Raw genomic sequence first — 288,358 nt, forward strand, 5'->3', positions numbered from 1 at the left:
ACTCTTACATACTTTATAACAAATACAATCTAGAAAGCTCTAGCAAGTCCACCATCTGGACCTCACAAAAGTAAGTGAATAAGTAAGTGTCTTTTCTTTTCTTTAACAACATTCAACTGTTCTCAATAATGATTGATGTAGCACTGTCATGGAGTACGTTTCGTTTGCTCCCTGTACTGGGCATGTAACTCCTGAGGTAGCAGGTGCGACTACCTGCCCGTGCCAATCAACCATCCGATACACGCCATTCCTGCACCCACACAATCGTGGTGCAGTAGATATAGTTCCACTTACACACACTCATCTTTAAAAGAATGTGTGTTCGAGATGGTAGAAATATGAGTGTCTCTAGAATTTACCCCAAAATTCTCGAGGCTCTAGAATAGCAAAATTCAGAGGCGGTGTTGTTATGGTGTGGTCATGTTTTTCATGGAGGGGACTTGCGCCCCTCAACGTTTTGCATGGCGCCATCACAGCACAGACCTACATTGATGTTTTAAGCATCTTTTTGCTTCCCACTGTTGAAGACAGTGATTGCATCTTTTGACATGATCGAGAACATGTTCATAATGTGTGGCTTGTGGCAGAGTGGTTACACAACAAGAACATCCCTGTGATGGGCTGGCCTACACAGAGTCCTGACCTGAATCCTATAGAACATCTTTGGGATGTTTTAGAATGCTTACTTTGTGCCAGGCCTCACTGACCGATGTCGATACCTCTCCTCAGTGCAGCACTCCATAAAGAATGGGCTGCCATTCCCCAAGAAATCTTCCAGCACCTGATTGAACATATGCCTGTGAGAGTGTAAGCTGTCAACAAGGCTAAGGGTGGGCCAACTCCAAATTGAATTACAACATTGCTGTTGGAGGGCACCATGAATTTGTAAGTCATTTTCAGCCATGTGTCTGGATACTTTTTATCACATAGTCTATGACCTCAGAGCCCAAACAAGAGGCATCATTTGTTCCAACATGCATCACAATCTGTAGTTGCTTGCACAATGTTCCATCAATGGCTGCTGGAATAGCCTCTTCAAAACATTAAATCAGGCCCCCAGGCATACATACTGAGTGCATGTGGTGTCCTTTCCTGTCCCTTGCTGCTGTTTCCCTAAGGGGTACTGTCATTCCCTGTATGTTTGAACTGCCAATGATTAATAGATGCTACCCTTTTGTGATTGCCTCCTCTTGACACTTGACAAAGCAGGTTTCCCGAAACAGGTGAAGTGAGGTTCACTGGCTTCTTCAGTGAAAGACAGCGCCTCAAACTTGCTGGTTAGGGGGTTGGCGCAACACTCTGAGTCCTCCATTGTCCCCATCCACTACATGCAGGATGCATAGATCTACCATTGACATACCACTACAGTCATGTGGGTGAGTAATGACAGACCCTGTACTTCCTGCAGAAGAAACAGGATCTGCAGGAAAGTATAGTACCTCTTCTACTGGTATCACAGGTACACAACTCTTGGGAGCTCTTCCAACACACTGGTTCTCTGCAGCTGCCAATTGGTTGACAGTAGTCAGGGAAATTTCCAATGGCTTACAAATTTCAATCAACTCATCCTGTGTTCAAGAACAGCATTCACAGTTGGGCTGCATTTTGACTGGTGCAATGTATTACAAGACAGTGAGCAAATAACTTTAAATGAAACCTGATGACTGTCTTTTAATCTGAGCAAAATCAGATTTCTATTAAGGCAAAACAAAAACCTGTGGTAAAAATTATGAGATTCCTAAAACTTTTTGAGGTTAATTGTAGTCATTAGCAACTCAAGAACAGAATTAAAATATGGAAAGCAGACAGACTGTAGTAGAAGCAATGTATTTCATAGTATCATAGCTAATAAGGTGTACATTTTAGAACCCATATTTACCACACATTTTATTCTTGGTATGGTCCATACTATCTTCTCCAAGATTTGGAAAACAGAGAGTGTGAAGTGGAAGTGAGCATGTTTTCTGAAAACTGTCTTGAGCAACTAGTTCAGGTGCCCACATGCAATGGAAATATCGTAGACCTTGTAGCTGCAAGTAAGCCAGACCTTATCAACATCAGTACAGAAACAGGGATTAGTGATCATGATGTCATTATAGCAAGTATGATTACAGAAGTTAATAAATTAGTTAAGGAGGCTAGGAGAGCATTTCTGCTAGAAATAGCAGATAAGCAACTGATGCCATTTCACTGACATCATATAGTAACACAAAAGCCAAAGTTTTAAATTTAACATTCAAGAAATCCTTCACACAGGAGAATCAGACAAACATACCATCATTTGATCATCGAACAGATGCCCGTATGGATGACATAGTAATTAGCACCCCTGGTATAGAGAAACAAATGAAGGAGTTGAAAGTAAAGAAGCCACAAGGTCTGGATGGAATCCCAATTCAGTTTTTCAAAGAGTCCTCTATGACTTTGGCCCATTACTTAGCTTGAATTTATTACAAATCTCTCGCCCAGTGCAAAGTCACAAGTGAATGGAAAAAGTGCAGGTGACTCTTGTGTATAAGAAGGGCAAAAGAATGGAGTTACAAAATTAGAGACCAATATCCCTAACATTGGTTTACTGCAGAATCCTTGAACATATCCTCAGTTCGAATATAATAAATTTTCTTGAGACTGCAAAGCTTATGTCCTTGAATTAGCATGGTTTTAGAAGGCACTGTTCATGTGAAATTCTGCTTTACCTTTTCTCACATGATATGCTGCAAACTGTACATGAAGGGCACAGGAAAATTCCATATTTCTAGATTTCCAAAAAGCATTTGACATGGTACCCCATTGTAGACTGTTAAAGAAGTACAAGTGTATGGATTAGGAGCATAGATAAGTGAGTGGTTCAAAGACTTTTAATTTATAGAACCCCTTATGTTACCTTCAACAAAAGGTATTCATCAGAGCCAAAGGTATCATCAGGAGTGTCCTAAGGAAGTGTGATAGGACCACTATCATGCTCTATGTACATAAATGACTTGGCGGACAGGGTGGACAGCAACCTGCAGTTGTTTGCTGATGATGCTGTGGGGTACAGAAAGGTGGCGAAGTTCAATGCCTGTAGGAAGATACGAGATGACTTAGACAAAATTTATAGTTGGTGTGATGAATGGTAGCTAGTTCTAAATCAAGAAAAATGTAAGTTAATGCAGCTGAGTAGGAAAAATAAACCACTAATATTTGCGTACTGCATTAATAGCGTCCACATCATTTAAATACAATGGTGTAATGTTGCAAAGCAATATGAAATGGAATGGGCATGTGAGGAAAGGCACATGGTAGGAAAGGTGAATAGTCAACTTTGATTTATTTGGAGAGTTCTAGGAAAGTGTGGTTCATCTGTAAAGGAGACTGCATATAGGATGCTAGTGTGACCTACTCTTGAGTACTGCTTGAATGTTTGGGATCCACACCAGGTCAGATTAAAGGAAGACATTGACACAATTCAGGGTCAGGCTGCTGGATTTGTTACAGATAGGTCAAACAACAAGTAAGTGTTACATATATGCTTAGGTAAATCAAATAGGAATCCCTTGAGAAAAGGTGACATTCTTATCGAAGGACTCTGCTGAGAAAATGTTATAGAATAGGCATTTGAAGTTGACTGCTGAATGATTCTGTTGTCTCCAACATATATTGCATGTGAGGATTATGAAGATAAGATGTGAGAGGTATATAGACAGTCAATTTTCCCTCTTTCTATTTGATATTGGAAAGGGAAAGGAATTGATTAGTAGGGGTATAGGATACCCTCTGCTATGTGCCATAAGGTGGATTGTAGAGGTAGAAGTGATGTATTTCTTAGTATCAAAGATGAACAAGTTCTCATTGTTCTCAAAGTCTAGTGATGTCTCATGTCTGAAACGTCAATGAAACTGTGCATGCCAATCAAAGATTGCTGTCTGAAAGTTTGGAAAAGAATATAACATTTCAGATGGACCATGTCATAAAATCCTGACACAGCATCTTGTAATGCATTGTGCTGCAACCAGGTTCATCTTATGGCTCATGAGCTACAATAAAAAAGAACTATGCTTTGCAGTCTGTGAAGAGATTTTGGATCATGCAAATGAGAAAGAGATGTTCTTTCACAGAATCATAAATGGTGATGGGATGTGGGTTGTGGTTATGATGTTGAGACACTGAAAGAATGAAGATTTGCACCAATAGACAACATAAAAGAAAATTCATAGATTTCATTTCATGCAATTCAGCAAGAGGCATGCCAAGCTTTTGCAAGTGGAAATGGCATTGGGAATAATGTATCAATCGTAGAGGAGAGTATTTCAAAGAAGACCATGCACAATAAGCAATAGTTAAGTGGAGAAAAATTTTGTGGACAAAGTTCCAGAAATTTTTGAACTTATATCAGTGAGTAACTGTTCAAATCAGAAACTTATACAAATACTTGGGTGTAACAACACTTTGTAGGGACATGAAATGGTAAGGTCACATAGGCTCAGTTTTGGGTAAAGCAGGTGGCAGACTTCAGTTTATTGGTAGAATACTAGGGAAGTGTAATCAGTCTACAAAGGAGACTGCTTACAAATCATTCATGCAACTGGTTCTAGACTATTGCTCAAGTGTTTGAGACCTGTACCAAACAGGACGAACAGGGGATATTGAATGTGTACAGAGAAGAGCAACATGAATGGTCACTGGTATGTTTGATGTGTGGGAGTGTGTCACATAGATACTGAAGTAACTGAACTGGAAGACTCTTGAAAAGTGACAAACTACCCTGAGAAAGTCTGCTGCCAAAGTTTCAAGAACCAGCTTTAAGACTGGAATAAATACAGCATGCATGGAGGCATTCAAGCAACCATTCTTCTCACACTCCATACATTAATGTAACTGGAACAAACCTTAATAACTGATGCAATGGTTCATACCCTTTGCCATGCCCTTTACGGCAGTTTGCAGAGTATAGCTGTATATGTAGATGTAGAAATGTCCTTCCTACCCAAAATATGGAAAGCAGAGAGCATGTAGAACAGCTGAAGTATTTCATAGCAGTGCAAATGAACAAACACTCATAGCTTTCAAGGTATTCATTTTAGAGCCCATATTTAACTGAATTTTTTTTATTGTTTTAGTCCATACTACATCCTCACAAAATATGGATAGAAGAGAGCTTGAAGTAGAAGTGGCATATTTCTTACTATTGGGGGAACAAGTGGTCATAGCTGATAAGATATATATTTTAAGGCCATGTCTACTACTCATTTTTTTCTTGTTTGGGTCCATACTACCTTCCCCCCAGAATTAAGAATGCAGAAAACTTGTAGTGCAAAGGCAGTATTTCATAGTATCAAAGATGAACAAGAGCTCGTAGCTCTTACGGTATGCATATCAGAGTGTACATTTACTACATGTACATGTTATTGTTTTGGTCCATACTATCTCTTACCAAAATATTGAAAGCAAAGCGATTTTAACAGATGTGATATATTTCATAGTACCAAAGATGAACAAGTGCTCATGGCTCTTAAGATATGCATTTTAGAGCTGATGCTTGTTGGCCTTTTTTTCTTGTTTTGGTCCATACTACCTCCTTCCAAAATGTGGAAAGCAGAAAGGCCCTTATATATGATGGATTTTTTCGTATTTTGAACTGCACTACTTCTTCCCAGAGATATTAAACTAGAAGTTACTTATTTCTTCGTATCAAAGATGAACAAGTGCTCAAGCACATTGTTGTTGTTGTTGTCTTCAGTCCTGAGACTGGTTTGATGCAGCTCTCCATGCTACTCTATCCTGTGCAAGCGTCTTCATCTCGCAGCACTTACTGCAACCTACATCCTTCTGAATCTGTTAAGTGTATTCATCTCTTGGTCTCCCTCTACGATTTTTACCCTCCACGCTGCCCTTCAATGCTGAGTTTTTGATCCCTTGATGCCTCAGAACATGTCCTACCAACCAGTCCCTTCTTCTTCTCAAGTTGTGCCACAAACTCCTCTTCTCCCCAATTCTATTCAATACATCCTCATTGGTTATGTGATCTATCTATCTAATCTTCAGCATCCTTCTGTAGCACCACATTTTGAAAGCTTCTATTCTCTTCTTGTCCAAACTATTTACCATCCATGTTTCACTTCCATACATGGCTACACTCCATACAAATAGTTTCAGAAACGACTTCCTGACACTTAAATCTATACTCAATGTTAACAAATTTCTCTTCTTCAGAAATGCATTCCTTGCCATTGACAGTCTACATTTTATATCCTCTCTCTACTTCAACCACCATCAGTTATTTTGCTCCCCAAGTAGCAAAACTCCTTTATTACTTTAAGTGTCTCATTTCCTAATCTAATTCCCTCAGCATCATCCGACTTAATTCAACTACATTCCATTATCTTCGTTTTGCTTTTGTTGATGTTCATCTTATATCCTCCTCTCAAGGCACTGCCCATTCCGTTCAACTGCTCTTCCAAGTCCTTTGCTGTCTCTGACAGAATTACAATATCATCGGCGAACCTCAACGTTTTTATTTCTTCTCCATGGGTTTTAATACCTACTCCAAATTTTTCTTTTGTTTCCTTTACTGCTTGCTCAATATACAGACTGAATAACATTGGGGACGGGCTACAAACCTGTCTCACTCCCTTCCCAACTGCTGCTTCCCTTTCATGCCCCTCGACTCTTATCACTGCCATCTGGTTTCTGTACAAATTGTAAATAGCCTTTTGCAGCCTGTATTTTACCCCTGCCACCTTTAGAATCTGAAAGAGCATCTTCCAGTCAACATTGTCAAAAGCTTTCTCTAAGTCTACAAATGCTAGAAATGTAGGTTTGCCTTTCCTTAATCTATTTTCTAAGAAAAGTTGTAAGGTCAGTATTGCCTCACGTGTTCCAACATTTCTGCGGAATCCAAACCGATCTTCACCGAGGTCAACTTCTATCTGTTTTTCCATTCATCTGTAAAGAATTCGCGTTAGTATTTTGCAGTCATGACTTATTAAACTGATAGTTCGGTAATTTTCACATCTGTCAACGCCTGCTTTCTTTGGGATTGGAATTATTATATTCTTCCTGAAGTCTTAGGGTATTTCGCCTGTCTCATACATTTTGCTTACCAGATGGTAGAGTTTTGTCAGGACTGTCTCTCCCAAGGCCGTCAGTAGTTCCAATGGAATGTTGTCTACTCCTGGGACCTTGTTTCGTCTCATGTCTTTCAGTGGTCTGTCAAACTCTTCACGCAATATCATATCTCCCATTTCATCTTCATCTACATCCTCTTCCATTTCCATAATATTGTCCACAAGTACATCGCCCTTCTATAGGCCCTCTATATACTCCCTCCACCTCTTTGCTTCCCTTCTTTGCTTAGAACTGGGTTTCCATCTGAGCTCTTTATATTCATACAAGTGGCTCTCTTTTCTCCAAAGGTCTCTTTAATTTTCCTGTAGGCAGTATCTATCTTACCCATAGTGAGGTAAGCCTCTACATCCTTACATTTGTCCTCTAGCCATCCCTGCTTAGCCATTTTGCACTTCCTGTCGATCTCATTTTTGAGACGTTTGTATTCCCTTTTGCCTGCTTCATTTACTGTGATTTTATATTTTCTCCTTTCATCAATTAAATTCAATATTTCTTATGTTACCCAAGGATTTCTACTAGCCCTCGTCTTTTTACCTACTTGATCCTCTGCTGCCTTCACTACTTCATCCCTTAGAGCTACCCATTCTTCCTCTACTGTATTTGGTTAGAGTCCACATTTGCCCCTCGAAATGCCTTACAATTTAAAACCTGGTTCCTAAATCTCTGTCTTACCATTATATAATCTATCTGATACCTTTTAGTATCTCCAGGATTCTTCCATGTATACAACATTCTTTTATGATTCTTGAACCAAGTGTTAGCTATGATTAAGTTATGCTCTGTGCAAAATTCTACCAGGTGGGTTCCTCTTTCATTTCTCTCCCCCAATCCATATTCACCCACTATGTTTCCTTCTCTCCCTTTTCCTACTCTCGAATTTCGTCTCCCTTCACTATCTGAATAATTTCTTTTATCTCATCATACATTTCATCAATTTCTTCATCATCTGCAGATCTAGTTGGCATATAAACTTGTACTACTGTAATAGGCGTGGGCTTCGTATCTTTCTTGGCCACAATAATGCATTCACTATGCTGTTTGTAGTAGCTTACCTGCATTCCTATTTTCCTATTCATTATTAAACATACTCCTGCATTACCCCTATTTGATTTTGTGTTTATAACCATGTATTCACCTGACCAAAAGTCTTGCTCCTCCTGCCACCGAACTTCACTAATTCCCACTATATCTAACTTTAACCTATCCATTTCCCTTTTTAAATTTTCTAACCTACCTGCCCGATTAAGGGATCTGACATTCCACGCTCTGATCCGTAGAACGCCAGTTTTCTTTCTCCTGATAACGACGTCCTCTTGAGTAGTCCCAACCCTGGAGATCCGAATGGGGGACTATTTTACCTCCGGAATATTTTACCCAAGAGGACACCATCATCATATAATCATACAGTAAAGCTGCATGCCCTTGGGAAAAATTACGGCTGTAGTTTCCCCTTGCTTTCAGCCGTTCACAGTACCAGCACAGCAAGGCCGCTTTGGTTAGTGTTGCAAGGCCAGATCAGTCAATCATGCACGCTGTTGCCTCTGCAACTACTGAAAAGGCTGCTGCCCCTCTTCAGGAACCACACGTTTGTCTGGCCTCTCAACAGATACCCCTCCGTTGTGGTTGCACCTATGGTACGGCTACAGTACAAGCACGTTAGTTATTCATTTTGTTGCCCATGTTTACTAGACACTTTCGTCTTGTTTTGGTCCATACTACCTCCTACCAAAATATGGAAAGCAGAAGATTGTAGTAGAAGTGATGTATTTCATGAAGATGTTCATCTTCCAAGTTGCATGTCCGTTCAGTTGACACCACAATGGGCAACTTGCATGCCAATGATGATGAAATGATGATAAAGACAATACAACACGCATTTCCAGAGTGGATGTTTCTCCAACCTGGCTGGGAATCGAACCCAACTGCATGGCAGTTCCATGCGCTGTCCACTCAGATAAGGGGTGAACATTGGGAACTGGTATAAATTAATAACTGATTCATTTAACCAACTACTGGGTCAGATGATACGGTTGCTGAATAGTTCAGAGAAAACTTAAATCATGTTTCAAATAGGCACGCCACTTATACAATTGTAATTAGTGGTGATTTCGATCTACTTTCAATATGTTGGAAAAAATACATGTTTAAAACTGATGGTAGGTATAAAAGATCATCTTAAATTGTGCTCAGTGCTTTCTCAGAAAATTATTGTGAGCATTTAGGTCAAGAGACAACTTGAAATTTAAATGGTTGCGAATACATAGATGACCTCTTAGTAACAAATAACCTCGAGCAAATAGGGAACATCATGATGAGTACAGTGATCACTGACCACAAGGTTGTTGTAGTGAGACTAAATACCTTAACATCCAAACCCATCAAAAACAAATGCAAAGTACATCTATAAAAAAAAAAAAGCATTGCTAAAAGATAATCTTTACTTCCTCTTCTCTGACTATGTACACATAGATCATGTAACTTCTGAATTCAAAGAAATATGCCTAGTATTCAGTGCAGTTGAGAAATACATACCACATAAATTAATAAACAATGGTACACAAAACTGGGCAGAACACTGTTGCAGAAACAACAAAAAAAGCATGCCAAATTTAAAAGAGCACAAAAACTTCTAAGATTGGAGAAATTTTACAGATGCTGAAGATTTAGTTCTAACTTCAGAGCAAGATGCTTTTAATAGTTTCCAAAACTAAACTCTGTCTCGAAATCTGGCAGAAAACTAAAAGTGATTCTGGTCATATGTAAAGCATACAAGTTCAAAATGGTTCAAATGGCTCCAAGCACTATGTGACTTAACTTCTGAGGTCATCAGTCACCTAGAACTTAGAACTAATTAAACCTAACTAACCTAAGGACATCACACACATCCATGCCTGAGGCAGGATTTGAACCTGCGACTGTAGCGGTCGCTCCGGCCGGCCAAAGCATACAAGTGGCAAGTCACAATCAGTACCTTCACCACATGATAAGTACTGTGATGACAGTATCACTAAAGCAGAGTTACTAAGTTATCTGAAACTCCTTCACTGAAAAAGATGAAATTAATATTTCAGAATTCGAATCTAGAACAACTACCAACATAAGTTAGAAGTAGACATCCTATGTGTAGTCAAGCAGCATAAATCACTTAATAAAAGGAAGGCTTCTGGTCCACATTATATACCAGTCAGATTCCTTTCAGAGTATGCTGATAGAATAGCTCCATATTTAACTATCATATCCAACATTCCTCATTGAAAGTCCAACATCCAAAGACTGGAAAGTTGTACAAATCACACCAACACCCAAGAAAGGAAATAGGAAGGATGAATTACAGATTCATATCACTAAAATTAATCTGCAATGGGGTTTTGGAACATATATTGCGTTCAAAGAATACAATTTATTGACAAATAGTCAGCACAGATTCAGAAAGTATCATTCTTGTGAAACACAACTAGCTCTTTATTCTCATGAAATAATGAGTGGTATCAACAGGGGATATCAAATTGATTCTATTTGTTTAGATTTCCAGTAGGTTTTTGACATTGTTCCTCACAAGCATATTCTAATCACATTGCCTGCTTATGGAGTATCAGCTCAGTTGTGCGACTGGATTCTTGAGTTCCTGACGAAAAGAGTTAAAGTTTGTAGCAATTCCCAGAAAGTTTCTGAATAAAACTGAAGTAATATCTGGTGTACCAATAAATAAATAAAAATAAAAAATAAAAAAAGGTTACAGACCTTTTGCTGTTCCTGATCTACATAAATGACATGGAAGACTATCTGAGCAGCCCTTTTAAATTGTTTGCAGATGGTGCTATCATTTACCATCTTGTAAAGTAAACATGTCATTAAAGCCAATCGCAAAACGATTTACACAAGATGTCTGTATGTTCCAAAAAGTGGGAATTGACTCTAAATAATGAAAGGCATGAAGTCATCCAAATGAGCACTGAAAGAAATCTGCTAAATTTCAATTACATGATAAATCACATAAATCTAAAGGTTGTAAATTCAACTAAATACTTAGCGATTACAATTATGAATAACTTAAATTGGAATTATTACACAGATAATGTTGTCGCTAAAGCAAACCAAGGACTGCGATTTATTGATGGAACACTTAGAAAGTACAACAGGTCTACAAAAGAGTCTGCTAACATCATGATTGTCTGCCTTCTTCTGGAGTATTGTTGTGCAGTATGGGATCTGCAACAGATGAGACTGATGCAGGACATTGAAGAAGTTCAAAGAATGGCAGCTCACTTTTTATTATCATGAAATAGGGGAGACAGTGACATGCACATGATTTGTGAAGTGAGGTGACAATAATTAAAATAAAAACATTTTTCATTGTGCCAGAATCTTCTTGTCTGATTTCAATCACCTACTTTCTCCTGCAACAGCAAAAATATTCTGTTGGCACCTATCCACATAGGGAGAAATAATAGTTGTGGAAAAATAAGTGAAATCAAAATTCATACAGAAAGATTTGGTGCTCATTTCTCCCAAGTGCTGTTTTAAAGTGGAATGGTAGAGAAATACACTGCCAAAAATCAAAAATTAGTGCACATGGAAAGACGACATCAATTTTGATCTGATGATGGCATATGCCACTTGGGGGATAATAGACGTACTGATAATGGTTACAATGTTGTCTGCAAACAGATAGCCATCTGTGTCTGCCCTTTAATAGAGAACGCTCACAGCCAGAAGGTTCAGTGTGGTGTAAATACATGAAACAAGCAGGCAACCATGCCACAGAGGCACACTCATGCTTTCTTCAGCTGACTGAGTGCGTCTGAAAGGTGTCAAAATGTGCCTTCCAAATGGCAGGATGGTCCTTTCCAAGAACTGCCACACAAGTTGGATGTGCTGTGTCAATTGTGCAACAATGCTGGTATCAGTGGCCAAGTGAATATTCTCACACCCTTGGACGAGGTTCTGGTAGTTCAGGTAGCATCGATGGCCGCAAGGATTGTCATATTGTAAGGGCAGCAGTGGTAGATTGTGCAGCTACCACAGCACAGATAAGAGGGCTTGTGAGCCCATATGTGTCAACATGAACTACTGTGAATTGGTTATTAGCAGTACAACTATGGGCATGCGCACCTCTAGTCCATCTTCAACTCATTCTACAGCATAAATGTGCATGGTTCAACTGGTGCCGTTAGAGGATCACTTGGAATTTGGAATGGCAAACCATCATCTTCAGTGATGAATACAGATTCTGCCTGCATGCAAGTGATGGTTGATGGTTGTTTGTGCATATGACATAGACCTGGTGAGTGCTGTCTCATAGTGTGCATTCATCCAAGATAAACTGGCCCTACCCCAGGCCTTACAGTCTAGGGCACAATAAGCTACAACTCTCGTTTATCCTTGTTGTTTCTGGAGGGACTGCTAACCAGTGCTCAGTACAAGCAGAATGGTGCTAGACATGTTCTTTTGCTGTTTTTGCAACAGGAATGTCATGTTTTATTCAAAAAGGATAATGCTCACCCACACACTGCCTGTGAAACTCAATGAGCTCTACAAGATGTGCAGCAATTTCTCTACTCAGCTTGATCTTTGGACTTGTCTTGACTGAAGCACGTGTAGGGTATAACTGGATGAGAAGTGACTTGTGCGGCTTGTCAGCCAACAACTGTTACAACACTACAAGAACAGGTATATCATAACATATCCCTGGACAGGATTCCCCATCTGTGTGACTAAGTAGGTGCCAGAGTCAGTGCCTGCATTGCCACCTGTGGAGACTACACCATGTGCTAATATGGGTGTTTCAGCATGGGTCAATATCAAATACCTTGGAACCACTTGTGTTATTGATATGTAAATGCAATCATTTCATGTAGTATGAATGCACTGTTTTAGTAACAAATCTTGAGTAAAATGGAAACCTCTAAAAAATGGTGTACTTTTTTTTCTGGCAGTGTAGCTTGAAGACTTTCAGGCACTTAATTATGAATTACAGAGTAATCATGTAGATGTAGATGTAGATGAAATCTAGGTGACAAACAAAAGCTGAATGCAATGAAAATGAGGGTAAGGAGAAGAATGAGAGATATGTTCAATGACTTTGGAAGTAAAATTTAGTCGACTGTTCCACCTGCAAACCCTAAGAGGTTTTGGTCTTACATAAAATCAGTAAACAGTGAGAAATCATCTATTCACACACTCAGTGACCATAATGGTACTGAAATGGAAAATAACATAGAGAAACCCAAATACTGTATACTGTCTTCCAAAACTGTTTCACTGTGGTAGATCGTGCCATGACCCATCCTTTTAGTCATCATATGATTTTTGAGATGGAAGATATTGAGATAAATGATGATGAAATAGAAGGACAACTACAATCAGTTGTAATGGAAAAGCATCAGGGCAAAATGTAAGATCCCACAGAGATTATGCAGAAGAACTTGCTCCTCTTCTAGCAGCAATTTATCTTAGGCCACCAGAGCAACGAAGGATACCTAGAGAGTGTGAGCTGTAACTGTTATGTTGCTGCTTGCGAAGGTGGATAATGTAAAGAAAACCACTTCCCAGCAGGATGTCATCTCAGTAATGTTAATTGAAATTAGATAAGCAGTGCTTGTCAATTTCTGTTGTGAGTTGCTATTACTCCAGACTGGTGTTGGAGAAAAACATGTAGTTACAGACATGGCCAAAATAATTTTGAAAATGTGAGTGCATAATGCTATCAGTCAATCGTGTCAGTCACGTTATGCTGTGTGGTTAACTGAGTCTCAGGCTTCATTTCTGAGGACTGCAGTTTCATTAGTGCGAGTGAAAGATCTGATATTTTGCTTATTTTCCTTGGGATCTGTTGAATGACTAAAATACAGGCAGTTACATGAGTCATCGTTTGACTTATCAATACCACAAAATTACAAGACAGATATATACAAATAAAACAGTATACAATTTTACATGTTTTAAACAAATAGTTGGACAGGTCAGTTTCAGTCATTCACATGGGAGTTATCTGTACACAATGCATTAATTTAATATCTAATCAGTATCATTGTTTCAATGGTAGAAGGTTAAATAACTTAAATGACCTGTTTGCACATGGGAATTGGTGCAGCATGTTAGTTCACTGCAGGATTGACACCACAGGTTGCTTCTTTGATGTCAACTGGTTGGGGACGACAGGCTGAGTGTGAGCTCTGATGTTTAAGATTGGGTGACACAGTTCAGTTCTGCAAAAGTACTATTTATATGTGGGTCTGTCTGCAGTTCAGTTCACAAACAAGCGACACAGTGTGCATGTATTTTAAAGCTTCATTGTTGAAGGCTGGTGCTGGAAACATGTTTTAAGGAGTCCTGTGACTTGGAATTGATGGACTTCTGTTTGGTGCCACATTCTTAGGAGAAAACAGCCCTAGCTCTCCACAAGGTAAGTGCACATACCTTTACATGATGAAAATGCTGTCTTCTCATCCTAGTGGTTTTTAGTGTTACACAGGGGACCAAGATTACATGCAAAGCTCCTTTTCTTCAACTTAAAAACACTCATTAGCCACTGGCTTAACACCTTGCTGTTATAGGTTTTGGGTTTATTTGGTTAAAAGTCCAAGTACACTTGTACAATTTCTTATGTTTATGATGGGTTTTTCACATTTGCATGCACTATTTCCAAGTCTCTTGCATTTACTTTCCTTAATCATCTAGGTGTTATTATTATTTTTATTTTTACAAAGGTTAAAATGTTAGGTTATTGTCTTGTAATTTTAATAAGTTTTAAAGATTGGATGAAAGTGTTTAGACATCACTAAAACTAAAATTGCAATAGATCACATTCATATAAAAGACAGGTTAGAGAAATGCAACTACTGCACATCATTACCGAAAGTATGTGTGTCAAAATTAACAAAACTTCCACTAAAAAACAGATTAAGCATCAAACAGACACAGTGGCTCAATTGAAGTGAGCAGAGATAAAATCTCAACTGACAAATTTCATGTCAGCGGTACACTACTCCCTTTGTTACTTAGTATTAAAGAAGTACTCCTTGATTCTACTTTGTAAACAAGCTAGTGGGTTCAGTATTTTGCATGTCATTTTGGTGCAGTTTAGCTGGTTCAGAACATATAGTTCAGTGTATCTGTCTCGAGTTTTTCCTACATAAATGTTGTTCTACCCACAATATGCTATCATTCTACAAAATCATTTAATCAGTTTCATAACATTTTATGATTATCTTCCCTTTGCATGAAACGAGTGTCATAGTATTACTTTGCCACAGGCATGTTGGATGTTCAACATTGCTTTGATCTGTGGCACACATCTGCAGTCAGAAAAATAAATCCTAAACCTATTATATAGATAGATATGACTTGATCATGTTGTGAGTGTAGTGTTCATTTGAAAGCAAAGTCAGAACACCTGATGCTTCAATTTAGGTATTTTTTACACTTAGCTTACAAATTCACAGGGTCATTGGATTAGTGAAGTAATTGAAGCAAGTCTACAAAGGTGATTAGTGCAGTAATTTAAGTAAGTCTATTAAGGATTCATGCATCTTTTCTCTCACTCAGAGTTTAGCATGTTGTGTAGGAACCTGGTGTCGAGGGTGATACTTACTTTTCAAGCTACTGATTTACTACATTTTGTGTAAGTTCAAATATTTTTAAATCTTTATGTTGATATAAACTTTGGACCTTGCTGGTTCTAGGCTTCATGAGTAGATAGCAAACGGATGTGGAATTCGTTTGATGATGTATAGTTCTTCATTAAGTAAGAAACATTTGCTATTCTTGTGTTTGAGCTGCAAAGGTTTTCAATGAATTTTCAGTAAAACATAGTTCCTCACTGATTGATTTGGTATATGTTTGAGGTTCTTGTAGTACTGTAATTTCATAATGTGTGCCTGATGATTGGGTGCAACCAATACAGTCATTATCTTCCTTTCGTAGGATATAGCATTACATGGAATTTTTGAAAGAGGATCCACCCACTCATTGTTTTTACCACTGTTCAGCATCAAGTCTGCAGGAGTGTATTGTGTATCACAGATAGGAAGGTAATTCACTACTTGCTCAAATAAATCTAGATATTCTACCTAGTGATGTGTTGATTGTGCGTAGGCCTATGCATCCTCATAAAATAATTAACTTCATGGAACACTCATTCCATGGATTTCCTTCTGGGCTGTATTGGGATAATAAAATTATATCATCATCATCATCATCATCATTTAAGACTGATTATGCCTTTCAGTGTTCAGTCTGGAGCATAGCCCCCCTTATAAAATTCCTCCATGATCCCCTATTCAGTGCTAACATTGGTGCCTCTTCTGATGTTAAACCTATTACTTCAAAATCATTCTTAACCGAATCCAGGTACCTTCTCCTTGGTCTGCCCTGACTCCTCCTACCCTCTACTGCTGAACCCATGAGTCTCTTGGGTAACCTTGCTTCTCCCATGCGTGTAACATGACCCCACCATCTAAGCCTGTTCGCCCTGACTGCTACATCTATAATTATATGTATGTTATTTTCTTGCAAAAACATTCTCCATTTGTACCCAGTAAAGTATGGTTTGATGACTGTGCTGTTTGGTCCCCTCACTCAAATCAACCAAACATCCACCAAAGTAAAGTGCATTATCTGTTAACAGTGTTCTGGGTTTTCCTGCTGTCAAAATGTAGTTACTTGATAAGTTTGCCTTCACTTTCATACACTGTGCATACACATTAACAGTTTGGGTTGGAATGCCTTCTGTACAACAATATGTTACTGCTCGTTTTACCCTGTTTCGAGTGTGAATAGAGGAACAAGGCTGGTACTACTCCATTTTTGATATCAGATTATTTAATTGATCAATTAACTACCTCCTTCCACCAGCACTCCCACCCCCAGATGATGTCATGGGTTTTCCCCAGCCACCATGTAAGTCCCCATCCCTTCCCCTTCCCCTTCCCCCCACCTGCCCTATTGGTGGGAATTTCAAGTTTTGGTGTGAAATTCAAAAAATGGTGAAAATTTTAAAGATGGTGGGAATTTCTTTGTCAAAATGCTTTGCTGATATTGTGTCTCACTCCCTCCTCCCCATCTGGGAATTGGTGGGAAATTCAAAATGGCAGTACCCTTTCTGGGACTCAAGCCTCGGCCCATCTAGGCAGAAAGCCCAAGTGCATCCCCCATCTACAGGGATCTGTCCAGCTGCAGGAGAGGAAGGTTAGCTTTGTGTACTTTATTAATTATGGTGGGAAACTGAAGTACAGATTGGACCTAATTACATAACTGATCATAAAGATCAGGCCTAATTACACATCTATATGTATAGTACTCCACTGGGAGTGCCTAAAATTGCAATACAGATCAAAAATTGTCAATGTCTTACAACTGCTGTTACCCTTCTGGGAAAAAATTAACAATACCCCTTGAAACCAGAGGCAGACATACTCAAATAAACTCTACGTAGGATGATCCCTTCACTTAGAAGCTGGCGGGAAGAAGGCTGGAGAGGAAGATATTGTCTTTATTTTTGGGAGAAATGAGTTCAAGTGGCAAGATGTTGACATTGAACAAACAGGAGTTTAATAAGTGTATTGCCTGTAAGCATACCACTGAGGAATATGTCTATCACTTTTTGACATCAGAGTTCACTACAGGCACCTCCTGTATTGCTCGAAAAACACCCTGGTGCTTCAAATTCAAAGAAATTGTACTCTCTTTATTTCTTGACAACTTTGCCCTATTCCACTGCCCCTGAGAGGTCACCTTAGTGTAGCTGATGAATAATCCATACATAACAAGAAGGGATAGGGCAGAAAACCATTACTGAAGTGTAGGAAGGCCCATACACGCTGCTGCAACTGATGGAAAATGCTTCACTGTTCCAATTAAACATCAAAATAGTCGTGAAGAAACTAGCACTCATAAACAATGGGTCATGATGCAACACATGTACAGGGAATTGAGAAAAAAACATTGTAATACCATAATTATTGCAAAAAACTGAATGCCAAAACGTTGCACTAGGAGAGAGGGGTGGCAACTGCATGTGTTCACATCAATCTGTGGTCATGGACTAACCAACTTAGAGCAAGTCTCACCTCCCCTCCAACCACCCCTCATCTCTGTTTCTCCTCACTGTAGGTAGGGCTACAGATCTATTCTATCGTGTTGCTTTTTCTAACATCTGGTGGTTGGAAAAGGGGCACCTGGCACCACTTCTGCGTGCAACTGCCCAACTCGCTCCAGCAAGCAGGCATCTGCCAGCAGTAGCCAGAGGCTCTCCACTTCCAGCTAAGCAGGCAGTCTGGGCACTCAGTGCTATCTGTGCTGACAAAAGCTACACACACGCAATAGCCCATCACTCTAGTGGGCCACAGAACAAAGCGAAATAAATTACAACCATCCCAACCCTGTGTGGTTTGTTGTGCCACACTCACTCTGCTGCAACTGATTGCTTCCATTGGCATGCACCATTCTGTGAGAAACAGTTGTATCTGTTGTCAGTACATCTCTTATAAGTGAGAATCTATTTAAGAAGAACACAATTATGATGAAAAAAAAGGCAGGGGCGAGAAGACAATATAACAATATGCACCGTCCTTTTCCTTTTAATTTTATCAGCAAAGTAGGTACAGTTTGGCAGCATTTCTCATATTCAGATTATAAATTGTCATGCACATGGGCATTACATTCTGTTCAGTTGCTTGAATTATCAATATAGAACAGCATCTATACAGCCATTCTTTTACGCTCGACTGCAGGATGCAATTCACATCTCTCTCTCTCTCTCTCTCTCTCTCTCTCTCTCTCTTCTCTCTTCTCTCTCTCTCCCTCTCCCTCTCTCCCTCCCCTCCCACTATTTTGTGAATCCAACAATCTGAAAAAAACAGCTACAGCCTTACTTCTGTTTACAGATGACCAAAATGTGGAGCTAGAAATACAGAAAATAGAGCAAATGCACTGCATCTACAGAATATATGGTTTTAAGTGACTGGGGGCATTCTAGCACAGTGCTATACTATACTGTCTGACTAATGTACTGTTCTGCTTCATACATAAGAATAATAGTCACAAAGGGCTGCCTGTCTCCATCAATGGACATCTAACACACAAAATAGTGGTATTGGGATGATCACGTGCCATCATCGTAGATCTTTAAGAATATATAAGAGGTGTGATAAGTGCTTCAGGATTCCTTGGTTCGTTGTTATTACTGGAGAATCTAGACAATCCTTTTACGAAATATTGGTAATATAACTTGCATGAAAGATGTTATGCTCTTTAGCAGGAGGAATTTAATTGTGCTAACACACCCTACAGAATTGTTTTGTAAAGAGTTTTTTGCTATTTTGCACAGCTGTAACACTGTCAAAAATAAATTACAAGTAGTTGAGATTGAGACTTCATGATTGGTAATATGCATGCTAAGTCTCTATGTGTATATATGTAGTGCTGTTAGTGCTGGACAGTTGGATTTTGGATGTATAACTCACTAACTGTTCGTCTATAAATTACAGAGTCAGAGAAATTCACTCCATAGGTAGGGAGAAGGGAAACTCTTACTGTCTAAGATGCTAAGTGCACTTGACACACTGTCAACTAGTGAATAACTTACTACTAGTGTAAAAAAATTACCCAAAATCCACAGTTTGTAGATGTCCTATCAGGGTTATGGGAACATATCAGAGATGGAACATATAAACAAAGTAGTAAAGTTCATCTGGTAAGCAATAAGAACATATACCTTTGGGAAAATACCAGAGCAGTAACAGAAGTCTATTCTATACACATCTCAACTCCCCATTGCAGATCCCTACACAATACAATGGAAGTCAAATGAACATGTAGAATTGTTTCCAGACTTTGAGTTTCCATGAAGTGCATCACTACATGAGTCTGCAGACAAGTTCTCTGATGTGTCATAGCAGCACATGGAATTGTTTCCAGACTTCAAGTTTCCAATGTATCCATCATCTGCAGCAGTTTTTGAGTCTCAACTAGGTATGAAGTGAGTGTTAATATACTTTTCATGATCATCCTATTTAAATTGCATGCATGTAGATCATTGGGAAGAGGGGAATTCTTAGGATTTTTTAGTAGGTTGTTGTATGGGATGCACAAATATGCTAATAGAATATTGAACATTGGATGGGTATGTCAGCAATACGACCATGTACATACAGAAACTGCCAACTAGGTATGAAGTGAGTGTTAATATACTTTTCATGATCATCCTATTTAAATTGCATGCATGTAGATCATTGGGAAGAGGGGAATTCTTAGGATTTTTTAGTAGGTTGTTGTATGGGATGCACAAATATGCTAATAGAATATTGAACATTGGATGGGTATGTCAGCAATACGACCATGTACATACAGAAACTGCCAAAAAAGTATATAAAAAAGCATAAAATAAGTAAAGATCGAGAAAACCATGATATAATTATGACAAATTGATGAGAAATATGAAAAATTAAGGGAAATATGACAAAATATGTAAATTCTGAAAACTTTGCAAAATTATGTAAACTGATGAGAATATATAAAATTGAAGAAAAATTACCCTGAGATGTGGGGAACTGAGGGGAGTTGGGGGTACCTGGATACTCGTGACTGAGAAAAACTTAAAAATTAAGCTCTGCCTGCATTCATTTTAATCCTCCACCTCCCCCTGTAAACAATGTGGCTTTTTGTAACATATACTTCAGCAAAGGCAATATATTACACAGTAGCACTATATTAAAGCAGGTGGAACACAGTGTTCTCACACATGTAGTTGAATACAGATATTACTAAGTTACGGTTGGTTCTCACAAGCAATGTTATTCCATGAGTATTTAGGAGAAGAATCAATGTGTTTAATGGACTTAAGCTGTTCCCTAGTGTGTTCTGTATCTGCCTTAATAATATAAGGAGGATATACTCTATAGATGTGGTGTTAAGAAGAAATTGATATATTATCCTACACATGAGCAAAACTATCTAACATCAGACCATGACTTCTGTATGCAAGAGGAAGGCTACCAGGGCTGTGGTGATGCTACTACAAACAGCAATAAGACTGTTACATCTCCTTTTGCAACTGATCATGGTGCTTACACCCTTGTAAGAAGTTGCTGTTTTTTTGTGTGCATCTTCATGCAGAAGGGGGAGGATGGTAACTCAGTGTACCAACTATCGAAAATTTTCATGCCGTGTTTCCTTACATGTCTACATCTGTCAAAACCACTACTATTACTAGTAAGCACAACTGACATGGGAAATGTGATTGAGGGTACACATGTTCCTGACTTAAAAAGATGTATAAAATCTGTCAGTTTCGTAAGAGACAGAACAGCAGTCTTCCGACTTCATTCTAGTTGATTTATAAGCAGATTGAGTGGCAGATACACATTGATGATATCTTCATAGTGAGGAACAGCTTGATCACTTCCTAGGACCTCTGAATAGTGCAGAAGGAAGTAGTTCATCTTAAAGTTTGTAACTGTAGTGATTTGGGTCGAATACTTGCAAGGTGGTTGTATGTCAGATGATTGGTGTATATGACCTGCATTAAAATTGGCTAATATGATGGAAATTATATGGCTTTGACAAAATAGCATTTTTAGGGGCACATCCATTTAGCCTTGGGAGTCTGTGCATTTATGCTCTACAATCATTTCTCTCTTTACAGTACCTTTTTGGTACTGATTCCAGACATTGGAATAATACTCTATAACTGTAAAATGTTACAAACTCTATCTATCAGGAGCTCCATCACTCATAAACCACTCGTTTCTTCTTAACCATCTGTTATATCACCACAACACTCTCCTGTCTACATGAGACAACAGTGTCATACAGATAATTAATGCAACCCAAAACAGGTAAAGTCAATAGCACTAAGAATTGCTGGAAAATAGCAGGGGCACTAGTCACACCAAAAGGGAGACACAAATATTGATAGAGACCAAAAAGATTATTCATAAACAGGGCTCACTGAGAGTCTTTGTCCACAGGAACCTGAAGATATGCTTCAGACAAATCAGTTTTAGAAAAGTATTGGCCACCTGATATTTTTGCCAATAGTTCCTCCTGGCGTGAGAGAGGATACATATCCACAATCGACTATATGTTGGCAGTAGTACTGAAGTCACCTCAAGAGATTAAGTTTCCTTTACACCTCCAAAAAATGGGTCTGAGAACTCCTCAAACAGTGTTTCCAATTGAGAATATGATACCTGACTGGGCACAAGGTGTATTGCTTCAGTGATAGAAAATTGAAATGCCTGAAATCAATCCATTCCACACAAGTTCTCAACAGTGGCATGAGCAACTGCCAAAAATATAATCGTATGAATCACTGACTTGTAAGAGAGAGATGCCATAAATTGTCTCAACAGTGTAATGCTCTGTTTCTTATAACTTACCAGCTTCTGTGTGACTGGTGTCAACCTCTACCCAGAGCACTTCGTGAAAAAAACTTAAGTTGATAAACTTGGAAGAAGTCACAAGCTTTGGAGTCACATAGTTCACATCCATGTTCATATAACAACCTTCAGCATATGAGCAGGAAGGTAATGTGGCCTTTCTTCTGACAAGCGTTACATGTAGCTCAGTGCTTAGGGCACACCAAAAATTTGTGCTAGACAAAACAGAAAGGACAAAATGGAAACAGAGATGGCTGATACTGGCACTGTGGTGGTCACAGCTTCACGGGCCAGTGTTTTGCCTTCTGTGATGTCGTATAACTCTTCATTAATGTAGGTGATAAAACTCAATAAACATGCATCTTCAACTTGTATCACCTACTTTCCTTTTCTGTAGTTGAGAGTTTCATGTGCTGGAATTTTTTTTACCCAGTTGATGTCAAAGAAGGATCAGTGCCTAATGCTAAAACTGAACTTATGATTTATACACAATTATGTACCCAAAACAGAATTTGGAATGTAGAACAGAAACATGTGTGAAAAGTAGTTCCTATGATCTAATTAAAATACAAAACTCAACTCAAATAACTTAGTTTTATTTAAAAATTAACAGTAGCAAGGTTATTACCTTTTGTGAATGTGTGTGTTCAATGTGGTAAACACACATGATAATGAGCAAACATTTGTAACATCTTAGAAAAAAGTCTTCATTAAAAATATGGATCCATTAAAACTGGACTGTGCAACTAATGTAACATTTCTTCATTTTAAAGAAGAAAAATAGTTAAAGGTCAAACTGATCTTACAATGTGTTCAGATTTAAGAAAAGGAAACTACAACTCCTTTTTATGATGTCAACACATGTAGACTGATTTCTCTTTAACTTAAAAATTGGATATTTTTTGCCTCTTCCTACAAGTTTGAAGTGCAAAAATATAGGTTCTCAACAAGGGAAGAATTGTACACAATTTTCAGATCACAGTACTGTTTTAGAAATATGTTGCACTGGTATGTATTGTGGAAAACCATCAACTATAACTACAGTTCAACACATTTCCTCTCTGTCACCTCAAATGTTCACTTCACAAATAGCTGCTTCTAAAATTATTTTGTCACTAAAAACTCATCTTTACAATATAAAAACACATCTTATTACATCACATCAGGTACATCACATTTACATGTGGTATTGAAAATATGGAAGACAGCAATTTAGAAAACTGTGTCAGATATTGTTTGTAAGCTACCTTTGTATAGTTCTTATATATATATATATATATATATATATATATATATATATATATATATATATATATATATATATATATATATATATATATATATATATATAATTTGCTATATTTTGAAACAGTTGCAGCAATCATGTGGCAAGAAAAATTCTTAATGAATAACAGTTTCACAGCTGACCATTAATAAAATGATGACATTCCTATGAACATTACATAAGGCGACCCTTAACACCAAAAACTGACCTCTGAAAGCAACTTATGCCTCGACTAATTAAGTTCAGTTGTATTAAATTAACACACACTACTGCAGTGGGTATGCAGAACAGTTTGTTTAGAATCTTTTTGAGGCATCACTTACAGATGAAGTGGTTCATAATCACTATGCAGTCATGAATGGTATTCACCTAACATATCACTGAATGACCAGTGCACAGTGAAGATATGTTCTGCATTATAAGAGACATAACACTAAACACACTGGTTACTCAGCTTTTTCATGCAGTATTTTCCATTTTATACATACAGTATGTATGTGCTGTGCACACTTTTATAACTGTATATGCTTTTGTATTTGGCTTTAATATGAATTATCTGCTAGAAAATAAAATAATTTAGAGGCCAATTGCAGAGTCAGCATGATAGTATTATGTTCTTCAGATCCAAAAATAATTTAAACTATATTACCTTTATTTTACAATATGTAGAATTACATTTTAATTTATAGAAAAGTCAAGTGTTCTAACTATTGTACAAAATGTATATATATGTCGGTGTGCTGGAGATTGTACCAGAGTTGAACTGGAACAAAAGTAATGTTCTCACAGGTGAAATAAATTTTCATTTTAAAAACATATGTTTCACTTCAAATACAACATAAAACAGTGCAACAACAATCCTTTTACCAAAGTTGTCTTTCATATGCTGTTCAACAGTCTTAAGTACTTTTCTTTCACTTTAAAAGGAAACTGAATATCCATTTCTCTCAGAAGTTAAAATGCATTTCCTTCTCACAGTTTTAAAGAAGAAAATGGATCATTGGGTGCCCAATGACACTTTCTACCTTCAAATTGCCAGGGCCTGCTTTGGTCAATTATTTGCAACCTTATAAGTCCAATAAACCTCTGCCCTTCAACTAGCCCTATTCCTCTGACTATCTTACACTCTGTTGTGCCCTTATTTTTGGCATACATGTAAAGCTGAACTTTATGTAACATGCTGACCTATAGACTGCTGGGAGCAGTTCATTTCAGCATGTGTCCCAACACAGACTTCTATTTGAAGTTCTGACTTGAGTATGTTATACAACCTTCACACAAGAATGGTCTTTATGATCACACAGAAACCTCATCAAAAGCAGAATCCATCATGATCTTTGTACACTCAGGCACATCACTGAAATCCTCATCTTCCTCAGCAGTTTCTTCTTCAGCTTCTGGTGGAGGAACAAGTAAGGAACTGTAGTATAAATCTAGCTCTTTTGCCCTCATGCTGTGTCTGAAAAAAGATGAGAGAGAAAGCTGCTTTTATCTCTTGTAAAAGCAAACACTTGAAAAGTTTGGAAGAAAATTACGAATGCACTAATCTATAAGAAAATAATGAGAGAAATTTAAATGGGATGAGGATTGTACACTTAAATTTTAAAATTTTAAACTAAAAAAGGCGTTCAATGAAATGTGTTACAATTAAATATGTGTCCATTTAAATAAATTTGCTACTGTTCCTCACCTGCGTACAATTTGTGCTGCCTCTGCAACAGGTCCCACTGACTGAGGAAGATACTTGAAGTCATACATTTGCCCTCCATTTGATGCTCTTTGAACCCATACTCTTAGGAGCACAATGGCAAATAACCCAACACCAACAATGAATGATAAATACACTATCACCTTTTCTAAGACTGGTAGTACATTCAGGTACAGATAGTAACGTGTGTTAAGAAACCGTGGCAGGCCATACATACCCTAAAAAAGAAATAGGCAATGAAGAAACAATATTTGCAGTTACTGAGAAAACAAATATAAACATGATATAAAGCAATTATTTTCTATTCACTTTCAGGCACAATGACACTTCCCCTGGATTACTTCATTGCATTCAGTGTGTGCTTCACTTGGTCTTTTTTCAATTTCTTTTTTGAATTGGAAAAATGTACAATTAATCATCTTATTTTGATAGCATCTACCTTATTGAAAGTAATGTTTTATGAGCTACATTTGATGTTTTGCTTTAGGGTGCAAAGACGAATAAGTTTTATGCTTCTACAACATACAAATTATCATCATCATCATCATCAATAACCATCATCACTCTCATCATCATAACCTTGAACAGTTTTCAGCCCCGGGTTGGGTCTGTTTGGAACATAAGCCTCACAATCTAATCCTGTTTACCCACCATCTTTCTGCATTCACTCTGGTCCAGACACTCCTTCACACCTTCCAGCCCTCTATCCCTGGTCTTTCTCCTGGTCATTCCTCTCACATCTCCATTTTGTGTATCTTCTTGAGAGTGTTCTTATTTTCCATTAAAAGTTCTATTACCATCTTGGCTCTGATGTTTCTATCATGTTCTGCAAGTGTTCCTGTTTTAGTATTTCCCTTACCCTTTCATTCCTCATCCCATATCTTTATTACTCCTATCTTACTTCTGAGGAACTTCATTTCACATGCCTGTAATCTGCTTACATCTCTTTCCTTCATTACCCATGTTTCAGATGCATGGATCAGTATTGGAGTAACTTCTATATACTACTACTTTGCTTTTTTGTGGGACATCTTTGTTCCAAATAAGGCTCCTAACAATTTGCAGGAATACTTCTACTTGTCTGCCATATTCACTGATCTCTTTCTCATTTCTTCAATTTTCGTATATCACAGTAACCAATTACTTGATACTTGCTATCTTATTCAGTTGTTTACCTCCAATTTCTATTCCATTAGTTAGTTGTAACTAGGATCTCACATATTTTGCCATATGTTTGCCCATGTGAGAAACTTGCAAGTCAGTATTTGGACCACAATTCCACTAATGTCAGTAAAAATTTCCATTTCTATGACAACATTTAGATGCTGTTTTTGTGAGGGAATGCTGAGAAAACCGGCTGAATTTAAGAATTCTATTGGGGCATTGGTTCTGCCATCACAGTTCATCACTGAATCAATGGATTTAAATATTTTTTTCTTCCGATGGTGTCATATACTGTATTTTTTGCTTTGTTGAATTACACCAGTTTTTGCTGCTAAAATTGTTTGATCACATGAACATATAAATGGATAAACTTATTTGACAAGCTGTTCCTTTGTCTTTGCTCAGCTTATCAGTTATGACACTCTTGTCAGAGATTAATGCAATATGTGCCTTCTCCAAGCTGTATTATAGAACATTCAAGAATATTCAAGAACATTTGTTAACCTTTGAGAATATTCATTAATACAAAAGAGACAAAATATGTCCTGGTAGCTACAACAATGTAATGCCAATGACTTCAAACACACTCTCGTATCTCTGCAAGCATGACAGCTACCAACACAACTATTACAGAAAATGACAGGGAACCAAGGGAAGCATCAGACATGAAATGCAGTGTCTGGCATTGAGTTCACTCAAAAACACTTTAAAATATATAAAATTAATTTATTTACAATTTTTTGTTTACACTCAAACTGATGTCTTCTGTAAATGTCCAACAACTTTACAGATTTCTGTATGACTGGCACATGAGATGTTAGTAAGAGACATGTATAGTCAAGTAAAACAATTCAAATAAAACAAATCAGTCTGTTGTTCAGCACTGTAGGAACCTTCGTACAAGGCTGTTGGAGTCTGACAGTGGTAGCACATCAAGAGTTTTACAGGCAGAAACTAGAGGCAAAATATATGCTTTATTCCCACCAGTCCTCTGGTATTAATTTATTCTGATACCTTAATACCACTTTTTGTCATAATCTTTTCACTTTTTTCCTCTGCCTGTACTCCATCCAATTCATTATATTTGAATGGGAGCCATGCCTTTCACTTCTTGTTCTTAGGTGTATCTTCTTTCCTCCTCTCATGTTGCCTTATTTTATTTATTCATTTGTTTCTTTCTTGTATATTAAAGAGGAGGAATATCTCCAATTCAAGTATGTTCATAGTTCATCCTCGAAGAATTGGAGATATACATAAAAGAGACTATCTGCGCAAATCACTAAATCAATGTACAGATTTTAAACATAAATATTATCTATAAACTTTATTAACATACTGGAACACAAGAAAGCATAGCACATATGGTCCACGAAACATACTCAGACCAAAAACATAATACTCAGAAAAAGCCAATCTGTGAAAATATAACATTATCATTGGTTAGCTAATTATAATTTGTAAACATATGGCATCATAGTAAATGAACTGTAAAATAAATGCCAGATCTTACTTTGTTGCAAACAAACAGTCAAGTAAGTGGCAAAATGTATTCCATAAATTTATAATTATTACATGACATATAATAACTATGAATTAGACTATATAACAGGAAGGCTATCAGAAAGTGAGCTTTTGCCCAAAAAGGTATTCATCAGAGACAGTCAACATACAGAAACACACTTATACAAGTGCAACTCACACACACATGACTGCTGCTGAGGTCACACTATGAGCAGCAACGCATGATGGGAGTAGCAATGATTGGTGGGGCTAAAGAGGATGCTGTGGTGGGTAGAGGGAGGGATAGGGATGGGGGACGGAAAAGTTCTGTCTATGGGAGCATACAGGGACAAGCTGGAGAGAAGGTAAGGCAGATAGGTTGGGAGGGTAATTATGGTCTCTGAAGGCCTCAGTGAGGTCCTTGGTATATTTTGAGAGGGACAACTTGTCATTACAGATGCAACAGCTGCAGTGATGAGTGGACCCTCACAAAATATACTGAGGATCTCACTGAGGCCTTCAGAAACCGTAATTACCATTCCCCCCCACCTTGTATAAGAACAGATCTTCTGTGCCTTATTTCCCCAGTCACCCATCATTTCTTAAATCCCACTGTCCAGCCACAGAGGAGCATTCCCCTTGTGACTCAGTACCATGAAGGACTGGAGCAATTGAATCAAATCCCTGTCAGGATTTTGAATACCTCTTGTTATGCCCAAAAATGAGTAATGCCCTACATACTATCCTTCCCACCCCTCTTACAGTGGTATTCAGTTGCCCATGGAACATACACAATATCCTCATCCACCCCTAAACAACTCCTGCTCCCAACCCCTTCCCTCATGGCTCATAACCCTATAATAGACCTAGGTGCAAGACTCTCCCACTACCACCTACTCCAGTCCGATCACAAACATCACCTATCCCACCAAAGACAGGGCTATCTGTGAAACAAGTCATGCAATCTACCAGCTCTACTACAACCGCTATGCTGCACTCTATGTGGGCATGGCAACCAACAAGCTTTCTGTCCACATGAATGGCCACATACAAACTATGGCCATGAAACAGCTGGACCACCTCATTGCTAAGCACACTGCCTGACATGGCATTCTTCATTCCAGTGGCTGTTTCACAGCCTGTGCCATCTGGATCCTACCCACCAACACTAGTTTTTCTGAATTGTGTGGATGGGAGCTCTCCCTGCAATATATCCCTCATTCCCATAACCATCCTGGCCTCAACCTTCATTAGTCATTGTCCTTACTCACATAGCCCCTTCCCTGTTCCCATTCCAGCACTACACAGACAATTATTGCATCAATGCACCCACATTATTCTCTCCTTTTCTGAGACCCCCCCCTCCCCCTCCTTCCTGCCCTCAGTCTAATCTCATGACTACACTTAGCTGCTCTACCCTCTCTCTCCACCTTGTCCCTGTATGCTTCCACAAGCAACACATTACCAACCCCCCCCCCCCTCCCCCCCCCCCCCCCCCCCGTCGCATACCCTGCTATCCCTCTTCCTCCCCACTCCAGCATCATCTTTACCCCCATCACCTTTGGCTTCTACTGTGATGCGCTGCTGCTCATAGTGTGGCACCCAGAGACTGGTCATGTGTGTGAGAGTTGCGTTTGCGCAAGTGTGAGTTGCGTTTGTGCAAGTTTGTGTGTGTGTGGTACTCTGTTTATCTCCAACAAAGGTCATGTCGGGCATTGTTGTGCATATCTGTAACTCAGCATCTTCACTATATGGTGAGTAGCACACACTATGTGATCAAAAGCATCTGGACACCTGGCTGAAAATGACTTAAAGTTCATGGTGCCCTCCATCGGTAATGCTGGAATTCAATATGGTGTTGGACCACTCTTAGCCTTGATGACAGCTTCCTCTCTCACAAGCATATATTCATTCAGGTGCTGGAAGGTTTCTTGGGGAATGGCAGCCCATTCTTCATGGAGTGCTGCATTGAGGAGAGGTATCGATGTTGGTCAGTGAGACCTGACATGAAGTCGGCATTCCAAAACATAGGATTCAGGTCAGGACTCTGTGATGGCCAGTCCATTATAGGGATGTTTTGTTGTGTAACCACTCCACCACAGGTCATGCACTAAGAACAGGTGCTCAATTATGTTGAAATATGCAGTCGCCATCCCCAAATTGCTCTTCAACAGTGGGAAGCATGAAGGTGCTTAAAACATCAATGTAGGCCTGTGCTGTGAAAGTGCCATGCAAAACAACAAGGGGTGAAAGCCCTCTCCATCAAAAACATGACCACACCATAACACCACCACCTCTGAATTTTACTGTTGGCACTACACACACTGACAGATGATGTGACGTTCACCGGGCATTCGCCATATCCATTTCCTGATATCGGGCAACAACATTGTGTACCTTGATTCGTCATTTCACACAGCGTTGACCAATGACTATGGAGGTCACCGGTATGGAGCACCTGGCAGGAGGTGGCAATACAATACATCTAATATGAAAAACGTATTTTTGAGGGTGTCCGGATACTTTTGATAACATAGTGTAAGTATCTATGTATAATTATGGACATGGACAATCACTTCATATATAGATACTGTCACCAATTTTGTATTGCTGGTTACTTTAGAATGGCAATAAGGACAAATACTGTTGCAGCTAGTCTGGAACTTTCCTTTCAAACTGTCATGTTATGATATATATATCCTGTAGGCCCAATCAAATGAAATATTTTGAAAAGTTCTTGACCAATTTACTGCAAATTTTTACAGAATATCCTAATGAACATTCCATTGTACATAGGCTATATATGTTTTTGATGTTTATAGTATACAAATGTATGTGTAATATATAAAGGGTAAATGTTTTTACCAAAAATCTTGAAAAGTTCTTAATTGATTTACTTCAAACTTTTACACAATTCACCGATAAACATTCAGATGGAGAAGTGTTACATATTTTTTAAATGACAATTTATGGGTGTTGTATGAAAAAGAACCCTGAGAACAAAAATGCTGTGATATGCTGAGAAAGTGTGCAACAATTTTGATATTTTTCTTGCAGTCATTTTGAACTATGTTAAGAGAGCATGTAAACCACTACACAAATTGTTTTTCCCACATACATTCTTTCTCCCTATAGGTATTTTCTAACTCAAATTGTGTACACAACAATATTCTGTAAAACTGGCAAGAGGAAAAAAACAAAACAGAAAACAGGAAAGATATATTTATAGCTTATTGGCCTATGAGTAGAAATCATATGAATAGTCTGAAACGTTGTAATCCTAGCCATGCGCAGATTAAAACAGCACAATATACTGTCATCGAGGCAACTGTCCTCGAAGGCCCAGCAGCTAGAGAGATGTCTCTCATATCCCATATACCAATAGTCCCAAGCAATTTACACTTTCATTATATTTGACTTCAGTTTCTAATCAGTATTTCATTTTCAATGGTAATAAACATGGCTCAATGCCAGAGAGAAGGGTAGGAGAACAGAGAGAGAGGAGCAAATGGACAGAGAGAGGGGAAGGAGGGGTTAGGCTGAGAGAGGGGGTAGAGGGGACTGGGAAAGAGGGGGGAGGTGGAGGGGGAGGAGGAGGAGATGAAAAAAGAGAAAAGGAGGAGGAGGAGGACAAAAAATGGTGAGGAGTAGTTTGGGATGTATATCAAATTGATATACATGTTTAACAATGTCAAAGCATTCCTGGGTTCACTAGTTTGTTATAATATCCACCACAACAGTGAGACTGTTAAGTGAGAAAGCTATGGTGCAAAGTTTTTTCCCCTTTTTTCCAATTAAGAAAGAACAGGAGCACTTCTGGGAGAGTGAGTTATTACACTATACAGACTTTTTAATTAAAATTAATTATTTATATGAAAAATTTTGGAACCTGATATCAATATTTCCTCAAACAAGACTATAATAATTTAGCAGATAAAGATCTAAAATAGTTTCACATACCACTTCTGTCCAGAGCATCGGTATAACCATGTTGCTAAACTGACGAACAGAGCGAAATGATGATACGTCTCCCATCGCCATGTTTATCTGGAATCTGACTTTTACCTCAACTGGTAGTCCAGCATCCTGTCAGACAAGAAAGCACCAAAGTTAATTTTTCCCACATAATTTCCATGATAACTGTTACAAGATTTCTATTAAGCACTGTGTTTACTCAGACAGAACACATGACTAAGTTTCTGAGAATTTACATACAGTTTACATTCAGACTTTTTTAATAACAACAACAAAACTTTCCTGGAACTTTCAGCAGTACTGTATGACTTATAAAAACTGAAAATACAAGATTTTTCATTATCTTTTATGAATATGTAACATTTAACGGTTTATGCACAGTATATATCTTCAAGGCTAATGTCATAACTGCCAAAACAGACATCTAAGTACATATGCTATTGTAGCTTTTGGCACTCATTGTTGCCTCCTTGCACAGGAGACAGATAGATTGGGGTAAGTTAAAAAGGAAGGGGTGGATCACAGACTCGAGGATGAGAGGCACTCAACCTACCTCCTCTCCCTTCGCAGAAGGTACTCTTAATCCAGAGAGCTAATTCTTACTTAAGAGTAGTTTGCTCCAAGTGTAACCATGAATAAGTAAAGATTATACATAAGTTAAATGTTTCTGACTCTTCTCAAACAGCAGTTAAAATGGATATATGGTAATCTCCCACAGAAGAACAGAGATGGTAGAGACAGGAGAAGGGGAGATATATGACTCTGGATGTGGAAGCAATAGACTGTTTATGCAACTGGAAAAGCAGTGTTAGCTTTAGTATCTTCAGTGATAACAGTCTCTGGGGCCAAGCACCCTTCTGGTGAGTAATCAAACCCATACGTAACAAATTTGCAAAGTTGCGAGAATCGCTGAGACAATATCCCTGGTTTATCATATGGTTTGGTTCAATGGATAAATAAGAGGGCATGGAAACCACACTTTGTCCACACATTTTCAGCAGAGGACTGTGATGTTAGCATGGAGTTTACTGAATGCATGAATGCTGAATGAGTGGAAGAGGTACCAGACATCTTCAGCAGCATTCTGTGTCAGATGAGGCCATGTTCCATGGGGGTGGGCTCATAAATCACTAGCTATCATACTTAACAAAAAAAATCCTGAAGCTGAAGTAGAAAAATTGTACTCATGTCTAATGTTGACTGTATGCTGTGGTATTTGTGATGAACCTCTTGTTGCTCTGTACTTTCTTCAGGAAATAGCAAATGTGGTGAAGTATGTGTATATGCTACAAACTTTCATCTGTCCTGTCATTGCAAACTGGGACAATGTACACTTCATAAAGGATGGAGGATCTTCCCATTTGGCACTGATTTCACAAGATTGGCTTGGTGGTGTTTTTGCAGGCCATGTTATTGCACACTGCAGAAATATTGAGTGCTACCACAGAGTCCAGATGTGACACTAATAGATTTCCTTCTCTGGGTGACATTTAAAAGAGAAGGCACACACCAGAAAACTGTGATTTGGACATATTGGAAGCAAAACAGTATGTTGCCTCTGTTGGCCAGGAATATAGCATCCCGACTGAAATAGTGTGCCACTAATGCTGGTGCCTATGTTGAAATGTGAAATACCAAGAACTATAGTACCTAATAAAAGTGAAATTAACCATTTAACAAATTTTGTGACAGATATATAATGAAATAAGAACAGAGACATAATAGTGAACATTTGCATGAAGATTGCGTTTACTATCCCACAGATATACAAACAGGTAATCTAGTATTACAAATATGGAAACATCATTACCTTCACATTTCAATGTTGTGTTCAGAAAAGTTTGCTATACTTCTGGGAAGTCAGCAATAAATGTGTAAGCATATGTAACAAAAATACGTATTCACACTGGTGAGTTGCTTTTGAAAGAGAAAAGAATATATACACAATTTGCAACAGGAGTCTCCTGGACTTTCTCTAAAAATGATTCTAATCACTCATTTCTGAGCAACAAAGATTCATTAAACAAGATAATACTGTAAGAAGTGAAACAGATATGTAATTATTCACATTTGAAGCCACTCACATTCTTGGAACAGGCCAGGCTTTACAGTAGCAGATTCCTTGCTTTCTGGAAATACACAATGGTACAGTGCCAAGTTAAATGAAAATTCAAGGCTATGCTTGAACTGCACCTCCAAGAAGTATTATTTTCATATAATTTCAAAAGAGAAATTTTAATTACAAATCATTTTTACAGACTGTGTATCAATTTTAACAAAAGTCTTCTGGGTGGACGACATTGTCACACCACAAAATGCCTCAGTGTTTTGGTCCACTGTTAGAAGTAGCCTTACTGAGGTGATATTTATATTACTCATCTAGTTCCAGCACTGTGTGTGTGGCTCCATCTCCCTACCACTGTTATGTGACAAGCACATCATGGAAATTGTGACTCACTGATGGGGTCTGGGAGGTTGTGGGCAAGGTGTTTAATTGTGCCAATTTTTATTTAATTTTTAATGGCCACTATAGATGAACCAGGTAGGAAACGTTATTATTACATAACACTGTTTCTTAAGTACCCAGTGGTGGTTGAGGCATATCAGTTGTTGGCAACCAAGATATTGATATCCAGCATCATGCTTCATGTCAACTGGATTACTGGGTCACCCAGTTTTGCAAATTTTAAGACAGTGGTACAGAAGCTACATGTCACCATCATAGTGGTAACATAAAAAATCCATTTTGAGGATTGTAATATGGCACTGGTTTGGTGAGGATGAGGAAGAAGAAAACTACATTACTCCTCTCTTGTGTGAACAGGGTGTTACTGACTATGAGAAAACTTTTAAACTAGAAGAATTTTACTTGTACATCTTAAATGTCCTCGTTATTTAACTTCAGAAACAGTGCCTTGCTTTCAACCACAAAAATGCAGCTTTCATAAATATTGATGGTATCTTACTGGCTGAATAAGAAATCTCGACTCATGTTTCTCTGGATCAGGATGTATTCCTTCCACACCTTCTATAAGACTTTTGTCAGCTTTGTAGAAGTGAGGATATGAAACTGCAATAGGAAAACCTGTGAAAAAGTAAAATAATTGTCAAACATTTTCAGAAATATAGTACTGTCATACTCATTGGTTCAATTACTTCCACTCAGATAAGCTATTACATGGTAAGTAGCATTAGACACAGGAAGACACTTATGAACAAATGGTGAAAATACTACTTGTCCACCCCCCTCCCCCTTTCAACCATTACATTAAGCAACTGGAAGTAGCAAACAATGTAAGCTTTTCTAGAAGAGTTGTGTCATTTGTGACAAACATCTTTAGTTCATACAACTTTTCTAAAAATAATTAAAAAACTACACTGAGGGTAATATGAAAAAAAGATGCTGGATTACTTGAAAATTCGGCAAACTTGCCTTTGTAAAATGTTGAGAAATTTTTTTAATGCTGAAGAATAAAAATTAGACATGAATCACAATAGCAAAAGAAGAGAAAATGAAAATGTACCATATCTAGAATGTATAATCAAATAGAAGCAAAAACAAAAGGTACCAATAGATATATACAGTGCTCTTTTTCTGGGAGAGCACTGGGGGGCATGTATCTCTAAACTTTTATTGTCTGCAAAGTATCTTCTTTCTGATGTTGGAGAACTTAAAAGTTTGCCAGTAAATAATTTCATGCAAGTAAATCAGATTTACTTCATTTTTTCATGTTGATAATAACAATATAAATGGTGCAGTGCAGTCTGTGGCATGAAAAATGACACATTTAACTGTTTCAGATGTTTTAAAGCAGCAGGCAACTGGCAATTGAATTGCTGGCAGCCAGTATGAAAGTCTGCTTTCATGTTCTGTGAGTGAGATGGCAAATGGGGTATAGTACACTTGGTTATTCACTTACTTTTCCCTCCTTATTGCTTGTACACATGACTGTATGTTGTGTGCTGCCTTTTGCTGAAAGTTAGCTTATACATTAAGGCAAGATCAGTGGCAAAAGAACAAATATTTTACTTAACAGTATTATGAAAATTATAGATTGTTATTTACTGTAAAGAGGACACATTGAAATGTAGATTGGCGCAAAGAAAATGTGTTATATATGAGCTTTTGGTCAAAGCCTTCTTCAGAAAAGAAAAATGCACACTCATTCATGGTAGCACACATGTGGGAATCCTCTCTCTGGCCAGAGAGAGTAGCAATCTATCCTTTTCATAATATTCTTGATATTCCAAACTGTGCTTTCCATTACTTAAAGTATTTTACTTGTGTTCATGCATATAAAAAGCTAAAATTCGCAAATAACTCTTGTGTGAGGGAAAAATTAGGAATTTTGACATTGTTAGAGGATGATAAAAGTGAAATTGTAAACTTGAACACTGATCCCATGTATTAAAATAATCAGCCATCTGAGGTTCATAAAATTAGTTATTGGTGCACTGCAGTTGTTGGGCTATGTACACTCTTGATTTATGAAAGGCAGACAGACTTCTTGCTACTGATACCAAGAGTCAAATGAAAACTTTACAGGTGGTAAAGAGTAAGTAAACTGTTTATTATTTCAAAGGTAATTGGCATAACTGTCAATACATTTATCCCACTGTGAAACAGGATGGCCTATGTCTTCACTGAAGAATGTTTGCAGTTGCCTGAAGAACAACTAATGTACCCAGGCATGCACCTCATCACTGAAACAAATCGATTGCCTCAAATGTCTTTATTTGGGGCTCTAAAAACGTGAAAATTGCATGGGGTGGGATTGATATTTTATGGAGGATGTTTAAAGATTTCACAGCAAAATTCCTGGAGTGTAGTTTGAACACCTGGCCTGTCTACATGTTGCCGAGGTTGTTTTCAGTACACTGCAAAAGTTTCACTGGGAAGCACTCATACAGCCTCTATACAGTTCTGATCTCTCTCCATGTAATCTCCATATTTTTGGAGCCATGAATAAGGACGTTTGCAGCCATCGGTTTGTTTTAGACTTGCAAACCTGGATACAATTGTAGTTCGTTAGGCATCCACAAACATTTTTCCATGAAGGCATTGTCCATCTTGTCTCACAGGGAAATAAATGTATCAACAGCTGTGCCAGCTGCCTGTGAAATAATAATAATTTTGCTAACTTTTTTCCATCTGTCTCATTTTCATTTGACTGCCTCTTATACAAAGGCCTGAAGACTACAGCAGCCATGAACTGATGTTAGTTAGGAAACTGTTGTAATGCTAAGTAATGTTAATCAGAATGTAGTTTTATAATCAAATAAATAATCAGCTACATTGAAGACTTTGTTAACTGTGCTGCATTACATATATAGAGAGTACTGCCAAACACAGATACAAAAAAAAAGGCAAAATGTCATCCCCCCCCCCCCCCCCCTCTCTCTCTCTCTCTCTCTCTCTCTCTCTCTCTCACACACACACACACACACAGAAGAATTAACTTTTGGTACCTTCACCCAACAAGAGATACTAAAATATTTCAGTGAAGGAAAGACACAACTGTTTTACCAAGAACTACATTTATGTTAACTTATTCTTCCATTGCTTTTTAGTAGCACAACATAATTATAAATGAAATTTTTCATTTATGATTATATATATTTAAACAATTTACTTGCAATGTAATGTTCCTAAGATCAAGTGAAAACAGGTTGGCTTGAGTGTAAGTTATAGAACTTACCATAATAGCAGTCTGTTACATCAATTAAGCCCTCCTGGAGACAGTGCCCATTCCGACAAAAGCATTTGTTTCGTGGGTCTGTGCGACCATTATCCAAAACTCCTTCTACGAACTTGTAGCTATAAGCATACAAACCATTCTTTACTGTACTTCCTGTACGAACCTGTAAAAGATTCATCAGGTGAAATGATCTGCAATGTAGGAAATATATATTTCACTTAAAACAAATCGATAAAATAGACTGACTGCAGTCAATGACTTCACTTCCCTCTTTCCTGATGAAGCAACCGCCAGTTGCGAAAGCTTGTAATTTTGTGTATATATATAAAATAGAAAGAAACTTCCACATGGGAAAAATATATTAAAATCAAAGATTTCAAGACTTACCAAGCGGGAAAGCGCCGGTAGACAGGCACAATAAAATAACACACAAACACACACACAAAATTACGAGCTTTCGCAACCAGTGGTTGCTTCGTTGGGAAGAGGGAAGGAAAAGGAAAGACAAAAGGATGTGGGTTTTAAGGGAGAGGGTAAGGAGTCATTCCAATCCCGGGAGTGGGAAGACTTACCTTAGGGGGGAAAAAGGATAGATATATACTCGCACGCGCGCACACACACACACACACACACACACACATATATATCCATCCATACATATACAGACACAAGCCTAATTTAATGGGGTCGTTGTAGGGATGTTGTGAGGTTGACATGGTATGAGAAGGTGGAAAGGGTAACATGAGGTTAAAGTGAATATATATATATATATATATATATATATATATATATATATATATATATATATATATATATATATATATATATATATATATATATATATATATAGGGAGACATAAAGGTGTGAAAAAAAGTCGAAAAAGTGTTGGTTTGAGATGAGCTATGTTGATCCTGTGCTGAACTTAGGTTGGTGAACAACAATGGGTGGGGAAATTCAGGAAAAATTTCGAAAAAACTGCATGTAAATGTATTCAAAGGACTGGTTATGTACTGGCAGATTATGAAAATGAGGCTAACAATAGTTTGACGAAGAAATAATAACGTTTAAACCTGTGGGAAGCTGCTAAAAATGATCGGTTAAGTGGGAAAAACGGGAGTGGAAATAAAACGAAAGTTGTTGGAAATAGCTGAGATGGTTGTTTAATGGGTGAGGGGAACTGAAGCTGTGAAATAGTATTCACGAGTTTACACGAAATGTTTGTAAACTTGGAACAGTGGATTTTATAGCAGCGATAATGTTAAAAGTTTTTAGGTTATGGTTTGGAAGTAAATTATGTATTATTGAGTATAATTAGGTAGGATAAAATGTATGGTAGATTACGGAAAAAGGGAAGATGAATACAAAAGGGGAAATGAAGATTTTTTATGGTTTATCCCAAGGAAGTCCAAACGCCACCTAACAGATTCCAGTGCTGAAAAAACAATTAAATGTTCTCCATCGCCCCACAATACTGTACTCCTCCCCTCCTGTGACAGTAACTCTATCTTATTTCTGCACTTAAATGTCAGGTCTCTGGAAAATAAAGCTGATGAGCTTGGTATACTATTAAAAAGTAACAAAAGAATGATTTTATGTACAAACGAACATTGGTTAAAGGAAGAGGATATAAAACTGTATGTACCATCGGGTTTCAGATTAGCTACGTACTACTGCAGACCCATTGAATCCTATGGGGGTTCATCCATATATATTAGCAATGATCTAGACTTAAAGTTTTCTGTTCTTGAAGTTAGTGACCTATGCATTAAAGGTGTTTTTGAAGCAGCTGTTTTTATTATATCTAGTATACAGCTCATAACTGTGTCTTTATATCACACTCCTGAAAGTAATGTAGAACAATTTATGGAACATTTAGAAAAACTTGTGATCAGTATACAAAAATATACTAAATACAAAATTTTAATCTTTGGGGATCTAAACATAGACATTAGGAAAATGACAGCCAGAAATGTTAATTTAGTAAACATGTTAAGATCCTATAATCTCTTTTGTGCTAATGAAAGTCCTACAAGGCACTCCTCCTGTCTTGACAATCTAATAACAAATGTATACAAATGTGATTTTGAGCTAGGCTTATTTAATGTCGATTACCTGTCAGACCATAGAGGTATATGGGTGAAACTAATTACTAAAAAACCAAAAGAAGACGAGGAACAAACTCAGTGTGTCAGACTATCTACAGATACAAATATTAGCAAGTATAGAGAAGAACTTAAGTCTATAGATTGGAATACTGTTATACATTCCCCCAGAAATGTTGATGAAGCCTTCAGCACATTCCTCAAAATCATTTCTGAAATCTTCCATGCATACTGTCCACTGGTTAAAAAACAAAAAAACAAGAAAGTTAGGAAACCTAGCCACTCAACTTTACAGAAGTGGTTTTCACCCCAATTACAAAAACTGAGACTATTTGTAATTACTTGTCATGATAAGGTCAAAAAGGGAGCAGTAGATAAGGAAACTTACAAAAACCTGAAAAGAAAATATAGATCTGAAATTAAAAAGCCAAGTGTAAGGCAAATGGTGATTTCATTAAAAAATCACACAATAAATGTAAGGCTGCATGGAAAGTAATAAAAGCAGAGCTAGGTATGGACATAAACTACAAAGACAACACAAATGCTGCTAACATCACTGCTGATGATTTCAGTCACTTTTTTGTCAACTCTGCCAATCTTAGCCTTCCAACCCACAGCAACCAGAATTCCAATTCAACACATACACCTATTTCTCACCCCATATCTGGCAGAAATTTTCAACAAAACATTACAAACATAGTGTGAGCTTGTAAATGGAGAGAAGTACAAGTAACTGATATAATTAAAGCAACCTCTAAATTAGGATACTCTAGATCTGAAGATGTGTATGGCCTGTCAAACTATGTAATTAAAAAAGTTTTAGATCTCATATCATATCCTCTTTGCATACTGATAAACTGGATGCTCTCAAGTGGACACTTTCCAGAATGTCTCAAAAAGACAGTTGTCATACCATTATACAAAAAGGGTGACAAATCCTGTATCAATAATTATAGACCAATTTCACTTGTGCCTATTCTCTCAAAAATACTGCATACTGCAGCAAATATGCATACACCTATCAGACAATAACATATTAAATGATTCTCAGTATGGATTTAGGTCAAACTTATCATCAGTGAAAGCAGTTGAAAACCTTATCTCTTTTGTACTAAGCGCATTTGAGTCAGAATTATCTACTGAAGCCATTCTAATTGACTTGAGTAAGGCTTTCGACTCAGTTAACCACAAATTATTATCAGATAAACTGTGTTGCTATGGAATCAAACACTTGGAACTCTCACTAACTGAATCATACCTCAGCAACAGAAAACAAATAGTAAAGCATAATGACCAACAGTCATAGACTTTAAGTATAAAACGAGGTGTTCCGCAGGGCTCAGTGCTTGGCCCTCTACTATTTATATTGTTTGTAAATGACTTTCCGAATAACTTGCCCTGTAAATCTATCCTCTATGCTGATGACACAACATTAGCTAATTCTGGAAAGGATATAAACAAATTGGAGGAGGAAAGTGAAGAGTGTCACAAAATGTCTAATATCTGGTTTAAAGCTAATGACTTATCTATGAACCATGAAAAGACTGTCAAGATAATCTTCAGTTTATCAAACAGTAACACGGAGTTATCACCTGTTAAACTACTAGGAATACACATTGACTCAAAATTAACTTGGGACACACATACAGATTATGTATGTCAAAAGCTATCACGAGTTATCTACCTACTAAGCCAAACTACACACATGTGTTACGCAAGATTTATTGCTTCAGTCATACTATGCCTTCTTTCATTGCCATCTACAATATGGCATTCTTTTATGGGGTAACTCTCCAGGAGCCAAAAAAATTTTCACTTGGCAGAAGAAAGCAATTAGACGTCTTTACGGAATCACTGACAACAAGACCTCATGTAGACCTTATTTTAGAGACTTAAAAATTCTCACAGTCCCATCTCTTTACATATATTGTTGCCTATTAAACATAAAAGAAAACTTAAACCACTACACTATAAGGAAATCAGTTCATCAACACAATACTCGACAAACAAATATGATTGATATACCCACAACCAGGCTTAAGAAAACCCAATCTAGCTATGAATACATAGGCATAAAATTATTCAACACTTTACCCGTACAGGCTCAATTAGTTTCAATGGATATTTTCAAAACTAAAACCAAAGTGTGGATGAAGAAAAATACTTCCTACAGTATAGACGAATCTCAGAATAGTTGTAAAGATGATCTAATTTATTGATAAACTAAGGCTTACAGTAATGTATAGTTACGGATGTAGAGGCAGGTAGCTATAAGCTAATAGGGTACAACACTGTCATTTCTTTTTTCTCCATGTAATATTTTTGTTATATAATGTACAAATAGCTATAATACTTCTGACAACATTGATTGCATGTTAATGCTGATAAATTATGGCTTAGTGTTATGTATAACTCTAGGTGTAGTGGCTGTTGTAAGCTAATAGTTTACGACATTGCTATATTCTTACTATGTAATATTTTGGTATCTAAAACATAATGTACAAATAGCTGTAACTCTTCTGACGACATCGATTGCATGTTAATGCTGAAAGATGGATAAAAATAAATAAATAAATAAAGTGAAACTACTTGTACAAACAAAAAGAGAAAGTAAGATGATAGAAAAGATTTCGAAATGCAACAGAGACAATAACAAACGTAATTGTTGGGTTCAAATTAATGATGTAAATAAAATAGAAAGAAACTTCCACATGGGAAAAAATATATTAAAAACAAAGATTCCAAGACTTACCAAGTGGGAAAGCGCCGGTAGACAGGCACAATAAAATAACACACAAACACACACACAAAATTATGAGCTTTCGCAACCGGCGGTTGCTTCTCTCCCAATCCGATACCTCTGTCCTATCCAAAAGCCTCACCTTCAGCCCCACTCCCAGATTCAACCAAACTGCCCTTGTCAAAGATTCACTGTCCTACACTTATAGTCTCTGCTGGAAATATCACTTTGCCACGAAGAAAAATAATCCTGATCCCACTCCTAATGATCCAACTCCCCAAGACACTATCCAAATTGAACCCTGCCTGGAACAGTTCCGTCCTCCATCACAGTGGGACCCACCTACTCTTCCTCAAAATCACCCTCTCCAAACCTTCCAGGAATTTCTCACTTCCAGCCTTGCCTCTCAATCTTTCTTGAAAAACCTTAATCCTACTCCAAACATCACCACAGCTGAAGCCCAGGCTATCCGTGATCTGAAAGCTGACTGATCCGATTCATTCTTCCGGCTGACAAGGGTTCCACGACCATGGTACTTGATCGTCGGGAGTATGTGGCTGAGGGACTGTGTCAGCTTGCAGACAACTCTACGTACAAAGTTTACCAAGGTAATCCCATTCCTGATGTCCTGGCGGAGCTTCAAGGAATCCTCAGAACCTTAGGCCCCCTACAAAACCTTTCACCTGACTCCATCAAAATCCTGACCCCACCGACACCTCGCACTCCTACCTTCTACCTACTTCCTAAAATTCACAAACCCAAACATCCTGGCCGCCCCATTGTAGCTGGTTACCAAGCCCCCACAGAACGTAGCTCTGCCTACGTAGATCAACACCTTCAACCCATTACATGCAGTCTCCCATCCTTCATCAAAGACACCAACCACTTTCTCAAATTACTGGAATCCTTACCCAGTCTGTTACCCCCGGAAACCATCCTTGTAACCATTGATGCCACTTCCCTATACACAAATATCCCGCACGTCCAGGGCCTCGCTGCAATGGAGCACTTCCTTTCATGTCCATCACCTGCCACCCTACCTAAAACCTCTTTCCTCATTTTTTTTTTTTTGGTCATCAGTCTACTGACTGGTTTGATGCGGCCCTCCACGAATTCCTTTCCTGTGCTAACCTCTTCATCTCAGAGTAGCACTTACAACCTACGTCCTCAATTATTTGCTTGACGTATTCCAATCTCTGTCTTCCTGTACAGTTTTTGCCCTCTACAGCTCCCTCTAGTACCATGGAAGTCATTCCCTCATGTCTTAGCAGATGTCCTATCATCCTGTCCCTTCTCCTTATCAGTGTTTTCCACATATTCCTTTCCTCTCCAATTCTGCATAGAACCTCCTCATTCCTTACCTTATCAGTCCACCTAATTTTCAACATTCGTCTATAGCACCACATCTCAATTGCTTTGATTCTCTTCTGTTCCGGTATTCCCACAGTCCATGTTTCACTACCATACAATGCTGTACTTCAGACGTACATCCTCAGAAGTTTCTTCCTCAAATTAAGGCTGGTATTTGATATTAGTAGACTTCTCTTGGCCAGAAATGCCTTTTTTGCCATAGCGAGTCTGCTTTTGATGTCCTCCTTGCTCTTTCTGTCATTGGTTATTTTACAGCCTAGGTAGCAGAATTCCTTAACTTCATTGACTTCGTGACCATCAATCCTGATGTTAAGTTTCTCACTGTTCTCATTTCTACTACCTCTAATTATCTTCGTCTTTCTCCGATTTACTCTCAAACCATACTGTGTACTCATTAGACTGTTCATTCCATTCAGCAGATCATTTAATTCTTCATTCATAATCATTTAATTCTTCTTCAAGCAGACATATTTAAAGGCAAAGAGTTTGGGCAGAGATGTCAGTTGAGGCAGAAGTGCAGAGGCATAGATGATGTTGAATGACAGGTGAGGTATGAGTGGCGGCAACTTGAAATTAGCGGAGATTGAGGCCTGGTGGATAACAAGAAGAGAGGATATATTGAAGGGCAAGTTCCCATCCTCGGAATTCGGATAGGTTGGTGTTGGTGGGAACTATCCAGATAACCCAGATGGTGTAACACTGTGCCAAGATGTGCTGGCTGTGCACCAAGGCATGTTTAGCCACAGGGTGATGCTCATTACAAACAAACACTGTCTGCCTGTGTCCATTCATGCGAATGGACAGTTTGTTGCTGCTCATTCCCACATAGAAAGCTTCACAGTGTAGGCAGGTCAGTTGGTAAATCACATGGGTGCTTTCACACGTGGCTCTGCCTTTGATCGTGTACACCTTCCGAGTTACAGGACGCTAGTAGGTGGTGGTGGGAGGGTGCATAGGACAGGTTTTACACCGGGGGCGGTTGCAAGGGTAAGAGCGAGAGGGTAGGGAAGGTGGTTTGGGGATTTCATAGGGATGAACCAAGAGGTTACGAAGGTCAGGTGGACGGCGGAAAGACACTCTTGGTGGAGTGGGGAGGATTTCATGAAGGATGGATCTCATTTCGGGGCAGGATTTTAGGAAGTCGTATCCCTGCTGGAGAGCCACATTCAGAGTCTGACCCAATCCCGGGAAGTATCATCTCACAAGTGGGGCTCTTTTGGGGTTCTTCTGTGAGAGGTTCCGGGTTTGAGGGGATGAGGAAGTGGCTCTGGTTATTTGCTTCTGTACCAGGTCGGGAGGGTAGTTGTGGGATGCGAAAGCTGTTTTCAGGTTGTTGGTGTAGTGGTTCAGGGATTCAGGACTGGAGCAGATTCGTTTGCCACGAAGGCCTAGGCTGTAGGGAAGGGACCGTTTGTTTGGAATGGGTGGCAGCTGTCATAATGGAGGTACTGTTGCTTGTTGGTGGGTTTGATGTGGACGGATGTGTGAAGCTGGCCATTGGACAGATGGAGGTCAACGTCAAGGAAAATGGCATAGGATTTGGATATATAGAGGGATATATAGAGGGAAACATTCCACGTGGGAAAAATATATCTAAAAACAAAGACGATGTGACTTATATAGCGTCCCCAGTGCTATATTACGAAAAGACTTAAAAACAGTGCTTATAAAGAAGAGACATTTAAAAATTGATTAATATATTTTTATCATGTAGCCGTAAAATAATAATTTCTCTATGTAAGTTTCGATTGCAAAGAAATAATTTATGACAGAATGATCTAAACAGGTGACAAGATACGCTGTTTTGTCAATTTTTTGTTGTCTTCACTTCTTGTCTTGATTGTGTATAGACGGACATCTTGCGAGTGCTGGCAAATGTAAGCATATTGGTATGAGTTAAGCAGATTACATATATATATTGAGGTAATCTTATTGTGCACTTTTAATTTGTAAGAGGTGATCCCGATTTCATGTCCGCCTTCCTTGAATTAACCTGCATTCAAGTAATTTACAGTTCAACAATCGCAGCTGCTGATGCAGCCAACGACGCCATTACTTATGAAAAATTAGCGGAAGCGAAATACTCGCCCGCTATTACCATAATATTAATTCTTCTCCGCAGCCGCACGAAGTTGCAGAAATACGTAGCTTTAAGATTCTTATTTTCAGTACCATAGCCGACAGCCAGAGCCAGGACTCCGACTACGTGGCAATGGTTAACGGAGGTAAGAGAAAAAGTACTCTCGCGCGTGTGTGGGCCGCAATTGTTATTAATAAGTAAAGATCTTTTGCTTTAAAGTGAGCTGACTAGCCGAGGAAATTAATATGAAAAGTACATTACATTGTTCAGCTTATATACTCATGTTTTAAGATTCAGCAAGTCTAACATTCATTAACGTAACAAATAATTTGAGATTAATATGGTTAAAAAGGAGAACTTCAAGAAAGCATTTAATTATAAATCAAAATTAAATGAAATATCATTTTTATTAAGGCTTACCACATAAGTCAGCAACAATAAAAAATAATAACAACAATAATAATATATTAAATTACGACGGCCGACGGACGCGTGATTGGCGCCGCAATTTTGGGGACCGATCAGTATGATTCTATTGTAATGAATGTAATAACGTATGTGTCTAATTGTTGTAAAATATTAATGCTGATATGAATTCTTTTACATGTACAACAACAAAACCACACCCTGAGGAGATCTGGAGAAGAAAAAGTGTCGAAAAGAAAAAGGATTGCAAGAAAGAAAAATAAGTAAGGTAAGGCCCATTGTGCAAGCATCCTGTGTAGCTCTGTGCGGAATATCGAACCCATGTGCAAATGAGATACCTTCGACGGAAAAAAATAGTAAGTAAAGTGGTAATTAATTTTTGTGTATTTATGTTTGTTTTTGGAGGGGATAATCATTCGTGTGTGTATCGGTATTAAAGATTCGTCAGTGGCTTAAAGTGAATTTATTGTGGGTAAGATAGGACAAGCTAAAGCATCCGTACCAGACAAACAAAATTTTATTAATATGGAAAGTGAGGGTCATTTGCAATACACAAACGAATCCCAAGCCACCGCCTCGGATAACATAATTTCCGGAGCGGGGGGGGGGGAGGATCTGTGGACGGTGAATGACGCTCCACAGCAGAATGGGAATAGAATAACAACAACTCCACTGCCTGGGCAGAGAGGCAATCAAGTGCTAGATTAAGCGGCAGTATGCTCACCAATTGCAGACTATTTTGCTGAATTTCTGCGTAGACTCGAAGAAAGAGATAGAGAAAGAGACGAAAACCTGGCTCAGATGCTACATGAGCAGGAGAAAAAATTAACGCAAAAGCTCATTGAGCAAGAGCAGCGCAGTGAAGCGAAGCTAGACAGTATCCAAAGCGAAGTTGCGGAGATGCGGGACGCTTGCAAAGAAATCCCCGATCATGTGCAAAGCTTAGCCGGCGAGATGCAAAAATTACATATATCGCAGGCTAGGCTTGAAGATAATGTCCAGACTTTAACCAACAGCTTGGATAATGTGGGGATAGATGCACGGAAAAGTACTGATACATATTTGGAAGTGCAAGCTCAAAAAGTCGACAAAGAATTCAATGAATGGCTAGAAGTAAAGGATCGCGAGGCATCTGCAAAGATTGAAAGAGACGTAAAAACAGCTGTAGAACAAGCGACTGCGGCCGCGAGTGTAAATATTGACGCTAGCGCTGCCGCACTACATGCCGAATTAACACCGATCAAATCCCGTGTGACAGCGGAGTTGCCAAATTGGCAACAGGAGGTCGCTCGGAGACTGTCTGTGTTGGAAAGCAGTGTAAACAGTGGCGGACAGATAATGAATCCGACTCAGCGTACTGACAACTATAATAACGCAGACGGTATGCAGGGTGCGAGTGCCAACCGCAGCCTAATGTGAATTACGGGCACGAACAACATGCGATACCGTGCAGCGCACATCACGAAGTAATGAATGTCACAGAATGTAGCAATCAGATGTGCAAAAAAGAGGACAATGTAATAAAACACAGGACATTCCAACCCTTCAATGGCGAAAGTCGAAATGTCCATCCTGTGGTATTTATTAAGAGCTTCAGGAATGTGTTTCTCAGGACATGGACGGAAAGACAAACAATACAGTTCGTGGTCTGTGGGCCACCGACGTGTCCGAAAAATGTCTAACGGTATAACAGTTTGAAGGGGCATTCTTGCAAAAATTCTGGTCCGATAGCATCCAAGAAAGACTACGCAAGGAGTTGTACAGTCCAGAAATGTACAATCCTAAGATGGGAACGTTACGCAAATATTTCGAAAAGTATATAAACAAAACAAGGTACTGGGACGAGCCAATGTCCGATCGTGACATAATCAGATTAATAAAAATGAAGTTGCCCAGTGAAATTAAAAGATATTTCATCAATGTGCCGGAATACGATATAGAACAATTCATAGAAATAGTGGATTCTGTTGACTTATTGATCGAAGACATGAAAACCGAAAACAAGTGGAACCATGCAGGCTGCAATCAACAAAAAGCCGATTACAAAAGAATGGTGCAAATGGCTCTGAGCACTATGGGACTCAACTGCTGTGGTCATCAGTCCCCTAGAACTTAGAACTACTTAAACCTAACTAACCTAAGGACACCACACACATCCATGCCCGAGGCAGGATTCGAACCTGCGATCGTAGCAGTCCCACGGTTCCGGACTGCGCGCCTAGAACCGCGAGACCACCGCGGCCGGCCAGCCGATTACAATAGCAGCCACAGTAACGGTAGTAACTTAGTACCAAATGGTAACGGGAATAGACAAGCGCACCGGTAACAGAATCGAGGCACAAACAATGGCAATGGTTATAACGGCAACGGTTGTAATCGTCAAAATTGAAAGAGACATCATGATGGACGCATGACTAATGGATATAATGGTAACGGCAATCCGCAATGGCGGAACAACCGAAACCAGTGGCGTGGTTGTAATGAACCGACACCACAGTGGCAACAAAACACAGCGCCACAATGGAACGCCAACCCAGGTCCGTCACAGAACATGTCAGGAAGTTACAACCGACCACCGCAAAACCAGAGCCATACACAGTATCAAAATACACCATCGGGGAGGCAGGGCGGCCAACTCAACAGTGGCAAGAACAACAACCAGAACCACAATGTGAGGTTAGTGGTAGTGACAGACAACTGTCAACCCACTAATGCTCATCTGTTAAACTAGAGACAACCACAATACGCTCTCTGTTGTTGGCTGCAGGATGGTATAGTGACAGCCATAAACTTTGTATGCTGACATACAATGAGGGAATAAAAATAGAAAAGGAGCTTGTAGACATACCGCAGAAATGTACCCGAACCGACAAAAGTGTTGTGCAGGCCATATTGCAAGCAGATATGTACGGAGCACCAATACAGATAATAGGCGGTATCGGTGCGTCAACCAGTGTCGTGAGTGCAAATTTTTACAAGTACTTGAGTCAACATAATAGAATACCAGTATTTCCAGTGAAGAATCGAAATGTAACAGGTGCAATAGGTGCACAATCTCATAAAGCACCAGGTGAAAGTTGAATTTACGGTAGGAAGTGAAGCAATGAAAAGCTCGTTCCTAGTAGTTAAGGGATTAGGTGTTGCTTGCATCCTGGGGATGGAATTTTTACGCCAGAGAGAAGCAAAAATCGATCTTTTGTGCGGGGAAGTAAGCCTTATGAATGAGGGTATACGTGTAATTTTGCCATTGTTGAGGTCACGGGAAGCGCACGGTAAATATTGCCGGAACTTTCAGTTTAGATTCGAAGGAATACAGGTAATGAATTTATATTCTGACTTAAGTACAAGACAAGCATATTATAAAGAATTTATTACTGAAGACAAAGAGGAAAAAAGGAAACTGATAGCCATGAAAGTCAGGGAATCAGAACATTTGACTGAAGGACAACAAAACGAATTGACTCAACTACTTACAGATTATGAGAATGTGTTTTCGGAAAAACCCGGTGTTATCGAGGGCTACACCTATAACATCGGAGTGGTACCTCACGATACTTTCTGTCACGCAAACTACACCATCCCGTGGTCAAAGAAGGAGGCAGTTACGAAGGAAATAAGAAAAATGCTCGATTGGGGGATAATTGAACCATCTCTATCCCCATACAGCAGTCCGTTCGTGGCCGTAGCGAAAGCGGGCGGCAGTATACGTCTCGTGCTTGATGCGGCCAGAAAACCTGGATGAACAGATACAGAAGTTTTATGGAGTTAAATATCTGACCTCTATCGATATGCGTTCGTCGTATTGGCAAATCCCACTAACCGAATCATCAAGAGAGTACACTGCATTTGTGTTTGCCGGCAGAAGTTACCAATTTAAAGTTTTACCATTTCGATTAAATGTTAGTGCAGGTGTCTTCATTGCAGTGCTCGATACAGTATTAGGACCAGATTTGTTGGACCGAGTATCGTTGTATGTCGATGACTTACTAATAGCTACTCCCGATTGGGAAAGCCACATGGACACACTGAGATGCGTACTAAAAAGATTTTCTGAGGTAGGCGTAACAGCAAACCTCGCAAAATCCAAATTTGGCAGGGAGAGAATAAAATTTCTTGGTCATGTAATATCACCTACAGGTATTGTGTCCGATCCGAAGAAAATGGCAGCAATTGAGAACTTCCCTCCTCCTAGAACCAAGAAACAGTTAAAGGCATTTCTGGGTCTAGTGTCGTTTTTCAGACGATTCATACCTGACCAGCTTTTAAATGATAATACCCTGTTAAACTTGTTGAGAAAGAATACACCCTGGATATGGAATGAACTGTGCCAGCAGTCGTTTGAGCAAATACGACAAGCCCTTCTAAATGCTAATCTATTGTCACATCCTGACATGTCAAAGGAATTTTGCCTTGCTACAGACGCTTCCACTGTCGGACTGGGCGCTTGTTTATTCCAAATCGATGAGGAAGGTGGAAACAAGAACGTAAGAATAATCGGTTTCGCAAGCCGAGTGTTGTCGGGTTGTGAACGATCATATACAGAACTCGAAACAACAGCAGTAGTATGGGCCATGAAGAAGTTCAGATATTATGTGTACGGAAAAAATGTAAAAATTCTCTGTGATCATCAGGCCTTAAGTTTTTTGCTGACATGCAAGTTAATGCACGACAGGTTGACTAGGTGGGTGCTTGCTCTGCAGGAATATCAATTTCAAATAATGTATATAAAAGGTTGTGACAACGTAGTACCTGACGCTTTGTCACGGTTGCCTCAAGGTCTGCCTGAGTTAACAACAATACTAGAACAGGCAACAGAGTACAAAATTTTAGTTATGAAAGACCCTACTTGTCGAAAAAAGTTCCTGCAGGCGTGCAAGCAACGACCTAGTTTACAGGAAGAAGATCCCGCCTTGGGAAAAGTCAAACAAGAACTCCTGTCTTCGGGTGGAAATCAGATAGGTACCATTATGCTGTCAAAATGGGGTATTATATTACCGGAACGATGTTAACAAGGACTTGTGGTGTATCTGTGTACCGGAAGTATGTATCAGCGATTTAATCTGGCACGTGCACCTTTCGTGGGGGCACGTGGGCATTGAAAAATGTAGAGCACTTCTCGCAAGACAATTTCATTTTAAGAATATGAAAAGAATAATTCAGAATGTTATACGGACATGTGTAGTTTGTTAAAGGACGAAACCTACAAATCTGCCCACTGTAAGTGAATTGCACCCTGTTGTTCCTAACAAACCATTACGACAGGTTTCTGTTGACATTCTAGGGCCAACACCCACAGGCAGAGGTGGTGTGAAATATATATTTGCTGTATATGATGCCTTTTCCAAATTTCTAAAATTGTATCCTGTAAAAGCTTCAACGGCCACACCCCTCATTCAGAAATTATGAACAGATTATTTTGTTAATGTTGGCAAACCACAGATCATATTATCCGATAATGCCACCTATTTTACTGGTCTCAAATGGAAAACGTTTCTACAAGAGCAAGGTATTAAACATATTTTTGTAGCTCGATTTCACCCGGAGAGCAGTCTTGTAGAGCGTACCTTTAAAGAGCTGAACAGGTTCATGAGAACTTACATTCCGAATCGCCACACCAAGTGGGCAGAATACGTTTCGACTTTTGAGCAACTCCACAATAGATTGCCACATTCAGCCTCTGGTTATACTCCACTAGAAGTCATGTTTGGAAAGAATGAAACCGACAGCTGGCTGTCACCATTACCAACTGTACCACGACAAGTTGTACCTCACGAACAAATTATAGCTGAGACTTTACTTAACTTAACGAGATGCGCGGGGCGCCGAAAGGAGAAGCATGTCAAGAAAATGAAGAAGGTAACAGTGTATCAACCAGGTGACTTGGTGCTAATAAGGACTCATCCCAAGTCGTCTCTGATAGCGAAAAAGAATAAGAAATGGCAACCGGTGTATGCCGGGTCCTACAAAATCATAGACATACCACATGGATGTAGCTATTTGTTGGGTGACGTAGAATCGGAAGACATTAAAGGACTCTATCCATACAAAGACTTAAAGAAGTTCGCTCAGTAGAGCAACGTTTACATATGTGTGTAGTAGGTTAAGTTTAGAGTGTATGTTTTTCTGTGTGTAAATGTTCAGATTGTAGTGTAACATCTAAAGACAATGAGACACACAAGATTAGTGCGATTCAATTTTGCAAATGTTAAGGAATAACAGTATTTTTAAGCAATTGCATTTTGAAGGATTAAATGAACGTAGGTTTAAGAATAATTTACAAATTTCATTTTTAAAAATGCTTTAAAAATATTTGTTAAAAAAAGTTCAACAGCATGTAATGATGAAGAAATTTTTCATTAGTGTGTCATGAATGTTTTTGAACTGTAGCAGTAACGAAACTTATGAAATTCAATATTATAGTGTATATGTTGTTCCATGTATTTATGTCTATACCGATCTTGAAATATGCTCAATCATAATTTACTAAACAACATGAGTGCAGGGTGTACATCACCCAAGGTACCTCATGTGTTGTGGACAAGGTACAAAGCAAATCATTAAACGCGACTACCGCTAAGCACTGTTAAAATATATTACCATCTGCTAAGGCAGAGATTTGCACGAATTTATCGTGTAAACGAAAGTCACAAATCTAACACTAATCTAGGAACTTGCACGCTAGGCCTATATTATAAGATGTGTACAATAATGCAAGAGGCAAGGTTTTGTAAAGTCAAGCTTGGCTCTGGAGGGCAAGTACGCAATGAGTGGGCAGACATGACATGGGGACTTACATCAGATGAGACGGAAATACAATTGTATAGTTAAAAAAAAAAAAAAAAAAAAAAAAAATCTGAAGGCAATTACGACTCTAAGTGGAAAATGAAAAGAGATAGTTAGTGCGAGAGACTGGTAAAATCCAGCACGAGCCAAAATCCAGTTCTTACTGAATGAAATACATTAGTGTTTGTGAATTAGTCGAAACAGTGGCGCAGTGGGCCAGGATGAAGCTGGCTAAGGTAATGAGGAAAGAGGTTTTAGGTAGGGTGGCAGGTGATTTACGTGAATGGAAGTGCTCCATCGCAGCGAGGCCTTGGACGTGCAGAATATTTGTGTATAAGGAAGTGGCATCAATGGTTACAAGGATGGTTTCTGGGGGTAACAGATTGGGTAAGGATTCCAGGCGTCTTTGATGAAGGCAGAAGGTAGGGGTGCAGGGTGTCGGTGGGGTCAGGAGGTTGATGGAGTCAGGTGAAAGGTTTTGTAGGGGGCCTAAGGTTCTGAGTATTCCATGAAGCTCTGCCTGGACATCAGGAATGGGATTACCTTGTCAAACTTTGTATGTAGTGTTGTCTGAAAGCTGATGCAGTCCCTCAGCCACATACTCCCGATGATCAAGTACCACGGTTGTGGAACCCTTGTCCGCCGGAAGAATGACGATGGATCGGTCAGCCTTCAGATCACGGATAGCCTGGGCTTCAGCAGTGGTGATGTTGGGAGTAGGATTAAGGTTTTTTAAAGAAGGATTGAGAGGCAAGGCTAGAAGTCAGAAATTCCTGGAAGGTTTGGAGAGGGTGATTTTGAGGAAGAGTTGGTGGGTCTCGCTGTGACGGAGGACGGAACTGTTCCAGGCAGGGTTCAATTTGGATAGTGTCTTGGGGAGTTGGATCATTAGGAGTAGGATTAGGATCATTTTTCTTCATGGCTAAGTGATGTTCCAGCAGAGAGTACGAGTGTAGGACAGTAAATCTTTGACAAGGGCTGTTTGGTTGAATCTGTGAGTGGGGCTGAAGGTGAGGCCTTTGGATAGGACAGAGCTTTCGGATTGGGAGAGAGGTTTGGAGGAAAGGTTAACTACTGAATTGGGGTGTTGTGGTTCCGGATTGTGCTGACTAGAATTTTGATGTGTTGGGGGGAGTGGAGCTGGAAGTGGGAGATTGTGTAGATGGGAGAGACTGGGTCTGTGTGTGATGAGAGGAGTCTGAGGTTTGCTGGAAAGGTTGTGAAGGGTGAGTGAGTTGCATCTCTGGAGGTGGGAAACCAGGAGATTGGATAGTTTTTGAGGTGGAGGGTGGCATGCTGTTCTAATTTGCAGTTGGCCTGAAGGAGGATGCTCTGAACAGCCGGTGATGATGAGGGAGAGGAAAGATTGAGGACTTTTATTAAGGATAGGAGTTGATGGGTGTGTTCATTGGCTGAATTGATGTGTATGTGAAGGATTAAGTGGGTGAGTGCAATGGATTGTTCAGTTTGGAACTGGTATAGGGACTGATGGAAAGAAGGGTTACAGCCAGAGATGGGAACTTTAAGCTTGAGGCCTTTGGGGGTAATGCCAAATGTCAAACAAGCCTGGGAAAATAAAATATGGGAACATAATCTGGCTAGGGCGAAGGCATGTTTGTGGAGGGAATGTAAATAAAACTTAATGGGGTTGTTGTTGGGATGTTGTGAAGGTGACATGATATTAGAAGGTGGAAAGTGTGACATGAGGCTGAAATGAAAATAAAAATATATGGGGAGAGATAAAGGTGAACTAGAAAGCAACTGTAGATCTGGTGTGAAAAAAGACGAAAAAATATTGGTAAAAGCTGAGCTATGTTGATCCTGTGGTGAACTTGGGTTGGTAAATAACGATGTGCACAAAGGTTAGGTAGTTGTGTTGCCGGCAATACACGTTAAAGGGCGGAGAAATTCGTGAAAATTACGAAAAAACTGCGTGCAAATGTATTAAAAGGAGTGGTTTTGTGGTGGCAGATTATGAAAATGAGGCTAACAATTGTCTGATGAGGAAATAATGACGTTAAAACCTGTGGGAAGCGGCTAAAAAAGATCAGTGATGTGGGAAAAACGGAAAACGAAATAAAGCAAAAGTTATTAGAACTAGCCGAAATGGTTGTTTAATAGGTGAAAGGAACTCTTTGTGAACTGGAAACGGTGGATTTTATAGCAGCGGTAGTGTTGAAATCGTATTTTTTTTTATTATGGGTTGGACATGGGTTATGTATTATTGAGTCTATACAGGCGGGATAAAATTGTATGGTAGTTACGGTGAAAAGGAGACGGTGAATATAAAGTGAAACTACTTGCAAAAACAGAAAGAGAAAATAAGATGACAGAAAAGATTTCGAAATGCAACAGTGACAATAACAAACATAATTGTTAGGTTCAAATTAATGATATGAATATGATAGAGGGAAACATTCCACGTGGGAAAAATATATCTAAAAACAAAGAAGATGTGACTTACCAAACGAAAGCGCTGGCAGGTTGATAGACACACAAACATACACACAAAATTCAAGCTTTCGCAACCAACGGTTATTCATCAGGAAAGAGGGAAGGAGAGGGAAAGACGAAAGGATGTGGGTTTGAAGGGAGAGGGTAAGGAGTAGTTCCAATCCCAGGAGCGGAAAGACTTACCTTAGGAGGAAAAAAGGACAGGTATACACTCGCATACACACACATATCGATCTGCACATACACAGACACAGACAGACATTTCTAAAGGCAAAGAGCTTGGGCAGAGATGTCAGTCTCCATACCTTCCAGGAATTTCTGATTTCCAGCCTTGCCTCTCAATCCTTCTTAAAGAACCTTAATCCTACTCCCAGCATCACCACTGCTGAAGCCCAGGCTATCTGTGATCTTAAGACTGACCAATCCATCATCATTCTTCCGGCGGACAAGGGTTCCACGACCGTGGTACTTGATTGTTGGGAGTATGTGGCTGAGGGACTGCATCAGCTTTCAGACAACTCTACATACAAAGTTTGCCAAGGTAATCCCATTCCTGATGTCCAGGCGGAGGTTCAAGGAATCCTCAGAACCTTAGGCCCCCTACAAAACCTTTCACCTGACTCCATCAACCTCCTGACCCCACCGACACCCCGCATCCCTACCTTCTACCTTCCTAAAATTCACAAACCCAATCATCCTGGCCGCCCCACTGTAGCTGGTTACCATGACCCCACGGAATGTATCTCTGCCTACGTAGATCAACACCTTCAACCCATTACATGCAGTCTCCCATCCTTCATCAAAGACACCAACCACTTCCTCGAACGCCTGGAATCCTTACCCATTCTGTTACCCCCGGAAACCATCCTTGTAACTATTGATGCCACTTCCTTATACACAAATATTCCGCACGTTCAAGACCTCGCTGCGATGGAGCACTTCCTTTCACGTCAGTCACATGCCACCCTACCTAAAACCTCTTCATCCTGACCCCCCACTTCTACACTTTCGAAGGCCAGACATACCAAGAATTAAAGGGAACAGCCATGGCCCCCTCGTATGCCAAACTATTTATGGGTCACTTAGAGGAAGCCTTCTTGGTTACCCAGGCCTGCCAACCCAAAGTTTGGTACAGATTTATTGATGACATCTTCATGATCTGGACTCACAGTGAAGAAGAACTCCAGAATTTCCTATCCCACCACAACTCCTTTGGTTCCATCAGTTTTACCTGATCCTACTCCAAATCCCATGCCGCTTTCCTTGACATCTGTCCAATGCCCAGCTTCGCACGTCCATCCACATCAAACCCACCAACAAACAACAGTACCTCCATTATGACAGCTGCCACCCATTCCACATCAAACGGTCCCTTCCCTACAGCCTAGGTCTTCGTGGCAAACGAATCTGCTCTAGTCTGGAATCCCTGAACCATTACACCAACAACCTGAAAACAGCTTTCGCATCCCGCAACTACCCTCCCGATCTGGTTGTTGTCGTTGTAGTTGTTGTCTTCAGTCCTGAGACTGGTTTGATGCAGCTCTCCATGCTACTCTGTCCTGTGCTAGCTTCTTCATCTCCCAGTACCTACTGCAACCTACATCCTTCTGAATCTGCTTAGTGTATTCAGCTCTTGGTCTCCCTCCACGATTTTTACCCTCCACGCTGCCATCCAATGCTAAATTTGTGATCCCTTGATGCCTGAGGACATGTCCTACCAACCGATCCCTTCTTCTAGTCAAGTTGTGCCACAAACTTCTCTCCTCTCCAGTCCTATTCAATACCTCCTCATTAGTTACGTGATCTATCCACCTTATCTTCAGCATTCTTCTGTAGTACCACATTTCGAAAGCTTCTAATCTCTTCTTGTCCAAACTTGTTATAGTCCATGTTTCACTTCCATACATGGCTACACTCCATACAAATACTTTCAGAAACGTCTTCCTGATACATAAATCTATATTTGATGCAAACAAATTTCTCTTCTTCAGAAACGCTTTCCTTGCCATTGCCAGTCTACATTTTATATCCTCTCTACTTCGACCATCATCAGTTATTTTACTTTCTAAATAGCAAAACTCCTTTACTACTTTAAGTGTCTCATTTCCTAATTTAATTCCCTCAGCATCACCCAATTTAATTTGACTACATTCCATTATCCTCGTTTTGCTTTTGTTGATGTTCATCTTATATCCTTGTTTCAAGACACTGTCCATTCCGTTCAACTGCTCTTCGAGGTCCTTTCCTGTCTCTGACAGAATTACAATGTCATCGCGAACCTCAAATTTTTTACTTCTTCTCCATGAATTTTAATACCTACTCTGAATTTTTCTTTGTTTCCTTTACTGCTTGCTCAATATACAGATTGAATAACATCGGGGAGAGGCTACGACCCTGTCTCACTCCATTCCCAACCACTGCTTCCCTTTCATGCCCCTCGACTCTTATGACTGCCATCTGGTTGATGTACAAATTGTAAATAGCCTTTCGTCCCTGTATTTTACCCCTGCCACCTTCAGAATTTGAAAGAGAGTACGCCAGTCAACATTGTCAAAAGCTTTTTCCAAGTCTACAAATGCTAGAAACATAGGTTTGCCTTTCCTTAATCTTTCTTCTAAGGTAAGTCGTAAGGTCAGTATTGCCTCACGGGTTCCAACATTTCTACGGAATCCAAACTGATCCTCCAAGAGGTCCGCATCTACCAGTTTTTCCAAACGTCTGTAAAGAATTCGCGTTAGTATTTTGCAGCTGTGACTTATTAAAGTGATAGGTCGGTAATTTTCACATCTGTCAACACCTGTTTTCTTTGGGATTGGAATTATTATATTCTTTTTGAAATCCGAGGGTATTTCGCCTGTCTCATGCATCTTGCTCACCAGCTGGTAGAGTTTTGTCATGACTGGCTCTCCCAAGGCTGTCAGTAGTTCTAATGGAGTGTTGTCTACGTCAAACTCTTCACGCAGTATCTTAACTCCCATTTCGTCTTCATCTACATCCTCTTCCATTTCCATAATATTGTCCTCAAGTACATCGCCCTTGTATAAACCCCCTATATACTCCTTCCACCTTACTGCCTCCCCTTCTTTGCTTAGAACTGGGTTGCCATCTGAGTTCTTGATATTCATACAAGTGATTTTCTTCTCTCCAAAGGTCTCTTTAATTTTCCTATAGGCATTATCTACTTTACCCCTAGTGAGATAAGCTTCTACATCCTTACATTTGTCCTCTAGCCATCCCTGCTTAGCCATTTTGCACTTCCTGTCGGTCTCATTTTTGAGACGGTTGTATTCCTTTCTGCCTGATTCATTAACTGCATTTTTTTATTTTCTCTTTTCATCAATTAAATTCAATAACTCTTCTGTTACCCAAGGATTTCTACTAGCCCTCGTCTTTTTACCTACTTGATTATCTGCTGCCTTCACTACTTCATCCCTCAAAGCTATCCATTCTTCTTCTACTGTATTTGTTTGCCCCATTCCTGTCAATTGTTCCCTTATGCTCTCCGTGAAACTCTGTACAACCTCTGGTTCCTTCAGTTTATCCAGGTCATATCTCCTTAAGTTCCCTCCTTTTTGCAGTTTCTTCAGTTTTAATCTACAGTTCATAACCAATAGATTGTGGTCAGAGTCCACATCTGCCCCTGGAAATGTCCTACAATTTAAAACCTGATTCCTGAATCTCTGTCTTACCATTATATAATCTATCTGATACCTTTTAGTATCTCCAGGATACTTCCATGTATACAACCTTCTTTCGTGATTCTTGAACCAAGTGTTAGCTATGATTAAGTTATGCTCTGTGCAAAATTCTACCAGACGGCTTCCCCTTCATTTCTTAGCCCCAAACCATATTCACCCACTATGTTTCCTTCTCTCCCTTTTCCTACTGACGAATTCTAGTCACCCATGACTATTAAATTTTCATAACCCTTCACTACCTGAATAATTTCTTTTATCTCGTCATACATTTCATCAATTTCTTCATCATCTGCAGAGCTAGTTGGCATATAAATTTGTACTACTGTAGTAGGCATGGGCTTTGTGTCTATCTTGGTCACAATAATGTGTACACCATGCTGTTTTAGTAGCTCACCCGCACTCCTATTTTTTTATTCATTATTAAACCTACTCCTGCATTACTCCTATTTGATTTTGTGTTTATAACCCTCTATTCACCTGACCAGAAGTCTTGTTCCTCCTGCCACCAAACTTCACTAATTCCCAATATATCTAACTTTAACCTATCCATTTCCCTTTTTAAATTTTCTAACCTACCTGCCCGGTTAAGGGATCTGACATTCCATGCTCCGATCCGTAGAACGCCACTTTTCTTTCTCCTGATAATGACGTCCTACTGAATAGTCCCCGCCCGGAGATTCGAATGGGGGACTATTTTACCTCCGGAATATTTTACCCAAGAGGATGCCATCATCATTTAATCATACAGTAAAGTTGCATGTCCTCGGGAAAAATTACGGCTATAGTTTCTCCTCTCTTTCAGCCGTTCGCAGTACCAGCACAGCAAGGCCGTTTTGGTTAATGTTACAAGGCCAGATCAGTCAATCATCCAGACTGTTTCCCCTGCAACTACTGAAAAGGCTGCTGCCCCTCTTCAGGAACCACATGTTTGTCTGGCCTCTCAACAGATACCTCTCCGTTGTGGCTGCACCTACGGTACGGCCATCTGTATCGCTCCCCTCCCCACCAACGGCAAGGTCCATGGTTCTGGTACAGAGGCAAATAACCAGAGCCACTTCCTCATCCCCTCAAATCCAGAACCTCCCACAGAAGAACCCCAAAAGTGCCCCACTTGTGACAGGATACTTTCCAGGACTGGATCAGACTCTGAATGTGGCTCTCCTGCAGGGATACGACTTCCTCAAATCCTGCCGTGAAATGAGATCCATCCTTCATGAAATCCTCCCCACTCCACTAAGAGTGTCTTTCCGCCGTCCACCTAACCTTCGTAACCTCTTGGTTCATCCCTATGAAATCCCCAAACCACCTTGCCTACCCTCTGGCTCCTACCCTTGTAACCGCCCCCGGTTAAAACCTGTCCCATGCACCCTCCCACCACCACCTACTCCAGTCCTGTAACCTGGAAAGTGTACATGATCAAAGACAGAGCCACCTGTGAAAGCACCCATGTGATTTACCAACTGACCTGCCTACACTGTGAAGCTTTCTATGTGGGAATGAGCAGCAACAAATTGTCCATTCACAAGAATGGACACAGGCGGACAGTGTTTGTTGGTAATGAGGATCACCCTGTGGCTAAACATGCCTTGGTGCACAGCCAGCACATCTTGGCACAGTGTTACACCGTCCGGGTTATCTGGATAGTTCCCACTAACACCAACCTGTCAGAACTCCAGAGATAGGAACTTGCCCTTCAGTATAACCTCTCTTCTCGTTACCCGCCAGGCCTCAACCTCCGCTAATTTCAAGTTGCCGCCACTCATACCTCACCTGTCATTCAACAACATCTTTGCTTTTGTACTTCCACCTCGACTGACATCTCTGCCCAAACTCTTTGCCTTTACAAATGTCTGCTTGTGTCTGTGTATGTGCGGATGGATATGTGTGTGTATGCGAGTGTATACCTGTCCTTTTTTCCCCCTAAGGTAAGTCTTTCTGCTCCCGGGATTGGAATGACTCCTTACCCTCTCCCTTAAAATCCACATCCTTTCGCCTTTCCCTCTCCTTCTCTCTTTCCTGATGAAGCAAGCATTGGTTGGGAAAGCTTGAATTTTGTGTGTATTTTTGTGTTTGTTTGTATGTCTATCAACCTGCCAGCGCTTTTGTTTGGTAAGTCACATCTTCTTTGTTTTTAGATATATGTTTTTACAGGAGGACCGACAGACAGACAACAGACAACAAAGTAATTCTATAATGGGTTTTGTTTTTACTAATTCTGTAGGGAACCTTAAAAAAGCACTATCATAAGCCTTAAAAGCAGTTAACCAATACACAAGAAGCCAGACCTAAAAATCAATAAACTTGAGCAAGTATCTTTATAACATTTTTGGGTCACCACCTTTATGATAAATTAACATAGACAGAGCAAATCAAGAGTGCAAGTAGTAAATTAAATTCAGTCTTCTATGCATTATGGAAGTCAGCTGACATAGTTGGTATTGAACTCCTTAAAACATTTTACTGCATACACTTTGAATCTATTTCATTATAAGGAACAGAACTGTGGAGGAGCTCAGTAAATATAAAGAATATTCACGACTTCATTTAATGATACAACATGTATTAATTGTAATAGATCAAATGGCTGAATAAATAAATAAAAATAAATAACATATTCTTCATCTCTCTCCATTGCATCATAGACTTGAGCCTCAATTCCTCTGCATGCTCCTATCCAGAGCTGAATGCTTAAATCTCTTTACTGAGATAGAATACTACTTCAGTTTATCTAGTTAACTGAAATCTTTCTACATGCTTTCACTGCCCTTTGCGATTTGGTTATCATTTTTGCTGCAAATACCTCATGGGCAAAGATACCAGTTCCCATGTGAACATGCTCAAAGAGGTCAAGTCTGTTCATTGCCATTAACTCCAACATATTTCCATGATGAGTAGGCTTCTGTACTATCTGTTCTAGTCAGTTTTCAGAGAAGGCATGTAATGTTATTTTGCAGGGTGTCTTGTCTTACCTACCACTTACAAAATGAATTTATAGGAGGAAAAAATTATAATTCTGAAAAAGAAAAATTGGTCAAATGTTTTGTAAAATGTTTTATACAAAATATTTCACAATACCTTTGAATGAAATTTTTCAATTTTTTTATTTTCAAGTATTGTTAAGAAAGCCTGGTTTTATTGAAACCTCATTCAGGAATATGTGGGATATGATACATCACTGGACTAAAACAGAGGTGGTTACTAGGCAGATGAAGGTGTCAGAACTTTAAAGATTTTCTTATGATTGATGGGAATAAATTTTTCATATTACAACAATTTTTTCTCCTAATATTATAATGGAGGGAGCTATAGACTCATACTGAGAGAAAGATATTAGAAATAATAAGTAGATTATTGAAAGTTATTAGCAACAATCAGGGCTGAAGGACAGGGGTTGAGTAAAACACATGAAACTATTTTATTTTACAAAACACTGACACCTTGAAAAGAGTTAAACATAAAGAAGGGAGAATAATGTTACATTTTCAGCAAATCTCAAATGTCTGCTCCATCACTTAATAAGGTGTTCTTTTTTACTCTGATTCAGTGAAAAATACAATTTTTAGCTACGTATTTAGCAGTAACCAGAAAACAAATAAAATCATAAATACAGAGTTTTGACTCACCATGGGCATTGCACGACACACAGACTTGCGATACATGAGCAATGTGTCATTGGGATTGATGAGTGATGGAAATTTGGAAGCGTCACTGGCACCCACAACACTGCTGCAGTGATCTCCATGCCAATGTGGCAGGTGCTGCGAGCCACGGTACGTGTCAATTAAGCCTGCCTTCCCCAGATGTTTTGACCCTGTGAAGATTGTTGCTGTGTCACCTGAGAAGTCGTACATCTGTAAACAGAGTGGTATGTTACACCAGAACTCTCTTCTCAGGCTGCATTTTCACTCAGCATTCATTCACACATTCTGTTCTGCAATTGTCATAACATAGAGCCTTCAAGGATTTGAAAGTTTGTTTCTCTTAACTATACTAACTACACATTTTGGCTACAGCTAATCTACTCATGCTGATGATAGTGAGTCTTACTTCTAGACTACTCTGTGCATGATTATGTATGTTTATTTGGGCACAAAAAAGGTACTTCAAAAAAGGCCATATTACTCCTCTTAAAACACTACAGTGACACTTTATTTAATTTTTCAGGCAAAGCATTTATGTCACTTTCCACAGAACACTCTCAGCTGCCTACATATTGGCAAACTCAAGAATTCTTTAATACAAACAGTAGCATTATATATATAAAACAAGCCCAAATATTTTTATAAATGATTAATAGTGTTGGTGTGACTCAGACAGCCTCTGCTGTGTCAACTTCCTCTTCCTGTGGTGCAGCCTATTACCACAAATGAGGATCTGACAGCTGAGTACACAAAGGGAATTGTAGGAAATAACATTCCCTCCCCAAGTGTAACACCTGGATTGGGAGCAACTGCACAGGCTCAGAGGTGGCAGCCCACCATAGCAATCAGCTGTTGTAAGCTATTAACTTGTAAATGCTTGAAATCAGTATGTCTATATCTTGTGCCGTTGAAAATAGTATGTGGAAAGGACACTTGTCAGTAGACCTCCATATCAACTCTTAATTTCTGTATTTTGAGAGGAAATAGTATGTTGCCCATTTCTTCCCAGAATGTAATGTCTTGGAATTTCATAGTAAGCCTCTACCTGATGCACAATGCTTCTCTTGTAGCATCTGCCATTGGAGTTTGTTGCACATTTCTGTAACACTCTCACACTGAATACGTGATCTTGTGATGAAATGCATCACTCTTTGTTGGGTCTTCTCTAACTCTTCTATTAATCCTACCTGGTATGGATCATACCAATATGTTGAGCAATATTCAAGAATCAGTCTAACATTTGTTTAGCTAGCCACTTTATCCTGCACAAGTTACATTTCCTTAAAATTTTTCCTATGAATATCAGTCTGGCATCTGCTTTTTCAGCAATTTGTTTTATGTAGGCATTCCACTTGAGGTTGATTTGGATGATTACTCTTAGATACTTTTGGTAGAGACTGTTCCCAACAGTTTTTTCAACACTGGTGTACTTTTACAGCAGTGGATTTATTCTCCTACATATGTTACATTTATTTAGTGTATGAATACATGATCTTGCACCATTTTTAGTCACTAGAGAAACCTTTGCAGACACCAAACTGAGCTGTAGTTACAACTTTAGTTTCAGAGAAGTGGTTCACTACTCTGTTGTAAGTTAACTTATCAAACTTTTGAGGAACTGGAGTCAATTTACATAATCACCCACTTGAACTTAAGGGCATACACAAAGAAAGCAATATGCATAGGAGAGGCCATTATGAGAGAGCTTGAACTACTATAAGAAATATGTCTGTGTTATCTAATGGAGCAGCACAGAGTGGTAGCTGGATGTCAGCACAGGCAGCAGCAGAAACACACCAGCCTATGAGCCAGAATGTACGACACATTGTTTGCCAGCATCTTGATATAATGGGTCATATTTAGTGCATTTACTTACACTCAGGCACGCTAATGATAATGAAATATTTGTAACGTCCCTTGAATTTCATAAACAATTTGAGATGCGAAAACAAGTTTCTGGTAAATGGCAGCACACAAATAGGATATTATTTTTTCATGTGGTTTAAATGCAGAACTTTCTTATCTACATCAATATGCGAGTATTTACAGACTTTTTGAACAGAATATAATTTTTACGTATCAACAATAACTGGTGAAATGAAAATTAGTGTGGCTTTGCAACTGCTTAAGTGAAGAAATTACATGCTTATTTTTATACTGAGAATGTGTTTTTCTCATAAGCTGTTGACCTGACATGTTCTCAGTTCCTCATTTAATAAACCACTGTTTTATGTTTCTGTCACAATTTTAGTTGCATTAGCATGTTAGTGAGGTGACATTACATAAATTGTATAGAACAGTTCTATACTTTCACAAACCACCCTGACAATTTCCAATACATGACTTGGGCTGCTTTTCCACCAAATTCAACAACAATCTTAAGAATATGAGATACCTGACATGCAGTAAGGAAATACTTCTGCGGTTGTGCAATATATTTGTCACCTATATATTATAGTACACTACCGGAATGAGTGCTTCTTCCTAGCCATTCCAAGCAGAAGTCTGTTGTTTTGTATATATTACCCCCATGTCAACAGACCACCTCTTGTAAGTTTTTCAGTGCAGATGATATCATTACCTATAGTCTTACTGATAGTTGATTTCATTCTGGTGGCTTTTTGACCTCATCTGTTCTCCCTGTGGTAATTCAGAGTTAAAATTTCTGCGAAAGTTTCTATGTTCAGCAATTTTTGAGAAACTCTGACTCTGCTTTCTTACTTTCAGGTTGCTATCATGCCTTTCACAAAGGGTTTCTCTCTTTATGGTCACTTGTCATAATCTTCATCACCAGTGACTGTTCCACTTCTTTCAGATTTTCATTCTGATTTTTCCCAACACATTTATTATTATTTTAGCAATTGTTATTCTTGCTGTATTACATATTTTCAGGTACTCATCTTTCTTCCCTGTCTATAGCCTGACGTTATCAGCCTAAATCTCAGATATTATAAAACAATGCCAAACACACCAAAAATTAAACACAAGAAAATTTGAAAATAAATTAGAAAAAGGTGTTCTGTTGAACACTTTTGCTTCAATGATGTGTGAACTATTCTGAGGGGAAACAGAAATCTTTAGCATATGCACCTTTGAACCCAAACACGAACCTGAAAACATATCTATCGGCAATCTGCTTTTGGTGTTAAGCATTTCAGACAGGCCTCAAGTAAATTCTCACTAAACTCTCTCTCTCTCTCTCTCTCTCTCTCTCTCTCTCTCTCTCTGCTTTTGGTGTTAAGCATTTCAGAAAGGCCTCAAGTAAACTCTCACTAAACTAACTCTCTCTCTCTCTCTCTCTCTCTCTCTCTCTCTCTCTCTGTGTGTGTGTGTGTGTGTGTGTGTGTGTATGTAACTTACCCGGTCGACAAGGCCAACTTTTTCAAAGTAGATCCAAGAAGGCATCAATGTATTGCCAAGCGTAGTCAGTGTGCTCTCGTAGCCAAACATGAACTCACGTGCCGTCATCCGCACCAGAGGCTGTGAGTTGGTCTTTCCAATCACGAGATTCAGCCCCATTTTCATGAAGAATGAAGAGTCCTTCATGACGTGTGTAATACTCTGTGTGAAAGATGGCAGTATAGTGAGAGGCATATCATTCTGACAGGCTGAATACAGCTACTAAGGTACATTCATTAACATGTGAGGATAATTTGCCTTTTAAATTTTGCACAGATTTGTTGGGCAGCTGATTGCAACTTATGGAACAGTACTTTGGAAAATGTGGCACACTATTACATTTAGTAAGAGATACTGAGAAATAGGTTGAAAGTTTAGTATGCATGGTGTAACAATCACATTATGACAGTAGAAATCCAGGATTATAGCTTTAAATAATCAGGGATGTCAACCTTGCTCGTGATATGTACTCCACCAAGGTAAAGGAATTTGTTTTCTCAGACCACTCCATGTTAACAGTAGAGTTAAAACATTTTATAAAAGGGGCTTGAGAGCAAGGCTGCACAAAAGTTAACAAAATCTAATACCTTAATATTAACAAAACACAATCTCATAGAACTAACACACCAGCTGAGCATAACAAACTGGGACAAATTATTTCAAAACTGTGATTCCAGTCCCCAAACAGTTTATGAAACATTCCACAATTACTTAACAGTTACACTCCTGGAAATGGAAAAAAGAACACATTGACACCGGTGTGTCAGACGCACCATACTTGCTCCGGACACTGCGAGAGGGCTGTACAAGCAATGATCACACGCACGGCACAGCGGACACACCAGGAACCGCGGTGTTGGCCGTCGAATGGCGCTAGCTGCACAGCATTTGTGCACCGCCGCCATCAGTGTCAGCCAGTTTGCCGTGGCATACGGAGCTCCATCGCAGTCTTTAACACTGGTAGGATGCCATGACAGCGTGGACGTGAACCGTATGTGCAGTTGATGGACTTTGAGCGAGGGTGTATAGTGGGCATGCGGGAGGCCGGGTGGACGTACCGCCGAATTGCTCAACACGTGGGGCGTGAGGTCTCCACAGTACATCGATGTTGCCGCCAGTGGTCGGCGGAAGGTGCACGTGCCCGTTGACCTGGGACCGGACCGCAGCAACGCACGGATGCACGCCAAGACCGTAGGATCCTACGCAGTGCAGTAGGGAACCGCACCGCCACTTCCCAGCAAATTAGGGACACTGTTGCTCCTGGGGTATTGGCGAGGACCATTCGCAACCGTCTCCATGAAGCTGGGCTACGGTCCCGCACACCGTTAGGCCGTCTTCCGCTCACGCCCCAACATCGTGCAGCCCACCTCCAGTGGTGTCGCGACAGGCGTGAATGGAGGGACAAATGGAGACGTGTCGTCTTCAGCGATGAGAGTCGCTTCTGCCTTGGTGCCAATGATGGTTGTATGCGTGTTTGGCGCCGTGCAGGTGAGCGCCACAATCAGGACTGCATACGACCGAGGCACACAGGGCCAACACTCGGCATCATGGTGTGGGGAGTGATCTCCTACCCTGGCCATACACCTCTGGTGATCGTCGAGGGGACACTGAATAGTGCACGGTACATCCAAACCGTCATCGAACCCATCGTTCTACCATTCCTAGACCGGCAAGGGAACTTGCTGTTCCAACAGGACAATGCACGTCCGCATGTATCCCGTGCCACCCAACATGCTCTAGAAGGTGTAAGTCAACTACCCTGGCCAGCAAGATCTCCGGATCTGTCCCCCATTGAGCATGTTTGGGACTGGATGAAGCGTCGTCTCACGCGGTCTGCACGTCCAGCACGAACGCTGGTCCAACTGAGGCGCCAGGTGGAAATGGCATGGCAAGCCGTTCCACAGGACTACATCCAGCATCTCTACGATCGTTTCCATGGGAGAATAGCAGCCTGCATTGCTGCGAAAGGTGGATATACACTGTACTAGTGCCGACATTGTGCATGCTCTGTTGCCTGTGTCTATGTGCCTGTGGTTCTGTCAGTGTGATCATGTGATGTATCTGACCCCAGGAATGTGTCATTAAAGTTTCCCCTTCCTGGGACAATGAATTCACGGTGTTCTTATTTCAATTTCCAGGAGTGTATTTTAAAAGCCCATCTTGTTCAAAAGAAATACCATAAAACAAGAGAGGGTAAATTTTGGTACAGCAAATAACTGGAGAATCTAAAAAAATAAGGTATTGCTGCTGAAGCACCTTGCCAAAGTAAACAATTCTAATGAAATTAAGGATCTCGAAAAAATCACTAAGAAACTGTATAAGAAAGAGTTGCAATTGGCAAAACAAAGATACAACACAAATTTCATAAAAAATTGTAAAAACCAATTACAAACATCCTGGTCAGTAATTAATACTGTTAAAGGTGAAGTCAGAAACTTTGACAAGATAGTCCCAATACCAGCAGATACATTCAATAAATATTTTGTAAGCTGTGCTGATGATATCAAAAAGCTGATCAGTAAACCCAATTTAACATGTATAGATTATCTTAAAAGAGCAAACCTAAATCTTAATAGGGCCAGATCATCATTGAAACACTTCAAAGAGGTACGCCAACATGAAGTTCTTAAAATAGTCAAAGAAATGAAAAATTCTTACAGTACAGATATTTTTAATATGTCAAACAATCTATTGAAAGAAATCATACATTACATTGCAGCACTATTAACATATTCTATAAACCTGTGTCTCATAGAGGGGTTTTTTCCTGATCCTCTCAAACTATCCAAGGTAACTCCAGTCTTTAAGAAGGGTGTCAAATCAGATCCTGCAAACTACAGACCAATTTCACTAATTCCAGTTGTAGGAAAAGTCTTTGAAGGCATAATATATAAGCAGATGTATGAGTACCTTGAACTAAATGGTATGTTAAGTGCATCACAGTTTGGTTACAGATAAGGAAGGTCAACATTATATGCCATAGATATCTTAGTCAGAGACATTCTAGCAGCATTTGAGGACCATGCACACACACAGGTAACCTTATGTGATCCGAGCAAAGCTTTTGACTGTGTTGACCACTCTCTTCTGCTCTCTAAACTTGAGTACTACGGAATATGTGATAAAAGTTTAAAACTCATCAAATCATACCTCAATAAAAGGAAACAGGTGGTGAGTTCAGGAAGTCATCTGTCAAACACACTCGAGGTTCAACACGGAGTGCCACAGGGATCTAAATTGGGACCACTTATTTTCCTTGTACACGTAAATGACTTACCAGGAAATATAGATGTAAAGACATATATGTATGCAGATGACACAACTTTTCTATCTATAAACCATGTACCTGATAACCTTGTAAGTGATATGAAATTGGCAAAAGAAAATGCAACATCATGGTTTAATGCCAATGGTCTGCTATTAAATGAGGAAAAGACCCACGTGGTTCAGTCTATCAAAGACTACGAAAATAGAAAAACAAAAGGCAAAGTTTTTAGGTATTGTATTTGACATCAGTCTAACCTGGAACTCTCATGTTGATCACATAGTGGTTAGGTTGTCAAGAGTTATATATTTGTTGAAGAGACTGATGTGTTGTGTGACATTTGAGTACGTAAGGACAGCATACTTTGCCTTTTTTCAATCTCTTTTAAGGTATGGGTTAATACTCTGGGGAAACAGCATAAAAATAAATGAAATTATGGTGATCCAGAAGAAAGCAATCAATAATGGCTAAGGTAGATAATAGAACACATTGCAAACCATTGTTCATTAAATATAGGATTTTAACAGTTATTAATTTATATATTCTTGACAGTGTTAACTATATACTTGCTGAACTACCTAATTTAAGTGTAACAAATGAAAGGCATGACTACTATACAAGAACGTGTACTTCTCTGCTGTTGCTACAAAATAGATTAGCTAAAACTAACAATAGTCATAAGTATATGGCAATTAAAATATATAACAAATTGTCTAAAATGGGTCAATCAAGCCTGACAAATTATTTAAAGACAATGTTCACAACTTCTTGTTAGCTAATCCATTCTATCCATTAGAAGAATTTTTAGAAATGCCCAATATCAACTGAAATATGTAAAAATTTATTTTGTAAAATTAATAGGTTAAGTGAACTGATGAAGTCTATTGCATGTAATAATGCTGAAGGACCAATAAAGAATCTGTATCTAGTATTATTAACACTTAAAATAACTTATTATGTAATCCAATTAGCATGAAGTTTGTGTGTTAACTATTTAGATACATCCAATTATTATTAGTTTAATATTGAATGATAACTTACTATTTGTAAATCCTTGTGGAATTTTCTTTCACAGTTTTATTAGGAGTAACTAAAATATTCTAGTGGATAATGTAAACAGCAGATACAAGGTATGCTCAAAGTACACCAACAAACTATTAACCTCAGGGTCTTTTTGGAGAATCTGCCACTTGAAATTAACAAAATGACAATAAAAAACTTTCTAGTGACTACTTGTAAACTAATACACACTACAATAACTCAAAAATTATCCACACTTCAGTTAATTGATATCAAAAACAAGCAAGGTTCAAAGTATATTTTTCTCATTGGAAACAGCATGCCCATATGCAGGCAGTCATCTTTACACACAATTACTCAGGCAGTTAGCTGTAGGTGTTACTATCATCAGTGCAGACAATAGAGGGGAAATGAGGGAAATATTAATCGACAATCATTGCTACAAAAGACAGGAGCAGTAAACAGTTTTCAATATAAATTCAATGTGAGGTAACACAGCAAGTTATTTGTACTGACTTGCACAATACAACTTGCATACAGAGGGAAAATAGGGCAAGGAATATGATGCATGTTACATGAAGATGTGATTCAACATGCAGTTTCTGTATACGAAAATCCACTGAGAGTCATTGGGAAGGAGCACAGATCTATATGTTCTGTGTTAGATTCCAGACAGACCAACACAATCATGCTGCCATAGATGGACAAGCCAGAGAAACTAGAAGAGTCATTGAGAAGGAGCACAGATCTATATGTCCTGTGTTAGATTCCAGACTGACCAACACAATCATGCTGCCATAGATGGACAAGCCGGAGAAACTAGAAGGACTATTTCAGAGATTTTATAGGGTGAAAGCCTCTTGTTGATTGATCTCAAATTAAGCTTCTAGCAGATAGGAGTACATCCATTTTGCCACAAAGACACAGCTTCACTATCAATTCTGATGACTCTCCTTCAGCCAAAACAAATCTTTGGTTATGTTTATTCATGGGCTTAATGGTATCCTGGATAAATGAGTGAAGGAGGACATTACCTGTCATATGGATGACCTGTTAATTGCAAAGAAACTTGGAAGGATCAAACAGAACCCTAAAGGTATTGCTCAGTGCTCTGAGGAACCACAGAATAACCATAAATTTAGATAAATCTTATTTTGGAACATGAAAATAATTTCACCAAATTCAGAAAAGTTAGCAGAGGAAATCACACAGTTCTCAACATCCTCCATCAGAAATTATTTAAGAAAACTTCTTAGAGTCATCAGTTTTTATAAAAAGCTCATCAAAACGGACATGTTAGCTCTGAGACTCTGTGCGTTAATGGCAAAAAAAGACTCCGGGGCTGTGGTATGCAAATGAAGATAGAGAATTTCAGACACTGAAATATACATTGGTAATGGCACCAATACTGTCATCCTGATTTATCAGATCTCCGCCCATGGTAGCTGAATGGTCAGCACAATGGAATGTCATACCTAATGCCCTGGGTTCGATTCCCGACTGGGTCAGAAATTTTCTCCACTCAGGGCCTGGGTGTTGTATTGTCCTAATCATCATCATTTCATTGCCATCAACACCCCAGTCGCCGACGTAGTGTCAACTCGAAAGACTTGCACCAGGCAAATGGTCTACCTTATGGGAGGCCATAGCCACATGGCATTTCCATTTCCATTTATCAGTTGGTTTTTGGATGGTTACATAGAGATGATGCATTCTCATGCTCATTAGTGGGCCAGATGGAAGAGTCAGAGAAGACATTGGAGATACTCGTTTTAGTCCATCTGAGAAAATGTCCTCTGAGAACTTCATCACCATTTCAATGCAGAATATGGCACTCATAGGGCTAAAGGAGAAATGGTGAAATAGAGGAGAAGCCAATATCAGACTATTTTATTTAGTTAGGAAGAGAATCCTTTTTTGCTGGAAGAGGTGACTGACTCACTGTGGAAGGTAGGAGACGAGATACTGGCAGAAGTAAAGCTGTGAGTACCAGGTGTGAGTCGTGCTTCGGTAGCTCAGTTGGTAGAGCGCTTGCCCACAAAAGGCAAAGGTCCCGAGTTCGAGTCCCGGTCGGGCACACAGTTTTAATCGGCCAGGAAGTTTCATATCAGTGCACACTCCGCTGCAGAGTGAAAATCTCATTCTGGAAACTCTGTACAGCGACTTCTTGGTACAAATAGGGTGTGTAGTTAGGATAATCTCAGGTAATGGACCTCAGCTTAAATGGGAGTGGTGAAAAACAATTATGAGGAGGCACAGGATACAGCTGATGTATATCTCAGTGTACCATCCAAGTTCAAATCCCGCAGAATATAAATGAGAGAATTAGGAAATTTGTACAGAATCTACTGTCACAATTAGTACAAGATATGGGGTGTACTGTTAAAAGAATTCCATGACATCTCAACAAGATACCATGCAGCTCAACTGTTACCACAACTGACTCATCTCAAGAATAAGACACCATCCAAAAAAATACAAGTTGATAACCACCAAGGATGGAGGTACAATATTGCAAGATAATTAATCAGGAACTATATAGAATGTTCAAGGCAGGAAGAAAGGGAAAGGAATGAGTGGGCAAGAACAGGAGAATATTAGTTACACCAACATCTGTATCTACGTACATACTCTGCAAGCAACTGTACGGTGTGTGGTGGAGGGTACCCTGTACCACAACTGGTTGTTTCCTTTCCTGTTGCACTCACAGATAGAATGAGGGAAAAACGACTGTCTATACACCTGCACATGAGCCCTAATTTCTTGAATCTTATCTTTGTGGTCCCTACAAAAAATGTATGTTGGCAGCAGTAGCATCATTCTACAATCAGCTTCAATTGTTGGTTCTGTAAACTTTCTTGGTAGTGTTCTTTGAAATGAATGTCGTCTTCCTTCCAGGGATTTCTACTTGAGCTCCTGAAGCATATAGGTAACACTTACATGCTGATGGAACCCACCTGTAACAAATCTAACAACACACCTCTGAATTGCTTCGATGTCTTGTTTCAATTGAACCTTCTGTGGATCCCAAACACTCAAGCAGTACTCAAGAATAGGTCACACTAGTGTCTTATATGTGGTCTTTTTTACAGATGAACCCCACTTTCCTAAAATTCTCCCAATAAACCGAAGTTGATCATTTGTCTTCCCTACTAAAATCCTTACACACTCATTTTATTTCATGTCGTTTCACAACATTATGCTCAGATATTTAAGTGATGTGACTGTGTCAAGCAGAATATTACTAATGCTATATCTGAATGTTACCGGTTTCTTTTTCATACTCATCCACATTAATTTACATTTTTCTTCATTAAGAGCCAGCTGCCATTCACCACATCAACTAGAAATTTTGCCTAGGTCATTTTATATCAACCTACAGTCATCTATCTTCAATACTTTCCTGTATACTACAGCATCATCAGCAAACAACAGTAGATTGCTGCAACCCTGTCTGCCAGATCATTTATGTATGTAGAAAATAGTAACGGTCTTATCACATTGACCGTTACAGTTGCAGGTTCGAATCCTGCCTCGAGCATGTATGTGTGTGATGTCCTTAGGTTCATTAGGTTTAAGTAGTTCTAAGTTCTAGGGGACTGATGACCTGAGAAGTTAAGTCCCATAGTGCTCAGAGCCATTTGAACCATCTTATCACACTTCTGTGGGGCACTTCTGGTATTACCCTGTCTCAAATGAACACTTACTTAAGAAGTCTTTGAGCCAGTCACATATCTGGGAGCCTGTTACATTTACACGTACCTTTGTTAAAAATCTGCAGTGGGCTACTGCATCATAGCCTTTTCGGAAATCTAGAAATTTGAAATCATTCTGCTGCCCTTCATCTATAGTTTGCAGTTTGCATGTGAGAAAAGAGCAAGCTGAGTTTTCATGAGTGATGTTTTGTAAAGCTGTGCTGATTATGGACTTGGGCTTTTTGCTCTCTACAAAATTTATAATATTCGAACTCAGGATGTGTTCTATAATTCTGCAGCAAACTGATTTTAAGGACCAGAAGGGCAAAATGTTCTTAATAAATTACTGAGAAAACATAGTTGTACAAAGAGTTTGTGGTAGGATGTAGTGTTGTGTGGGAGGTCTCGGTCCACAGGAGAGAAGAACTCCAGATACTGGTAATGGAAGAAATGGTTGGGTTTGAATGTATTAAAAACAGAAACTGGGTGGAGATGGTTGTGCTCAACAGAGGAACAATTGTTTGAAGCAAAGATCTTGTTAGGCTAATTAATCATTATATATATTTCCTTACCTGCTTGAGTCACAGGATTAAGTAGGTTTACTATACATGCTCATTAACAAGGCCTGTTATGTATGAAACATTAATTTAGGAAATATACTAACCATTCATTAACTTTATATGAACCCATAAGTCCTCATTATAGCATCATATGATATGAAAATGGATTGTTCAGCCATCAGCAGTACTGTTAAGCAATTTGTTAAAACTTTTATGGCAAGCCTACCATGGTTCCACATTGTAAAATTTATATAACTCTTGTTGTTTCAAATGTTGTTATTGTTGTGGTCTTCAGTCCTAAGACTGGTTTGATGCAGCTCTCCATGCTACTCTATCCTGTGCAAGCTTCTTCATCTCCCAGTACATACTGCAGCCTACAGCCTTCTGAATCTGGTTATTGTATTCATCTCTTGGTCTCCCTCTACTATTTTTACCCTCCACGCTGCCCTCCAGTACTAAATTGGTGATTTCTTGATGCCTCAGAACATGTCCTACCAAACGATCCCTTCTTCTAGTCAAGTTGTTCCACAAACTCCTCTTCTCCCCAATCCTATTCAGTACCACCTCATTTGTTATGTGATTTACCCATCTAATCTTCAGCATTCTTCTGTAGCACCACATTTCGAAAGCTTCTATTCCCTTCTTGTCCAAATTATTTATCATCCATGTTTCACTTCCATACATGGCTATACTCCATACAAATACATTCAGAAATGACTTCCTGACACTTAAATCTATACTCGATGTTAAAAAATTTCTCTTCTTCAGAAACGCTTTCCTTGCCATTGCCAGTCTACATTTTATATCCTCTCTACTTTGACCAATATCATTTATTTTGCTCCCCAAATAGCAAAACTCCTTTACTACTTTAAGTGTCTCATTTCCGAATCTAATTCCCTCAGCATCACCCGACTTAATTCAACTACATTCCATTATCCTCGTTTTGCTTTTGTTGATGTTCATCTTATATCCTCCTTTCAAGACACTGTTCATTCTGTTCAACTGCTCTTCCAAGTCCTTTGCTGTCTCTGACAGAATTACAATGTCATCGGCGAACATCAAAGTTTTTATTTCTTCTCCATGGATTTTAATACCTACTCCAAATTTTTCTTTTGTTTCCTTTATGCTTGCTCAATATACAGATTGAATAACGTCGGGGAGAGGCTACAACCCTGTCTCACTGCTTCCCTTTTATGTCCCTCAACTCATATAACTGCCATCTGGTTTCTGTACAAATTGTAAATAGCCTTTCGCTCCCTATATTTTACACCTGCCATCATCAGAATTTGAAAGAGAGTATTCCAGTCAACGTTGTCAAAAGCTTTCTCTAAGTCTACAAATACTAGAAATGTAGGTTTGCCTTTTCTTAATCTAGCTTCTAAAATACGTTGTAGAGTCAGTATTGCCTCACGTGTTCCCATATTTCTATGGAATCCAAACTGATCTTCCCTGACGTCGGCTTCTACCAGTTTTTCCATTCATCTGTAAAGAATTCGCGTTAGTATTTTGCAGCTGTGACTTATTAAACTGATAGTTCGGTAATTTTCACATCTGTCAACGCCTGCTATCTTTGAGATTGGAATTATTATATTCTTCTTGAAGTTTGAGGGTATTGAACCTGTCTCATACATTTTGCTCACTAGATGGTAGAGTTTTGTCAGGACTGGCTCTCCCAAGGCTGTCAATAGTTCTAATGGAATGTTGTCTACTCCCGGGGCCTTGTTTCAACTTAGGTCTTTCAGTGCTCTATCAAACTCTACACGCAGTATCATATCTCCCATTTCATCTTTGTCTACATCCTCTTCCATTTCTATAACAATGCCCTTAAGTACATCACCCTTGTGTAGACCCTCTATATACTCCTTCCACCTTTGTGCTTTCCCTTCTTTGCTTAGAACTGGGTTTCCATCTGAGCTCTTAATATTCACACAAGTGGTTCTCTTTTCTCCAAAGGTGTCTTTAATTTTCCTGTAGGCAGTATCTATCTTACCCCTAGTGAGATAAGCCTCTACATCCTTACATTTGTCCTCTAGCCATCCCTGCTTAGCCATTTTGCACTTCCTACCGATCTCATTTTTGAGATGTTTGTATTCCCTTTTGCCTGCTTCATTTACTGTGTTTTTATATTTTCTCTTTTCATCAATTAAATTCAATATTTCTTCTGTTACCCAAGGATTTCTACTAGCCCTCGTCTTTTTACCTACTTGATCCTCTGCTGCCTTCACTACTTCATCCCTTAGAGCTACCCATTCTTCCTCTACTGTATTTCTTTCCCCCATTCCTGTCAATTGTTCCATTATGCTCTCCCTGAAACTCTGTACAACCTCTGGTTCTTTCAGTTTATCCAGGTCCCATCTCCTTAAATTTCCACCTTTTTGCAGTTTCTTCAGTTTTAATCTACAGGTCATAACCAATAGATTATGGTCAGAGTCCACATCTGCCCCTCGAAATGCCTTACAATTTAAAACCTGGTTCCGAAATCTCTGTCTTACCATTATATAATCTATTTGAAATCTATCAGTATCTCCAGGCTTCTTCCATGTATGCAACCTTCTTTTATGATTCTTAAACCAAGTGTTACCTATGATTAGGTTGTGCTCTGTGCAAAATTCCACCAGACGGCTTCCTCTTTCATGTCTTACCCCCAGTCCATATTCACCTACTACTTTTCCTTCTCTTCCTTTTACTACTGTCGAATTCCAGTCACCCATGACTATTAAATTGTCGTCTCCCTTCACTATCTGAATAATTTCTTTTATCTCATCATATATTTCTTCAATTTCTTCGTCATCTGCAGAGCTAGTTGGCATATAGACTTGTACTACTGTCGTAGGCGTGGGCTTCGTGTCTATCTTGGCCACAACAATGCGTTCGCTGTGCTGTTTGTAGTAGCTTATTCACATTTCTATTGTTTTATTCATTATTAAACCTACTCCTGCATTACCCCTATTTGATTTTGTATTTATAACCCTGTATTCACTTGACCAAAAGTCATGTTCCTCCTGCCACCAAACTTCACTAAATCCCACTATATCCAACTTTAACCTATCCATTTCCCTTTTTAAATTTTCTAACCTACCTGCCCGATTAAGGGATCTGACATTCTACGCTCTGATCTGTAGAACGCCAGTTTTCTTTCTTTTGATAACGACGCACCCCTGAGTAGTCCCCGCCCGGAGATCCGAATGTTTCTAATATGTGTTTATTATCACTGTACATTTTCATTGAAAAAATAACATCACTTGATTTGTATAATCACATTGAGATATCCATGATAATTTGTTTTGGATTGCAGTAATTTTCTAGTGGCATTGGTCCTTGCAGTACTATGCAGAACTACAGAGTTGAGCAACAGGGTCACAACGGTAACTTGTTGTTCAGAGCCAGCCTGACTCAACAGGGGTGCAGCCAGGGGGAACCAGAATAAAAATGGGACACGCTGTGGCCTGTCAGCATGGGGGCACAACTGGGGAAGCGTTGCCAGTTGATGGGAGCAGTGGTCGAGGTCAGACGGGCTGCAGCCACTGTAGCCACCCAACAATTTTTGGCAGGGTTCTTATGTCAGTGGCTATTGTTGGGTTCAGAACCACAATGGAGAAGTTCTAGGAGACAAGGAGAAGAGAAATTACATCAAATGCTGTGTGGCAACAAAGTGAGCAGTAGATATCTATGTCAGAATGGTGCATGTCAACAGAGACCTCCCAGAACCTCTTTGACTAGTATAGCTGATGTTAGGCCACAACTAATGAACTGCATACTTCAGAGGTTTCTTGATAGAATGTGTCTACAACATCACAGCGTCAATTGACCTTTTCTCTTTCCACAGACCAATATCCGATAGCCAGTCTCTACCACAACACTGTACTGTGCTGCACAACCCATTATCAACTACAATTTCTGTTCTCACAGTGAGAACCTCCAATGCTATCTACCAATGCACTCGGTGCACACCAGCACACCATTTGCTGTTGAATCTTTGGACAGTGTGGAATGACAGTCCAAGCTACTTCACAACCAATACCTGTTCAACTCCAGCCTGCAAAGTAGCGACACGCTGTATGGGTACAGTCGAGTTCAGTACCACAACCAGCACTGGTCACACAGAAATGAACACTGAAATCATGAGCTCGAGACTGGTAATAGCTGGACTGCCGAATTGAGTCTCGTTTCGGTCATTCTTTTCTCTGTTCCTTTCCATTCAGTCCGAATACCTATACATTTAAATGTAAAATTCATCGAATACACATTGATCAGCCAGAACATTATGGCCACCGACTTACTATAGATATAAACCCGTCCAGCCGATAGTAGCGTGACCGAACGAGGAATGACCACTCCATGTGTACAACGGGGAACCTGCGCAATCTGAATTTGACCGAGGCCAGATTGTGATGCGACCACTACGGTCACAGGTTCGAATCCTGCCTCGGGCATGGGTGTGTGTAATGTCCTTAGGTTAGTTAGGTTTAAGTAGTTCTAAGTTCTAGGGGACGGATGACCTCAGAAGTTAAGTCCCATAGTGGTCACAGCCATTTTTGAACCAGATTGTGATGGCCCAGAGGCTCGGCCGTTGCATTTAGGAAACAGTACGAGAAGTGCTATGGCGAGTGTCTTCAACACGTGGCGAAACGAAGGCGAAACTATATCCAGACGTCGTGATGTTGCATGCGATACCTGATTACAGATGTCGGAGGTGTAGGCTTGGCAGACTGGTAAAACAGGACAGGCGGTGCACTGTGACGGATCTAACATCAGACTGTAATGCTGGGCAGAGTACAAGTGTGTCTGAACACACAGTGCACTGAACACTCCTAATGGTTGGCCTCCGCAGCCGATGCCTTATGCATGTGCCAGTGTTAACACCACGACATCGGCAACTACGACTAAGTGACCATCGGCGCTAGGCGTTGGCGCAGTGGCAGAGTGTTGCATGGTCTGATGAATCCAGATCCCTTCTTCATCGTGCCGATGAGAGGGCGCGAATCCGTCATCTTCCAGCGTTACAGGTCCTTGACACCTGTAATGTGGGACGGAGAAAAGCTGGCGGAGGCCCCATTATGCTCTCGGGAGCATTCACGCGGGCTTCTATGGGATCAATGGATTTCGTGCAAGGCACTATGCCGGCCGAGGAGTATCGTACATTCGTTGCAGACTACGTATACATCTTTATGACGATCATGTTTCCCGATAGCAGTGGCATTTTTCAACAAGATAATGCGCCATGTCACAAGGTTAGGAGTATGATGGTGTGGTTCGAGGAACACAGTGGCGAATTCCAATTTATGTGATGGCCCCCTAATCGCCATATCGGAAGCCGATCAAACACATCTGGGATGTCGTTGAACGTGGCTCATCGCCTCCCCTCCCCAGAATTTACAGGTATTAAGTGACTTGAAGATGAAATGGGAGATACGATACTATGTGAAGAGTTTGACAGAGCACTGGTAGAACTGAGTCGAAACAAGGCCCTGCAAGTAGACAACATTCCATTAGAACTACTGACAGCCTTGGGAGAGCCAGTCCTGACGAAACTCTACCATCTGGTGAGCAAGATGTATGAGACAGCGAAATATCGTCAGACTACAAGAAGAATACAATAATTCCAATCCCAAAGAAAGTAGGTGTTGACAGATGTGAAAATTACCGAACTATCACTTTAATAAGTCACAGCTGCAAAATACTAACGCGAATTCTTTACAGACGAATGGAAAAACTGGAAGAAGCCGACGTCGGGGAAGATCAGTTTGGATTCCGTAGCAATATTGGAACACGTGAGGCAATACTGACCTTACGAAGATTAAGGAAAGGCAAACCTACGTTTCTAGCATTTGTAGACTTAGAGAAAGCTTTTGACAATGTTGACTGGAATACTCACTTTCAAATTCTAAAGATGGCAGCTTTAAAATACAAGGAGTGAAAGACTATTTACAATTTGTACAGAAACCAGATGGCAGTTATAAGAGTCGAGGGGCATGAAAGGGAAGCAGTGGTTGGGAAGGGAGTGAGACAGGGTTGTAGTCTCTCCCCGATGTTCTTCAATCTGTATATTGAGTAATCAGTGAAGGAAACAAAAGTAAAATTTGGAGTAGGTATTAAAATCCATGGAGAAGAAATAAAAACTTCGAGGTTCGCCGATGACATTGTAATTCTGTCAGAGACAGCAAAGGACTTGGAAGAGCAGTTGAGCAGAATGGACAGTGTCTTGAAGGGAGGATATAAGATGAACAAAAGCAAACGAGGATAATGGAATGTAGTCGACTTAAGTCGGATGATGCTGAGAGAATTGGATTCGGAAATGAGACACTTAAAGTAGTAAAGGAGTTTTGCTATTTGGGGAGCAAATTAACTGATGATGGTCGAAGTAGAGAGGATATAAAATGTAGACTGGCAATGGCAAGGAAAGTGTTTCTGAAGAAGAGAAATTTGTTAACATAGATTCAAGTGTCAGGAAGTCGTTTCTGAAAGTATTTGTTTGGAGTTTAGGCATGTGTGAATGTGAAACATGCACGATAAATAGTCTGGACGGGAAAAGAATAGAAGCTTTCGAAATGTGGTGCTACAGAAGAATGCTGAAGATTAGATGGGTAGATCACATAACTAATGGGGCGGTATTGAATAGAATTGGGGAGAAGAGGAGTTTGTGGCACAAGTTGACTAGAAGAAGGTACCGGTTGGTAGGACATGTTCTGAGGCATTAAGGGATCACAAATTTAGCATTGGAGGGCAGCGTGGAGGGTAAAAATCGTAGAGGGGACCAAGAGATGAATACACTAAGCAGGTTCAGAAGGATGTAGGTTGCAGTAAGTACTGGGAGATGAAGAAGTTTGCACAGGATAGAGTAGCATGGAGAGCTGCATCAAACCAGTCTCAGGACTGAAGACCACAACGGGTGACTCGTGTATGTAGATGTGATGCCAACTGCCTCCAGTGACCTGCCAAAGCCTCACTGCTTTCATGCCATGCTGCTGTTATCCGTGGCAAATGCGGATACAATGGCCATAGATAGAGCTCCAGCCGATCAGCGGATGCTATCTAATGGGTATGTAAATGCGATTTTTATGAAAAATACGCGGCCTTCGTATTTGTAATCACATATCTTACAGAAAAGACTGCAAAGGTAAATTCCTAGTTAGCGATCTCTTATAAAGGATTGTCAACAAAGATTGTTTGAATAAAAAGAATACAATTTTTTTCATATTTCATTTATTCAGTGAAATGATCGTGGAAATGCGCCAATATTTAAAGTTTACGACAGCTAGGAATCGCAATCAGACTTCCCACTGTCACAGAGCCGAGCTGCCTGTTGAAAAATCGAGTTTACTTTTCGGTAATTAGGATGGTCGGAAAAGTTCACAGTACATTTTATCAATGATTTTTGAGAGTTGTATCGAACGGTTTTGTGTTATTGATGCCTGGTTTCTGAACTTGACATACCATAATTACAAAAATCCGATTGCCGCGCGGTCTCGTTGTGAGGTGGGGAGATTTATTTATTTATTTATTTTATTTATTTATTGATTTATTTAACCTGGCAAGATTAGGGCCATCAGGCCGTCTCTTACATCTAACCAGGCACTCTACTTATTTTACATTCATATGTTTTAGTAGGCATGTTAAACTACATCTAGTACAAAAAGTGAAATAAACAATTACAAAGGCACACCTGGAAAAATACATACATATAGAGTTTATATTCGTAAATCATAAGTACTGTTATAATTAGATATTAATAGAGCCACAGATTTTAGATAGGAGTGCTAGCAGCAGGGAGTATAAGGGGGACTGACGGTGAAGGGAGGAGAAGAATAGAGACATGATGAAACATAAGTAAGGAAATATAAAGGAAAAGAAGATTGCGTGGCTTATAGAGACAGATGAAGAGGACGGCATCTCAGGAGCGAGATAGGAGACGCTAGCTTTGCTATTTGACAGATGAGAGGATTGGCCTTGTACATTAATTTTGTGGAGCGTTATGAGGATGATAGTAGGAAATGCTTCAGCTTCTTCTTAAAAGCAGCAGGAGATTGAATTTTGCGCAAGGTAGGGGGCAGTTTGTTCCAGAGGCGGACAGCGGCAACTGAGAAGGAGTTTGCAAAAGTTTTTGTTTTGTGAGTGGGCACAGTTAGGATACCAAATAAGAGTGACCTCGTGTTTCGATTGTGATGGCATGACAGGTTTTTAATCTTCGAAGCAAGGTACTGGGGTGCTTGCGCGACGAGGAGTCGGTGAAGTAGACATAGAGTGTGGTAGTCACGCAATTTGTCCGGCCGCAGCCACCCTAGCTCGGACTATGAAGCACTAACATGATCATATCGGCGAATGTTGCAGGTGTAACGCACACAGGCATTCATGGTTAGTTGTAGCCGTCTTTCGTTTTGACTACCCATTGGCACAGGAGAGGAGTTCGTAGCATGCCGCATCAAACCGGACACTGGGTGGAGAGGGGAGTCGCTGTGGACTCACCATGAGGGCGATGTGCGGCAGCACGAGCAGGTCGTCCTCGCGGCGCACCGGGTTGTGATCGGGCGCCCACAGCAGCGGGTGACGCGGCGATGTGCTCAGCGTGCCGTTGTCGTTGAACGTGATGTTCGCGTGCTCCAGCAGCTCCCTGCCAACACAGCGCCGCGTCACTGGTTAATATTTTTTTTGTGGTATTAAAAAAATTTAAAACCTCTCTCACACCGGCCTGATTTAGCTTCACTGATCAGGATAGTAAAAACATGCGTATGTTAAGGGAATTTTCATTCACAAAGCAGGATTATCACATTCACACAGTTCAATAGTGTTCTATCCTGAGTAAATTGAGCTTAACTTAAATTCCATAAGGCAGTGAAGCAATTTCGAAGTCTCGGTGCGACGAAAATTGTCAGTCGATCTCCTGAAAACATTTGTAATAATTATTAACTTTCGGTGATCACATGGGGAACACCGGAGATCTGCTGGTAAGACCGTGTTAGCCTATTTATTTGAAGTAACTGGATATCTTGAGCATACAAAACGGCAGATTCGTCCAGTGTAAATCAGACGTTCCCCACGGATCCCGTGCAACACAGCGTAGTAAGCAGACACTGTCAATAATACCTAGTTAAATAATACGCGAACACACTTACTTTAGTTTAGATCATGTATTAAATTCCTTCTCATACAGAATCTCATCAAGATGGCGACTAGCTCAACAATACATACATATACATCCTCCTTCTTTCACGGCTAATCGGCAAGATCTCCTTCATTCTTTTCGTAAGAGAAAACATAGATAGCAGAGAAGCTATTACAAGGAGTAAATGGACGCTCCAAGGAATAATAAGGCTTGGAACTACTTTGCACTGATAATTATCGTATATTAAAGTTTAGGAATCGGTAAGATAAGAAGGGATATTTCTAGATATGTACTGAGTTATATAATTTATAAAATTTCTGAAAATATCGCGGAGAGACCGCTGCAAGAGACATTACATCTGCCCTGCCACGCACCCCGTGGAGGATCTAGCAAGTTGTGTAGGTTACAAGATTTAGACCACGAGAACCGTGCGCTAACGGAGCAGGGTCCCAGAAAGACTGAAAAACTGCTTACTTTTTTCTTTATAGGGTTCTACGATAAAATACAGTACTCTCGTAGAACTTAAGGAGGGTAGGACGTCAAACGGGACGACTTGGAGCAGGTGAGACACCACAGGACATTTTAATTTCCACTATCTATACTTTTAAAAATAAATTTATAAAACTTTGTCAGAAAGACCAGAAAGGATTCAGGATTTACACTTATAGTGGTGGAAGTTAAAAACATAAGAAAATAATTTATTTTTTTACATTTGTATTTCACCTTTTTTCACTTACCATTGGCTACATTTGTTGCTATAGGTACACTTTTCTTCATAAGTGTTGTGTACATAGTTCCGCGTAGTCAGCGCGTACACAACTTTCCCAGTAGAGCGCGCCCCTCTAAGCAGAACTGCACAGACGCAGCGCTCGTCCGTCTCCGCTCTACGAAATGGCGCTGTCATAAAAACGAACCAAATTCTGCTTCCGCCGATCCGCGTACTAATATGTAACGCACCCAATGAGATTGCTGCTAACGTAGAACCTTTTCTCCTTGCGGATCACACTCGCGCAGTGGTACCTGAACGCTCGAGGTATTATAACAAGTGTACAGACCTCCGATTAATCAATCTGCATTAGTCTGCATTTATCTGTACCAGTCTATAGTCAAGTTTCAGTCTGCGCCTAATAAGATTATCATATTCCTGTACATAGCCATGAAGAGAAATATATAGACACTTTGTCAAGTATCAGAGATATCTGAGAATAAGATTAACGTACCAAGACCAAAGGAACTTCAGACTGTCAATTGTAATCAGCATCCAGAATCAAGTTACGTAATATCTAGGTTTTTTTATTATTTTAATAAATGTGTGTGAAAATTAATCAAGTTCTGTTTAAAGTTGGTCACCGTCAATCTGATACTTTAAGCGTGCAAGTGGCATTTCTATCGTCTGACCTAACGGCAGAAGATAAACACGTCACGATAAGACCACGAGACATATCGCTGACACTCACCTACTTCGTTAGAGCGACAAGTCAAATAATCTGATGGTGTGTGTACCGAAGGTCTTACAGTACGCACACCACAATAAGTAAGGGAGATTCTTCGATGAATTTTGCACAGCATACAAACCATACCTACAGGTGTATGAAAATCTAGAATTTTCCAAATCTATTAAAAACTGTGGTAAATATTGAAATAATTAACTATAAAATTTGAGTTTTTTCTAAACATGAACTTTAAAATATAACAGTACATTCATTTTTTCATAAATTAAACAATTTCTAGAGTTTCATACACCTGTAAGTATAGTTTGTACTCTGTGCAAAATTCATCGAAGAATCTCTCTTACTTATGAAGCAAAGGGTACCTATAGCAACAAACGCAGCCAATAGAAGTGAAAAAATGATGAACTTTCACACGTAAAAGAATTATTTTGTTATGTTTTTTAACTTCCACTGCTATGATTGTGAAACCTGAATCCTTTCTGGTCATGCTGGCAAAGTTTTACGAATTTATTCATAAAAGTATAGAGAGTGGAAATTAAAATGTCCTGTGGTGTCTCTCCTGCTCCAAGATGGCCCGTTTGACGTCCTACCCCTACAATTTTCACCACTGTCACCAGTATAACGAAATCTAAGGGAATGGCAATATTCTCAAGTTACCGAAATACTGCGAGGTGTTTATTGTCAACTTTTTATCCGTCTGCCAAAGCGGTAACTTCATTTCTTTGTTAAATCAATACACAAGAGAATTTTAACAAGATAAGCATCCTAATTATTAAACACAACCTTACATATAGTTTTGATTTTATGAATTTATATGTATTTCGATTTTATAGTATCTAATACATGAGCAACTATGATTCGTAATACAAGCAAACGCATAAAGTAATGCAGATGAATATCTTGTAAGGGGTCAACCGCCTCTTTCGTATTGAGAATAACACATGTTTGCCTCTCGCAGGTCGCCGTAGGTATTATCGATATCCCAGCGCCCAGTGCGCCAGAGGGGAGTTTTAATCTGCCAGCAAGTTTCAAGTATTCTGTTGGCTGCTAAGCGAGCAGGGTGGATTTCGGCAGGACGACCGACCGCGTTTGCAGTTGTTTAACGACTTTTTGTGTTATTCAAAGATGCGGGCCTGCCGCCCAGCAAATACGTAGATGGCGTTAACTGAGTGATTTGTTTGATGTGATTAAGTGTTCATTTGTGCACCGTGATTAAGCGACAACCGCGCCGGATATCAACAATTTGCATTGCATTGATGATTGTGTATTCAGTGCCACGTAAAGAATTTTGGCGTGTGACGATATTAATAGGCGACCTGTGACGAATTAATCGTTATTACTTTGTCGGATGAAGGGAGTAACTGCCTCATTCGTGCTGTTTAGACAAAAGATATAGAACATTAACGACAAAGGATGTACCGATTATTTTTACCAGACATCCTAATTAGCTTTGTTGGATTTGATACGAGAAGCTCCCGTGCTGTTAACTTATGGGCCTTTATCAGTTGCATAAGGCCAAACTATTTTAAACTGTTAGGCTATAATCCACTAGTCATTAACGGTGAGCTTCATAGGAAGCGATTCAATGTGTTGGTTTGATTGTCAATTTCAAAACAGATTTTTTTTCAGGTTATGTTTCAGTTGCAAATAAATTTGTCATTTTCAGAAGCTCAGTTTAGCACACAGTCAATATCTTTTTCATAGAAGGATTACGCCATGGTATGCTCGGAAATTTAAATATTGATGCGATTATTTTAAACACTGTTTGACAATTTAAAATAACTGTATCACTTCTATTTATACATTTATCCTGAAAAAATAGTACTGCACTTGCTCAAAATTGGAGCCACGAATAAGATAATAAATAAATAATAGCTGCGCCACACACGTTGAATCAAACATACGAGGGTCGGTCAAAAAGTAATGCCTCCCATTTTTTTTCTACTTAAAAAAATTAAGTTAAGTGAAAAATTTGAATTTGGCGCCATTCCTCAAACCTTCTTCTGCAATCCACTGCAGTAGTAACTTTCTGTGTCAACAGGTGGCAGCACAGCAGAAGTTTGTAAGATGGCCGACATCGATGTTCGTTTGAGACAGCGTTGTGTGATTGAATTCTTGAATGCAGAAGGTGAAACGCCCATACGCATTCATGAAAGACTGAAGAAGGTGTATGGTGTTGTGACAGTGAATGTCAGCACTGTTAGACGATGGGTTAGTCGTTGTAAGGAAGCTGAAGGGCAAACACCGTTGACTGACGAAAAGCGGAGCGGCAGGCCGGTGAGTGCAGTGACTCCACACAACATTCAGCAAGTTGATGACATCATTCGTGGTGACCGTCGGGTGACTGCAGATGAAGTGTGTCGCATTATTTCACTTAGTAAAGGCAGTGTGATCACGATTATTAAACAATTGGGGTACTCAAAAGTTTGTGCACGGTGGGTTCCAAGAATGTTAACCGATCAGAATAAAGAGGCAAGGAAAACAATAGCCTCCCAACACTTGCAACGCTTCCGTTTGGAGGGAGATGAGTTTCTGAAAAAAATTGTGACCGGGGACGAAACATGGGTGCATTTTTTTGAACCCGAATCAAAGAGGCAGTCAATGGAGTGGCGTCACACAAGCTCGCCGAGGAAGAAAAAATTCAAAACTGTGCGATCGGCAGGGAAAGTTATGGCAACAGTTTTCTGGGATACAGAGCGTGTGATTCTGGTTGATTTTTTTGAGCAGGGATGCACAATAAGTTCTGTTCAATACGTCACAACCCTCAAAAAACTTAAAGCACGTCTTCAGCGAGTTCGCCCAACAAAATCAATGGCAGATGTTCTTCTTTTGCATGACAATGCAAGACCACACACCAGTCGTCACACCTCTGACGAGATTGTCAAAATTGGATGGGAAGTTTCGCCTCATCCCCCATACAGCCCTGACCTGGCACCATCAGACTTCCATCTGTTCGGGCCACTAAAAGAAGCTCATCGTGGGATTCATTTTGAAGATGAGGAGGCCGTCAAAACATCCGTGCGTCAATGGCTTAGGAAGCAGAGCTGTGATTTTTACCGTGCTGGGATACATGCCCTTGTTCAAAGATGGACCAAAACTGTAGAGATGGGCGGAGATTACATTGAAAAATGACAAAATGATCCTCAATGTTGTGGTTTTCAACCTATGTAATTGCATTTAAATTTCCTGACAATTAAACAAGGAAAAAAAAATAGGAGGCATTACTTTTTGACTGACCCTCGTATAAACGACTGTAGCAGCTTATCTGTGGATTCGACCATCTTGCTCTTGCGGTAATATTCCATAACGGTTCCACCAATCTACATCACTGTACAGTCGTGCAAGGTCTTGAAATCTCTTTGAGAATTCGTAAAGAAGCGTTTTAGTCGCTGAAAAATAGTCAGTCGTGTGCGTTGTCGACAATTGACTCGATTTTCGGGAAACATTGCGCGTCACAAACTAGAATTTGGTTTATAGACGCTTTTAATTCGTGTTTAAAATTGTAAATCTGGTCAGTCACTTCTGTTAGTAAATATTTACCCCTTGCACTGAGAGATTTAATGTACGCTCTATTGTTCGTTCTGCATTTTGCTTTTGTGATTAGTGTTGTTATGACGTTGAAAATGAGTGTTTTCTTCACAATAGTGTGGTGGCATATGTACTTTGGATGGCGTGCAAACGATACGAAAAGTAAAGCCATTCCCATTCTATACTGAACGATGGGGCTTGTCGACTCTCCCATCTTAACGCCCAAGAACTTCCAATGAAGAACGGCAACGCAGAACGTAGACGACTGGTGTTGCTAGCAGGCAGCTGGGGGCGCCAGGGGGCGACTCCCTGGCTTCTGCCGGGCCCGAGCTCGTCCCCAGTCGCGCCCGCCCGGGCTCACAAGGGGAAGTAAGTAAATCAACAAGGAATGATAATAACATAGGCAAATAAATTTCTCAAACCTCTTGGGATAGTAAACAACTAAAATGTAACTCCAGGTCACTTTACAATGGCTCTTCCAGTCACTGTTATGTGTCCTCACTTTTCTTCGAACAACTATATGGATAGTACTTGTCATATAAACATTCGATAGGCGATAGGCGTTAACCACGTGGGTACAGACGGGGCAGTTGTAAAAGTTCCTTACCTCGATTTCTGGAAAAGCATGCATCTTTGGACCCCTACCTGATGATGAAAAATGCTCTATTTACAATTATCTATCGATCCCGCCAACTTTGAGTCGATCGTTCGTCATAACCTTTAGGGGTGTTTTTTCAAAAACGCGGGGGAATATCTTAGATTCCTTCGTTTTAGGCTGTACACAAACGACCTGGCAAAGCGGTTGGCTGTGTCTGAGGCCTTCCCCTTATGAGACCCGCCAACCGCCGGACGATGTGTAGCGCACGGCTGCCACCTTACAGGCGCTGCGGCCCGGCTCCACGGAGGAGCCGAGCTTATGCTGTGCTTGCGACAACTCCGTGTGGTGCGTCACAGGCGCGTGTCGCTATGCTGACGATCTCTCACGCGTCTGTACTCTTTATTACGAGCATTCCTTGCCTGGGAACAATTGACAGGAGAGATATGCATTCGGCGGATAACGTAAATACCAATAAATGAACTCCAGCTGCGTCAGAAAGCCGCGGTAGTTCAAACAGAGTACCAGGTGGCCACGGAGTTTTAATTTCCTCATTTCCCAGTGATCTTTAATTTCTTTTCGTCAAATTCTATAGGAGCTGTCGGTGCCCGAGGGTTACATCTGAACATTCTGCTGGGGGTTTACGAGACGTGCAAACGAAAGAACGTCAGGCGCACACGGTTTCGTCAAAACTTGTTATTTACGAGATTTACTGATACATTTTACCTCACGGTCCAGTACGATAATAAAGAACAATTTGAGACTCGTGCCTAAAACTTTCCAGCCCTTTTCTATTATGAGCAGCAAGGTCGGATGCATTTTTTTAGGGAAATGTATACAAGCTTAAAAAGGCAAAGGTATATCTGTACCGAATCGATTTAGGTATAGGAAGAATGACTAATGACCCAAATGCGAATCAAAAGTGGTTGAGGAACAAGGACTTATAGCAAAACCTAGAATAGCACTTACTAACAAATTAGGTAAATTCTCTTTGCAAGGACTTGATTCACCTGTTGTACCATGGTGTACTTACGCGGATAAAAATCGATATGCGTTTCCCGTCGGTTCCAAACGTAAGAGACTGGCAGAGTCCAGTAAAGTAGTTATGTAGATCGTGAAAAAAAAAGAAAATAGAAGAAAAAGAGGTTCGTATCGCGGAGAATACTTAAGAAGGATGTTCAAGTACGTTCATAAGTGAAATATTTATCTTTTACGGTAACAAAAATTGTATATGGGACTGTAAGATGAAATCTAATGTAGCTTTCCAAACACAGTATAGTGTGTTACATCTCATGTCGGCTGTGAGATTTGTTTTTATTTGTTTTGAGACAGCCTCCGGTCTGCTCGTCGTCTATAAGGGCAGCTTCACTCTCACACAATGATGATAGAATACAAGATGTAGCGCTAACTTGCTGTGGAAACAAAATAATATTGTCTGCGGTTGTTATTGTTTTGGAGCAATTGTACTACTACAAATCAAATTGCTATGAACTGTTAAAATTTATTTAGAGATATACAGGTACTTCATCTTCATGTCGAATGGATGTAGGTTGTACGTGCAGTCATAGGGAAAGGTAGACGCTCGCCCGCGCGCGCGCGCGCTCACACACACACACACACACACACACACACACACACACCTCCTTGCGGCTATTGCTGGTACCTAGTCCTCACGTTCTTGCATTATGCTCTGACACTGCTCACAGTACGGCATTCTCTGGTCCGCACAGTCTCCACTTGTTTGTTCATAATTCTAATGTTCATTTTAAACTCTGAGTATTGGAAAATGCGGCACCTGTGACTGAACAAGCCCCTTAGGACAAATTACGAATCCATCAGATTCGTGACGGGATGGCATTTGATAGTCTCAAAGGAAAAAACCGCTCTTTGCTACTGCCTGACAGTCATTGCGGCCCACATCACACTTTGCACTTCTATGAAGTTTCGCTACTAGTCCACAATCGAGCAGAACCCCCTCGCCCCCTCTCCCCCCTGCACTTTCTGTCCACGCCATAGAGGTGCTCCGGAACTATCAGCTTTCACACATCACGCAACAAATTTTAGCCCCACGAAAGTACAAGGTCTTCCATCCTCCACTGACTCAGTACTAGTTTTAATTATCAAAGCTTCTGTAAGAGTGAGTCAAACGAAAACCATGAAGATGTAACAAAAAGAAAGAAGAAAAGGTGAAGAATGGCTGCAGTAACTTGTAAGGACAGGACGCACTTGTATAGGTGCGTCTCGATCTGTGCTCCTTACGCCTAGGCGAGTGCGCCTGTGTGTGCCTCACACGCAACAGGAGGCATGCGTGTGGCTGCACTCTTCTTCCTCGACATGTGCTCGTGCCTGATTCCATTCATTCCTGGGTAGGTACTCGCACGATGCTCCTGTGGTCAAGATACCTGCCTTCCCAGCACCAGCTCTCGCCACAACAGCTATCTCTTGAGGTAAAGGTAAAATTGTAGAGATGGTGCACTGGGACACTTAATACCTTTCGTGTAATGCACATGGGAGCGTGGTAGAAGATACCAAGTTGGAGTATGTATTTTAGTAGCGAGATTGGCAACGCTTTGCAGTTACTAAGTAAGTGCGGGAGTTGGATATACTTCCCAGTCTCCTCCCCCCTTCTCCTTCCTCTCATACCACCTTCCCCCCTATCTTTGTCCACCTCATCCATCCATCCTTTCTCTCTGTGCATCACCTCCTGCCCCTCTCACTGTCCATTGACCCCACCCTCTGTGTCCTGTTACCCGTCTCTCTCACCGTGACCCTTGCTTATTGTTGCTGAAACGACACCTCGGTTGGGAATCGAAGTAACTGAAAATGAACGGGTAAATCGTTTGGAGTCGTTGGTACAAGGAACACGAGGGACAACCCCAGCTGTTGGATTCGTGAGGATACTACCTTCAGTGACAGTATTTTGCATAGTTTAATGTGTGAATGGGTATCAGATCCCGTAGTAGTATTCTAATCTCAAGCCAATAAGTCATAAATAAAACTTTCCTGTTTTTCGTAAAACCGACATTGAGCGAGGAAGCAAAACAGCGCATTGTGGTGTATGCAGTTTTCGCTTGAAAATATGTGTAAGGAGAAAGACCATATATCGGAGAAACAATTTGTCTAATGGTTTACATGTCTCCCTATGGTAGCTGAAACTGGTCGTGAGAAAGAAATCAAAATGGCACATTTACACAGAACAGCATTTTCTTTATCACAGTCCGTCTTAACATAAAACCTGCACATTGCTGTTTCAAAAGGTATGTAGCCTACGTCCATCTGAATGTTTGTTAGAGTATCACGTAAAAATTTGAAGTAAATCGGCCAACACCTTTTATACATTTTTGGTAACAACATTTCCCCTTCATATATCACATACTTAGTTACATATTGTGTTGTGTTGTATTGTATTGTATGTTAACCGGGGACCTAGAAACGACAGAGAGGCTCTGTCCCCGCCGCAGCCGCAGTGGTCCACAACCCCACGACGACTACCGCAGTCCACTTCATAACCCATGGTTATTGCGCGGTTCGGCCTCCGGTGGGTCCTCCAGGGAACGTCTCACACCAGACGAGTGTAACCCCTATGTTTGCGTGGTAGAGTAATGGTAGTGCACGCGTACGTGGAGAACTTGTTTGCGCAGCAATCGCCGACGTAGTGTAACTGAGGCGGAATAAAGGGAACCAGCCCGCATTCGCCGGGCAGATTTGTGCCGGGGGCCAGGCGCTCCTTCCCGCCCGGAAAGCCGTGAGTTGGACTGCACAGCCAACCGGGCGGGCTAGATACATATTACAAACATTAAAAAAATACATAGCACATGTCCGCAAGAATGTACTTTACAACGCCATGTAAAAATTTGAAGTAAACTGGTCAAGTACGTTTCGAGGTATTTGCCATAGGCCGGCATCTGTCTGCTGTGCAGAGCAGTCAGGTCCCCGAACGGCACGTTCTACGATGACGCCTGGACGTCTCCTGCTCGTGGTTTCACCGTCCTTCAACCGCTTTCCACAGACTCTGGCGACAGCAGCGCGCGAACAGCTGTCCGATTCCGCCACTTACGGGATGCTCGTGCCCCGGCGCCTGGCCATAGCAATCTGCCCTTTCTTCAGCGTCGTTTGTGTCACTCGTTTCCCCTGTTACGGCTCGCATCGTCGGTAGAATGGTTCGCGCCGTCACGCATCCGCAACTGCACTAGTCTCTCGGTTCGCAGTGGTCACAGTGACTTGGTTCATAATTTTGCAGGCGTTATTTTTCAACATGACAACGCACAGTCCCATACGGCATGTACAACACTTGCCACAATGTCAGCTGAGAAGTTTGTCTTCTGCATCGGAGGTACTCGCCAGACGCCCCGAGAGATTTTCGTCTCTTCGGAGACGTCTGGCGGCAAGAAGTGAGTGGTCCGCCACGAGGGGTGCGAACGACACGCGCAAGTTACGTGACGAGCTGTGCGCCACGGGAAGTCTGGGCACCTCCGAAGGGCAAGAGTTTCACACGGAATTTGCAGTCTCCCCTCCACAACGGCCAAAGGCCTGTCACGTGATTCCACGTCCACACGGACAGGAGGCGGAGCGTGACTGCCAGCGCTCCTGGATTTACTTGAGTGTACTATGTTCCCATGTAGCCTTTCCCGCTAGAAAACACACACACACTCGCCTGCTTTGTGTCTGAATGCAAGATCAGCAAAGTGCACTACACCCAGATTGCACAGATTCTTCTTTGGTTTTTACTACGAGTTGTTTAAAAACGTACGGCCCAAAAAGAGCCTAGAATATTAAGTGAATTAACATAAGTTTGCATTCTTTTTCCGTTTTCTTTCTCAAAATAAACATTTTTCTTATTAACTTTCGTGTGTAGCGAACATGAGTTTCCACTGTCATGTTTTTATTGCTCAAAATAAAGTGTCTGTGACAAAATTGCCGAAGGAGTCGGGTTTAATTTCGTGTACGGCAATTAAAAAGGCTTAAGTTCGTGAAATTTCCACTTTAGCATGCTGTAACGAACCGGCTATTTCTTTGTACATAAACATTTAGCAGCATTGTTCGTTTTATGATGTACCCGTGTCCGGTTAATGGCTGACGCTACAGACCAGTTTGCATACAGATCAATTTCTTTGTGAAAATAAAAGTACAGTCACCGACAAACTTTACATATTCACATACTCTTTTACCTTTAACCCAAATGAATACAGACTCGTTTACAGATATTTTTCTCTTATTACGAGTATACAAAAACAATACAGAAGGCGACATATAAACAGATTTACCAAAGTCTTTATTTGCAAGTTCTGCCATATGGTAGGTACGATAGGCAATAATGTCTTTATCAACAAAACGTTCAAGTCCGGGTACGTTAGGAACTCCAGTACCTCCACGTACAATGGCTACAGTGAGCCAACCATTACCATGTGAGAATGTATCGTTAATGTCAATACTAAAATTAAGTCTCCAACTACAGAAAACACAAGGTCCGTCGATGAGACCGTGGGCTGCAACACTCTTCGCTGGAATGCGGTTCTTCTTGTCTCGAGATGTTGTGGCGAACTCGATGTTCTCGATTGTTTTATAAACTGTATGTTTAGAACGGCGACGAATTCTCCTGTAAGGCGCACATCTAGAACACTGCTGTTCTTGTGAGATTTTATTCCGCATACTTCAAGAATCATGTTCATAATATATCCGTGTCTTAGGCTGATATAACATCTAATGCATAGTTTATCAATACATGGGATATGACTTTTTAGAGTTTTACAGTCGGCTGAAGAATGAGTTTCCAACATTTTGTCCATTTGCTGCTCAAATAAGATACAATAATTATTGAACTGTCAATATTTTCCATAGAGTCGTTCTCAGCAAACTGTTAAATAGGAGCGCTGGCCACGCCCCGCCTCCTGTCAGTGTGGAGATGGAATCACTTGACCGGCCTGTGGCGTTGTGGAGGGGAGACTGCAAATTCCGTGTGAAACTTGAGTCTTGCCCTCGAAGGAGGGAGGAGGAGGGATTAGCGTTTTAACGTGCCGTCGGCTACGAGGTCATTAGGGACGGAGCACAAGCTCAGGTTAGGGAAGTACGGAAAAGAAAATTGGCCGTGACCTTTTAAAGGAACCATCCCGACATTTGTCCGAAGTGTTTTCGGGAAAACTCTAAAAACCTAAATCGGGATGGGCGGACGCGGGTTTGACCCGTCGTCCTCCCGAATGCACGTCCAGTGTTAATAACCACTGTGCCCCCTGCTCGGTCTGGACGCCTCGGCGGCTTTGCACTGTGTGCGGGGAAGACTGCGCCCCCCTGTAGACATTAAATGTTACGGAATGTACTCACCTGTAGACGTAGGGGCCGACCTCCTCGAAGCGCAGCTTCTTGTCCTCGCCGCTGAGGAAGGCCTCCGCGTTGGTGATGTTGAAGAGGTACACCTTAAGGAACAGGTCCACCGGCGGCTTCCGCCACAGCTCGAACGACTCGCCGCCGTCGAAGAACATGATTTTCTGGCAAACACACAGACGGGCCATGCTCAGCGAAGCTTACTGCAGGCAGACAAAACGTACACAATCCGGTGAACGCGCTCTGCGCAATGCTCAAGCTTTGTTAACGGGCAGGTAGTGCTGCTAAATGGCTCTGAGCACTATGGGACTTAACAGCTGAGGTCATCAGTCCCCCAGAACTACTTAAACCTAACTAACCTAAGGACACCACACACATCCACGCCCGAGGCAGGACTCGAACCTGCGACCGTTGCGGTCGCGCGGTTCCAGACTGCAGCGCCTAGAACCGCTCGGCCACCCCGGCCTGCGGTAGTGCTGTCGCCACACAGTTACAATACTGTGCGTATCTGCAGTGTGTTTTGCAAAACATAACTCCGAAGTGATCTCAATTATATGTAACTTTGGGTAGTGCGAATTGGCTATCTAGGTTCACTACAACAGTACACAGCTTACATTGCAACTACGCTTATATTTAAAATCAGTATACTTTCCGATACAAGCAACACTGTCTTTACTGATGGGCAGACCAGTCATGTGTTAAATTACTGATGATTGTGTCGGAAACGATAAAAAATAAAATAACATTGAAAAATTTTCAAGTATTGTACCAATCACAGTTCAAATGGTTCAAATGGCTCTGAGCACTATGGGACTTTAAACATCTGAGGTCATCAGTCCCCTAGCACTTAGAACTACTTAAACCTAACTAACCAACACACACACCCACGCCCGAGGAAGGATTCCAGCCTGCGAGCTTAGCAGCAGCGTGGTTGCGGACTAAAGCGCCTAGAACCGCTCGGCAACAGCGGCCGGCGCGGTTTTTGGCGTGCGATTTCTCATGACAGTAGGAGCTCTTTCGTGGATATTCCACGCACCCTGACTGCAAATTGGTGCGTCACTCTGGTAACTCGACCTGTTGTGCTGCCATTCATGAACAGGATAACACTCGCCCACATATCGCTGTTGCAATTCAACATGCTCTACAAAGTGTCCACGTATTTCCTCGGCCTACTCGATCACCAGATCTGCGTCCAATCGAGCACGTATCTGACATCAGCGGACGACAACTCCATCTTCATCCGCGAACAGCATTAACCGGCCCTCTATCGACCGACCAAGTGCAACAAGCATGGAAATCCATTCCACAAACTGACATCCGGCACCTGTACCACACAATACATGCACGTTTGCATGCTTGCATTCAATATCCTGGCTGCTACGGCGGTCATTAAAATACCAGCATTTCACATTTGCGATGGCCTTGTCTCGCGGTTACATTAACCTGTGATCTTGCAGTGTTAATCTCTTAAATATGTTACCTAAACAAATGTTTTCCCGAAATGTTTGTTATTTTACATGATTTTTTGGTTTGCGATTTTTATGCATTAGTGTAATTCCTGATATTTAAACAGACTATTATATTGCAGACTTGTAACTTGTAGGTGAAAATACGTGTGACAAGAGTTTGAGCTTTGGTGGAATTATTCGGTGTCGTTCGCAGTGCACAAGTAGTACTTGCTATACTGTCAGCTCTGAATGTTGTGAGCACTGACCGCAGGACGGAGTAAGTGGCAGAAGAGCGACAGAGCTAAGTCGAAAGATTGATTCCAGAAACGTGCGGCTAATGCTGTGGTCTATTACATCGTTTAATGCCTAGTGCTAGCGTTTACAAGAGGTGTAATTGCGGAACGATCGCGTGGAGCCCATAGCATCGGAGGCGAGTGAGGAATTTAGATTTGTTAGGACAGTTCCGCGAAAGTGGAGAGCACCTGTTGAGGAAAGTCAAATTACTGCAACACTCGTAACGGTTCCTTGTGGAATTGAAATATTCTCTGCAAGGATCTTTACTGGTCGACGTTGTCCGTGCGATAGTGTAACACAAGTAATTAGAGGAATGAAACAGCAGTCATTGATAGACAAGAGATTAGATTACTTGGAGTGAATATTCTGTCGATCAAATTTATGGAACCGTCATTCAAGAAAGACTGTAATCTGTTCTCACCGTTGACCATATTTGAGGACCACGACAGGAAGAGAATACAGACTACGGTGTATGTGGAGGCAGGCAGACATTTCAACTCTCGCCTGGTGGCTAATGTAACAGATCGAGGAATATGTGAAAGCAGAACTGTACTGAGCTGTCATTTTTGCTGTTCTTCCTCTCCCACTGCTCCTTTTCCGAGCGGTCTAAGGCGCTGCAGTCGTGGACTGTGCGGCTGTTCCCGGCGGAGGTTCGAGTCCTCCCTCGGGCATGGGTGTGTGTGTTTGTCCTTAGGATAAGTAGTAGGTTAAGTAGTGTGTAAGCTTAGGGACTGATGACCTTAGCAGTTAAGTCCGATAAGATTTCACACACACACACACACACACACACACACACACACACACCTCCTTTGTCCTTTAGGATCAAACTAATCAGGAAAGGGTCTGTGGAAAGGTGTTGTACTACATTTATGACTTCCCTATAATATCATTCAATGAGTATATAGCATAAACTATGTAAAACTGCTTTTTAACGTTCTGGACAGTGTGACTGGGCCTGCCGGTGTGGTTCTAGGCGCTACAGTCTGGAACCGCGTGACCGCTACGGTCGCAGGTTCGAATCCTGCCTCGGGCATGGGTGTGTGTGATGTTAAGTCCCATAGTATTTAGAACCATTTGAACCATTTTTTGAGCCAGAAATCGCAAGTCCATTGTGTCTAGGACGCAGACAAGGTGGGTGCAGGTCCTGAATTGGCCTCCTCTTAACCAAGACGTGGTCGTCACTAGCAGCGAGGCATAAACAACTTTCTTAGGAAGAGATCTCCACCATGACCTCCAATGAGCTCTCGATTGTCACCAATGAAGTCGCAAATGGCCGTGGTTTGGGGTCGGTTGAACGCGCGGTACACGGCATCTGGCTCGGAGCTGTCCTGGAAGTAACCGATTTGTAACAGTTGGTTGTGTTACTGTGGTTCCAACTGCTGCTGCAGATGCAATACGATACGCCGAACACAATGGTCTTCCCTCTCTGTAGTGCCAGTCTTCTTTTGACTGTACTTTCTCGCGACCACGGCTGCCAGGAGTCATGTACAGCGGCTACATTACTGCCAAATCTTTCTGTCATATCATGAACATCCAGCTTCCTGTAGGCTTTTTACTCAGTGAGACGCTGGTAATGGCGTCTTTGTCCCATTCAAGGCATTTTTCACTAACATCAACTCACCGCGTTCAGTATCAAAGGTAGTAACGTTCACTATCGTTACAGCGTGTACTTCAAGCAAATCTGATATGCATTCTCATAGTGGCGTTACGAGCGCTATTCCTATAAGACAGGCGCGAAATCTGAATAGACATCTACATCTACATCCATATTCTACAAGCCAACTGATGGTGTGTGGCGCAGGGCACCTTGAGTACCTCTATCTGTTCTCCCTTCTATTGCAGTCTCGAATTGCTCGTGGAAAGAAAGATTGTCGATATGCCTCTGTGTGGGCCCTAATCTCTCTGATTTTATCCTCATGGTCACTTCGCGAGATATACGTAGCAGGGAGCAATGTACTGCTTGGCTTCGCGGTGAAGGTATGTTCCAGAAACTTTAACAAAAGCCCGTACCGAGCTACTGAGCGTCTCTCCTGCAGAGTCTTCCACTGGAGTTTATCTATCACCTCCGTAACGCTTTCGCGTACTAAATGATCCTGTAACGAAGCGCGCTGCTCTCCGCTGGATCTTATCTCTTCTATCAACCCTATCTGGTACGGATCCCACACCGGTGAGCCGTATTCAAGCAGTGAGCGAACAAGTGTACTGTAACGTACTTCTTTTCTTTCCGGACTGCATTTCCTTAGGATTTTTCCAGTCAATTCTTCTGGCATCTGGTTTACCGACGATTATTTTTATATAGTCATTCCATTTTAAATCACTCCTAATGCCTACTCCCAGATAGTTTATGAAATTAACTGCTTCCAGTTTCTGACCTGCTATATTGTAGTTAAATGATAAAGGATCTTTCTTTCCATGTATTCGCAGCAAATTACACTTGTCTACATTGAGATTGAATTGCCATTCCCTGCACCATGCGTCAATTCGTTGCAGATCCTCCAGCATTTCTGTACAATTTTCCATTGTTACAACCTCTCGATATACCACAGAATCATCCGCAAAAAGCCTCAGTGAACTTCCGATGTCATCCACAAGGTCATTTATGTATATTGTGAATAGCAACGGCTCTACGACACTCCCCTGCGCCACACCTGAAATCACTATTACTTCGGAAGACTTCTCTCCATTGAGAATGACATCCTGCGTTCTGTTATCTAGGAACTCTTCAATCCAATCACACAATTCAATCACAATCACAAATGATAGTCCATATGCTCTTACTTCATTCATTAAGCGACTGTGGGGAACTGTATCAAACGCCTTGCGGAAATCTAGAAACACGGTATCTACCTGGGAACTCGTGTCCATGGCCCTCTTCTTTCAGATGTAGAAACATGCCTACCAACTTGCAATTGTAGCTCCTTGGCGTGGCGTATTTTTCCCATCAGTGTATTATAAAGGATTTAATACGATTTATTCATCCTTTAGCCGACAATGTTGCTCTCGAGCAATACAGAGTTCCAGTGGCTCTGAGCGAGCACAGAATCCTCTGCCTTCTAGCCGACACTTCTTCTCTGACGCCATTCGTTAATTGGCAACGTATAGTTGGCAGCGTCTACCCGTGGCTAGGTCTGTTTTGTCACCAGAGAATACACACACAGCATGTTGCACGAGTTCTGGGAGCTGCCGTATGTCGCCAGCGCCTTTGCTACTCTGATCGTGACTACTGCAAGAATAATATCAGCGTGTTATACTCCTAGGGCTGCACCATCAGTTTGTGATACACTACTCGCATTCGTATGTACACTCAGTTCTTAACTATGGGAATCTCTTCTCTGGGTCAAACTTACAAAACATAGATCATTTGCAAACTAGCAAGAATAACTAAAAGCAGCAGTCGGGCTCATTGAAGAGAACTATTTAAAAAAAATTGGTAAGCATACTGCACCAAGCGAGTAAATGTACCAGTCTGTTTTTCGTATCAGAGAAAACATTACTCAGGATTGCACCAATAGTTCTGCACGTAATCAAGGAACAAGACCCAGCTTTGGCTTATATTTAACAAGGAAAAACAAACAGAAAACTTAAAACAGCATTCTCTACCACGGAACACTGTAACATACTGTTGGAGGAGATGAAAAGATTACTGAACTACACCTGTTTAAAAAAATCGCAACTAGAACATACTTAGTAAGTAATGCATACTACACAAATAGATTACTTAAAGTAGGCCTTGATAACAACTGCAACAACCTGTCACTTTGCAGTACATAATCTCGATGTAATGTTTTTACAAGCGGAGATGCACTAAAGTCTATAGCGCATGATAGTAATTCCATTGAGTTCAGTGTCTCACTCATCAGGAGAGATGTTGACTCAGTTTTACAGATGGACTTATGAGAAACGGAGACATGCGGGTGTATATTTGATGACTAAACCTATATGATTTTGCGATAATACCTGGAGCTATAACATCTATTTTATCATCATACAAATTTTAATTAATGCAAAGAACAAGAACATTAATCTGTATTACCGTTACCTCGTGTCAAGGCGCTCTATCCAGGGTACTCTCCTTGCACTCTCTGCGGTGCCCCGTTATTTCGTTTGTAGCTAACCGTCATTCCAAGAAAGCCATGAACTGCCTCGTTTCTGTCTCCCACTTCGTTTTTATTCGAATATTTTCCTGAGCCACAGATGATGTGGCATTCTCAAGAAGTGTCCATACCAATTTAATGATCTTGTTTCAGTCCTACCACTGTTTCATTTGTCCTTATTCGAGCTCTTAAGTTTTTTTCCCGATTCTTGAGATTGTGGCTCTCACCATCCAGCATGAACGACAAAAAGCATCCAGTCGAACACGTAGATAACAGAAAACCAATATCTTCGCCTGGTTTCCATAGAAGACTTTACAAGCAATCATAGATTCTCTCCTATACAGGGTGTTACAAAAAAGTACGGCCAAACTTTCAGGAAACACACAAAGAAAGAAAATATGTTATGTGGACATGTGTCCGGGAACGCTTACTTTCCATGTTAGAGCTCATTTTATGACTTCTCTTCAAATCACATTAATCATGGAATGGAAACACACAACAACAGAACGTACCAGGGTGGGTTCAAACACTTTGTTACAGGAAATGTTCAAAATGTTCTCCGTTAGCGAGGATACATGCATCCACCCTCCGTCGCATGGAATCCCTGATGCGCTGATGCAGCCCTGGAGAATGGCGTATTGTATCACAGCCGTTCACAATACGAGCACGAAGAGTCTCTACATTTGGTACCGGGGTTGCGTAAACAAGAGCTTTCAAATGCCCCCATAAATGAAAGTCAAGAGGGTTGAGGTCAGGAGAGCGTGGAGGCCATGGAATTGGTCCACCTCTACCAATCAATCGGTCACCGAATCTGTTGTTGAGAAGCGTACGAACACTTCGACTGAAATGTGCAGGAGCTCCTTCGTGCATGAACCACATGTAGTGTCGTACTTGTAAAGGCACATGTTCTAGCAGCACAGGCAGAGTATCCCGTATGAAATCATGATAACGTGCTCCATTGAGCGTAGGTGGAAGAACATGGGGCCCAATGGAGACATCACCAACAAAGTCTGCCCAAACGTTCACAGACAATCTGTGTTGATGACGTGATTGCACAATTGCGTGCGGATTCTCGTCAGCCCACACATGTTGATTGTGAAAATTTACAATTTGATCACGTTGGAATGTAGCCTCATCCGTAAAGAGAACATTTGCACTGAAATGAGGATTGACAAATTGTTGGATGAACCATTCGCAGAAGTGTACCCGTGGAGGCCAATCAGCTGCTGATAGTGCCTGCACACGCTGTAAATGGTACTGAAACAACTGGTTCCCCCCTAGCATTCTCCATACAGTGACGTGGTCAACGTTACCTTGTACAGCAGCAACTTCTCTGACGCTGACATTAAGGTTATCGTCAACTGCACGAAGAATAGCCTCGCCCATTGCAGGTGTCCTCGTCGTTCTAGGTATTCCCCAGTCCCGAGTCATAGGCTGCGATGTTCCGTGCTCCGTAAGACGCCGTTCAATTGTTTCGAACGTCTTCCTGTCGGGACACCTTCGTGCTGGAAATCTCTCTCGATACAAACGTAGGGTTATTGCCCCGTACTAATGCATACATCAAATGAGCATCTGCCAACTCCACATTTGTAAACATTGCACTGACTGCAAAACCACGTTCGTGATGAACACTAACCTGTTGATGCTATGTACTGATGTGCTTGATGCTACGTACTGTAGAGCAACGAGTCGCATGTCAAGACAAGCACCGAAGTCAACATTACCTTCCGTCAATTGGGAAAACTGGCGGTGAATCGAGGAAGTACAGTACATACTCACAAAACTAAAATGAGCTCTAACATGGAAATTAAGCGTTTCCGGACACATGTCCACATAACATCCTTTCTTTATTTGTGTGTGAGGAATGTTTCCTGAAAGTTTGGCCGTACCTTTTTGTAACACCCTGTATACCCCTGGATGTTTTTTGTCGTTCATGCCGCAGGGCCCGAAGAAAACCCTATTGAGGAGTCGAAACTAATTTAAACTAATTAAAAAGCTACAAAAATAACAGCTATTGGAATGTTAGTTTTAAAATTCGAGGCTCTGGAGTGCCTCCTGACGATTGCTCGGGCCTCATGCTATGTCGTCTCTCTAGATCGACAACTTGCTTCTTGACGCTGTGTTCAGCTATGGTTGACCCATTCCAGCCAATATCGTCAAATAGTGGCATCGCTCCTAGTCAAAAGTCGAGCGATTCCCCGATTATTCGAACCGACTTCTTTGAGCCCAACTGCATGTCCTCTCTCAAATGCTGACATCTACGCATATTGTCCACATGTCTGTGTGACAGGCATAGTTACTGTCCAACTGAGTACGCGGAATTAAACTCGCAAAGGTATCGACATGTATCCTGTTTACTGTCCTTGACAGCTGCGTGGTTACATTGCGCTGCAGCGCCACACAGTCACCCACCGGCCGCCAAAGTTTACAATTTTGCATATTCCCTCGATAACTGTACGAATATCAATTTGTGACCAATTTGCATACTTCCTTTGTGGTACGTTTTCTTTGTCTCACAGTGTACTTGATAGCATTCAGAAGCCCCCACTTTATCGGAAAAAAAACCGCTGCAATATTCTGTCCTTGAAAATTTTAAAACAGTGCCAAATAGTTAAAGCCGCGAAGCGCAAGACACGTAGAGGGTACGTACCATTCTGAAGAGCAGGTCGTACGGCTTGAGCGCCATCATGCCGGCTCCCAGCCCTATGGAGAACACGCCTGCCAGCACCAGCAGCCACGAACCTGCAACAGTGCGGGCAAACGTCAGTCGGCTGCAGCGGGCGACTCAGTCGACGCCGTTTTGCAGGCGCGAAAACTCCCAAGCCATCAGTTTGAGTCGTAGATGCCAAGCACTAACACGAATTATTTACAGAATAATGGTAAGGCCTGTAAAGTCGACCCAGGGGAACATCAGTTTAGGTCTCGGAGAAGTGCAGGTACACGCGAGGTGACACTGAACTGGGGACTTACCTCGGAAGATATACTGAGGAAAGACAAACCTAAGTTTGCGTTTATAACAGACAACAGTTACAAAACTGTAAAGATATGAAAGGGAAATTGTGAGACAGGATGCCAGTCTGTCGCCAATATTATTTGATCTGTACATCGAGCAACCAGTACAGGAAAAACGGTAGAAACTTAGAGAGGGAATTAAAGTTCAGACACAGAAGAGAACTTGGATAGTGTTTTTAACAGTGATGTAAGATGTACACCAACAAATGTAATGAAGTGTAGTCGAATTAAATGAGGCGGTGCTGAAGGAATTAGGTTGGGTAATGAAAAACTAAAAGTAGTAGGTGAATGATGGTATTTGGACAGCAAAATGACAGATGATGACAGAAGTAGAGGAGATATAAAATTCAAACTATCGATTGCAAGAAAAGAGTTACTGAAAAAGAGTAATTTGTTAACATCTAGTACAGACGTAAGTGATAAGAAGTCTATTCTGAAGCTATTTATGTGGAATGTAGCCTTGTACGGAAGTGAAACAAGAAGAGAATAGAGGCTTTTGAAATGTAACGGTTACAGAAGACTGTTGAAGATCAGAGGGGTCGAACGAGTAACTAATGAGGATATATTGACTCGAACTGAGGAAAATAGATGTTTGTGACAAAATTTGACAAAAGAAGGAATCAGTTGATAGAACATATCCTGAGGCATCAAAGAGTACTTAAATTTATTTTCATTCCGGCCAGTTATCGGCCGCAAAATTTCAACACTTTTGTCCTTTAGTTTTGTTCGAGTGTTCCGGCATTCTTCTCCGACGAGTATTCTTCTGTTCTTAGTTCCATATCTGTCCGATATAGCTGTATTTATGTCTTAGCTAGAACTGTTCTCTAGACTTTCTTTGGTACTGAGAAAAGTATCAATAGGTTATCGGTTGAATCTCATCAGCTCTGTGAGCAAGACCTCTTGTCTTTCCTTGTTAAAAACAATGCAGGCAAAGAATCGACTGGGCCGTTTTTGTGATGTCTTTCATGTCAAGTTACCGAGTCTTGGTAGGACGTCAAACGGGCCGACTTGGAGCAGGAGAGGCACCACTGAACATTTTAATTTCCACTGTCTATACTTTTACAAATAAATTCATAAAACTTTGTTAGCATTACCAGGAAGGATTCAGAATTCACACTCTTAGCAGTGGAAGTTATAAAACATACGAATTAATTTTTTTTTACATGTGAAATTTCTTCATTTTTTTCACTTACTAATGGCAACATTTGTTGCTGTAGTTTCACTTTTCTTCATAAGTAAGAGAGATTCTTCTATGAATTTTGCTCAGCGTACAAACCATACGTAAAGGTGAATGAAACCCTAGAATTTTCCTAATCTATTAGAACTGTGGTAAAAAATGAGGTAATTAACTACAAAATTTGTGTTTTTTCTGAACATAAAGTTTAAAATATAACATTTCATCCGTTTTTTCATAAATTAAATACATTCTAGAGTTTCATACACCTGAGTGTAGCCGGCCGCGGTGGTCTAGCGGTTCTAGGCTCTCAGTCAGGAACCGCGCGACTGCTACTATCGCAGGTTCGAATCCTGCCTGGGGCATGGATGTGTGTGATGTCCTTAGGTTAGTTAGGTTTAAATAGTTCTAAGTTCTAGGGGACTGATGACCACAGTTGTTAAGTCCAATAGTGCTCAGAGCCATGTGAACCATTTGAACCTGTGAATATGGTAAGTATGCTGTGCCAAATTCATGGAAGAATCTCTCCAACTTATGAAGAAAACTGTACCTATTGCAACAAATGCAGCTATTAGTAAGTGAAAAAAATGATGAAATTTAGCACGTAAAAAAAATTTATTTTGTTATGTTTTCGAACTTTCACTGCAATGGGTGTGAATCCTGAATCCTTCCTGGTGATGCTGACAAAGTTTGATGTAAAAGTATAGACTCTAGAAATTAAAATGTCCTGTGATGCCTCTTCTGCTCCAAGTCGGCCCGTTTGACGTCCTACCCCCCTTAAAGCAGAGGTAAAGAGATATATTTCTCGTGAAAGAGGCATTAGAAAAATCTTAGCTTCACTGGCCACTTCAAGTTGGACTTTATAATTTCTACCAGCGAACTCGTTTTATTTAGTATACAATCGGATTTTCCACTGCTGTCCTGGCTAGGGAATTGATGATCAATATTTTGTTTGTTTAAAACAGTACTTCGATCGCTTCACGGAAGAACTCCGATTCGCGTCGTTATAATTCTACATTTACTATTGCCGTAATATCTTCATAGAGTGTGGGTGCAGAGTATGGGAAAGGAGAGGGGAAGGGATGAGTGTGGAGAACGCGGTTTGTATGGGGATGAGGGGGAGCTGGTGTGGAGCCGTGGCACCGCAGTCTGGTCTTGCAGAGTCGTCTCCTCTCGCCCCTGAGGCCGCATTACGAGTTGGCTTTCCGCGTGTTTCACAACTCAGGCCTCACCCGGGGAAACCGCGTCTGCGGGTCCAAAGGTGGTCGGTGGCGTAACACGGCCGCTCGCAGCTAACGCCCACCTCAGCTTTTAAACGCACTTCTCACCCACTGCTTTTAGCAACACACACCCTTGAACTATTGCCGAATGACGCAGACAAGGTTGCGTTTTTTATGCTTGCTTTGGTTGAACCAGCATCGGGCTACATGCCCGTCTTGCAGAATACACACAGTACATAATCTTGCACTCCAAGGGACGCGTATGCTATTGTGGATTACTTTGCCCAGTAGTTACGTATAATTTGCTATTGTGCTCTCATACAATTTTCGTAGGCTCTTTCTGGATATTCTACGTTAACTTTTGATTGGCTTTCAGATCGTCCTCGTCATATTACAGACGACGCGGTGTGTTTTATATTAAGAGCCGTGTATTCTGTCTTCAATGATATCGACATTGTAGGTTCATGTCGTCTGTGTTTTGTATAATATGGTTATTGTTTGCTGTGACAGGTGATCTGTACACTCGTTCCATTTGACTACTTTCGTAGTTTCGATAATTAATATACGAGCAGACCTCTCAACACCCATGCGACGAAGGTTCCGAATAATATTCTAAAATCCAAATGGACAAACAGAGCAATGAAACGGGAATTTTATCGCAAATTTCAGAAACGTCCTCCCAATAAAGAACTCCTCAAGAGATGAAATCACTTCAAAATAAACACAGCTGAATTTATGCTAGTTATATTTTATACGGTTCCCCTTACATACATAAATATTATATATTTTACTTTCAATAATCGAAACAACCAAAGAAATCAAGTTACACAAACGTTTCACTTAAGTCACAGGAAGCAACTTGCACACTACGGAAGATACAAATATAACAAACCCACAATATCGATATGTGACGACAAAATAAATAACTGACAATCTAAGGCACACTGCCTCATCTGTAACACGACCAAAACGCGCTAAAAACAAATTAAAAGTTGAAGTGAAATATCAAGAGAAAACACGTACGGAAATTCTATGAGGGCATATCAAATGGTTCAAATGGCTCTGAGTACTATGGGACTTAACATCTCAGGTCATCTGTCCCCTAGAACTTAGAACTACTTAAACCCAACTAACCTAAGGACATCACACACATCCATGCCCGAGGAAGGATTCGAACTTGCGACCGTAGCGTTCGCGCGGCTCCAGACTGAAGCGCCTAGAACCACTCGGCCACCAGAGGCCGGGGAGGGCATAACAGTAAATTACATGTAAGTATTGAGCAAAGTAACGCAAATTTGTGAACGCGTGCCATATCATACAGTATCGTGTGTTGTGCGTCTTCTACAGGACTTCTGAAGATGGGCATGCAGCTGAAAATAAAAAATAAAACACAGTTATCTATGTACGCACACATTCAAACAAAGTCATACACCAAGTTCATACAGGCTGCATAACACCATGAATTCCTGAACTGTACAGGCTCACGTTCTTGTAAGTAGCATATCCACAAAGTACAAAAAAACAAAAGTGGTGTATGGCAGAAGGTACTTCCTATTATACTGGTAATTAGGGCTTCTTCCCTTTTCATTTACGTATGGAGTGGGGAGAATAGGTGTTTAAACGGCTCTGTAATTAATCTAATCTTGGCATGTGAACGATACGTAGTTAGCTGAAGTATATTTCTAGGGTCACCATTTAAAACCCGTTCTTGAACCTTTGTTAGTAGACTTTCTCAGTATAATTTACATCTGTGTTCAAGAGTCTGCTACTTCAGTTTTTTCAGCATCTCTGTGACACAAACCTCTGACAATTCGTGTTCCCCTTCTCTGTAGACGCTGTTGCTCGTATATGGTACGGGATCTACAAACGTGGGCAGTATTCTAGCATGCTCCGCACGAGTGTTTTGTAAGCAATCTGCTTTGATTGATTTTCCTAGCATTCTGCCCATGAATCGAAGTTTTCCAACCGCTTTATCCATGACTGAGCCTACGTGATCATTGCATTACGTATTGTCACACATTTTCGCAGTCAGGTGTTTGTACGATTTGGCTCGTTGGTATTTTAGTTTTGTTTTATGAAGTTAGCAGTTTCACTTTTCTGAACATTTAAAGCAAGTTGCCATTCTCTGCGTCACTTTGAAATCTTACCGATATCTTGCTGAATATTTGCGAAGGCACATGGAGACAGTACTTCGTTGTAGATAACTGCAACGTATGGAAAAAGTCTGAGGTTACTACTGATTTGTCTGCAAGGTCATTAATATACAACATGAACAGGGCGAGACCCAACATACTTTCGTGGGTACACCCGAAGATAGTTCTACATCTGTCGATGACTCTCTAGCCGTCATGACATTCTGCGTTCCAAAGGCTACTGCTCTACGACCTACAGATTTTCTCATTAGCGCTAATTGAGGAGAGCAGAGCCTTCTCTGGCCTACCACGAGGGGAGCGTGCGCTGACCGGACGCCGAGAAACTACAGCGTCGAAGAGTTTCTGATACGAGAACGGAGCTCAGCTGGTCGGGGATTCTCTGTGGTGAAAGTAATCCACGACGGCAGTGACATCTGGCGCGTCTACGCTGCGTAATAGTGACTCAATAGGGGCAGAGCCGTCGCAATGCGCGGATCTAACACAGCCAGTTCCCGGCAAGAGAAACCAGCTGTGTGGGCCGCCGTAGCTACGGGCCGGCTTTCACGGCAGAGTCTATGGAGTCGTGAGGTGCAGCTTGTAAGCTGCTGGTTCCTCTCCCGTCCTGCCTGATTTCGTTCCTTCCTAAGTCGTCGCATTATAAGATATCCTGTAGCTAATGTTCAAGCTTATAACTGTCTTCGATTAATGCTCGGACATTGTGGTACCGTCCGTTACCTATAGTACCGTTACAGCGCTTTCGAGTCTTGGTGCTCGGTTCCTATTTGAGCTAGCCTTTCGAACATTTGTCTTACTATAGCTATCTTGCAGTATATTAAGCAAGGATTGAACGATGAACTAGAGCTGGCTCCCAGGCTATTTGTGCGATTCGATTAAATGGTTCAAATGGCTCTGAGCACTGTGGGACTTAACTTCTGAGGTCATCAGTCCCCTACAACTTTGAACTACTTAAACCTATCTAACCTAAGGACATCACACACATCCATGACCGAGGCAGGATTCGAACCTGTGACCGTAGCGGTCGCGCGGTTCGAGACTGAAGTGCCTAGAACCGCTCGGCCACTGCGGCCGGTGCGATTCGAATAAGAGATCTTATCTGGGCTGAAATAAATTATCAGGAAATGGCACCATTTGTATGTACACCGTGGGGATTTTAGGTGCAAAAATAGTCAGCCCTGAACGGACAGGAGCGGAACTGATGGTTTAAACGTGGTTTACCGGTGCATCGGACCTTGATCTAAGGCAAGTGTAAACCGTTTGGAATAATCTAGCTTTGTTTAAATTTTAAGTGCAAAAGAAAAAAAGAATATATTTTCTGCGTGGTTATTGAAGCGCATCACATCTGTACTTTAAATTTTGTTAAGAATTCATTTCAAACTTTGCTCGAAGGAAAATAATGAATAAAGTCAAAAAGAAATTTTTCTATCCAGTAATCTGTATCCGTTGTCGAGGTACGATGATTTAAAGTTGGCCTGAGTGTAGCAAGTAAAATTCGTTCTTACGCGAACTGAATCCGTAGAAACGGTTTAAAGTGAATGAGACACATAAAAAATGCATTGTTCCGATAAAACGGGTAAGAACATACCTTCACCGAGGGGTCAAGCAGTATATTGCTCCCTCCTACGTATATCTCGTGAAGAGACCTTGAGGATAAAATCAGAGAGATTAGAGCTCACACAGAGGCACACCGACAGTCCTTCTTTCCGCGAACAAAACGAGACTGGAATAGAAGGGAGAGCCGATAGAGCTATTCAAGGTACCCTCCGCCACACACCGTCAGGTGGCTTGCGGAGTATGGATGTAGATGTAGATGTAGATGTAGAAGTCGCTTTCAGAAATCTGGCTTCATACGCACTTCGCGTGCAAAGGCACGTTTTTTATGAGTTGTTTTATCCGCGTCACTTCTATGTTTCGAACTTGTGCGAATCGGTACAACTTTTTTTTTAAGAAGGCAGACAAATACATCAAATTAATGATCGTCCTGTTGTTTTGCGAAAGCTTTACTCTTTGCCACGACATAAGCAACATGGTTCGAAAGACAGTACAAAAACCTATGCCGGATCATTTGTCGCCCGAGTCAACAAAAATCTGCACGCTATGACGGCCTCAATGTCAGAATTAACATAGAGTAAAAGTTGGGAACGAGACTGAAAAACGCTCCTGTCGTAGCACCAAAAAAAAGATCAATATATCCTGAATGGTGTTAGGGATGTAAAAGAAGGGAAGTAGCTTTTCGACTTACCGAGCAGCTACGAAGACTTCTAAGTCAAAACATCTTGACATATTTTTTACGAGTAAACCCTACTTCCCCAGTCCAATCGGCTCTCTTAGCCGCAAGGAAATTGGTACTCCCGCATCTTGCAATGCATAGGCTAAAGGCCCTGATCCTGTGCCCAAAATCATGAAGCTTCGTGAGCCATACTAAACAACAATATCATATGGCTGAAGACCATACAAGTAACAGCTAACAAAGTTTTCCTGGGGCGATAAAATTTGCGGGACTGAATTAAAAGTGCGTAAATGACAAGATGTTTTATTTTAAATAATTTCTCTGAAGGTGCCAGATAAGTCGGAAAGCTGGTTTCCTTCTTTTGCGTTCTTAACTCTGCTCAGGACATTTTCGACTTTTTTGTGCTATAATAGGAATATTTTTCATTCTAATCAATCGTTGTTGTCTTTTCAGCACTCAGATTTCTTTCTTTGCGTCTCGATGGTTTGGTACGAATGTGGTTCATAAAAGATTTTGTTTGATAATGTTGAAATACAACTATCGTAAAAGGGGCGGTCATTTATTGTTCCGAGATAAATTATGCTTAACTCATCACATCCAAATATGCAGTATGCCACGATTATGATCCGAACTTACACACTGCAACTTTATATTTAATGACGGTGAACAAATGCATTTCCTTCCATTCCACTCGTGTCGTCAACGTTTTACATATTTCTGTGTCCAACATGAGCCTCAGAAATCATTATCTAACGCCGCCCACACGACATACGTAAGACGACAACGCCCTTCGAACACCCACCAATCGCACACCGATTCCTACCGCTCGCGGCTTAAGCACTGCAACACGTCCCGTTTGAGGGCACAGTGTCCTCATAAAAGAGGAAGACGGAGAGATATCTATACGTTCTATTGTCTTGTCACTGATAAATGGAAACTCCCCTCTATGTCCTGTGAGACAGAGTGTGTTGGACAGATAATCATTTGAATAGCTTTTCCTGTCCTGCTGGTGATGTAATGAGTGAGTGCTATCGACAAGGGATCTCTCAAGCTGATTCCTTATTTCTAGATTCCCAGAAGGCTTTGTCAAAGTTGCTCACAAGCTTCTTCTAATCCGATTCCATACGTTTGTAGTATCTCCTCAGTTATACAGGCCACACTTCGTAGTAAATGACGAAAACTCATCGAGTAAATCAAAACTAATATATGGCTTTCTCAGGAGTGTTCCAGGCCTTCTGTTGTTCCTGACCAACTCTCATGTTCAGGAAAAAACAGAACATCTTGAACGACTAGAGATAGGACGCCCATATTGAAAAGACTTGTACGTTAGTATGTTCCTCAGAAATGATTAGCATTTCAGTCATATCGGTTCAGCATATGTCCTGTTGCCGTGGGTCATAATAGTTTGTTCCGTGCGTGATGGCATCAATGCGTATAAGGTGCGAACTGCGTCCTGTGTTACAGCCATTCGTGTGACAGTCACCTGGTTCCAATTTAGACTGGCGACAAGTCAGGTGATTTGGCGGGCCACGGTAAAAGGCTGACGTCCTGTGACACCAAGAAGGCACGTGTTCGCGTCGAAACATGTGGTCCTGCATTATCTTGCTGAAAAATGGACGTCTGGGGCAATGTGCAGAAAGAGTGAGGCTACGGGACGCAGGGTAGTATTCACGTAGGCCACATGCCCTGGACACGCACTGCCTGTAGACTGTGGCTACACGCAATAACATCCCAAAGCACAAGGCCTTGAGTTGGCACTGTATGTCTCGTGCGAATGCAGGCACTGTGATGCCGCTCCCCCTGTCTGCGGTGGACCGAAATGCGGCCATCATTTTGAAACAAAGAGAACCTGAATTCGTCCCAAAACACTGTCTCGTGCCATTCCTGTACCTATTAATTTCGTTCCATACACCATTGCCGTGAAGTATGTTCCTGCATCCGCGAGGGATTAGCCGAGCGGTCTAAGGCTGTGGACTGTACGGCTGGTCCCGGCGAAGGTTCGAGTCCTCCCTCGGGAATGGGTGTGTGTGCTTGTCCTTAGGATAATTTAGGTTCAGTAGTGTGTAAGCTTAGAGACTGATGTCCTTAGCAGTTACGTCCCATAAGATTTCACACACATTTGAACATTTGAACATGTTTCCGCACATTAGTCAGAGGTAAGCGGAGAAGTGGCTGACGCTTACGTAACCCATGCCGTAATTAACGGTGACGGACTGTCACGTCTGTTAGTATACGATGTGATACAATGTTCCAATGCTGCGCCAGAGCCGAGGAAATCGCAGATCTGTCCTGCAATGCCATTCGGATAAGATGACGATCTTCTCGGGGGTTGGTGTGGGTGGTGCGACCTGATCCATCTCGTCGTGTTCTACGGCCTTCCGTGAACCGTTGTGCACACACTTGTTGCCCTACCAAAACACTTCATTCTGCACGAGCAGCTGTTTCCCAGATGGATGTATCACATTCTCTCACGTCAATAATGCGTCCTCTTTCAAACTCACTGATTTGACGATACGGTTCGCGCGTGCGTCTGCGAAGCTCCTTCGCGTCACACTGATCCATTACCTTCGGCTTATTGCGACAACGAGAGCCACAGGTACATTTTACCGGTAGTTGGTGTTGTGCCGCCATGTCGATGTTGACCTTGAACACCGGGCCCACATGGTTCAGATGCTAATCATCTGTGCAGAACATTGTGACGTACATGTCCTGTGAATATGGACGTCCTACCTCTGATCGTTCAATGTGTTTTCTCTGAGCATGAGTATACATTACCCGTTTAGGAGACAGTCTGAGCAACCCTCTTTACTGTTTGCAGGTGAGGCTGTCGTTCAACGTCTAGAAACGTCATCAGGTGATCAAAACCCTTCTAGAATGATTTAGACAAGATATTGAATGTAAATAATTAAAAGTGTGAGGTCGTACACATGAGTACTAAAACCAATCCTGTATGTTTTGGTTACACGGTAAATCACAGAAATCTAAAGGCTAACGATTTAGTTAAATACCTAAGGATTACAATTACGAACACTTTTAACTGCAACCTCCATGTACAAAATATTTGGGTGGAGTGAACCAAACACTGTATTTTATTGGCAGAGAATTTAGAAGATGTAACAGATCTACTAGAGAAACTGTCTAGACTACCCTCGTCCGTCCACTTCTGGAGTATTCCTGAGCAGCGAGGTATTTGTACCAATTAGGATTTACGGTCTGCATGGAAACGTTCAAAGAAGGGTAGCTCGTTTTTCGTGTGTGGAATAGGGGAGAGAGAGTGTCACGGTTATGACATGCGAATTGGGATGACAATCATTAATACAAAGGGCATTTTTTCGTCGCGGTGAGATCTTTTGAAGGAATTCAAACGTTCTCCTCTAGATGCGGAAATATTTTGTTGATACCAACATACAGGGTGTTACAAAAACTTTCAGGAAATACACAAATAAAGAAAAGATGTTCTGTGGACATGTGTCTGGAATCGCTTGATTTCCATGTTAGAGCTCATTTTAGTTTCGTCGTCCACCTACGCTCAATGGAGGACATTATCATGATTTCATACGGGATACTCTACCTGTGCTTCTAGAATATGTGCCTTTACAACTACGACACAACATGTGGTTCGTGCACGATGGAGCTCCTGCACCTTTCAGTCGAAGTGTTCGTACACTTCTCGACAACAGATTCGGTGACCGATGGATTTGTAGAGGCGGACCAATTCCATGGCCTCCACGCTCTCCTGACCTCAACCCTCTCGACTTTCATTTATGGGGGCATTTGGAAGCCCTTGTCTACGCAACCCCGATACCAAATGTAGAGACTCTTCGTGCTCGTATTGTGAACGGCTGTGATACAATACGCCATTCTCCAGGGCTGCATCAGCGCATCAGGGATTGCATGCGACAGAGGGTGGATGCATGTATCCTCGCTAACGGAGGACATTTTGAACATTTTTTGTAACATAGTGTTTGATGTCACGCTGGTACGTTCTGTTGCTGTGTGTTTCCATTTCATGATTAATGTGATTTCAAGAGAAGTAATAAAATGAGCAAAATGAGCTCTAACATGGAAAGTAAGACACTTGTCCACATAACATATTTTCTTTCTTTGTGTGTCAGGAATGTTTCCTGAAAGTTTGGCCGTACCTTTTTGTAACACCCTCTATACAAGAGAAGATATTTTTCTTATGTGGTATTCGGGATATAGTGTGAAGGTGGTTCTATGAACACACTACTTAACACTTAAATGTGAATTGTGAAGTAGTCATCTAGATATAGATGTAGATGATACGAGCCTCACGGAGCTTTACTGGACATTGTCCTGTTGGAGGTGGTACGCCCTCCCTTTGTCTGTTCTTCCGATCGGACCAGCCGTAGATAGAGCTGCAGTTTAATGGTGTTCCGCACCGTGATGGACCTTCACGTTTTTCACAAAAAAATTCAAATAGCTCTGAGCACTATGGGACTTAACTTCTGAGGTCATCAGTACCCTAGAACTTAGAACTACTTAAACCTAACTAGCCACAGGACTTCACACACATCCATGCTCGAGGCAGAATTCGAACCTGCGACCGTAGCGGTCGCGCGGTTCCAGACTGTAGCGCCTAGAACCGCTCGGCCACACCGGCCGGCCGTTTTACACATCAACAAATTATTGCCAGTGAGCGTCCATGCATCAAACATGTGAAGTTACATGTTGAATACTGTGCATTTAGTATGTCTCTTTGCAACCGGTAATGTTACGCGTCTGTTTGCATTACCAAATCAGGTCGGTGCTGAAATGTAAGTGTTACATATTTGCTTCGTTTACCTAGGGAAACTCTTCCGGATTAGCATAAGATCTTCATTACCCTTACAGGGCCACTAGTGTCCGCCATGTTGTTTTATTCACTGCTGACTTTGTTTGTCCTGATGCCGGATCTGCACTAAGCCTTTTATTTCACACTTGTTATACGTTTTCATTATGTTCAGAGAACAATTTATCATAATATCACGAGGAAAGGGAACTACCGAGTGACTTGGCGCAGTCGTTAGCACACTGGACTCGCATTCGGGAGGACGACGGTTCAAACCCGTGTCCGGCCATTCTGACTCAGGTTTTCCGAATTTCCCTAAATTGTTTCAGGCAAATGCCGGAATGGTTTCTTTGAAAGGTCACGGCCGACTTTCGTCCCCATCTTTCCCTAACCCACCGGGACTGATAACCTGGCTGTTTGGTTTCCTCACATGAATAATAATAAAAAAAAATAAATAAATCGGGAAACGTCGTCCTATTTCCGTGATTATAACCAAACGTCAGTCTCCACTTGAATTGAAATGTAAGGCGAGTCATTTACGAAAAACATTTCTTTGCTCTTCTTGAATCTGAAGAATTTAAAACTCTGTACTCAAAAAATTTAAAGTTCTAGGTTGTTCTGACCTGAATACTATGGATGAGCACAGTACTACGACTATTTTTGTTTGCTTGTGGAGGTGGCCGCACTTTATGTCTAAGGAGCCCGAAGCGATGCTTAACTAGAATGGCCTAATCGGGAATCGATACGTGTGTCTTATCGAAGCCGAAAAACGTGCCAGTGGATGCTGTCCTTGAAGATGTGTACAAGCCAGCTACAGCTGCGTATATGGTGCGGAGTGTGAAAGCTTGTGGGTCACGGCTGAATGAAACTGGCTGACTGCCTTGGGGGACCGATTCCACCATCTGTCACGTCGGAAGGAAAGCAAATGCACTGGTGTCAATGCTGCATGACACTCCTTTAAATGACTGACACCCGTCAATGCCTGCAGCCTTTTTTATTTTTTAAATCGTATTTGGCCTACATCCAGCTATTTATCTCTGTCCACCTCCTCTCTCCCTCCCACTCCCCCTCCTCTACCTCCTCCTCTCCTCTTTATCTGCATCCTCACCCTTCCTCCATCTTCTCCTCCCTCCTCTATCTGTCCACCTACTCACTCATTCTCTCCATCTCCCCCTGCCACTGTGTCTGTCCATCTCGTCCTATCCCACTTTCTATGCCCATTACTTCGATCCCTCTGTCCATCTTGTGTTCTTCTTCTCTCTGATCTTAAGTATTGTTTATTATTGTTGCAAGCTTAGCTTTTGTAATAGCGTTCTAATCATAAGTCGATAAGTCACAAATACATCGTTCTTGTTTGCTAACAACGTGTAAATCGATCAAGAACTTTTCGAGATTTTTGGTAATAACGTTTTTCACCTTATATATAACACGAAACACGCTCACATTCGCATGTAACATTGCGTCAAAATTTCAAATCAGTCGTTGGAGAACAATCGGAGATACATGATTTTAAACAAACGAATATTTACATTTTTATTTATACAGTTGTTCAAGAACTGCATATTCATTTCACATTTTTACAGAGAAGCTCCGTGGGGAGATGCTAATGAAACAGCAGTGTGAAAAGCTATTAGACTCGATCTGCATTCCAAGGCCTCACTGCTCACTCGTTTCGATTCTCGCCAGTGAAACCTCACACGCAGCCTACCAATAACAGAGTGTCGGCTGAATATTTTATCCATAAGGGACGGCGTCATGAGGGGTGCGACTGTTGGTAAATAAAAGTAGGGGAGCTTTTGCGTCAGTCAGTTGTTACTTTTGCCACTACGCTTTTCAGTTGTTCGCACCGTTATCTTCAAGTGGAGAACTGTTTACTTATACGGCTGGCGTTAGTGAAGTGTACACACGTGCAGGGCAGTGTAGGTTATTTTGCGTATTTTACTAACCATAAAAACGGTTTATTTGGAAAAGGCACTTTAGAGATTAAAAACATGAATTACTAACAGTGAATTGTACTTACAGAGGTGGCTGAATTGTAAGTACGGTTCACTGTCAGTAAGTTATGTTTTTTCGTCTCTGAAGTGCCTTTCGTAAGTACACAATTTTTGTCATCAACAAAAGTCGCAAAATAACGTACACTGCCCTTGGTTTGAGACAATAAAAAGACGTCTGCGCTCTTCACCAGCACCAGCCGTGTAAGTAAACAATTCTCCATCTGAAAATGATGGTCTGAACCATCGAAACGCATCGTGACAAAATAAACAAAGTGACTGGCGCAGAAACTGTTTTGTTTGCAGAGTAACGACTCTTCCATCATGAGCTACCGCCAGGACGTTTTCTTGATTCCTCTTCCAGGGTGCATTATGAGTCCTAGGGCTAGCCACCGTATTACTTCCAGCAAGCCGCTGTGTTCCCAGCGCGCGGTGGAGCTGCGTTGTGTAGCTGCGGCCACTAGCCACGTGGAACTTGGTCTATGTCGAGTTATTTTATCTGCTCTATGATATTATCTCTTATTGACTTGCAGCAGTTATACCAGTTTTTCTAAGAACAAAATTCTCACGAAGTAATGAGTGCTATCGACAGGGAACGTCAAACTGATTCCGTAATTTTTAAATTTCCAGAAGGCTTTTGACCGCGTTCCCCACAAGCCATTTCTAACCAAATTACGTGACTGTTGAGCACCGTTTTAGTTGCGTGACTGCATTCGTGATATCCTGTCAGAAAGGTCACAGTTCGTAGTAATAGATGGGAAGTCATCGAGTAAAACAGAAATATCTGGCGCCTCAAAAGCCCCCTGCTGTTCCTGATTTACATACACAATTTAGGAGAAAATTTGGCCACACCTTTGGATTGTTTGCAGATGACGCTGTGATTTACCTTCTTGAAAAATTGGTTCAAATGGCTCTGAGCACTATGCGACTTAAGTTCTGAGGTCATCAGTCGCCTAGAACTTAGAACTAATTAAACCTAACTAACCTAAGGACATCACACACATCCATGCCCGAGGCAGGATTTGAACCTGCGACCGTAGCGGTCTCTCGGTTCCAGACTGTAGCGCCTAGAACCGCACAGCCACTCCAGCCTCTCTTGAAAAGTCTTCACATGATCAAAACGAATTACAGGATGACTTAGACAAGAGAAGTACATGATACAAAAAGTGGCAGTTGACTCTAAATAACGAAAAGTGTGGTGTCATCCACATGAGTACTAAAAAGAACCCGCTGAATTTAACCTACACGATATATCACACGAATATAAAGGCTGTAAACTCAACAAAGTACTTAGCGATTACAAATACGAATGACGTAAATTGGAACGATTACGTAAGTAACGTTGTGAGGAAAGCAAACTAAAGACTTCGATTTATTGGCAGAACATTTAGAAAATGTAACAAGTCTATTACAGAGACTGCGTACACCACTCTTGCCCGCCCTCTGCTGAAGTACTGTTGTGCGGTGTGAGATCCATTTCAGGTACGATTGACGGAGGACTTTGAAGAAAGCCAAAGGGGCCGCTCGTTTTGTCCTATCGCGAAATTAAGTAGACGGTTTCACCGATACGATACACGATTTGGGGTGAAAGTCATTAAAACAGAGGCGTATTTTGCTGCGGCAGAACCTTCTCATGAAATTTCAGTCACCAACTTTCTCCTCAGAATGTGAAAATATTTTGATGGAACCCACCTACAAAGCGAGAAATGACCATCCTAATAAAATAAGGGAAATCAGAGCTCGCACGGAAAGATGCAAGTGTTCGTTTTTCCCTCGAGCTGTTGAAGAGTGGAGTAGTAGAGAAGTACCTTGAAGGTGGGTCGATGAACCCTCTGCCAGGCACGTAATTGTGAATTGCAGAGTAGTCATGCAGATTTAGATGAACTCGACAGTAAGAAATTATATATTTATGGCATATTTTAAGAAGAGAACAGAAAGAAGAGAAGAGTACTTACATACGTCCCTTCACGAGCACCATCTGGAGAAGAGGACTTTGTATAGAACTTCATGTCCAGTGTCCGTACATGGTGCTATCCGCATGAAAGCCACTCCTCCGGAAATCCCGAATTGTTCAGTCTATACGGATCTAATCTAGAACGTATTGGTGTTGTTTGTTAGCGTGCTTTGTGTTAATGTTTGTTAGGTCACAAAACAAACACTGCTGAAGCATTATTAAGTAAATAAATTTTGTATGGCTTTGGAACGATACCTTGCCGTGATTTAATCTAATTAAGTTATGTACAGATGTTATGAAGCTGTAGAAAAAAATAAGAAGCCGCAACTAACTCAATTATTATTCCTGTAAATACGTATTTCTATAATAAAACTAGTTTCTTTGAGTAGCATATTTGTTAATTTACTATATATTGAGTAATATGTGTATGAACACTGCCTGATTGCCTTGTGTATGTGTGTTACTTTATATTACATTCATATTGTTACAGTTACCATGACGTGTTCATTTTTATCATTATTTTATAATGATGTGTACAGGTTTAGAATAGTTTCTATCGACAGACTATTCTAATTGCTTCCACTTTTAATTGCCTTCATGCACAATGGTGATCTTTGACTAACGTGCATCTTAACTGTGTACGTTTTGTGTGTTTTATGTTATGTTTTGTGTGTCTATGTTCTGTCAGTGTTGTCTGTGTTACTCAGAACTATTCGAACTATCTATGTCGCCTTGTCGTCGTCTTCTGCGCCTTCTGTACTCACTGTTTATACGTGTCATACTCTGCTTTTAAGAAATTGTTAGTGATGGTGTTCAGCTGTGTCCTTGTATCTTGGTTCTTCGGTGCATCGTAAAGTGTATTTTTCGTTGTGTGTTCTATGTTGTTACGTAAGTGTCTGTATCTAATGCATTTGGGAAGGAAGTGTTGTGGGGGAGCAATGTTCTCGCATGTGCACCGATCGGTGTGTAAAGCGACACGCACTGCAATGCGTGAGATAAAGGCTGTGCCCAGGCGCATCCGTAGCTGGACTGCCCGGAAGATGCGGGCAGCTTAACTCGGGGTACCTACGTCACTAATGTAACCACAATGCCCTCGAGCGAAGACTGTTGTTCAATGCTGCGCTCAGCTTTCCAGCGAGACGGCACCTTCAATTTCGTGCTGTGTTAGCAACTAGACGATTGCAGGTCTGACCATTACTGTAAATTTCCCTACCTGCTGGAACAGGTTTCTCATTTACGACTGCCGACGTGAAGGTTACGGCCGTGAAACCCAGTGACGTTAGTACGATAACCTTCACGCTTTGATATCAGGGAACGCCTGAGAAAAGAGTTCGACCGCATCCTGTAACGTCATGCGGTGTTGTTTTTAGCGGCAACCATCCAAGAAAAACTTCTCGGCGCCGGAATCCAATATCTCATCCCAGATTCTTTAAAAAATTGAATTCGAATGTATAAATTAGCTTTAAACGTCAGTTTACCCTACAAATGACGTAGAGTGTTAAATATTTGACGCTAAGAGTCTAAAGTCTTTGTGGGTGAAGATACGAAACTGTAATTACGACGGTTTTATTAGTTCCGGATTATGATAATGAAAACTTCAGAACCAATACTGGTAAGGCCTTCTTTATATACACATGCAAGATGTTTTTATGTATTTGACGATCAGGAGTTGAATTAAATATTATTTCAAATTATACAGCTCCTGTGACTAAATTGGCATTCGGCGAATAATTTCGAATAAGATCTTTCTGGTAAGTAGGGGTGTAGTGTCAAATCATTTTCCGCGTTTAACCATAGCAAAAAGTAAGCTACAAAAGCGGAGTATGCTGGAAGTCGCTAAGATCGCTCATTATTGAATATACTCTGGGTAATTTGCACGCAGTGAGTTAAACTGGTCTGAGAAATTCATCGGTTCTAACTTATCTTATTGTGTTAAACCTTTAACGTCAGCTTATACGTGTTTTTGAGTAGATTACGACAGCATTTAAATTTTTAACACGGTCATTAATTATATAAAAGACTGAAAATCAAATTTTTGTTGTCCCTGGAACCTGCTGAATAGGAAAGCCGCAACTTGTATCCTGTGATCATTTTAGCAGTTTAGTGATAATAGGTCACAATTCAGAATAGCGATAGCGCAGCAGCAGGGCAGGTACTGACGGTAACTGCTAAAACTGAACAAAAACCATTTTAAAACGTGGACATGGCTGTGTCCTATCACCCATCAAGGTTATTTATCTGTAAATTTCTGTATTTGTGTGTAAACGTTGTTTGGAAATTGACGAATCTAATGAAGCCTAGGTCGCAGAAGACACATTGCGAGCAGCAGGTGTACGAGTCACAAACGAAGTGTTATTTTGCAAAAAAACTGAATATTTTCTTGAAACTATTCATGTTAACACTTGTTATGCATAACAGACTCATATTTCCCGAAATGGATCGTTGCCTTGTGCGTTCTTTCCTTACGCGTAATGGTAGCGGAAATGTGGAGTTTCAAATAGAAAATGTCCACCCGGTTGCAGACAATGCGCTCGGCAACCACCGGCAGAGCCTGCTCCACGTCTCTGACGAGACTCCCCGGTAAACATATTGAATGCACACTGGTGTTCGTTCCCACCCAGCGTTCTATTTCCCTGAGGGGCTCCATTATGCACTCAATACTTCTATCACAACCTGCGACATCGCCGCGAAAAACCACAGTGACCCGTATATGTAATGAGTTTCCTTTAATTTGCGTCCATGGTCACAATCTTTTCTGTTTAACAGATTACCGGTTTCGGTCTTTAATGACCATCATCAGAACTGTCTCATCTGATGATGGTCATTAAAGACCGAAACCGGTAATCTGTTAAACAGAAAAGATTGTGACCTTGGACGTAAATTAGAGAAAACTAATGACTTCTATAACCGCCCTCCTCACTTGTCCGGACTGGACAAGAAAATCGGCTCAACAGGAGAGGAGGCGCGTGCTTGCTTAGAGGCAGTGATGTCAACACGAGGTAGCAGCTCGTACCTGCGGCTAGAGGGTACGGAGCCCGCCGTGCTGCCCGTTTTACCACTTTCTCCCTCATCCTGGGGACCCACTACTGTCTGCCGTTCACTCTCGAGTTGTCAGACGTTGTGTATCGGAAGACGCAGCGACAAAGTGGTTACCAGGGGATTCACCCAGTACCCAAGACTGGTGGCCCGACGTCGTTGAGTTTCGAGCAGTAGTCTGAAGCCTGGCCACAGCAGGTTCCAAATGTTTAGGGACAGCTGTCAATTCTCATCGTGTCCGGATACAGCAAGCGCAGTGGCTTTCCACAGAACGTTTCTCGTTACTACAGGTCGGGACTCACGCTGCTCGAAACACGCTACAGACCACGGACGCAGGCGGTTGGAAGCAGTATTCTGCAACGGAGGGTGCGGATCTGAGCTACCACGAGACGATTGGCAGTAATCGAAAGCACTGAGATCTGTGGAGTAGTGGACAAGGTGCTGTCGAGACGGAGAGGGCATCTTATAACAGAACGGCTGGCCGTGTCACGAGACAAGAATTGAGCTATAGTGGTCCAGCTACAGTGTTGTGAAGTAGCGTCGGTGCCTCGGCCTCAGATTCTCCTGATCTGAACCCGATGGAACGCATCTGGCACTCAGTGGGGCGCCCACGAACCGCCGGCCCGAAGTCAACGACGACTCCACCACCAGCCTGTCGACATCGGAGCTGCATATCCTCGGAAGGCTGCCGTGAGGCAGCTGCCTCCAGTGTGGGTGGGACTGAGTCTGTGGAGCAGAGAGGAGGCGGCAGACGCGGCTTTCCAGCACGCTCGGCTGCCCGCTGCCCGCCTTACGTAAGGAGAAAGTGCGGCGCCGGCGGCCGCTTCCGGGCGCATGCGCACTCCGCCACCTGCCCCACCGCGGCGCGTCCGACCCTGGGCCGGCCACGTCACGCCCGCCTGACTCACAAGGTGCGACCCTTCCGTACGCTACCCGCTTCTCCTCGCTGCCAGAGAATACGCTGCAGACTGACTAACGTTCGTGGTGCCTTTGCCAAGGCAGCAAGGCTAATCGCGCCACATGCTGACTTGGCCTTTATGGACCTCTGTTGACATTTAACCAATCCTGTTACGCTACAGCCAAACTCTTCTCCCCCCCCCCCCCCCCCTCCCCCCTTCCCTCCCGGTCAACTCACCGGAATGCTATGGGTCTTATTCTGATGGAATTACAGACACGTCACCTACACAATACAAGCACACTACGTTTACACGGATCGCCAGCTATACGATGCGCTACGAAACGAAATGGACATTGTTGATGTTGTTGTGGTCCTTCAGTCCAGAGACGGGTTTGATACAGCTCTCCATGCTACTCTCTCCTGTGCAAGCTTCTTCATCTCCCAGTACCTACTGCAACCTACATCCTTCTGAATCTGCTTAGTGTATTCATCTCTTGTTCTCCCTCTACGATTTTTACCCTCCACGTTGCCCTCCAATACTAAAATTGGTGATCTGTTGATGCCCCAGAACATGTCCTTCCAACCGATCCCTTCTTCTAGTCACGTTGTGCCACAAATTTCTCTTATGCCCCATTCTAATCAATACCTCCTCATTAGTTATGTGGTCTACCCATCTAATCTCTGTAGCACCACATTTCGAAAGCTTCTATTCTCTTCTTGACCAAACTAGTTTTCGTCCATGTTTCACTTCCACACATGGCTGAACTCCATACAAATACTTTCAGAAACGACTTCCTAACACTTAAATCTATGCTAGATGTTAACAAATTTCTCTTCTTCAGAAACGCTTTCCTTGCCATTGCCAGTCTACATTATATTTCCTCTCTAATTCGATCATCATCAGTTATTTGGCTCCCCATACAGCAAAGCTCATATACTACTTTAAGTGTCTCATTTCCTAACCTAATTCCCTCAGCATCACTTGATTTAATTAGACTACATTCCATTATCCTCGTTTTGCTTTTGTTGATGTTCATCTCATATCCTCCTTTCAAGACACTGTCCATTCCGTTCAGCTGCTGTTCCAGGTCCTTTGCTGTCTCTGACAGAATTACAATTATTAAACTGATAGTTCGGTAATTTTCACATCTGTCAACACCTGCTTTCTTTGGGATTGGAATTATTATATTCTTCTTGAAGTCCGAGGGTATTTCGCCTGTCTCCTACACCTTGCTCACCAAATGGTAGAGTTTTGTCAGGACTGGCTCTCCCAAAGCTGTCAGTAGTTCTAATGGAATGTTGTCTACTCTCGGGGCCTTGTTTCGACTAATTAAATATAATAACAGACTAAGTTTCAAAGGCAACACTCCAAGAATACCGGAGCACACGACCGTACAGAAGACAAGGCAATATGAAATGGGATAATAACGTCCATAGGGTGGACAGCAACACGGAGCAATACGGCAGACATTGCAGACGATACCACGTTTAGTAACCAGACCGCTACTCAGCTTAGACATTAATTTAACTGTAGGTGTATTTAGTAATAATATGTTACTCTAACCGCCGACATTTGGTTGTGTACATTAGCCATTCTAACAAATTGCCAAAGGCTACGGGCACTATAAACCTGTAAATAGTAACTAGATAAATAACCAGGAGTATTTTAGTATAAATTAGCCCCGACGTATTGTCGCAAATTGACTACGGTAAGGGCCACTACAAACGCGTAAATCTGTGTATAGACACAACAGTTACGATATAGGAATATAGTGTACGGACCATCCTACTTGCCGGGTGGCCGAGCGTTTCTAGGCGCTACAGTCTGGAATCGTGCTACCGCTACGATCCCAGGTTCGAATCCTGCCTCGGGCATGGATGTGCGTGGTGTCCTTAGGTTAGTCAGGTTTAAGTAGTTTAAGTTCTAGGGGACTGATGACCTCAGAAGTTAAATCCCATAGTGCTCAGAGCCATTTTTGAACCATCCTACTTACTGACATGCAAGATGTCTGGGAGTGAGTGGCTCGAATTACATTCCGAGATGTTCACATTCAGACATCTAGGTGACGGAACTAATGTTTCTAACTCTTTCGTATGTTTCTTTTTGTTTCTTTTTTAAATAAACAAAAACTTCATATTCCCATTTCCAGTTCACGTATTATATTTTGATAAAGCGCAAAATTGCTAAACAAACAAACAAACAAACAAAAAGCATCAAAAGACAGAGATGAACAAAAAGCCCGCCTCCATGTGACGGGACGCGGTATGATCTGATGTGGTCGCCGGGGGGAATTGTTACTTACACCCATTCGGGTCCCATAAACCGAAAAGTCCCATAAACCGACAATAGCTGTCAACAGGCAATAAATGATCTACCGTAAGCAATCAGGCTGTGGGTCGGTAAACATCAGCAGCAAGATAAAAAAAAAGGTGCTTACGTTCATATCGTCATAATTGACATTCCACTGTTGACGTGGCTTAATAGACACGTCCCGAAAGCCAATAATAGTAATAAAAAGCCACTCCTGGAAACCGCAGCATTTTCGGAAATTAACATCTAACTATTTGTAAGAAGCACGAATAAGAAAGCCAGCGAGGCTATTTTCATTCGCACAAAATTCATCTTTCGTTTTTTAATCAGGCTGAAGTTACAGAATCATTCCTGGTACTGTGCACTCTTGTGTACAAAGGTATCATAATTAATGGCGTAATCGCAAAATTGTATGATACTAGAAACAAAGGAGTTGCAGTATACATGGCCTCTTAAATGCATACCGTAACAGCTATGGGCACTTATTCCCCGCTACAGTGAAAAATATCTCTTCTACTGAGCAAGTGCTCGTAGCTATTAAGGTATGATTTTTAGAGCCCATGTTTACAGTAATTATTTGTTTATTTGCTCCAGACTACCCCCTTTCAAAAAATGGGAAGCAGTATAACAGATTTGTTTCGAAGTAAGGATGATGAAGGGTCCATAGCTCTTAACTTCCACGTTTATTCACATTGTTTTGCTTCTTGTATCGTTTACTTTAACTGCATGCGTTTGCATCATTAATTATGACGCAGCCTGTATAAATATCATCGTATATTACACAACGTACCTGTATTACATTGATAACAACGTTCTACAATTTGCTGCGAACGGTAAGATGATATCAAAGTAAAACTTGCACCGCAAATATTTCGGAAATGGAAAATGCTATTGATGTGCAGTTTTCGTAGAATGGATAAGTAGTCAGGGGCTCATATTGTTAGCCAATAAACTGATTGTAATAATAGTTAGAAAGTGTATTTTTGTGCAAACATACACTTTTTAGGTGGAACAATGCCTATTGAAAAAATGGCTCTGAGCACTATGGGACTCAACTGCTGCGAACTTAGAACTACTTAAACCTAACTAACCTAAGGACATCACACACACCCATGCCCGAGGCAGGATTGGAACCTGCGACCGTAGCGGGAGCGCGGCTCCGAACTGGACTGCATTAGAACCGCACGGCCAATGCCTATTGACATTAACAGACTAAAGTCATTAGAGTCATTAGAGTCTCAGTGGCGCCTGTTGCAGGATTCTAGTGCTAGTTATTTACGAGATATCGTGTCTTGAAAAGTTTCGACATCGACACTTGTTTGTGCCATTCAACATTCTTAGTTGCTAGCTTAGCTGCTACCTTCAAAGTTAAAAAGGGCATTCCTGACCAGGGAAAGTCTACTAGTATCAAACATAGGCCTCAAATTGAGGAAGAAATTTCTGAGAATGTACATTTGGAGCACAGCATCGTAGGGTAGTGAAATATGGACTGTGGGAAAACCGAAAAAGAAGAGAATCGAAGCATTTGAGATGTGGTGCTACAGAAGAATGTTGAAAAGTAGGTGGAATGATAAGGTAAGGCATGGGGTAGGTATTTGCAGAATTGCTGAGGTCAGGAAAGTCTGGAAAACATTGTGAAAAAGAAGGGAAAGAATGGTAGGACACCTGCTAAGGCATCAGGGAATAACTTCCGAGGTGCTAGAGGAGTAGCAAAGAGTAAAACTGTAGAGGAAGACCAAAACTGCCTTTTAGTGACATATTTAAAAAAAAAAATTGAATCCCCTGTTTCACCCCCTTAGGGGTAAAAGTTCGAAAAATTGCTTCTTAAACGTAGCCTACGGTATAAGATAAATACTTTCTATGAATTTCAATTTTATCCTTAGTGGTTTGGGCTGGGCGATGATGATTCAATAAGTGAATCAGATTGCATTTCCCACGTATTCTGATACTCAATCTAAGTCTTTATCTACAACTGTCTATGAATTTCATATGCCTACAAAATATTGCACTTGCGTGAATTGTTCCATTCCATTGGTGACTCATTGATATTATAGTCATAGTTTATTCGTTTTGTGAAGTGCACCATTTTACATTTATGAACATTAAAACAAGTTGCCAATATTTTCACAACCTCTGTAGGGTGTAAAAGTCGTGTGCTCTCTCGGTTGTCGATGTCTCAACTCGAATTTCCAAAGTCGGGACGACTGTGTGTGATATTTTACTGCATGAGCACCAAAAATATAAGCAATAAACTTTTCCCATTTTATTATTATTATTATTATTATTATTATTGTGTGTGTGTGTGTGTGTGTAAGTCGCCGAGTGTCCTGGTTCTCGAATACTGGATGAGTTTAGTATGCGTCGTAATTTGCGCCTAGTGAGTTGCGCTGCCTCACTACATATGCTCAGTTTCTAACTTAAATATCTTTCTTATTGTGTCAAACGTTTGGCGTAATATTAGTCCTGATGAGATGATCACGAAATCATTTAATATTTTCAAAATCGATCAATAACTGTACGAAGTACTGTAAATCAATAAATTCCTTACCCCTGCAAGCCGTTTCATAGGCAACCTGCAACAGTGTCTGTGCATCGTTTTACACGATTAGTAACACAAAGCGCCTGGGTATTGACTGTACCTTAATATCTGATAATGAACTAACGACGAAATTGCAATTATGCAAATTGTAATAAAGAATCCATTTGGTGGCGAATATAGAGTCATTTAAAAAATTCGGTGCGACGATAATCACAAATTGTAATTTGTAAATTATGACAATCGATGAGATACAGATGCCCTTTTTCATTGCTTAATCGAAGCCTGAGCCAGCTCAGTGGGAATACGCAGATTCGCATCCACGAAAGGAATTCTAGTAAGGACCAATGCTGGCGAAAAAGAGTGATGGCGCCACACTTCGGGACAACCATGGTGTATTCCTCACTCAGTGCTTTCCAGACTACGGCGTCTGCTGCGAGATACTAACATGTTCTGGAGAAAAAGCTCTCTGCAGCAATGCGGCCTGGAAGCGTTGAAGGGTTGCAATTGCGCCCTTTCACCGAGACAGAGCGTCATAGATTCGGGCGAATGGAACACAGAATTTTCAATGTGGGCACAACACTGAAATGATTTCTCATGTTCCTGATTCACCAGACCAAGAATCTAGTCATCTTTGGCTTTTTATGACGATGAAAATGACTCCGTGGTCGCACGTTCTCCAGTCGTGGCGCTTCTGCATGGGCCATGTACCACTGGTCAAAACGGACTGCCAAAGAAGCATTCACATCGGACACAGAATCGTGGCGTCAACATTGTGAACAGTGTGTACAGCTGCAGAAGTGAGATTACGTTTCGGAAGTAACAGCAGTTTCGGTTTTTTGTGTGACTTCTGTGGGAAAAAAAAACATCAGAGTCCTTAGAAGTTTGTTCAAAAAATGTGTGTGAAATCTTATGGGACTTAACTGGTAAGCTCATCAGTCCCTTGAGCTTACAGACTACTTAACCTAAATTATCCGAAGGACAAACACACACACACCCATGCCCGAGGGAGAATTCGAACCTCCGACGAGATCAGCCGCACAGCCCATGACTGCAGCGCCGTAGGCCGCTCGGCTAATCACGCGCGGTCTTAGAAGATTAAAACCTCGTACGAATCAGTATGTGAGCAATTTTAGACGGTCAAGGTGAAGGTACTGGATTCGCTGAGTGCCGTGTTCAAGAGCTGGTGCAGCCGGAGCGGGCTGCGTGCAGACTCTTGCAGCACCGGTTGTGGACGCGCCGAACGGTTTGCCTGCGCCGCTGTCCGCTTTTGAATCTGGTCTGGTGGTCTGGTTCCAGCCAGCGGAATTCCCAGGCAACTCGTCCACGCTTCACACGCGAGGGAAACCCGCTGTTACGAATTGCAAAGTGACGTTTTCTGGAAGGTCCTTAAGCAGTCGACAGCTGTCGTACTTTCCCGTGACTAGTGCGTCTTCAATTTCGGGCATTTCTTCGTTTCGTAAGGGTGTTTTTTTACCGTGGTCCAATGGCGAAATGCTGTATCTGGGCGTCACTGTCAAGGTTGTGATATTCCAGTATTGCAGTTTTAATCAGCTTGTCAAAGATCCATAGATACATAGTTAAAAAAAGGGCGTTAACTAAAGATATCTAAAGAAAGATTGAAAAACCTGAAATTCTGTTTAGAATTGAATATAACTGAAACGAATAATTTGTGAGACAGTTAATGACACGATTGTTGCAACTGTTTCATATCGTATGTCTGCGTCATTGTTTTAAATGGTTGGTTGTTTGGGGAAGGAGACCAGACAGCGTGGTCATCGATCTCATCGAATTAGGGATGGAAGTCGGCCGTGCCCTTTCAGAGGAACCATCCCGGCATTTGCCTGGAGTGATTTAGGGACATCACGGAAACCCTAAATCAGGACGGCCGGACGCGGGATTGAACCGTCGTCCTTCCGAATGATTGTTTTAAATGATCGGACGTTTCCGCTCTACGGAAAGTGACTGCACAACTTATCTGCTGCCTGTATATGGTCTACCCCTATTTCAGTTACCAGGGGAGTATCATACTATTCAAAAATATGTTGTCATTTATAATTTATCCATTAGAAATGTTTGTTGACAGCCTGCGATTGCAAAAAGAACTGGTTTCTTTATAAACTAGCTCCCTCTACAGCCACTCACAATTTTATTTTTATTTTTATACAGTTGCTTCGGGGTCTCATTCCCGTTTTCAAGCGCGTGTATTGTGCCATTTATACGTGATGTTTTGTATGTGTGATGTGCTGAGCAGTTGCCTTTAGTGTAAAATACTGGGAGACACAAAAAAAAAACAGAATTCAGATGTTAATTAGAGACAAATTTTATAGATAGAAGCACGTTGTGTACGTCACTGGATAGGGGAAGGTTCAAAGTTTCGACACCGTTGCGCTGTTATTTGTTTGTAAAAACGTGACGACTAGACAGCAGGAGGTACTTTTTTGGGTATTGGAATTGTCTGTTGAAGTGCAACGTGCATTCCGCCGTCGATGCAGTTAGAAGTCGCTTCTGCTCAAGCAGATTTATGACTGGCGTACATAATTCTTGGAAGTTGGATGCATATGCAAAGGGAGGAACAGTGGTAGGTCACGCACGTCTGATTGTTTGGAAGAGATGGACAACAAGATGTTGTTCATTGCTTTCGGTCTCACAGGTCACCAGAACTCACACTCTGCGGTTATTTTCTGTGTGTGTGTGTGGGGGGATTTACATAAAAGAATCTTTGTCTCACTTATGGCAGCTAGTCTTCAATAGCTGAGAAATCGAATTGTTCAAGGTGTCTATTTAATAACCAGGGACCATTTGATTCGTGTGTGGAACGAAATGGACTATCGTTTACATGTTTTTCGATCAATGCATGGTGGTGATGTTGAGTGTATGGTATATAGTGTCTGTGCGAACATAAAACTTTGAACCTTCCTCTGTCGAGTGACATACGCTATCTTTCATAGTTTGTAATAATCACTTGAAACCTGTTCTTTGTGTTTTGACTTAATCTGTATAAACACATGCAATTTTGTAATTATTGGTGAATCATTACGTAGAGTTAATCACAAATTTACAAAGAAACTTTTACTAACAATGTTTTTGCACTCCGCTTGACACCAGTCAGTTCAGAGTCCAAGGTACACGATGAAAACGGCGAACCTGCTTTCCCATTTTTATGCGACTTCTTCAGTAGTAGAAACCTGGGCAAAACCATTTTCACGTAGCTTTATTTGGTAACCATAAACGGCGGGAAACATTCAATGTTTCTTAAAGTCCTTAGCGTCCGATAGCTAACTGTTTCACAACACAACAGCCAGGTCATAAGACAAACGCAAATGCATTAAAAAAATATATAAACGTATTTTTAAAAATACCGGTGTATTTGTTCTTTGAATTACACTACAACCAGCTGGGGACAGCTGCAGGTTGCCGACATACTTGGAACTTCCTGGCAGATTAAAACTGTGCCAGACCGAGGCTCGAACCTGCGACGTTTGCCTCTTGCGGGCAGGCGTTCCACCGACCGTGTTGCCCGAGCACGACACGCAACCTGCCCACAGAGCCTGGCTCCCGCCAGTGTCTCATCACTGCGCCGCCGAGTAAACACTTGATCCTGCGACAGCCACGCCACAGCGTTATGGAGGAGGGCCGCACCCGCCATTGCCGAGGAGTGCAGTGAACTGCTGAGGGGGCTGTGGCCGTCACTGTGGCAGCGTTAGAGAAGGCCGGCATTCTTATCACTCTTTTATTATGGACCGCAATAATCATCATCAGTGTTCTGCCAAAAGGCAAGTTTTCACAAGGTAATTCTCCAGGCTGTCCGGTCTTCTGCCATCCTCTTCAGGTCTGCATAATTTCCTCTTCCCTTTGTGTCGTCTGTCGTCTTGTATCTCATTCATCCTCTCAATCTTCTCCCACAAACCAATCCTTCCAAAGCGTCTGCTAACAATCACTCCCTTGTCAATGAACGTCCCAACCAGTTCTCTTTTTCTCTTACAAACCTCAGCAGACATCTTCTCTCACCAACCCTTTCCACTACTCTTTCATTAATCACTCTTTCCATCCAGCTTGTTCTCTCCATTCTCCTCCACATCCACATCTCAATGCCGGCCGCGGTGGTCTCGCGGTTCTAGGCGTGCAGTCCGGAACAGTGCAACTGCTACCGTCGCAGGTTCGAATCCTGCCTCGGGCATGGATGTGTGTGATGTCCTTAGGTTAGATAGGTTTAAGTAGTTCTAAGTTCTACCACGTAGTTGATCCGTCACCAGTATCGATTCTAATAATAATAATAAGTTTAAAGGTGATACAAAGATGAGGTGAGCACGCCCCTATTCCGCCGAATCAAGGTTTTATACCAAGTCATTCCACTTGCGGCTGAAAGTTGAGGTTCTGTTACCAAGCACTGTACGAAATGGAGACTACAGCTGCAGTATTTCTCGTTTTTAGGTCAAACAATGGACTGAATTCTACAAGTGAACGACTTGTTGAATCCAGAATGAGATTTTCACTCTGCAGCGGAGTGTGCGCTGATATGAAACTTCCTGGCAGGTTAAAACTGTGTGACGGACCGAGACTCGAACTCGGGACCTTTGCCTTTCGCGGGCAAGTGCTCTACCATCTGAGCTACCCAAGCACGACTCACGCCCCGGTAGAGCACTTGCCCGCGAAAGGCAAAGGTCCCGAGTTCGAGTCTCGGTCTGGCAGACAGTTAGTGGCAGGAAGTTTCGACTTGTTGAATTGTAATTAGTTGGTCTTTTAGTAGTGCAAGTTCAGAATAGTAATGAGATGGAGGGATAGCAAACAATTTGAAAATTGTGTTGACAGTTATTCTTTTTACAAACTATAGAAGTAAAGTCCTTCAGTGAAGCTACACGCTGAGGTGACAAAAGTCATTGAATGGCGATATACATATATACATATGGCGGTAGTATCACGTACATAAGGTATAATAGGCTAACGCATTGGCGGAACTGTCATTTGTACTCAGGTGTTTCATGTGAAAACCTTTCAAACGTGATCATGGGTGCGTGATAGGAATTAAGAGACTTTGGACGCGGTATGGTTGTTGGAGCTAGACGCATGGGACATTGCATTTCAAAATCGTTGAGGATCCAGTATTCCGAGATCCACAGTGTCAAGTGCGTACCGAGAACACCACATTTCAGGCATTACTTGTCACCACGGACATCACAGTGGCCGACGGCCTTCACTTAACTACTGAGATCAGCATCGTTTGCGTAGAGTTGTCAGTGCTAACATACAAGTAAACCGGAGAGTGGGACATATGGCGTTAATTGGCTAGGGCAGCAGACAACATAGGCGAGTGCCTTCGTTAACAACATAACATCTCCGAGGCTTGTGACCTGTCGGTTCGACCCTGGACGACTGGAAAACCCTGGATTTGTCAGATGAGTCCCGGTTACAGTGGGTAACAGCTGATGGTAGGGTTCGATGTGGCGCAGACCCCACCAAGCCCGGGAGCCAAACTGTCAACAAGACACTGTGCATGGTGGTAGTGGCTCCGTAATGGCGTGGGTTGCGTTTACAAGGGACTGGGTCTCCTGGTCCAACTGAATCCATCCTGGACTGGAAATGGTTTTGTTCGGCTACATGGAGGCAATTTTCAGCCATTCATGGACTTCATGTTCCCAACGATGGAATTATACAATGAAGGCTGTTTCAGATGATGAGGATTTTTCCGGGGTGTATGGCCGTGGTTCATGGAAGTAATCAATCCCTGACGTTTCGTCCAAGACTACGTTGGACATCTTCGAAGGTGCCCCTGGTTGTGCTGAGTCTTGCCGAGTGCAACGACTAGACGAAACGTCAGGGTTTGAAGAGTTCTATGGATCTCCGCCATACAGCTGACCGGTGGAATTTTTATGGATTAGGGTGCGCCACGTCACCGAGATTCAGTTGTTCGCGACTGGTTTAAATAACATTGTGGACAATTCCAGCGAATAATTCGGCCACCCAGATCGCACCACATGGATCCCATCGACCATTCACAGGACGTAATCGAGAGGTCAGTTTGTGCGCAAAATCCTGCACTGGCAACGCTTTCGTAATTATGGATGACTGTAGAGGGAGTGTGGCTCAGTAATCCTGCGGGGCTTCCAACGACCTAGTAGGTAGTGTCGGAAGTTCCATGCGGCTTTTCGCGAATGATGCTGTAGTATAGAGAGAAGTTGCAGCACTAGAAAATTGTAGCGAAATGCAGGAAGATCTGCAGCGGATAGGCACTTGGTGCAGGGAGTGGCAACTGAACCTTAACATAGACAAATCTAATGTATTGTGAATACGTAGAAAGAAGGATCCTTTATTGTATGATTACATGATAGTGGAACAAACACTGCTAGCAGTTACTTCTGTAAAATATCTGGGAGTATGCGTGCGGAACGATTTGAAGTGGAATGATTATATAAAATTAATTGTTCGTAATGCGGGTACCAGGTTGAGATTCATTGGGAGAGTCCTTAGAAAATGTAGTCCATCAACAAAGGAGGTGGCTTACAAAACACTCGTTCGACGTATACTTGAATATTGCTCGTCAGTGTGGGATCCGTACCAGATCGGGTTGACGGAAGAGATAGAGAAGATCCAAAGAAGAGCGGATCGTTTCGCCACAGGGTTATTTGGTAACCGTGATAGCATTTCGGAGATGTTTAGCAAACTCAAGTGGCAGACTCTGCAAGAGAGGCGCTCTGCATCGCGGTGTAGCTTGCCCGCCAGGTTTCGAGAGGGTGCGTTTCTGGATGAGGCATCGAATATATGCTTCCTCCTAATTATACCTCCCGAGGAGATCACGAATGTAAAATTAGAGAGATTCGAGCGCGCACGGAGGCTTTCAGACAGTCGTTCTTCCCGCGAACCATACGCGACTGGAACAGGAAAGGGAGGTAATGACAGTGGCACGTGAAGTGCCCTCCGCCACACACCGTTGGGTGGCTTGCGGAGTATAAATGTAGATGTAGATGTAGATGTAGACTTGTTCAGCCCATGCCACGTCGAGATGCTGCACTAAGACTGGCAAAAGGTAGCCTGACACGATATTAGAAGGTATCTCATGACTTTCCTCACCTTAGTGTAAACACAGATTTGCCGTTCCTTAACTGTCCTCTGACAAGGAGATCCTCCATTTTGTAAATCACGGATTTTCATGCGCCTCAAATATGTTGAAGCAATTACCCTGAGTACCAGGCTGTCCAGTTTTTTAGTGACGGGCCTTGGTTTGTGAGAAAATCGATTTTGATGTTTATTGCCTGCTTTGTATACCCGTACATTACTTACATTTCGAATAAGTCAGCGCAGTCGGATTCACGGTTACCGCGCTGGAGGTACCGTGTTCGAATCCTGCTCGTGTAATTGCCCATTATCGTCCCCTCTCCCGTGAATACCGTTAGCCGTAACAGGAATCCCAGCTCCCAGACCAATGAGGATGCGAGTTGCATTCCTTTACGTTCGCATCCAACTACAGCGACAGTTGCTCGCAAAGCGTCTCTAGTGACGTGTGTTAGAAAAATTCCGTGAAATGGAAGAACCAAGTGTTTCCGCAGTAGTGCAGCCAGCAGAAGGTCCACAAGTAGAGGAGCTGAACGAAGAATCAAAAGGCGAAATCACAGCTACCATTAAGTACGCCGAAAATCTACTCCGCGATTTGAATCTCGTAACGAATACACCGCCTAGAGTGGTCTCTGCCAATTCCGTTGCAACTGGCGATGAGATATGTATCGCCATATGCTCATGGCTGAAAAACAACTGGTGAATTGATAGGTTTCAGCGAAGAAGACGAACTGGGAGAATATGATGCGAACCACAAACGGAATCAGAATGAGATTTTCACTCTGCAGCGGAGTGTGCGCTGATATGAAACTTCCTGGCAGATTAAAACTGTGTGCCGGACCGAGACTCGAACACGGGACCTTTGCCTTTCGCGTGCAAGTGCTCTACCAACTGAGCTACCCGAGCACGACTCACGCCTTGTCCTCACAGCTTCACTTCTGCCAGTACCTCGTCTCGTTCTGGAAACATCCCCCAGGCTAAGCCATGGCTCCGCAATATCCTTTCTTTCAGGAGTGCTGGTTCTGCAAGGTTCGCAGGAGAGCTTCTGTAAAGTTTGGAAGGTACGAGACGAGGTACTGGCAGAAGTGAAGCTGTGAGGACGGGGCGTGAGTCGTGCTCGGGTAGCTCAGTTGGTGGAGCACTTGCCCGCGAAAGGCAAAGGTCCCGAGTTCGAGTCTCGGTCCGGCACACAGTTTTAATCTGCCAGGAAGTTTCACAAACGGAATATATGAAAAAATTAATAACTGAATATATCCTTATAATCTGACACACCTAAAACTGTTTGTTGATATTCTTTGAAATAAAATTGAAAAATTCGGTCGGTTTTGAAGAAAAAAAAATTACACGAGCAGGATTCGAACACCGTACTTCTAGCGCCATAGCCGTGAACCCTTACCGTTGCGCTACGCTGACTTGAAAGCAATATACGTAATGTTACTGGTATACAAATCCCGCAATGAACTTCAAAATCGATATTCTCGAAAACCAAGACCCGTCGCTAAAAAACCGGATAGCCAGGTACTCAGCGTAAGAGCCTATACAACATGTTTGAATCGCATCAAAATCCGTGATTTACTGTATGGACGTGTGGTCAGTATTGCTTCGTGGGTGCCAAAATTTGTTGTCTCAGTCTAAACAGAGCAGCAGCTTGTATAGAGTGGCTGGAAGGCCAGCAGCACGCGGACAGGGCGCTGGTGCGCGCTGCTCCGCGAGGCCTTGCCCTAAGTTTCCGCCCCTCCCTCTCCCCTCCCCCTCCCCTCCCGCTGCCCACATCTGACGCCCACGCACACGCCGCTGGACACCAGAGGAGTCTTGCGCTGCCGACTGGGGCGTCGACGCGAGGCCGCTGCAGCGACATTCTACATAAATTATCCGCTATTATCGCGTTAGCTGTACCGCTTTGCTACGACAGCGTTACCATTACCTCTGATGCGCGACGGACAGCATCTGAATTGTCTGTTCTCTGCCAGAGCTCGCTCTCCTGTAACGATTCGCTGCTTTGTGTAATTTTCGGTTATGTGGGCATCGCCCAGAGTTTCCTGCCGTCGGTTTTCTGCTGTCTGTTAAGGAGGCAACTGCAAGACGGTTATACCTACAGATTACTTCCTTATGTTGTGGTGAGATGCCTAGCCCTACGGTAATCTGTTAATTCAGATCAAACTACGCAAAGACACTTATAACCCAAAACGTTATCACCTCTGTCCACGTCGGATCAATCCCGCGTCAGGCCATCCTGATTTAGGTTTTCCGTGATTTCCCTAAATCGCTCCAGGTAAATGCCGGGATGGTTCCTTTGAAAGGGTACGGCCAACTTCCTTCCCCGTCCTTTCCTAATCCGATGAGACCGATGACCTTGCAGTTTGGTCTCTTCCCCCAAAACAACCCAACCCAGCCTCTGTCCATGCCGTAGTGGAGTTGTGAACACATTGTGGAGTAAGGAAAGTACACTAGCGTGTTTGTATCGAAGCACAAAAAATGGGAATATGTCCCTATTTATTTAAAAGACTGATTGAAAGGTGAGGTACCCGCTGCCTCAATCTACCTTCCCCATCACCTTTAAAAATTTTCCCAAAATATTTGCATGTGAACATATTCACACCTTTTTTTTCTTTTTCTTTTTTTTGTCATTCGACTTCCCTGAAACACCTAAAAGCTGCTAATTGTAAATCGCTCATACCCACTAGTTCACCACTGTAAGTCGCTCATACCCATCAACTCCCGCCTGCCTATTATCTCACTCATTTAGTCCAACTCATTGCCATTGTCTCCTGTGTTAAAGAAACAGCCCCCTTCGTTCTGCCCTACTCCTACAGTCTCCTCTCACTTTCACAGTCTCCCTCTTTTCTTCTCTTACTATTTCATTCATTTCTTCCTACTGCTACTATCGCTTCTCGTCGTCGCTACTGTCTCTCGTTTTCACTGGTTCTCGCCCGCTTCCACTTTCTCTTCATTCCTCCTCCATCACTGTCTCCTTCACCCTTTTCCTTGCACTGTCAACTTTGTTGTACCACTGCCGCTGTGACCCTCTCTTTCTTTCACACAGTTATTGTCCCTTTGCTCTCTCTACGCCGCAGCCACTGCCTACCACCTCCCAGTATTTATTTTTTCTCCATCTCTTCGCCACTGCCATTGCCTTCTTCTCTCTCACGAGAAAAAAGCGCGAATACGTCCGAGTGCCAAAATTTTTGGGAAAGTTATTAAAGTTGCTGAGGAGGGTAGAATACGGCAGCTGGTACCCCACTTTCCAGTCAGACTGTTTTAAATAAGCAGGAAGATATTCGCATGCTTTATGCTACGATAGGAGCATTTTTCCGTATGTTCATTTTCCCTACTGCAGCTGGGCGTGTAACTCATATGAACAGAAATGTATTGGTCAATAGAATTTACACAGTTTACTAATATAAAACTAAATAACGCAAATCTAATTTTACACCTCAGATCGGATTTTAACTGCATGCGCTTCACTACTACAACATGGGGATTCCCAGATGATAACGGACACACTTCATAGCATATTTCTCCGTTCGACGTCACTTCTTCACTTTCGCCTCACACCAGATTTTGTGTGCGTACTTTACTCGTGCAAGTAGGGTAACTTTGAACCTCTGTATATCGGAAATGGATAAAGGATCAAGAAAATTTTCAATGTTGTTTGTCATCTCGATCTTAGGAATATAACGTAAAAATTTTAGCCATTTTCTGCTCATAGCAGTTTCGGTCTCCTCGGCTGGGTTTTGGCCCGCCAGTCTCCGAAAATATAGTAAAAAAACTTTTGTGGAGTTTTCCAAGGAGCCGCCCATTAATTAATGGTGCTTCCACAAGTCCCATTAATCACACTGTAGGCCACATAAATGAAGAAAACACCAACCAGTTTGTCGTTGTGTTTACTCAGGAGGAAGTATGTAATACTCATGCTTTGACCCTGTAGTATAGGATAGTGACACGAGAACGATCCTGTTATTGGTTATACAAATGGTCCCGAGCCCAAGGGATGTCCAATATTTTTATCACCGAGGTATGAGCACCGGGAAACCCCCTTTTCATGTGCGGAGTTTTTGGAACATATTACTAGGGTAATCCCAAAAGTAAGGTCTCCTATTTTTTTATAAGTACATAGACCTGTTTATTTCTACAATGGTTTACATCAGTTTACAGCTTGAAAAAAAAGTTCAGATTGGAGTGAAATCTTATGGGACTTAACTGCTAAGGTCATCAGTCCCTAAGCTTACACACTACTGAACCTAAATTATCCTAACGACAAACACACACACCCACGCCCGAGGGATGACTCGAACCTCCACCGCGCCCAGTCGCACAGTTACGACTTGAACATTTAGCTATTTTTCAACATAATCACCAATTCTGCCGATGCATTTTTGTAGACGCTGTGGCAGTTTTTGTATGCACATCTCGTACCAGCTCGCCACCATGGTATTCAGAAAGTTATGAACCTCTTCTTTCGCCTCGTCGTCGGAGCTGAATCGCTTCCCGGCCAAATGTACTTTTAACCGAGGGAACAGGTGATAGTCACTGGGAGCCAAGTCAGGACTTAAGGGTGGGTGGGTGATTATGTTCCACTGAAACTGTTGCACGAGAGCAACTGTTAGCCGAGCGATGAGTGGGCGAGCGTTGTCACGGATAATGTGTACGCCCTTGCTCAGTATTCCTCTTCTCCGGTTCTGAATTGTCCGTTTGAGTTTTTTCAGAGTCTCACAATACCTGTCAGGGTTAATTGTGGTCCCAGCGATTCAGCTCCGACGACGAGATGAAAGAAGAGGTTCATAACTTTCTGAACAGCATGGCGGCGAGCTGGTATCACATGGGCATACAAAAACTGCCACAGCGTCTACAAAAATTCATCGGCAGAATTGGTGATTATGTCGAAAAATAGCTAAATGTTCAAGCTGTAAATTGATGTAAACCATTGTAGTAATAAACAGGTCTATGTACTTATAAAAATATATGAGACCTTACTTTTGGGTTTACCCTCGTAGGTATGCATTCTGTCGCACGGATACCGAAAGGCGCAGTGGAGAGGAATGAGGAATCATTCTAGTGAAGATTTGGACTGCAAGGGAAAAATCCGCTGACATGAGCGACTCTGACTGATGGAAAGTTGTTAGTGTCCAGGGTCTGGGAACGCGAGCCTCTTGAAAACGTGGAAGCTGGCCGGCTGGAAAGACATTGAAGGACGGTGAACCCACGAGCAGGTGACAAGGCGTCCGACGTCCACGTCTCACGACAGAATGCGAAGGTCGCAGGCCTGACCGCTCTGGAAAGGCCGCAGAGGCTATTCTGGTGCAACACAGCGCTGAACTGCGCTCTCAACGCAGTCTTTGTCTCAGGTGCCGGAATGGAAGCCTTGGGACCCAGCTAGGACTGGCGAGGAGGAGGTTTGCGCTGACACATCCCCAGCTCCTGGCGGTTAACGGACGTCGCCTTCATTACGGAAACTTCCTCGCTTCAAACGGGACGGAAAATAACGGCGAATTTAATCAGTAAACACTCGTTAAGACACCGAGTCTTTTACTTCTGCAAAGAGGATACCCGTAGTTCGGCTGTGGGCCAGTAAGCCTAAACGGCAGCAGCATCTCCTTCAACACTTCGACAGGTCAGAGACAGAACCTACATGATACGCGAAATCTTTAATAGTGGCGCGAAAATATTGAGAATGAATGCTACTCTACCAAGATAGATCCAAAATAACAAAGTATCTGTACTGGTTACATTGTATTTTGTGAGCGGAGCCACATTTCGGTAATTTGTTCCATCATCAAGTGCTCCGGTATCGACCCGTACTTGAAAATGGCATCTGCGTCAGTCTTGTTCCTTGTCTGAGTACAGTCTCCATCTACTTTCGCACTGCGGTGAGGAAAATTGTGGTAGTATTATTGTTAAGAAAAAAAATTGACGCGAAACTGTTCAAAAAATGTTCAAATGTGTGTGAAATCTTATTAGACTTAACTGCTAAGGTCATCAGTCCCTGAGCTTACACACTACTTTACCTAAATTATCCTAAGGTCAAACACACACACCCATGACCGAGGGAGGACTCGAACCTCCGCCGGGATCAGCAGCACAGTCCATGAGTGCAGCGCCTAAGACCGCTCGGCTAATCCCGCGCGGCGACGTGAAACTGAAATTGTGTCTTATCCGCTTACGATTTCAGCGAATCTTCCCCACTGCTGAGATGTACGCAATTAACGTACCATTTGCAAAATTTTGACGTCACGTAACAAACGCCAGCCAGTGTGGCCGAGCGGTTCTAGGCGCTTTAATCTGGAGCCGCGCGACCGCTACGGTCGCAGGTTGGAATTCTGCCTCGGGTATGGATGTGTGTGATGGCCTTAGGTTAGTTAGGTTTAAGTAGTTCTAAGTTCTAGAGGACTGTTGACCTCAGATGTTAGGTTCCATTGTGCTCAGAGCCATTTGAACCGTTTGAACCAAGAAACAAACACAATACCAAGAGATGACGGTATCATTTGCTAGTCAAAGAGTGCATATACTTCAGCAAAAGCCATGGGTAAGCCATCTAGTGGAAGTCCTATGCCATCAGACAGTCTTTTCTTGTTATTATTATATGCTAGAAAATATTTGATAACTTAAGTCGATTCATTAGCAACATAGTAGTTCATCAAGACACAAAGGAATTATGACACGTAGCTGCTAGTAGGCATTGATTTACGTCAATGCGGAAAGTTGTAAAATTTGTGCCGGATCGGGATTCGAAGTCGGGTTCCTGCTTTGCGTTGCTAGTTTTGATTTGACATACGGGGTGAACATTTAAAAAAACCAACAAATTGCAGGGACGGATTCCTGACTGGAAATACAGGTTCAAAATGGTTCAAATGGCTCTTAGCACTATGCGACCTAAATTCTGAGATCACCAGTCGCCTAGAAATTAGAACTAATTAAACCTAACTAACCTAAGGACATCACAAACATCCATGCCCGAGGCAGGATTCCAACCTGAGACCGTATCGGTCACTCAGTTCCAGACTGAAGCGCATAGAATCGTACGGCCACAACGGCTGGCGGAAATGCAGGAAAAATGGTCCTATGAACACGTATCCGGAAAATCATCGTTGCCACGGTAGATGTCGCTGACGAATGAAAGTTCCTCTGACATCGTGCAGTGTGTTCCTTGTGTGTTGCAGGCAGTGTGATTGACGCAGCGTACTGCAAGTAGCAGAATGGTCTGGTATTCATGTCGGGAACTAGCCAAGATGGTGTTTCTGTACAACAAAGCAGATGGAAACGGTCGAGAGGCAGTACAGCTATACCAAAACAAGTACTCTCACAGACACCAACCACATCACGCAACATTTCGAACCCTTTTTGGTAGTCTGTGTGATCAGGAGTCCTTCAGACAGACGAACGTTCAGGAAGGACTGTGAGTATACCAGATTTGTAGGACCAGGTTCTATAGGATATTGAGACGAGCCAAAGTACCTTCCTAGTACAACGTGCGAAAGTATGCGACCTGTGAGCGCGTGTATTGCCTCCCATGGAGACCACTTTGTGATGTGGATGCGATGAGTTCTGTACAGTATTCCGGGATGGTTTGTTGTTGCTCGCACACCGTCCATTTCCGGACACGTAGGACTCTTTTTCCTCCATATCCAGCCAGGAACCGGTCCCTCTAGTTTGCCGGTTTTATTAATGTCCACTCCGTATATGTCTAATAGTGAATGCGTTCAGAATATCTTGCGGAAACATAGGTCTACAGAAGTTTGTCGTACGTAGTAGCATGAGCAAATTTACCATAGAAATTCGTGTATCGAAGTTAAGGATGTGGGATAAAATTTGTTTACTTAACTTAAAGAGCTAGGTTGAGATAGTGTATAATAGCTCTCAGATTTTTGAATTAGGAGAAGTAGGTTATCAAATTATTGGATACTAATGTTTCGGTAACCATGGGTTACGCGAACATTCCGCAGATTATACTCACCTCTGATAACTTCTTCGTCTGAGAGCAACTCATGCAGCCAACGTCCTCAGTTACTTGTCGGATGTATTCTGATTTCTGTCGTACTTTACAGGTTTCCCTCTACATCTGTCTGAAGTATCATGGAAGTTTAAATGCGAAAATTTTAGGTTAGACTTTACCGTGACTGTTATTCAGATAGAATGAAACAACAGGTTCACTGTTACCAGCCACTGATTTGTTTGTATCCTCAATGCGTTTCTAAGGTTTCTCCTCCATAATTAGGTGGATTTACATGTGTTAGTATGACATATGTGCGTGTTGTGTTACGATTCTGGGGTAAGTTGTGGCACTGTCTTTAGTGATTATAGGCTCCTTTCTCTATAGTAACACGTCACATGTAACTGTCATATCTTGCAAACAATAATGGTGTCTGAAGGTGATAGACACCATCTTTGTTTGCAAAATATGACAGTTATGTGAATTGTAACGACAGAGGAAGGAGCCTGCGACCACCACTTACCCCAAAATCGTAACACAACACGCACACATGTCACACTAACACATGTAAATCCACCTAGTGGTGAAGGTGTAAATCGTCGAAACGCTTTGTGGATGCGAATAAATTAGTGACTGGTAACAGTAAACTTGTTTCATTTGATACCATGGAAGCTACTGCTTGTTGTCTTAACAAATGTCCTATCATCCTGTTCCTTTCTCTTCTCAGTGTTTTCGTCATATTTTTATGGTCGTCAATTCTGCGGAGACTTTCAACATCCATATATAGCACCATATTTGAAACGTTTTGACATTCCTGTTTCCCAATTTTCCCACAGTCCATACAATGCTGTGCTCCAGACGTACATTCTTAGAAATTTATTCTTCAAAGTAAGGGCGATGTTTGACGCTGTTAGATTATTTTTGGGCAGGAAAACCGTTCTAGCCTGTGTTACCCTGCTTTTCATGTCATCCTTACTTCGTCTGTTATGTGTTTGTTTGATTCGTGATCTCGAATCCTAATATTAATTTTATTAATAAAATAGTTCATCACTCTCGTCTTCATTTGGTTTCGACTCAATTCACAGTGGTGATTCCGTTCAACACGTGGTGTAACTATCGTTTAATATTCATGAAGATGTCATCAGCGAATATTATCAATTAATCTTACCCTTTCACCATGATCTTTTAATACTAATTTTGTAGCTTTTTTTTCATTTCCGTCATCTGTTCTTCAATGTACAGTTTGAACTGTACGGCCGAAAGACTACATCCTGCCTTATACTTGGTTCTTGATCATCCATTCATATTGTTGTTTCTTGGGTCTTGTACATTGTACATATCTGTCTTTCACTGTAGCTTACACGAATTTCGTGGACGTTTGTACCATAAAATCATACGAAAGGGTCTCGATATCTCTTAATTCTTGCTTCCATTATCAAGCTCAGCGTCAGAATGTCTGCGGTGTCACACGTAAATCACGCGGCCGGCCAGTGATTTGAAGCCAGTAACTTGCGAGCAGCTCTCCAACGGCCAGGTGAATAATGACGCGGACTTCGCTGCAGGCGACTCGTTGCGTACAAATGGGACGGCCTAATGTGCGAGCCACAGTAGCGGCGGTATCCGCTGCCACGTCCGCTAAGCACGTGTCGCACAGGCGCCGACGCCGGAACACTGGTATTCACGGTAAACAGCGGCAGCGGCCGCCAGTGTCGTCAGCGCCACCGCTGCTGGAATGTTCCTACGGATTTTGCTGCGGACGTCGTTTCGACACCGACCGCCTCGGTGCGCTCAGGCGCCATTCATTGTTTGCGCCTCCAGCGGCTGGTGGTCTCTCAGTGTGCGCTACCAGTGACAATCGCGGTGTACCTCTCCATACATCGATTATTTGGTTTCGATACCAAGACGGCGACAGTATCGATATCTCGTTAACCCACTGACATCGTACATTCATAAGCCATAGATTTACGTCCACTGCCCTGCGACTTTGTATACCGCCTGGTGGCGACGTGGACACATGACGCGGTAACGAAAGTATGTAAGCGGAGCAGAGAAGGGTGGAGGATAACCGTAGCGAAAATACGCGACTATGACAAAGGGCAGATTATTATTACACAGAGCCTGTGAACGTGTTTTTTATTTATTTAATTTATTTATTTATTGTTCCGTGGGACCAAATTAATGAGAAATCTCCATGGTCATGACACGAGTCAACTAATGAAATTAAAACACGATAGTAGAAACAGATAAAATGAAATATAAGAAACATATTCAGGCGACAATTCGTAAGTTTAAATTAAAAAAATCAACAATGTCAGCTCTTCCAGGAGCTCCTCGACAGAGTAGAAGGAGTGAGCCATGAGGAAACTTTTCTGTTTAGAATTAAAAGTGTTTGGGCTACTGCTAAGATTTTTGAGTTCTTGTGGTAGCTTATTTAACTGAGTGAAAGCTGCCAACTCTAGGGAATAAGCTAATATTACTAACAACAAACGACATTAAAGAAAATATATATTGTGACGGCAATGTCAGAATTCCCAGACTATTGAATAGGGGTCGACAAGAGGTTCTCGAACTTACACCACACATAGCTCCAACAGCCCGTTTTTGAGCCAAAAATACCCTTTTTCAATCAGAAGAATTACCCCAAAAAATAGTACCATACGACATAAGCGTATGAAAATATGCGAAGTAGACTACTTTTCGTGTTGATCGGTCACTTATTTCAGGTACTGTTCTGATAGTAAATAAAGCAGCATTTAGTTTCTGAACAAGATCCTGAACATGGGCTTTCCACAACAGCTATCCGAACGCCTAGGAACTTGAACTGTACCGTCTCGCTTATAATATGCCCATTCTGTCTGGTCAAAATATCGGTTCTTGTTGAATTGTGAGCTACAAACTGTAAAAACTGATTCTTACTGTGATTGAGCATCATTTTCACAAGGCAGGAACTTATTTCATGAACTACATTATTTGATACTGTTTCCATATTACACACAAGATCCTTCACTACCAAGTTGATGTCATCAGCAAATAGAAATATGTTTGAATCACTTGTAATACTAGAAGGCATATCATTTATATAAATAAGAAACAGCAGTGGCCCCAGCACCGACCCTTGGGGAACGTCCCATTGTTCACAAGTTGATCTAACGACATCGTCAGCTACGGCTGCAGTGGGCACGGGTGCACGAACTATAGGACACAGCATCTCCGAGGTAGCGATGAAATGGGGATTTTCCCGTACGACCAATTCACGAGTGTACCTTGAATACCAAGAATCCGGTAAAACATTAAATCTCCGGCGTCGCTGCGGCCGGAAAAATACCCTGTAAGAATGGGACCAGCGACGATTGAAAAGAAGTGTTGAATGTGACACAAGTGCAACCCTTCCTCAGATTGCTACAGATGCTGGGCCATCAATAAGTGTCAGCGCGCGAACCATTCAACGGAACATCAACGTAATAGGTTTTCGGAGCGGAACGCTCACTCGTCTACCCTCGATGACTGCACAGAACAAAGCTTTACTCCTCTCCTGGGTCCGTCAACATCAACATGGAATCATGTTTCAAAATGTATCACGCGGATGGAAATGTACGTGTAGGGTGACAACCTCATGAATCCATGGACCCTGCATGTCAGCAGGGACTGTTCAAGTTGGTGGAGGCTGATATGGGACCCCTGATGCGTCTAGACACTACTCTGACAGGTGACACGCACACAAGCATCCAGTCTGATCACCCGTATTCATTCATGTCCAACGTGCATTCTGACGGACTTGGGAAATTCCAGCAGGACTATGCGACACCCCACTTGCCCAAAAGTTCTAGAAAGTGGTTCTGGGAACACTCTGAATTTTAACACTTCCGCTGAGCGCCAAACTCGCCAGAAATAACCATTATTGAGCATATCTGGAATGCCTAGAACGTGCTGTTCAGAGGAGGTCTCCACCGCCTCGTACTGTTACGGATTTAGGGACAGCTCTGCAAGATTAAATGTGTCAGTTCCCTCCAGTCCTACTTCAGGCATTAGTCGAGACTATGCCACATCGTGTTGCGAAACTTCTGCGTGCTCGCGGGGGCCCTACACGATATTAGGCAGGTGTGCCAGCTTGTTTGGCTCTTCAGTGTAGAATCACTTCGTTGTCCGTCTGTCTATATGGCCGTCTGACTGTTCACAACTTTTTCTCAGGAACCACAAGACGGGCATAAAGCTGAAATTTATGTCACATATTAAATTGTAGGATCCCTTCGCAGTGCAAAAATTGATCGTTCTAAGTCAGTGCAATCAAATGTACGACCATTTATGTCACACGTTTTGATACAATCTCTCTCATCAAAACTTACAGGGTACTTTTTTTAGTGGCCTAGAATCATGAAATTTGGGAAGAAGCAAGGTTTCTACACGTAAAGGGAAACAATCCGTAAATTTGGAATTTTTAAGAACATCACAGGAACAAAATATTTGGTTTGTTATTTGTTATCTAACTTGAAACTTGAAATTAGTTCTGCATTCAGGCTGAGCGAATCGCAATGGTAAAAGTCAACCATCAGGCAAGGAATGACTTTATCTTCTGGTAAACCTTCCGGGATGTAAGGTCGTGATCCATGAAACTGTTCAGCTCCTAACGTTTCGTCCAGAGCTGAGCTGTCCAGCACAGTAGCACTACAGAATAGCTAGACAGTTTTATCTGTTACGAGATTACGATCGATAGTTAAGTTTAATCTCTGACAAAGATTGTCTCTGCATATCACTTGTAGCTCTGGCCACGCCCATTTTCTACGATATATAAGTCGCTCTCAGACGTCCGACCCGTCAGTCGGCAAGACTCACCGGAGGAGAAACACCCCTCTGAAGATGTCCAGCGCAGCTCTGGTCGAAACGTAAGGAGCTGAACAGTTTCATGGACCACGACCTTACATCCCGGAAGATTTACAAGAAGATATGTCATCCGGTCGTGAAAGCCTTCATACTATGATCAAGGAATGACTTTATTGCTCACATGACACGTTCCGGAACTTATCCATCATGAGACATCGTGCATATCCTGTTGTGTATGGAAGATCACAAAATACTCATCAAAATGTAGAGAAAAGCCATACTTTTCACATTGAAATACACTTTCAGCTTTTTTTCTCTCGAGTACCAAACAGTAGGACTTGTTTTTGTGGCGCAGCCGGCCAGAGTGGTCGAGCGGTTCTGGGCGCTACAGTCTGGAAACGCTACGGTCACAGGTTCGAATCTTGTCTCGGGCACGGATGTGTGTGATGTCCTTAGGTTAGTTAGGTTTAAGTAGTTCTAAGTTCTAGGGGACTGATGACATCAGAAGTTAAGTTCCATAGTGCTCAGATACATTTTTTATGGCGCATCCGTTACCGCTACGTTACTATAAAGGTGAGGTCTTGGAAGATGTTTTTTGGAAACAGACGAAATTCGGGTGGGGCCAAGTCGGCATTTTGTGGAGGACGATCGACGACAGCGGATGCAAGGGCCGGTCTGTTGTCGACGTCGCAGAGCTGGTGTGTGGTCTGGCATTGTCACGCTGCAGCACAGGGCGGTCTCTGCGTGTTCCAACTCGATCACGGCACACCGTTTCTCACGCACCGACATAGTTACGTTACACGCTGCAATTCGGAGTCATCTAGCGGCAGAGGGCTGAAAATATGTAGAGACGAAGAATAAAGGCGTAGAACGTTAATATCGATTGTTTCTTTGAAAAAGCTTTAAATGTTTTCGCATTAAAAATTCGGCAGCATCAGTTTTCGCCATGCCCTCCTGCATGTATATTATTCTAAGAGGTGGGCAGCAGGAATGCTCGATTCGGGCCGCTGCTGTAGTACAAAATCGCTGCTCCCACTCCAGGACGCTCGTACTGGTGACGTCGGAGGAGACCGCACAGCAGCGATGTGTGACGAGGGCGAGGGTGGGCGGTCTCCTAGATATACGGCAGTGTCGCACCCGCCGGGAAACTGCCCCCTTTCTGCGAGGCTGCACGCAGGCCGAGCTGTTGACCCGGGGCGCTCGCCGGCGGCCGGCAGCTGTTTTCCCGGCCCCGAAAATGGGCGGAAAGTTTCTGTAGTGCGCCGGCGCGGCTGTCGGTTCCTCGCGAGTCCTCGGCCACCTGTGCTTGCCCCCCAACTCTGGCTGCAACTATTTTTCGTGTCAATTTGTCCGCTTTCGAGGACTACAAGCAGATGAAGTAATGTTATGTAAACACAGGCAGCCCATCAGCTACTTTCTATTTTTATTTTACACTGTGAATGAATTATTGTTAAGTTTCTAATTTATTACTGTTACCTTAATTTTCTTCCTTTTTTATTATTTCATAGAAATGGCAGACAGATCTTTAATCTTTTAAAATAAATCATACCTTGTACTTCGTTGCTATTGCAGTTCGTAAAAATATTTCCAGACTAGGGCCACGCGGGATTAGCCGAGCGGTCTAGGGCGCTGCAGTCGTGGAGTGTGCGGCTGGTCCCGGCGGAGGTTCGAGTCCTCCCTCAGGCATGGGTGTGTGTGTTTGTCATTAGGATAATTTAGGTTAGTGTGTAAGCTTAGGGACTGATGGCGTTAGCAGTTCAGCCCCATATGATTTCATACACATTTGAACATTTTGTTCTGGAAGGCAATGGGTGTCCGGCGACGACGACGAAAAACCACCGCACAGATCAGGTGGGGGCAGGTCTTACACATTACACGCACAGGCGTACTTTAAGCCACGAGTCGTGGAAACAGGGACGTTACTGTCTCCGCAATGCTGTACCAATTTTTATGCCCCATGTTTGTTGCTCGTTTCTGTCGCTATTGTTCTTCAAATAGCACTGACAGTTTTTCCTATTTTCTCTAATAACACACTATTTCACACCAATGCAGATTTTAGGAATAATTAAAAAAAATTGATTTAGAAACGAAAAATTTATCAGTGGTGCTATGACGTATTGCTGTTTTAGTATTTTACTCCTTTATCAGAAAAAACAGGAACAATACCGGTTACTTAGAAGTAAAATTTTGCTAGTTTCATTATGCGGCGTGAGCCCTACCGAGAAAAAAAATTTGTAACAACTTAGCCACAAAATAGCAGGCTGAATTAAATGGCTACGACGCAGCTGCGATGTCGCCTAGTGTCGAGAGCGGTGCGGGAAGTATCGACCACAGCAGAGATGTTGCACAGCAAAGAGGCATCAGTGAGACGCTAGGAAGGAGCCGTGCCGAGGCGCTGAAGTAGCACCGTCAGAGGCCAGGAGGGCAGTTCTGTCCCAGGTCACATCCTGACCACTTCCAGGAAGATCCAGTGGGAGTAACGTTGTTGTGCTGCGTAGTGGGCATGACACAGCCCGTATTAACCGTCGGGGAGCGAAGAGACTTCCGAATCCTGTCAACTGTGTCTACGCGCCAACGCCATCAGAACCGTGTTGACAAGTGTCTAAGACTGTAGTGAAGCCACAGTACGGCCATTCTGAAATTGTATCAATTTGCCACTCAGTAATAGTGGCTCGTTTAGTGTGTCCTGGAGTACAAGTCCACGTGCGCAGTGTCGGGGCTACAGCCGAGACTGGAGATTAAAGTTTTGTTGTAGTTAATAAAGTATTCGTGCTTAACTAACCGGATCATTAATCATAGCCACGGCAGATGCATATGACGTTTGTTCTTCATGCAGTACACCCCCCCCCCCCCCCCGCACCCATTAGCACCATTCTTTAACGAATCGAACTCCCACCCATGTTCTGCGTAATTAGCGCGCAGCTTTAAGAAAACACAGTTTTCCACGCAAATCGTGGTTCTGTTGTCTCATTTACTGAACTACGTGTCGTACAGTGATATAATTTTGCTGGTACACTCTGTGGTGTACGTGGATAGCGTCTGAAAAATGTACTGGGGATAGACCTACAAGTAATAAATTAAAACATCATGCCTCATGCTAAAGTTTAACTGCATGGACAGCAAAAATGAAGTACACAAGAACTGTTTTCCTTTCATTATTTTGTGTCTGTGTGTGGAGGGTGAGATGGGATACGCGATAAACTATTTCCATTATTTTGTGTGTGTGTGTGTGTGTGTGTGTGTGTGTGTGTGTGTGTGTGTGTAGGGAGAGCTGGGGTGAAGGTGTCGAAAGAGTGAATTCGAAAACATTTGCAATTGTGACGTATAAAATGCGCTGAAAGTCTGCTGTCATTCTCAGATACTGGATGCATATAGTCTGGTGAATTTGCGAGTCGTGAGTTACACTGCCTGAAGGCACGTACAGAGATTCTAACTTCAGTCTTTCACATAAGATTTTACCTAGTAATGAGTAGATTATGACAGCGTTTCAAGTTTCCGTTCGATAGGCAACTGAGACCGGATGTTTGTAGCGCTTTAGTAATATAAAGTCTACAAAACTCTACCGTAGTTCTGCTTTAAACACTCAATGCCATTAAAAATGAAAACAATTGAAACCTTCAATCTATTTAACACAGTTTATAACACTGCTACGAATAACTATATTTCATGAAATGTTTTGATTCACGTCTGTGCGGAAATATAAAGTAATTCAACTTTTGTTTCCTTGGCTAACATCGGTTGAAAAACGCGGAATTTATTGGAGGGTATCGTGCTTCATTTAGTATAGTTTCGTGAACTTCCGCTAGGTGGCGGTGCTTCACGTACCCTTCAAAATAGCGTTTGTAGTGGAGGTACGTTCCAAACGGAGAGCCGCCACTGAATTTCTTCTGGCGGAAAACCAGACCATCACAAGTATTCACAGGCCCTTCCAGAATGTTTACGGAGACCTGGCGGTGACCAAAAGCACGGCGAGTCGTTGAGCGAGGCGTCTGTCATCGCAACAAGATCGCAAAGCTGTCCATTTCCGGCGTGGCAGCCGGGCGCACACAGCTGTGACGCGTGCAATATTGGAACGTGCGGACACATTCGAGGTGATTGACAGGGCCGGCCGGAATCCTTCCTCGGGCATGGATGTGTTTGACGTCCTTAGGGTAGGTTTAATTAGTTATAAGTTCTAGGCGACTGATGACCTCAGAAGTTAAGTCGCATAGTGCTCAGAGCCATTTTTTTGATTGACAGGTCACATTCAAAGATTGAGTGGCCGCTGGGTTCCCCGCCCCCTAACAAAAGACCGTAAATAATAACGAAGGACCACCTGTGCAGAATTACTTCAGACTCACGAAGCCGATCGCGACAGTTTTTGTGGAGCATGGGTTCATCGCTTAGAACCGGAAACAAAACGGAAATTCATGGAGTAAACTTCACTCCGAAGAAAAAGTTGAAAGCCTCATCGTCAGATGACAAGGTCATGGCGACTGGTTTCTGGGACTCTGAAGGGATTAGTCTGTTGCATGTCTTACGTCGTGGTGCAACGATCAACTCTGAAGTTGTGGTATTCTCAGGAAATTGAAAAAAACTACTTCAGGATGTTCGTCGCCACGAAAATGGAAACGAACTTCTCCGTGACAACACAAGTCTACGCACCCGAGACGAGCTCACAAAACTGCATTGGAGTGTTCTTCCTCATCCACCCTACAGCCCGTTTCTCGCGCCTCCCGACTTCCATCTGTGTGGCCCAATGAGGGACGCACTATGCGGTAAGCAATATGTGGATGATGGGGAGGTTACTGATGCAGCAAGACTTGGCTTCGACTCTGACCGTTAGAGTGGTACCGTGCAGACGTACAGGCCCTGGGAGGGCGTAAGACCGTCGCACTCAACGGATATTATGTTGGAGAGAAGAGGGATTTGTAGCCAAAAGAGCGGGGAACAATATGATGTATTCGAATCCTGAATAAAACAAACCTGCTTTCAGAAAATGAATTGCTGCATTTCTTATTGAACGTTCGTATTTCAGTTTTAAGCACACAAGTAACAACAAGCAATCACACTTGTTGCCCTAATACAAGGCAGCAAAAGTAATGTAAAGAGCGAACAAATGACAATTCCCATTACACGTGTCTCTGGTTTTTAGAGCGGAATTAGTAGATAAAATTTTGGCGGCAAACCCACTTCCAGTTTGGACATAAAGCAAGTTTAAAGCTCCGACCACTTTCGAATCTCCCGCCTCACGGCAAGCACATGAACTGAGAAGTGGCGCTGTCGTCCGCCCCTGTTATAATTATGACGTCACATACTATTTTCGTCCGACTGCAATAACGGCCGCGAGAAACTGGTACATTCGCAGCGTGGGAGGTTGACTGCGGTGCTCCACGGACGCACCGCTCTCGAGACTTAGGAGAAGACGTCCTTCGTCGTGCGTAAGAGATCACGATGGCGATAACTCGGAACATCGACCACGGCATGGGTTCATTGTCTCCACTGTGTGGATACTGTTAACAGGAAGGTTTAAAGGTAATCAGATCTTCAGAGAAATTTCGCAACCAAACTGTACATTTGCACACATGGGTTCCTTATGAGAAATTCATCTACAGACTCTACAACAGCTAGAAGCCTGTTATAGTAACTGTGAAACAGCCTGTGTATGGAAATTATGCCTCGTGCGAAGGCATACGGTGCGTGATATTCTCCTTGCTCCTGATTAGATGAGCAGCGTTTGAGGCAAGCAACAAAATAATTGCCTACATCCGGGTGTTCGCCCGCGTCGCTGTTTCCATTTTCGGTATAGTGTTTCGACGACCGACCCAGGTGTTGCGAGTTAAATGTTTCGTCTACTCATTTCATGGACTCCAGCCAGACTATCAAATGCTTACTGTTCGCCTGGCGCCGCTATTTATAACTTGATTGTGTGTCATCTCGACATCTTGTTAGGAACGCCAACGTACTTCAAAAATGGTTCAAATGGCTTTGAGCACTAAGGGACTTAACATCTATAGTCATCAGTCCCCTAGAACTTAGAACTACTTAAACCTAACTAACCCAGTCATCACGAGGCAGAGAAAATCCCGGACCCCGCCGGGAATCGAACCCGGGAACCCGGGCGTAGGAAGCGAGAACGCTACCGCACAACCTGGATCTGCGGATCCAACGTGCTGAGAAATCGCTCTTTCTCTTGGTGAAGGTCGTTCATCTAGTGTACGTTCTGGAATATTTTCTCCCCGTAGATGGTTTTCTTGGCGCGGCTGATTTTATGTACTTCCCGGCTTTCAACCAAATTGTTATTTTGGTCGACAAACGAAAAATTGTGTATAAAATGGAAACAACAACTCGTCTAAACGCCCGAAAGTACATAACTGATCAAACACGTCGACAAAAACTGAGCTATCAGTAAGAAACAGGGCCGGCCGGTGTGGCCGAGCGGTTCTAGGCGCTGCAGTCTGGAACGCGCGACCGCTACGGTGGCAGGTTCGAATCCTGCCTCGGGCATGGATGTCTGACATGTCCTTAGGTTAGTTACGTTTAAGTAGTTCTAAGTTCTAGGGGACTGATGACCTCAGAAGTTAAATGCCATAGTGCTCAGAGCCAGTTGAACCAGTAAGACATAGGAAGCTAATAGCGTAACAGGTACGCAAATGATAAGTTTTTAATGCTGTACGGAAACAAGGAAACTTTCTCTTACGTCTCTTATTATCGACACTGTATCTCGGGGATTTTAACAGTAGAAAATTACAATTTACAGTGTATAAATAATCTCTCTGTTGCAAAATTAATGCAAAACGACACACTTGTAGGTTTTTCGTGAGAGCACGTAGGGCACATTTCATCCCTGATTTGTAAATAGAATTTTCCAGTTCGTCCGATTTGGGAAGACTTAAATTTGTTTTATTACTTTTTTGGGGATCTCGTCGCAGGTACTGACGCTCTCATTGTGTTTTCGAAGTGAGACGAAATGAAAGACTGAATTTGGGGAACCCAGGAACCACTGTCAGGTTGCAGGTATATTTGAAGCGACCGGCATGGTACAGAGCACAACTGTAACAGACCCCAAGCACAGTAGAGAAAAACCGAATGACTCCTTTGGTTATAATTTGTGAACAAAAAGACCCTTTACAATTTAAAGAGTACAATTTTTTACTTCTGAAATTGTTAAAAAGACGTTTATTTAAAATAGTATGTGATAAAAGCCTTTTCTACCTATCACCTCGTTTTTCAAGCACGTTCATAAACAAGAAAATTTCGTTTTCTTTCCTTAGTGTTGCTCAAATCAACGTCATGTAATACTACGTTTTGTTTACCAGAATTTGCTTGTATGAGCTATTCATACAATAACTGTGTAAGCGATGCACTTGTACACATAACCTGAATTTGCTCACTTATGTTGCTGTATCGACCGTTAAAACCTCATGTCTTCAAGATAACTGCAAACGCTGGACTAATTTCGTTCGTCCGCTATTTTTGTTCTTCTATGGATCGAGTGAGCTTGTCAGAGTCATCTTTTGTGTGTTATCTTGGTAAGATACTGCAGTCATTCTGCTGTGCTCGTCTAAAGATTCCACGAAAATCTTATATAAGTTTTCTTAAAATACTACAGTGTCCAAGTTGCTCTGCCTTCTAGCTATATTTTGAAGGTCCTCATTTCTCTACGATCCTTTAATTCACGTGATGTGTTCTCAGAGTGGGACATGGCTGGAACTGACGAGTCTGCACCAAATTGTTAGCGAACGTTAATGGCCGGATACTCATTGTGTTCCGTCACTGCTTTGCATTCCATTTTACGCAGCACGTCCCTGAGATATCTCTACCGGTTATTTCTTGTATTTTGTGAACTTTTTCTTGGAAGCCATACTTTGGATGATTCGGTCATTCGTCCTCTAACAGTGATGCTGTCGTACTGCCTACAGCAGTCGGTCACAGGCCCCCACGATTAACTGTATTTGATGATAGTTTTAATGTCTTACGCATTCCGCTTCTCGCTGAACTTTGTAAGAAGCGTTGATTGATTTTTTTGCGTTGAGTCGCACGTATTGCGGACGACCTCGCTATTACAACAGTAATACACCTGCCATGCAAGCTAAATAGTACAGGTGAAAGATCCTCAAACTTCAAGCAAAATATAATAAATCGTATTTCAAAGAAGGTAGATGGTAATAGATGGGAATGTTATCGAGCCATCATGGCTGAAAAATAGTAACACGAATTATTTACGGAAGAATGGATAAACTGGTAGAAAACGATCTCAGAAGAGATTGATTTGGATTGCGGAGAAATGTGGAAACACTCGAAGCAATGCTTGTCTTCGATCAAGAGCTGAAGGAACGTACATTTATACCATTTGTAGACTAAGAGAAAACTTTTGTCGCCGTTGACTGGAATACACTTTTGAAGTTATGAAAGTAACAGAGATATGTTATAAGTAGCAAAAGTTCATCTGCAACTTTTACAGAAACCGAATTATAGTAGTCGAAGGGCATGAAAGGAAAGCAGTGGTTGAGAAGGCAGTGAGACAGGGTTGAAGCCTATATCCGATGTTATTCAATCCGTACCTTGATTGAGCTATGACGAAAACCAAGGAGAATTTTGGAAAGGAACGAAAAGTCTAAGAAGAAGGAATTAAAATTTCGGTTTTCGCCGACGATTTTGTACTTTCGTCAGAGACGCCAAATGACGAGGAAGAAGAGCCTATTATACTGAGAAAATGCTGATAAACGAGATTAGGAAGTGAGACACTAAGTGTGGTAGATACGTTTTGCTGTTTGGACATCCGAATAACTAATGATGGCCGACGTATAGGGGAATTGTAAGGGGCGATCAAAAAGTTTCCTTTCGAAGGCCTTCAGTCCATGCTTACATATCCGCGTCGGAGTCGCGCTGGGTTGCATATACGCTGCAGCAGCACTCTCAAGCGGAAACTTTTTGATCGGCTCTTATATAATGCAGACTCGTAACAGCAAGAAAAGCACTTCTCAAAACGAGAAATTTATTATTATACATGACATGCATTTAAATATTAAGATGTCTTTTCTGAAGTTATTTGTCTGGAATGTAGTCTTGTACGGAAGTGTAACGTGGGCAGTCTATAGTTGAGACGAGATTGGAAGCTTTTGAAATGTGGGGCTAGAGAAGAATGCTGAAGTTTAGTTGGGTGGGTCCAGTAAGTATTGAGGAAGAATTGAATGAAATTGAGGAGAAAAAAAATTATGGTGCAATTTGGAGAAAAAGGTGGAATTTGTCCATAAGAGACATCTGAGACGTTATGGAACCTTCACTTTGGTAATTGACGGAGATGTGGGGGAGGGGGAAAGGGGTAAAAATTGTAGAGGAAGACCGAGTCTTGGCTACAGTAATCAGGTTCGGAGCGTTATAGGTCTCAATAGTTGTACAGAGACGAAGAGGTTTGCATAGGATAGAATACAGTTGCAACAAAACAGTCTTCGGACTGAAGACCACAAGAGAAACGGCTACATCGGCATCCATATTCTACAAATCATTATTGTGAAACGTATTTGAATTTCTTCTAGTTCTATTGTCGTGTGGAGCATGCGAACAACGTCGGCATAGACGGCTCAGCGTGTGCCTTATTTCGTCCAATGCAGGTTTCGCGGCCACTACAGAAGCACAGGATAGTATTTTCGTAGATTCCTCACTTGATACTAGTTCTTGATAGGCGTTCACGGAATAGCTCACGTCTGCCTTGATGCGTATGCCAAGTCAGATCCCTCTGTATATCCTTGGTGCTCTCCTACTAACGGAGGACACCTGTGACCATTAGTGCTGCCGGTCTTGACATATGTTCAGTATGTACTGTTCATTCTACTTGGCCCCACACGATCAATATGATGAGGTAGGCGAATGCTTTTTAAGCAATCTGTTTTGTAGACTGTGTTTTCTCACTATCCTATGAACAAACAACTTGCTACACCGAAGAATGAGTCATTGCGACTATTAAATTTCATATTCACACAGACTGTTACATCCAGTTATTTGTGTGAGTTGATTGATTCCAATTGTGACTATTTTTTTTCATAGTTATACCGTACTCTGATTCTAGTGTTTTGTGAAGTGTCGAATAGGTAGCCGTTTGCCTATATCTTCAAAAGCCTATTTTCGGCGCACGCTTTTGTCTTGATTTTGCGGACGAAGAAAACGACATTTGTTCCAACATGTCATCATTTTGTTAATATTTTTCAATTATCCTATGCATGCTGATAGAAAATGTATTGAAAATGACTTTGTTGCACGTCCTGTAGGAGGGCTTCGGGAATTCCCGTCGATGACAAATGTTCCGGAGGGAAGGGCTTTTTCCATCTAGTGCGGCGGTACTGGGAGCGTCCTATGTGGACACAAAAATGATTTCTTAGAAGCTAAAGTTTAAGGAGTAAAGCTATGTCATCAGATTTAGCATTACTTTTTATTTTAGCTGTATACATAAATCACGAAAATCAACTATTTTTCATGAGATCAAATAGGGGTAAATATTTTGTCCTCTGTTTATGTAGACAGTAATTTTTTATAGAACTACAGCGGAAAGGGTCGTCAAAGGAGAACTTGTCTCGGTAAACCTGGCACTCCGCAAGGCGCCATATGACATGAATCCACTGGCGCTGGAAAAAAATAGTAACAACAGCAGGTGATGTTTTCTAAAACGCGAAGGTCGGACTGGCTGAGTGAGAGGAAAGTTACCGACAGCGGCGCTCCTGCGGGTGTTTTTGCGCCGCCGGCACCCTCTGACGTCTGCAGAACGCGTTCCACGGACAGCCGGTCTCTCCACTTCTATTGCTGCTGCTGCGGTTTTCAGCCAGATGACTTGTTTGGCGCAGCTACTGTATCCCGTGGAAGCTTCTTCATGTCTGCATAACAACTGCAACCCACATCCGCGTGCAGTGTCCTGCTCTCCACACGCACGAAGTAATGGCCGCTATCGACAGGGGATCTCAAGTTGATTCCGTATTTCTAGATTTCCGGAAAGCTTTTGACACCGTTCCTCACAAGCGACTTCTAATCAAGCTGCGGGCCTATGGGGTATCGTATCAGTTGTGCGACTGGATTCGTGATTTCCTGTCAGGAAGGTCGCAGTTCGTAGTAATAGACGGCAAATCATCGAGTAAAACTGAAGTGAAATCAGGTGTTCCCCAGGGAAGCGTCCTGGGGCCTCTGCTATTTCTGATCTATATAAATGACCTGGGTGACAATCTGAGCAGTTCTCTTAGGTTGTTCGCAGATGATGCTGTAATTTACCGTCTAGTAAGGTCATCCGAAGACCAGTACCAGTTGCAAAGCGATTTAGAAAAGATTGCTGTATGGTGTGGCAGGCGGCAGTTCACGTTAAATAACGAAAAGTGTGAGGTGATCCACATGAGTTCCAAAGAAATCCGTTGGAATTCGATTACTCGATGAATAGTACAGTGCTCAAGGCTGTCAACTCAACGAAGTACCTGGGTGTTAAAATTACGAACAACTTCAGTTGGAAAGACCACATAGATAATATTGTGGGGAAGGCGAACCAAAGGTTGCGTTTCATTGGACACTTAGAAGATGCAACAAGTCCAGTAAAGAGACAGCTTACACTACACTCGTTCGTCCTCTGTTAGAATATTACTGCGCGGTGTGGGATCCTTACCAGGTAGGATTGACGGAGGACATCGAAAGGGTGCAAAAAAGGGCAGCTCTTTTTGTATTATCACGTAATAGAGGAGAGAGTGTGGCAGAGATGATACGCGAGTTGGGATGGAAGTCTTTAAAGCAAAGACGTTTTTCGTCGCGGCGAGATCTATTTACGAAATTTCAGTCACCAACTTTCTCTTCCGAATGCGAAAATATTTTGTTGAGCCCAACCTACATAGTTAGGAATGATCATCAAAATAAAATAAGAGAAATCAGACCTCGAACAGAAAGGTTTGGGTGTTCGTTTTTCCCGCGCGCTGTTCGGGAATGGAATGGTAGAGAGATAGTATGACTGTGGTTCGATGAACCCTCTGCCAAGCACTTAAATGTGAATTGCAAAGTAATCATGTAGATGTAGATGTAGATGTACCTGCATTCCCAAACAGGTGCCTCAGGATGTGAATTCCAATCAAGAACAACTGCCATGATGAGAAACATAGAAATAGATATTATCTGAGTAACGAAACAGCTTAAATCGGTTAATAAAGGCAAGGCCTCCGGTCCAGATTGTATACCAATCAGGTTTCTCTCACAGTATGCTGATAACATAGCTCCATATTTAACAATTATATACAACCACTCGGTCACAGAAAGATCCGTACCTAAAGACTGGAAAATTGCTCGAGTCACACAAATACCCAAAAAGGGAAATAGGAGTAATCCGCTGAAAAACAGGCCTAGATCACTAACGTTGATTTGCAGTATGGTTTTATCACACATACTGTATTCGAACATTATGAAGTACCTCGAAGAAAACGATTTATTGACACATAGCACGGATTCAGAAAATATCGTTCATGTGAAACACAACTAGCTCTTTATACTTATGAAGTAAGAAGTGCTGTCGACAGGGGATGTCAAATTGATTCCATATTTTTAGATTTCCAGAAGACTTTCGACATCGTTCCTGACAAGCGTCTTCTAATCAAGCTGCGTGCCTACGGAGTATCGCCTTCACTTGTGCGACTGGATTCGTGATTTCCTGTCAGGAAGGTCACAGTTCCTAGTAATAGACGGAAAGTCATCGAGTAAAACAGAAGTAATATCTGGCATTCCCCAAGGAAGTGTTATACGCCCTCTGTTGTTCCTAATCTATATTAACGACATAGGAGACATTCCTTGATGCGTTAGAACATGTCCTACCAACCATCACTTCTTCCAGTCAAGTTCTGCCACAGATTCCTCTTCTCCCCAATTCTATTCATTACCTCCTCATTAGTTACGTGATCTACCCATCTAATCTTCAGCATTCGACTGTAGCACCACATTTCGAAAACTTCTATTCTCTTACATACATAAGGAGAGAGAATATGCAGGGTGTGTTTCCTAAGAGTCGTCGTGTTAAGGCAAATATTTTTAATTGTGTGTAGCTGAAGTCAGCTCAAACAAACGCTGCTCATAATGTCTTACACGCAACGCCCATTGCCGACAGACAGCACCGGTTTGTTACCCATTACAAACATTGATTTTTAAAGAGAAATTTTAGATGCCGTTTGATTATGCGGCCCAAAATAAGTCTAGCGCGATATTTCATTTATCGATTTGTATTAAAAGGAACAGTGAAACAGCAAGAATAACCGCCATGCCGTAGCGCTACGCAGCCGGTATTGGAAGTCTCCTTACTCTTCTCGTTTAACTTTCCCTCTTAATGCGTATCTCTAAGCTGAATACCGCACTAGACTAATTTGGGACCGCTCAATAAAATCGGCACCTTAAATTTCTCTTTAAAAATCATAATGTTTGTAATGGGAAACAAACCGGTGCTTTCCGTCGACAATGGACGTCGCATGAAACACGTGAAGAACAATATTTTTTTTGAGCTGACTCCAGCCACACAGGGCAAAAACAAAATTTTAAATATATGCCGAAGGAAACAGTGAGGGAGAAACTCGTGTACGGCGTAGCTGAAGGAACCACCCCCAGCAGGGAATATTTGAGACAGCATGCGTGTGCTGCGATTGGGAACAGCTTCTGTACGAGAACACACTGTGAACGCCGCTTTCAGTTGCATTCTTGGGTTACGAAACGACGCAGATGTTTTTATTCTCCTTTCGTTTTTCTGTTTTATTTGTGTAGTAACGCTAACGAGGCGTTCCAATTCAGATGTGAAAGGCAGAGACCAGTTTGTCAGTTGGAAAGCCGTTCTTTGGTCGTTTCTTGACTTTAACTCAAGTAAACGAAACGTTGTCTTTATTACTCACAAGAGGATACCAATACGTTCGGATCACGGATTTACTTTGGACTTTGTGCATTTTTAGTAGTTCATTAGGACGACATAATGTGCAAGTAGTAACCCACCCCACTTAGACGATTTCTAGAAAATCGCAAGAGAAGTTTTACGCGTTAGGAGCTGGTGGCGGCAACGATGTTAGCGTCCAGGCTCCGCATCTGATGGATCGAGGGATCGAGTCCCGGCCATGCTTTTCTTTTTTTATTATTTATAGTTTTTTCAATATTACTCATATCTGATACATATTACGTTTGAAAGGTACGATGATGAAAAGACATGCTCTTCCATGAACATTTATTGAATTTCCAATGTTACGTGGTTGTTTTCTAATTTTTAGTAGCTCAGCAAATATTATATTTGTAGTGATCCACAAGCAAGCGAGAAAATGCTTAACAGTTCTCCTGAAAATGTGTGCCTGTCGTGATGTCCAAAATCCCTTATACCTGCAATCGGGTCAGGTAGCGAGAATTAATTTCCTCCTGGACGCCTCGATAGGCAGACAGGGGTTCAAGGACGAGGGACAGAGTTGGAAAGCCCAGGTCGAACATCCATACATAAAGGTGCAAACAGCTTTATTCAATAACAGAATGAGTTACATTATGCCATGATACGAGGTTAAGGTACGAATAATCATCGGATGCGCTTTCGACATTAAACGTTGAGGGACATAGTACCTGTATATACAGTTTTTCCGCATGCACAGACAGTGTCTCTCTAAAGAGGCAACGGCGACGGCTTGAGGCAGTTAAATAATTATTTTTAAACTGAGACGACCATCACTAAACGGTATTTGCCAGCTGCACGACAAAAGAATATCGTAACTGGCTAATGTTATTCTGCGGGCTACAACCGGAGTGAACGCCAGAGCTCTAGAAAGAGCGCACCAATTCTGTGCGTCTGTACTGCAGCGGGGCTGAAACAGCTCCTTTAACACATTGCTCTTTCTGCAGAATTTTCAGTGTCGCGCTATTACTGCCAAGGTAACAGAACCTGGAAAGACAACTTTATCGGCAGAATGCAATGAATGAAATGGTATCATCGGATGCAGCACGCTTACGAAATCTTCTACACCAGCCAGACAAAATACCGTATTACGGTCAGCGCTCAGCGCGAGAGTGAACTCCGCTCGGTGGTGTTTCGAAACCGTGAATGGATAAGAAAAGCAAGCAGTGTGTGAAAGACTTAAGTTTGATATCACATACTAGTGGTCTATGAAGCTAAGGGACAAACAGCCTCACATCGGCCTACAAAAGCCACGTATTATACAGCGCAAGGGTGCCGAGAGAAATTTTTAGCACGATGTCCCAGCCTCTTGTGCCATCGGCAGTCGTTAAAATTAGTGAGTTAACATTTCGTGTCGGTGTAATGAAAGAAGAAAACGCTTTTGAACACGATATGCAAAAACTTATTATGTATCCAGCTCGATCTAAATTTAACCCTTACAGGCACATGTTGGAGGAGAATTACGGCGTCAGCCGCACGAGGGCACTGAAATAATTCAACGGCGTCAAGTGAAAGTTTGTGCCGTTCGGGGCCTAAGCCCGGACTTCCCACTTTATGTGGTCACTTTAACACTTCGGCTATCCGAACACGCTTCCCACCCAGCCCATATTCCCAGCTTATCGCAAGCTCCTTCTTAGAGCCCCTTGTCCACTCATTGCACACAGCACTTAGCCTGATTCCTGCAAGAGGTCAAACCTAGGGTGCATCGCACTTCAGGTATGCCGTCAAGGCGTATACAGGGTGATCCTTATTGACGTTTAAAATCCCCGAAGCGACGTAGATCACGCTGATCCAAGTAAAGTAACATAAGACACACGTGGCCGCATCTGTCGGGAAATACCCCAAAAGTAGATGACAAATATTGAGCATGTGACGTCACCAGATGACGTACCTCGCCTCACGTGCAGCGATTGTGCTCGAAGATCCCACCCTTACCAGTAGGGCGCAGTGCTGCAAATCGGTCAGGTACGTTACTCTGTTTTCAAACAACTTTTGTAAATGTGGTTGTAAACATACATGCTATGAAATTGTTCTCGCTGTAACCAAGCAAAGCAGTTCTAGTTTTTCCCTTTTTTTATTTGCAGACCTTACTTAGTAAAGAATGAGCAGGTCATACACTGGTAGTGATGCAGTTCGGGACCTTACACTTATTTACTTGTGATGCAATAGAACAAGCATTGGTTGTACTCTACTTTGCAATTAAATAGCCGGCCGCTGTGGCCGAGCCGTTCTAGGTGCTTCAGTCCGGAACCGCGCTGGTGGTACGGTCGCAGGTTCGAATCCTGCCTCGGGCACGGGTCTGTGTGATGTCCTTAGGTTAGTTAGGTTGAAGTAGTTCTAAGTCCTAGGGAACTGATGACCCATAGTGCTCAGAGCCATTTGAACCATTTGAGCAGTTAACCATAGGATACCACGAGACAGGTAAACAAATAATAAATATTTCCTCATTGTAAACACACAATTGTTCAACTCAATGCCAAAAATACCGCCTCCAAGAGACAAGACTGGAATCCTGCGCCTCACGAACTAAAGTCGCGTGACCAGGCCCGGAGAGAGACAGACTTGAGTACTGGACTGGTTTTGCGCCGATCAAATGCCGACAGGCCGACAAGATCCACCACTGCAGACGAGAGACGCGACTTTGACAAAGGGAACATTGTTATGGCCAAATGCCTGGGAACAAACATATCAGAAACTGAAACGGCCTGGCAGTTTAAAACTGTGCGCCGGACCCAGACTCGAGCTTGAAACCTTTGCCTTCCGCGGGCAAGTGCAATATCTTTTCTTTCAGGAGTCCTAGTTCAGCTAGGTTCGCAGGAGAGCTTCTGTGAATGTTGGAAGGTAGGAGACGAGGGAATGGCGGCAGTAAATCTGTGAGGATGGGTTTGGGTAGCTCAATTGCTAGAGCACTTGCCCGCCAAAATTCCATTAGAACTACTGACGGCCTTGGGAGAGCCAGTCCTGACAAAACTCTACCATTTGGTGAGCAAGATGTATGAGACAGGCGAAATACCCCCAGACTTCAAGAAGAATATAATAATTAAAATCCCAAGGAAGGCAGGTGTTGACAGATGTGAAAATTGAACGAACAATCAGATTGATAAGCCACAGCTGCAAAATACTAAAGCGAATTCTTTACAGACGAATGGAAAAACTAGTAGAAGCCGACCTCGGGGAAGATCAGTTTGGATTCCGTAGAAATGTTGGAACACGTGAGGCAATACTGACCCTACGACTTATCTTAGAAGCTAGATTAAGTAAGGGCTAACCTACGTTTCTAGCATTTGTAGACTTAGAGAAAGCTTTTGACAATGTTGACTGGAATACTCTCTTTCAAATTCTAAAGGTGGCAGGGGTAAAATATAGGGAGCGAAAGGCTATTTACAATTTGTACAGAAACCAGATGGCAGTTATAAGAGTCGAGGGGCATGAAAGGGAAGCAGTGGTTGGGAAGGGAGTTAGACAGGGTTGTAGCCTACCCCCGATATTATTCAATCTGTATATTGAGCAAGCAGTGAAGGAAACAAAAGAAAAATTCGGAGTAGGTATTAAAATCCATGGAGTAGAAATTAAAACTTTGAGGTTCGCCGATGACACTGTAATTCTGTCAGAGACAGCAAAGGACTTGGAAGAGCAGTTGAACGGAATGGACAGTGTCTTGAAAGGAGGATATAAGATGAACATAAACAACAGCAAAACGAGGATAATGGAATGTAGTCGAATTAAGTCAGGTGATGCTGAGGGAATTAGATTAGGAAATGAGACACTTAAAGGAGCAAAGGAGTTTTGCTATTTGGGGAGCAAAATAACTGATGATGGTCGAAGTAGAGAGGATATAAAATGTAGACTGGCAATGGCAAGGAAAGCGTTTCTGTAGAAGAGAAATTTGTTAACATCGAGTATAGATTTAAGTGACAGGAAGTCGCTTCTGAAAGTATTTGTATGGAGTGTAGCCATGTATGGAAGTGAAACATGGACGATAAATAGTTTGGACAAGAAGAGAATAGAAGCTTTCGAAATGTGGTGCTACAGAAGACTGCTGAAGATTAGATGGGTAGCTCACATAACTAATGAGGAAGTGTTGTATAGGATTGGGGAGAAGAGAAGTTTGTGGCACAACTTGACCAGAAGAAGGTGATCGGTTGGTAGGACATGTTCTGAGGCATAAAGGGATTACCAATTTAGTATTGGAGGGCATCGTGGAGGGTAAAAATCGTAGAGGGAGACCAAGAGATGAATACACTAAGCAGATTCAGAAGGATGTAGGTTGCAGTATGTAGTGGCAGATGAAAAAGCTTGCACAGGATACAGCAGCATGCAGATCTGTATCAAACCAATCTCAGGACTGAAGACCACAACAACAACAACGTCGGAAACTGGTCGGCTGTTTTCGTGCTGCTGGGCATCTATGGGAAGCAGTTGAAGGACTCGGAAACCAGCAGTACGAGACCAGCTGTCTCACGCCGACGCGTCGTTACAGAACGTGAGAGGTCGGAAGCTCGCTCCGACGATTGGTTCAGCGCTGGTGCGGGCTCAAGTGTTTCGAAGCGCACGTGTTTCACAGCAGGCGACCACTCCTGGCGATATGGCCAGTTACGGTTGTAGTGGGCACGGCACCATCGTGGACCAGTGGGAGCGTGCGTCCGCTCGGATGAATCACGGCCCCCTCCCAGCACCGCGGCTGGCGCTGCGTTGGTAGGTAGGCCACGCACGGCGTATTGCTGCTGTCCCAACCTGACCTCGTGTCCAGCTGCGGCCGGCATCTGCGTCACTGAACACAAGTGCGGCGGACCTGCTTGCCATTAGCGTGACGTCACCTGATGGAGTCGCCGTTTCCCCGCCAGCCTCACTACCTGTCAGTAATAGGCTCGTTCTCCCAGGCAACCGGCCGCCGTTGCGACACGCAGCAACTGGGAAAACAAGGCGTGCGGGCCTCGAGAAGAAGAGAAAAAGCGCGAAGGTGTCCGGTGGAGTGATGGGCACGGGAGCGCTAAGTGTGGGCGGCCTTCGGGTCTATTTTTACAGCGTTGTAAACACCTGCTCAATCATTATTTCCAGGTACACATAGATGCCACTTACCGGTCATGGGCGACGTGAGTGTAATTGCACGGGACAACGACAAGGTAAATATTGCTTACGCCTCGATATCACTTAATTGAAACTCCACACCTGACCACCTCAGTTTTTTGTGTTATGCCTCTTGCGCCGAGCTCTTCCTCTCGTTGTAGCGCTTGTACCCTACATCTACACAAACAATAAATCTGTGAAAGTGTCGTGACTGTCTGTTCATCCGTTTGAAAACGATAATCTCCAAAAGTACTAGACGAATTTTAATGGGGTTTTCGCAAGTAACTTGAGTATACCTCGTGGCACCGTGCACTCTTAATTTCATGAAAATCGGATCACAGATAAAAATACATCGTGATTTAAAGTTTTCGAGTTTGTCTGAACGGGATTTTCACAGTAACTTAAGAATAGCTTGAAACACCGGATAGGCTTTATTTCATCAAAATTTGATCATGAAAAAAAGATAGTAATTGAAAGTTTTAGCTATACTAATATTATAAATGAGAAAGTAACTCTGTTACATTTTCACGACTAACTCGCTGAACCGTTTTCTATGAAATGTGGAGACAGCTTGTATGCTGAAGAAAAAAATAGACTACTTTAAAATTAATATTACGTGAAATAGGAAAAAAATATTTACTTTTTGAAAGAGCTGTTTACTCTTTGACTTGGGACCATCATATTTGTTAAATTGCTTTTATTGCTTGATATTTACCACGTGATACGGTTCAAACTAATGAATATAATGCTTATGAAATATTCAGCGTCTGTAATCCATACTTCCACACTACTTGTTGCATCACTTACACAATGTATAATGTAGATGAAGTTCATGCACTATGAAATACCATTTACTTCTGTTGTTGTATCTCCAAATGGAACCCATTCTCAACTCTCAAACATATTTTATTGTAAACATCAACTGCTTAGCAAGAAGTATTTGTATTTCCCTCAGTAAGAGTTAAAAGGCTTGCCACGAAAAAAGTTGGACTTTGAGGTTACTATGGAATGGTCGGAAAATATGGAATACACTTCGATGGTCGAATGAAAGCTGTCACATTGCCCATCACAGACGTCACGAAAATCTTTGGGAAAAAATTGTGGTGACTGTGCAAAAAGTAGATATCGAGGCTTATAAAACAGCCTAAGGTATTCAGCTTTTTCAGCATGTTGGCTAGAAGAAAAATTTAATTTATGTCATATTTTTTTTATTGAAGAATTTGGCACCAATGTCCTCGAATGGATATCAGAGCTCCCGTTTCACAGTGAATATTGATTCAAATTTGGAATCGAACGTCAGTTCTCGAATTTCAGTTCCAACAAAAACGCTTTCTTTCAGGTTAACAGACTTCTCACAAAGATACTCGGAACGTTCTCCGTTTGAATAAGTGTTTCACCAACTGTGTGATTAATCCATGGTTTAGTATAGAAATCGCATGAGAATTTTTTTGCTGATCAAAAAATAGGAGTCAAAGAGTTTTTCCTGAGAAATACGAAAAATACTAACCATTGCAAACACTACAACCGAAATTTTACCATCAAATAGTTATTGAAATAGTGTATAAAATACATATAATTAAAAACTCTTAAAACACTTACTAGGTTCACAGGCCTGGCCTCGAGCTTTGTTTTCCAAGCTGTCGCCTCCAACACACTATCTGATCAGAACCGTACGGACACCCTCGTGTAATGCGGAATGTCACGAGAGGCAGTCCCGCTAGTATAAAAAGGAGGCGGGGACTACCGTGTTCTCTGCAGAGAAGCAATAACAGCAGACTGGGTCTGTCAGCAGAGCTATGTGACTTCGAACGGGCTGCTCACTGGATGTCACATGAGAAACGTTTTCACCAGGGACATTTCAACCCTTCTATAGCAGCCCAAGTCGATCGTTGGCGATGTGGCTGTGAAGTCGAAACGCAATGCAACAACCACAGCTAGAGCGACACCACTGACGAAGAAGGACTGTTGATCATCGCGCATAAAATCAGCGGAAGGTATTACTTGTGAGTGCTACTAGCAGTCTAGGTAGCAAAACGGCAGTGTAGACAATGTAGTACAAGAGCACTACACTGGAGCGCCAAAAGAGCTGGTATAGGCAAGCGTATTCAAATGCAACGGTATGTAAACAGGCCAAATACGGCGCTGCGGTCGGCAACGCTTATATGAGTCAACAAGTGTCTGGCTCAGTTGACAGTTTGGTTACTGGCAGGTTATCAAGAATTAAGTGAGTTTGAAAATGGTTCAAATGGCTCTGAGCACTATGGGACTTAACATCTATGGTCATCAGTCCCCTAGAACTTACAACTACTTAAACCTAACTAACCTAAGGACAGCACACACATCCATGCCAGAGGCAGGATTCGAACCTGCGAACGTAGCGGTCACGCGGTTCTAGTGTTCAAGCTGGTGGAGGCTCTGTAATGGTGTGGGGCGTGTGCAGTTGCAGTGATATGGGATCCATGATATATGTAGATACGACACATGGCACGTACGTAAGCATTCTGTCCGATGTGCATTCCGACGGACTTGTCAATTCCAGCAGGACAATGCGACACCCCACACGTCGATAACTGCTACAGAGAGGCTCCAGCAACACTGTTCAGAGTTTAAAGACTGCCGCTGGCCACCATCCTCCCAGACATGACCATTATAGAGCACATCTGGGGTGCCTTGCACGTGCCGTTCAGAAGAGATCTCCATCTCCCTCGTACTCTTACGGATTTATGGACAGCCTTGCGCGATTCATGGTGTCAGTCCCCTCCAGCACGACTTCACATTAGTCGAGTGCATGCCACGTCGCGTCGCGGCACTTCTGCGTGTTTGCGGGTGCCCTACACGATAGCAGGAAGGTGTTCCAGTTTCTTTGACTCTTCAGTGTAGGTGCAATGTAAACAATACGATCCAACGCTAACCCCGTGAACTTTCCAGCAGTTATTACTTCGGGAAATCCTCCAACAACACTCTTAACATACATTTAAATGTACTGAGTTTGAAATGATGTACAATATGACTATTCTTATCGTATTAGCATACAGTGATCTAAAAAACTGAGATAGAAGCCACATTCTGAAATTAATCCTCATAAGTGACGTGTGTTATCTCTCTGCATACTAGTAACTGTACGATTCTGACCCTGAAACAGGGCGCAGAACGGCAACGGAAACGAAGAAGCAAATAAAATAAAAATAAATGTATCTATCTTTCACTTGAATCAAACCTTCCCTTGAAGATTGTGAAGTAGGTCAAAACTGCCTGCAGTTTGACACCCACCTGCTACTGTAGTTGTCTAGTCAAGGTCGCGTGAATGCGGGCAACGATAGCATTTCGAGGGACACTGGAAGCGAACCACCTTCGTCTGGATGTCGCTCGAGGCAGCAACGCGGAAACTGCTTCGGCAGGTTCGATTGCCGGCCCGTAACCGGCCACGCACCGGCCTACTTTCGACAGCAGTTTGCGCACTTGCTGCAGAGCTTGCCTGCCGCTTCAGCTGGCGAAGACGATCAGCGCGGCCGCGCTTTCCCGTTGCGTCTTTGGCCAGGTGCTCCGACGCAGGGAGCGCAACTAGGAAAAGGGGAAGCAGGTGTCAGGACTTGAAGTCCGGTCGGCGACAGGACGACGAGGGGCGGAGCGGCAGCTCGGATAGGGGAAGCAAATCGGCTGACGGCCTTGGGAGAGCCAGTCCTGACAAAACTCTACCAGCTGGTGAGCAAAGTGTATGAGACAGGCGAAATACCCTCAGACTTCAACAAGAATATAATAATTGCAATCCCAAAGAAAGCAGGTGTTGACAGATGTGAAAATTACCGAACAATCAGTTTAATAAGTCACAGCTGCAAAATACTAACGCGAATTCTTTACAGACGAATCTCCACGGTCATAGCAACAGTTTGCCGCAAACTAAAAGTTTATAATTAGCATATTATTCGTTTTACTTCCGTTTCAAGTAATTACTTTTGGGATGCCCTGTACAACACAGTTAAAAAATTTCACAGATAACGAAGCTTCAGAATTACTATGGAAATATCACACCCCGAAAAAGTTTATAAAAATGAGTTATAACAGTGGTCATCACTGACATGATAATATTGTCAGCGATAATATTGTCAGTGATAATATTGTCAGTGATAATATTGTCAGTGATTTCGGTGTAAAGTACCAGTTACGATCCAGACGATAGCTTGTCATATATTACACTTCTGAGTAACATGGTTTAGATGTACCTAGGTTACTTCAAACTTGTCTCAAAGCACACTTGGACGTTCCCATCGACTAAAATACTTTGTCATAATCTCAGACTTGTGATAAGACAGTTCGTTATTTCCGAAGCACAGTTAAGTATGTGTATGAAGTCCTTCTCGACGGAGTGCTTGCACAAAAAGCTCTCGACGACTGCTTCCATCGTCTTGGTCAGTGGCTATGTCTCACCATCGCGCAACTGGGGATCCTCCTCCGGTTGTTCTCGGAGAAAACGACGTCTCTCTGGCTGCATTACGCCAAGGAGATGTGCACCCTCTTTGTGCTTATATTACATACGGGGTGACAATTATTGAACTACATGAAATAAAATCGCCATAACTTCTGAACGGTTTGCGTTAGGGGGTTCAAAGTGCACGGTTGGCCACGGGGCTTAATGGGAATTAGTTTGCGCATTGTTGTTTTGTTTAGCAATCAAGCCCAGTTTCATTTGGGTTCGTCAATAAGCAAAACTGTCACATTTAGGGGACTGATAATCCGCATTTCACGATCGAGAAGTCTCTTCACCATCAAAGAGTGACTGCGTGGTGTGCAATGTCCAGTCACGAATTATCGGTGCGATATTCCTTGATGGTGCGATGACTACCGCACGCTACGTGAAGGTTTTGGAAGATGATTTCATCCGCATTATCCAAAGTGACCATGGTTTCGTTCAGATGTGCTTCATGCAAGACGGAGCTCGACCTCAACGTAGCAGGAGAGTATTTGATGTTCTGGAGGAGCAGTTTGGGAACCCGCATTCTGGTTCTGGGGTACCCAGAGGTCGCTGGCATGGGCCCCGATTGGCCACCATATTCTCCGGATGTGAACACATGCGACTCCTTTTTGTCGGGCTGTATTAAAGACAAGGTGTACAGCAATAACCCCAAACCACAGCTGATCTGAAAACAGCCATTCAGGAGGTCATCGACAGCATCGATGTTCCGACACTTCAGCGTCTGCGCCACATCACCGCCAATGATGGCATGCATATCAAACATGTCATAACCTAAATCCGAATATCTGCAGTGACATTTGCATGCTGAAAAAAGTGTGTGCACGCCGCAGTTGGTAGCAAATTCATGCTTTTTTCATATAGTTCAACTGTTTTCATATAGTTCAACTGTACATTCAAATCAGGCGCTAAATTGTGAGAAGTCTATGCTAAGCGCACAGCCTGTGTCTCCATGAAAGCTGTTATCATGCAGTCTAATTTCAAATGCTTCCCTGCTCACAGAATCCCAATAGTACGATGTGTGAGCGAGTATTCTCATTTGTTCAAACATAGGGTTCTTTATTTTCTGCTAGCGTACTACGGTTACGTTTCCTCACGTTTGCGGAGAGTTGCCGTTCCGTACAGTAAGTAAAGGCAGTGGCGAGTGAGCGATCGTTGTGCAGTTGGTCTCTTTCTTGTTGACAACAGCATCATCGGCAACCATTCCAGCAGTATTGATGACTCTCCTGATGACTCAGTAGCAAATACATCAGGAGCGTACTTAATCTATCGTCACTCATGAACAGTTACGACGAGCCGTTTCTGATTATAAAAAAAGAAAAAAAAACTGCACTTTTAGACATATCTACAACAGATATTTTGCAAGTCTACTATATGAATCTAAAAATCAACATTGAATCAAATGATGAATACAAGATGAAATGCGTAGTAACGATGTATTCAATTCCTTTTTTTTATATTAACGCTTTCAACGACAAAGAAGCGACGATATAACAATATAAATCAGTATTTTTAACGTCTATAAAAATGAGTAGAAATGAACGAAGGCCACGACGTTCATCTACCATCGTACAGTCCAAATGATCGATAGTAATATCGACTGCATACGTCAATTTAGTTGCTGCGTGGTTGTCCAACATAACTCTCTGCAACAATGGGACAACTAATTTCGAATACCGGAGTGAGTTTCGTCTTCCTAAATTTACCTAAATCGTATTGGAGGAATGTCATTCTGACTCCTCGCTGAAACCGTTAGACGACCGTTTCATCCTAGATATACCAAGGTAGCGCGAAGCTCCTAATGACATCGCTACCGACGGGACACTTAGGTCTAATCTTACTCTCTGTCATCCACCAACCTTCAGGCACGTCGGTTCTTAAAATTATTTCTTTTCTTAGTTTTGTTGTTCTGTTTGATGAGCTAGAACACTGCTTATATTACCCTGTTGCGTCATTAACTTCATAAAACAAGTTCCAGCAATAAATGCTGTGGCCATGGAAGCTGATATCATCGTCGCGTAACGACGTTACATAAAAGCTGTAGCAGGGTGGTCTCAGCACCTTCCCACGAGGCTATTCCCACCTTGACTGTAAGCAATCTTTTAACTATGGAATTTCAGACAACAGTCGGAAAGCACGCCCAATAAGGGAATTCCCTAAGTGGGTATATTCTCAGCGGCAATGACACTAGCACCTACCGCGTTAGCACGTGAAACAGACACTCTGGAATGTAATGGTACTTCTCACAGTGTAGATAGGTGGTTTTTATAGGTCGTCAAAATTCCCCTGAACATGTACAGCTAAGCATAAGTACAACTGACGTATATTGCAGAGCACAATTCAGGAGATCATCGGTTCAAATCGCCGTTTGCCCTCCAAAATGTAAGTTTCCCGTGATTTCTCTAAACAGCATGAGGCGATGTCGCGACAGCGTTTTTGAAAACGACACCGCGGAAGTGCTTTCCTGTACTTGTATCGTTCCAACTCATGTTCCGTCTCTAGCGACCTAGTGACGGAGCGTTAAACATACTTTCCTTCTGCCAGTGATTATCAATGCCTCCTGCTATCTACAGAATGGTTCAAATGGCTCTAGGCGCTATGGGACTTATCATCTGAGGTCATCAGATCCCTAGACTTAGAACTACTTAAACCTAACTAACCTAAGGACATCACACAAATCCACGCCCGAGGCAGGATTCGAAAGTGCGACCGTAGCAGTAGCGCGGTACCGGACTGAAGCGCCTGGAACCGCTCGGCCACAGCGGCCGGCGCTATCTACACTGATGAGCCAAAGTGTACTGACCGTCCGGCTAACGGCGTGTCTGTCCACCTCGGGAAGTATAAATTCAACAAGACTGTTGATGGGTTACCGGAAGTACACTGAGGAGCCAAACCGCTATGACCACCTACTTGGGCCACCTTCGTAACGCAGTAGATCACCGATTCTGCGTGTCATCGATTCTACAGTTCGTTGGTGGATTTCTGGTGCTATGCGGCACCATATATCTATGCACGGGTCACTGAGAGCTGATTTGTGTACGCGGTGATAGAGCTCGATAGCGATCCAGATGGGGCGACACATTAAAGTGATTTCACTATCATGCTCCTCGAACCACTGTAGCACGATTTTCGCTTCCACACACGGACAGTTGTACTGCTGCAAGATATCGTCGTCAGGGAAGACGTGCAGCATGAAGAGATGCAGCTGGTCCGCAGCTGTAAAAAAAAATAGTTCAAATGGTTCTGAGCACTATGGGACTTAACATCTTAGGTCATAAGTCCCCTAGAACTTAGAACTACTTAAACCTAAGGACATCACACAACATCCAGCCATCGCGAGGCAGAGAAAATCCCTGACCCCGCCGGGAATCGAACCCGGGAACCCGGGCGTCCGCAGCTAACATGGTGTCTTCGATTACTACCACATGCAAGCACAAGGGAAACGTCTCCGTTAGCATAATACTACGTCCCAACAGCCTGCGTCCGCGCCGCGATGCACGTTTCGAGCAACCGTTTGCTTCGATGACAGCGTTTATGGAGGCGACCATTGACCTTGTGTAGCAAAAACGTGATTCATCCGAGTGAGACGACACGGCTCAGTGTCGATCATCCCGAGCCAACTACAACTGTAACTGACGGCGTCGTTGGGCCAACGTATGAAAACGCAGGGGTGGTCTGCTGCGGAGCTCCCTGTTCGACAACATGCGCTGAATGGGGTGCTCCGAAACACATGTCAGTCCACCGGCATTGTGCTCTTTCGTCAGACGTACCACAGATCGCCATCTATCCTAATTTAAAGAGCAGTCAAGTCTCCAAACGCCACACGTCGTGGACGTCCAACCATTAGCGCCTAGTGGCAGTTTCACTGCTCCTATACCACTTTCGCAGATGCTCACGACAGTAGCACGTGAACATTCGACCAGATTCGCCGTTTTCGAGATACTCGTTCACAAGCTCTGCGTAACAATAACCTGTCTTTTGTAAAAGTCACTCATCTCAATGGATTTCTCTGTTTGCAGCCCTTATCTTCGCCAGGTTAATCCCCCGTCCGTGTCTGCTGAGCTTTTTTAGTACGTCACGTGCCCGTAACGCCACAAGGAGGCATCCAGCCTTGCAGCGGGCAGTGGACATTATGTTTTGGCTGATCCGTGCAGGCGGTACCAGAGCTCTATGCACAAGTCACACAATTCCTGTAGATTGCAGGACGATGGTTTGAGGGGGTGGAGCTGCGTCCTCAGATTAGACCAATTTGGTGGCCAAGACATAAACTAGAGTTGGCTATTATTCTACTCTGACGACTGTAACACGATTCAGCCCTCACGATACGGACAGTTATCATGATGGAAGATGAGATCGCCGTCTCGGAAGACGTCAAACATGAATGGAGGTTGCCCGCAGTAACGCACACAGCTGTCGTCGTGGCCCCCAGCAGCCATTCGCCTCGATGACAGAGTAAGCGCACACAACCCGTCCACCTGCAGCAGGCAGAAACGTGAGTCATCCTATTAGGCGACATTTTAACACTGACCCAAGATCTGGTCTCGATGATCTAGTACCCACTAATACTATAACTGACGATGTCGTTGAATTAACGTGAGAACACGTAGCGGCTGACAGCTTTTCACCGTGAACATGTAAATATGAGCACGGCAGTATCGTATCTAAAACAATGAATGCTGACGATGTCGCTGAATTAACGTGAGAACACGTAGCGGCTGACAGCTTTTCACCGTGAACATGTAAATATGAGCACGGCAGTATCGTATCTAAAACAATGAATGAAATGGAACCAGTACCTCTGTTTCTCACAGGTAAAGGGTTGCTTCAAACTCTTTCACAAAAAGTGAGGCAGTCTGTACCAAAAAAACTTTGTTACAATTCCTTTTCGATATCTAGATTTTATGCCATAAAGTATGAGCTGTAAACTGCGTAACATTTTGCTCGCATTTCTATCAGAAAAAAGTGAAATTTGGAGACAGTTTTATCGTTATTTTTCCTCATAAACTGAAGTGACGAAAGTCATGGGGTAGAGAAATACACACATACAGATGGTAGAAGCGTGGCGTAGACAAGATTTAAAAGAGCAGTGCATCGGTGCAGCTGACCTTCGTACTCAGGCGATTCATGTGCAAAGGTTTCCGAGGTGATTATGGTCGCATGACGGGAATTAACAGACTTTGAAAGCGGAATTGTAGTTGCAGCTAGACGCTTGAGATATTACATGTCAAAAAACGTTAGCTAATTCAGTATTCCGATATCCAGAGCATCAAGAGTGTGTCGAGAATACCAGATGTCACGTATTACCTCTCACCACGGACAACGCAGCGGCCGATGGCCTTCACTTAACAACCGAGAGCAGCGGCGTTTGTGTAGAGATATCTGTGCTAACAGACAAGCAACATTGCGTGAAATAACCGCAGAAATCAATGTAAGACTACGACGAACGTATCCTTTACGACAGGGAAGCGAAATTTGCCGTTAAGGGGCAATGGCTGCAGACGACCGGTGCGAGTGCCTTTGCTAACAGCACGACACCGCCTGCAGCGCCTCTCCCGGGCTCGTGACCTGGACGCTAGATGACTGCAAAACCGATGAGACCCGATTACAGCGGCAAAGAGGTGATGGTAGGGTTGGAGTGTGGTGCACACCCCACGAAGCCATGGACCCAACTTGTCGATAAGGCGCTGAGCAAACTGGTGGTGGCTACATAATTGTGTCGACTGTGTTAATGTGCAATTGACTGGGACTTCTGGTCCAAGTGAACCTGTCATTGACTGTTAATGGTTACGCTCCGCTACTTGGAGACCATTTGCAGCCATTCATGGACTTCAAGTTCCTAAATATGTCACCAGGCCACAACTGCTCACGGGTGTTGCATCATCTTTCGGGCGTGCACACGGGACAGCGACAGTTCTTCATGCGATATTTCGGCTAGAAACCTCCCAGCCGTCTTCAAGGCGAGTCGGAGACTGAGTTAATAGCGTTTCCGCGTGCCAATTTATACGGAGAGTCACGTGATACAAATCTGCTGAGAATTGAGAGCGCATGCGTCAAAGACATCAAAGTAGCCACTGCTGCGCTAGTCATGGATAAAGATGTATATAGCAAAGATAACCATATAAGCGCAGAGTGCAAAAAAATAGTGCTGCTGCGAATCCACCGTGCTTGTAAATAAACAATTAATCTTTAAAAGTGGTAACATCTGTCAGAAGTTGAGAGTCAGAAATTCATTCCGAACGAAGGTGTGAAACCAGCGGTTTCCAAGCATTGCCAAGCACTGTCTTCACGGTTTAGCAGGTCGTCGGCTAGTTGCATTTCTACAGCTTCCTTAACAACTGAGTCCCAGAAAGACGAAGCAGTAGTTAAAACCTTGACATCTCTATAATCCATGGCATGGCCAGTACAAATGCAATGTTCGGCAACTGCTGATTTGTTGGACTGAATAAGACGTGTGTACCGCTGGTGTTCGACGCATCGTTTCTGTACAGTGCGCATGGTTTGCCCTATAAATCACACTGCTCACGGTTGGTTTGAAAAACATTCTGGACAATTCGCGTGAAAGATGTAGTCATCCAGATCGCTTGACATGAACCCATCGAACATCTGTTGTTGTTGTTGTGGTCTTCAGTCCTGAGACTGGTTTGATGCGGCTCTCCATGCTACTCTATCCTGTGCAAGCTACTTCATCTCCCAGTACCTACTGCAACCTAGATACTTCTCAATCTGCTTAGTGTATTCATCTCTTGGTCTCCCTCTACGATTTTTACCCTCCACGATGCCCTCCAATACTAAATTGGTGATCCCTTGATGCCTCAGAACATGTCCTACCAACCGATCCCTTCTTCTGGTCAAGTTGTGCCACAAACTTCTCTTCTCCCCAATCATATTCAATACTTCCTCATTAATTATGTGATCTACCCATATAATCTTCAGCATTCTTCTGTAGCACCACATTTCGAAAGCTTCTATTCTCTTCTTGTCCAAACTATTTATCGTCCATGTTTCAGTTCCATACATGGCTACACTCCATACAAATACTTTCAGAAGCGACTTCCTGTCACTTAAATCTATACTCGATGTTAACAAATTTCTCTTCTTGTGAAACGCTTTCCTTGCCATTGCCAGTCTACATTTTATATCGTCTCTACTTCGACCATCATCAGTTATTTTGCTCCCCAAATAGCAAAACTCCTTTGCTACTTTAAGTGTCTCATTTCCTAATCTAATTCCCTCAGCATCACCTGACTTAATTCGACTACATTCCATTATCCTCGTTTTGCTTTTGTTGATGTTCATCTTATATCCTCCTTTCAAGACACTGTCCATTCCGTTCAACTGCTCTTCCAAGTCCATTGCTGTCTCTGACAGAATTACAATGTCATCGGCGAACCTCAAAGTTTTTATTTCTTCTCCATGGATTTTAATACCTACTCCAAATTTTACTTTTTTTGCTTCACCGCTTACTCAATATACAGATTGAATAACATCGGGGAGAGACTACAACCCTGTCTCACTCCCTTCCCAACCACTGCTTCCCTTTCATGCCCCTCGACTCTTATAACTGCCATCTGGTTTCTGTACAAATTGTAATTAGTCTTTCACTCCTTGTATTTTAACGCTACCATCTTTAGAATTTGAAAGAGAGTATTCCAGTCAACATTGTCAAAAGCTTTCTCTAAGTCTATAAATGCTAGAAACGTAGGTTTGGCTTTTCTTAATCTAGCTTCTAAAAAATAGTCGTAAGGTCAGTATTGCCTCACGTGTTCCTATATTTCTACGGAATCCAAACTGATCTTCCCCGAGGTCAGCTTCTACTAGTTTTTCCATTCCTCTGCAAAGAATTCGCGTTAGTATTTTGCAGCTGTGACTTATTAAACTGATGTGTCCTTGGTGGCTCAGATGGACAGAGCGTCTGCTATGTAAGCAGGAGACCCCGGGTTCGAGTCCCGGTCGGGGCACACATTTTCAGCTGTCCACATCGAGGTATATCAACAACACCTGTCGGCAGCTGAGCGTTTCAGTTAGTCATCACTTATTCCAGGGGAAAGCTGCACGGTGAACAACAGTAATCTGTTCTTTCGAGAACAGTTACCGTCTTAATATGAATATTTATCTTTAATATAGCAGGTCAGCAATTGGAAGGAGTTAATCTCATAAATTATCTGGGAGTACGCATTAGGAGTGATTTAAAATGGAATGATCATATAAAGTTGATCGTCGGTAAAGCAAATGCCAGACAGATTCATTGGAAGAATGCTAAGGAAATGCAATCCGAAAACAAAGGAAGTAGGTTACAGTACGCTTGTTCGCCCACTGCTTGAATACTGCTCACCGGTGTGGGATCCGTACCAGAGAGGGTTGATAGAAGAGATCCAACGGAGAGCAGCGCGCTTCGTTACAGGATCATTTAGTAATCGCGAAAGCGTTACGGAGATGATAGATATACACCAGTGGAAGACTCTGCATGAGAGACGCTCAGTAGCTCGTTACGGGCTTTTGTTAAAGTTTCGAGAACATACCTTCACCGAGGAGTCAAGCAGTATATTGCTCCCTCCTACGTATATCTCGCGAAGAGACCATGAGGATAAAACCAGAGAGATTAGAGCCCACACAGAAGCATACCGACAATCCGTCTTTCCACGAACAATACGAGACTGGAATAGAAGGGAGAACCGATAGAGGTACTCAGGGTACCCTCCGCCACACACCGTCAGGTGGCTTACGGAGTGTCGATGTAGATGTACGGAAATTTTCACATCTGCCAGCACCTGCTTTCTTTGGGATTGGAATCATTATATTCTTCTTGAAGTCTGAGGGTATTTCGCCTGTCTCATACATGTTACTCACCATATGGTAGAGCTTTGTCAGGATTGGCTCCCCCAAGGCCGTCAGTAGTTCCAATGGAATGTTGTCTACTACCGGGGCCTTGTTTCGACAAAGGTCTTTCAGTGCTCTGTCAAACTCTTTACGCAGTATCATATCTCCCATTTCATCTTTATCTACATCCTCTTCCATTTCCATAATATTGTCCTCAAGAACATCGCCCCTGAATAGACCCTCCATATACACCTTCCAACTTTCTGCTTTCCCTTCTTTACTTAGAACTGGTTTTCCATCTGAGCTCTTGATACAAGTGGTTCTCTTTTTCCCAAAGGTCTGTTTAATTTTCCTGTAGGCATCATCTATCTTACCCCTCGTGAGATAAGCCTCTATATCCTTACATTTGTGCTCTGATCAGTGTAGGTTGTAAACGTGAACATTTGAGTTGTAACGCCGCTAGTAAATCACGTGTTGACTCTGCCCAGGTGCAGATTAATTCCCAAAGCACTGGTAGATGGAGGTCTCTTCATACGAGCTAGCCTGGTGTTCCCTGACACTCGACTATGATCCACCAGTGGGCTACACGATCGTGCCTTCGCCCCACTTATGCCGGAAACGAGAGGAAGGGTCTAGGGCCGTACGACAGTGTGTGCATGGCGCGGTCCCCCACTGCCGTGTTGCGCCGTTTGCGGGTCATGTGGTGGAGCCGTGGGCGAGGTGCCGGTGTCGTCTCGGCTGCTCGGGGACGGGCGAGGGCAGCGGAGAGCGAAAGCGGCCGCCGGCTGCCCGCTGCCGGCCAAGGGCGGCGCTTTCTCCCGTGCCGGGGCAGGCCGGGCAGCTGCAGCCGCAGCCGCGGGCGACGAAGATTCTGGCAGGCTCCCGCCCACTGTGCGCGAGGGCTCCGTCACCGAGGCGTTACGCAACCTCTGATGAGCCACGACGTCACCACCACTCTCCACCGCGAGACTGAACGTCGCCTGCTTGCTCTGCGGAGCGGAATAGAGCGTCATTCCAGCGACTATACTCTCCAAATATCTACATCTACATCTACATCCACACCCCGCAAGCCACCTGACGGTGTGTGGCGGAGGGCACCCTGAGTACCTCTATCGGTTCTTCCGTCTATTCGAATCTCGTATTGTTCGTGGATAGAAGGATTGTCGGTATGCCCCTGTGTGGGCTCTAATCTCACTGATTTTATCCTCATGGCCTCTTCGCGAGATATACGTAGGAGCAGTGTGCGATTTGCAGGGGGAGGGGGATGGGGGATTCCCCCCCCCCCCCCCCCCCGCCCTCTGCATCAGACCATCCCCTCCTCTGGTTTTAGCTTATGCATCCCTACCTGGGATGTTTATTTCTCACGCACTGGACTAATACTTTACATATAATTTAAATTTGTCCAGCCGAACACTGAAAGTTTTTATTACAGTCTCACTATTAATACTATTAATATGTTTACTTATTAATATTGAAAAAGTGTTATGTGGTACGTAAGCATTTCAAAATATTTAGAACTAAATGAAAAGACGACACACGCCACATTTCCGTAGCACGCCACAATGTTGCAAGACGTCAACCCAGCGTTAACGAGTCTTTAGAGCCAAGTCTGTATTGTATGGTGGATGTGATGTGTTGCGCACGAAACTGAAACCTGCAATCAAATCCAAACGTCGTGGACAACTGTGAACAGATGTCATCCTGCAGCAAGATAAGGCTCGCCCACATTCTGCCAAACGGACAGCCGACACAATAAAGGAGTTGAGATTCGAGGTGCTGGAACATCCACCATAAAGTCCAGACCTGACTCCAAGCGATTTTCACATGTTTGGATCTTTAAGGGAAGCGTTACAGGGAAGAAGATTTGAAAGTGATGAAGACGTCATTGCTGGTCAATTTGTTACAGATGGAACCGATAAACGTATTTTCTGATGAAATAAAAAAAAAAAAACCCTCGTGAAACGTCGGGAAAACTGCATTGAAGTCGATGGAAGCTCCGTAGAAAAATAACACATGTTTCAGTTTTCTATCATCAGAATAAGTACAGCTTTCCACAACTGTACCTTTACTTTTTGAATTCCCCTCGTATAAGTATATGTAGATGGTTCTGTAAATAAGCTTTACCTATAATGTACTTTTAAAGATTTAACAAGGGATGGCTTTTCTGATAGTGCATACGCGCGAATAGTGAGTTTCGGCATTAACATCTATTTATAAATAACTGTTTAATCATGGGTAACGTCACGGTACAAGCTAGTAACAGGACATCCTCCCTCCCCCCCCCACTGGTAAAAGCACAAATCGCACACTGCGTAGGAGGTTGTTCCTTCTATTCCAGTCTCGTACTGTCCGTGGAAAGAAAGATTGTCGGTTTGCCTTTATGTGGGCTATAACCTCTTCGATTTTATCCTCATGGTCTCTTCGCGAGATATACGTAGGAAGGAGCAATATACTGCTTGACTCCTCGGTGAAGGTATGTTCTCGAAACTTCAACAAAAGCCCGTACCGAGTTACTGAGCGTCTATCCTGCAGATTCTTCCGCTGGAGTTTATCTATCATCTCCGTAACGCTTTCGCGATTACTAAATGATCCTGTAACGAAGCGCACTGCTCTCCGTTGGATCTTCTCTATCTCTTCTATCAACCCTATCTGGTACGAATCCCACACTGCTGAGCAGTATTCAAGCAGTGGGCGAACAAGCGTACTGTAACCTACTTCCTTTGTTTTCGGATTGCATTTCCTTAGGATTCTTCCAAAGAATTTCAGTCTGTCATCTGCTTTACCGACGATCAACTTTATATGATCATTCCATTTTAAATCACTTCTAATGCGTACTCCCAGATAATTTATGCAATTAACTGCTTCCAGTTGCTGACCTGCTATATTGTAGCTGAACGACAAGGGTTATATCTTTCTATGTATTCGCAGCACATTACACTTGTCTAAATTGAGATTCAATTGCCATTCCCTGCACCGTCCGTCAATTCGCTGCAGATCCTCCAGCATTTCAGTACAATTTTCCATTGTTATAACCTCTCGATATACCACAGCGTCATCCGCAAAAAGCCTCAGTGAACTTCCGATCTCATCCCAAGGTCATTTATGTATATTGTGAATAGCAACTGTGCTACGACACTCCCCTGCGGCACACCTGAAATCACTCTTACTTCGGCAGACTTCTCTCCATTGAGCATGACACGCTGACGAGATGGAGTCTGACGAAGGGCGGCGCCTGGGAACGTAACTCCCCGGGAGGCCCAACTCGTAGGCTGTCCCCGAGATACACAAGTGGGCGTCTCTGCAAAGGGGTTGAACGACAACGAGGCCACGGACAGGCGACAGGGGCTCTTTCGAGCGGCGACCAGTGGACTCACGCGCATCTGATATCTAGTGTATCCAATGCTCTCTCCCGCTTCTGCTTCCTAGGGATCGCTAAAACCGATCGTTTAATACTGATATCGGCACAGTAAAAACTAGATTAACCGTCACGCTTTAAACCGTCAGTTTCTGTTAACCGTCACTGCTGTAACAGCATAATAGTACTGCAATAACAAACTGCTCCAAGATGCAGTGACGCGTTCGCTTTGTTTATTTACTCCATTTTAGTGGGAAGTGAATGAACCCGCCCGCCGTAGAATGGTATATAAAATATGACCTTCAGTTGACGTGCTAACACATCTCCCCCTTTTCTTGTCTTTATCTCACTTGTGAGTCAACTATCACCACTGGATCGGTTTCCAGTTGTGGCGAGAAGAGTGTGATTGTCGCAGTGTAACTAGTGGGGTGTGCCGTGTTACGTGTTTTCCACTTGAATAAGCTTTATTGACTAATATTTTACACTACCGTATTTAGTGCAGCTGTGTGTGATACAGTGACTTGATAAAATGTCTGGAAAACGTAAACGTGTTGTTTTAGGACTTGATCAAAAACTTGAAATTATAAAACGCTTGAGAAACGTATAGGTGAAGAATCGGAGGAATCTGAGTGTGTGACAGTTGACGAGATGGTCAGTTTGTGCAATAATTTACAAATCAGCACAAATTTGACATCAGAAGAAGTATCAAGGTGATTAGAGTGTGACAAAGTGGACCGTGGTTTTCAAATTTTGAGTGATAACGAAATTGTTGCGAGCGTAAGTGCCACCAAAGAAGAAGAAGAAGTGGCTGATGAAGACGAATGTTCAAACCATGAAGAAAAACAAACTATTAGCCATTCAGAGGCCGAAACAATGCTGTCCAAGTGTATAGAATGGTTCGAAAGTCAAGAAGACGCTAATGCAACGCAGGCACTACTGCTCCGAAAAATAAGAAATATTGCCGCGGTGAAAGCTCGAACATCAAAAAGGCAGAAGAAATTGACTATTTCCAAGCTAGATAAACTATTTCACCTCTAAGTTTATAGTACAGTACAATACTGTGCATTACGTATATTGTAGCTACTATAAGGATGTTTTTATAATGTAATAAATAGTTTTATTTGCTATTACAATCGTGTTTAATTTGTTTTCGCTCCGAAATATTATTATATTACTGTGAGAGTGATATGTGTCTATACATAAAATAATTGATTGTGGTTATGTTTTGGAGGAATACAGTGTTTCTGTTATCCGTCTATTGGCTCAACCGTCACGACCAGGGTCCCGAAGATGACGGTTAATCGAGTTTCCACTGTATTTTAGTTCCGAACAACTGGTAATTTTCGCCATTTATTCGGTCTCGTTTATGACAGGCGATTATTTTTTATTCATAAACGAGTATGTACCTGTGTGTGAAATATTTTGGGACTGAACTGCTAAGGTCATCAGTCCCTAAGCTTACACACTACTTCATCTAAATTAGCCTAAGGACAAACACACACACCCATGCCCGAGGAAGGACTCGAACCTCCGCCGGGACCAGCCGCACAATCCATGACTGCTGCGCTTTGGACCGCTCGGCAAATCCCGCGCGGCATAAAAGAGTAAAAAACCGAGAATCAATTAGCTATAGCGGCAGTGCCAATTTTTTATTTTAAATAAGCTTATTTTTAAAGAGGCAGTACTTTTTATTCGTTTCTTATACTGCGTTATTAGATAAAATAGGAAGAGCGATCAATGCTGTTTTTATAACAATACGAACAGAAGCGAGCAACAAACACGCGACATAAGAATTGATACAGCACTGCTGAGACATTAAAGTGGCTGTTGCCGTGTGTCGTGGCTTAAGGTACGCGTGTACGTGCAACGTGCAACACGCGTCTATTGCGGTAGTTTCTCGCTGTCGTCGCCGGATGTCCATTGTATTGCTGAATCGTACCACCCGCAGTCTGTATATATTTTTACGAAGTCACATAACACTGAAGTACAATGCTTTCTAAAATTGTTTTGTTTGTTTATACACGCAGTCAAATTCTTATGGCAGAGATATAGCCGGTTTCGGCCATACAATGACCATCTCCAGATTCTAAAGGCACCATACACTGAACATATGTTCACGCGTTCTTTTTTTTTTTTTTTTTTGACAATGCAGGAACCTGTGTTCTGTGTATGTCCCCTTTAGAATCTGAAGATGGTCATTGTATGACCAAAACCGATTATGAATGTGTCGAAAGAATGTTATTGCGTCTATTAATAAATAATATTTTTTACGAAATAACCAATCACTCACTCAATTGACAAAATGTCGTTTTTTCCAAAGTACAATGCTTCGTTTATTTTAAAAGACTGAAGATCTGTCTGCCATTTCTATAAAATAATAAAAGAGGAAGGAACTATGTTAAAAGTAATAAATTAAAAACTTAACAAACATTCAGTCATAGTATACAATAAAAATAGCTGATTTGCTGCCTGCGTTTACATAATACGTATTTATCTGCTTGTAGCCCTTGGAAACAGACAAATTAACACGAAAGACAGGGCTCTGCTACCTCACTTTTTACACTTTCGCACCTATTCGTAATGCCCATGTAGTTCAAAAATGGCTCTAAGCACTATGGGACTTTACATCTGAGTTCATCGGACCACTACTTAGAACTACTTAAAGCTAACTAACCTAAGAACATCACACACATCCATGCCCGAAGCAAGATTCTAACCTGGGACCGTAGCAGCAGCGCGGTTCCGGACTGAAGTGCCTAGAACCGCTTGGCCACAGCGGCCGGCGCCCATGTAGTGGTAGGATCCGAAATTAAAACATAGTTTTTGAGCTGAGTTTCAAACAGATTCAGTAGGAGAATGCCGGTGATTTTTTGTGGTATTCAAGTACTTACGATTTTTCTAGAAAAGTGGCAAACAATTGACGGGTAAGTTTTGTTTTATTTGCCTATTTAATCTAATAAATTGATTTATGTATTTTGACAATAAGAGAAACAAAATTTCTCAAGCTTAGTTGGAAGTATACATTTGTTATAGAGAACAGTAGGAATAAAAAACCAAAAATCGATTTTAGAAACTAATTATTTTGAACAGTTTTAACAGTGAGGTTAAACTCGCAGGGAAAGAAACCGGCGTATCCTAAAACCAGTTGTTTCAGTGATAACCGCCATCCCTACTGACTACTTGGAGCGTGGCTTAAATGCAAGCAGCCAGAGTCTGCCCAGAAAAATTTTTCTGGCGCTCACAAGCTGGGGCAGAGCTGTCTTGAGTTGAGTGGCGGTAGCCTCCAGGTGATTCGTGTTTTGTTTGTGGCGGGTTCTTCAAACTTTTATAGCCTGTTGCAATTCCCGTGTTCGACTATTTCATGAATGAGATTTCCACTCAGCAGTGGAGTGTGTGTTGATATGAAACTTCCTGGCAATTAAAACTGTGTGCCGGACCCAGACTCGAACTCTGGACCTTTTCCTTTCGCGGGCAGGTGCTCTACCAACGGAGCTAACCAAGCACGACTGACGCCCCCGAGTCTCGGTCCAGCACACACTTTTACTAGACTATTTCATGTTTACACTTCATCGTTAAGTATCAAGTAGACATTTTACTTGTTCCTACAAAATTGCCTGTACTTGTGAAAGCGCAAAAGAATTGCAGTTGCTTGAAACATGAAACTCATAAAGGTCATTTATTCCAGGTATCCATTGAATCAGACTGACGAGGAGTTGGAAGTGTTACTCGATGCGAAAAAGAAAAAACGAAGATTATTTCGAGAATGTGGTCCCGTAGTATATTGTCACTAAATTTATGGGAGTTTTTCGCTTGCGGCCTCGTGCGGCAGCGGAAGCGGGAAGCTGCTTCATCTACAGCGCGTCTGATTTTCTGTGGGTCGCTGGTCACGGAGCGGAAAGCTTTAGAGACGTGACGGACAGATTTAACATTCGTATTAGTAAGTTTCACGTTTGAAGCAATTTAAATTCTTTTGCGCTGTATTGGTCACGAAGTAGATGGGGTTAAGGAATTCTGCTGCCTAGACAGCAACATAACCAATGACCGACGGATGAAGAAGAATGTCAAAAGCAGACCAGCACTGGCAAGAAGGGCATTCCTGCCCAAGAGAAGTGTACTAGTGTCAAACATAGGCCTCAGTTTGAGGGAGACATTTCTGAGAATGTGTGTTTGCGGCACAGCATTGTATGGTAATGAAACATGGACTGTAGGGAAAAGCGGAACAGAAGAGAATACAAGCATTCGATATGTTGTGGTACAGACGAAATTTGAACATTAAGTGGACTGATACTGTAAGGAATGAGGAGATTCTGCGCATAATCAGAGAGGAAAGGAATATGTGAAAAACACTGACAAGTAGAAGGGACAGGATGACAGGACATCTGTAAAGACATCAGGGAATGACTTCCATGGTACTAGAGGGAGCTGTACAGGGCAAAAACTGTAGAGGAGAACAACCAGAAAATAATTGTGGACGTAGGTTGCAAGTGCTACTCTGAGATGAAGAGAGGAATTCGTGGTGGGCCGCATCAAATCAGTAAGAAGCTGGTGACACGCACACACACAGACACAAAATGTTGCTTTGCACCATGATACAGAAGAAGTGAATTACTTCGTTAGTGGTTTAGGAGACTACGTTATATAGTGGCCATCTGCCGAGCTATGTTCGCCAACCTTCTGACACTTCTTCCCCACACAGCAGCCGGCCGGAGTGGCCACGCGGTTCTAGGCGCTTCAGTCTGGAACCGAGCGACTGCTACGGTCGCAGCGCAGGTTCGAATCCTGCCTCGGGCATGGATGTGTGTGATGACCTTAGGTTAGTTAGGTTTAAGTAGTTCTCTGTTCTAGGGGACTGATGACCTCAGAAGTTAAGTCCCACAGTGCTCAGAGCCATTTGAACCAACCCACACAGCATGCAGTTGCTACTGCAACACGACTGGGGTATGTTTTATTAGATTCACCAGACCAATAATTACAAAATAAATGGAAATCGTGCTGTACTTTAACCTCGCACAGTTTTGCGATGGCTTCATAGTAGCGGAGTTACTAAATTCCAGGCAAATCTTTTATTAGCCGTAACTCCATAACTAAACATTCGGCGATCTATGTTTATATGAACTTTTTTCTATAGTTTTGTAAAATAAAATATTAAAATATTTGCATAACTTCGTGAACCACGCTGTATATCGAGAGCTTTTGGAGAGTAAGTGTTTCAAATATAGTTATACAGTGCAATGAATAATATTTTCTCGATAGTAGCTTTTCATTGCACTGATAAACTACTATCAAGAAAATGAAAAGTTATAAGCATGTTTTCTGAACATATCATGCATTAGACCCGCCTATGAAGGCTCTATGCTGAGTGACGCATATCAAGTCAACGAAACCGCAAGGTGGTGACAGCTAATATCACAGCAGCGTAATAAGGGACAGGGGTCTGCCATTTCCGCTGTTAATCTTTTATTTTTAGCAGAGAACAATACGACTGGAAATAACAAGAACAGCGAGCGCGAGGAGTGCTATCTAATTCCGCCTTGTTTTGTTACATAACGTTAGCGGCAGCTCTGACGTCAGAGAACGAAAGCTAACGCCCTGCGAGTATCCAGTCGTCTCCTGAAGGAACGGAAGCTCTGGTTCCCACATTATACTGCTTGACGTATAATAATCACTTGCAGTTCACTCTACAGGTATGAGTGCAGGGGAAGGTCGAGATATATGGGAAATACACGTCTTTTTTTTAAAAACTATAAATATTTAATGAAGGGTCTGTTGGAACATTATTTACGCTAAACATTGGTATTTTACGTTACTTGAAAGCGTTATAAAACTCGACATCATTAGAATATACTTTCGTTGATATTTAAAAAAAATTCCTCTCATTGTGTTTTGGTTGCTTTAATTTGTGGAGGATTGTGTTGGACATTAAATTGAAATGTATAAAAGAGTAATGTTTGTTTCAATAAAAGCTTTAATTTGATCGTAAATGGTTGTAAATTTGAATTTGTCCAGCAACTCAGCACCGGCCGGTGTGGCCAAGCAGTTCTAGGCGCTTCAGCCTGGAACCGCGCGACCGCTACGATCGCAGGTTCGAATCCTGCCTCGGGCATGGATGTGTGTGATGTCCTTAGGTTAGGTTTCAGTAGTTCTAAGTTCTAGGGGACTGATGATCTCAGGTGTTAAGTCCCATAGTGCTTTGAGCCATTAGAACCAGCAACTCAGCTAGTCTGACAAAGAGTCTGTAAAGTTGTTTATTTGAAGAGGAGCTTGTGGCACAACATGACTAGAAGAAGGGATCGGTTGGTAGGACATGTTCTGAGACATCGAGGGATCACCAACTTAGTATTGGAGGGCAGCGTGGAGGGTAAAAACCGTAGAGGGAGACAAAGAGATGAATACACTAACCAGATTCAAACGGAATAGGTGGGTACTGGGAGATGAAGAAGCTTGCACAGGATAGAGTAGCATGGAGAGCTGCATCAAACCAGTCTCAGGACTGAAGACCACAACAACAACAACAACAACAACAACCGCCCTCTACAACCTCATGGATTCCACTTAAGTCTTCATGTCTCTATAAAATCATATTACGACTCCTTGCCCGCTTTTATTTTTCTCTTATTAAACCCATGCTTCACTTCCTGTTGCTTCGGACATTTATGCATTAGACGGAAGAACTCGTTTTTACTCAAGAAACTGGCAATCTAAATTTTTAAGGTGGCAGTACAACACTGTTTTCTGCTCTTCACTGAGTGTTCTCGGCAGGGAACATTACTTCCTAGCCGGCCGGTGTGACCGAGCAGTTATAGGTGGTTCAGTCTGGAACCTCGCGGCCCCTACGATCGCAGGTTCGAATCCTGCCTCGGGCATGGATTTTTGCGATGTCCTTAGGTTAGTTAGGTTTAAGTAGTTCTAAGTTCTAGGGGACTAATGACCTCAGATGTTAAGTCCCATAGTGCTCCGAGGTTTCGTGGCCATTTCTTTGTTTTCCCGTAAAACTTAAAGTCTGTCGCATAGAGTACCTCTCGCAACTGAAATTTTCCCATTCGTTTCTCTGTCCCTGACTGTCGTTTCAATATGTTTGAATTTTTGTACGGCTTCTTTCGTCTTATTTTTATCCCATTATGTTCTGCCTTTTCCCTAGTTGCCTATCAAAGAGAAAAAACCGTACAAATTCTAGTGTTTTATCCGGTACAGTTCAAAATTGCTTTGTCCACTGCAACCGTTGTGCTAGCTTAATATTCCCATTGTAATCCCTTAAGCTTGACGTTGTTACAGCCTGCAGTATAGACAATAATGACCTATATAACTGAAGACACAATAGAAGAGTAATATTGCTTGCAAAGGAAAGACAGCACTAGAAAGTTGGGTTCGTGCACCGAGAAAGTCATTAGGAACTGATAACTTGCTCGTCCATAATTGACACTGCAATGGCGCGATTAGCGCCAGAGTTTAGAGACAGCTGTCGTCCGATGCAGTCCGCTCTTCGACACTGCTCGATTTTCCACCAATCACAAATAACGGTCTGAACGTGGCTCTGAGGTCACGGTAGTTCTGCCTTCCGAGCTGGTCTCTCGAGTCAGTGGAGTACGGCGCTGTCTTAGCACCTACGGCGCAGCTGCACTGACTGAACCAGCCACGGTTTATTGGATGCTGTAGTTCTCTTGGTCGGGTTCTCTGAACGGCAACCACTGAGCAAGTGTGGGGAGTCGCCCGACAGAACCGAGTGCGGGCCCGCCTGGATTCCCGCGGGCGGAAAAACACTTCCTGGCGCCGCTGCCGAGCTGTTGTCGTCAGAGAACCTGAGGTGAGGAGCGCGGATACAGCTCCCAGTAGAGCAAGTGGATGCCAGCAGCCCTCTGTGTTTCCATTTGTAAACCGCAGTACCGTGTTCCGGTTAGGCAACTAATAGATATTACAGACACCAGTAAGTGCAACTAGAACAGATCGCTAACTTTATTTAGAAGTGTGCCAATACACCACACAGGCAGAAGGGATACAGCTTCCTTACCGTCAGGTACGTCACTGCGAAGGCTCCACACGCAACTAATATGGCTTACAAAACTTAATCGGGGTTTCCACGTAAGAAGTTGTTCAAAAAGTAACGAGAATTTGTTAATTTCGCTCGATGTATTAGTCGGAATCACGCAAATTTCTCTTTGTTGTCTTGCTAACGTGTCTGAGAAGTATCTATGCAGTTTTGTATTGGGTGTTTAGTATGCAGAGAGCTGTCAGAAAGGTCACATGTATTGTGGTAGTATCGGCGATTATTGATTTCGTATGACGATCGATCAGAGTATTCATATTAAATTTCGTTACAAGACTGCATGAACTGCAGTAAAGCTTCGTAAATCAGAGAAGTCAGTGTTGATGCAGGTTATCAACTGGCTTATGTCATGAAATTTTTCCAGTTGTTTTTGGTAACGAATATGTGATAGGTAACTGTTTTCCAAAACTATTGACTGTCGTATAAAAACAGCGGCAAATCCATATTGCTCAGGAGTCGCTAGCTAAAGTAAAAACGTCATAACAAGCGATGAAACAAGGGTTTACTGATGTGATTTCGAAACTACTGCTCAATCGTCTGGTTCGCTAAGATCGGAAAAATGACAAGTGCACTCAGATGTACAGTTCATGCTCACTGTGTTCTAAACGCCCATTATTTTTTGTACGCACGTTGCACAAATAAAAACGAAACCTCTAGTTCTTAATGCCAGTAATATAATCCAATACAGCACTGTGTGCGTATTCTTCTGACCTACCTTCAAACACATTGAGTTCAGTTGTTGCCTTGACCAACACATTTCTCCCGCTTAGAAAACTGATGGTCAGGGGATTCCGAGAGATCCTTCCTGAGACACTACGATAAACTCTGACACAGAGGTGAAGCACTGCAACGACTGCAAGTATCTGTGAACCAAGCTGAGTTCGACTCGACAGGCAGTCGGACGGGCGCCGTAATAGCTGGCAGCTCTGCGTTGTAAGTTTTGTACCCTGAATTCTTCGTACTGCTCTATATATACACATCATAAGTGAACTTCCGCTCTTGCTATCCTTCCTGGAGTTACCATTTTAATGGGCAGCAGTTTATTTACTAAGTGGCGGTGACAGTGCGAAGTCCTCATGGAAGTAAAGAATTGAGGCTAAGATGGAAAAAGAAGTGCTTTCTATGGAATGGATTTAGTCGAAGACACATTATTCATTTAGTAGGCAGGCAAGTAAAGTATATGTTTATGTAAATAAAGAATGCGAAGAAGATAGTGTTTGCCGGCTAAATTACGCAGGAGATTTCAATGCTCGGTAAGGAAACGAACACAAATATCTAAGGCTGTGTAATGTGGAGGAAAATCTTTATTGAAAGGTATCTGATTTGATGGAGATGACTCTAAACAGGCTGCGAAAGGCCCAATGGTAACGACCGACCGCCGTGTCATCCTCAGCCGAGAGGCGTCACTGGTTGCGGATATGGGCAGCATTTTGTAAGCACATCTTTGTCCCGGCCGTGACCGGAGCAGCTGTTTTTCAGTCAAGTAGCTCCTCAATTAGCCTCACAAGGGCTGAGTACATCCCGCAGCGCTCTACAGACCCGGAGGGTCACCGATCTACTTGCTAGCCAAGCCCGACAGTGCCTAACAGTGACGTGATGCAGAAAGTGATGGCTGCTGTGTTTTTTGATTCAGATGGTCTGTTGCTTGTGGATATCACGCCACACGAAACCGCTATCTGTTCTGACGCTTACGTGGCAACGCTTAAAAAATTTCATGCTCGGATCCATCGCTTACAAGACTGGCGAAAACGCAATGTTTTGCTGTTGAAAGATAACACCCATCCACACGCCAGTGAGAAACCACCACCGGGATGAAAATACTTGGTTGGACGACACTGAACCACCCACCCTCCATCCATGGTCTGGCACCACACTTTAACTGCCTCTTTGGTAAAGATAAGAAAATGCGGGGAAACGTTTTAAGATAACGACGCCCCTGGTTGCTAAACGACGACTTAAACGTGCCAGTACTGACTTCTATTGTACAGGAGTGCAGTCCACAGTTTCACGCCATGGCGGCACCAGACTCTTCGCGCCTAGGTTCCTCGCGATTCGATAGGCGACTCGCCTTGCTAAATGAACAACTGTGAACTTCTGAGACAGGTCTCACCAAGCCCCGAGTGACTAAGGCAGTCGCTTCGGGTGTCGCTGCTGGAGGAACAATCGTTTTGGTTCTACCCGGTCTGTCGCCTAGTGGCTTCGAAGATTATACTACATGATAAACGCTGCTGATAACGAGATTTCGTTTAACACGTTTGTTTGTGTGGCCGTCCTCCGCACCAAGTATATAAATACTTGTTTTGCAAATCAAACTGCCTTTTTCTCCTACTAGTTACTTTATTTATGCCATACGCGTTTCGCCTTCTCCTCTTCTAAGGCATCATCAGTGGGATGATTTGCTGATCTGCGTTTCCTCACATCTGGTCTGGAGGTCGCACTACCACTTTTATCACTGCCATGTAATCCCATCTTTGTGTTCTCGCCATCCACACACTGTTCACCATGTTTTTCACTCTTTTCTGTGGTGGACTATCGTTCTCTTGTCACTCGATACAACTATTTCGTCGTACACTTCTTTTCACAGTGTAAATATTGCGATTCCATTACGTGTTCCACGTAACGGAGTCGTAATATTTTCGCTGTGAAAAGAAGTGTCCGAAGGAATAGGTGTATCGAGTTTCAAAAGAACGATACTCCACCACAAAAAAGAGTGAGAAACATGGTGAACAGTGTGTGGATGGCAAAAACACAAAGATGGGAATACAGAACAGTGACAAAAGGGGCAGTACGACCTCCAGACTAGAGAGATCAGCAAATCATCCCACTGATGATTCCTTGGAGAAGGCGAAAGGCGCATGGGATAAATAAAGTAACTAGCAGCAGGAAAAGGCAGTTTGATTTGGAAAACAAGATTTCGTTTGTTTCTTCTCTACCATTGATGACGAATCGGTAATATCGGCAGCTTTCAAACGCTGATAGACTATTTCAGCTGGCGCAGGAAGAAGAACAATCGATTTAGCCACTTCACAGGTCAACACTACTTCGAATGGCGTTGTGTTGTCGCAGTCTCTCATACAATTCCCCAAATAAGTGTACCATCATGTCAGTTTTCCTTATGCTGTGATCGACTCCTAGGAAATGTAAATTAAGTTTCAGAAAGTTTCCTTTTACTAAATCATTTTGTGATATGCATTCATCCCGCAACTCTTCATGCATTTGCGTTTCGTTTGTATTTTCCCATCTTCGTGTTACCGATACGCGCCCTTCAGGAGATGTACTAGCTCAAAAGCAGTAGTTTCTTTTTGTAGTTTTTCTGTAACTGACGTGAGAACGACGTATAACGATTTTACATTCATTCGTAAATAACTGAAAAATTTGTCTTGAAACTCCGAAAGTTGTTTGTACAACATGCTGAATTCACCATATTCACTTCCATAACAATTAATGTTATGTACCCAGCGTGATGGTAGTTCGTGTTAAAAAAAACTCCCAGTAGCATTTTCTCACTGTGCACTGGAAGAGGTATGTGACACTGCGAGCGAACAACACGCCTACAGTACCTTGGCCACCAGGCATCAACGTGCTTGACACCAGGCGAGTCGCGAGCTACCTGGGAGCCAAGCGAAGCGCGACTGGTGTGGCCGCAGCCTGAGGCAGTTGAAAGGGACTCAAGCTTTTTGGAAAAGTGATGTTTTGTCTCTCAAGGATGTATCAGTATACTGAAAAGGCCTGGAAAATAAATCGGACGTTTAAGAAAAAACTGCACATTTTTTTGGCACGACCGTGGTATTCTGAAGGGGATAACGTTGATGTAGACAAGTACACTGATCAGCCACAGCATTGTGGCAACCGACCTACTATCGATATAAACCTGTTCAGCCGTTGGAGCGTCACTGGCAGGGAGTGACTGCTCGTCAGACACACGCATGGTACAAAAAATGGTTATATGGCTCTAAGCACTATGAGATTTAACATCTGAGGTTATCAGTTCCCTAGAACCTAGAACTACTTAAACCTAACTAACCTAAGGGCATCACACGCATCCATGCCCGAGGCAGGATTCGAACCTGCGACCGTAGTGGTCGCGCGGTTCTAGACTGAGGCACCTAGAACCGCTCGGCCACACCGGCAGCCACGGATGATGCATTTAATGTCAGTGACCATCGTGTGTAGGATGGAGAAGGCCCGCAGTCTATCCGAGCTTGACTGAGGGTGGATTGTGATGGCCCGCAGGCTGGGCACGTGCATTCCGGAAACTGCACGACTTGGTGTTCGAGGAGTGCTGTGGTAAGTTTCCTCGGCACGTGGCTAAACCAAGATGAACCCATTTTCAGACGTCGTGGGGCGGGTGGCGGGGGGAGGAGGGGGGGGGGGGCACCTCTCATTACACATTACACATATAGGACGTGATAGGTTGGACAAACTGGTAACACAGGACAGACGATGAGCTGTGGCGGAACTAAGATCAGACTTCAAAGCTGGGGAGAGTGCAAGAGTGTCTGAACACACAGTGGACCTCAGTAGCGGTCTCGCAGTTAAGGCGCTCAGTCCGCAACCTCGTGACTGCTACGGTCGTCAGTTCGAATCCTGCCTCGGGCATGGATCTGTGTGATGTCCTTAGGTTAGTTAGGTTTAAGTAGTTCTAAGTCTAGGGGACTGATGACCACAGATGTTAAGTCCCATAGTGCTCAGAGCCATTTGAACCATTTTTGAACCTCAGTAGCCGACGACCCATGCATGTGCTAATGTTAGCACCACGACATCGGCAAGTACGACTAAAATGGGCATGTGGCTATCGGTAATGGACGTTGGCACAGTGGCATGCGTTGCACGGTCTGATGAGTTCCGGAACCTTCTTCATCACGCCGTTGGGAGGGTGAGAATCCGTCGTCTTCAAGGGAACAGCTCCTTCTACATCTACATTTATACTCCGCAAGCCGCCCGACGGTGTGTGGCGGAGGGCACTTTACGTACCGCTGTCATAACCTCCTTTTCCTGTTCCAGTCGCGTATGGTTTGCGGGAAGAACGACTGCCGGAAAGCCTCCGTGCGCGCTCGAATCTCTCTAATTTCATATTCGTGATCTCCTCGAGAGGTATAAGGAGGGGGAAGCAATATATTCGATACCTCATCCATAAACGCACCCTCTCGAAACCTGCCGAGCAAGCTACACCGCGATGCAGAACGCCTCTCTTGCAGAGTCTGCCACTTGAGTTTGCTAAACATCTCCGTAACGCTATCACGCTTACCAAATAACCCTGTGACGAAACGCCCCGCTCTTCTTTGGATCTTCTCTATCTCCTCCGTCAACCCGACCTGGTACGGATCCCACACTGATGAGCAATACTCAGGTCGAACGAGTGTTTTTTGTAAGCCACCTCCATTGTTGATGGACTACATTTTCTAAGGACTCTCCCAATGCATCTGAACCTGGTACCCGTCTTACCAACAATTAATTTTGACACCTGTAATGCGGCAGCGGCTCCATTGTGCTCTGGGGAACATTGACGTGGGCACCCGTGGGCCCAGTGGAGCTCGTACAAGACACCATGACGGCCAAGGAGTATCGTACAGTGGTTGAGGATCACGTACACACCTTCATGATGACCATGTTTCCCGACGGCAGTGGCATTTTTCAAGAAGTTATTGTGTCATGTGACAAGGCCAGGAGTGTGATGGAGTGGTTCGAGGAACACAGTGGCGAGTTCCAATTATCGTGCTGATCCCCCAAGTCTTCAGACCTGAACCCGATCGAACACACCTGGGGTATTACTGAACGGAATTTACGGGAATTACTTGAATTGTGTGTGGGGATGTGGTGCCATCTCCCTTCCATGCCACGACGCGTCGCCGCTGTTATTATGTTGTGTCCGATCAGTGTAAATATTTATTTTTCGAAAAATTAAAAACTGCCGTTAGTTTCTGAATGTATGTCTTACAAATGATTGCGGTATGTGCACGCCTTCAGAGCTGCTCTCGCCGTTTATTAACCAGTCGGCACTCAGGTGGAGTATTCGAGCGGGCTTCCGCGTCGCTGCAAGGACAGTTTGCAAAACGGTCGGCAGCCGGTATCTGGAGGCAAACGGGCAGACGCCTAGCTGGGGTGCTACGCTTGACACAGTTGTCCGCGGGCGGGAGGCGAGGCCGTCCGCAGAGAGCAGCGCCGGCCTCTGGCCACTGTACGCTGGCTGCGGCCGTTGGCCTAGACCGCTGTCCCAGCAACGCACCCGGCGCACGCGGCCTGACGGTACAGGGAAGCGGAGGCACAGCCCGCCGCGGCGATCGCTTCTGGTGCCGGCACTGCCTGTCGTATCTCTCTATACGCCTGCTGCTAAACGGCTAAACTGGTGCACAGTTACGGTTGCAGATTGCCAGTCTTACTGCTTCCCGGGAAAACAGAAATTGGTGTGATTGTAATATTTCGTATAATTTGCTGTCCTAATTTAAAAATTCAAAATGCTGTTACAGTCTACATATCAACGAGTGTAACCATACTTTAAAAGTTTAAAATAATAAATCAAGTGTTGACGGTAAAAACCGAGTACATGTCTTGAAATACAGTAACTCGAGCTGCCCAAATCACCCAGACTGTTGCTGTTGTGGTCTTCAGTCCTGAGACTGGTTTGATGCAGCTCTCCATGCTACTCTATCCCGTGCTTAATGTATTCATCTCTTGGTTTCCCTCTACGATTTTTACCCTCCACGCTGCCCTCCAATGCAAAATTTGTGATGCCTTCATGTCTCAGAACATGTCCTACCAACCGGTCCCTTCTTCTTGTCAAGTTGTGTCACAAACTCCTCTTCTCCCCAATTCTATTCAAAACCTCCTCATTAGTTATGTGATCTACCCATCTAATCTTCAGCATTCTTCTGCAGCACCACATTTCAAAAGCTTCTATTCTCTTCTTGTCCAAACTATTTATCTTCCATGTTTCACTTCCATACATGGCTACACTCCATACAAATACTTTCAGAAACGACTTCCTGACACTTAAATCTGTACTCGATGTTAACAAATTTCTCTTCTTCAGAAACGCTTTCCTTGCCTTTGCCAGTCTACATTTTATATCCTCTCTACTTCGACCATCATCAGTTATTATGCTCCCCAAATAGCAAAACTCCTTTACTACTTTAAGTGTCTCATTTCCTAATCTAATTCCCTCAGCATCACCCGAGTTAACTCGAATACATTCCATGATCCTCGCTTTGCTTTTGTTGATGTTCATCTTATATCCTCCTTTCAAGTCACTGTCCATTCCGTTCAACTGCTCTTCCAAGTCCTTTCCTGTCTCTTGCGGAATTACAATATCATCGGCCAACCTCAAAGTTCTTATTTCTTCTCCATGGATTTTAATACCTACTCCAAATTTTTCTTTTGTTTCCTTTACTGCTTGATCAATACACAGACTGAATAACAGCGGGGAGAGGCCACAACCCTGTCTCACTCCCTTCCCAACCACTGCTTCCCTTTCATGCCCCTCGACTCTTATAACTGCCATCTGGTTTCTGTACAAATTGTAAATAGTCTTTCGCTCCCTGTATTTTACCCCTGCCACCTTCAGAATTTGAAAGAGAGTATTCCAGTCAACATTGCCAAAAGCTTTCTCTAAGTCTACAAATGCTAGAAACGTAGGTTTGCCTTTCTTTAATCTATTTTCTAAGATACGTCGTAGGGTCAGTATTGCCTCACGTGTTCCAACAAAACCATACAGTAAAGCTGCATGCCCTCGGGAAAAATTACGGCTGTAGTTTCCCCTTGCTTTCAGCCGTTCGCAGTACCAGCACAGCAAGGCCGTTTTGGTTAGTGTTACGAGACCAGATCAGTCAATCATCCAGACTGTTGCCCCTGCAACTACTAAAAAGGCTGCTGCCTCTCTTCAGGAACCACACGTTTGTCTGGCCTCTCAACAGATACCCCTCCGTTGTGGTTGCACCTACGGTACGGCTATCTGTATCGTTGAGGCACGCAAGCCTACCCACCAACGGCAAGGTCCATGGTTCATGGGGGAATTACTGACCTAATTTAAAAATTGAAAATGCTGTTACAGTCTACTCATTGGGGCGTATAACCATACCTTAAAGGTTTCAAATAATAAAACAAGTGTTGTCGGTAAAACCGGAGTACGTGTCCTCGAGGTGCCCAAATCACCCAGGCTATAGTCATCTAATATTTAAGGTTGGGAGCACTTAGCGCCTTCCTACAAACTTTGCAAATAATTTCAAGTCTTTTCCAGTTTTTCTCCTCGCTCGCCCTATAAATTAGTGAAAGGATAAAAGTTTATTGGCTGCGATGCTTCCACTGTTATGCTGTAAAACGTCAGCACCAGGTACGACGTTTGCTTCCTCACTACTTACGCTATTCGCGATACATTTCGCGTAGTGTGTCCACATATACCACTCGACGCACCAGCAAGACTACATCACTGCTCGACACACAGTTCAGCAGATGCGACGTCACAATCGTTGACATGCGTGGAAAATCAGCTTTTCTTGAATCATAACGCTAGTTGCCCGGACTATACTCATCCATTGAGTAATACGAAACTAACAAAACCAACACAATTACCCCAATTATGCACCGTCGATCACAAAGATTTTACACACTTACCGTCAAATATTTAACATACTAACTCATTTGTAAAGTGAACAGACATCTGGAGCCGTTTTCCATTACGGGGACCGGAATGTAAAGTCGTTTTCCTACACTAAATTGAAACACATGAAATGCTAACAAATTTTTGTTTTTGAACAATGATGTAATCAGCCTCTTTGTCAACCACCTTTTGCCATCAAGTGTGCAGATTTTCAATGCAGGAACGATGAAAATCAATTGGCTTTTGAGGAGCAAATATCTACAGATGGCATTTTGGACGTAGTCCATATTTTCAAATTTTTTGTCACTTTGAAAATTTTGTATCGATCGGAAGAAACGGAAATCCGATGGTGCAATATCGGAGGAGAATGTTGCGTGAGGCAACATCACGCAACACAATTCATTAGTTTTTTCCATGCTTCGTCTTCAGCAAGGGGTCTTCCATTCTAATGATGGAGAATAAAGCGTCCTTTTGTTGACAGTCTCTGGGCATTTTCCAATTAAAGACTGATTAACTCGATTCTTCTGCCCACTGTCTGTCCACGTTTGAGCACTTCAAAAGGAACGACCCAATACGTTCTGCGTTTTGGACTGTCACAGAGGCTCCATTTTTCATCTCCATTGATCAGGCGAACAAGGAACACTTCTGTATTCTGTCGATGAAGTAATAAATTGCATGTAGTGGATCCTCTAGCTTTATTTGTCTATGACGATATGCTGCAAATGTTCTTGGATGGTCGGCCGAGTTTGGTTACGAGTATCTGACGGTTTCTCGATTGTATGATACGAATTTGATCCCAGCTCCTCCCTTAACATGTCATTGTCTAAAGTTGCTCGTCTTCTTGATCGATACGAGTCGGAAAGTTCAAATTTACCGAATTTGAACTTAGAAAATCACCTTTAGCATTTACGAACGTCTAATGCACTTGGATAAACACCATTAATATTTTTGGCAGCTACTATTGCGATACTACTCTTACCAAACACAGAAAGCACACTATGCCGGATGTGCTCCTCTTGTGGTATTTTGGCTGCGCATTACAATTGAAAAAAAGTTATTTACGTGTAAACATGTCAACCTAACCTTAAAAAAATCTTTGGTACACTTTTGAAGTGCACAATAAGCTGACAATTGACAAACCAATATCGATGTGCACAGAAACGAGATTACTTTCTAGTCCCCCTAATTCATGGGAATCGATCGTAGGGGCTGCTAGTATTTATCTGACATAGCGCCATGCATCCAGAAACCGTCATTTCCTTCTCTGGTAACACAATGATACATGTGTTACAAGGATATCAAAGTAATTAAAGTTCACAGCAAATTCCAACCGGCTTCCCTACAGCTCGAAAAATAGTTTACAGAATGGGGAATCAAAATAAATTTGCACCTTTCATGCAATTAAAACACATCATTTACACACTCTGCTGTTGTTATTGAGTGGGTTTAATCAGCCAAATGTACTAGAATTCCCTTGGATGAACACTCATCTTCAAGGAACATATAACAGACGTAGCGAACAAAAGAAAGACTTTGTTAGCTGCCTTATATCGAATAATGAACATAAGGTCGCCTGTAAATACCTTACAGATCGATAGCAAAACTAGAAATGTTGTATGCTTGCCCCAGATTAGGTATGTTGCCTCTACGAGTGTTAACGAACTTAAAAGGATTTCAGAGCACATCCACTCCATTTCTCAAACCTTACGGAGCAAATTTCCTCACTCAGCTATCACACTACTTCGTCGGTTATCAAGGTAAGACGTACATGAGCAAAACATAAACATTCAAAGCTATGATTGCACGTCACTTATGCTAAATGGGAGGTGACACAAAACACCGTAAACATTATAATAAGATATTCATGTATGTTACAGGTGAAACACAACTGTAAGCAATATCTTGTTCTTTTTTAACATAAAAATGGTACTTGACAATTAGATTTTTTTCAACAATACCAGTTTTTTTCTGTCGAAAAGTACAGTGATACGGAAGAGAAGAGACGTCCTAGTGACCACCACGGTGTGATGGCGACCACTTGAAACTTAATTCGTATCTTCACAGCCACAAAAGCGGCTGGTGCACAACTCTGGAAAAAGGTTAGCTCTAGGCACAAAAACTAGAGACTAGGTGTGTGGGTTTGAAGATATCGTGAACTTTGCTCATAAACGTTTTAATATATGAGTATATGCAGGTTGTTCCACAAAAGCACCGACAAACTTTAGCGACGGAAATAAATAAAAAATGTGTTGTAAACATGGACTCTAAAATGCATACATTAAGAGGTATCAGCAATTGTTCATCTTCGCTGGTATGAAACACATCTCTTCTAATGAATCAGCGGTGATAGCTCTTAAAGGTATGCATTTTAAAAGTCGTGTTTACTTGACTATTTTTTCTTTTTTGTCTATACTAGCTCTTCCCAAAATGTGAAAAGGAAGGAGTTTACAGTAGTTTCGGTGTGTTTCAAAGTATTGAAGATGAACAAGTGTTCATATCGCTTAAAGTATGGGTTTTGAGCCTTTGTTTACTAGGCATTTTTCCTTGTTTCGGTGTAATGAAACTATTCCTAAAGTTTGTCTGGTTTTTGTTTTGGGATACCCTGTATATATATCGTATATTTGTTTAGTAGAAAGGAAAGACTGGTGTATCGATCAGTGAGAGCGCAACGATGACGCTAACTTCCTCGGATTACACCATCACGTTCTGGATCGATGGAGAAAGGCCAACACCTGTACAAGAGTTCAGTGAATTTACAATGTAATAATTTTATTATTTTCGTACTGAGACGTCTCTACGATCCACTGTCCTTACGAACCATCTGCAGTAATAATTCATGTCTTTAGCAGTCATCTGCATAAGCATTTTCCTTTATGTCAGGAAATTACGTTTCCTCGAAATTTATAAGCTTCTAGAAGCACCTTCGAAAACACAAACGTTTGGAATTGTATTAGGGCGATGTCGGATTTCGGGTTTAGACCCCTGCATGTTTTTGAAAACTCATGTTTTTCCACTGGTTCGATGTCAGAGAAGATTCATTTATTTCCATTCTGTGAAAGCGTTTTAGCTATTGTATGGTAGCGAGGATAAACGCTCTTAAGAATCGGTAAAAGTCTTCTGAGTCACTTTTGTTCTGTATTTTCGGAAACATCTCACCAGAACGTAAATGCTTATTCGTGGCCACAGACTAAACGCCAGCGAATGTTGGCCGACCATCCCTGGAAGAGCGTATTTATTTGCGCCGAGAGTTGTGTCTTTTTTTAATCACACGACACAAATAAAGACTGCCACCATTGATTTTTAACCATTTCGCTTACATAACTCGTTACGTATCAACACGATGCGCTGGAATATCGAGTGGCTGCGTTACGTGGTCCCTCTCACAACACGCTACCCTTTGCCTTCGATCTGAAAAGCGACGCTGACTTTTCAGAGTCAGCCCGAAACATACAGTGTCAAAAGGCTACCATCCGCAGTTATACAAGGAGCAACGACCACATAAATCTGATTATGAGGAAGGACGTTGCCGTGTAGATTGTGAGTTTCGTTAGAAGAATTGTAATGAAGTGCAATTCATTATTCATGAATGACAACAGTCCCGCAGCTGTCGTACGATGTGTTCTGGAGTGTTATTCAGCGTTCTAAGACTTTATTTTTAACAAGGCAGGCTAGGTTACGATATAGAGAAGAGATGCATGATCCATAGCAATCTTCTTTGTCAGTGAATTTCCTAGCAGGTAGGTAATTTTGGGGATAGCCATACGGAAAGATACAGAACCCTTACTGTTTACTCTGTATGTAAGTGATGTAATGGATGACGTAGGAAGCTACGTTAGGACAGTGTCGTCTGTACGAAGGCCGCAGTGCTAGAAAACTATACTTAGAGGATCGTCAACTTGTGCAGGGTCTGTCAGCCGACCCTGAACGTGAGTAAATGTGCTGTACTGTGTATAAGTAAGCAGAGAGGGCCGCTGCTGACAGCGCAGTTTCCAGCGGCGACATTCATGAAGAAATTCTTCACGGAGTTCTTGCCGCGTCAGATTTATATTCAGTGTCAAGCTTTCGACGACTTTCTCAGTCGCCAGGAGTTTACTGTAGACCGCTTGGCACTTTATGTAGTTGGACAAATTGTGTGATGGAGACTTCACAAAGTCAGGGAATTTCGTGGCGTATGCGTGACTCAATTAGGCTAGGTAGAGAAAGAACCTAAAGCTCAAGACGACGGCGAAGAAGATAGTCGTAGTAACCTTGAGACTGAAAGTAAATACGACGCGACAAGAACTCCCTGCAGCATTTCTCCAAGATCCATCTGCAGAGAATCTAAATAGTTGATGTAGATTAGGAACAGTAGCGGGTGCATAGCACTTCCTTCGGAAACCGAAAGTATCACTTTGCGTCATTCGATGACTTTCCGTCCGTTACTTCGAACTGGCACTTTTCGGACAGTAAATAGCGAATCCTGTTGCATAACTGAGACGCTACTCCGTAGGCACGCAGTTTTATTAGAAGCCGATTGTGAGGGATGGTTTCAGCAGCCTTATGGGAATCTAGAAACATGGAATTAATCTGAGATCCTCTGTCGACAATATAGATGTCGATGTCGGACAGCTTCGGACAAGTGTTCCACAGTCTTCAGTAGGAGACGATACAGGACACGTGCATTCCGTAACTTATGGCTTACTCGTAACATTATGGGAGTGTACAATCTAAGGCAACTCCAGTGTACGTCACTCGTAGTGACCACAGCGGTAAAAACAGGGGAAGCGGACAGGCACTAACGCTCGACCCCCAAAGCCGTTAAATGGGGTAACGAATGTTCCTTCCCACAGGGAACAAAGATTACAGGACTAAATTGCACCTAGGGTAGAGTTGCTCATGTATATGACGAACAGACATGAGAATGGAAGAATAACGCCTTAAAAATTATGCAAATATCGCCACTGTTTACAAAAAAAGGGTAAAACACCGTAAGTAAAACGGCAGGCACTACCTTTTGACGGTTTTCTTTGACAACTTTGAATGGAAATATTGAAATCGTGGTTAAGACCAGTGGCAGACTTCGGTTCGTTGGTGAAATACTAGAGAAATGCACTCAGTCTGCAAAGGAGATTGCTTACAAAACATTCGAGCGACCCATCTTAGAATGTTGCTCAAATGTATGTAGGACCAGTAGCAAATAGGATAGAGATGGGATATTGAATGTATACGAGTTTGTTTGGACCGTGGGAGAGAGTCACGGAGACAGTAAAGGAGCTGAACTGGCAGGCACTTGGAGACAGACGTAAAAGTCTACTCGAGAATTAGTATCGAGTGGAGCAATGCACTACGTTTCCTTACACATCGCTCCCGTAAGGATCGTGAGGACAAGATTAAACTGTCCACAGTTCGCCCAAAGGCTTTTAAAAATCAGTGTTCCTGCGTTCCATATGCGGACTGAAAGGGTGCAATGCGAACTATCCCTCGCCATGCACTTCAGTGTGATTTGCAGTGTGCGGATGTAAATGAAGAAGTCATCTCTGGCAGCATTCAAATTCACCGGGTGAAGCATTATTTTTTGCTAGTCATTCGAGACGTTGCATGACACAGCGACTTGTCATTGTTCAGGAGATTCAGTCAGCGCTAACACTAGCTAACACTGATGACAAAGAGGTAACAATTTACCCCCATCCTATCGTGATGCTCGATAGCAAGCTATTCACTGCTATTATATCATATGCTGCATTGTCTACAAGGTCGCCCTACTTGTCCACTGGGAAGTTTTGGACACTTCCGTCGTGACTTAAACGGCTGCTGCATTTTTTTGATACTTCGATTGTTCGACGGAGTGAGTGGGGGCGGCGGGTGGTTATGTGGTTACGTGTCAACCCGCCTTCTCGACTGTGTCGTACGATAGTTTTTCGCCGCGGAACCTTCAGCGACATTCACGCGTGGACCGCTGGCTGCGTTTCGGTGTTAAGGTCGCCCTGGAGCCGCAAGGTGAACCAGGCGGGTCCCGAAAGCCAGCAAAAGCTGAAACCAAACTCCCTCCCTGTGTTTGGAACTTTGTACGTCTGCTAAGGTCCATCTTTTTGGCTAACATACTGTGTATGACAATAAAGTGACGCTCTCAGTGGTGAAAATACGTCGGACATCAGTACGTCAATAACATTACTCCGCAAGGCGCCTAATCTTGTATGTGGAGGAGAGCATATTGTTATATTGTACGAGAGCCAACAACCTGCCCCCTCGAATAGCACGCAAGGAGAATCACTGTGTTGCTGCTGATGTCGTCGCCTTTGTTGTTGTATTGCAGTCGAAGATGCAGCCCTCACGTTAGCCTACCATGTGCAAGCCTCTTCATCTATCTATTTGTTACAGCTTTCTGTGGTTGAGCCTTGGTTTGGCTCTGCAATTTTTATCACCCCCATACTTCTCTTACCAAACTGATGATTACTTGACGATTCTCTGCGTATCCTATTTACCGACAGCTTCCCTCGGTCAAGTTGTACCGTAAGTATCTTTCCTCCCCATTTCGATTATGTACTTCCGCATCAGTTATCTACCTGTGGCGTCACCGCCAGACACCACACTTGCTAGGCGGTAGCCTTTAAATCGGCCGCCGTCCGTTAGTATACGTCGCATCCTCGTGTCGCCACTATCAGTGATTGTAGACCGAGCGCTGCCACACGGCAGGTCTAGCCAAGAGAGACTCACTAGCACTCGCCCAGTTGTACAGCCGACTTTGCTAGCTATGGTTAACTGACTACATACGCTCTCATTTGCAGAGACGACAGTTTAGCATAGCCTTCAGCTACGTCATTTGCTACGACCTAGCAAGGGCCATATTCTTCAAGAATGTATTCTGAACTGATAATATTGTGAATCATGTACCGTCAAGAGCGACGTTCATAATTAATGGATTAATTACGTCCGCTTTCTGAATTCTAATTCCTTGTCATGTTCCAGACCTCACGTCAGTATAGTCCTTCCCTCCTCACGCCAGCCTGCGTGAGCTGAAACGCGTGCATTTTGGCCTCCACTAGTAACACGGTGTTGGCTCTTCTGCCAACACTACACAACCCTTCTAGTCTTCGGCACCCTTCCGTAACATTACATTTCAAAAGCCTACTCTACTTTTATCTGAAGTGTTCACCGTCCGGTTTTCACTTCCGTAAAAGGCTACACTCCAAACACCTATTAAATTTATATTTGAGGCTATCAAATTTCTTTTCAGAAACGCTTTCCTTGCTACAACCAGATTGCATTTTATATCCTCCCTATTTCGGCCATGATCAGTTATTTTGGTGCAGAAATAGCAAATCTCGTCTACCGTACTACTTTGAGTCTTTGATCGCGACATTAATTCCCTCAGCGTGCCTTATTTACTTCGATTTCATTCCATTATCCTCGCTTTACTTTTGTTGATGTTCATCTTCTAAAGCCTTTGCAAGATACTACCCATTCTGTTCATCTTATTTCCAAGTTCTTTACCGTCCCGGATAGCATTACAATGTCATCGGCGAACCTCGAAGAACTCGTTTCTTCTCGCTGAACTTTAATTCGATTTCGAAATTTCTGTTTGGTTTCCTTTACTGCGTGCTAAAAGCACAGCTTGAATGACATCAGACAGAGCCTATCACCCTGTCTCATTCCGTTTCCGACTACTGCTTCCCTTTTACGTCCTTCGACTCTTAGAACTACACCCTGGTTTGGGTACATTTTGTAGATAACCTTTCACTCTCCGTATTTTATCGCTACTACTTTCAGTATTTCAAAATTTGTATACCAGTTAACACTGTCAAAATATTTCTCAAAATAATCATATGTAAAATGCCCTATGTGATCAAATGTCCAGATATCTGTTCCACTTGACATTAATATGCGGTACGTCCACTCTTCGCCTTTATGACTGCTAGAGCTCTGGTATGTACACTTTCAGTGAGGTGTTTGAATGTCTGCGGAGGAATGGCAGCCATTCTTCCTCAAGAACCGAAATTAGAGAATGTTGTAAATTTCGCACCCGCAAAATGCCTAAAAGTTTCATGATGATTTCTTCCGATTGTATTGTATGTAAACAATAAGTAAACATTTGTTATCAGCTATCCTTCCTGCTGTTGCAGTTTTAGTGGTCGGCGGCGTATTTACCATGACGGCACTTTACATCGAAGACTTCCCGAAAATTAAGAAACAAGGCTAAGATTACAAAAAAATACTGTCTAGGCCGTCGATTCAGTTATGAATATATGTTACATCAACTAGGAGGCAGTTTACCGTATTTGGTATCAGTAAAAAAGGATCAAGGAAGAAAATGCTATATGCCAGCATTAACAGGAGATTTCGACAATCGGTGAGGAAACGAACTCACGTTTATAACACTGTAAAAGTGACCAACGGTGGGGACTGTAGCACCTGACCTGAGCACTCGTACGTACCCTACGTTCACGGCATCAACATGCCACATAGATCAGTGTAGAGACTAGCATGAAGGAGATTGAAAGTTCAAAAGCTCTCTCACAAAATCGTTCTGTCTTGCTCACCCTTAACTTACAGTAGAGATCCAGATATTGCAATATGCAGACATCTAAAGTAAACAGAAGCACAGTTCTTCTACTGAAGTTTTTAAAATGTGGCAGATTTCCAATGTCTAATCAATAAAGTAATACAGAGTAAGATTGCGCACTTACAATTTGATTGGAGATGTACTGAAGGAAATTTAACGAACTGCAGCAATATTTTGACTGGCATTTCGTTTGACTTATGGCTATACTACATATAACAGTGTCTGAAACGGATATGTAACATTTAAACTGTAGAGCATAATTCCTAAGAAAGTCCATGAAAATACATGAGATAATGGTGCGTTTATAGTGCGATATGATTTGGCATTATTGCTAAAATGAAAAAAATCTTTTTTTCTTTTCACGTAATTCTCAGTATACAGTTGTATAACGTAATCAGTTTTTCAGCAAGCAGTTTTGGTTAATGAAAAATTCTGATGCTCATGAACAAGGCAGAGAAAATACACAAAATCCTGCTAATATACTCTAATCAGAGGAAATGCCACTTAACAGTGATTATAAATGAAGTAGGGTTCACGTCAACACTCTTTGCACTTTAGGCATTAAATTCAGTCTGATGATGGAGGATTATTGTACTTTTAGCAATAAAAAACACACGATATTTCTACAATTTTTTAAAAATTATTTAACTTACCCGTTTTCGGCTGCTAAGCCATTGTCAGGTCGCCAAAATCGGTTTGTAAAATAGTAAATATTGTAGAGTATTACACAAGCGTCGTGTGTTTTTCTTTCATAATGTGTACAAGATTCTACCAGCAACCACTGAAACAGTCAAGCACCGCTTTGTACTTTTCATTGCATTTGAACAATGAAAAGTTTGTAGATTTACTGCCTTTTTGTTGGTTTGATCAGAATTAAATAGTTTTCTGATTTGTTCATTCTTTCTTTTTCTCTTAATTGCGATTAGAGATTTGAGTTAGTTTTTTGTACTGGCCCCTGAATACCATTTCTGATTTATGCTCTTTCTTCTGTTGCTTTTGGTGATATAATATTCTTACCAAAGGAATTGGAAACCAAGGTACCTGGTGTCACTGGGGTTCAGTTGTAGATGCCTGTTGAATTTTACTCTGGAGTGGTTTATATTCAACTGTGATTTAAACACTGAGCAGGTTTGCCGTTGCTGCAATGCAGTTTTTGTCTGCACAGGGAAACGGACTGTAGGAATGCCAACGTTTGGATATGTCACAAGAATGACAATACATTATAGTACATGACGGTATGACATTAAAGTTCCTAATCTCATTACTGCCTGAGAAATAGCTTATTTTGGCAATATAAAAATTTATCTGAAAATAATGTAACAAATTTCTTACCACACCGCACAGCAGTTAACGGCGGGATAACAACCGACCTACGCAACAAAGAGTCAGCCACAGAAAGCTGTTACTTGTCCCACAGAGCAGCCAGCTGCTGGATTACTGAAAATGAAGTATGGGCTTTGCATAGCATTACCTGCTACGACTAATTGTTCTAATCTCTTGACGCTGTTTTCCGAAATTAAATGTTTAAATTTACACGCCTAGCTTCAAATTATTGGCACAAATTTTTTACGAATATGTATAGCATCGAAAGGAAATAACGTTGTCTACACTGGTAACTTGAGTTGAACCAACAGGAGCTGTTTACGCTGACAGTCTTTGATGTATGTTGCAAGATTACACATATTCCAGAAAAACCTGTTAGTAGTAATAACTTTCTTGTAAGCATTGTATTCAAAATGTCAAGGCAATCTGAAGTAAAGGAGAAAACGTTGTGGAATTTCCAGCGAACAGTCGACAACGTTTCAGCAGTGTTTAAATATGTAAGCAATATTTGCAAGAAAAGCTTTTAGATCAAACTAAATGCAATGGAAAAACTACTTGAACGGCGTCAGGGATTTTCTGTGCCTCGTGATGACTGGGTGTTGTGTGATGTCCTTAGGTTAGTTAGGTTTAAGTAGTTCTAAGTTCTGGGGGACTGATGACCATAGATGCCCCATAGTGCTCAGAGCCATTTGAACCATTTGAACAGAAACAAAAATAAGGAAAAATCGTTTGACATACACTGGAAATTTAGTTCAACATTCAAAACTGGAAAAGAAATATATTATCAGACAGAAGATAGGAGACGAGGTACTGGCAGAAGTGAATCTGTGAGGACGGGGCGTGAGTCGTGCTTGGGTAGCTCAGATGGTAGAGCACTTGCCCGCGAAAGGCAAAGGTCCCGAGTTCGAGTCCCGGTCCTGCACACAGTTTTAATCTGGCAGGAAGTTTCTGATGAAAAAGAATCACATAAACGTACTTCTATGTGTAACGGTACATCATTAGCATTCAGAAAGCCGACTGCAATAAATAAATGAAAAAGTGTCGGTATCTGTCGATACGATCAAGCCAACGAACGTAATTAATAATTTAAAATATGAAAATAACGCAGCAACAGATTTAGCTCAGTGAGAAAGATAAGAAACGGGAACAGGCACACTTGCAACCAAATACAAGTAACAGCAGAAATATTATGTGAACAAAACAGAATTCACATACCATATACAAAATAGGCCTACATACAAAATAATATTGACTTGTGTAAGCAAGAGTGACTGGTACTGAATACTGATAAGACTAATGGAAGTATTATCTCTTTCATTCTGTTAATGTCCTCATTCCTTACCCTACCCATTACTGTGTTTTGCAACGCCATCTCGAAAACGTCATTTCCGTCACGTAGAGCCTTAATTTAATCGTTTTTGACTGTGTCTGCACTTCTGCGCCATGTAGCACAGCGTTTTGATAAAAGCCCTTGCGGAGTCGCTTCTCTGTAGCTTTGGACCCACTGTCGTCCTGTAATACTGGATGTGCTGAGGTGAACTGGTCTTTACTGCCTTCAGATCGCTTTCGGTACACAAAAGTTGGCTGAGGGAAGATGGATGGCGGCTGATATTTCCCTCAGGGTCCAGCAGATTGGCCTCAGACGTATACAGTATGCTGGGTGTTTCTACCCTCCCATTATAAAATTGCAGGATACACACTGGGTGCTACATAAAACCTCGAATAAAAACCCACGTTCGCATATGCACATTAATCCACTGTATATCTGCGGAAATTATTAAATTTGTATTCAGTTAACTAACGTGGCGAGAATTTCCCAACAATGTTGTGCTCATAATTGTGGAATCCGATGCGGTCCACGAGTGGTAGTACAGACAGTGTGTGAAGTAAAACATTAGCCTTGGTGTGAACATAAAGATGTTAGCGAGCTGGTTTCAAATTCAGTAACTACGAGAAATCACTATTTAGCGACAAAATTTCCCTGAGAAGTGGGATAGCGGAACATATTGTGGTACGTGTGTTCCGCTGTAGCTCTGCGCAAACTCTTCGTTTTCGAATGTGCACCTAGAGGTTCATATGGAAGTCAGTATCTGCTCCGTGCCTGTTTCATATCCTAGGAATGTGTAGAACGTATAGACAGGGTGAACGGTAATAAAACCGGCAAAATGCAGGGATGGATTCCTCACTGGAAATTGAGGGAGAAAGCTCCTATGAACATGTGTCCGGAAATAAATCTTTCCCACGGTAGATGGCGGAGACGAACGACAGTTCCTCTGACCACGTGCCGTGTGTTGCAGGCTGTGAGGTTGACGGAGCGTACTGTAACGAGCAGAGTGGTCATGTATCTGTGTCGGGAACAAGGAGAAATGGTGTTTGCGTGCAAACAAGCAAACAGAAATGGTAGGAGGCAGCAGGGTTTTACCAAAACACATACCCTCACAGACACCAACCAAATCACAAAACATTTCAAACCCTTTTCGGGCGTTTGTGGTATCGTGGCACCTTTCCGACAGACGAACGTGCAGGGAGACGTCGGACTGCGTACACCAGATTTCCGGGATACCGAGACGAATGAGACGAAGCCTAGTGCAAGCACCTGGCAAGCGGTCTGCCAACATGGTGCGAACCAAAGTACGATTATATATATCCTGCATGACAACCGCTACTATCTACCACCTGCAAGCTCACGGAGGCCACTTTGAACATCACTTGTGACGTGGGTCGGATGCAGCACTGTAATGTGTCCCGGGGCGATTTCTTGTAGTTGCACGCACACCATCCATTTCCGGATACATACTCATACGACCTTTTTTCCTCCATTTCTAATCACGAATCCGTCGCTGCAGTTTGTCGGTTTTATTAACGTTCACCCTGTACAATTTAACAGCGCTACTTGGACGAGAGATGGCTTTAATATTATCGGGAATTGGTAGCCAATAAACATGAAAGTTGGGTTGGGTTGTTTTCGGGGAAGAGACCAAACTGCGAGGTCATCGGTTTCATCAGTTTAGGGATGGACGTGGAAGAAGGTCGGCCGTGCCCTTTCAAAGGAACCATCCCGGCATTTGCCTGGAGCGATTTAGAGAAATCACGGAAAACCTAAATCAGGATGGCCGAACGCGGGATTGAACCGTCGTCGTCCCGAATGCGAGTCCAGTGTGTTAACCACTGCGCAAACATGAAGGAAAAGCTAAAAAAAAAAACTAAAAATACTTCCTTACGAGACGGCGTGGTATATTGATCTGCTACGCCGTGAGACTGCGCAAGTTGAGAAAGCGTAGGATGACTGATTACTTGGAAGAGCTGGAAGAGAGTGGATGAACGCGCCGAGAGCTACGACAACGTGGAGTGACCGAACGCATGACGAACTGAACGATATTACTCGCTGTGGGAAGTCGGTACAAGTGCGTGAAATTAGCGAGACTCGCTTAGCAAGAATGCTTTATGTCTTGGACCCCAGAAATCTACGAGACAGAACAGACACAAAGTGAGTTCAGCACGACCAGGTCGTGTTGAGCGGGCAAATGGCAGCAGGTGGTGCGCACAGTGTATTCAGTGTCGGAACCGCTTCCCTATATTCCGCGACTCCGGCAGCTCTACGGGACATTGTCTTACGCAAGAGCGCGGCCTTGTCGCCGTGACTGAGTGCCGCGCCGCTAATGTCCTCGCTGTCCACTGCGGGCACAACAGCGTCCACTGAACGTCCCGCGGCGGGCTTCTCGGCATACACAGAGCTCGATGCATGCAAACTGCCGCGCACAACTCCGCTGGCGAGGTTACTGGGAACGTAGTGAGCTGCACGACAGAAACACTCGAAAACAAACAAACAGAAACTTTTCAGTGTAGTAAATTTCCGCGCTGATGAAATAGAGACGCTCTCACTAGATCACTCCTAGTAGCGACTCGCAGGCTGCGGTGGGGCAGTCTAGACAGGCCTAAGTCCAACCACCCACCTAGTGACGGTGGTGGTGGTGGTGGTGTGGTGCTAAAGGCGTGGCGTCGGTTGCCGTTACACTACAGTTCAGGGACTACCAGGAATCCCGCCAGAGACCACAGCTGCGCCTCGAGGTCACGTTTCAGCACTTACTGCCGAATGCATGTTTATCTGCCAAATTGGACACTCCTGTAGCACACACGGAACCTTGAGTCCTTCTTCCGGGGAAGCAGACACAGACGCAGGCACTGCTGACAAGGACGACGACGCCGCGATAAGCGCGGAGTCCTCTCACCGTCGCCAAGGACGACGGGTCTCCAGTTTTACAGAATTTGGCCGCGCCTCTATGGGAACGTCTGGAGAAGGACGGTAAAGTTCTCAAGTTGGAAACTCAGAACTTTTAGCCCACCAGCGGGAGGCGTTGGTCTTTGATTTCGTCTTATTTACATTATTTCGGTTATTTTAACGGTGTAAGATGCAGTGAATATTGTATTTAATCTATGAGTTTCGATCACTACTTAATTTATTTTATACGTACACAAATGTCGCTATAGACTGCGACATATGTACACTAGTGGCCATTAAAATTGCTACACCACGGAGATGACGTGGTATATACACGAAATTTAACCGACGGGAAGGAGATGCTGTGATATGCAAATGATTAGCTTTTCAGACAATTCATACAAGGATGGCGCCTGTGGGGACACCTACAACGTGCCGACATGAGGAAAGTTTCCAACCTATTTCTGATACAAAAACAGCAGTTGACCGGCGTTGCCTAGTCATACGTTGATGTGATGCCTCATGTAAGGAGGAGAAATGCGTACCATCACGTTTCCGACTTTGATAAAGATTGGACTGTAGCCTATCGTGATTGCGGTTTATCGTATCGCGACATTGCTGCTCGCGCTGGTCGATATCCAATGACTGTTAGCAGAATATGGAATCGGTTGATTCAGGAGGGTAATACAGAACGCTGTGCTGGATCCCAATGGCCTTGTATCACTAGAGGTCGAGATACAGGCATCTTATCCGCATGGCCGTAACGGATCGTGCAGCCACGTAGCGATCCCTGAGTCAACAGATGGGGACGTTTGCAAGTCAACAACCATCTGCACGAACAATTCGACGACGTTTGCAGCAGCATGGACTATCAGCTCGGAGACCCTGACTGCGGTTACCCCTGATGCTGCATCACAGACAGGAGCTCCTGTGGTGGTGTAGTCGACGACGAACTTGGGTGCACGAATGGAAAAACGACATTTTTTCGGATGAATCCAGGTTCTGTTTACAGCATCATGGTGGTCGCATCCGTGCGTGTTTGGCGACATCGCGGTGAACTCACATTGGAAGCCTGTATTCGTCATCGCCATACTGGCGTACCACCCGGAGTGATGGTGTGGGGTGCCATTGGTTACACGTCTCGGTCACCTCTTGTTTGCATTAACGGCACTTTGTAGAGTGGACGTTACATTTCAGATGTGTTACGACCTGTGGCTCAACCCTTCATTCTATCCCTGCGAAACCCTACATTTCAGCAGGATAATGCACGACAGCGTGTTGCAGGCCCTGTACGGGCGTTTTTGGATGCAGAAAATGTTCGACTGCTGCCCTGGCCAGCACATTCTTCAGATCTCTCATCAAATGAAAAGTCTGGTCAATGGTGGCCGAGCAACTGGCTCGTCCCAATACGCCAGTCACTACTCTTGATGAACTGTGGTATCGTGTTGAAGCTGCACCTGCAGCTGTACCTGTACACGCCATCCAAGCTCTGTTTGACTCAATGCCCAGGCGCATCAAACCCGTTATTACGCCCAGAGGTGGTTGTTCTGGGTACTGATTTCTCAGGATCTATGCACCCAAATTGCGTGAAAGTGTAATCACATGCCAGTATTGTATTTGACAAGAAAGGTTAATGTTTGTAGAAAGGTGACATTGCGTCCCAAGCACAAAACAGTGTTATTGTTTACATTTGTATTTCTATATTGATGACTGGTTTTCGGAGAATTATGGCATCTACAGGTCTGAAGTAGAGCATGAATGTTAATGAAACCGACAAACTGTAGGAACGAACCCTGGCTTGAAGGGAGGAAAAAAAAAAATACCATGAAGACGTGTCTCGAAATGCATCGCCACGACAGGTGGCTTTGACAAATGACAGTTCCTCTGACCACGTGCCGTGTGTTCCAGACTGTGTGATTGATGCAGCGTACTGTACGCAGCTGAATGTTCCGGCATTTATCTCTGAAAGAAGCCGAGATGGTGTTTGCGTAGAGCCAAGTAGACGGAAACGGTCGAGAGGCTACACGGCTACACAAAAACAAGTATCAACCACGTCACACAACATTTCAATCCTGTTTTGGGCGTTTGTGTGTTCATGAGCCCTTTCAGACGGACGAACGTGCAGGGAGATGGGGGACTGTGCGTACATCAGAAAACTTGGATATTTGTGGAACGTTCCTATGGGACCAAACTGATGAAGTCATCGGTCCCTGAGCTTACACACTGCTTAATCAAACTAAGGACAACACACACATCCATGCCCGAAGGAGGACCGTGACAAGGCACTCGAGACCGCGCGGCTACCCTGCGCAGGTTTCATACACCAGATTTCCGGGACTGGGCTCTGCAGGATGTTGAGACGAACCCTAGGACAGGCTCCAGGTAAGTGGTCTGCCAAGATGGTGTAAGCCAAAGCACGGTTATGTATATCCTGCATGACAACCGCTACTATCCCCGTCAACTGTAATCCCACGGAGGCTACTCTGAACATGTGTTGTGACATGGACGCTATGCAGCACTGTAGTGTTCCGGCAAAATCTGTTGTTGTTGCACAAACTCTTCCATTTCATAGGACCTTTTTTCCTCAATCTGCAGCCAGGACCCTGAAGATTTGTCGGTTTTATTACAGTTCATCCTACATTGAGCGGGTGATAACTGGGGCTCTAGTCACACACTGCTCCTCGTCAAAACGTTCCCTTAGGTGCCTGCCGTCCTCTTTGTACGTCACATCTAAAAATTACTGACACCGACCGAATCAATAATGTATTCTTGGAAACTAGTTTTTAAACACAAACAGAAAATGTGAAAATGGAAGATACGAATGAGTCGAAGTGATTTAGATTCAAAATCATATTAGCGTTTCCACACACACACACACACACACACACACACACACACACACACACACACACACACACACACATAAACAAGTGCGCGTACGCTCAGGGTTCCAAATAAAGAGACTGTACCGTTCGTGACGAGGTAAGGTAAAACTGGGTTTCGTGCGGCAGTCTTCTTCCAATTACGGCAACTGAGGTAACTGAGCAAGTACCGGATCGGCTCCAATTACAACTGCACACCGTCGATTTCACTTACGTCGTTTGTTGAATTGGAGTAGCACAGAATCAAAAAAAGAAGATCTGGAGAAACTATTTATTTCGACTGGTATGACACTTTTTCCGTTCACTCAATGGAACGGCGTCGTCTTCATGCGGGTGTTACTTGGGCAGTGAATTACTGTGTTCTTTTGTTTGAAAACAATTCCAGTCGATTTCTTCAAGACGTTGTAGATTGAAGTCGTCAAATCTAATATCTCGGGCGGCCGGAATGGCCGTGCAGTTCTAGGCGCTACAGTCTGGAACCGAGCAACCGCTACGGTCGCAGGTTCGAATCCTGCGTCGGGCATGGATGTATGTGGTCTTCACTCCTGAGACTACTGCGATGCAGCTCTCCATGCTACTCTATCCTGTGCAAGCTTCTTCATCTCCACGTACTTACTGCAGCCAACATCCTTCTGAATCTGCTTAGTGTATTCATCTCTTGGTCTCCCTCTACGATTTTTACCCTCTACGCTGCCCTCCAATAATAAATTGGTGATCCCTCGATCTCTCAGAACATGTCCTACCAACCGATTCCTTCTTCTAGTCAAGTTGTGCCACAAGCTCCTCTTCTTCCCGATTCTATTCAATACCTCCTCATTAGTTATGTGATCTACCCATCTAATCTTCAGCATACTTCTGTAGCACCACATTTCGAAAGCTTCTATTCTTCTTATCTAAACTATTTATCGTCCCTGTTTCACTTCCATACATGGCTACGCTCCATACAAATACTTTCATAAATGACTTCCTGACACTTAAATCTATACTCCATGTTAACAAATTTCTCTTCTTCTGAAACGCTTTCCTTGCCAATGCCAGCCTACATTTTATATCCTCTCTACTTCGACCATTATTAGGTATTTTGCTCCCCAAGTAGCAAAACTCCTTTACTACTTTAAGTATCTCATTTCCTAATCTAATTCCCTCAGCATCACCCGACTTAATTCGCTACATTCCATTATCCTCGCTTTGCTTTTGTTGATGTTCATCTTACATTCTCCTTTCAAATCACTGTCCATTCCGTTCAACTACTCTTCCAAGTCCTTTGCTGTCTCTGACAGAATTCCAGTGTCATCGGCGAAGTTTTTATTTCTTCTCCATGGATTTTAATACTTACTTCGAATTTTTCTTTTGTTTCCTTCACTGCATGCTCAATATACAGATTGAATAACATCGGGGAGAGGCTACAACCCTGTCTCACTCCCTTCCCAACCATTGCTTCCCCTTCATACCCCTCGACTCTTATAACTGCCATCTGGTTTCTGTACAAATTGTAAATAGCCTTTCGCTCCCTGTATTTTACCCCTGCCACCTTCAGAATTTGAACGAGAGTATTCGAGTCAACATTGTCAAAAGCTGTCTCTAAGGCTACAAATGCTATAAACGTATGTTTGTCTTTCCTTAACCTTTCTTCTAAGATAAGTTGTACGGTCAGTCTTGCCTCACGTGTTCCAATATTTCTACGGAATCCAAACTGATCTTCCCCGAGGTGGGCTTTTATAACTTTTTCCATTCGTCTGTAAAGAATTCGCGTTAGTATTTTGCAGCTGTGACTTATTAAACTGATAGTTCGATAGTTTTCACATCTGTCAACACCTGCTTTCTTTGGGATTGGCAGTATTAGGTTAGTTAGGTTTATTTAGTTCTAAGTTCTAGGCGACTGATGACCTCAGAAGTTAAGTCGAATAGTGCTCAGAGCCATTCGAACCAGCTAACGTTTCATATTCATTCGTAAACACAATGTAAATTTGACCTATATGTTGGCTGTTTTTGTGTTATTTTTATACACAGTTACTGTAATGTGTTTTGATCCCGCCCTATACTGTTACGGAGTTGCTTAGCTTTTAAAGGCAATGTCACGTCTGTGTTGTGAAAGCGATGTCGGAAAATATCGGTGGCCTCTCTCTGCTTACAGGTGTCAAGTTGGAGGCCCGTGGGTTCCGTGGAGAGTCGGAGTTACTTCAGTGGAGGTGCGGTGCTTACACCGTCGGAGGCGGGGAACAGCTTTCGCCGGAGCGGCGCCTTTGCGGAAGCGCGTTATGTCACGAGGACCCAGCGGGGGAGAAACCTGGCCCCGTTGCGTCAGCGAGGCTCCGCTCCGCACGTGGAGGTCTGGACTGGACGCTGGAGAAGCGGGCGACGGCGATCCAGGACAGCGGACAGAGTCCAGGCCGGCCGACGGGTCACACGGGCTGCGACACCTGACACCTGCGGCTGTAGCCTGGGGACCTCTCAGCACAGCACTGCAGCCTCAGTCTGCACCTGCATTTGCGCGACAGTCCGCTGGCCAGCGTACAGTTCCTGGCAGAGGGTACCTTGTACCACTTCTAGTGGTGCTCATTCTTACTTGGAAAAGAACTGTGACTGCAACAACCTCTTCGGTTATGGTGCGCTATACTGCGAGTTTGACGTTCTAGGATAATTGTCGCCAAACTTTTTTGCTCACGAGCCAATACTGACAATGTGGGCCGGTACTGTGGGCCGCATACGTAACGATGTTGTTATTGATTGTTAACGTACACGTCAGTCCCAAAGTACTACTAATGGTTCGGAGTCGGCGCCATTCGACTTCGTGTCAACTGTCTCAGATTTCTGCGACCCTCAGTGACCCCAAAACTGGGGCAATGTAATCGCCTGACGAAATGCTGTTGTGTTGTCAGTGTGAGCGGATGATTAATTGATTAATAAAAATAATCGTATATTCAGATGCATTATGCAGTACGGGACACGGTCACAAACGTTTACTAAATTCCCGAATTTAATTTTTCTTGTATTAATTGCATTGTATGCAACGTCTTTAATTTATGAAATTCCCTGGCAGATTAAAACTGTGTGCCGGACCGAGACTCGAACTCGGGACCTTTGCATTTCGCGGGCAAGTCCTCTACCAATTGAGCTACCCAAGCACGACTCACGCCCCGTCCTGACAGCTTTACTTATGCCAGTACCTCGTCTCCTGCGAGCAGAGGAGAGCTTCTGTAAAGTTTGGAAGGTAGGAGACGAGGTACTGGCGGAAGTAAAGCTGTGAAGACGGTTCGTGAGTCGTGCTTGGGTAGATCAGTTGGTACAGCACTTGCCCGTGAAAGGCAAAGGTCCCGAGTTCGAGTCTCGGTCCCGCACACAGTTTTAATCTGCCAGGAAGTTTCATATCAGCGCACACTCCGCTGCAGAGTTAGAATCTCATTCTGGATCCTTAACTTAATTCCACATTTCTTGCTACAAATATGTACCACATTTGAAGACGACTGTCCCTCTAACGCGTATTCGCAATTCCATGTGACTTCCGCGTCAAAATCTGTACCATACCAGCTGACTGACATGAGTCGCACACGCCCGTGATTGTCAGTAATGGAAGAGGAAGGCAAACAGTATACCTAACATTCACCCCCCCCCCCCCCCCCCCATATCCTCCTCACCTCGCAGTGACCGCGCTATTTACACCTCTTCCCCTAAGCCAATTACCCAACCTTACTTAGCTGTCTGTCGAATTCGCCAACTTCAATTAAAATTAAGCGCATTTTAATACACTACTGTTTCTTTAAGTATTTTTGTTTGTTGCTGAGCAGAGAAACTATACGCTTCAGAAGCTCGTAACACTAGTTCACGTTTTTGGATTCGGCTGTTAGTTGCTAGACGCATACATTATAACGTACGGCTGCCACGGGAATACTTGATTCGCTATTTGACAATCTTGGCCTGTTTTAGGACCTAACGTGCCTTTTTTCGGCATGTCGTACCGCCGTTGTTCCATTTTGTAGTTAGCGGGCATTCGAGAACGTAGGTGGCGGTGGTTAGTGTTTAACGTCCCGTCGACAACGAGGTCATTAGAGACTGAGCGCAAGCTCGGGTTATGGAAGGACTGGGAAGGAAATCGGCCGTGCCATTTTCAAAGGAACCATCCAGGCATTTGTCTGAAACGATTTAGGGAAATCACGGAAAACCTAAATCAGGATGGCCGGAGTCGGGATTGAACCGTCGTCCTCCCGAATGCGAGAGAACGTAGGTGTCTGGAGCCAAAGGTATCTGGAGGTATTAGTGTGGGTGGGGTTGTTAAGGTGGGGATCGGCAGCTATGAAAGCTAATGACGATACTGAAACGAACAATGTCGAATGAGTAATTACTGAAAGTGATGTATATAAAAATTAAGCTCAAATGGCTCTGAGCACTATGGAACTTAACATTTGATGTCATCAGTCCCCTAGAACTTAGGACTACTTAAACGCAGCTAAGCTAAGGACATGACACATATCCATGCCCGAGGCAGGATTCGATCCTGCGACAGTAGCGGTCAATCGGTTCCAGACTGAAACGTCTAGAACCGCTCGGCAACAGCGGCCGGCAAAAATTAAGCATTTTTAGTATTACTGGAACTAAATGTACTGATTGGAAATAACATGAATTGAAGATCTGTAGGAGACAGCAGTAAAAGTTGAAACTGCTATTGATGAAAGATTCAAGATCACTTAACCATTCTAGCAAGGCCCTAGTTAGAGGTGGATGGCCGTCGGCTCCCTCAAGTATACGGCGTGTGCCCGTGTCATGTGGATGACTATGGTGAGCGCTTGTACAATGTAGTGTTGTCGTGGCTGGAGGGTAGAGGGGGGTTCCGGTACACAGCCTACTCCTCTGGAACGGCACCCAGCGACCGCCGAGCTCAACGTCCGTCAACTGTCCGTCAGCAGTGTCACCTGCCACCACTCTATGGAACTGCGGTTTGGAATTTAATGGAGGACATTCGCGCAAACACTGGTGATCAGCAACGTTACGCCACCACCTCTACTCCCTTTACAGGCAGTTAAAACATTCCGCCTCCAGAATTCGAGCCGGCTAGGAAGCCCTATTCGTGAGCCGCGTTAACGATCAGGGATTCTGAGGCGGGCGCGGAAATTTGTCAGTAAATGTATATACATTTGGGTATTGAACCAGGGACCTAGAAACGACGGAGAGGCTTCTTCCCGCCGTAGCCCTCACCGCCGCCCCACACCGAACCCAGGGTCATTGTGCGGTTTGGCCCCCAGTGGACTAATTCTGGTGCACGCGTACGTGGAGACAGTGTCTGCACGCAGCAATTGCCGGCATAGTGTAACTGAGGCGGAGAAAGGGGAACCAGCCGGCATTCGCCGAGGCAGGTGGAAAACCGCCTTAGAAACCATCCACAGGCTGGCCGGCGTACCGGACCTCGACGCTGATCCGGCGGGAGGATTCGTGCGCGGGACAGGCACGCCTTCCCTCCCGAAAAGCAGAGCGTGAGACCGCGCGGCTCTCCGGGCCGGCTGAGACAGTGTATACAGGGTGGTCGGAAACAGTCTGAAAAACGCCTACGAAGAGTCTGTATTGAGAAATAATCGACAAGGAAAAGATTCGATACGTTGCGACGATTCCGAGTTGTTTAGCATCAAAGTTAGCCAGTCAGGTCGTGGCGCTGCGCAAATTCGTGCAGCCAGCCAGGAGTAGTGTCCTCAAACAGAACGAACACATCTTTTGCCATCACAGCTTAAATCCCTTAAAAGGCCCATATTAGCTGGTAATGAGCATTTGAACAATTGGTAACTCAAGGAACCAGTCATATGTATGCATTACCGCATTTTAGCGAGTGTAAGTGCTTCAGTTTGCACGTGCAACGGCCTCACTGGCTAATTTCAATGTCAAGTAACTACGAAATGGCGCAAAGTGTCGAATTTTTTTCTTGACGACTGTTTGTCCACAAAACTTTCCCTGCAACACCCTTACAAAATTTTTAGACTGTTTATGACCATCCTGTACATATAGAAGTTCCCTCACTGGTGATTTAAACAGGAAAGTAGTTTACCGCCAATTTACGTGCACAATTGGAACGCTGGCGAGAGACGCTTGCTGTATTTGAAGAAGAGTTGCAACATCATACGCCGCAGTGTGGCCACAATGGCGGGAGACTGATTCAGAACGAGAACAAACCCTCAGAGATGGTGATACGAATGGTGTTGGCGATGTAGTGTTACTGGGTTGATAGATAGGTAGGCCACTTCAAGGGACGGAACACCGAGCAAGAAATAGAACGTGTTACTCCTCCGCCAATGAAATAAGTGAATACACGAGTCGTTGTCTCATTTATTGCAAACGTAGTTTCAGACATTGTTACGTTGTTTTCCTGACAGACTCACTGCCCACGTTGTTGGAAGGTAGCTCCGTAAATATGGAGTCTGATACTTGATTCATGTAGTAGCGTAGGCCATCGTAACTGGAGTGCATTTCAGTGAAATTTCTGGGTCTGCCACATTGCCAGAAAGGCAGACTGTCTTCAGTGTGATACCACCCTGATGCACAACAACGAAGACAGTTTTATGGTGACATGACAGTTTGGTTGAAATCAGGAGGCAACGGCAGCATCCACTTGTGCGCTACAACACGAGCTTTTGATCTAAACTGACAAATGGTGCCAAAAAGAGCGCTTATTTTAACCGAAATTTTGGTGGAAATGACGATGTCTTTCTTAGCGCAAACCTACGATTCTAGCATTTCTAGACTTAGAGGAAGCTTTAGACAATGTTGACTGGAATACTCTCTTTCAAATCCTGAAGGTGGCAGGGTAAAATACAGGGTGCGAAAGGCTATTTACAATTTGTACAGAAACCAGATGGCAGTCATAAGAGTCGAGGGACATGAAAGGGAAGCAGTGGTTGGGAAGGGAGTGAGACAGGGTTGTAGTCTCTCCCCGATGTTATTCAATCTTTATATTGAGAAAGCAGTGAAGGAAACAAAATAAAAATTCGGAGTAGGTATTAAAATCCATTAAATAAAAACTTTGAGGTTCGCCGATGACATTGTAATTCTGTCAGAGACAGGAAAAGACTTGGAAGAGCAGTTGAGCGGAATGGATAGTGTTTTTAAAGGAGGATATGAGATGAACATCAACGAAAGCAAAGCGAGGATAATGGAATGTAGTCGAATTAAGTCAGGTGATGCTAAGGGAATTAGATTAGGAAATGAGACACTTAATGTAGTAAAGGAGTTTTGTTATTTGGGGAGCAAAATAACTGAAACTTCCTGGCAGATTAAAACTGTGTGCCCGACTGAGACTCGAACTCGGGACCTTTGCCTCTCGCGGGCAAGTGCACTACCAAGAGCAGAGCACTTGCCTGCGAAAGGCAAAGGTCCCGAGTTCGAGTCTCGGTCGGGCACACAGTTTTAATCTGCCAGAAAGTTTCATATGAGCGCACACTCCGCTGCAGAGTGAAAATTTCATTCAGCAAAATAACTGATTATGGTCGAAGTAGAGAGGATATAAAATGTAGACTGGCAATGGCTAGGAAAGCGTTTCTGAAGAAGAGAAATTTGTTAACATGGAGTATACATTTAAGTGTCAGGAAGTCATGTTTGAAAGTATTTGTATGGGGTGTGGCCATGTATGGAAGTGAAACATAGGCGATAAATAGTTTGGACAACAAGAGAATAGAAGCTTTCAAATTGTTGTGCTACAGAAGAATGCTGAAAATTAGATGGGTAGATCACATAACTAATGAGGAAGTATTGAATAGGATTGGGGAGAAGAGAAGTTTGCGGCACAACGTGACTAGAAGAAGGGATCCGTTGGTAGGGCATGTTCTGAGGCATCAAGGGATCACCAATTTAGTACTATAGGGTAGCGTGGAGGGTAAAAATCGTAGAGGGAGACCAAGAGATGAATACACTAAGAAGATTCAGAAGGATATAGGTTGCGGTAGGTACTGGGAGATGAAGCAGCTTGCGCGGGATAGAGTAGCATGGAGAGCTGCATCAAACCAGTCTCAGGACTGAAGACCACAACAACAACAACAACAACAACAACAACAACAACTTCCTTGAACCCGCCGAAGCTGTGATCCCCAGCAAAAAATAATTAATCAGCGATGTACGTTGTAGCAACCACGACGCAGTGAATATGATGGTCGAGCTAGCAGTGTATAAGTATTTGAGATACGATAAAGAGAGGAAGCTCGTTCTGACATGCCTACATTGTGCAGTAACGCCGGGCAGACAATATTAGTAGCGACTTCAAGCTTTTCTATGATTCACATTTCTATAATAAATAGTAACAGAAAACAAATTCTCAAGTATTCAGTCAGAACCTGATAAGATTTCAATGTGCGACAAAGAACAGCAGCTTGTTTTGAATGTTCAGAAATGTAAAATAGTACACTCCACAAATTGGAAAAATATAGTCTCGTAGTATCAATGAGGAAGAGATGGAATCATTTAATTCGTTCAATTGCCATGTTGTAAAATCACATTAGGATAAAATTCCAAGCTTTCGATGATATCCGCTATCATCTACGTCAGGGACTAAAACTTTTTCCGAATTTGACGCGACAAGTGAACAGAGAAATTTTTATACAAGAACTTCGTCGTGAAAACTTCGTAGCCACCATGTTGTAACTGTTTGTGCTGATATGCGACGGAATGATCACACAGGCGAGCATATGACCACTGCCTTTTGAATGTTAGGTATGTATGTTACTGTTTATTTACTGTGCCGGAATGCTGCATTAGCTCCTCTACGCTCTTTCCTCAGTTTCAGTGCACATTTTTTGTCACAATAAACTATCTCAACACCATCATCATATGGAATACTCTTTAAATATCTGTCTAAAAGTCTTTGCTGTAACTAAAATAAACATATGTTGGAGAGGGTGAGAGGGGGAGAGATGCGAAAGAGAGAAAAAGGGGGCGACTGATGAAAATAAATGATTTACTGGAGCACAGTGTTATGTGTACGGCGTGTCTTACGTACAACTACTCGGCGTCCTCCGCGTCGTTTACGCATGGTATTTGGTGCTGTCTGCTGAGTCTGAAATGTAAGACACGGAGCTCTACGTGTCGACGAGCATCAGATCTCAGAATAGGGCGTAATAATCTGGCGGGCAGAGCACAGCGGGGCGTTGCAGGCGTTGGAACCTCATGTCTCCCAGCCTGTTGTTTCGCCTACGGGTGGGCATGTACACGAGGGCACGCTAAAAAGTGCCTCCGAATTTTTTATGTTAAAACTCTTAAAGCTTTTTAATTAAAACATTATTAACATTCTACATCTTTATTCTTCTTGTCTACATATTTATTTCTCAATATAGTCACTTTGGTGACGAACACATTTCTTCCAACGACAGACCGATTTGAAATTTCCTGGCAGATTAAAACTGTATGCTGGACCGACACTGGAACTCGGGGTCTTTGCCTTTGCGGCCAAGTGCTCTAGCAACTGAGCTACCCAAGCAAGACTCACGACCCCTCCTCACTGCTTTAATTCCGCCAGCACCTCGTCTCCTACCTTCCGAACTTCACAGAAGCTCTCCTGCATATCTTGCAGAAGTAGCACTCCTGGAAGAGAGGATACTGCGGAGACATGACTTAGGCACGGCCTGGGGGATGTTTCCAGATTGAAATTTCCACTCTGCAGCGGAGTGTGTGCTGATAAGAAACCTCTTGGAAGATTTTCATTCTGACAGACCAATTTTTTGATAGCGTCGCTGTAGAATCCTTGAGCTGCTTGCACCGTTTCATCACTATCGAAGTGAAGTCCTCGAAAGAGTTATTTGAAACCGATAAATGTCGCATGGGGCCAAGTCGGGACTCTATGGAGGATAATGGATGACAGCGAACCCAAGGCGTCGGACTGCTGAAGATATAGCAGAGCTCTATAGCGACTGACAGTTGTAAGTATGTAGTCGTGACGAACAAAGATATAGAATATTGGTAACGTTTGTTTTATTTAAAAAGCTTCAAGAGTTTGCCTTGATGGTGAGCTGCAGCAGGAACTTCCGCATTACTATGCAATCACACACCGTGGACGCTGTAACGGGGTGGATGAATAATTATTGCAATTATCACATCTGACATAATGTTGTGAAATAAACAGAGAGGAGCTTTGGGACAGGAAGAAATGTGAAGGGGACAGGTGCATGCTGGGATGTGAATATGTGGTAGACGGTAGAGAAGAGGGGTGGGAGGAGAGAGAGGAAGAGGGCTGCGGTGGGGGAAGAGCAGAGAGAGAGGGGAGTGCAAAGATGGGGAGAGGGGAAAGGGGAGCAGGAATGATTGGGGGGGGGGGGGGGGGACAAAGGTAGGAATCCCGATAAGCAGTGTTGACCGTATTGTGCCTAGCATTGCTGACTTATCAGATGCCCCAGCTTTTCCAAATTGGTGCGTATGTCTATGGGGTAGTGACACTACATAAAATCCCAACACGCCTCTACAGAGCATCGCAAGTCACCAGTCTGATGCAAAGATCTCAGTAACTATTAACGTGAAGAAATGTAAATCCATCGCGTCAGTATTTGCAAATGTGCTGCCCGTGGTCCACATCATTAAAGATTCTCTGTTGAAATGATTCATAAAACATACCATTATTTGGAAGCAGCAAGGCGTGGGAAAATAATGATGACTGATCATACAGGTTCATCTGTGAGTAATAGAAATGGAAAGATTGGGAAACTAACTTGTCAGCAAATGAAGTGTTTGTCCGGCCTGTATGGCAGCAATTTTCAAATAGGTGGGATGTACATGATGGTGCCCTGACAAGGGAATCGTGCGTTTAAGAAGGTCAGTTCGATGGCCTCATTAGCGCGAAGTCACAGAAGCGGTGAAACCAGTCAGCACTTGTGAAAGGATGCTTCTCACGAAGAATTGTTTCGAAAATCTTAAAACTGTCTTTTCGCTGTTTTATTTACGAATATTCCTTAGCTGTTTGCATACACTACTCTTATCTGAACAAAAGGTCGTGCTAGGGTGCATGAATAGCCTTTCCTGCCATTGGCCGGTCACTAGAAGAAGGGGAAGAAATGTTACAAACTGGTGCAGTAAAATGTACTATCTGCCACCCACCTTACAGTGGAAAGTAGAATACTGCTTTGGATGGAAGTGAATGAAGAGGGTAAAAGAGAAAGAGAGAGAAACTGACAATCATTATTTGGAAAAAGACACTCCTGTGTTCTGCTTAATATCGCGGGAGCCCTTTCCATCTTTTGTCATGTGTTAAACCACCGGCTGTCACGTCTGTCGGTAGAAACTTTGTGTCATTTTTCTTATATACCAGCGTTCCACTATTTGATGGTCTTAGAGCTGGGACACTTAATATTCCTCCCACCATTATTCACAAATTTTCTGTTGTTGAAATCAACAGATTATTTTTTCGATTAGTTGTTTCGATCTCCGTCCTATCAACATTTCTTCGTCTTCCATTCTGTTGTGTCGCATATTTTCAAATGCATTGGTTAGAAAGTAACCTCCGCCTGGTATTTTTATTTTGTTTGGTGTTGTTGACGCGAGTGTTTTCCTTTATTTTGCAGAAAGGCTGATAGTACAAACATTGATCGTAGTTTTCCACATCGCTGCATTTTTTTAAAAATATTGTATCCGTCTAAGCATCGGCCAAGACGAACTTATCTGTTATATCCGAGGTGCGACATTTTTCAACGTAGAAATTAAAAAAAAATACGCTACACTCATTTTATTTATCAAAAATGTCGCAGAAGAGTCTCTTGCTCCTAAAGACAGCAACTTTCTTATCTGGATGTTGTAAGAAACTTTTTCGTCAGACTCAAAATATAGAAAACGATTTAAGGAAAATATACACAATGCTGCTCTGGTATATGGCAGAATCCGACATAGCAAACAGGACTCCGTGAGATCGTGCGATTGAGTCACTACGTTGCTGTTAAACACCTCGTATCATAGATTCTGCGCTAGCAACTTTTGCCAACGTGACTGCCTTTATTCGATCAGAGGATAACATTTTAAGTTTTACAATCTTTTGCGACTAATTTGCTACTTTGGGTATATTTTGACTACCATGTGGACGTGCAATTGGAAAGGCTTCCTTTGAAGCTGACCCACATGCATCCATGCTCCCGCATCGCCATTTGAATTTCAATGTGAGTTGCACATCTTACTAACAAGTAGCGCTCCCAGCTCGTAAGACACGTCACAATCTTGTAAATTGCCTCCGTCCATTTGTAACGACCTGCGCTGACGAAACTGCACAAAGCGGTTGCTCGGCGCAGCAAGGTTCCGCTTCTGCCCCATCTCCGTCGTCTGTTTCCTAAGTGTGCCTGCGAGAGCTTTCACCCCGGGTGACGTCTTCAGACTCGTTTGCCGAGTTCAAGAGTCCACCGGGTACCGAAGCGACCCGGCTGGAAAATACGCGCAATCGCTGATCCACCTCGTTTCCAGTCTGCCGGCTCTAAGAGGACAAGCCAGTCCTGCCAACTTTGCGCGACGTAAGGACAGTAGTCGTGAACTGGCGACTCGCATTAACAGGCCAGAGATACCAGAGAGAACGAAAAAACAATAACCGCGAGCCCTACAAATTACTCAATTCAAACTCTGGCGTTCCAAGGTGGATGCAGACAGGTTATCTGTGCAGAAAAAGGAATTAGTCCAACAATATTCCGTCTTGCGTAAAACGCTCAATGTGAAATGAACGTCTCGCCCCACTCCATTTTATTCAGACTTACAGCACTTTTTTTTCCTTTTTCTTCTTTTTTTTTTTTTTTTTTTAAGGCACTCAAATAGAATCTCATTTGAACCTTGCGAAATTTCCATCCGCCATTAATTATGAAACATTTCAAAGTATTTAACAACATTTCTGGTAGGTAGGTGAATAGAGTCAAAATTCTAGGACACACGAAGTGCCTAGTCCGCTTCTCGCTAGCAGTAACTTTTGTTTCTAATTTTATTTAAATTCTGCATTTATTATCAAATTCAGATAATAAGTAACAAATAACGAATCGTTATTTTTAGTAAAAATAGTATCTTTCCATTTTTTAGCAAAAATCATACGAAACAGACTAAGATTTGACAAGGACATAACGAAATATCTTATCGGCAAACGAAAAAAAATTGATGTCATAAATACTGTTCAATCTTCAGAAATACAAAACATCTACTTTAAGTGTCATTTTTGCACCAAATTTTAATTAATTGTGAACTCTCGAATTTGAATGCAATAACTAATTAAGAGTGGAAAGATGTTTTTTCTTTGAGAAGTGCATCGTGCTGCTTTAGGACGTTGATAACTTGGCACTCGCCTCGAAATCCTGTAAGTATAGAGAGAATCGAAGCTCCCCTTGTGGATGAATCTGTATTTGAGAAGTGAATCCTCACAGAGAACGGATAACGCATCAGTCAGGATGACTTAGCAAAAAAAAAAAAAAAAAAAAAAAAGCTTCAGTTCATATAACGACCAAAGTCACAGACAAACGGATTCAGGGGCTGGTAACAACCGCCCTAACTTAAACACACACAAAATGAAAAAGTAGTTTCCTAAGTTGCGCCTTAGATGAGCCTCCCATCTACTATCCACTAAGAGATCTATGGCTGGCCAAAGAAGAAACATTGGACATTGCCCAATAATGGGCAAACAAATTGTAGTTTCCGGACACGAAAAAGTAAGTAAAGTAAGTAGTTTTACATATGAAATTTTTTAAAAGGTGTGAGCAGACTCTCCAACGTAATTTGGAAAAAAGAAGTGTGGTTATAGGAAGCTGCACCCAGGTAGCAGTATCAGATCGATGTTACACATAATCGAGTCAGAGTAAAGAAGAATTGACTGTAAGATCTGTACTGCTTAAAATTATTGGAAATATGCAAAAGTGATTTTCTCATGGAGGCGTCCTTATGAAATACACCTGACGGCTCTTCAAGCTAGAGCAAAGCCGGGAATGTGGCCGAAAGAAGCATACTCCAATTTAATGTGGCGTTAATGGTGCAACGCAAATCTTTACAGATTCGTAAACTTTCTGCATGTATGGCTATATGCCAACAGTTGCTAGATATAACATAGTTTTAAAAAATCTTACAAATCGTGTTACGACAGTCGTGTCTAAGTACGCCGTATTATGAAAAATTATTTTAAACTGTATACTCGGTCATCCCGGAGATTTCTCGAATTGTAAAGTTCTGTATGCGGAAACTATAAAAAACATGAGATACATATTGTTATTGTTGAAGTGTAGCTGATTAATCGACCTCTGGTACATGAAGAAAGATGAACGGTGAAGGTTATTTCAAGTTGGCTTGTTGCCTGTAATTATCAACATTAACGGTTCTTAATTGAACTGAAATATGCTCTTACGTAAGTCCTTCACTGCTCCGTAACACTGGATTAACTTGAAGATGATGACGAAGAAAAAATTGAAACTTTTCATCCACGTTACGTAACAGAATAGCTCGTTCGGAGGAAGTATGAAAGCCCCGGCCTTAGTGATTCACAGTCGTGGCTAGGTACGTGCAAGTCACTCCCCCCGCCACATAACGTGGTCTCTGCCATCGGCAACAATGAACGTGAGGTCTCCCAAGACAACGCGAGTCGGTTTACAGATCGGTCGTTCGCATTCCTGCGTGTTCTCAGACAGGAGAATGTTAAACTCAGTGGTATTTATATCGCGCTTCTCAGACTGCTCACAACTTTTCTTCGCAAAATTTCTGTATGTGACGCGTCGCGCCTCAGTTGCTGGCGATGTCGTCATGACATTTTAAAGGTGGTTGTCATGAGCAACTCAATGAAAATTTTTTAACGTAGACATTGGCGTTTCACTTCATTTTTTTCTGAAACTTCTTCATCGGCTAAGTATTCAACTTCTACACTCATACTGAGCACAGCTGCCTCGGAAACTGGTTTTCCTGATACAATACACTATTTACACTGATTAACACCGCAAAACACAGCACACATTTCCACATCGAATAGCCTTCATCTGTTTCAGTTAGACGTGCAGGGGGCTCATAAAGTGGTGACCAAAGAGTTTCCGTAACTTTGTCTAACCACTGAAGTAAACACACCACCTTTTCTTTTCCAATCAGTGACGGGGTATTTCGTACGCCTGACGAAAAACGACGAATTTGCGATATGCGTTGATTGTGGGGCAAGTTCTATGAAGAACCGCTTGGAAGTTCATGTCGCTCTGAAGGTAGTTATTCGTCCACCAGATCTGAGGTACCTGATCACAAGTATTCTACTTTCCATATAGATAATGCAGGAAGGGCATTTTTCGTTAATAAATGACTGGGAACACATATAGAACAATTTAAGATGTGGTATTTGCCTGCCGTACAAGTGTACCACAAGTATACAGTGATCCAGTTTCTCTTAGATGGTGATGGAAAAATGGTTCGAGAAAGATTGTAACACGTGATTCCTGAGATATTTCCTGACCAAGACACGACAGTTCGATGAGTTACAGCTGCCCTACAATAAAGTAATTTGAGAATGAAAGTGATTATTCGTTAACCCCGACATTCGAGATGAGTTACCCACCTACAGAGGCAGGGACACACAGATGTCCATGCACAGTGTAACAAGACTTTTTCACATATAGAAATCACAATCAGATGTGAAAAAAAGTGATAAGTGACAGAAAGAGATCCAATGACCGACCGAGGATTCGGAGGTTTGGGTCCGTAGTACGAAACTTTGACACTTAGCCACAAAGCCGCACTGGCAGGTGCTAGAAGAACCGAAAGTGAGAACATCTGTAACTATCATACCAACAAATAAATGTCTTACAGTCGCCTTGCACGATACTGATTTTACGTGTTGATTTCGCGTCGCTTCTTCGATTAGCCACAGATATTTATACGATGAGACGTGCTCAAAATATTGACCACGAATCCTGAGGTACTGAACAGTTCTTTGTTACAGGCATTACTGTGCATTTCTCAGCATTTAAAGAGAGTGAGTTTCATTGCCACAAACGGAAATGTCCGAATCGTTCTGAAATTCCTCAGAATTGTCCATGTACAGTGAAAGATATTACAGCGCTGCTGATCCTGTCTAATAAATCATCCACGTACAGAGCTAAATAAACGAGTATACAAAATGTGAGTGTTTAGAGAAGACAAAAGGAACATTTTTATGTGACACCAACGTTACAGGTGCACCGTTGCATGAAAGGTTACGCACTGGACTTCACCTAGGCCAAGTTTCCCAGTTGTTTTGACTGTTTCGTAAGTAACATGTTGGTATACTCTGATCTGCAACATCTTACTGCTAAAAGGGCAAGTTTTCGTTGTTAGCGGTCTCCACGTTCCTGGATAAAGAGTTACATTGTTATTTACGTTGTGATGCGTTTACACGAAAGTTTCTACTAACGTTTACAGTTTCTTGATGGCTGATTACATTCTGACCGAGTTAGCTGTCATAAGCGTCATTTATGAAGATTTAACGCAAGTAAACATTTAGACAAATTTTCCACAAGTAACTGAATTGGGAGGGGTTTGTCAGCGTCGTGGGCGTCGCTTTCTCACGACCTCACTCTTATGAATTTCCTTTTGCGGGGAAGAGATGAATCGTTTGGTGTAGGAGACACCGACAGACACTGCAGGAGATCAGGTTGACAGTTCGGCTATTGCTCCAACCATTATTTGTGAAATTCCTGGCTGTTTTGAGCGCGTTAGAAAGTCATTAGTATGCAGATGCCGGTTGTGTATTAACGTGAACGGACAACATTTTCACCAACGTATTAGGGACAGTATTCATCACACGGTAGTTTCAACACCGTCTATTACCAACATTGTCGCAAACTTTAAGGAGCCCTAGTGCGGAAATGGTGCACCTGTGTGATTTCTGTCAAATAGAAAGTGTTTCTTTTTGTCTCCAGCATTCACACTAAATCTAGTTTTTTTACACCCTACATAAGTGGTTTGAATATTATAGGTACAAAAGAAAGGAACGTGTAGAGGAGAACGCAAAAAGCAAATAATCCTAATAATCATAGATCCATGACCCAATGGTTTCCTCCGTTCGACCCATTTGTGCTAACCACATGAGTGTCTTATAACAGAGTCCACGAGGATCCATGGAAACACATTACAACAGGCTTCTTCATCGATTCCCATACCTGTTCAGAAGTGCCAGACGCGATCCCAAATTTGTGGCAACCATTCACAAAGCGTTTATGGAGTTCATCGACACTACCAAGAGAGTTGGTGTACACTAAAGCTTTTAAATATGGCCTAAAAGATCCAGACTGTTCAAGTCGGACAACCTGGGAGGCCACGGCATTGGCGAGCCACGATCGAAACACTTATTGTCGAAGATCTGCGCCAGATGATGCTGTCCTAGTGCATCATCGCGCTTGTACTGGGTGGGTATAGCCAAAAAACTAAAAACCGGCTCGCTGAGGTTCAGGGTGGGCTGTAATCACAGTAAGGTAGCGAAAGTTGTCAGGTATTATAATACGTTAATGGGGAAGCAATTTATGCTGAAACAAATTAGTTCCAATTTCGGCCACCAGACGCAAATTTGGCGCTGTACACCATCTCGTAGACGTCTCTGGTGCTGATATCGAAGAAACTGTGTTAAGTGGTGATTACGTAGGCTTTCCTGGCGTAATAAGTCTTGAAAGTCTCTTAGGGTTTGTTGCCGGATCCTAAAATCAGCTTGACTCGATATCTCGGCGACCCAACTGTTCGCCATCTTCAGGAAAATGCTGCCTGTGCTGATGAGTCCCGCTGAGAACTGCCAGTCTTGACTCGATGTTTCGGCGATCCAACTGTTCGCCATCTTCAGGAAAATGCTTTCTCTGCTGATGAGTCCCGCTGAGAACGGTCAGTTCTCAGCGGGACTCATCAGCAGTGGCGGCATTTTCCTGAAAATGGCTAAGAGTTGGATCGCCGAAATATCGAGTCAAGTTGATTTTAGGATCCGCCAGCAAACCCGAAGAGACTTTCATGTGCAAGTGGTGATTAAATATAGAATCAGCAATATGCCTCTCTTCTTTCCTGATCTTTCCTGCTCGCGTCCCATTTCTAGTCCGTTACGCTTCAACCATTTCTATACGTCTCCTCTTGAATTCATAGAGCTATATTTGTACCAGGTGGCCAAAACAGGAACTTGTTTTTTTCGAGTGTGTTAGAATACCTACCAAGTTTCGCTACCATACATAAATACAGCCGCAATGGAACTCTCTGGATAGCTGAACTTTAGTTGTAACTATTCACCATAAGGAAGATCATCAAAAGCACGATAACAGTGATGTAACACTGGGACGAATGCACTTGTGCATATGTCGTATCGGAGAAACCACTCGTTTCCTGAGCTTCGTTTACTAAGATTATTTGCTTGTTCCGTTATCCTCTAAGGGCCCCCTTCGTTTGTAGCTGGGACTGCCAAACACGCACTATACGGTTAACATTAGAGTGTTATTACTCTTCGTTGTGGCACACGCGATGGTACTTTCGTTTCCGTGGTACATTCGCCGTCCATTGTCACCTGCGCGTCGAGCCTGCGGACTTACGCCTGCGGTGGAGCCGGCGCTGGTGGTCGGGGTCGTGGAAGGCCCTGTTGACGACGACGCCGGCCTTGGAGCCGCGGCGGCCCAGCTTGGCGGCGGCATCGCAGGTGCTGGTGCCCTCCTGCTGGGTCTTCTGGAGCTCCTGCTGCTTGTCGGCGGCGTCCGCCTCGGTCTTGGACGAGCTGACCACGCGGTACGACTTGGCCACGAAGCCGAAGAGGCTGAGGAAGTCCTTCATGGCGGCGGCTGCCTGGAGCTAGTGTGCGAGGCGAGTCGCGGGCAGCGCGGCACTGGAGCGGCTAGCGGGCGGCAGTCACGGCGCGCACTGCACTGGGGGAGGGGGGCGGACACTGTGTGAGCCGACCGGAGCGCGCGCGGGGTCCAGCTGAGAGTGGCGGCGCGCCGCGCGGCTGCCGCAATATCAGAGGCGGGAGGCCGGCCCCGGGAAAACCGAAGCCCGCTGCCGGGGGGCGGGGGGCGGCGAGGAGGCTCGCCTCCCACCAGCGGGCGGCGGAGGCGCCTCCTGAGCTGAGCTGAGGTGTCGCGTCGTGTGGTAGGCCGGGCGGTGGGGCAGACCTCGCAGCATCCAGCGTCCAGTCCTGGCGTGTGCAGTGCAGGGCAGTGTACGAAGATACCATACTGCAATCGAATTTCTATAACCCATACATACACTACTGGCCATTAAAATTGCTACACCACGAAGATGACGTGCTACAGGCGCGAAATTCAACCGACAGGAAGAAAATGCTGCCATATGCGAATGATTAGTTTCTCAGACCATTCGCACAAGGTTGGCACCGGTGGCGACACCCACAACGTGCTGACATGAGGAAAGTTTCCAACTGATTTCTCATATACAAACAGCAGTTGACCGGCGTTGCTTGGTGAAACGTTGTTGTGATGCCTCGTGTAAAGAGGAGAAATGCTTTCAAATGGTTCAAATGGCTCTGAGCACTATGGGACTTAACATCTTATAAGTCCCCTAGAACTTAGAACTACTTAAACCTAACTAACCTAAGGACATTACACACATCCACGCCCGAGGCTGGATTCGAACCTGCACGGCCACCGCGGCCGGCAAGAAATGTGTACCATCACGTTTCCGACTTTGATAAAACTCGGATTGTAGCCTATCGCGATTGCGGTTTATCGTATCGCGACATTGCTGCTCGCGTTAGTCGAGATCCAATTGTAAGTAGGCTGTTTAGGTTTTTATACTGGTAATGCCACGTAGCGCACTATATGAAAATCACTGGCTGTGCTGTCTTCAGTCTGTGGCTCGTTGGTACTGTTGTAATATTCGCTATTGTAGTTTTGGGCAGTTGGCTGTTAACAGAGCGTAGCGTTGCGCAGTTGGAGATGAGCCGCCAGTAGTGATGGATGTGCGGAATGAGATGCCGGAGTTTTGAGAGCGGATGATCTGGAAGTGTGTCCATCAGAGACAGTAAATTTGTAAGACTGGATGTCATGAACTGATATATGATGATGTTTGAACACTATTAAGGTAAATACAATGTTTGTTCTCTATTAAAATCTTTCATTTGTTAACTATGCCTATTAGTAGTTAGTGCCTTCAGTAGTTTGAATCTTTTATTTAGCTGGCAGTAGTGGCGCTCGCTGTATTGCAGTAGTTCTAGTAACGAAGGTGTTTGTGAGGTAAGTGATTTGTGAAAGGTATAGGTTAATGTTAGTCAGGGCTATTCTCTTGTAGGGACTAATGAAAGTCAGATTGCGTTGCGCTAAAAATATTGTGTGTCAGTTTAGTGTTGATCAGAATAGGTAAAGAGCGAAATGTCGGAGTACGTTCAGTTCTGCTCAGCTGTTTGAAAATCAAATAATGTAATAGGTTTACCAGCACAGTAAGTCATTAAATTTTCAAAGGGGACGTTTCATACAATGACTGTTAGCAGGATATGCAATCCGTGGGTTCAGGAGAGTACTACGGAACGCCGTGCTGGATCCCAACGGCCTCGTATCACTAGCAGTCGACATGACAGGCGTCTTATCCGCGTGGCTGTAACGGATCGTGCAGCCACGTCTCGATCCCTGAGGCAACAGATGGGGACGTTTGCAAGACAACAACCATCTGCACGATCAGTTCGACGACGTTTGCAGCAGCACGGACTATCAACTCGGAGAACATGGCTGCGGTCACCCTTGACGCTGCATCACACATACAGGGTGTTTAAAAAACGACCGGTATATTTGAAACGGCAATACAAACTAAACGAGCAGCGATAGAAATACACCGTTTGTTGCAATATGCTTGGGACAACAGTACATTTTCAGGCAGAAAAACTTTCGAAATTACAGTAGTTACAATTGTCAACAACAGATGGCGCTGCGGTCTGGGAAACTCTATAGTACGATATTTTCCGCATATCCACCATGCGTAGCAATAATATGGCGTAGTCTCTGAATGAAATTACCCGAAACCTTTGACAACGTGTCTGGCGGAATGGCTTCACATGCAGATGAGATGTACTGCTTCAGCTATTCAATTGTTTCTGGAGGTACACCTGGTCTTTCAAGTGTCGCCACAGAAAGAAGTCACAGGCGTTCATGTCTGGCGAATAGGGAGGCCAATCCACGCCGCCTCCTGTATGTTTCGGATAGCCCAAAGCAATCACACGATCATCGAAATATTCATTCAGGAAATTAAAGAAGTCGGCCGTGCGATGTGGCCGGGCACCATCTTGCATAGACCACGAGGTGTTCGCAGAGTCGTCTAAGGCAGTTTGTACCGCCACAAATTCACGATGAATGTCCAGATAGCGTGATGCAGTAATCGTTTCGGATCTTAAAAATGGGCCAATGATTCCTTGGAAGAAATGGCGGCCCAGACCAGTGCTTATTGAGAATGCAGGGACGATGGGACTGCAACATGGGGCTTTTCGGTTCCCCATATGCGCCAGTTCTGTTTATTGACAAAGCCGTCCAGGTAAAAATAAGCTACGTCAGTAAACCAAATGCTGCCCACATGCATATCGCCGTCATCAATCCTGTGCACTATATCGTTAGCGAATGTCTCTCGTGGAGCAATGGTAGCGGCGCTGAGGGGTTGCCGCATTTGAATTTTGTATGGATAGAGGTGTAAACTCTGGCGCATGAGACGATACGTGGACGTTGGCGTCATTTGGACCGCAGCTGCAACACGGCGAACGGAAACCCGAGGCCGCTGTTGGATCACCTGGTGCACTAGCTGCGCGTTGCCCTCTGTGGTTGCCGTACGCGGTCGCCCTACCTTCCCAGCACGTTCATCCATCACGTCCCCAGTCCGTTGAAATTTTTCAAACGGATCCTTTATTGTATCGCTTTTCGGTCCTTTGGTTACATTAAACCTCCGTTGAAAACTTCGTCTTGTTGCAACAACACTGTGTTCTAGGCAGTGGAATTCCAACACCAGAAAAATCCTCTGTTCTAAGGAATAAACCATGTTGTCCACAGCACACTTGCACGTTGTGAACAGCACACGCTTACAGCAGAAAGACGACATACAAAATGGCGCACCCACAGACTGCGTTGTCTTCTATATCTTTCACATCACTTGCAGCGCCATCTGTTGTTGAAAATTGTAACTACTGTAATTTCGAAAGTTTGTCCGCCCGAAAATGTACTGTTGTCCCAAGCATATTGCAACAAACGGTGTATTTCTATAGCTGCTCGTTTAGTTTTTATTGCCGTTTCAAATATACCGGTCATTTTTGAAACACCCTGTAGGAGCGCCTGCGATGGTGTACTCAACGACGAACCTGGGTACACGAATGGCAAAACGACATTTTTTCGCATGAATCCAGGTTCTGTTTACAGCATCATGATGGTCGCATCCGTATTTGGAGACATCGCTGTGAACGCACATTGGAAGGGTGTATTCGTCATCGCCATACTGGCTTATCATGTGGCGTAATGGTATGGGGTGCCATTGGCTACACGTCTCGGTCACCTCTTGTTCGCACTGACGGCACTTTGAACAGTGGACATTTCAATTCAGATATGTGACGACCCGTGGCTCTACATTTCATTCGATTCGTGCAAAACTGTACATTTCAGCAGGATAATGCACACCCCATGTTGCAGGTTCTGTACGGTGCTTTCTGGATACAGAGAGTGTTCGACTGCTGCCTTGGCCAGCACGTTCTCCAGATCTCTCACCTAATGAAAAGTCTGGTCAATGGTGGCCGAGCAACTGGCACGTCACAATACGCCAGTCACTACTCTTGATGAACTGTGGTATCGTGTTGAAGCTGCATGGGCAGATGCACATGCCATCGAAGCTCTGTCTGACTCAATGCTCAGGCGTATCAAGGCCGTTATTACGGCCAGAGGTGGTTGTTCTGGGTTCTGATTTCTTTGGATCTATGCACCCAAATGGCGTGAAAATGTAATCACATGTCATTTCTAGTACAATATATTTGTCCAATGAATACCTGTTTATCATCTGCATTTCTTCTTGGTGTAGCAAATTTTAATGCCCAGTAGTGTATTATGAAAATGGGTGTATGCACACCCATCAGCAAGAATGTTTGGACCACCTACCTCATAGCCGGTATTTTAAAGCTACGTTGCATGGAAATAATAAGACCTTGGTAGGTAAGGGAGAGGGGGAGGGGGACACACGCCATGGTAGCCGAGAGCGCTAACGCGCTGCTTTCTGTACTTGTGTAGGCGCGCCGGCCCCAGATTGAATCCGCCAGGCGTATTAACGACAACGGCCTGGATGTGGTTTTTAGGCGGTTTTCCTCATCCTACTAGGTGAATGCCGTGCTGGTGCGCACACCCCAACTGAGTTACACGGCTCACAGACATTTGAAACACATTAACACTATTTCTACATCTACATCCATACTCCGCAAGCCACCTGACGGTATGTGGCGGAGAGTACTTTGAGTACCACTATCGGTTGTTCCTTCTGTTCCAGTCTCATACTGTCCGTGGAAAGAAAGATTGTCGGTTTGCCTTTATGTGGGCTATAACCTCTTCGATTTTATCCTCATGGTCTCTTCTCGAGATATACGTAGGAAGGAGCAATATACTGCTTATCTCCTCGGTAAAGATATGTTCTGGAAACTTCAACAAAAGCCTGTACCGAACTACTGAGCGTCTCTCTTGCAGAGTCTTCTCCTGGAGTTTATCTATCATCTCCGTAACGCTTTCGCGATTACTAAATGATCCTGTAACGTAGGGCGTTGCTCTCCATTGGATTTTCTCTATCTCTTCTATCAACCCTATCTGGTACGGATCTCACACGGGTGAGCAGTATTCAAGCAGTAGGCGAACAAGTGTGCTGTAACCTACTTCCTTTGTTTTCGAACTGCATTTCTTTAGGATTCTTCCAATGAATCTCAGTCTGGCATCTGCTTTGCCGACGATTAATTTTATATGGTCATTCCATTTTAAATCGCTCCTAATGCCTAATCCCAGATAATTTATGGAATTAACTGCTTCCAGTTGCTGACTTGCTATATTGTAGCTAAATGATAAAGGATCTTTCTTTCTGTGTATTCGCAGCATATTACACTTGTCTACATTGAGATTCAAATGCCATTCCCTGTACCATGCGTCAATTCGTTGCAGATCCTCCTGCATTTCAGTACAATTTTCCATTATTACCACCTCTCGATGTACTACAGCATCATCCGCAAAAAGCCTCAGTGTCATTTATGTATACTGAGAATAGCAACGGTCATACGACACTCCCCTGCGGCACACCTGAAATCGCACTAACTTCGGAAGACTTCTCTCCATTGAGAATGACATGCTGCGTTTTGTTATCTAGGAAGTCTTCAGTCCAATCACACAATTGCTCTGATAGTCCATATGACCTTACTTTGTTCATTAAACGACTGTGGGGGACTGTATCGAACGCCTTGCGGAAGTCAAGAAACACGGCATCTACCTGGGAACCAGTGTCTATGGCTCTCTGAGTCTCGTGGGCGAATAGCGCGAGCTGGGTTTCACACGATCGTCTTTTTCAAAGCCCATGCTTATTCTTACAGAGTAGATTTCTAGTCCCCAGAAAAGTCATTATACTCGTACATAATCCATATAATATTATTAAAATGCGTGTACGTATCAGCCAGAACATTGTGACCACCTACCTAATAGCCGGTATTGGAAAGCGTCGTTGCATGGAAGCAATAATGCCTGGGTAGGTAGCTGGGGGAGGGGGGAGGGATGACATTACATCTGCACACACACACGTCACTTAACTCCCGTAAATTCTGGGGAGAGGGGTGATGAGCTCTGACGCCACGTTCAATTACGTCCCAGAGGTGCTCGTTTGGGTTCAGATCTGGCGACTTGGGGGAGCCAGCACATCAGCTGGAACTTGCCACTAGCTTTCTCGAACCACTCCATCACACTCTAGGCCTTGTCACATGATGCATTATTTTGCTAAAAAATGTCATTGCCTTTTGGGAGACATGATGGTCATGAAGACGTGTACGTGGTTTGCAACCAGTGTACGATATTCCTTGGCCGTCGCCTTGCTGGTCATGAAGAAGTGTCGTGGATTGCAACCAGTGTACGATATTCCTTGGCTGTCATGATGCCTTGCTGGTCATGAAGAAGTGTCGGGGATTGCAACCAGTGTACGATATTCCTGGCCATCATGATGCCTTGCACACGCTCCACTCGAGCGATGGATGCCCAAATGAATATTCGACAGAGCAAAATTGAGCCTCCGTCAGCTTGTCTCGGTCCTGTAGTACAGATGTCAACGAACTGTTCCCCTGTAAGTGGCAAGCAAGCACTCTGCCACTGAGTTACCCTGGTCATCGAGTAATTGGTCGTACTTTAAGGTGCTAAAGACGCTCTGAAAATTCCAAAGTAGATTTTGTCGAGAGCTTTTGAGAGTTGCATCCAGCTGCTGACTATGACTCATATTTGAGTTCTGAAGTTCACTTCACATAAATTTAAAAAGAATACAGAAGTAAAACTGACGGGTGGTGTACTCGTTAGTTTTGTTACCCTGTTCTGAACTTATTCGCGTCATTTCAGCCTTTACTTTAGAGAATATACAGGTTGTCCCAGGAGAAATGGCCACTATTCAGCGATATGACAAGAACAATCATTTGAACCAAAAAATGCAGTAAACATGTGTTCTAAAATTCATATCTTATGAGCTATGAGCACTTCTACAGTAAAAAAGATCTGCTACACAGAAGTGAAGATGAACGAGGTATGCACTGTAAGGTATGCACTTTAGAGAGCGTGGGCATTTTTTTTTCTTGTTTTGGCCCACACTACAACTGTAAGTAGGCTATTTAGGTTTTTATATTGGTAACCCCAAGTAGCGCTCTGTATGCAAATCACTGGCTGTTCTGTGTGCAGTCTGGGGCATTGTTGGAATATTTCCTATTGTAGTGTTGGGTAGTTGGCTGTTAACAGCGCGTACCGTTGCGCAATTGGAGGTGAGCCGCCAGCAGTGGTGGATGTGGGGAGTGAAATGGCAGAATTTTGAGAGCAGATGATCTGGACGTGTGTCCATCAGAGACAGTAAATTTGTAAGACTGGATGCCTATCAGTAGTTAGTGCCTTCAGTAGTTAGAATCTTTTATTTAGGTAGCACTATTGGCGCTCGCTGTATTGCAGTAGTTCGAGTAACGAAGATTTTTGTGAGGTAAGTGATTCAAAAAGTTATAGGTTATTGTTAGTCAGGGCTATTCTTTTGTAGGGATTGTTGAAAGTCAGATTGCGTTGCGCTAAAAATATTGTGTGTCAGTTTAGTGTTGATCAGAATAAGTAAAGAGAGAAATGTCTGAGTAGGTTTAGTTCTGCTCAGCTGTTTGAAAATCAAATAATGTAAGTTTATTAGCACAGTTATTCATAAATTTTTCTAAGGGGACGTTTCATACAACCTCCCAAAATGTGGTAAGCTAAGAGCTTGTAGTATAAGAAATTTGTTTCACAGTGTCGAACAACTGCTCATAGCTCTTAACGTATGAATTTTCGAGCCTGAACATCTAGCCATTAGTGTTTATTAGTGACAGGCAGAACCGAAATTACCCTACGGTCGCAGGTTCGAATCCTGCCTCGGGCATGGATTTGTGTGATGTCCTTAGGTTAGTTAGGTTTAATTAGTTCTAAGTTCTAGGCGACTGATGACCTGAGAAGTTAAGTCGCATAGTGCTCAGAGCCATTTCTGAACCGAAATTACCCTCGATTATTGTGGACGAACACATGCTGTCCATCGTCTTTCTGCAGGGACTGTAACGTATAGACGGGAGTATTGTGGTCACAAATGTTCGAGTGCGTGACTTTTACAAAGAGTAGACACTGTCTTAGTGTGGTTTAATTAATACATCCCTTGATGTACATATACCTGACACGGAAACACTTTAAAATCTGTAGGCGACGTGCGTGATCCGAGAAGTTGGGAAGAACAGAGATTTCAGGGAGAAACGTTCTAGAAAAAAAATTCCTTTATTTAAATTATTTGTGGTAAATTAATATTTGAATTTTAAACAAACTGTCTGTGTTATGAGTCTGGCTCACGGATGAAGTACAATGCGATGTAATCCACACAGTCAGTCGAATATAAAACGAAATTGTTGGTTAATACTAAGTTTATGAAATTTATAAATAGGGCACTACCTGGATAAATTGGTTTTCGCCTGGATCAGTTTATCGTCTTTTCATTATATGGAAACAGATTTAAATAGATTACAAAAAAAATCTTCTTCTACCAGTCACGAGTTTTCTTGATGTACTTTTCGCACGACGTGTTTCGGGAAATGGTCTCATTTTCCAATGCCTTTGTTGTGTGTATTAAGCCATTTCTATTGAAGTTGTCAGTGTGTGAGAGTTTGCTTCTTTTCGTTGACTTTTACTGCAATACATAAAAAACACTCAATTCTTTAATTGGTTATCGATACGTTTCGCGATGTTAGTGGCGAAGTTTAGAAGAATTTCTATTTACAGTTTTCTGATGGTCCATTTGTGCAGAGTCTCACACTCACTGAAACATCACACACAACTTGTTGTACACTATACACATCGAAAATATTTTGCATAAACAAAACAGTTATACAGATTATAATGGATCAAATCAGAGGAATCAGATTTTGCAAAATAATTAGCCAGGTGCAAAAAGATACCAAGCTTGTTTCATAGAGTAATTTGTACTTTGTACTTTTTACCTTCCTTACGAAGGACTCCTACTCAAATTCGATGTTGTAATTTAAAGTTAGTAACTATTTACTCACAAGGTTTTACAGACTTCCTTGCCTGTAATCCACATTTTCTAATGTGAAAGCATACTTCATTTAAAATGTAACAGAAAACAGGAAGAGCAGTTATTCTAATAATGCCTACTGCAATAGCCAGCAACTTAATAACACTCCTACAAGAGAGCCATAGTTCGCCATAGGTTTGAAACCAGCAACAATGTTATGGCAAGACTGCAGGCTTTCGTGGCGGTTGTCACTGAAGTTAAAATTTTCTGAGATCTTCTTCAGGATCTTCTGGTGTCCACTACTGCTTGAAGCAGAAGATATTGAGGAAGATCCCAGCAGAGGGGTCTAAACGTCGATCATTTTAGAAGAAACATGACATGGCCTAATAACCCAAAAGATTTTAACTTCAGCAACAATGTTGTTAGTCACAACAAAATGTTTGGACCTTCTTTCCCCTAAGGTTTCAGAAATGTTGCAGATTTTTTTATCGTCACAAAATGCTGTAAGTATCACAAGGTATGTGGCAAGGAGTTGTATGGAACAAGCTTTGCTATACAAATAAACAAATACATGAATGTACACAAAATTCAGCTCAGTTGCAGAACATAAGTATAACTACGTACACGAGTCTTAGATCTTCGCTCCGGATATGTGCGTGCATTAATATCCTGGTCACACGACAGGCACGATTCCGAAAAGAAATTAAGCGGTTGTGTAGCTTATAAAAGAAAACACCGACTCTATCGCTTGGCTTAATTCTAGCTCAGGGGAAACACCAATCGCGGTGCAGTGGTTTTTCTGTTCTGCTCGTAAGTCGGTGACGCCTCAGTTTTGTATAGTCAGCGAGAGGCGAGATAATAGGCGGGGAAATTCTAGTGCCTTGTCACAAATATTTCACTTTTCACATGTCCCGAATTGTGTGAGTTTATGGTGAGGTTGGAAAATAGCGCAACACGAGCAGCAATTAAATTTATTATCTTGGTTGTCACAGGTATCTGACTGCTTTTTCATCGGATATTTGAGGAATTACGAGTATGTGGTATTCTGGCATGAGAATGCCATAAAATCTCTTCGTCTCTTACTTCGAAACACGCGTCCGTCCGCTGCACCCTCATAGCTACGTACAATCAGCAGCCGACACACCTCTTTCGTTGCCAGCATTTGACACAGCGAGCACTGACAACATTGCCGCAGACTCTGGGGTAGACATTTACCCTCTCGCTTTCGTAACAACAGCACAACGGCCACATAAAATGTAGCGGTAACACTATGGCGTGACACCGCAGCGAGCGCTAAATAACGTGTCACAGCCTCCAGCGGTAATTTCGGTTCTGCCTGTCACTAATAAAAGCCAATGGCTGGATGTTACTTTGTAGTTACGTGACACATTATGTGCCACTATCCCACAAAGGATCCATTTGCTCTGACAACATAAAACGTGGCGGAGAGTTGTTCAGCTTGCATCACTGTCGTCGCTGTGTTACCTCACTGACGTACTGACCCTTTGATTTCCACCGTTTTCAGGTGGAGCTTTAGGGTCCTAATTTGGTGTCACACCTTTCATACCCAAAATATTCGAAAAATTCCATGGCATGAGCCAGTTCATATGCCAACGTCGTCAGCTACTCCTCTACTTGCTATTCGACGATCATTGATACCATTTATTACACTTTTTCGACAATTTCATCGGTTGATGATGTGCTGGGGCGTCTAGGGCACGTCATCTTCACGGCGTTCTTCTAAATGCTTATACCACTCATAAACATTTATTTTACCCATTGCAGGTTCACAAAGACGATATTTAACATGACAAAAATTTTACTGAAATTTATTCCGTTCTTGTAGCAAAATTTAATACAAACGCTTTCATCTACACACACCAAAAAAGTTTTGTATCATCCCGGTTCCCAGAATTCCGGAAGTTAGACGTTGACTGTGGACATAGTCCCTTTGACTGTTCAGAGATATCACTAAACCCGACGAAAGATGTAAACAACCATGCATGAGCAGCGCCTATTAGACAGAGGGACTCCGACAGCCGATCACTTCCAGTCATTCCACCACGAAGGAGGTACAAGGCTCGTGTTGCCTGTAGTTCAACTTTGCCTAGACGGGGAATACCGCGGTTCGATCGGACCGCTTTTTTACTTGGTACCAGGAAGGACTCTCAACAAGAGAAGTGTCCAGGCGTCTCAGAGTGAACCAGAGCGATGTTGTTCGGACAGGGAGGGGATACAGAGCGACAGGATGTGTCGATGACATGCGTCGCTCAGGCCTCCCAAGGGCTACTACTTCAGTGGATGACCGCTGCCTACGGATTATGGTTCGGAGGAACCCTGACCGCCGCGCCACCATGTCGAATAATGCTTTTCTTGCAGCCACAGTACGTCGTGTTGCGACTCAAACTGTGCGCAGTATGATGCATGATACGCAACTTCACTCCTGACGTCCTTGGCGAGGTCCGTCTTTTCAACCGCGACGCCATGCAGTGCGGTACAGATGGGCCAACAACATGATGAATGGACCGTTCAGGAGTGGCATCACGTTCTCTTCACCGATGAGTGTCGCATATGCCTTCAACCAGACAATCGTCTGAGATGTGTTTGGAGGCAACCCCGTCAGGCTGAACGCATTACACACACTCCAGCGACGGCGTGGGGTTAGCCGAGCGGTCTATGGCGCTGCAGTCATGGACTGTGCGGCTGGTCCCGGCGGAGGTTCGAGTCTTCCCTCGGGCATGGGTGTGTGTATTTGTCCTTAGCATAATTTAGGTTACGTAGTATGTAAGCAGTTAAGTCCCATAAGATTTCACACACATTTCAACACAACACTCCAGCGGGTGCAGCAAGGGGTTTTGGGATGCCATTATGTGTCACCGACGTAGGCCGCTGGTAGTAATGGAAGGCCCCGTAACGGCTGTACGATACGTGAATACGATCCTCCGACCGATAGTGCAAGAATATCGGCAGATACTGGCGAGGCATTCGTCTTCACAGATGGCAAGACGCACCCCCATCGTGCGCATCCTGTGAATGACTTCCTTCAGGATAACGACATTGTTCGACTAGAGTGGTCAGCATATTCTCCAGACATGAGCCCTATCAAACATGCCTGGAACAGATTGAAAAGGGCTGTTTATGGACGACGTGACCCACCAACCGCTCTGAAGGATCTAGGCCGAATCGCGATTGATTAGTGGGACAACCTGAACCTACAGTGCCTTGATGAACTTGTCCATCGTATGCCAGGACGAATACAGGCATGCATCAATGAACGAGGACGTACTACTGGGTGTTAGATACCGGTGTGTACAACAATCTGGACCACCACCTCTGAAGGTCTCGCTGTATGGTTGTAAAACTTGCAATGTCTGGTTTTCATGAGCAATAAAAAGGGCGGAAATGATATATATGTTGATCTCTATTCCAATTTTCTGTACAGGTTCCGGAACTCTGGGAACCGAAGTGATGCAAAACTGTTTTTGATGTGTGTATTTTTATATATATTAATACCAAAACTGTAAAACAGTTGTCTCAGGCTGCTTAAACCCGCTAATCTCCAAAGTTAATAGACAAACTTTCATTAGTTTTACAACGTTAACTTCAGTGTAGCTTGGGGCAATGTATAGGCTTCATTTCATCAAAAACGGATCACGAAAAAAGATTTCGTAATTTAAAGTTTTATCTAAAATCGCCTGCTCAGCTTAGTAGTTCAGTAGTTTAATGATCGCGGAGCAGTATATCGAAGAACCAATAGCTATTATTTTCTTTAAACTCAAAAGGAGCCCCTTGGGTGTGAGGTTCGCGAGAAGCCAATGATGTTTACCGCTTTTGACGTTCCTCGTATTGTCAATCATGCATCCATAATATGGGCCGCTAATGGCAACAGGGGGTGATGAGATCTCCGATGGTGGGCACAGCATGATGCTACGGAACGTAGTTGAACCTCTTAGCCGAAGAGTAACCCACAACAATGGTACAGTGCTAGTAGTGTTGATATAAAGCATGGCAATGCAACGATAAACAAAGCAGACATTGCGTTATATCTATAACAGTTCCCGAACTTGACATTGTGTCAGTAAGGAACCCAAGGAATTCTGCAGAGTGAGAAAGAAATGGCAGATGAAATACTAGCTTTTCTGCAAGATGAGTCAGTGGAATGTGTGGTGGCGTGTAAGTTCAACTGTGCGAACAATGTACATGACAAGTACAATGAAGGCGATACGTGCTTAACAAGTCAAAGTGATGCTGAAACAGATGTCGAGACATGTAGTTCATCATCCTTGCCGGACAGGAAGCCACAAATGCCATGTCCGGTGAAACGTACTACTCCAACGAGCAGGTACTAAACGAAATCACATACGTGGTAGATAATCCACAGCATGGCAGAAAATAAAAATGAACAGATTTCGATTAAGTCTGCAGCAATATGACCGTGTAGTGCATACGAAAAACTACGGATATTCAGGGGAGGACACCGAGCGGGATTAGCCGAGCGGTCGGAGGCACTGCAGTCATGGACTGGGCGGCTGGTCCCGCGGAGGTTCGAGTCCTCCCTCGGGCGTGGGTGTGTGTGTTTGTCCTCAGGATAATTTAAGTTAAGTAGTGTGTAAATTTAGGGACTGATGACCTTAGCAGTTAAGTCCCATAAGATTTCTCACACATTTGAACTTTTTTTTTTTTTCAGGGGAGGACAAGGCACATTTGTTACAACAATCGGTGTTCGTGCGTTTCAAGGATGCTCGATCGAGATGCTATCCGGGTGTTCATGATAGTGACCGCATCAAACTGCGCGTGACATAGGTTACTGTGATTTCAAGGAAAGCAGTAGATGGAAGCGTCAACTCGACGATGGACAGCAAACTGCGGAATCCGGCCGAGAAGTTATAGATGAGATAAACAAACTTATACCATCGTACAGTAAGGAATTTCTTTTCAACTCCGACCAATCGGGATTTGAAGAGGAAGTGAAAGGAACCCTGGAAATCAGAGGTATCTTAACGCTTTCGTATACAATTATGGTGACTGCTAACCTGGATGGTAAATTTGTTGTAAAATAATTTATTGAGCGGCGAGAAGTTGAAGGTCGACGATGTCCATTTTATGAAGTGTAATACATGCAGCCCATAGAAGAACTGAACGACCTTGCCGCCTTGGTAACGGCGAGTCCCGTCAGATCACCCAACGAGGAGTTCCTCCCGAGTGACACATGTATTTTCGGAAGTTTCCGTCAGTGAGAATTGATAATAGTAATCTTATCTTTACAAATACATTCTAACAATTAATTTACTTTACTATAATATACGCATTTACTGATTAGGCTTTGTGTTTTAAAAAGTTAACGATATTGCTTTGTTTTGTCGATAGCTTTCATTTCTTTATTTTTGTTGGAAAAGCGAATTTCATGTCTGGTCTGTGACTTGGGTGCCTACTTATTACATTCTGATTTCGTTTTGCTTGCGAATAAAGACGCCTATAATATTACCGACTCTTTCTCAATACATCAGAATGGCGAAAAGACTGAGAACCATGTGGCCTCAAGAAGTCAATGGAGATCGTGAGGCAAGACTTGCTGTGCCACCAGGACATTAGGCTTTAACTACCTCTTTGGAAACTTGTTCCGCAAGCGACGTAGCTCTGATCTTCATGCGATGTCTCGCTTCTCAGAACCCTTAACCCACAGAGAAGGAATGTTACTTCTCTCCAATGTAACACCACAGAAGCGGAAATTTAGACAGGAAGTGGTACAGGCGAGCGAGTTCCTATTTCTGAAAAGCGCCATCAGGTCCTCTCTTACTTCCGAGCACTGTTTCACACATGTTGTTGTTGTTGTTGTGGTCTTCAGTTCTGAGACTGGTTTGATGCAGCTCTCCATGCTACCCTGTCCTGTGCAAGCTTCTTCATCTCCCAGCACCTATTGCAACTTACATCCTTCTGAATCTGCTTAGTTTATTCATCTCTTGGTCTCCCTCTACGATTTTTACCCTCCACGCTGCCCTCCAATATTAAATTGGTGATCCCTTGATGCCTCAGAACATGTCCTACCAACTGAAGCCTTCTTCTAGTCAAGTTGTGCCACAAACTCCTCTTCTCCCTAATCCTATTCAATACCTCCTCATTAGTTATGTGATCTACCCATTTAATCTTCAGCATTCTTCTGTAGCACCACATTTCTAAAACTTCTATTCTCTTCTTGTCCAAACTATTTATTGTCGATGTTTCACTTCCATACGTGGCTACACTACATACAAATACTTTCAGAAACGACTTCCTGGCACTTAAATCAATACTCGATGTTAACAAATTTCTCTTCTTCAGAAAGGCTTTCCTTGCCATTGCCAGTCTACATTTTATATCCTCTCTACTTCGACCATCGTCAGTTATTTTGCTCCCCAAATACCAAAACTACTACTTTGAGTTTCTCATTTCCGAATCTAATTCCCTCAGCATCACCTGACGTAATTCGACTACATTCCATTATCCTCGTTTTGCTGTTGTTTATGTTCATCTTATATCCTCCTTTCAAGACACTGTCCATTCCGTTTAACTGCTCTTCCACTGCACTCACGGACTTCGAACGTGGTCAGGTGATTTTGTGTCACTTGTGTCATATGTCTGTATGCGAGATTTCCACACTCCTGAACATCCACAGGTGTCCTGTTTCCGATGTGATAGTGAAGTGGAAACGTGAAGGGCACGTACAGCACAAAAGCGTACAGGCCGACCTCATCTGTTGACTGACAGAGACCGCCGACGGTTGAAGAGGGTTGTAATGTGTAATAGGCAGACATCTACCCAGACCGTCACACAGGAATTACAAACCGCGTCGGGATCCACTGCAAGTCCTAAGACAGTTGGGCGGGAGGCGAGAAAACTTGTATTTCATGTTCGAGCGGCTGCTCATTAGCTATACATCGCGCCGGTTAATGACAAACGACGCCTCGCTTGGTGCAAGGAGAGTAAACATTGGACGATTGAACAGTGGAAAAGCGTATTGTTGAGTGACGAATCACGATACACAATGTGGCGATCAGACGGCAGGATGTGGAAATAGCGAATGCCCGGTGAACGTCAGCTGTCAGCTTGTGTAGTGACAACAGTAAAATTATGAGGCGGTATTGTTATGGTGTGGAGGGCCCTTGCACCCCTTGTTGTTTTGCGTGTCACTGTCACAGCACAGGCCTACATTGATGTTTTAAGCACCACCTTGCTTCTCACTGTTGAAGAGCAATTCGGGGACGGCGATTGCATCTTTCAACACGATCGAGCACGTGTTCATAATTCACGGCCCTTAGCGAAGTGGTTTCACGACAATAACATCCCTGTAATGGACTGGCCTGCACAGAGTCCGGACCTGAATACTATAGAACACCTTCGGGATATGTTGGAACACCGATTTCGTGTCAGACCTCACCGACCGACATCGATACCTTTCCTCAGTGCAGCACTCGGTGAAGAATGGGCTGCCATTCGCCAAGAAACCTTCCAACACCAGATTGAACGTATGCCTGCGAGAGTGGAAGCTGCCATCAAGGCTAAGTGTGAGCCAACACCATATTGAATTCCAGCATTACCAACGGAGGGCGCCACGAACTTCTCAGTCATTTTCAGCCAGGTGTCCGGATAGTTTTGACCACGTTACACGTGTCGTCCCACACTATGACAATTGAGCAGCAAAACTAGCTCGCTGTCCGAAGGGAGTACGTGGTCCGGATTTCCTGCAGACACAGTGTAATGCCACTTCCTAGATGTTTCCAAAGAGGTATACTCAAGATAAAAGGGGAAGCGATGCGCTGAAGCAGAAATGCTGTTAGATGAGAGAGATGTGACTGCCATCTTTTTTTTTTTTTTATTAGTTCGGGAAAAGAAGAGGAGTATTACAACGTCCTCAGTGGCATTTTAGGGAGAAGGAAGAGACTCTGCCTTACTTCTGCGGTTTCTGTATCATTAACCTGATGTCTTGCTGCTTCGGTAGTCCGTCTCTAGTTGCTCAGTAGTAGCGCTCAGGCGCCAGGTACAATGTAGGTGATCCTGCTGGAGTGTTTCGGGATGCCTGTTGTTAAATGTCAACAACGATTTGTACTATACTCGTTTTAATAAAGAAAATACTTTGACACACACACATCACCGAATTTGCGATATGGCGGCTCTGGATATCGCTGTTACTAGGCGGATCTGACGTCACGTTTGCGGACATTGTGACAGAAGTTTGTCTCGTAACACTGTCTCATATTGTAAGATCCTACTCCCGAATAGTCTGATCTTGTCCCTAATAAGGTTCCACAATATTGCCTCCTATGATATCATCACTAATGCTCCTTGCTGACGCTTAATTGTCAAATGTACATGTAGCCTGGCTGCTACTGAGCATTCCAGATCGCATAATTATGCATAATATTTGGCTTAAACACTTGAAGGGAGTGCACGTATGCATTACAGTATGTCATGTGTCTTGATTTAGAGAGGGCGCGAAAATTTGATCGCTCTTCCTATTGAACCAGTTTTGTTAATAACGCGACTGGAACAGGAAAGGGAGGTAACGACAGTGGCACGAAAAGTGCCCTCCGCCACACAGCGCTGGGTGGCTTGCGGAGTATAATTGTAGATGTAGATCTAGATGAAATCTGTCAAAAGCGCTGCCAGGTATCAGAGATTTCCTTATCTTGCCTCCACTGTGGGACTATAGAACTGTTTTAGTAGTAAGGAATAAATGGATTAAAACTGTATGCATGATTCGGCATTTTTTCACGCATTATGACGTCATATCTCTCTAACTACGTGTCGTGTACACATGTACTTGTGTAGATACATTCAGCACCATATGTGAATACTGTCTACGACATATGTTACAAATAAAGTTAGTTGTAAAGAAGTAATAAATTTAAAAGTCGTGCATGATTACGCAGTTATGTTTATACATCTCAGTGTGTGTCACGTCGTATCTCATGGACTGTGATAGACAGGTGGTTCTTACCGCCACAGCGATTGTTGCCTGACACAAGCACACACACACACACACACACACACACACACACACACACACACACACACACACACGCTCGTATCTACATCCACTTTTGTAATATGTGTGGATTTATTTAATTTTATGGGCGTTTTGCGGGAAACAATACATCTATTACAGTTTTAATACAAAGCTATTTTATACATATATAAATTCAAAAATTATTTATTTGCTACAACTGTGCACCATATTCAATTCTTGTACGTAACGCACATTTCAACCGTTAATTTGATGTTGTTCTCACCGATTAGTGACTTAATATTTGTCAGCAAGGGAATCTTCATTTTTGTGTGGTTTTCCCACCGTTTATTTTGGGGTGAATCATATTTAGCACATGCCAAAATGATATGGTTGAGATTTCCATCATCTTCTGGATGTTCACTGCATGCGTGGGAGTCCGTCACTCCGACGCTGCAGAGACGTGCAGGGAAACACGCGTGTTCGTCGCTTATTGTGATAACTGATGTCACACAGCTCGCCGGGAGAGTTTTCCGGTTGTAGCACGGTTTTCATGGTATAGTGCGCTGGACTGAAGCGAGCGAAAATCCTTTTCCCTACGGCGATAGTTGCCACCGCTGTTCTCATTGATCGTATCTCTCTTTTTGTGAAATGAAAAGAAAGTATTAATATGGAGTCTCTCGGTTATTCATTACGCTGTTGTTGGCAGCAACTATGTTTCTGTGCTTGCTGTAAATCGGGTGTTCGATACAGCTCAGTGGGAACTGTGACACCTGCTGCATGTGTATGATTCCGTTCCTTCATCGACAGCCGGTTGCTTTCCAGGCAAGGACAATAATAGTTATGCTGGAGAGGTCGAATTTTTATAGAGGATTAACGAGACAAATATACTGAGAACATTTTGTACAGCAAATGCGTCGTGATAGATTTGAGTGGTCAGGCGAAACTTTAATTTTAGAGCATCGTATAGAATGAAACGTTAGATCCACGGGGCAGCGCATGATTGTGTATAGGGAACGTATAGATTCAAAATCGGAAACTTCCTAAGAGTTTCAACAGAAGAGAAAGACGATGCATATTAGGTAAGTTAAATGAAACCAAAAGAGCAAATGCAGCCATCGAGCCTGCGCTCGGGTCATCTTATATTTTCTTCTGCTCGTCTGACAGCCTTCGAATGACGTCACGACGATGTGGCTGTTGCACAAATACGAACAAACAGTTGAATTTTTGCTGCTGCCGCTACCAGTTCCGGTGTACTCGCTTTTCGTAGCAGTCAGTACTGGAGACTCGAAATATCTGCCTGTGTAGCCTCTGGTGACGTTTCACGCAGTAAGATATGAATAGCTACCCAGGAAACTGTGTTCAAGATCTCAGACTATCACTAAAATCTGTGTATGACTATGGTGTTACAAAAGAATTTTGAAGATTGGTTGGATAGATCCCATAAATGATGAGGAAATACCGAACTGAGCTGACGAAAAAAGAAGTTTGTGGCAGAACCTGACTGAGAGGTCAATTCGGTGTGGAAGGAAGCGTAGGAGGCGAGAACTGTAGAGGAAGACGGAGGCATGTTTGCAGTAAACAGGTTCAAATGGATACAGCTTGAAGGAGCTATGTAGAGATAAACACATCTGGAGAAGATAGAGCTATAATAACATTCTCTCCCAACAGAACTATTAGTCTTGTCATGGGAAAAGCCAAGAGCCGAACTACTCTCATTTCTCGAATTATGACTACCGAAAGGAAGCAATAGCAGAATAGGCGGGTTTTGAACCAACATTCTATTGGTTATAAGTAAACAGAATTTACCTAAAAGGAAACGTTCACGAGCCTAATTAGACAAAGTTGTACCCAGTACTAGCAATGTTCGTAAAGAAAGTTAGCTATTGAGACTGACATCATTTGATACTGAAATTGTGTTTTGTATGTGAGATACAAGCCAATAGCGCAATTTAGCAACAATTTAAAAGTGGAGAACAGCTGTGGCAACAGCTTTCCCTCAGTAACATCTACCATCTCTATACTATAGTGGTCATTACAGGTATGTGACTACGAATGGAGGATGAATACTAACTTGGAGAAGACGTTCTTTTTTCTGCTTAATGCAATATACCATCATTGAAATGTTTTTCAGACAGTTATATTCTCTATTCTGATAACTATTTATTTTCGCAAGGAGCGTTCACTTCTTTATACTGTATAGCTAAAATGAAATACGTGGTTCCTAGGTCTGTTACAGTTGAACAGCGGAGCAAGTTACTTATTACAGCAGACACAAGTTATAAGAATGAAGGTTGCACTTCTTTAACACTGTTGTTGTAATTTATATTGCAAAACTGGCACAACAACTGGCATGTGGACCTGGAAACTATTATATAAACTGACTCAGATAGAAACTGAACATTCTAGCTAAAACACACTATGAGAAGACCCTTTTGACAACATAAATATATAAACACTATTACAAACCTGTACAGTAATTGTTCTTAGGGCTGATCCTTCTTTACTATCCAGTAACTATTCTGAATTAACGCAGTCTTATTCACATAATTTTAATACTCTACAGGGATTTCAGTAAGAATAGTGTTTAAGCAAAACAAATTAGATCATCTCTTTGCAATTGGACTTTAGCGAAACTACCTTTTCATGAAAATTCAGGTGGAGTACTTCAAACAGTGGGCACACTGAATAATTAAGTAATTTGCGGCTCCACAGAAGTCATTAAATTTTGTTATAGTAATAATTACTTATCAGTTCAATAATGCAGCACCTGGAAAACGACCCTGCCACGGTAAATGACAAGGGATTAAATATGGGTCATCGACACGAAGTTTAAACAGAATAACGATATTATTTTGATAAGAAACCAAATTACTAGTTCACACTGTTATACAGTACTCAGCTGATAGTTTGAGACGAAATTGGTGGCTGTGGCGATATCGTGCGGCTACTCAAAAAGACAGCGAAAGTACCCAAGGCTCTTGCTCTATAACAGATACTGAAAATTCTCTTCTTAGCGTCGGATTTTGGTAGCGCAGAGCTAACCAATGCATGTCATGAATAATAAGCCAAACTGCTTGCGCGTCCGAGACTATATTACGTAATTTTGCTGCTCTTCTTATGTCGTTCGCACACAAGATGCGAACGGTTTGTATGGTAGCCACCGACTGACTCTTGCCACGAAGGAGTCTTGCAGTTCGACCACCAAATCCATCTTCTGTATTCCCACCAGGGCGGTTTCGTCGCGGAACGGCTTCGTCCCAGCTTTTACACGACTACAAATCTAGGTAGCCTACGTGTGAACCAGTACTAGATGCAAAGTTTTAAAATTTCCATTCCTTTTTAGGGACATTAATTTCAAATTACCTCCACAGATTAATTGCAATGACATTAATGGACATAAATAATGAATAAAATATTTACATAGATGTTACATCGGAGGTCATGATGATAGAGAAGATATATTGAACATAAGCAGACAAAAATTAGGTAAGGATAGGTGAGATCGATAACGGTGTCACGTAGTGTGTAGAACTACATCAAGCCGGTTGTCGAACTGAAGACTGCAGCATGTATCACCAACAATGTAATACTCTGAAGAGCCAAAGAAACTGGTACACCTGCCTCTAACATAGCGTAGGTCCGCCGTGAGCACGCAGAAGTGCCGCAACACGATGCGGTATGGCCTCGACTAATGTCTGAAATAGTGTTGGAGTGAACTGACATCATGAATGCTGCAGGGCTGTCCATAAATTCGTAAGAGTACTGGGCGGTAGAGATTTGCTCGGAACACCATCCCAGATATGTTCAATAATATTCATGTCTAGGGAGGTTGGTGGCCAGCGTAAGAGTTTAAACTCAGAAGAATGTTCCTGGAGCCACTCTGCAGCAATTCTGAATCTGTGGGGCGTCGCATTGTCCTGTTGGAATTTCCCGAGTCCGTCTGAATGCACAGTGGACACGAATGGATGCACGTGATCGGACAGGATGCTTACGTACGTGTCACCTGTCAGAGTCGTATCTAGACGTATCAGGGGTCCCGTATCTCTTCAGCTGGACACGCCCCATTCCATTACAGAGCATCCACTAGCTTGAACAGTCCCCTGCTGAAATGGATTCGTGAGGTTGCCTCCATATTCGTACACGTCCACTCGTTCGATACAATTTGAAACGAGACTCGTCCGACCAGGCAACATGTTTTCAGTTATCAACAGTGCAATGTCGGTGTTGACGGCCCCAGACGAGACGTAAAGCTTTGTGTCATGCAGTCATCAAGGATACACCAGTGGGCTTTCGGCTCCGAAAGCCCATATCGATGATGTTTTGTTGAAATATTCTCACACTGACACTTCTTGACGGCCCAACAATTTGCCGAAGGGTTTCACTTCTGTCACGTTGAACAATTCTCTTCAGTCGTCGTTAGTTCCGTTCTTGTAGGATTTTTTTCCGGAAGCAGCGATGACGGAGATTTGATGTTTTACCGGATTCCAATTCACGGTACACTCGAGAAATCCCTACTTGACCACTAAGTCGGAGATGCTGTATCTCATCGCTCCTGCGCCGGCTGTAGCACCACGTTCAAACTCACTTAAATCTTGATAACCTGCCATTGTAGCAGGAGTAGCCGATCTAAAACACAAGACACTTGTTGTCTTATATAGGCGTTGCCGATGGCAGCGCCTGTTTACATATCTCTGTATTTGAATACGCTTGCCTGTACCAGTTTCCTTGGCGCTTCAGTGTAATGTGTTCGAGTGCACTGCCGCTGCTATCCACAGAGTATTTACATACTGTCCGCAACAGTGTAGTGAGGATAGCAGCGGCAGTCACGTGCGCGGACTTTACCTCTTCCTTCAGTGATGTGATCGGTAATTCCGCTGAGAAATGAATGAGGCGCCACCGCTGCGCGTAACCGCGAATGGCTTCATTCGCGGAAGGGAGTGCGTCAGTCAGTGTTACGTTGCGGGCGCCGGGGAAGCGGCCAGCGGAAGGCACATGTTTCCCGGGCCCCGCTCGTCCTTGAGGGAGTACGTGCCGGAAGCCCGCGGTCAGGACGTGGCAACACACCTGCGATAATAATAAGAAAGTAAAAAAAAGGAATCTGGAGCGCAACTGAGTTTTCCAGTGGCGGGAATGTTTGTGGAGAACGCGCATCACGTGATATCTGAGGAGCTTACCACCATCGTGATATCAGTGTTGAATGTGCTGTGTACAAATTTCGTGAAACGAAGGTGTCCAGCAAATCGACGATTTCACGCACAGTCGTTCGTTTCACAAAACTGGCAGTGTGAATCAATGTCAAGTTTGTGGTCGACGCTCAGTGTTACTTGATACCTCACTGGAAAATATCCGCGTATGCTTGTTATGTTCATCAAGATAGTCTATACGAAATCTGGACGGAGTATTCACAGAGTCACAAAGAAGCTGAAACTCCTTCCGTATCGCATTCACATTGTGTATGAGTGCCGAGCAACTGATACAGGAGAAAGATTATATCACTGTCAACGGTGTCTGTGTTTTATATTCGCAACACTGTTCGTGTGTTGGATAATGTTTCCTACTCAGATGAAGCATGGTTTCATCTAAGTGCCTATGCAAACAACCAGAACGACAGAGTTCAGAAAACCCTCACGTTTTTCACGGGACTCCATTATATTCACAGAAGGTTAGAGACTCGAGTGCAATTTCGCATAAACAACTTGTAGTCACAATTTTTTTTCTCCGGATACGATAACAAGTAAACGTTAGCCGGACATCGGCGTGGAATTCGTAGCATTGATGGAGGCTGACGAATAGCCCTGTGATATTGTTGCCTGAGTTCTTTGGTGGACAGATCATTTCACATGACCTGTGGCTGAATAGATCTCTACAATTATCTCCCCCCCCCCCCCCCCAACTTCTATCTTTGAAGACATCTACAGGACAGCATCTATTAGAACAACCTTCTATTGCCGGCCGCGGTGGCCGAGCGGTTCTACGCGCTTCAGTCCGGAACCGCGCTGCTGCTACGGTCGCAGTTTCGAATCCTGCCTCGGGCATGGATATGTATGATGTCCTTAGGTTAGTTAGGTTGAAGTAGTTCTAAGCTCTAGGGGACCGATTACCTCAGATGTTAAGTCGCATAGTGCTCAGAGCCATTTGAATCATTTTTTGAATCTTCTATAACCGCTGTTTTCATTAAGAACAATATTATGAGGCTTATTTTCACATAGGGGACAGGTGATCGGTAATATCGGTGATAATTAATAGCATTAAAAAAGTTTTTAAATAAAAATATCGATATATAACCTCTCATCAGAATAATGCCCGCAGTGAAGTAGCGCTTCAGGGAAATCAAAGAGCGTTTAACACGGCTACTTCCGTTTCTAAATTTTACTATATAAACCATGAGCAGGTATTGTCAGTTTTCTTGTCTTGTTTTCTGCGCTATGAATAACTCTACGTGCGATGTAGCGGGCATTTCCGTGTGATATACTATGGGTGGGATCAGGGCACTTTTGTTAATTTACCATAAGGTTAAGGACTAAGAATATCTGTGGAATTGTGTGCGAGAGAGAAAGTAGCGCTCAGTATTAAATTCTAGTACACACCGAATAACTGATAACTGGATTTGTGGACCATACGAAGGGACGGTAAATTGAATATAAGGAAGGGGTTGGACATTTAGCTTTGTGAAAATAAAAGCGTACGCAGCTTTAATGGCTGTATCGAAGTATAGTAATGGACCACATTCGTTGCTATAATATCTCTGAGTGACGAACTATAAAATCACCGAAATTGTAGTTGCCGTAATTGCTGAGAATAACTGTAGGATCGACCCTCCTTTTACCTCTATACAAAACGCAATCATTCATCGTCATTTAATTATTACTGTTTGTTGTTAATAAAAAAATCTGAAGTGATTCCCATAATTTCATGTTATTAGTAACTAGTAAGTAACATCCAAATACGTTATTAACCATCGTGTCGTGGGTAACGCAGCAAGAAATGAAAGGTGATCGACTGAGGAAAAATTTAACATTAAGTATTATTATGGAAACCGGAAATGTAGTCACCGCTACAGTCAAGATGTTTGTGGCTGCTCCATCTGAGGTACGGATATAGCGAAAAGTGAAGCATGTACAGTAGATAACAACATAAATACCGTACGTCAGAGAGGTCGACGGCAGCAGATCGACGGATGGCGGCTACACCACACATAATCGACCAACTGCAGCACAACATCGAAGAAGAGATACCTCACAGAAGTTCGCTGATTGTTCAAAAAGTAGCAGTCAACATGAAGAAACGTGTAGATGTGTGTGTTGCAGCACATGGATGACATTTCCAGTATGTATTGCGAAGAAACGTATATTGACGTCGTTTACTTTACAAGTACGTTAGTAATGATTTGAATTCTTTGAATTTAGTACTGCCCAAAATCTAGCTCGTCCTTAACAGTTGAACATGGCACAAGCGGTAAACACCTCGGATGACTTATAAAAAGGCGGAACGGATGCTACTGTTACCCCAGGCTGCTGTCACGTTCTGCTGGAAGTGGGTATGGCGCACCATTTCTTCTTCTACTGACAGGGAAGCCGAGCATCTACATCTATAGGGGCTGGACGAAAATACGGGAACACAGCGAGATATGCACGCTTGAACATAAATGCAGCTGCTGGACAAGCGTGCGTGCGGTGTTCTCGTACGGCACCTGCCCAAAGTTGTCCTCAGCAGCCCACAAGAGCCACACGTGGTCCGGGCAGTGTTCTGGGTAGTTGTGAGCGCGTTATGTCGGAGCTAAGTGACTCCGAAAGCGGAAAAATTGTTAGTGATGGCATGTTGGATGCTTCCGCAACTAAGGTAGCCGAAAATTTCCACCGCACACAGGGACAGCAGGAAATCATCATCCGTGTGTGTTGAGTGTGTTGAGTGATCGTTGCGGAAGCTCATTGAAGAGGACGAAAGCTGTAAAAGTCACTGCAGACCTCAATGTTGCACTGGTGGACGTTGTCAGTACCAAAAAAGAAACACTAAGTTCGATAAGCAGGGAACTGTAGGACAAGCTGAAATTCCAGTGCCGCTCGTCAGTGATGCAGATGCCCATAAGAGGAAAACGTGGTGCCGACATTGACTACGGAGCAATGGAAGAAAGTTTTTTTGTCCAGTTAATCTTGTTTCACACTGTTTCCAACTTCCCACCCAAAGAATCAAACATGGTGGGGGTTCGGTGGTGGTACGGCACATCTGGCGTGTGTTCACCATAGGCACTTCGGAACCACCTTGTCACATGACACCACAAAACACGCTGAGCTGCCTTCTGTACCGGCGCCATTGTGACAGGAGCACTCCTAAATTGCGCTGCTTGTCACAAGAGTGAGAAGGAAAAGAAACCCAGTGCTGTCAGACCACATGCAAAAGTACAGCCACAAAAACCTCACCAGTTAAGATGGCATTTGCCACAAGTGAGCTTGTGGTTGTATTTCATCATTTTGCTTTACGTACATTGGCTTAAGTGTATGTTCATTAATGGCTGTATGAGTCCCTACTGCGAGGCTAAAAGGAAAACAAAAAGCATAAAGGAGTAAACTCACTGCTCCCATTTACAATAATGAATTGACTGGTACGTTTCCTGTTTTCTTTTCATGTTTTACTCACTCCGAAATAATCTGGCAATTAGTGTCTGAATGTATACATTGCTATTCGCAATAGTATTAAAGGTCTGAAATGTTTGAGAGCTGATTCCTAGGATCAAAAATGTAACGTATTCGTAGCACCGACAGAGTACGTCCTTTTTCTTTTAATTTAATATGTGCTTACCAGTTTACACTGTTGACCTCGGCCTGTTGGAATCATCTAGTTGCTCGATATCGCCCGCCCCCAAACTGCCTATCGGACGAAGGCGAAGTTTCAGCAGTTTGGTTAGGAAACGCTGCACCATCCTTCGTACAGCCCCGGTCTTTCACCTTGTGATTTTCACATCTTTGTCGACCTGAAGAAAGACATGAGTAAGACGTAGGTTCCAGTAGGACGAGGAATGTTCTACAAAACTGCAGTTGATCGTCTCATCTCCCAGTGGGATAAAAGTCTAAATACGTGTGGTGATTATTTTTGAATGGAACCGTTCCATGGCCCACTGTGGAGGGTGAGCCGTATATCGACTCGTGCTACACTTTGTGTTTAGATTGCATTGGTTTTCCTTTTCTTCCCCTGACATGTTTGTTTGATACGTTGTCTGTCATTAAGTGGCTGCTTGGTTGTCTTTTGTCTCTGCTATCCCTATCTGTGCTTTTGCTTCCGGGAAACTGCTAGGGAGAAAGTGAGATCTTTGACGGATGGTAACTTCGTGTGGTGTCGTGGAAGTAGAGGGGTGGTGCTCTCAGAGAGAGTGTGGTGGACACGGGAGGGCAGTGTGGCTCGCCAGCGCGGACCAGGTGTGGCCGGTTGTAGCGAGTCGCCACGTGATGTGTGTCGGCTGTGTGTAACGAGCGGGTCGAGTTGACGAACAGCTCCCCGCGGGTTGGTTGTATACACAATCGCCCCACGAGTAGTTGCTGTTCATTTCGACTTGGTGGGACGTTAACACGCTTCTTTAAGTCCTCTGTTTCAACACTGGAGTTTAAAAGGAGACACCTAACATGAAGGAGCGGTCACTACCCGTCAACGTTGCAGAGAAGTCGTGGACTCCGGTGACAGAGCGTGTTGTCGCGTGACCGTGGCGTGTTGGGTACACTGGCGACGTGTGCGCGGTCGGATGTGTGGATCCTTGCCATCGGAGGTCGTGTAATGCCTGTTCGAGCATAATTGCAAGTTAAGTTAGTGGAAGGTTTAATCATTAAGTAATAAGTTTGCGTAACCAGTGTCTCTTCTGCCTTGTGGCCTCCGGCGATCGGGTTTCCTGTCCCCGGCACCGGTGTAATTGAAGACAGTGATCTTTTCTCCTCCTCTCGTTACTGTCCGATGGGAGGTGTAGTTTTGGCAGTTTAATTGTTTCGCTATTCTGTCGTGTTTTATGAGTAAATTCGTGCTGCTTGTTGGTTGATCATGTGGTCGCTCATTGATGACTGTGTGGTATAATGTTTCCTTGCACGAGGTTAGCTCTAATTCTGTCAGCAAGTTAAGCCATCTTATTACAAGTTTTCACTGGCTAAACGTCGGTGCAGAGACCAGCCTGAGAGTGGCAATTGTCTTTACGGGCGTACTTAATTGGTCAGCATTCTGCCTAGTCTGAGCATTCCTGAGTGGGTAATTTTGTGGCCGCCTTACACGGGTCCGTCATATTTGTTATGTTCTAATGATATTCCAGGACACTTTAGTTTAATTTTTTTTTAAATTCCTCCATTCCTTTATTGCCATTAATCATGTGATTGCTGAGAACCCTTGATTTTTTTTAGTGGCGGTGTTAGTAGCTTCACTACCTCAGCGTACCTTATTACTTTAGTAGCCCGTTTACTAATGTTCTAAAACTTTTTTTAAACTGCTGTATTGCTATGAATTACTTGATTGCCGTTCGCGGCGTGTTTTGAAAGGCTGTTCTTGCCATACTGCTAGCTTCTGTGTGTGTGTGTTTTTTCTTTTTTTAAAGAAATTTTTAAACTGGTGCATTGCTATAAATGATTGCCGTTAGCGGCGTGTTTTGAAAGGTTATTTATTGCTGTAATGCTAGATTCTGTGTGTTTTTTTTAAAAAAAATTATACTGTTGTATTGCTATAAATGACTTGATTGCCGTTTTTAAAAGAAATTTTTAAACTGTTGTATTGCTGTAAATGACTTGATTGCTGTTTTTAAAAGAAATTTTTATACTGTTGTATTGCTGTAAATTACTTGATTGCCGTTAGCGGCGTGTCTAAAAGGCTGCTTAATGCCGTACTGCTAGTTTCTGTAGGATAGGAATAAAACATTTGTGTGTCAAAATCTCAACTCGACAGTAAACTACTAGAAATTTGGTCCCGTTTTTCATCTTTTAGTGTGGTTTGTAGTAACCGTAACCATAGTGTGTGTCAGAGGGTGTTCGCTATTCACTGGACTGCCCCTCATAAGTGCGACGGAAAGGAAGATGAAAGATTGGTGTTTAACGTCCCGTCGCCTTAACTGAGACGTAGCACACACTCGGAATTTTTCAAGAAAGGGGAATGAAATCTGCAGTGCTGTTTCAAACGAACCGTCTGTCATTTGCCTGGAGAGATTTAGGGCAATAACGAGAAACCTGAATGTGGATGGCCAGACGCGGATCTGGGTTGCCGTCCCTCTCAGTCAGAGGTAGTCCAGTGTGGTCACCACTGCGCCGCTCCTCTCTGTACTACAAGTTTATTCATCTGACTAGCTGATCTTGTAATTACACTGCTGGCCATTAAAATTGCTACACCAAGAAGAAATGCATATGATTAACGGGTATTCATTGGACAAACATGTTAAACTAGAACTGACATGTATTACATTTTCACGCAGTTTGGGTGCATACATCCTGAGACATCAGTACCCAGAACAACCACCTCTGGCCGTAATAACGGCCTTGATACACCTGGGCATTGACTCAAGAGTTTGGATGGCGTGTACAGGTACACCTATCCATGCAGCTTCAACACGATACCAATGTTCATCAAGAGTAGTGACTGGGGGTATTGTGACAACCCAGTTACTCGGCCACAATCGACCAGACATTTTCAATTAGTGAGAGATCTGGAGAATGTGCTGGCCAGGGCAGCAGTCGAACATTTTCTGTACCCAGAAAGGCCCGCACAGGATCTGCAACCTGCAACATGCGGTCGTGCATTATCCTGCTGAAATGTAGGGTTTCACAGGGATCTAATGAAGGGTAGAGCCACTGGTCGTAACACATCTGAAATGTAATGTCCACTGTTCAAACTGTAGTCAATGCGAACAAGAGGTGACCGAGACGTGTAACCAATGGCAGCCCATACCATCACGCCGGGTGATACGCTCGTATGGTGGTGACGAATACACGCTTCCAATGTGCGTTCACCGCTATGTCGCCCAACACGGATGCGACCATCACAGTGCTGTAAACAGAACCTGGATTCATCCGAAAAAATGACGTTTTGCCATTCGTGCACCCAGGTTCATCGTTGAGTACACTATCGCAGGCGCTCATGTCTGTGAGGCAGCGTCAAGGGAAACCGCAGCCATGGTCTCCGAGCTGATAGTCCATGCTTCTGCAAACGTAGTCGAACTGTTCGTGCAGATGGTTGTTGTCTTGCAAACGCCCCCATCTGTTGACTCAGGGATAGAGACATAGCTGCACGATCCGTTACAGCCATGCGGATAAGATGCCTGTCATCTCGACTGCTAGTGATACGAGCCCGTTGGGATCCAGCACGGCGTTCCATATTACCCTCGTGAACCCACCGAATCCATATTCTGCTAACAGTCATTGGATATCGACCAACGCGAGCAGCAATGTCACGATACGATAAACCGCAATCGCGATAGGCATCAATCCGACCTTTTATCAAAATCTGAAACGTGATGGTACGCATTTCTCCTCCTTACACGAGGCTTCACAACAACGTTTCACTAGGGAATGCCGGTCAACTGCTGTTTGTGTATGAGAAATCGGTTGGAAACTTTCCTCCTGTCTGCACGTTGTAGGTGTCGCCACCGGCTCCAACTTTCTTGTGAATGCTCTGAAAGGCTAATCATTTGCATATCACAGTATTTTCTTCCTGTCGGTTAAATGTCGCGTCTGTAGCACGTCACCTTCGTGGTGTATCAATTGTAATGGCCAGCAATGTAATTGTTTATACTGTTAATTGGCATGAAGAATAAGGAATATATAATTAACTTTGCACATGAGTGGATTCATTACACTCCACCAATTCACTGAAACCAGTTGGCTATAAGCTACCACTCTGTAAGCTATATTTACGGCATGTGTAACAGAGAGTTACTCCGGGCGCTCGTTGTTTGGGAACAAACTGCTACAGAGAGTCTGTAAAGTGAGCGTCTGTGACCTATTACGAGGACTCGTACCGGTTCAGCGTGAAGAGATGTGGGTGAGCACCGCGCAGGGGGGTTCGAACCTCGGTGCTGCTGTGTGCCGTCCTTGCTGGTGCCTGCTGGCTGCCGGCCAGAGCTGGCGAGTCGTCTCGCGTCTTCCCCTGATCTCGCATTCCTCCGCGACGAGGAAGCCGCGCGGCCGCTGAGTCACGTCAAACGGCGGTGCTTCAGCGGCGGGGCACCCGCCCACGGCGGGGAACTCAGTTTGCTCCGTCAGCTCCACCTCCTGCATTGATCAGTCATCACATTCAAACTTCCTGGCAGATTAAAACTGTGTGCCCGACCGAGACGAACTCGTGACCTTTGCCTTTCGCGGGCAAGTGCTCTACCAACTGAGCTACCCAAGGACGACTTACGCCCGGTCTTCACAGCTTTACTTCTGCCAGTATCTCGTCTCCTACCTTCCAAACTTTACAGAAGCTCTGATGTAATGTTGCATAATACCTGTACTAACAAATCCAACCTTGCATGAACTATCGCAGCTACGAGGGCTATCCACAAAGTACATTACGTTTTGGAATTAAAAATAAATAAGGTATTGGAAATTTTTTTATTATATGCAGATGAAAGCCACACTTAAATAATACTTTTCTACGTAGTTGCCATTTAAATTAAGGCACTTATCATAGCGATAGACGAGCTTGGAAATTCGGCCGCCTGCTCCTTCAACCACGTGGTTACCACTTCTTGAAGCTGTGCGTCGTCATCAAAACGCTGCATAGCCAACCACTTCTTCATTGCTGGGAATAGGTGGGAGTCGCTCGGTGCCAGGTCGGGAATGTACTGAGGATCAGGAAACAACTCCCGCTCAAAAGATACGAGAACTTGACGGGTGGCATTTGCCGTGTGGGCCCGGGCGTTGTCGTGAATCAGCAAGATCTTTGAGCCCTACTTGCCCCTGCGCTTGTTTTGTATTGCTCTTCTGAGGTTGTGCAGAGTTTGGCAGTACCTTTGAGAGTTTATTGTAGTGCCTCTTTCCAGGAAATCCACAAAAATCACACCTTTTCTGTCCCAAAAGAGGTAACCACGTGGTTGAAGGCGCAGGCGGTCGAATTTTACGACGAAGGACTTTCCAAGCTCGTCCATCGCTACGATAACTGACTTAATTTAAATGGCAACTATGTAGAAAAGTAGTATTTAAGTGTGGCTTTCATCCTTTATTTATTTTTAATTCCAAAACGTAATGTACTTTGTGGATAGCCCTCATAGTAAGCCACTACTGCTCTTACTACCCATCCCACTGTCGCAGTGGTTTTTTCTTCCACGGCACGAGCCTTGGCACTTTTTTCCCATCTGCTCATCAAATCGCTACCCTCACTCGCGTTTCGTCCACTATCTATCACCTGATGGACCATGTTAATGTGTAGTCTTACCCAGCCGCACGGATAACATCACAGCCCAGTATCATGTGATCCACTTATGAGATAACTAACATGTTTAATGAGGTGACAGTAGAATTTTTGGTTTAATCACCACTTTGGTGCGGGCGTGGAAGGGCTCCATCTCTTATCTCCTGCAGAAGTAAAGCTGTGATGACCGGGCGTGAGTCGTGCTTCGGTAGCTCAGAGCCGGCATGGTACCTCAGCGTCTTCGGTCAGAGGGTTTAACTGACTTCTGTAGTAAAAAAACTGAGTTAATCGATTCACAACGAACTTAAACTGATGTCTTACGACGTCCGGCCCGAGCAGATGCAACGAACACAAGCGAACGAAATGAGATTAAAAAAAAAAAAGAACAAAAAAAGAACGTTGGTGGAGCACTTTCCCGCGAAAGGCAAAGGTCTCGAGTTCGAGTCTCTGTCGGGCACACAGTTTTAATCTGCCAGGAAGTTTCAAATCAGCACACACTCCGCTGCAGAGTGAAAATCTCATTCTGGAGTGATTACATTATTGCCACCGCCCAACACGAGGCTAAATGCCCGGGTCAGGTAACGTGCTAAGTATACAAAGGGCACGCAAATGGGCCAAATTCACTGAGACTGGAGACTCTGACAAAAGGCGGACGGTGATCACCCAGCACTGGTTAACGAGCACTCGGAATCGGCCGTTGGTGTGCAGTTGTGAGCAGCTATGGGAGGTGGTCGAAGGACGGTGTAACCGCGAATAGGAGCAGACAGCGTGGTGGGCATCGTCATCACAGAACGTGGAGGTGGGGAGTAGAAACGCTAGGTGGCGATCTGTGGGAAGTCTGTCTGACAATCCTGGTGTAGGCACAAACGTGTAGGAGCACATCCGCATTTTGCTGAACGTGGAACGGCGTAACTGACGACGACCACCACAATTTTCACAATTCAACAGAGCCGGCCAGAGTGGCCGAGCAGTTCTAGGCGCTTCCGACTGGAGCCGCGCGACCGCTACGGTCGCAGGTTCGACGGGCATGGATGTCTGTGATGTCCTTAGGTTAGTTAGGTTCAAGTAGTTCTAAGTTCTAGGGGACTGATGACCTCAGATGTTGAGTCCCATAGTGCTCAGAGCCATTTGAGCCAATTCAACAGAGATGAGTTCTTTTGTCATACTAGCCACTTCTGGACGCCGCACAGTCCTCTCGTCCCATTCGAACACGACCATCCACATGTACTGAACCTACGGGTCAGTAATATCGTCGAATGACGTTAGCGGACCAAACCTCCTGTCACCAAGATTGAGGGGAGTAAGATCCAAAATCCTCACCAATCAGCTTCTACCTGCACTGTTACAGGATGTGCCACTTTAGATCTGCCGTCAGATGTGGGTGGAGCTAAAAGGAGAAGCTGCTCAGTTTTCTGTGCAAGCACGTGACGCATCCGCTATCACACATTCCAGGCACTGCATCGGAAGGGGAGGTCCAATTGCACGGCCACATCGCTCACCATGTGACGCCCCTCCACTGTTACTTGTGTGTGTGTGTGTGTGTGTGAGAGAGAGAGAGAGAGAGAGAGAGAGGGGGGGGGCGTCAAGAGCCTCGTGTACGTGACACTTTCCGACTTCTATATTTGCAGCACCTGACGAGGTTCGTGCGCTGCCCCTGGCACAGTGGGTCAGAATGTTTAACAAGATATTAGGTACGTACTGAATGCGGTGGTCGCTATTTTGCACACCTTTTGTAGTGTCCAGCATTCATGTGTAAGCAGTACAGTATATAACGGTACTTCGCGGGCAGGCGTGTCAAATGGTTCAAATGGCTCTGAGCGACTTTCCGGACGGAAGGGCCTAGAACCGCTCCGCCACCGCGGCCGGCTCAGGTGTGTCAATTAGCATGATATTAATTAAAATCGGGGAAGAATTAAAAAGGGGAAAGTAATACGAAACTTTAATAACTGCACAGTATTACTAAGAAGCAATAGAATGGCCCGCCGCGGTGGTCTCGCGGTTCTAGGCGCGCAATCCGGAACCGTGCGACTGCCACGGTCGCAGGTTCGAATCCTGCCTCGGGCATGGACGTGCGTGATGTCCTTAGGTTAGTTAGGTTTAAGTAGCTCTAAGTTCTAGGGGACTAATGACCACAGCAGTTGAGTCCCATAGTGCTCAGAGCCATTTGAACCAATATAATGAAAGGTCATAAAAAGCAAAGTTGCAAAGACCAAGCGGGATAGAAAGATAAAGAGGCGCGTTTGTTTTTTAATACATATAAAAGAACATGTAACACATTATTGAGCTCTCTACCTTCAGTTATTGTGATCTGGCTAGTCTATGAAAAAGTGGTACGCGACTGCGAAATTATGGAGATTATTTAAAGACTCTTCAAGCACGATTAAAATACATTACGTGTGACGAAGTGATCAGAGACGTTTATTGTCGGGTTAAATGAAAATGAATCCGACAACATAATTCGAACTTTGTGTTAGCTGGGAAAAATACTCTTGGGAAACTATTATGGTTGTGGAACCCACGAAAGTTGTGCGCAACGGAAACAACTGGTTTTGTTTTTGGTCATCAGTCTACTGACTGGTTTGATGCGGCCCGCCACGAATTCCTTTCCTGTGCTAACCTCTTCATCTCAGAGTAGCACTTGCAACCTACGTCCTCAATTATTTGCTTGACGTATTCCAATCTCTGACTTCCTCTACAGTTTTTGCCCTCTACAGCTCCCTCTAGTACCATGGAAGTCATTCCCTCATGTCTTAGCAGATGTCCTATCATCCTGTCCCTTCTCCTTATCAGTGTTTTCCACATATTCCTTTCCTCTCCGATTCTGCGTAAAACTTCCTCATTCCTTACCTTATCAGTCCACCTAATTTTCAACATTCGTCTATAGCACCACATCTCAAATGCTTCGATTCTCTTCTGTTCCGGTTTTCCCATAGTCCATGTTTCACTACCATACAATGCTGTACTCCAGACGTACATCCTCAGAAATTTCTTCCTCAAATTAAGGCCGGTATTTGATATTAGTAGACTTCTTTTGGCCAGAAATGCCTTTTTTGCCATAGCGAGTCTGCTTTTGATGTCCTCCTTGCTCCGTCCGTCATTGGTTATTTTACTGCCTAGGTAGCAGAATTCCTTAACTTCGTTGACTTCGTGACCATCAATCCTGATGTTAAGTTTCTCGCTGTTCTCATTTCTACTACTTCTCATTACCTTCGTCTTTCTCCGATTTACTCTCAAACCATACTGTGTGCTCATTAGACTGTTCATTCCGTTCATCAGATCATTTAATTCTTCTTCACTTTCACTCAGGATAGCAATGTCATAAGCGAATCGTATCACTGATATCCTTTCACCTTGTATTTTAATTCCACTCCTGAACCTTTCTTTTATTTTCATCATTGCTTCCTCGATGTACAGATTGAAGAGTAGGGGCGAAAGGCTACAGCCTTGTCTTACACCCTTCTTAATACGAGCACGTCGTTCTTGATCGTCCACTCTTATTATTCCCTCTTGGTTGTTGTACATATTGTATATGACCCGTCTCTCCCTATAGCTTACCCCTACTTTTTTCAGAATCTTGATCAGCTTGCACCATTTTATATTGTCAGACGCTTTTTCCAGGTCGACAAATCCTATGAACGTGTCTTGATTTTTCTTTAGACTTGCTTCCATTATTACTGATCGTCACCTAGCGCATTCTCAATTTTCTTTTCTATTTTTCTGTATATTATTCTTGTAAGCAGCTTCGATGCATGGGCTGTTAAGCTGATTGTGCGATAATTCTTGCACTTGTCAGCTCTTGCCGTCTTCGGAATTGTGTGGATGATGCTTTTCCGAAAGTCAGATGGTATGTCGCCAGACTCATATATTCTACACACCAACGTGAATAGTCATTTTGTTGCCAGTTCCCCTAATGATTTTAGAAATTCTGATGGAATGTTATCTATCCCTTTTGCCTTATTTGACCGTAAGTCCTCCAAAGCTCTTTTAAATTCCGATTCTAATACTGGATCTTCTATCTCTTCTAAATCGACTCCTGTTTCTTCTTCTATCACATCAGACAAATCTTCACTCTCATAGAGGCTTTCAATGTATTCTTTCCACCTATCTGCTCTCTCCTCTGCATTTAACAGTGGAATTCCCGTTGCACTCTTAATGTTACCACCGTTGCTTTTAATGTCACCAAAAGTTGTTTGGACTTTCCTGTATGCTGAGTCTGTCCTTCCGACAATCATGCAGCCATTTCGTCTTAGCTTCCCTGCACTTCCTATTTATTTCATTACTCAGCGACTTGTATTTCTGTATTCCTGATTTTCCCGGAACATGTTTGTACTTCCTCCTTTCATCAACCAACTGAAGTATTTCTTCTGTTACCCATGGTTTCTTCGCAGCTACCTTCTTTGTACCTATGTTTTCCTTCCCAACTTCTGTGATGGCCCTTTTTAGAGACGTCCATTCCTCTTCAACTGTGTTGCCTACTGCGCTATTCCTTATTGCTGTATCTATAGCGTTAGAGAACTTCAAAAGTTTCTCGTCATTCCTTAGAACATCCGTATCCCACTTCTTAGCGTATTGATTCTTCCTGACTCATGTCTTGAACTTCAGCCTACTCTTCATCACTACTATATTGTGATCTGAGTCCATATCTGCTCCTGGGTACGCCTTACAATCCAGTAGCTGATTTCGGAATCTCTGTCTGACCATGATGTAATCTAATTGAAATCTTCCCGTATCTCCCGGCCTTTTCCAAGTATACCTCCTCCTCTTGTGATTCTTGAACAGGGTATTCGCTATTACTAGCTGAAACTTGTTGCAGAACTCAATTAGTCTTTCTCCTCTTTAATTCCTTGTCCCAAGCCCATATTCTCCTGTAACCTTTTCTTCTACTCCTTCCCCAACAACTGCATTCCATTCGCCCATGACTATTAGATTTTCGTCCCCCTTTACATACCGCATTACCCTTTCAATATCCTCATACACTTTCTCTATCTGTTCATCTTGAGCTTGCGACGTCGGCATGTATACCTGAACTATCGTTGTCAGTGTTGGTCTGCTGTCGATTCTGATTAGAACAACCCGGTCACTGAACTGTTCACAGTAACACACCCTCTGCCCTACCTTCCTATTCATAACGAATCCTACACCTGTTATACCATTTTCTGCTGCTGTTGATATTACCCGATACTCATCTGACCAGAAATCCTTGTCTTCCTTCCACTTCACTGACGCCTACTATATCTAGATTGAGCCTTTGCATTTCCCTTTTCAGATATTTTAGTTTCCCTACCACGTTCAAGCTTCTGACATTCCACGCCCCAACTCGTAGAACATTATCCTTTCGATGATTATTCAATCTTTTTCTCATGGTAACTTCCCCCTTGGCAATCCCCTCTCGGAGATCCGAATGGGGGACTATTTCGGAATCTTTTGCCAATAGAGAGATCATCATGACACTTTTTCAACTGCAGGCCACATGTCCTATGGATACACGTTACGTGTCTTTAATGCAGTGGTTTTCATTGCCTTCTGCATCCTCATGTCGTTGATCATTGCTGATTCTTCCGCCTTTAGGGGCAATTTCCCACCCCTAGGACAAGAGAATGCCCTGAACATCTATCCGCTCCTCCGTCCTCTTTGACAAGGCCGTTGGCAGAATGAGGCTGACTTCTTATGCCGGAAGTCTTCGGCCGCCAATGTTGATTATTTATCAAAATTTAGGCAGTGGCCGGGATCGAACACGGGACCGAAAACGTTTTGATTATGAATCAAAGACGCTACCCCCTTTTTTTATTTATTTGTATAGGTATCAATGTGCGAACAGTCATAGTTAATCAAGCCTGGAAAACTAAAACAGAATGAAGACACCATCGAAGATATTAAACGTGAATAACATGAAAAGAAAGCTACCACGTCGTAGTTAGGCTTCCCAGCGATTGAGCCCACTGGTAAAGATTGTTCAATACATGCTCGTTTGCAGTTCGTTCTGACCTCATCTGCCACTTCCTGGAACATTCCAGCTGCACGGCGGGCTGTGAAAGGCACTCCATAGGTAGTTTGCGAAGCATTGTCGATATCTGGTATGCCCAGAAATAGCATGATGTCTTTCTTGCAAATAGAGCCAGAAGTCAAGGAAATTCTTGTGTCCGTCACGACAGAGGTATTGGACCGCATGTCTACGTATCCAGGTGACGGAGTTGGTTCGAGTCTTGGGGTAAAATGTCTCATCCGGAAACAATAACGTGCGTGCAGATATATGTTCCGGCGTAACTCGCAAGAGATAAGCCAGCATCTGCTGCACTAGGTGCCAAACCGGTTCCGCCTCTCCGCAGCTGAGGCGGTGCTCATCAGAATCTACTGTATTACAACCCACACCATTAGGAGATTCTGCCATGTGAATATTGTAGAGACGTTCTTGCGTCACCAGCTTCCCATTAACGACTACGTACCAGTGGGAAACAACGTCGGAATCAAGCATGGCATCGTGTACAGTCTTCCACACCACGCGCCACCGTACGTCAGGATATTTTAGTTCGACCACATTTAGGGGGCGGCGTTGCAGCATGTCGTGATATATACGTCGTGTCCTGGCCATTTGTGGTGTCGTGAGCGCTACACTGCAATAACTTTGTTCTAAATAGAAACGTCCTATATAAAAGAGGGGCGCTGGGATGTCCTGTAGTGGCACCGGCACTCTTAGTGAAGCAGGTCGTAGCGCCGTCAGAAGCAGACTCGTGAGGCTCGTAGGACTACGGCACAGCAGACATAAATGTGAGCTAACATAGAGGGCAATGGCCCTATCATGGACATTGACTAAGCCGAGACCACCTTTTTCCTTGGGGAGGGTATGAGATACGTATCTGATCTTCAGTAACATACCAGCGGTGACGAAGTATCCCAGCGCAGCCATAATGCTATGAGCCAAGGGTTTCGGAATGGGTAGCGTTTGGGCGACATGCGGTATGCGGGACGCAAGGTATACATTGGCATAATACGCCCGCTGAACGATGTTGTGGGATCGCAAGCGCTGATTTGCAATTCCGGCCCTAATTTGGTGAAGAAGGCGTCGATAATTGAGCGTCGTCGCGAGTCGCATGTCGTTCATGACATCTAAGCCCAAAAAGTTGACAGTATCACTGAAACGTAAGGGGGCAATGTGTTCCTGCGGTAGCCCAATCCCGATGCTCAAGGCGACAGACTTGTCAACGTTGATTTGGCTACCAGAAGCTGTACCGTAGGTTGCAATCCAGTCCAACGCCGCGGCCATATCGTTAGCTCCTCGTATGACGATCATCAAATCATCCGCATATGCGGTGCAGCGATAGATGGAGCCGCCGAACTGTATCCCAGTGAGCCTGTCTCGGAGACCACACAACAAAGGTTCTAAGGCAAATGCAAATAACAATGTTGATAATGGACATCCCTGTCGTACTGATCGCCGGATCGGCATGGGTGTCGTCAGTCTTCCATTAACAAGAACTCCAGAAGTAGTCCCATGCAGAAGGCGTGTCAACACTGTGACAAAGGGGTCGGGATATTCCATGCGCCGTAGAACGGCCGCGAGGAAAGTGTGGCCCACACGGTCAAAAGCCTGGCTAAAGTCGATAGACGCCAGGGCTGCCGGCAAACGTCTCACCCGTGCAAGGGAGATGAGATCTCTGTAACGACATAAAGCAGTTCTGATGTTGTTGGGTCCCCCCAAGGACATCTAATCGCTGGACAGGACGTGCAATAGTGTGCCCCGAAGACGTTCTGATAGCAGCCTCGAAAAGATCTTGAAGTCGCTGTTCAATAACGTTAAGGGGCGATAATCGCGGACATGATTCCGTCCCTTCAGCTTATGGATGGTGACAATCAGTCCTTCCAAGAACGGTGCAGGCAACGGTATACCCGGGGACATCAATTCCTGACAAATTTCAACCCAACACGGTACCAACAGTTGTTTAAATGCTCGATAGAACTTTAATGGTAATCCATCGATTCCTAGTGATTTATGGGGAGCACCTTTACCGATGGCGTCGAGCACTTCCTCTTCTGTCACTTCTCCCAGTAAAGTCGGTATCATGTCTGGTGGAACTGTACCGTGGACATGTGCTGAAACGGAGTCTACCGTCGCCATATCAGGGAGCACTGCTGAATAAAGTTGAGCGTAATGCCCATAGAAGGCTTCTGCTATATCTGCTTGTTCTGCCACGTGTCGTCCGTCGTCCGTTATCATGTCGGTTACCAGTGCCCTACGGCGCCTCCTGCGTTCTAGGAGCACGTGGTGCATAGATGGCCTTTCTGATTGTATCATGTCGGGAGCACGCGACCGTATAACAGCGCCTTGTAAATGTTGCCGTGCTAAGGAGACGAGCTGCGCTTTCGCGCGATTGACTATGATCTGCCGGTCAAGTGAGGGCTCCATAGCAAGACATTCCCGTAGGATGGTGTAATAAAAGTTTTCCGTGCTCCTCCTCCATGCCGCCGCTTCCCGGCCGTAACCCATGAAGGTGCGCCTAAGAGCAGGCTTCGCACATTCAATCCACCAACTGAGGGTCGATCGGTAACGACTACGACGCTGTAAGGACGCGTTCCACGACTCTTCGATAGCACCTTTACATGCCGGCTCGTCCAGATGGGCGACGTTCAGTTTCCAGGGGGCCTACTGCGCCACACACGTGCAGGTTGGAGGGCAATGGCGCAAATATGGGCTGTGTGGTCGGTGAATGCAGTGGGCCAGAGCTCTGCTCCTCTCGTCGCCGTCGAAAGAGTGCTTGTGACGTAAATCCTGTCTAACCGACTTGATGAATGACTTGTATAGTGGGTGTATCCAGGAGCTTGGCCACGGATATGGCGCCAAGTGTCAATCAGGTGGAGGTCACGCACTAGCATTTCCAATTCCGCACACGGGACGTGATGTGGCTGCTGATCAGACGGAGATAATGTACAGTTAAAATCTCCTCCGATCACCATATCGTCTATGCGGTCCATAAATAGACGCGTGATATATTCCGAAAAAAAGCGGGCCCGATCTCTCCGTCTCCCTGATCCTGAAGGGGCAAATACATTGATGAGTCGTACACCGTTGACAGTTACTGCCATGGCTCTTGCACTCAGTAAGTACAGTACGTCCGTAGCCGCCAAACCGTCCCGTAGCAGAACAGCCACACCACAATCGGTAGAAGAGGCGTGGGAGATGTGGGCGGTATATCCGTAGAAGTCAGGGAAACTAGCGACACATACTTTCTGTAAGAGGGCCACGTCGATGTCAGCCGCATCGAGCATGCGTTGTAGCATTGTCAGTTTGTGTGGTGCCCTTATCGCCTTGATATTGATTGTGACAAGGCGAAAGGTGTGCTGCCTAGGGTAGACGCCATGGCAATCAAAGCTAACCGGACCCACCAAACCCGTTACAAATTATGCGTCTTTTACACTAGGAGTGGTATCTCCAATGCCACCCCCTCCCCTGTCACCCGTGCCCTCCTCAGGAAGTTCCTCAACATCGTCCGACCACAGTGGCTGCAACACGATAGTGTGTACCTGATCGGCACCTATATCTCCCGCACGTACGTCGTCTTTGGTAGAGGAAGACGGAGCGCCATCCATCGACGCGACCTGCTGAATCCGTGGTGCAAGAAGTAACTTGGCACTCGTGGTATGGGCAAGTGAACCGTCTACACCACTTAGATCCTCAGCAGGCGCAGCATCCATGCCGTCTGATGAGATGTCACCTTCTTGACCGACCGTGTGTAGGAGGCAATCGTCAGAAGGGGTCCGCCGACGTCGCTTCCGTCGTCGAGGCGAACGTTGTTTTCGAACGTGGACATCCGTATCCGAATATGGGAGGCAATCCAGCGTCGTATCACCTTCCGCTAGGAAAGCCGCGGTCGGGACAATGTTCGCGTCCACGTCCATCACGTTCTGAATGTTACATTGCGTCTGGAGTCCGTGGGACTGTTGCTGCTGCTGTTGCTGTGGAGGGGGCGACATACGGGTTGGCATGGGAGGTCCTTCCTCTTCCTCCCTTGGTACTTCTGGCATCGATGGGTGTGTCTGATCGCCCGTTTCGTCCTCAACTACGGTGCGCATCGTCGTCTGAGCGTACGTGAGGGGCAGGATTGTCGCCCCCGTCGGGGAAACAGAGTCTCCCACTGGTATCTGCGTAATTCGACGTTGTAAACAGCTCGATCGAACATGGCCTTCCTGCCCACATCCGGAACAGGTACGCGGCTGACCGTCGTACAAGATGATTGCACGACAGCCACCGATGTTCAAATAGGACGGCACATGTTTCTTGAGCTCAAGTTTAATTTGGCGCACACCATTGTAAACCTTATACGTCGAGAAAGTTTGCCACTTTTCTGCAACGTGGTTGATAACATTTCCGTATGGTCGGAAGGCGGCCTTGACAACTTCCTCTGGGACCTCGAAGGGGAGCTCAAAAACCCTCACAGTCCTTAGGCCCATGCCTGCATGATCCACCGTCACTGCACCGATATGCCCGTCAGAATGTTTGAATCTGAGAGAGTTCGAGTGTTTAGACACCACTGTCGTGCAGACCTCTGCACTGGTCATTTTAACATAAACCACGCTCGCCGATATAGAAAAATGTATTCCGACGACAGTCGCCAGATCTAAACGTAGATCGTCGCGTATGAACTGTTCTATTTCATAGGCTCGAGGCCGCGCGTGATCTGGTTGGAAAGTAATTTTGATCGTATCGCAGCGTCATGTGTGTGCCATAGTCGCACTGAACTTGGAACTAATACAACTCGCGCCGCGAGAAGGTAAACACAAGCAAGCGCTCACGGTCGCGCACGGCGGGGCGCAGCGGACGTTCTCGCCCCACCGCAGCCGAAAGCAGACTGTGTCCTAGACCACGGGTACACATATAGTTTACGTAATTCTGCATTTTATGAAATGGTGAAACGTGAACATTAATAGAATCTTATCCTTGGACGGTTGTGGGGGTAACTGATACAAACAACGCGCCAGCATAATAAATAGTTCGCTTCTTAACTACCAGATATCAATTAACGGGGGACCTAAAATACTGAAAAAAAGGATAGGATCATCACCTCCAATTCCGATTCATATTTAATTTAGTGAAAAGAGAAATACTAATAAACAAACTACATTTCAATTTAATCCACGATTTTGGCTTCATTACGTAGTCTTGACTACGTGATAAACAATGTCTGTGGAAGTTGTATGCAACGTGTCGTCATAATATTTAGCCAAACAATATTGTGGGACACCAAAAATGTAAATGCAAGAAATTGTTCTTACAGCGGACGTATAATGTGTGAGTGCGACGAACTATATTGAGAAACTGAACATCCATTACGTACTTGCATGTTTATCTGCCAAAATGGTCCTTGTCGGTACATCAGCACAGAGTTCGAATAGAATCGCTGGAACATTGCAAACCATTCAGATTAATCGAACATCTAAATACGCATAATGCCGGCACCACCAGGATGCGTTCTTTCTCCTCACCCCCGTGACAGTAATTGAATTAAGAGTCAGCCGGGAAATACATTTAAATCAATTGACGACCATTGAGCTAGCGTCACGAATTTTAAAACGTCCACTGCCATGTATGAGTGTTAACGTCGATCGAGGGGTGTCGTCGTGATCGTATTGAATGACATTGAGCGGTTACAAGTCTCTTTGCTCAACTTGGGGCGCGTGTGTAATGACTGTCTGTTGTTCTTGTATTCTAAAGCTTTCACTGGCTCAGGATCATTTCCAGGACGATAAGTTCGTTGTTGTATTTCGAGTCCTCCACGAACTTCTTCAGTTTAGCGCAGTATTTTGAATAATCGTGTGTAAGACAATATTCTTTGCTTCCATTCATCCTGCAGCCACGTTACATGAAGAAAACAACTGACAGTGCACAGTATCAGACACACAGTCCATGCAAATCGTGAGGGTTTACTAGGGCGAGAAGACAGTGGGTAATTTGAATCTTCCTGACAGATTAAAACTGTGTGCCGGCCGAGACTCGAACTCAGGACCTTTGCCTTTTCTGGGAACGTGCTCTAACGACTGAGATATCCAAGCACGACTCACGCACAGTCCTCACAGCTTCAATTCTGCCAGCATCTCGTCTCCTACCTTCCAAACTTAACAGAAACTCTCCTGCGAACCTACACTCCTGGAAGAAAGGATATTGCGGAGACATGGCTCAGACACAGCCTGGGAGACGTTTCCAGAATGAAGTTTTCACTCTGCAGTGGGTAATTTCATTACGGCAGCCGTCCACGTAATGGGGCATACCTCGCCCACGTACTGGTTTCTGTGAGTCGCGGAAAAGTGATCCTGTTACGTCAGGTCAGCTGGCAGGCAGCTGAGAGCGGCCTGCTGTTTCTGGTAAGACTGGCTTACACTCGCTCACACGAAAGCGGTGAGGTCCTCACACGTCAGCTGTGTCTCGTTTCCACCGCGACTCGCTGAGTCATTTTTTCAGAAGTACAGGAATAAAATCTGCTTTCAGTGTATATACGACTTGCCAAAAATCTGATTTCTTTTGAGAAAAACCGTTCCAAAAAGTTACACATTTATTAATAATGCGCAATATATTCCGTGAAAATATTTTGTATTTTTTGCATGATGTTCTACTAAAAACTATGTATTAACTTGAGTGATTGTGAACTGCTCGTAATCTTGGGTCCTTTGGGTAAAATTACGAATTTTATTTCACGTACCTATATGACGTTATGGCTTGGTGAAATAAAGATTGGTCCAGTAATTCGCATACCAAGCTGCTGCTGGCATGTCATGCTGACGCTCTTGAAAGAGGTACAGGAGTAGGATTCATAATCACTGGTCGACTTGACTGTAAGGCACGCGCCTGTGATAGGTGAAGGGGTCTCGTACATAAGAGGCAGTGGCTGTAGAGAACCCAGGGCATTACACCCATTCCCCTAACCAACAAGTACTGCCTTGCACTGAAACAACTGAGCCACATTCCGTGTCTGAGGAAAGCAGTTGGGAAACGGTAGTGATCTGTCAAATTTCATCAGTTCGTATTTGCTGCGAGCTATGGCACCCCTTAGGAAAACTGCATCAAGGGATGCGGAGAAGCACGTAGTGCGCTCTGTACGTATAGTTTTCAGAACTGACCGTGCCCGCCTGGATCTGAGTCGAGTGGAATGGCCTGAACCAGAGACTCAGAGGGTTCTGTTTCAAGCTAGGCTCCAACTTCCAGAAGCAAAGGACTGACAATCAGAAATCAGGTGTTACTACCCAGGTATCTGAAGCAAAGGGTTGACAATTAGAAATCAGGTGCTGCTACCCAGGTATCTGACTGCGTGTGGGATGCCAATAAGAGTACATTCGAGGAAACGTCTGAGGTACAGCGATTCTTACTTCTTGGTAGAGCACTTGCCAGCGAAAGGCAGAGGTCCTGAGTTCTAGTCTCGGTCCGGCACGCGTATTTAATCTGTCAGGAAGTTTCATATGAGCGCACACTCCGCTGCAGGATAAAAATTTCATTTTGGAAACATCCCCCAGGGTGTGGCTAAGCCCTGTCTCCCCAACATCCTCTCTTCCAGGAGTGCTAGTTCTGCATGTTTCGCAGAAGAGCATCTGTGAGGTTTAGAAGGTAGGAGACGAGGTACTGATGGAATAGAAGCTGTGAGAACGGGTACGCTCCCCGGTTTTAGAGATCAAGGATAGTAATTATGGTGCGAAGTAATATCTCCAGTTCGAGTTACATTTTCAGCAAGTACACCAGGTCCTTTGATCAATACATGAATATTTTCATCATTACTAACTTTTCTACAGGACCGAGTATACAATGTAAAAGGCATGTTACTATAAACATAACTAGGTCTACTTTGGGTCTTCGGATCAATACCAAAATGCCACGTCTTGTAAGCGATGCCATCTCGGTCGGCGAAAGAGGAAGAGAGGCGTTTTCACAACGCATTATGGCTAAGGTAAACCAACCGTGCTTGGGTAGCCCGTTGGCAGAACATTTGCGCGCGATAGGCAAAGATCTCGAGTTCGAATCTCGGTGCGGCACACAGTTTTAATCTGCCAGGAAGTTTCAGCGCTTCTTACTGTTTTCGATAAATGGAACCCTTTGTAATGTCCACTTGTACTGTAGCACCCCTGGTTTACTTCTTTAGTATATTTTTTTGCAATATTTTGTAAATAAAGTATTTATAACAAAGATGATAATTATTTCAAATAATGTATATTTGCCTCAAGACTGACCCAAATTTTCTTACAGTTACTTGACCTTAAAGTAAAACAACCAGTCAGAACCTTAAATTTTAAATTTGAATGAGAAATGTGCTACTGGCTCTCATTTTCACAGATATTTTTAATATGAGCCTTAATGGATAAAGTTTACTTCTCAGTACAGTTTCGGCATGAAGTCTGTTCGGATATTTATCTTTCGTCAACATATGGGTTAAGAACCTGTTTCGCATATATACACTCCTGGAAATGGAAAAAAGAACACATTGACACCGGTGTGTCAGACCCACCATACATCCTCAGGACACTGCGAGAGGGCTGTACAAGCAATGATCACACGCACGGCACAGCGGACACACCAGGAACCGCGGTGTTGGCCGTCGAATGGCGCTAGCTGCGCAGCATTTGTGCACCGCCGCTGTCAGTGTCAGCCAGTTTGCCGTGGCATACGGAGCTCCATCGCAGTCTTTAACACTGGTAGCTTGCCGCGACAGCGTGGACGTGAACCGTATGTGCAGTTGATGGACTTTGAGCGAGGGCGTATAGTGGGCATGCGGGAGGCCGGGTGGACGTACCGCCGAATTGCTCAACACGTGGGGCATGAGGTCTCCACAGTATATCGATGTTGTCGCCAGTGGTCGGCGGAAGGTGCACGTGCCCGTCGACCTGGGACCGGACCGCAGCGATGCACGGATGCACGCCAAGACCGTAGGATCCTACGCAGTGCCGTAAGGGACTGCACCGCCACTTCCCAGCAAATTAGGGACACTGTTGCTCCTGGGGTATCGCCGAGGACCATTCGCAACCGTCTCCATGAAGCTGGGCTACGGTCCCGCACACCGTTAGGCCGTCTTCGGCTCACGCCCCAACATCGTGCAGCCCGCCTCCAGTGGTGTCGCGACAGGCGTGAATGGAGGGACGAATGGAGACGTGTCGTCTTCAGCGATGAGAGTCGCTTCTGCCTTTGTGCCAATGATGATCGTATGCGTGTTTGGCGCCGTGCAGGTGAGCGCCACAATCAGGACTGCATACGACCGAGGCACAAAGGGCCAACACCCGGCATCATGGTGTGGGGAGCGATCTCCTACACTGGCCGTACACCTCTGGTGATCGTCGAGGGGACACTGAATAGTGCACGGTACATCCAAACCGTCATCGAACCCATCGTTATACCATTCCTAGACCAGCAAGGGAACTTGCTGTTCCAACAGGACAATGCACGTCCGCATGTATCCCGTGCCACCCAACATGCTCTAGAAGGTGTAAGTGAACTACCCTGGCCAGCAAGATCTCCGGATCTGTCCCCCATTGAGCATGTTTGGGACTGGATGAAGCGTCGTCTCACGTGGTCTGCACGTCCAGCACTAACGCTGGTCCAGCTGAGGCGCCAGGTGGAAATGGCATGGCAAGTCGTTCCACAGGACTACATCCAGCATCTCTACGATCGTCTCCATGGGAGAATAGCAGCCTGCATTGCTGCGAAAGGTGGATATACACTGTACTAGTGCCGACATTGTGCATGCTCTGTTGCCTGTGTCTATGTGCCTGTGGTTCTGTCAGTGTGATCATGTGATGTATCTGACCCCAGGAATGTGTCAATAAAGTTTCCCCTTCCTGGGACAATGAATTCACGGTGTTCTTATTTCAATTTCCAGGAGTGTATGTTATTTCAAATACGTAAAAGTACCACCACAGTTTCTTTGCAACTAATGAGGTTATTCATGTTTTAAACTACACTAGAATTCCAGTATTGGCATTAATAAACATTTTTCTTCGTTGATGACTCAGATGTCAGCTCAATAAAAGCTTCGTCCTCTTCTGCTGATGTGGTCGAAGGACGCGCGTTGGCAATGAATGAGTTTCAAATCAACAATGCATTCTTATAATAATTTGATATTCGTTTCTTAGAGGTGTTAAATTTTATTGTTTTTTTAATTACTTTCTTGAACGTTATGAAAAAATGCACTTAACTTTCTCGGAACAATTAAGGAATGTCCGTGGAACCACAAAAACAGTTTACCCGTTCCCCAGTCATCCGACAAGTGGTTGGAGTAACTAGTATTGTAAGCAGCAGACGGACAAAACACCCTGCAATCAAGCAGTAAATGTCTTCTCTGGAGACTACATACATCAGATAGTCCGAAATCCACCTGTAAAGGAAATATATTAAAGCTAATGGCAAGAAACAGACGTGACCGGGGGTGCCCGCATTGCAGGAGTTTATTGCAGGTCGCTGGAGCCCCGAAGGGTACCCAGCGACTGGAAAAAAGCGCAGCTCATTCCCGTTTTCAGGGAGGGCTGTCGGACAGATGCCGGTGATTACAGGCCTATCTCGCTGACGTCGGTCTGCTGTTGAATTACTGATTGTTTTTTATTCTTACGTATTATGGTGGTTTTGGAGAACGAAATTCTCCTCTACAAAAATCAACATGGATTCTGCAAATGGAGATCTCGCCAAACTTAGTTCGTTCTGTTCGTCATGAGAGTCACAGTGGTGTAGACGATGGCGCTCAAGTTGATGTCTTGCTCGACTTCAGAAAGGCATCTGACACTGTCGTTACTGCCGTTTAGTGGGGGAAAAATATGAACTTACCGAGTATCGCAAAAGATTTACGTCTGCATTCAAAACTTCCCTCCAGACAGAACACGCCCCTCTTAACTGAACAACATCGACAGACGTAAATGTAATTTCCGGATTACCCCAGGGAAGTGTGATACGAGCGTTACTGTTTAAGGTGTATATGCATGGTCCAGTGGAAAGCGTCAGACGCTCTTTGACTATGTTCGCAGACGATGCGGTGTCTACAAGAAAGTAGCAACGCTATAAGACAGTAGCGATTTGCAGAATGAACCGCAGAGGGTTGATGAATTGTACGGTCTCTGGCAGTTGACCTTGAAAGTAAATAAATGTAACATACTGCGCATACACAGCAAAATGATGTAAGGCTCTTAGTTCTGTGTTTATCAGAGCCCGTACAAGTTCCCAATCTTTGCACTGTCCAGTCTCTCTAGTTTCTCGAATGACGATGGAATGACGAGGACAACACGAACATCCAGTCCCCGGGCGGAGGTAATGCCCGACCTGGCCGGGACTCAAACCCGGGACGCAGTGATCCAGAGGCAACAACGCTAGCCACTAGAGCACGAGCTGCGGACCAGACATGGGAAAAGTATCCCACTACAGCACAACTACACGACTAGTGACGAATTGCTGGAAAGAGTATTTACCGTGAAATATTTTGGAGTAACCATCCAGAGCGACCTTTATTGGAATGACCAGATAAAACATAGAGTAGGAAAAGTAGATGCCAAACTAAGATTCATAGGGAGAAACTTAAGGAAATGTAATTCATACACGAAACAAGTGACTTGCAAAACAGATGTCCCACCGATTTTTGGGTATTGGTCATCAATCTGGGACTCTCACCAGGCAGGACTGATAGTGATAGAGAGGATCCGACGAAAAGCAGTGCGTTTGGTCACAGGATCGTTTAGTCGGCGTCATGCGTCAAGGAGTGGTTTGCTATTGAAATTCGGAGACAGCATTTTCCGTGAAGATTCAGACAACGTATTACATTCTCCCACATACGTCTCGCGAATGATCGTTACGAGAATATTCGAAAATGTATAACTGACACAGCGGTTGGTTGACTGACAATCACCCTTCCGTCGCGCTCTTCACGAACGGAACAGGGACACGGGAACGGCAGCACTTAATACTAACAGAAACACCGCCCGCGACAGACAGTCAGCTGGCTCGCTGAGTATTGATGGAGATGAAACTGATATTAGGGGCCCCGAGGCAGTTATAACAGCAACTAACGTACAAAGCCCAGCTAAAACAAAGAGTAAGTTTTATACGTTCAGTAAACCAGTCGAAAAGGCTGTGGTATGGCATCGTAAATGAGGAACTTGAACCACTCAACTCCGGATAGGAGAATATTGAAGTAAAAAAAAAAAGTGGATAATGCACTGCATAGATATGTAGCTAGTGGCACTGTTCATGATGGGAGGGACACTCCACGGTATGCAGTCAATGCAAAGATATTGTAAAGAAACATTGACTGCTACATAATAGGCGTCAAACAAAGCATAGGACTGTAGGTCGAGAGATACTAAAGGAGACGAGTTTGACTGACAAAAAGGCAGTGCCTGAAGTCTTCGCCGATTACTGAAGCAGAAAACTATCCCAAGGTTTCTCATATAACACAAAGAAATTCTGTTCGTATGTAACACTGAAGTAACTGAAATGAGAACAGTGAGAAACAATATCAGGATTGATGGTCACAAAGTAGGTTAAGTCAGAGAATCCTGTCACCTAGGCAGCGAAATAATCAATCAGGGACGGAGCAAGGAGGACATCACAAGCAGAAAAGCACTGGCAAAAGGGCATTCCTGGCCAAGAGAAGTCTACTAGTATCAAACATAGGCCTTAATTTGTGGAAAAAAATTCTGAGAATGTGTGTCTGGAGCACAGCATTATAAAGCAGTGGAACATAGACTGTGGGGAAAGCGCAACTGAAGAAGCCGGTCGGGGTGACCGAGCGGTTATAGGCGCTTCAGTCTGGAACAGCACGACCGCTACGGTCGCAGGTTCGAATCCTGCCTCGGGCATGGATGTGTGTGATGTCCTTAGGTTAGGTTAAATTAGTTCTAAGTCTAGGGGACTGATGACCTCAGTTGCTAAGTCCCATAGTGCTCAGAGGCATTTGAACAATTTTTTCGGAACAGAAGAGAACCGAAACATTTAAGATGTGCCGCTACAGGAGAATGTTGAAACTTAGGTGGACTGATAAGATAAGGAGTGAGGAGGTTCAGCGTAGAATCGGAGAGGAATATCTCGAAAATACCGACAAGAAGGGCAGGATGACAGGATATCTGCCAAGATATCAGGGAATGACTTCCATGGTACTAGAGCGAGTTGTAGGGGGGCAAGAACTGTAGAGGAACACAGAGAATGGAGTACTACATCCAGAAAATAATGTGGACTTAGGTTGCAAGTGCTAGTCTGAGATGAAGAGGTTGCCATAGGAG

At 43.0% G+C, this 288,358-nt stretch overlaps 1 protein-coding gene and 1 non-coding gene across 2 annotated transcripts; one reads left to right on the forward strand and one right to left on the reverse strand.

The window, feature by feature from the left end:
• Positions 1-24,403: 24,403 nt before the first annotated feature.
• On the reverse strand, positions 24,404-237,063 carry LOC126284543 (scavenger receptor class B member 1-like). Its single transcript, XM_049983545.1, has 11 exons — positions 236,640-237,063; positions 104,532-104,623; positions 96,046-96,209; positions 83,517-83,661; positions 66,475-66,675; positions 63,097-63,324; positions 37,819-37,981; positions 35,086-35,204; positions 32,105-32,230; positions 25,463-25,698; positions 24,404-25,231 (listed from the first exon to the last, which is right to left on the reverse strand). The coding sequence occupies exons 1-11, from the start codon at positions 236,872-236,874 to the stop codon at positions 25,069-25,071; spliced, it is 1,872 nt and encodes a 623-aa protein (XP_049839502.1). The 5' UTR covers positions 236,875-237,063; the 3' UTR covers positions 24,404-25,068.
• On the forward strand, positions 180,294-180,367 carry Trnat-ugu (transfer RNA threonine (anticodon UGU)). Its single transcript has one exon. It is a non-coding gene; the product is annotated as a tRNA-Thr (tRNA).
• Positions 237,064-288,358: the final 51,295 nt, after the last annotated feature.

Source organism: Schistocerca gregaria, chromosome 8 (assembly GCF_023897955.1).
Source record: "Schistocerca gregaria isolate iqSchGreg1 chromosome 8, iqSchGreg1.2, whole genome shotgun sequence".
Taxonomy (NCBI): Eukaryota; Metazoa; Arthropoda; class Insecta; order Orthoptera; family Acrididae; genus Schistocerca; species Schistocerca gregaria.

What these genes read in the sequence shown, in the direction of transcription:
- LOC126284543 (XM_049983545.1), bottom strand. Translation starts at nt 236,874, where the DNA reads ATGAAGGACTTCCTCAGCCTCTTCGGCTTCGTGGCCAAGTCGTACCGC. An exon ending in TGTGTCGTGCAATGCCCATG is followed by an intron (nt 37,982 to 63,096) that starts GTGAGTCAAAAC and finishes AATCTTTTACAG; the next exon opens with GTTCGTACAGGAAGTACAGT. An exon ending in CGATGCTCTGGACAGAAGTG is followed by an intron (nt 25,699 to 32,104) that starts GTATGTGAAACT and finishes TTTCTTTTTTAG; the next exon opens with GGTATGTATGGCCTGCCACG.